This window comes from Vipera berus (assembly GCF_964194415.1).
Source record: "Vipera berus genome assembly, chromosome: 5".
Classification (NCBI taxonomy): domain Eukaryota; kingdom Metazoa; phylum Chordata; class Lepidosauria; order Squamata; family Viperidae; genus Vipera; species Vipera berus.
In genome coordinates this window covers 82,946,734-83,235,091 of record NC_138207.1, presented here as the reverse complement: position 1 = coordinate 83,235,091, position 288,358 = coordinate 82,946,734, and the positions used below count along the sequence as shown (strand labels likewise).

The 288,358-nt window shown below is 42.9% G+C and overlaps 6 protein-coding genes and 1 long non-coding RNA gene across 11 annotated transcripts; 3 read left to right on the top strand and 4 right to left on the bottom strand.

The window, feature by feature from the left end:
* Positions 1-37,342: 37,342 nt before the first annotated feature.
* TSPAN15 (tetraspanin 15) lies at positions 37,343-67,248 on the bottom strand. Its single transcript, XM_081329316.1, has 8 exons — positions 67,025-67,248; positions 54,554-54,739; positions 50,763-50,837; positions 47,952-48,047; positions 45,290-45,406; positions 39,780-39,827; positions 39,001-39,117; positions 37,343-38,566 (listed from the first exon to the last, which is right to left on the bottom strand). Exons 1-8 carry the CDS (start codon positions 67,121-67,123, stop codon positions 38,411-38,413), a joined length of 894 nt encoding a protein of 297 aa, XP_081185442.1. The 5' UTR covers positions 67,124-67,248; the 3' UTR covers positions 37,343-38,410.
* A 7,381-nt stretch (positions 67,249-74,629) lies between these two features.
* Positions 74,630-101,208, top strand: TACR2 (tachykinin receptor 2; the record flags this gene model as incomplete). The annotated part of the gene is made up of 5 exons (XM_081329946.1): positions 74,630-74,955; positions 90,588-90,782; positions 95,304-95,460; positions 98,964-99,160; positions 100,902-101,208. The coding sequence occupies 5 exons, from the start codon at positions 74,630-74,632 to the stop codon at positions 101,032-101,034; spliced, it is 1,008 nt and encodes a 335-aa protein (XP_081186072.1). The 3' UTR covers positions 101,035-101,208.
* Positions 101,209-104,218: 3,010 nt separating this feature from the next.
* HK1 (hexokinase 1) lies at positions 104,219-181,569 on the bottom strand. Of its 3 annotated transcripts, none has more exons than XM_081329305.1 (20): positions 181,495-181,569; positions 175,779-175,917; positions 174,826-174,983; positions 154,558-154,720; positions 141,302-141,450; positions 136,058-136,177; positions 132,375-132,470; positions 131,483-131,582; positions 131,214-131,397; positions 130,038-130,193; positions 127,665-127,898; positions 124,686-124,990; positions 122,914-123,062; positions 122,698-122,817; positions 121,076-121,171; positions 113,815-113,914; positions 111,348-111,531; positions 109,688-109,843; positions 108,492-108,725; positions 104,219-106,944 (listed from the first exon to the last, which is right to left on the bottom strand). In XM_081329305.1, exons 4-20 carry the CDS (start codon positions 154,697-154,699, stop codon positions 106,800-106,802), a joined length of 2,670 nt encoding a protein of 889 aa, XP_081185431.1. In that variant the 5' UTR covers positions 154,700-154,720; positions 174,826-174,983; positions 175,779-175,917; positions 181,495-181,569; the 3' UTR covers positions 104,219-106,799. The 3 variants fall into 3 exon arrangements, with proteins under 3 accessions (XP_081185431.1, XP_081185432.1, XP_081185430.1); XM_081329306.1 differs by lacking the exon at positions 181,495-181,569 and adding an exon at positions 179,191-179,310; XM_081329304.1 differs by lacking the exons at positions 174,826-174,983; positions 175,779-175,917; positions 181,495-181,569 and adding an exon at positions 166,862-167,301.
* Positions 181,570-185,693: 4,124 nt separating this feature from the next.
* LOC308668972 lies at positions 185,694-194,075 on the top strand. The gene is made up of 4 exons (XR_014026637.1): positions 185,694-185,792; positions 185,951-186,019; positions 191,279-191,543; positions 193,910-194,075. It is a non-coding gene; the product is annotated as an uncharacterized lncRNA (long non-coding RNA).
* On the bottom strand, positions 187,888-250,078 carry LOC308668967 (hexokinase HKDC1-like). 3 transcript variants are annotated; one of them, XM_081329309.1, is made up of 18 exons: positions 249,881-250,078; positions 236,664-236,826; positions 235,159-235,307; positions 233,072-233,191; positions 231,371-231,466; positions 223,760-223,859; positions 221,235-221,418; positions 219,797-219,952; positions 217,204-217,437; positions 213,812-214,116; positions 207,212-207,360; positions 206,944-207,063; positions 205,204-205,299; positions 202,813-202,912; positions 200,120-200,303; positions 198,630-198,785; positions 197,026-197,259; positions 187,888-188,671 (listed from the first exon to the last, which is right to left on the bottom strand). In XM_081329309.1, the coding sequence occupies exons 1-18, from the start codon at positions 249,941-249,943 to the stop codon at positions 188,527-188,529; spliced, it is 2,754 nt and encodes a 917-aa protein (XP_081185435.1). In that variant the 5' UTR covers positions 249,944-250,078; the 3' UTR covers positions 187,888-188,526. The 3 variants fall into 3 exon arrangements, with proteins under 3 accessions (XP_081185435.1, XP_081185433.1, XP_081185434.1); XM_081329307.1 differs by lacking the exons at positions 233,072-233,191; positions 249,881-250,078 and having other exon boundaries at positions 236,664-236,780; XM_081329308.1 differs by lacking the exons at positions 233,072-233,191; positions 235,159-235,307; positions 236,664-236,826; positions 249,881-250,078 and adding an exon at positions 232,749-232,775.
* A 5,554-nt stretch (positions 250,079-255,632) lies between these two features.
* Positions 255,633-282,328, bottom strand: SUPV3L1 (Suv3 like RNA helicase). Its single transcript, XM_081329310.1, has 15 exons — positions 282,023-282,328; positions 279,370-279,447; positions 278,471-278,578; positions 276,990-277,104; positions 274,330-274,498; positions 272,315-272,426; positions 272,005-272,082; positions 269,909-270,000; positions 268,770-268,950; positions 267,477-267,570; positions 266,846-267,065; positions 262,675-262,755; positions 259,395-259,571; positions 257,668-257,816; positions 255,633-256,118 (listed from the first exon to the last, which is right to left on the bottom strand). Exons 1-15 carry the CDS (start codon positions 282,300-282,302, stop codon positions 255,671-255,673), a joined length of 2,382 nt encoding a protein of 793 aa, XP_081185436.1. The 5' UTR covers positions 282,303-282,328; the 3' UTR covers positions 255,633-255,670.
* A 281-nt stretch (positions 282,329-282,609) lies between these two features.
* Positions 282,610-286,741, top strand: LOC308668880 (uncharacterized protein). The gene is made up of 5 exons (XM_081329133.1): positions 282,610-282,730; positions 284,987-285,104; positions 285,285-285,417; positions 285,661-285,801; positions 286,552-286,741. The coding sequence occupies exons 3-5, from the start codon at positions 285,294-285,296 to the stop codon at positions 286,650-286,652; spliced, it is 366 nt and encodes a 121-aa protein (XP_081185259.1). The 5' UTR covers positions 282,610-282,730; positions 284,987-285,104; positions 285,285-285,293; the 3' UTR covers positions 286,653-286,741.
* The last annotated feature ends 1,617 nt before the right edge of the window (positions 286,742-288,358 follow it).

Sequence of the window (288,358 nt, the reverse complement as noted above, 5' to 3'; positions counted from 1 at the left end):
TCTATTTAGAATAGTTAAATATTGTGCCTTTAGCTGTAACATAGTATTAAAACTGAAAAATTGACTCAAGGCCAAAAAACCCCCTTTTTTCAGAGATCTGTAATCACATCTGCCATCTCTTTAAAAAAAAATAAGTGTTTGGGAGAAAAGATTGGGCTTATGTCTCCAGCACAAGGGGAATTTAATCTCTCTTCTCCCTGTGCCATTTGTTCAAACCTCCAAAGGCACTCATTTTTTTAAAGAAAAAATAGAAAGCTATTTTTATGTCTTTTATTTAAATAAATGCATAAATGTTTAAATGAAACTTTCCAAAATATGAAGAATTCACAAAAGCTACCTGAGGCAACATTATAAAGCAAATAACTGAGCACTGATGCATTCCATGAAATGTATTCACTTCTAAAACCAACTTTTTAGTTGGTTGAAACATTGCATCATAGGGCAACAATTTCTGAACCAAGCTACCTCAAATGGTCTATCGTACAGAACGCATCTAAAATCTGGGATCCATGACTCAGGAGGGAATTAAAGCTGTGGCTGCTTCAGTACTACTGGCTGCTTCTGGGCTGCTGGGCTGCTGCTGCAGTCATATGGTCTTCATTTTCAACTTTCTGTGACAGTTTCCCAGCCAGTCTCACAATCCCTCCCTCCCTCCCCCACCCATTTACTGCTGACAAGGGAAGGGGAGAGGACGGGAGGGGAAGGGAGGGAAGGGAAGGGGAGATTTATGATGCTCTCTGCCATATTTTGATGCAGTCCTGATGCAGTCCTAAGCTGCATCAGCAGAGGGATAGTATCAAAATCATGTGAAGCAAAAGTACTGCTTTATACAGTATATGTGGGAAAGTAAATTAATTGGAATACTGCATTTAGTTTTAGTCACCATGATAGAAAAAAAGATACTGAGACTCTAAGAAACTCCATCTCTGGAAGTTTTTAAGAAGAGATTGGAGAACCATTTGTCCAGAATGGTATTTCCTGCTTGAGCAGGAGGGTTGACTAGAAGACCTTCAAAGTCCCTTCCAACTCTGTTATTCTGTAACTCTGTTTCCATATCAAGGACGAGCCTTCTAAGATGAACTTTTAGGAAGTATGAGGAGCATTAGTGGGAAAAATACCCTCAGCAACCAGAAGCATGCTTGCATCTATAAAGCTAGAAACTATGCCTCAATCTATGCATTTAAAATCTATAAGACATCATAAAAATGTTACAATTCACCTAAAACAATAAGATTAAATAGCTTTCAAAAATAGCTTACAACAGTATCTAAGTACCGGTAATATTAAAATAGGTACTACCTGAGCAAGTACACTTGTAGAGCTAAATAACCAGAAGCTAAGCAGTGGTGATGGGTGAAGTTTTGGAAGTCCCAGAGGACCAGGTTATGGACAATCATCATGGAGATGTAGTTCACACATAAATTACATTCCTGTAGTGGCTAGGAGGTAATTCTGCTGAACTGGCATGAGCCAGTAAACAAGTAGACAATCTTCCGGGTTGATTGAAGCATCTTAATTGCCTTCAAGGGAAGTTTCCACCACTGAATCCAGTGTCTTAAAAAGAAAAAAAAAGAACAAGATATCTCAAACTGAATGATAGAAAATGATCAGGGTTCTCTGTAGAAGTGACTAATTGAAACTGGCTTTTGTAATGGGAATGAAACATGGATCTTTCTGTGTCAGGATCCTTCAGGACAGTCCAGATCAGGCAACTGTGATTAGCAAAATCATGCGTGCTAATATTAAGCTTAGTACAGGTAATCCTCGACTTACAATAGAGCCCAAAATTTATGTTGCTAAGTGAGACAGTTGTTAAGTGAATGTTGCCCCATTTTATGATCTTGTTGTGATTCAGGGTCAGCCTGTGGGTTCGGCAGTTGGGTCGGACGATTCAGAGGAGGAGGAGGAGGAGGGGTTTGGAGAGCCTGCAGAGGACAGTTCTGAGGCTTCGCAGAGCTCTCAGGCAGGCCCCTCCCATCTGGTTACTACGCAGACCCAGCTGTGTGAGCCTGACAGCGTGGATGAAGATGACCCACAGCTGGCCCTGTTCAAGGACACCCGACGCAGGAGGCAGTCAATCAGGAGTAAACAGAGGAAGGCAATGGGGCACCTCGGAAGGAGGCAGAGAGAAGCCACGCCCTGAACTGTTTAAAAGGGGAATGTGTGGGAGGGCTGGTTTGCTGAAGGCAACTGTTTGAATAGCTCCTGTTTTAGTGGTTCGTGTTTTGTTTTGCTCAGTTTCCTCTGTTTTGGATCTGTTTTGTGTAAATAAATTTGGCAGGCTTACTTCCAGCCTTTTGCCTTTTGTAAAGGGGTTGTCCCTGCCTTTTCTGCAGGGCCAGTAGTAGGCTGGAACAGAACAGACCTTTCTTGCCATAGTTAAGTGAATCGCTATGGTTTTTAAATTAGTAATATGGTTGTTAAGTGAATCTGGCTTCCCCATTGACTTTGCTTGTCAGAAGGTCGGAAAAGGTGATCACATGACCTTGAGATAGTGCAAATGTCATAAACACGAGTCAGTTTCCAAGGAGCCGAGTTTTGATCACACGACTATAGGGATGCTGCAATGGTCATAAGGGTGAAAAACAGTCACAAATCAACTTATACAGGACTGCCTGTATACGTTGTGGTAATAGAACCTTGCAAATCTGAATGTGTTCCCTCTCCCCTTTGCCTTCATCAGAACTAGGAAAATGTTATACCTGAAATGTTTTCTCATATGACGGTTCTGACCCAAACTTGGGTTTCTGTTATCTGACCTTTGTCGGTTATATCTCTTCCTCCAGTTTAAATAAACTATGACAAAGTTCTTTGTTCTCAAATCTAGGATAGGATAGGATAGGGTAGGGTAGGGTAGGGTAGGGTAGGGTAGGATAGGATAGGATAGGATAGGATAGGATAGGATAGGATAGGATAGGATAGGATAGGATAGGATAGGATAGGATAGGATAGGATAGGATAGAGCTGGAAGGGACCTTGGAGGTCTTCTACTCCAGCCCCCCTCTCAAGCAGGAGGACCTACACCTTCTCAGAGAAATGACTGTCTAGTCTCTTCTTAAAAATCTCCAGTGATGGAGCGCCCACAATTTCTGGAGGCAAGCTGTTCCACTGGATAATTGTCCTCACTGTCAGGAAGTTTCTCCTTAATTCCAGGTTGCTTCTCTCTTTGATCAGTTTCCAAACATTGTTTCTCATCCTTCCCTCTGGTGCTCTGGTGATCAACCTGACCCCCTCTTCCTTCTGGCAGTCCTTCAAACACTGGAAGATTGCTGTCATGTCTCCCCTATTTCTTCTTTTCTTTAGACTAGCCAAATCCAAGTCCTGCAGCCGTTCATCATATGTTTTAGTTTCCAGAGATGGAGCAAGTGCCCCAAGGCACTCCCCTCCCCTTGCCTTCTTTTTTTAACTAAGCCATGGCGTAAATAAAAAAGGGTGTTTATATTCATGGCGTAGCTTACATCTTTTAACCCCTTTAATGTTAGGGAAGATCATATAGTCAGAGTTTGGTGAAAAAAAGATTAACCAAATGCAGGCTGTCCTTGACTTATCACCATAATTGCATCTGAAATTTCCATTGCTAGGCCAGGCAGTTGTTAAGTAAATTTTGCTCCATTTTACGACCTTTCTTGCCACAGTTGTTAAGTGAATCACTGCAGCTGTTAAGTTAGCAAAAATGGTTGTTAAGTGGATCTGGCTTCCCCATTGTCCTTGCTTATCAGAAGGTCACATAAGGTGAACACAGGATCCCAGGACACTGCACCCGTCATAAATACATGCCAGTTGCCAAGTGAATACATTTAATAAATAAAACAAATAAATGAATAAATAAAATATTAGATGAGTTCAAAGTCTGAATTATCAGGGAGACAATTATCCTATTCTACACAGGATGTAGAATTCAAAGCTGCCACCTAATTGTATATTTTATTGAGAAAGAAGGCGGTAATAATTATATCAAAGTTACGCAATTCATTTATTTTATTCTTTTAACCCAATTACTTACATTAAATTTCATTTTTGTCGTAGCTCAAACCATTCCCTTAACTTGGTCCCACCAATCTGGTACATGCTCCTTTGCATGCCACTCAAAGGCATGCAAACATTTAGCTAAGCACCCTTCAAATGGTGAGGGAGTATGAACAGATTTTCAGAAAACATTGAGGACTACAGGAACCATTTGCACTTCAGTTTGAGATGCAGACAACACAGACTCATCCCAACAGCCTGTGCCTGTCTTCAACAGTGAAAGGACACAGGGCAGAAAACATCCTGCAACCAAGAAGACTCCATACACATTTGCACTGCCCAGGTGACCCTGAGGACACAGGTAAACCCCTAAATGGCCTCAACTACTCTCTAAAACAGGGGTCTTCAAACTTGTCCCTTTTATGACTTGTGGACTTCAACTCCCAGAATTCCTCAGCCAGGCATGCTGGCTGAGGAATTCTGGGAGTTGAAGTCCACAAGTCATAAAAGGGACAAGTTTGAAGACCCCTGCTCTAAAAGAACGCAAATGACCAGCTGTTTGCAAGGAAGATAAATCCTTCCATTCTCCGCCATCCCATCAGAGCTGAAGAAGCTTCTTGGATGAGAAGCAAAATGACTTCAAAGAAAAAACAAGAAAGTCCAGTTGCCTCCTGAAAAAGCATCTTTGGGACAAGCACGACATGGATGATTGAGAATCTTCATGGGTAAGAGTGAATCATCATAGCAGCCACCATGGTGTGATTGAAGCAAGTCAAAACAAGTGGCGTTTTGGCCACATCATCACAGCTCCTTCCATGAAGAGATCCCAGAAGTCATAAAAAGAAATTGTTTGCTACCTCCAATGAATGGGGAGGATAATGGTTTGTGTGCTAAAAGGCAATTATTTCTCTGTATTGCCAATATAGTACACAGGTAATTAAAACATTTTAAAATACTTTTGCTAGTTAAGAGCCAACAATTGCAATCCTAAACTCAAGGGCCACACTTCTGATAGGGCGGAGTTGACATAAAAGAATTTGGTGTCCAAATTTAATTCTACTAAGTTTAAATGGGCATATATGCATGAAAAAAATTCAGACTGTTATTCAACCCTTCCTCTTCTATCAAAAAGACTCGAGACAAGGCAATTTCGGGTTTGTTTCTCATACCTTCCTGTTTTCTGGGGAAAGTTCTCCTAATATCTAGTGCAAATTGTCTTCAAGGTCATCTCTGCATCTTCATTAAATCTAAGAAATAGCAAAACCAAGGAAATTAAAATATACATTCAGGGTTTTCCAGGTTTAATTTAATTTAATTTAATTTATTGAGATTTCTATACCGCCCTTCTCCCTAAGGGACTCAGGGCGGTTCACAGGGCATATATAAATAACAATACAAAAATTAAAAAACAAATCAATGCCCAAGTTAAAACAAGAATGATAAAACAAGCCTATAAAAACCCATATACCCCCATCAGGCCAGACCCGCTAGTTCAAATAAATGGGTCTTCAACCCGCAACGGAAGGATCGGAGGTCTGATGCCGTCCGGAGCTCAACCGGCAGTTGGTTCCATAATGCCGGAGCACCCACAGAGAAGGCCCTCCCCCTGGGGGCCACCAGTGGACATTCCTTGACCGGAGGCACCCTGAGGAGGCCCTCTCTGTGGGCACGCACAGGGCGGAGGGGAGTCGACGCCGGCAGCAGGTGGTCCTCGAGGTATCGCGGACCCATGCCATGTAGGGACTTAAAGATCATAACCAGAACCTTGAACCTTACCCGGAAGACAACTGGTAACCAATGCAGCTCACGGAGCAAAGGTGTAACATGGGAGTACCGGGAAACTCCCAAGACAACTCTCGCGGCCGCATTCTGTACCAGTTGGAGCCTCCGAGTAGTCTTCAAGGGAAGCCCCATGTAGAGAGCATTACAGTAGTCTAGGCGAGAGGTCACGAGCGCATGAGTGACCGTACATAAGGCCTCCCGGTCCAGATAGGGCCGCAACTGGCGCACCAGGCGAACCTGGGCAAAAGCCCCCCTAGTCACGGCCACTATATGATCCTCCAAAGTGAGTCGTGAATCTAGGAGGACTCCCAAGTTGCGAGCCCTATCCACAGGGGGTAAAAGCTCACCCCCCATAGAAAGAGATGGAACATCCCAGGTGTCCCGGGAAGCCGGAATGTACAGCCACTCAGTCTTGTCAGGGTTGAGTTGAAGTCTGTTCCTCCCCATCCAGACCCGAACCGCCTCCAGGCAACGGGACATCACAGCGAGGGCATCACTGGGGTGGTTTGGGGTCGAAATAAAAAGTTGGGTATCATCAGCATATTGATGATACCCAACTCCAAAACCACGAATGATCTCACCCAGCGGTTTCATATAGATGTTGAACAGGAGAGGCGAGAGGACCGACCCCTGAGGAACTCCACAAGCGAGAGTCCTAGGGGTCGACCTCTGCCCCCCTGCCAACACCGACTGCGAGCGTCCCAGGAGATAGGAGGAGAACCACTGAAAAACCGTGCCTCCCACTCCCAATCCCCTGAGACGCCGCAGCAGGATACCATGGTCGATGGTATCGAAAGCCGCCGAGAGGTCTAATAGGACTAGGACAGAGGAATATCCCCTATCCCGAGCCCTCCAGAGATCATTCACCAGAGCGACCAATGCCGTCTCCGTGCTGTGCCCGGGCCTGAAACCCGATTGGTAAGGGTCCAGATAATCCACTTCATCCAGGACCAGAGGGAGCTGATGCGCCACCACACTCTCAACAACCTTCGCAAGAAAGCGAAGGTTGGAGACTGGACGAAAGTTGTTCAATACAGCTGGGTCCAAGGCAGGCTTCTTGAGGAGAGGTCTCACCACCGCCTCCTTCAAGACGGTGGGGAAATAACCCTCGCTCAAAGAAGCAGATATAACCGCCTGGAGCCAGCCTCGTGTCCTCTCCCTAGCTGCATAAACCAGCCAAGAAGGGCACGGATCCAATAAACATGTGGTGGAACTCAGCTTCCCCATAATCCTGTCCACTTCATCAGGGGTCACAGAATCAAACTCCTCCCAGATAACATTGACAGGACCGCCCGTGTCCTGATCGCCAGACTCTGCCCAGCTGGAGTCCAAACCGGTCCGAATCCGAGCGATTTTATCCGACAGATGTTGACTAAACTCCTCGGCACGACCCTGCAAGGGATCCTCCCTCACCTCCTGAGTAAGAAGGGAGCGAGTCACCCTAAACAAGGCGGCCGGGCGATTATCTGCGGACGCGATGAGGGTGGAGAAGTAATTACACCTCGCCTCCCTCATCGCAGCGAGATAAGACCTAATGTAGGTTCTTAACCGCAATCGGTCGGGTTCAGATCGGCTGGACCTCCAGCAGCTCTCTAGGCCCCGTTTCCGACGCTTCATCTCCCGGAGCTCCGCGGAAAACCATGGAGCTCGCTGGGATCTGCACCGGGTCAGGGGCCGCAAGGGTACAACCCGGTCAAGTGCCTCAGTGGCTGCCCTTTCCCAGGCTTCCACTAAGGCATCCGCCGAGTTGTGAGCAATGGAGGCAGGTGGGGACCCCAGCGCCGCTTGGAATCTATCAGGATCCATTAGGCGTCTGGGGCGGTACCATCTAATTGGCTCCGTACCCCCACGGCGGGGGGTGGCAAAATGGAAGACCAGCCGCAGGAGGTGATGATCGGTCCATGACAGGGGCATAATAAATGGAAAGCCCCCACCAAGATCATCCAACCACCGTCCAGATAAGAAAATCAGGTCAAGGGTGTGGCCTCCCTCATGAGTTGGTTCAGAAATTACCTGCGTCAGGTCCATGGCCGTCATGGAAGCCATGAACTCCCGAGCGAGCTCAGATGAGCCTCCCAGGGATGGTAGATTGAAGTCTCCCAAAACTATAAGTTTGGGGAACTCAACCACCAACCCCGAGAGGATATCGAGCAGCTCGGGCAGGGCTGCCGCTACGCGACTAGGCGAAATGTACACGAGCAGCAAGCCCAACTGCGCCCCAGAACCAAATCTCACAAAGAGAGACTCACACCCGACTATCTGAGGAACGGTGGTCTCCCGCCTGTGATGTCATTACACAGTGACACACTTACAGTGATACGTGGTACACAACTGCTTTGAAACTCATTGAATTTGATACTCAATGGGTTTTGATGCAATTTTTTTTTGTCCCAGTACTCATTATTTGTTTGACACTCAACTGACAAGTTAGAACAAGTCAGTGTTGGCTACCTTGTGACTCACTACATTATTCCTTATGGGAAAAATTTGTTTGTACTCGCTGTTTTTGGTAGTCATTGCATTTCCCGGAGCCAATTAACAAAAAGTGCCAAGGTACCCACTGTACATGTTTCCATTATGATGTTGGCTGGTAAGCCATGTCATTTGATATCTAAGGTTTGTATCATAATTTCTCCCTTGCCCTTCCTAGGCACACAGTTTGCCATTCCCTTCTTCAAAGATTTTTTTAAAAAAATTATTTTCCCACATATACTGTTATAAGTAAGGAGTTTCCAGCCACTAGTAGCCAAAGTCAATTCTATTTATTTTCCCATATCATCCAGGCTTAGCTGGGAACTGATACCTGGTGAGGTCTTCAGGAAAAAAGGAATGTGAATTATAAAAACAATTTGTTGAAGAGCTGCAATGAAGCACAAGCCAAATGCTATACATAGTAGAAGCCACATTGCATTTTGCAAATGTAGTTAATTCCAGACAAGTTGGAGATAAGATTGCAAACTACAATGATATTCTTCATTGATATTGGTGTAGAGCAGTCTTTCTGAATCTCAGCAAGTTTAAGATGTGTCAACTTTATCTCCTAGGACAGGGGTAGGCAACCTTGGCTCTTTTATGACTCATGGACTTCAACTCCCAGAATTCCTGAGCCAGTCCATGAGTCATAAAAGAGCCAAGGTTGCCTACCCCTGTGTCCTAGGACTTCCCAGCCAGCCAGTTGGGGAATCCTGGGAGTTGAAGTCAACCCATTTTAACTTGCTGAGGTATCAGATTTGTGGACAAGTATAATAGGTTTATACTTATTACAAAACCGTGCTTCCTAATTTATTTTTGTACTATTTGTTATTGCTCTGATTCTGATAATGAACTGGCACTAGCTGAAAACTCAGTTCAATCTTATTAAAACAAAATGCTGTTTTTAGATGCTGATCAAATGCTGATTGATCATATTATCATATTGTATTCCATAGTTCTTAGAAATTATTGGTTCAAATGTAAAGTATGAAATCTGAAATACTGTAGATCAATATGAGAAGATGAAACAATTACATGAATATAAAGAAAAAGCGATGATGTAACAGATGCACATGAGAAGCAATAATATAGGGAATTATCCATAATAGCTTCACATTTCTGTGGCTGTTCTGAATAAGCCTCAGGTCCTAAAGTCATTCAAAGCACACCTGAAGGGACAGTTACTTAGAAATCTCTGCTTTAGAGAGGAATTAGACATTTCTCATGTCATTTGATCAGTGTCTGAGTTGTCATTTCAGGTATCCAATAACTGTGGTTAGAAAGAACCCAACATCAGTCTTGTCCAGATAATCCCTAACTTAGTTACCAACAAACATGCTAGTTAGCCTCATGCCCAGAACAGAGAACAAATTGATGGTAAGGTGTCAGAAAAGTAAGTAACATCACACAATATTAGCAAATGATCTTGTACAGAATTATCACCGGATGGTTAAGAGTACCATTGGAGAATGTTTGAGGATTCATCTCCTTGCTCCATTGATAGCATGAAAGACTAAGAACATCTCAAATTCTTCATGCTGGTCTGTGCAAAGAGTATGGCTGTTGCTGCAGGCAATACCACAAGGTGTGGTCACAACAGTCAAGGTAGCAGCCATGATGGTGCAATCAAAACTCCACCCACTTTTTACGAGCATTGCTTTGATCGTGATGTGACAGCCATCATCCTGACTTTTTAAAATTATATTCGGCAGACCCCCCTGTTGTGCAATGCTTTAGATTTAATTTCCAAAAAGTACTTCAGAAGGCCTGGGGGCCTAAATCTAACACATCTCTGCAACTCCTTAAAACACCTACATCTTCCCCCAGTATTGCACAAATGCACGCTGCAGCTCCAGCATAATCCCACACTTGGGGAAAGGGCAGGTACAATATGACTGCCTATGCAAGCTCTGAGGCCCTTTTTTGCCTTCCAATTGGCAGCACTGCACAACCCTAATCAATTTAGGTTGTCCTCAACTTACAACTGGTTGTGTAGCAAGCATGCCAAGTTACAATGAACTCCTCAGAAGCTACTTACAGCCAGAGGTGGGATTCAGCCAGTTCGCACCGGTTCGGCAGAACCGGTAGCTAAATTTTGTTGAGTTCAGAGAACCGGCTGAATGCATGCTGCTTCCGGAAGTCCATTCTAGGCCTCAGAGGCCTGGAGGAGGTCTCCCAGGCCTAGAACAGCCCACCAGAAATACTACTTCCAGAAGTCCATTCTAGGCCTCAGAGGCCCAGACCTGCATCCACACAGAGAATTGGTTGTTCAGGTGTTTGAATCCCACCATTGCTTACAGCCCAATTTTGAAGTTATGACAGCCCCTCCCTCCCACCCACACAAACACACACCCCATGCAATTGTAGAAGATGACCAGACCAACGCCAAGGGCGGTGTCAAATGCATCATCTGTTTGGAGTCACTATCCTCCCACAAGAGACCTAAGTCCAGCCCCTCATGAAATTTTATCTACTACCAATTTGCCTTGACCATTAGTAGTTTAGTTTTTGTGTATGTAGATAGCATGAAATAAACTTGTACTTTTGAACTCTATCCTGGCTCCTGGTTTCTTGTGCCTGAAAGCGATTGCATTTTGGACAGTTGGCAACCGGCTCACCTTTATGGCCATTTGCAGCGTCCTACAGTCTCATGACTAAAATAATTATAATTATTATTATTGATCATCCGCAGTCAGCCACATGTTCAGACTAGATTTGGCATTTTTGTCTACCTATCGAGTGCTTACCAAGGACCTGGGATAGGCAGATGTGGATGTTTGATGGTATTACAGATATCGTCGCAGGATGAAAGCAGTTCCTAGTAAGGCCGCCTTTTGCAATTGACTAATGGCGAATTTGTCAATGCCAATGGTGTTCAGGTGGTGCTCCAGTTGTTTTGGGATTGCACCCAAGGCGCCTGTTACTATTGGTACTACCCTTGCTTGCCTTTGCCACAGTCTTTCTATTTCTAATTGTAGGTCTTCGTATTTTGTTATCTTCTCCAGTTCTTTCTCGTCTATTCTGCTGTCTCCAGGCACTGCCACGTCCACTATCCAGACTTTTTTGTTTTTCTTATCGACAATTGTTAAGTCCAGGGTGTTTTATGTTGCAGTTGTTGTTGTTGTTGTTGTTGTTGTTGCTGCTGCTGTTATTATTATTATTATTATTATTATTATTATTATTATTATTATTATTATTATTATTATTATTTCTGGCATTTACTTCTGACTGAAACCATTGGCCAAAATGAATTCACTTAGCATCTGCAGCATTCGCTTGATAGCCTCTGCAAAAAAAATGGCATAAAATGACAGTGACCTGCTTATGACTGCAAACACTTATGGCCAGTGCTTTTTTTGTAAAAGAAAAAGGTGCCGGAACTCAGACATGTCATACAACCTGCCTTGCCTATCCTACAAGGTTCCATCTGAAAAAGGTGCCGGAACTCCATTCTGAGCATTCTATGACAAAAAAAGCCCTGCTTACGGCTGTAATTCCAGGCTTAATTACAGTCATAAGTCAAGAGCAACCTGTAGCCTTCCTCAGTATCATACTGTTCTCGTGCCTTTTTAACACAGACATCTAAAACATGGCACTCTCACATATATTGACCAGGGACATTGTCTTTAAGGAACGCAAGGGAGCCCAGAATAATTGCAAGTAATTACACATCTGTGCTGCTCCAGTGATTGCCTGCCAATCTTCTCTTAAGGTCGCAGCACTGCAGTCCTTGGGAACTGATCTGGTGATGTCTTTGCAGATCACTAATCTGACATCACTAATCTGGTGATGTCTTTGCAGATCACTAATCTGACATCACTAATCTGGTGATGTCTTTGCAGATCACTAATCTGACATCACTAATCTGGTGATGTCTTTGCATCTCCAGATGCAAAGCCTATTTTCTCATTCAATAAATGATAGGATCAGATTCAAGGCTGTCTTCTGTTTTGTTGATTCCCATGATGAACAGAGAGGAATAGACTCAGGGAAGAGAATGCATTTCCTCCTACCAAACAAGATCATACAAATGAACTAAGCCAGGGATAGGCAACGTTGGCTCTTTTATGACTTGTGAACTTCAGCTCCCAGAGTTCCTGAGTCAGCATGGCTGGTTCAGGAATTCTGGGTATTGAAGTCCACAAGTCATAAAAGAGCCAAGGTTGCCTACCCCTGAACTAAACTAATGTGGAAAAACACTAGTGGTGACCGACCCATTCATCCTAAAGACTAATTCAAGAGTGAATTGGGGACCATTAGTTTGGATCATCAATGTAATGTATTCAGGGATTTAAGATATGCAAGGATCCCATTTTTGCCCTGATTGCCACAAGATGAAACAATAAGGTTTGACTTTGGAAAGAACGCATTTAAAATATGTCCTTTCCTTCTTACCCGGCTCCTTTTAAAAAAAAAATCACTACTGTCCATCTCCTAGTTGGAATGCACTCACACAACCCACCCACGGTTTTAGAAAGATCGATGGTGCTTTAAACAGGGAAATAATTAATTACCCAACCAACTTGAAAATGCTTTGGAATAATCAGTCATTAATTCAGTGAATGGGAAAAGCAGGAAAGGACAGTTATAAAAACCCTGCCAGTTGTACTCTGGCACAGTAAATCTTCCAGCCTTTTTCACAGCATCCTTTGTGCATACAGTCCATAGAAAGTGCAAGAGAAAAAAGTTCTGACTACACAGAGAAAGATCTCTGGAGGTCTTCCTGGGTAACACAGATACGGCCTGGGGATTAGTTAGCAACAGACAATCACTACCACGCGAGTGAAGTTGTCTCACTGTCTTCTGGGACTAAGCCTTCTTTCCACCAACCTTAGGACAAGGCCGAAGACTTTGGGTTGGTTTCTAGTGCAGTAGAGGTGACAAAATCTCTTTACTCTCCTACCATCCGGTAGGAGATACAGGAATATAGCCAGCCGTACCAACAGGCTGAAAAATAGCTTTTATCCGTGGGCTGTTAGGCTTTTAAATGGGACATAATCTTATGCAGGATTGACTTGGGAGGCCGGTGTGTGGTGTAGTTGGTTCACATAGTGTGGTGGGATGGAGGGTTTGTTGTCACTGTGTGTTGGGGGGAGAGAGCACGGGGGGGGGGGGGAGGCTCAGCTAATCTCAATGTACACATGTTGTACTTTGACAATAAAGGTTTATTTATATTTTATTTATTTATTTATTTATTTATTTAAAAGAGGGCAGATTGGAAGACTTTTCTTGCACCCTGGGACAATTTATTCTTACAGATTAAATGGCATGTCTAGGTATTCACATTTTTAAAAAGTTACCCTTGCTTCAATTTGCTAAGCTTGTAAGCCGCCCTGAGTCTTCGGAGAAGGGCGGGATATAAATGTAATAAAAATAAAATAAAATAAATAATAAATAAAATTTCCTACTGGAAATCACATGGAAACAACAGTATGAGCAGCTTTGTTGTTTGATGGGGCCATTCAGTTCCAAGCGTTCTGAGGGACAGAGAGAGAGAGATTCTTACCATTCTGCTTTTGCAGAGGGTTAGGATTTAAAATAATATTTCTAACGATCCAGCTGGATAGGGACAGTGTATGAATATACAAAATGCAGAATAACAAGAGTTGGAAGGGACCTTGGAGGTCATCTAGTCCAACCCCTTGCTCAAGCAGGAGACCCTAAACCAGGGGTGTCAAACTCAATTTCATGGAGGGCCGCATCAGCATTGCGGTTGCCCTCAGGGGGCCGGGTGGGTGTGGCCTGGGTGGGCGTGGCCTACTGGGTGGGTGTGGCTCGAGTGCGTATGGCCTACTGGGTGGGCATGGCCAGCTCTACATCGTTCGCATCAAGGGTGCCTATGGGGGCCTGGGCAGGAGTGGGACAGATCTGAGGGTCTCTGGCAGAAGGAGGGTCTCTGGGCCAGGGCCAAGGCAGTGGGGGCCGTTCCCTCACTGTTTCCAGGATGGCTTCGCGGGCCACGTGAAACCACTTCGCGGGCCGGATCTGGCCCCCGGGCCTTGTGTTTGAAATGGCTGTCCAAACTCTTCTTAAAAACTTGCAGCGATGGAACACCCACGACTTTGTGAGGCAAACAGTAACACTGATTAATTGTTCTCCCTGTTAGGAAATTTCTCCTTAGTTCTAAGTTGTGTCTCTCTTTGATAAGCTTCTATCCATGATTTCCTCTTCTGCCATTTGGTGCTTTGGAGAATGGATTAACCCTCCCTCTTTTCCATGACAACCCCTCAAATATTGGAAGACTGCTATAATGTCACTCCTTGTCCTTCTCTTTGTTAGACTAGACCAAGGGTAGGCAACCTCGGATCTTTTATGACTCACGGACTTCAACTCCCAGAATTCCTGAGTCAGCTGACTCAGGAATTCTGGGAGTTGAAGTCCGTGAGTCATAAAAGAGCTGAGGTTGCCTACCCCTGGACTAGACATACCCAGTTCGTGCAACCATTTGTCATATGTTTTAGCCTCCAGCCCTCTAAAATTATTTTTGTTGCTCTTCTCTGCACTCTTTCTACAATCTCAACATCTTTTTCCTTTAATGGTGACCAAAACTGGACATAGTGTTCCCAGTGTGGTCCTAGGAAAGCAGTGTAACTATGGCCTAACTTAAGCAGTGTGTCAATCAAAGCCTTCTCCAAAACCCACACCACAAACATGCCCCTTTGAGTGTTTTCTTACTTCTACCCCTCCTATAGTTTAGAATTGACTATTTATTCAACTCAGAATCTAAGGTGTTCCACAGAGTCTTTCTATCCACTACTATTCTGAGACCTTGAAAGTTTTGGACCAACACAAAGTTGACCCAATAATGTTCTCCAGAGATGGAGAAACAAAGGCAATAACAAACCCTTACTAGCAGATTATTTCCAAACATTCTCCAAATAAAAGATTCTCAGAACATAGAACACTTAAAAGGTAAAGGTAAAGGTTCCCCCGCACATGCGTGCTAGTCGTTTCCAACTCTAGGGGCCGGTGCTCATCTCTGTTTCAAAGCCAAAGAGCCAGTGCTTTTCGGAGGATGTCTCCATGGTCATGTGGCCGGCATGACAAGACGCCAAAGGCGCACGGAACGCTGTTACTTTCCCACCGTAGTGGTCCCTATTTTTCTATTTGCATTTTTACATGCTTTTGAACTGCTAGGTTGGCAGAAGCTGGGACAAGTAACAGGCGCTCACTCTGTTATGCGGCACTTTGGATTCAACCCGCCAAACTGCCGACCTTCTGATCGACAAGCTCAGCGTCCTAACCCACTGAGCCACCGCATCCCTTATAGAACACTTACTAAGGGCTAAAGTTTCCAACATCCCTTAGTAGGTCTAGCCCTTTTTATCAAGACTTTCTCTCCCTCAATCTAATCTAGGAGAAAAGGGAAGGTGTTTTAGATCTTCCTGCCCAAACTCTGAACCTATCCTATATTTCCATTAATCTCAAACATTCTTTTTACCTTTACCTAACAATGAAAGTTCTAAATACAAAACAGAGGGACTTTCTTATTAGAATTGTAAGGAATTCAGATTCAAAGGGGAAAATTCTTTGAATGGCACCTAGCACCAGCTCCTTAAAGCGCCTACATTTTTTCCTGGGTTTGCACAGTGAAGCATTTGATGTAAGAAGCAAGTATAACTTGTGCACCCACGTGCTCTCTAAATCACTTTTTCCCATTGAATCTGGATAGCTGCAACACCCAATTATTACTCGCGACTTGGCTGATACCTTGGTTTTTTTTTCAGCAGATGTTCAAAGTTCAGCAGAAAGGATGGTTGGAGAAGAGATTGACAGAAAACCACTTTATTATTGTCATGGACCAGAATTATGTAAAATTCCTTAGCCAAAGAACAACCCCCCAGTTATTTTGGGATCTCTGTCTGCTATGACTTGCATAAAATTGCCCTATTTGACTTAAATGTTTAAGAAACAGCAAAAGTACTGTTTGTCTCAGATCAGAATGTAATACCTACAAGACCTGAAATAGTTTTTCAATACAGGTGGTCCTCACAACTTACAACCGCAACTGGGACGTTTTGTTACCAGGTTAGGTAACATCTTCAGCAGTGTTTAGTGGATGTCTGTGTCAGTGTTCTGTTTACAAAGGCTTCAGGTGTGGGAGTGTCAAGTGAGGGTCTTTGATGGGCCAGGTGTGAGTCATCAGAGAGGCTTGTGATGGGCAGGTACTTCAGGTCAGAGTCCTTGGAGGGTGTGAATTAGTGGGTCAGGAGCGAGTCATCAGTGGGAGGCTGGTAATGAGTCTTGGGGAGCCCTTATATTTAATAATAATAATAATAATAATAATAATAATAATAATAATAATAATAATAATAAGGAGGAGGAGGAGGAGGAGGAGGAGGAGGAGGAGGAAGGGACCTTGGAGGTCATCTAGTCTAACCCCCTGCTCAGGCAGGAAACCCTATACCATTTCAGACAAATGGCTGTCCAATCTCTTCTTAAAGACTTCCAGTGTTGGAGCATTCACAGCTTCTGGAGACAGGTTGTTCCACTGCTTAATTGTTCTAACTGTCAGGAAGTTTCTCCTTAGTTCTAGGTTGCTTCTCTCCTTGATTAGTTTCCATCTATTGCTTCTTGTCCTGCCTTAGAGAATAGCTTGACTCCCTCTTCTTTGTGGCAGCCCCTTAGATATTGGAACACTGCTATCATGACACCCCTCATCCTTCTCTTCATTAAACTACACATACCCAATTCCAGCAACCGTTCCCTATATGTTTTAGCCTCCAGTCCCCCAATCATCTTTGTTGCTCTTCTCTGTACTCTTTTTAGAGGCTCAACATCTTTTTTACATCGTGGTGGCCAAAACCGGATGCAGTATTCCAAGGTGGCCTTACCAAGGCATTGTAAAGTGGTATTAACATTTCACATGATCTTGAAATAGAACACCCTAACCCTAACCCTAAATTCCGCTGAAGATGTTACGTAGCCTGGTAATAAAATGTTCGGAAACCAACCATCAGGCTTGGAGAATGAACCTTCACCCTCACACTATTCTACATTTTGTAATGCATTTAACCTGGATTAATGCATTTAATTTGGGAACTATGTACCAGTTATGAACTTGGGTACTGTTAGGAAATACCAAAGTGTTCCCATTTTTGGTGTTGTATTCCATTCCCTGCATTGTTCTCAGGAGACCAGGTTGGGTCAGAAACTGGAGTGCCATACTCTCTGCACATTTATCAACAACCATTTGCCATTTTCGGGACATGTACTTTTAATCCTTGTAGGTACTGTATTTGACTAGGGAACGCACATAATTGTTAAATGGGGAGGGAGGGAGGGCTCTTTCTTCCAGGGATGGAGGAAAGGATAAAAATAGCCAAGATGGTGTCCACGGTCAGCTGATCAAAGCCCCACAGATTTGTGATGACCCCTTCCCAAAGCGGCATGCAATGAATCTCTATCTCCAAAATGCTTCAAAAAACAAATGATTGCAATTCTCCCTCCCCTTCATCCACTTGGCTTGTCTTCCAAAATACGTTCTTGTTTCGTCCCAAATTTCCAATATAAATGTTAAATTTTCCAGCATCTGCAGCAGCTAGCAATGCTCTCTCCTGGATGAGCAAACTGGTACAACTGAAGATGAGAAATGTATTACCTCATCATGTCAGAATCTCAGTGGGAAAAGCAGTACCCGCTAGTTCAAGGACAGTCAATAATTTTGTTCTGAGCTTCAGAGATACAAATGAAAGAAATTATTTCTGCAGCAATATCTGTCACTTTGGGATCTAAAGCCTAAGAATTCAGACCCAGGATGCTCACCACGATGTAAAAAAGATGTCGAGACTCTAGAAAGAGTACAGAGAAGAGCAACAAAGATGATTGGGGGACTGGAGGCTAAAACATATAGGGAACAGTTGCTGGAATTGGGTATGTGTAGTTTAACAAAGAGAAGGGTGAGGGGTGACATGATAGCAGTGTTCCAATATCTAAGGGGCTCCCACAAAGAAGAGGGAGTCAAGCTATTCTCCAAAGCACCTGAAGACAGGACAAGAAGCAACGGATGGAAACTAGTCAAGGAGAGAAGCAACCTAGAACTAAGGAGAAACTTCCTGACAGTTAGAACAATTAACCAGTGGAACAACCTGCCTCCAGAAGTGGTGAATGCTCCAACACTGGAGGTTTTTAAGAAGAGACTGGACAGCCATTTGCCTGAAATGGTATAGGGTTTCCTGCCTGAGCAGGGGGTTGGACTAGATGACCTCCAAGGTCCCTTCCAAATTATTATTATTATTATTATTATTATTATTATTATTATTATTATTATTATTATTATTATTATTATTATTATTATTATTATTATAGCATAATTCATTTAGATACAGTGGGATGTAAGAAGTGACAGTGTAAATCTCAGTTAGTAATAGACTTCGTTCTATTCTGCCCTGTTTTCATGCACTTACCAAGTGTAATGTACAGGTAGCTCTTGACTTACAGCCTTTCGGTGACTGTTCAAAGTTACAACGGCATTGAGAAAAGTGACTTACGATGTGGTTTTTTTTTACACTCAAGACCGTTGCTGCATCCCCACAATCATGTGACCAAAATTCGGACGCTTGGCAACTGACTCATATTTATAACGGTTGCAGTGTCCCAGAGCCATGTGATCCCCTTTTGCGACCTTCTGACAAGAAAAGTCAATGGGGAAGCTAAATTCACTCAACAACCAGGTTACTAGTTTAACAGCTGCAGCGATTCACTGAATAATTGTAGGAAGAAAGGTCGTAAAGTGAGCCAAAACTGCACTTAACAATTGTCTTGCTTAGCAACAGAAATTGGGGGCTCAGCTGTGGCCACAAGTCAATGGGCCACCTTATAGTTTTTGTAGTTCAAAACTGTGATTCTTCCTCTTTTTTTTATTAAAGAGTTTTACAAAAACAAAATTTTACAATATATCCCAAAATCCCTCCCACCCCAACCCCCCCCCACTCCCCCCCACTTCCCAGAGCTAAATACAGGATTATAGTTACAATAATCATATTCTAAATAAAAATTATGCATAATATACAATTAACCAAATTCATAATGTGCTTTAACTCCCCTTTAACATAACTACAAACAACGTACCAATAACAATATCCCACTAAAATCTACTCATAAGCTAAATGGAACTTTTTAGTCCCATATTTGTTCTGAATATAATTTATCCATCTTTTGCGACCTTCTGACAAGAAAAGTCAATGGGGAAGCTAAATTCACTCAACAACCATGTTACTAGTTTAACAGCTGCAGCGATTCACTGAATAATTGTAGGAAGAAAGGTCGTAAAGTGAGCCAAAATGCACTTAACAATTGTCTTGCTTAGCAACAGAAATTGGGGGCTCAGCTGTGGCCACAAGTCATGGGCTACCTATAGTTTTTGCAGTTCAAAACTGTGATTCTTCCTGATCAAAACCTGGGATCACAGCTCCTGCTGGGAATTGCTTCCTTAGGAGACACTTTCCTTATCCTTTTTCTCCGGCCCGTTTCGAGCATTTCCCTCAAAAACAGCCTGTGCAAAGAGAGAAAACAGATTTTTTTTTCCCCTTCTGTGCTGGGAGCAAGACTGTTAAGGAAAACCAAGCCCAGCTGACTCTTTTCGGAAACAACCTAAAGCACAGCACTCCTTCCCTTCCACCCCCCCACCCCAGCATCAAGCCCTTTAAAGCAATGTCTACTATTTGTCCAACATCATTGAAGTTTATAAAGTATTTGTGTTTTCTTTCTTAAGCAAACCATCTACCATATGTTCCACCCTGAAAGGAGCAATTGTTGACTGATAATTAAGACACTGTGGTTCACGCTCGGGATCCCTTGCTTCAGCCCTGCACATTATCTGCCCCCTACCCCTCTTTCAATGCGGCTTTGCAACTCTGCTTTTCTAACTTCCTTCTTCAGGGAAGAAATGAAAAGGCACTAAAATGGCCTCTTCACAACTCTCCCGCACGTTCTTTTCATTGATTCTCGTCAACACCCAATAGTAATTACGGCTTGATGCTGCGCCGGCTCTTCTCATCTGTTGCTTGGGATGGGGTGGGGGCTCCGATAACTTGAATAGCAAAAAACAAAGTGTAGGTGTTGCCGAATCGGTGGAGCAAGCCTTACGTTCTTTCCCCTCCACATCCACCATGGTAAAAAAAATTATGTTTGCAAAATTCTGCACTGTCTGCTGCCAATCCCATCAGGATATGGATCGGTCCATAATACCCTTATGACTATACACCAAATGACAAAATGTTGACTTGTCCTTCAGCTAACTTGCCTTAGGGCAGACATGTCAAACACAAGGCCCGGGGGCCGGATCCGGCCCGTGAAGTGGTTTCATGTGGCCCGCGAAGCCATCCTGGAAACAGTGAGGGAACGGCCCCCACTGCCTTGGCCCTGGCCCAGAGACCCTCCTTCTGCCAGAGACCCTCAGATCTGTCCCACTCCTGCCCAGGCCCCCATAGGTACCCTTGATGCCAACGATGTAGAGCTGGCCATGCCCACCCAGTAGGCCATACGCAGTCTAGCCACGCCCACCCAGTAGGCCATACCCACCCGGCCCCCTGAGGGCAACCGCAATGCTGATGCAGCCCTCAATGAAATTGAGTTTGACACCCCTGCCTTAGGGAGATGTGGAAATTAGCTAGCCATGGAGATGGTGTCTCAGGGAAAGAGCAAAATTTCATGGAGCATTCAGTACACATTTAGAAGGCACTGGAGCCTGTCAGTACAGACTAGTGATCCCCAACTCCTTAGTTATATCTAAATCAGGGCTCTTCAAACTTGGCCCTTTTATGACTTGTGGACTTCAACTCCCAGAATTCCTCAGCCAGTCATAAAAGGGCCAAGTTTGAAGAGCCCTGCTCTAAATTGTGCTGAGCTGCTCATATGGCCAACATGCATTATATTTGATCAGTAGAACCAACGCAATTGGATTGAAGGAACTAGAGGTGATATGATAGCCCTGTTCCAATATTGGAGGGTCTGCCACAAAGAAGAGGGGAGTCAACTTGTTTTCCAAAGCACCAGAAGGCAAGACAAGAAATAATGGATGGAAACTAATCAAACGGAGAACCAACATAGAACTAAGGAGGAAATTTCCTAACAGTGAGCACAATTAACAAATGGAAACACTTGCCTTCAGAGGTTGTGGGTGCTCCATTAATGGAGGCTTTCAAAAAGAGACTGAACAACCATTTGTCTGCAATGGTACTATAGAGTCTCCGGCTTGAGCAGCGGGTTGGACTAGAAGACCTCCAAGGTCCCTTTCAATCTGTTATCCTGTTAAGGTTTGCACAGAGTACTTGTCCAGAGACCACAGGCCAGCCTGGTGGCAGGTCCTAGCTAACTTTGCTGCTATCTAAAAGAGGGTGAGAATTAGCTAGTATTTTGGAGGGTAAAAAGGGACGTGGTGGCTCAGTGGGTTAGGACGCTGAGCTTGTCGATCAGAAGGTCGGCAGTTTGGCGGGTCGAATCCGGAGTGCTGCGTAACAGAGTGAGCGCCTGTTACTCATCCCAGCTTCTGCCAACCTAGCAGTTCAAAATCACGTAAAAAATGCAAGTAGAAAAATAGGGACCACTGCGGTGGGAAGGTAACAGCGTTCCGTGCGCCTTTGGCGTCTAGTCATGCCGGCCACATGACCATGGAGACGTCCTCGAACAAGCGCTGGCTCTTCGGCTTTGAAACAGAGATGAGCACCGGCCCCTAGAGTCAGCAACGACTAGCATGCATGTGTGGGGGAACCTTTACCTTTACCTTTGGAGAGTAGACCATGAGGAATTTTTTTTAAAAAAAATAATTATTTGTTTAACATTTTTAACAGACTGTTTTCATGCATTTATTGGTTTAATTTATTGTTGTGTGCCAGCCCAAGTCCCTTTTTGTGAGATGGTCAGCTTATAAATTTGATAAATAAATAAGGACTGCGAGTAAAAAATAAATAAATCTGTGAATAGCAAATCATTTCCACATTGTTCGCCAGATGGGCCCAGGATGATATAGGAAAGGCGTTTATCTCAAAGACAAAGTTACTTTTAGGGATTGAAAAAAAAATCTCCATGTTCAAAAAAAGAAAAGTGAAGGATGATGTACCAAGTTTATTTAACCACAAACGTTGTCTCAAAGGCTGGACATTTTTAGTTCAAATCACAATTAGGATCTCGAAGGAACATAGGAAACTGCCTAATATTAGCTCCTCCACCTGATGCTCTCCAGATGTGCTGGGAATACAACCTAGCTAGCAAAATGTGTTGAGGCCGGGCTTGTGGATCAAAATTGGTGAGCTGGTAAAGAGCACCTCAATGCAAGCTCTTCTCTCTTGCACACACAGGCAACTTTCAAAAGCAGAGGGCTCACGTGGCAACTGTCTGCCATCTTGCTAGTTTTTACCTGTGTGGATGTTGCTGGCTATGTGTGAAATAGCTGGACTTCTGGACTTCCACGAAGAGAAAATCACATCACACAAATCTTTCCTCTTCCAAATACAGCAGTGAGGATAATTTTCCCTTCTGGGACTTTGTAAAGCAGCCTTCCACAAACCAGAATCCACGGCATGGTCAGAGGGAGGTGGCTTGGGAATCATCCATATGGCCGTGTGGCACAGTGAGAAGTTGCCCATTTCTTGAGGTCATGTGCCTAGTCACCCTAGTCCACCCCATCATCAGTCTGCCTATAGGCTGAGACTGGGCTGAAAGTTCACTTCCTATTATGTGCCGGCAGAAGACCTCTCAGATGGACATTCGAGGCCAGGGGTCCACAACCCCCGGTCTGTGGACCAATACCAGGCCGTGGCATGGCAGCAACCAGTCTGTGCAAACAAGCAAACTCCATCCGCGTGATGCAGGCAGCACACAAAAACCATGCATCCTACGGTCCGCGGAAAAACCTCTCTCCATGGAACTGGTCCCTGGTGCCCAAAAGGTTGGGGACCTATGTTCTAGGACACACAAAGGAGAAGCCTTTGGAGGTCCTACAGAGCTATAATGGGTCTACAGCTCCACGTGCACACCATCCAGCCTCTTGACTGTGCACCTCCACTGAGCTGCAGGAGATCACCTTAACTTAATGTTTTTTTCCTAGATTCTATGGATGCTGAGAAATTGATATTCCTATGGATAGGGTTTTTTTAAAAAAAAATTGCATGGTTTGTAACTCTCAGCTGACAATTAAAGGGCTTCCAGAGAAGTTCTGAGTAGCTCCTCCAACTAAGCTTCAAATGTGGTTGGGGCAAAAGAAGAGGGACCTTTGACTGCAGTGGTGTGAACATAATCACATCAGGACTGGTGGCTACATAATGCACAAAGATCAGGCAGATTGATGTCATTTTGTAGGTGGGAATCCTTTAAGTCACCAAGTTAAAGAAGGAGGGACAGTGGAAATAATGGCTGGAGGGATGGGGCAAACCAAGGCAAGCCAGCAGGGGACATCAAGGCAGACAACAAGGCCAGAAGTGCTCCTGGAGATACCTTTGAGCCAATGCATTGAAAGTACAAGGTTTAACATATCCTCAGCAATAAGAAATAACTATACAAAAACTGACTCTACCCCAGGGGTCTTCAAACCTGGCCCTTTTATGACTTGTGGACTTCAACTCCCAGAATTCCTCAGCCAGCGTGCCTGGCTGAGGAATTCTGGGAGTTGAAGTCCACAAGTCCTTAAAGGGCCAAGTTTGAAGACTCCTGTTCTAGAGGCTGCCCAAATTCGACCAACCTCACCCTGCCAACAGGTTCAGAGGAGGGTGTGGTGGTGGTGGTTTGTTTTACTGCCAGTAGACAAGGGGCCTCTGCAGGAGAATCCAAAAACAAAGATGGTAACTGTGCCCATGGAATCAAAGCCATGCCCCTATTTTACCTGGACCCAGCTGCCATCCTGACCTTTTGGACCTCCCTTACATCTCCAGCCTCTCTCCAGAAGAACTTCTTTTACTTGCCCTACAGATGCAAGGATTGAACTTAGGATGCTAAGGCAGCATCTAGTCCAGGACCCTTTTGGGATCCTACATTTAAGCGGATGATCCACTCCTGCCTCTTCTCTTCTGTCTTTAATCTCTACATGGCCCATAGAATGGATTCTGGCCAAGGCCACATTGTTGGGCAAGGAAATGGTTAACTCTTTTGGAGAAGCAGCTGGAAGGACACTGAAGCAGGCCTGGAGGGCAGCTGGAGCCAATTAATCTTGGTTTTAAGGCAGAGGTCTTCAAACTTGGCCCTTTTATGACTTGTGGACTTCAATTCCCAGAATTCCTCAGCCAGCATGCCTGGCTGAGGAATTCTGGGAACTGAAGTCCACAAGTCATAAAAGGGCCAAGATTGAAGACCCCTATTCTAGGGGAAGGGATTCCTCTCCCCACCCCCAAACTCACACACAAGTCGGTTTAAGGAAAGAGAGTCATCGGGGAAGCTTGAAACAGCTTCCAATCTAGGCCACTTGTGGATTTGGCAGAGAGATCAAAGGTACCCATGAAGTGCTACGGCACGATCATGCCAGGAACTTACAGAAATATCCCATCTCCAATTTAAGACAGCGTCAAGACTAGCCTTAATGAGGACAATTTTTCCCCCCAGTAAAGAGCAGAAGTAACTAAACCAGTCAGGAACGGCAGCAGGTTGAGTCTTGGGAATGAAGCTGATGGAACAGGTGTCCTGAAGTTGGTTAATTATGAGCAAGCAGCGCCCTCTGCTGACCAGATCTGGACAACTTCTGCCTTTCCTTGCTAACGAACTCTTTTTAAAATCTTCCAGCGATGGAACGCCCACGATTTCTGAGGGCAAGCTGTTCCACTGGTTGATTGTCCTCACTGCCAGGAAATTTCTCCTTAATTCCAGATTGCTTCTCTCTTCGATCAGCTTCCAACCGTTGTTTCTCATCCTTCCCTCTGATGCTCTGGTGAACAACCTGACCCCCTCTTCTTTGTGGCAGCCCCCTAAGGCTGGAAGGGACCTCAGAGGTCTTCTAATCCAGACATGTCAAACACAAGGCCCGGGGGCCGGATCCAGCCCGCGAAGTGGTTTCATGCGGCCTGCGAAGCCATCCTGGAAACAGTGAGGGAACGGCCCCCACTGCCTTGGCCCTGGCCCAGAGACCCTCCTCATGCCAGAGACCCTCAGATCTGTCCCACTCCTGCCCAGGCCCCCATAGACACCCTTGATGCGAACGATGTAGAGCTGGCCACGCCCACCCAGTAGGCCATATGCACTCTAGCCACGCCCACCCAGCAGGCCACGGCCACCCAGGCCACACCCACCCAACCGCAATGCTGATGCGGCCCTCAATGAAATTGAGTTTGACACCCCTGTTCTAATCCAATCGCCTGCTGAAGGCAGGAGACTCATACTTGATTGCAAACAGATTCCCTGATGTCTGTTTGGCTTTGAAGATTTCTGAACACAGTAGCATTCAGGTGAAGGGCAGCTAATGCCTTTTATTCTCTGCTTGCTGAGCCCTCAAAGGAGCTGCAGGGACATTTCTGGGTGATCAGAAATGTCAAAATGGCAATCAACACTCTAATGCAGGGGTAGGCTCAGGAATTCTGGGAGTTGAAGTCCACAAGTCATAAAAGAGCCAAGGTTGCCTACCCCTGCTCTAATGGCCAAAGTCCTGCCCCTGTTTACATATCCAACATACCTTTGTGGGTGGGGGGAAATGTCAACTGAACAGTTGTAGCTGCCATCTTTTAACTCTTTTAAGACACACAACCAGAGAACTCCCCTGAATTCAAGAAAGTAGATTCCTTCTTTCAGGAATTTAAATTGTGGGGCCAAACACAAAAGCCACTCCTCCCATGCACAAGATGTGTTTCAGCATGTGTGTACAGTACATGAATTCTGCAGAGGAAAGGCCCAGTGTCCCTGTGCGTGTTGCAACATCATTATGCAAATTATGCAAATGACACAATTCGTGTCCTTTGTGTAATGCCATGGTGAACAAGATGTCATGGCTTTACCAAAAACTTGAATAATTGGATGCAAAGTTAGATCCATGGATATGGAGACCATTTTTTTTTTAAAAAATCATAATAATACAACAGCATATCAAATCTAAGGTATTAAACAACTATCAACATTGTATGGGAAAGCCTGCATTAATTATTAGATTAAAGGGTGACTTTTGAAAGCTATGCCAACCTTTTGACCATAGAAATTTGACAGCCCTTTTGGAAATGGCTTTGATCTCAAAGTGATGACTTCCTGTTCAGAAGAACAATTAAGATTTCTAAGAATGGGTGTTCTATCCTTTTATATAGCAGATACTCCAGCAGTACATGAGGAAGTGGCGCGTCCATGATATCAGAGCAAGTACACACACAGTCTTCATAGTGGTGGATCTGCCGCTTGTTTCCCTGACTGTCCAATTCAGACCAAAGTGAAAAGTCTTCTATGTGAAATGTTTAAATATTTTAGAAGTTTCTATGAATGAGCCAATTATTGAGCTAGATGCAGTTTCCCCTCCTATATTATAGCTCAGTAATTAATTTCCAATTCAAGATAATGCATTTATTATTATGCTATGGTCTACTGTAGTATGACTAGCTCTACTGCCACCTGGTAGTGTATCAACTTCTAAATGTAATAATTTTGGCAAAACCTCAGAAAAACAAAGCCAATGAAATATGATCCTTTCTGTACAAGCAGGAGGGTCCAACTTTGGGAACTTTAAGGCTTGTGGACTTCAGTTTCCAGAATTCCCCTACCCACGCTGTCTGGGAATTCTGGAAGTTGAAGTCCACAAGTCTTAAAGTTCCCATGGTTGGACACCCCTGGTGTACAGCATCCAAATAAAAGAGGTTTGAAAACATAACCACAACTCAAAGTCCTAATTTTTTTAGAATCAGGATAATACCTGGTTGCTTATTAAATAAGACTGATAAATAGATCAATACAGTACTTACGTTATTTACAGTTACAACAGTAAAACCTAATACAAATTTTAAAAAAATAAATAGAAGACGCAGAAAATAAAAATAAGAATATAACACCAGCTGCCTGCAATTAACACCAGCTGCCTGCAATTAGTGCAGGTTCGCATCCCACCAGGCTCAAGGTTGACTCAGCCTTCCATCCTTCCGGGGTAGGTAAAATGAGGACCCAGATTGTTGGGGGCAATTAAGCTGACTTTGTAATAATGCCGCTTGGGTGTGTGTGTGAAAGCCCTAATAAGTAGGCATATACATAGAATGAAGGCTACTGCTAAGCTTGTAAGCCGCCCTGAGTCTTCGGAGAAGGGCGGGATATAAATGGAATTAAAATAAATAAATAAAATAAATAAATAAATAAATAAATAAATAATAAACAAAATAAACATTATACACCTGAGTGATTTCCCCCTTCATCATAAGTATAAACAATTTTAGTAACTTATCACATGGTCTTAAAATGCATACATACAAATCACCTCTTCTCCCCATATCCCATCTAGAAGCAAAGCCATAAAGCCATAAAATACATGGATTGTCTCATTAGACCTCCTCAGCATATTGACCACTAGGAGGAGCAATACAGGTAATCAAAGGTAGTTTGAGGATGCCCCCATATGAGTCCTTTCTACTCCTTCTATTGCTACCTATCATATCTTCAGCTAATAAGGCTAATATTTACAGAAGTGTCATCCCTTTTGCTTTTTGTTCCTTGGCCCCACAGTACTTTTCTCTCCTCTGGATCTAGATACTATATCAGACCACATCTTCCAGGTCCCATAAGTTCTTCATTTTTTGCAGGCTACACAGTTGTAGTTCTGGAATCTAGTTATTGTATCCCAAGATCTATTTGCACCACAAAAGGGTAGTCACATCTGAAGAATACTGGTCCATATTTTTCTTGAAAACCTCAATGGGAAAGGATTGTATTCTTTCACCTAGTCCGGCTTTGCTCAACTGGGGAAGATGGGAAGTCTAATCCAACACATCAGGACATTTCTCACGTCTGATTCTATTGCCAATTTCTCCTTTATAGGCACAAAGGGGATCTAATTTACTCTAGGCTCCAGTTTGGGGCATTATCTTGAGTGTGATAAGAATGGCAGGGTTTAAACCCTTTATTATTATTTTTTCCTAGCCATAAATCCTAAGAATCAGAGTTCTGCATATTTTCTGGTCAAAATATTTGCAAATCTTCTTCAAATCATATCTTGCTTGCCTACTACTCTGTTTCCTCTTTCATGATGGGCGAATAAAGTCTGGAATTATCAACTTATAGAGATAATATGGGGGGAAATGGGAAACCCTTTTTAGGCACCAAGGATTTTAACACAAACTCAGGAATTTAAGACCAAAATGCCAAATTTGTTAATGAACATCTAGGATAGGGGTGTCAAACTGCTGGCCCGCAGGTCAGTTGCATCATGCAGAGGGCACGCCCACCCCAGGTCTGGCAATGCAAAAAAAAAAAAGTCACAATACATCGCGACATGTCACGCGACAGGACAAGTTTGACACCCGTAGTCTAGGAGAACATGGAAAGATTTTTTTAAAATCCCTTCCTATTTCCTATCTAGTTTTTGATAATTAATGGCATCCCCACAAAGACGTGTATCCATCCAGCAAGGCATTTTTAAGGTTAAGCTGGTCTGCATTATGACCCAGGATCAAATTCTGTTTCTAAAGAAGCTGCCCCAGCTGAACCTGTGGGATGTGAGCTCAAGTGACATCAAGCCAGGAATCTCATGAAGCTGCTCACACACAACATCATCACAACAGCTGGAGAGTCAGATGATGAGACACTACTTCCAAGCCCTCAGACTTTGCTACTGGAGAGGAGAGCAGAATAAAGAAGCTCAATGAGGCTCCTTCCCAAGCAAGGGAGGAACTAACTTAATTAAAGTTAGCTGACTGCAGCCTGATTTAAGAGACAGCCCTGAGCCCTGCTGCCCTGTTGGAAACAACCCTCTGATCTCCTGTTCTGTGTTGTGATTTCTATCTGTAAAGCCTGAAACTCTGACCATTGGACTGGCTGACAAACTTAATTTGGTGCTCCGAACCTCAGATTGAATTTTGGCTTCTCTTCTGAAACTATTCAGGCAAGCTTTTATTGTGTAGTGGGTTCTGGACCACATGGCAGACAGCAGGCAGAAGAGTACAGCAACAGCTCTTTATTGTGGGTAGCACAGAACTGAACAAAGGGGGTTACCTGTGCCTCTTATATACCTTGCCAGGTACACTCTCGGCCCATCCATTCATCCGAATCTCCCACCGAAAGCTAACCAGCCAATACGGTAATTGTACAGCGCCACCTGGTGGTCATTGTCGAGCTGTTGCTAAAACCCCCATACATAACACTTTTATTCCACAGACTGGTTTGATTTTGATGTGTGTTCCTTTCTTTGTTATCTACTTGGCCTTGAGTAAACTGCTGTTCTAACCTAGCAACTGTGTGTGAGTTGAAATCTGAAAGAGGACTGCTTGTTCCATATGCACACTTTTCTTGCCTGAGAGAGTAAAACACTTTTGAAATTACAATGGAACAGCTCACAGGTGAAAATGCTCAACCAAGCCAGCAAATGGCTGCATTTGCCACCCAGCAGCAGGAGGTATTAAACCAGCCAAACGCTGAAAATCACATTCCCCCTCCATGCAGGAGAAGCTCGGGGGTCAACCCAGGCAAATCTGATAAATTGCTGGACCATTTTCCAGCTTTCCTGATAGGATCTAAACTCCAGCTGAGTGTATGGCCTAAAAACCTCCCAAATGAATTCTAAACAACTTAATTCTCTAGAGCCGCTGCTAAATGGGCCATTGCTTTTTTGTTGCACAGGCTCCTCTGATGGGTAACTTTGATGACTCTAACCCGCAATTGTAGATGATGTATACAGGTCCTGTGAAAGCTCAAAGTCCCAACAAGCGCATTCCTGAATTGAAGCAAGGGTGCAGCCCGTCAGCATCTCCAAGTTATTGGCCCAAGACATGGACTGGAATGTTACAGCTTTGGATCAGCTGGCAGCCTGATTGGGTTACCATAAGGATTTTTGTACAGTTTTTACAGCGTTTTGCAATTCAGAGGCTCTTTCGTGTGCTTTGGTTATTGAAATATTTTAATCTGTATTTTAGGCTAGCAATGAGTCCAAAGTGTTGACTTCCGTAGGCTTAATCCCTTTAAACAAATGTAACTAGTTTTACCCACTTATCTTGAGTCTGTCTATGGCTTTTAGAAAGTTTTCTTTGAAGGTAAACAGGTTTAATTTTAAAGCTAAAGCTTTTTGCAATTGCTGGAGCTTTTCAGTCTTGGATGACACGCCTGAGGCAGGTTAAAGAAAAAAAAACACCCAGAATTTATGTCTTTATTTTGTGAGCCTTTCTTGCTCTGCCTTGATTCCTGTGTCTTTAAGGGTACAGGGAAGGGATTGTGGGGGGTACATTCTTACTACACTGTGGAAGGAGAGCTAAGAAGGCCCGACCAGCTAGCTCAGGGGTCTACAAACTCAGCAACTTTAAGACCTGTGGACTTCAATTCCCAGAATTCTTCATCCTGCCATGATGGCTGAGGAATTCTGGGAGTTGAAGTCCACAAGTCTTAAAAATGCCAAGCTTGAAGACCCCTGAGCTAGCTGATAGTGGTGCATATTAATAAACATGGATAAATTCATCATACATTTGTCAGTGCAAAGGGAAAGTGATTCAGCAACGGAACAGCCACCAAAGAAATTAAAACTGGTACTCTTTTCCCTTTTTTCCTACAGTTTGTAACATTTTATTAGATTATAGAATAAAATACAAAAATACAAAAGCAAATAGTAGGACACAGTGGGGAGGAAAAGGGGGGGGAGTGAGGGGGAGAAGGGAAAAAGAACAGACTTCCTCTGTTGCAGTAGAAGGAAGCATTAACGTTGAACCTCAACTTTTTACTTTCCCATAATATTATAAACTAGCCATTTCTATAACAACAAATGAATCTAATCAGTAAAACCCAAAATCCCCCACCCCTTTTTTTGTCATCAAGTGTTTGACACCTTGCTAAGCACTGGTGGTACTCAAATATTGTCAAGTCCTAAAAGTGGTACAATCTCTGAAAAGACTGAAAAGCCCTAAACTAAGACCTCCAAAGTCTCTTCCAACTCTATCCTATCCTATCCTATCCTATCCTATCCTATCCTATCCTATCCTATCCTATCCTATCCTATCCTATCCTATCCTATCCTATCCTATCCAAAAAATGTCTTGTTGAATTAGCGCCAAGTGTCTAGGAACCCTTCAAGAATTAATGCACCTCTGCCTATATATAGATGGACATCTACTGCAAGAAAGGGCCAGAATTCAAGCTTCTACAAGATCTTTCTGGCCATTCCTGTATCTGAGGAACCTATACAAGTAGGCAAGATCCAACCCAGTTCGTTCCAGAAGACTAGACACTGGGGGGAGGGCGTTTATATTGAGGAGACCAGAGCCATATGGCTCCCACATGTCTGGAAGGCAGCAAATTAGATGGTTGTGAAATGAGAATAGCAGAGATGCAATCTTTATTTAGATTGCAAAATAGGATTACATTTAAAAAGTTTTTTCCACTGAGTGAATATCTTTGTGCTCTCTTCATAAAGATATTTAACAGGAAAGCAAGAAAGGAAAAATCTAGACTTATTCTTTTCCTGCATTTATTTAAGCCATGCCATATATTGCATGCTCCTATAAATTGTGTCTGTTTTTTGCCAATCCTGTGATATTTTAATTCCTCCATAGAGTTAGCCTTGTTGTTGTTAGCTGCAAAGTCGGGTCCGACCCATCGCGACCCCATGGACAACGTTCCTCCAGGCCTTCCTGTCCTCTACCATCTGCTGGAGTCCATTTAAGCTCATGCCTACTGCTTCAGTGACTCCATCCAGCCACCTCGTTCTCTGTCGTCCCCTTCTTCTCTTGCCCTCAATCTTTCCCAGCATTAGGCTCTTCTCCAGTGAGTCCTTCCTTCTCATTAGCTGGCCAAAGTATTTGAGTTTTAGCTTCAGAATCTGGCCTTCTAAAGGGCAGTCAGGGTTGATCTCCTCTAGGACTGACCGGTTTGATCGCCTTGCAGTCCAAGGGACTCGCAGGAGTCTTCTCCAGCACCATAGTTCAAAGGCCTCAATTCTTTGGCTCTCAGCCTTTCTTATGGTCCAACTTTCACAGCCATACATTGCAACTGGGAAGACCACAGCCTTGACTATACCATAGCCTTAACTATAGCCTTAAGGAGGTATAATCTATGTCAGTCTGCTGGTATAATATTTCAGGTTTGAAGCCACTAAACCACTTCAATTTTCAATTTTTGAATGCTGTAAAATCTTGAATTTAATCCTTGGTCTTTTTTTTTTTTTTTGGACCATATGTAATTCCTTTCCTGTTTATGCCAAACACGTTATAACTTGTTTTCAATATGTATTGGGATCATTTGGAAAAGAAAGGTCTTGGTAAAGTATTCATTTTGATTGTTATAGTTCAGGGGTCTTCAAACTTGGCCCTTTTATGACGTGTGGACTTCAACTCCCAGAATTCCTCATGCAGCATGCCTGGCTGAGGAATTCTGGGAGTTGAAGTCCACACGTCATAAAAAGGCCAAGTTTTTTTTTTAGTTTATATTCATTTTTATTTTTCCATTTCTTCCACAAACAAGTCAACAAATATACCGCAATACATAGATACATACATGTAAGTTTGGGTGCTGCTTGTCCATTTTCCCTTTCACTGTATCCACCCTCCTCTCTCTTTCCTCTTCTCTACTTTCTTTCTCCCTTTCTCCTTTCTTTCCTACTTCCCTCTTCTTCCTCTCCTCTTTCCCTCACCACTCCCCTCCCGTTTCTCCCCACTTCTCCTCTTTTCCTCTAACCTTCCTACTTCCTTCCCCCTCCTCTACTCTCTTCCCTCTCTCCTCTCCTTTCTTCCCTCCCATTCCTCTTCCGATACAATTCAGGGATAATGTCCGAGCAGCCAAGTTTGAAGACCCTCCCTAACATGATATATATGCTGCACCTGATTTATTTTTAAGAAATCCTTTTGCTCCAATAAATACTTAGTGTTTCATCTGTTTTGCAATACTGTAAAGCTAAACCTTTATTGGATGCGGAATTTTGTTCTTTTGTTGAATTCCATGTCATATTTTGAGCTTTATCTTCATTGATCTAATGGCCTGATATAAATCCATATTTATGTATATTCCATTAACAGCATTAAGCAGTCCTCCAGTTAACCGAATATTATATTATTGGCATATAGTTTCCATGTGTGTTCTTGAATTGTTAGTTTAACTCCTGGTATTCTATTTTCTTAATGTATTTTTGTTCCCAATTATAGCCCTAACGCTAATACAACTATAAGGAAAAAGTGACCATCTCGTCTGTTCAGTATGACTCATGGTTTGTCTCTTGCTTTGCATGTTATTTGATTTGACTTGCGATCTGCAGCTTGTTTGATGCTTGCTTTTGGCTTAAAATTGTTCCATAGTGTGGAAGGCATTTTTGTTCTGTAAAGTATTATGAAAGTTAATAAAACAACGGCCATGAATTGTCAGTGCTTTTATTTTTAGAACATTTTCTGGTCCAAATTTTAGAGCTGGGATCATTTATCTTTCCTCAGTTATGATCAATATAATGCCTGATTTATAATAAGCCCAGTTGGATTTTAATCCTTGGTGTAGTTTTTAGTTCTCTTCGTTGTTGCTTGGCTTGATAATGTCAATTCCATGTTGGAGAGGCTAATCCTGAGTGCCGCATAACAGAGTGAGCGCCTGTTACTTGTCCCAGCTTCTGCCAACCTAGCAGTTCGAAAGCACATAAAAATGCAAGTAGAAAAATAGGGACCACTACGGTGGGAAGGTAACAGCGTTCCGTGCGCCTTTGGCGTCTAGTCATGCTGGCCACATGACCACGGAGACGTCCTCGGACAAGCGCTGGCTCTTCGGCTTTGAAACAAAGATGAGCACCAGCCCCTAGAGTTGGAAATGACTAGCACGCATGTGCAGGGGAACCTTTACCTTTACTTTACCTTAGATACAGCATTAAAAGCAGGGGTCTTCAAACTTGGCCCTTTTATGACTGGCTGAGGAATTCTGGGAGTTGAAGTCCACAAGTCATAAAAGGGCCAAGTTTGAAGACCCCTGATTAAAAGGATCCACAATTTGGTAGGAAAATACTAAGCTCAAAATGAATTTTATTTCCATTTGCATCACTCACTTTTAGTGTTTGCCCCAATACCCCTCTTTTCAGAATTGCAGTACCATCAATTTAAATATGAACTACACAGTTCACTCTTTACTCTTGTGGTGAAATATTCTAAAAGCTATATTTAATGTATGGCCTTTTGTTTCTCAATCTTAACTAAGATGTGTTCAAAAACAAGTGAAAAAGGCTTCTTGAGACCAAAGCAAAATGACAACAGGCTGTTTGAAAAGCTTTGACTTGTTAGGAATTAGTTACTTGTTTTGAAATATTTCTTGGTCTTAATAGCTACCACCCAATTTACCTGGAATTCTCTAGAACAGTGGCAATTTTCAGTTGTGTAGACTTCAACTCCTAGAAGTCCTCAGCTACCATGCTGGCTGGAGAATTCTAGGAGCTGGCGTCCATATATCAAGTGGCCAAGGTTTGACACCCTGCACTAGAGAGTAAGGAAAGGATGAAGTACATGCAGTATAAAATATGGGATGCCTGCATTTCCTGTTTTTGCCTGGTTATTGTTTGGTTTTCAGACTAATACGCTTGGTTACAGCAAGGGACCAATATAAGGGAATTGCCAAAAAATGGGAAACTTATCGAAGAAAAAAAAAAAGATTGAAAATAAATGTTGACTGGCTGGAGGGAGATGGGGATGCTGGGAGTTGAAGACCATACATCTTAAAGTGTCCAAGGTTGAGAAACACTGCTCTACTAGATCAGAGTTAAAATAACCCATTGTTCCTTTAACTCAGGGGTCTTCACACTTGGCCCTTTGATGACTTGTGGACTTCAACTCCCACAGTTCCTCAGCCAGCGTGCTTGGCTGCGGAATTCTGGGAGTTGAAGTCCACAAGTCATTAAAGGGCCAAGTCTGAAGACCCCTGCTTTTCCTCTTTCAATTGCAGCCTGTTCTGCTTTGTGTGTTGGGGATGATGGAGAGTGGGAGGGGACAGGTTTCTCTGACTCTTGGAAACCTTAATTTACTCAAAAACAACTATCACTTAAGAGGAAATGAACTTGTTTTTACTCAGGTGTTGATGCATACACAGGCTTATTTTTTTAAAAAACAAATGGGAAAAATCTCTAAAAAAAATTGAGGGACTTTGGTGGGAAAAGGGAGGGGGAGGATAGTCGTTCCCAAAAGCAAGATAACAGGCACCTTAGTTCTGGGATATGAAGAAAATCCTGCGCAAATGTGACACAAAATATGCCATACCAATGCAAACTCGTATCATAAGATGGAGAGCAAAAAAAGCACTAAATGTTTGCTTTCATCACCAACATTTTGAATAAAAATATATATGCTTGGGACAGATGATTAGTTTGTATTTAAAAAGGTTTTATTATGGACAGTTGCATAAAAACTTGTCAGAGGAAATTCATTAAAAATGTTTTGTGGGAAAGCTGCATGTAGAACTGCATGGAGAAATTTGTGTGCTAGAATTTGTTTTTAATTTGCTTGCTCAGGGATAGTTCACTGTTAACATTAGTTCTTTTATTCTGTTATTTCGTCTTCAGTGTCTACATCTAAAATTCATTCTGAGAGTATCTTTTTCATGTTTTAGTCAAACTTTTATTCAGAGGGGAGTAAACATTACACTTGAAATTTAGCCCCTTGGTTTTTGCTCACATTCAACTCTTCAGAATAAAGCAGTTGGAAAATGTGTCCTTTGAATGAGTCCATTACAAAACAAAATCTGTTTTCTCTAATGCCTTGTACTTTAGAATTGATTTGCCAATTGTTAATATTTATTTATTTATTTATTTATTTATTTATTTATTTATTTATTTATTTATTTATTAGACTTATATACCACCCTTCTCCCGTAGGACTCAGGGCGGTTCACAAGGGTTTTTTAAAAAACAATACAATTACAAAAATTAAAAACAATTAAAATGATTACATTAACCTTGAATAAATAAAAATCCCAATTAGAATCCAATTAAAACCCCAATTAATACTCTCAGTCCAGGCCAGAAAGCTCAAAGAGCCAGGTCTTCAGGTCCCGGCGGAATGAGTGGAGGTCAGGGGCAGTCCTAAGCTCTACAGGCAGCTGGTTCCAAAGGGCAGGCGCACCCACAGAGAAGGCCCTCCCCCTGGGTATTGTCCGCCGGCAATCTTTTACCGGCGGTACCCTGAGAAGACCCTCCCTGTGGGAGCGCACAGGACGAAGGGAGCTTGATGCCGGCAGCAGGTGCTCCCTCAGATATCCTGGACCCAAGCCATTTAGGGCTTTATAGGTCATCACCAGCACCTTGAATCTCACCCGGAGGGCAACCGGAAGCCAATGCAGCTCGCGGAGCAGAGGTGTTACGTGGGAGTATCGGGAAACCCCCATCACAACCCGCGCGGCTGCATTCTGCACCAGCTGAAGCCTCCGGGTGGTCCTCAAGGGCAGCCCCATGTAGAGAGCGTTGCAGTAGTTCAATCAGGAGGTCACGAGCGCATGAGTGACTGTGCGCAGGGCATCTCGGTCCAGGTAGGGCCGCAACTGGCGCACCAGGCGAACCTGTGCAAAGGCCCCCCTGGTCACGGCTCCTATATGGTCTTCAAAACTGAGCCGTGAATCCAGGACGCCCAAGTTGTGAGCCCTATCGACGGGGGGCAACACCTCACCCCCCATCATTAAAGGTGGAATAGACTGGTTAGTCCGAGATGCCGGTATGCACAGCCACTCAGTCTTGGCAGGATTGAGACAAAGCCTGTTTCTTCCCATCCAGACCTGGACCGCCTCCAGGCAACGGGACATTACGGCGAGGGCATCACTGGGTTGGTAATAGTAATAGTCTATGAAATTAACTTTTTGCTTTTATGGCTTGAGGAAGAAAATGAACAGGGCTAGCCATGTGAAAACTAAGTAAAATATATATTACTCATTAAAATTGTTGACTACAAAGTGCTTTTGCAATAATGTATGTCTTATTGGTATTAGTCAATTACATGCAACATTTCTAGGCAACTTTTTGCAGAGGTAGAATTATCACCGTCTTAAAAAAAGAACAGAAACATTTTATTCCCAGGAAACCCATTCAATTACTCCAATTCCATAGTAAAAAGATGATCTTTTTATTTTACAAAAACATAACTTTTATTTTTCATGTAAACAATATAATTTTTCAGTGGCACATCTGTACACTCCAGAATTTTGCTCAGAAACAGAAGAAAAATGCATTAATTAGGGATATCAAATATATGATTCACATAAAACTCCATACAGTTAAAAAACAGACATTTAAAAATTGGCATCAAAATAAGCAGCTTTTAGTTAACTGATCACACACTGATGGATTAGAACAGGAACGTACAAAAGACACAGCAAAGGTCTCTAAAATTCCCAGTTATCTGTTAGAAGCAGCATAAAAAGTTGATTGCACAAGAATGAAAATCAGTTCCTTAAAATACCTCATTAGCTAAGAATCAACACTGAAACAATTGGAAAGTTAAATGTGTTTACCTAGGCTCCCACACAAGACTTCACATTAGATTATTCCCAGAAAATTTCAGTATTATGATTTGCAGTGGTGATTATGTAATGAGGAGCTTGAAAATTATATTCATTTTAAAAACAACACTGTAGCAAGCCCAAGTTTTTAGAAAAGCAAGAATTCACCCAGTGATAATACATAGGAATCAGACATATTATCCTTCCATAAAAAAAGAAGTCACAGAATCATCTTATGGCGGGAAATCAATAGATGTGGATTTGTGAAACATTTCCTGCACCGGTTGACTTGCCATATTCTAGTAGTAATTACAAAATATATAACTTCATCTTGCTATACAGGTATATACTCTTAGGTAGACCAATTGAGTATAAAGTCAGTTTGTATATAATAATTACCTTTAGAATAAATTATTATTTCTCTCCTGAATTATCGTACAGCAGGAAACTGGCTAGGTCTTTTTGGACATCAGAAAACAAACAGATTCCAACGTAGGAACAAATCTCGCTGTAATAAGGAACACTTAGAGATGAGATATATTCTATTAATGATGTCTGGAAAGTGTCAGGACGTTTGTCATCAATTATTTACAAATCACAGTACATTCAAGTTTACATTCAAGGCACAGTGCAAGGGGATATTAACTATTAGACTTGTTCAAAGCGCAATCTAGTGTTATTCAGGAAAACACATACAGCACCCTGCTCCAGCTGGCTCATCATCCTCCCTCTGTCTCCTCCTTCCTTGAAGAAGTGCCTCATTCAACTTGTGTTCAGTAATTATGTCTTCTACTCGGGTGATGTACAGCAAAGTGATCAACACTCCAAAAAACTGTCAAGCAAACAAACATACAAAATTGTTCCCAGAGTATCTGTTTTCTCCTCGTTGTCCTCCCTTCCCATCCAATAGCCCTTCAGAGGACAGCAAGAACCCATGATTTGCCCAACTTTGACACTGCATCATGAACATTACGCAAAGCCCCAAGAAGTAGTGATGCTGAGTAAGATTTGTGAGCTCTAGCTGTTTCTCCTACAATCAGGAGCGGTCCTGACCAGGCAGGACTCTGCTGCAATCTGTGGTTCAGGATTCCTTGCCCACCTAGCAACCTGGGCAAAACGAGGTGGTGGAATCTAGACCCAGACTCAGATGCTGTTTAGAGGAGGGGGAGAAGGAAGGAAGGAAGGAAGGAAGGAAGGAAGGAAGGAAGGAAGGAAGGAAGGAAGGAAGGAAGGGCAATGCTCTGTCTATCTTATAAAAAGAGTTACCTGTGGAAGCAATATACCGAGCAAAATTCCAGCCATGATGGCATAATTGTCCATAAACCAAATGAATACAGCATTTATACATCCTCTGACATATATAATGTGTTGAACACTCAGGCGCTGTAAAGTAATAAGTTACAACCTTGTTAATGCAGGGAGAGAAAACGGGTTTCCCTTTTTATTTATTTATTTATTTATTTATTTGTTTGTTTGTTTGTTTTTATATACCGCCCTTCTCCCGAAGGACTTTTCTTGATTGTCTAGAGCACTAGCATATATTATGCAAATTACTATTGGGGTTGAATTGGCAAGAGTAGCTTCTTACTAAACAGGGCTTCCTGGAGAAGGCTTGGCATGGCTGAGAGACCATGACCAATTTATTTTTGATCATTTAGATCAGACGTGTCAAACTTGCGACGTCATGTGACATCGCGCAACGTATTGGGACTGTTTTGCCATTGCTGGCAATGGGGTGGGGGTGTGACGCGTCTGGCCCATGGGCCGGCAGTTTGACATCCCTGATTTAGATCCAGGTGTTGGGGAAACAACTCAACAAAGTCACAATAGGCTTGATTTCCTTTAGGATTGACTGATTGGATCTCCTTGCAGTCCAAGGGGCTCTCGAGCCTTCTTCAACACCACAATTCAAAAGCATCAATTCTTCGATGCTCAGCCTTCCTTATGCTCCAACTCTCACAGCCATACACTGCTACTGGGAAAACCATAGCTTTAACTACAGTTCTAAATTTAATATATGTAAAAAAAATATTTCATATCCCTACCTCTTCATTAATCGTTTTATATCCACACATGGTATTAATGACCGTTGTCTGGGGAAAAAACACATATAAACACATTCGCTTACAATGTGACATGAACAGAATGACATAGCTTGATATAAAAACTATAACATAACCACATTGTTGTTGTTGACTTTACTTTTCCTAAAGTAAAAATTAAATAAGCAAGAAAAATTAAAACTATATTATTATAGTTTGAGTAAAAAATAGTCCCTTGTGTGAAACACATTTTCTGTTGATGTTCAAATTGCTAACAAAAACACTAAAAGGTGAAAAATCATTGCCTAGTTCTGCCAAGTTTTTAAATATCTTTTTAAATAATAATGTTATTAGCTTTGGTAACAATATTTTTATTAGAAATTTATAATAAGAGGAAGTATTTGGGAGCACAAATGAACCTCCCTGCATCCAAGTTAGTTCAATTCATTGTAAATTGAATACAGTTTATTAGTATCCAAATGCCCAAGCTTTTATACATGACTTTGACATCTATAATACTTATTTAAGTGCACATTCCATTTTGTTGATTCATTGTACATACTTGGTCATCCAACCATTTTCTTCCATAAACCTGGTTTCAATAGGTCACAATTTCTCTTGTAAGCAGCTTGTGAAAGGTTTAAGCCATGAAAAGTAGTGATTTTTCACCTTTTAATGTGCAAGGGAGAAAAAGAAAGATACGCCCAATTGAATGCAGAATTCCAGAGAATAGCTAGAAGAGATAAGAATGCCTTCTTAAATGAACAGTGCAAAGAAATAGAAGAAAACAATAGAATAGGGAGGACCAGAGATCTTTTCAAGAAAATTGGAGAGATGAAGGGAACGTTTAATGCAAAAATGGGCATGATAAAGGACCAAAATGGCAGGGACCTAACAGAGGCAGAAGAGATTAAGAAGAGATGGCAAAATTACACAGAAGAACTATACAAGAATGAGCTTAACGTCCCTGATAATCACAATGAGGTGGTCACTGACCTCGAGCCAGACATCCTAGAATGTGAAGTGAAGTGGGCCTTAGAAAAGCTGAGCAACAACAAAGCTAGTGGAGGTGACAGTATTCCAGCTGAGCTATTCAAAATCTTAAAAGACGATGCAGTAAAAGTGCTACACTCAATTTGCCAGCAAATTTGGAAAACTCAACAGTGGCCACAGGATTGGAAAAGATCAGTTTACATTCCAATTCCAAAGAAAGGCAGTGCCAAAGAATGTTCAAACTATCGCACCATTGCACTCATTTCTCATGCTAGTAAAGTTATGCTTAAAATCCTACAAGCTAGACTCCAGCAGTATGTGGATCGAGAACTACCAGAAGTACAGGCAGGATTTCGAAGAGGCAGAGGAACTAGAGATCAAATAGCCAACATACGCTGGATCATGGAGAAAGCTAGAGAGTTCCAGGAAAACATCTACTTCTGCTTCATTGACTATGCTAAAGCCTTTGATTGTGTGGATCATAACAAACTGTGGCAAGTTCTTAAAGAGATGGGAGTACCAGAACATCTTATTTGTCTCTTGAGAAACCTATATGCGGGCCAAGAAGCAACAGTGAGAACTGGACACGGAACCACTGATTGGTTCCAAATTGGGAAAGGTGTCCGGCAAGGCTGTATACTGTCGCCTTGCCTATTTAACTTATATGCAGAGCACATCATGAGAAAGGCAGGGCTAGAGGAGTCAAAAGTTGGAATTAAGATTGCTGGAAGAAATATCAACAACCTAAGATATGCAGATGATACCACTCTAATGGCAGAAAGTGAAGAGGAACTGAAGAGTCTCTTGTTGCGAGTGAAGAAGGAGAGTGCAAAAGTTGGGTTGAAACTAAACATTAAGAAAACCAAGATCATGGCATCCGGCCCTCTCAATTCCTGGCAAATAGATGGGGAAGAAATGGAGGTAGTGACAGATTTTATTTTCCTGGGCTCCAAGATCACTGCAGATGGGGACTGTAGTCAAGAAATTAAAAGACGCTTGCTCCTCGGGAGGAAAGCCATGGCAAATCTAGACAGCACACTAAAAAGCAGAGACATCACCCTGTCAACAAAAGTGCGTATAGTCAAGGCTATGGTCTTCCCAGTTGCAATGTATGGCAGTGAAAGTTGGACCATAAGAAAGGCTGAGCGCAAAAGAATTGAGGCCTTTGAACTCTGGTGCTGGAGAAGACTCCTGCGAGTCCCTTGGACTGCAAGGCGATCAAACCGGTCAGTCCTAGAGGAGATCAACCCTGACTGCTCTTTAGAAGGCCAGATCCTGAAGCTAAAACTCAAATACTTTGGCCACCTAATGAGGAGGAAGGACTCACTGGAGAAGAGCCTAATGCTGGGAAAGATTGAGGGCAATAGAAGAAGGGGACGACAGAGAATGAGGTGGCTGGATGGAGTCACTGAAGCAGTAGGCGTGAGCTTAAATGGACTTCAGAAGATGGTAGAGGACAGGAAAGCCTGGAGGAACATTGTCCATAGGGTCGCGATGGGTCGGACACGACTTCGCAACTAACAACAACAACAACAATGTTTTTGAATGCCCCTGAAAATTCAAGATTCATTGTCCCATATATTTAAGTCTTAAACCAGAGCATTCAATAACATGAGTTGAGCTGAGTTGGTACAAATTCACTGGGATTATACTCTGAATACAAACCCCTCTGAGATAAGCAAATCAATTAAAAACACCATTTCCACCCATTTCAGTTGCTTAACATACTGCCGGAATAACCCTTTCCTACATAACTACGATCTTCCAAATAATCATACTTGCACCAAAAATATGCTTGTTTAAGATGACAACCATCTACTCTCTTCCATGTGGAGATTTTTTTCTACTCTAGTCACCAGACTGAATACAGTACCTGCAAAAATAGGACTTTTTAAGAACAGCAGGAGAAATAGGGTTATTTGCAGTCCTGCCTCTTTACATTCAGTGGTAAGTTTGGGAGCCCGTTAGTCAAGCTTAACCTGATAATACAAGCATCCAAATGTGGGATTCAGAGACCAGTCATCGCAGGGTGTCCCAAAATGTCTGTTTGCCTATGCAGAGTTTATTGTATTTATACAGTTTTAACAAGCAGGAAATTATGCACAGCAAAAGCATTGTTTATTGGTGTACTCCCTAGTCAATCTTAGAGAACATCTGAACATCCCAAGCCAGGGCAGAGTCTTTCTTATCTATCTGGTTCTTTGCAGTCCTTGGCAAGGCTAATTGGAATGAGCTCATAGACATGTGGATAACAGGATACTGAGGCAGGCAGTTTTCTGTGCACGGTCCCTTCATATCCTTGACCTCCATCTCTCCATCCAAATACTTGCTTGCTATAAAGTAATGTAGCATTAGCATTAGCTATAGAGCACAGCCAACTTTTCATTTTGCAAGCATTGGCCCTTAGACGTCTATTTGTTAAGGTATAGGAAAGGATCAGGACTGAGTAAAGCCACACTCAGCTTTATCCTGTATCAGCTATTTCAGAGGTCCCCAACCTTTGGGCATCAGGGACCAGTGCCATGGAGAAAGGTTTTCCATGGACCAGAGGGGGTGTGGTTTTCAATACTGCCTGCATCCCGAGGATGGAGCTTTGCTTGTTTGTGTGGCCCGCTTGCTGGCATGCTGCGGCGTGGTGCCAGTCCACAGACTGGGGGTTTTGGATCCCTGAGCTATTTCATAGCCATACTATACTTGGTTGAATGTCTTATGCTAGAGAAATGGACTTGACTCATGTCACATCCTTCTCTAGGCCTGATAAGTACACCATTATAGATAGTGAAAAGTCAGCTTTTTTGATCTGGCAAGATTTCCTAGACTTGAATAGCCTTTGTTTACACTATCCCAATAGATTTTCACTGAAGTGGCAAAGCCTACTATCCAGATCTTATCTATTCCATGAAGCTTGCCCAAGAAGAAAGACACTGACCTCACATATTAATTATATTTTTCCGTGACCAAAATAAATAAATGACTGCCGCTCACATTTGTATTTTTCCAATGAAAAAGCCAAGCTATTTTTGGAAACTATGTCAAACAGTTAATATTTATTTGGCTTGATTTATTTTTAGAGTGGTGTTGTGGCATCTTTCAGACAAATGTGTATAACACAAGACAGCTTTGAAAAGATGTCTAGGACTATTGTTTTAGGTGTTTATAATGTTAATTTTATAACTAAAACACTGATATTTTTATCCTTCTGAAAGCATTGGAAAAAACATGCACAAAGGTGGGGGAGTATTACCTCACAGTGGTATTGGTATTATCTGATAATAAATTATATACAATTTTCTAATGGATAATCATATCAGAGCATTACAGATAGTTCACTTCCAAAAACTATTGCCTATAGCAGGATTACTATAAACTTAGCATTAATTAACACAGATTTACTTCCGTTCATGAACTGTGATAATACATATTCTGGATATGACTTTATTATAGAATTTATTATATAAATAGCATTATGTCTTCAAAAAGCCATATTTCATAGCACATTTATGACTGTCACAAAAAGAGTTACATCATATAATAAGCCTCAATGACTTGCTAGAAGGAAAATTGTCTGGCTCTTCACTTGTTTCAAAAATATTTTTAATAAGGCAAAAATGTTCTTTATCGGTAAAAAGTCTAATACAAACAAATTAATTTGTTTTTAGATTTATCCAATTTATCCAAATTCTAGTTAGGGAAATTGTATTTAGAGTCTATAGTTCTAATACCCATAAGACTATTTCCATGTTACCGTGAATAATGTTTCCTTTCTGTTTATTTTATACAATCTTTGTGTGTTGTAGTTCTTCAAGTCAATCTAGATTTCTGGCAACTACATACAACCATACGGCAACATTTGTGGAACCAGTCTGCCAGTACCATCTTCTCTGGGCTAAGAGAGAGTGACCAATATCAAACTGATTCTCCACATACAATCTTGACATGTACAAATCACATCAAACAAACCGATGGATGGAACATAGAATATAGGTAGAACAATTGGGTTGGAAGGGACTTTGAAAGTGTTGTAGACCAACTCCCTGCTCAGGGAGAAGACCCTATGCCACTCCAGACAGATGGATGTCCAATCTCTTCTTGAAAACTTCCAGTAATGGAGCACCCCCAACATCCTTGTTGTAAGCCGTTCCACTGATTGATTGTTTCCACTGTCAGGAAATTTCTCCTTAGTTCTAGGTTCACTCTCTCTTTAATGATCTTCCACCTGTTACTTCTTGTCCTCCCCTTGGGTACTTTGGAGAATAAGTCAACCCCCTCAAGTACTGGAAGACTGCCATCGTATCTCCCTTAGGATACTAGGCACACCTAGTTCCTTCAATCATATGGTTTAATCTCCAGACTCTTTATTATCTTTGTTGCTCTTCTTTGTGCACTTTATCATGAATGTTTCCACAGATTATTCTTTTTGTTGACAAGCTTACCTTTAAGGGGAAAACTATCAATTTTACACAATGTGACAAACACCCCAAAAACTGCCCAATTAATTGAGAATAATGTACTGTTTTTACCTTATTTGTGACACAACAAGAATATGGGACTCCACAGGCTAAAGGTCCTGGAGCAGAGCAATCATGATATTGATTTTGTGTCCAATCTTTAAAATCTTCACCACCACAACACTTAAACTTTAAGAGAAAAGGGTATTAATTATAAAGAAGCATACTTAGCATCACTGCAGAATGTAAACATTCCTCATTTAAAAATCATGATCCAGTCAAGAAAAAAACACCTGTTAACAGTGTGATTATTGCATATGTGATATGCAATAATCTTCAAATACAATTTTGAAAAAGATTCTCTAGATTCTCAAAGATTTGATTTGAGTACATTCTAGTCAAATCCCAAACTACTGTATACTGCCAAGGTTAGTGATTAAAGAGTATACTATATTGTGTGTGTTTTGCCTATGTCTGTGTACACATATATGTACATGTATGCAAGAAGAAATTTGCTGAATCATAAATAAAAAGGATGTGAGTTAGCTTGAATTTTAAAAATAGCAGCATTAAAGTCAAAAATAAAGAAATGTGAAAAATTAAATGGTTAAAAAATTCTTAAAGGTCTTTGAAAATCCCAATGCATATGTGAATCCTAGCATAAACACAGAAAAAAATGTGAGACTTGGAAAGCAGTAAAGGTATAAATACTATTTATTTTTTCTTCCAAAGAAAGATTGCCATTGTAATTTAATTTGATTTATGTTTTTAAAAAATGTAATGTAATGCCCAATCTCTGCTCCTTCCGGCGCGATCTTAAAACCCATCTCTTTGAACAAGCTGGCCTGGCCTGATGGGACGGGGTTGGATTTTATAAATGGATCTTAACTTTTAATTTGTATTAATTTATTACGGGCACTGTTGTTTAATTACTTTTTAATAATTTTTAATTTTTGTATCTTGTTTTTATGTATTGCCCTGTTCACCGCCCTGAGTCCTTCGGGAGAAGGGTGGTATACAAATTAAAATAATAATAATAATAATAATAATAATAATAATAATAATAATAATAATAATAATAATAATAATAATAAGATATAATAATATGATATGATATATGATAATATAATAATATAATATAATATAATATAATATAATATAATATAATATAATATAATATAATATAATATAATATAATATAATATAATATAATATAATAATATGAATATAATATATTATAATATAATAATATAATATAATGTAATGTAATGTAATGTAATAATATAATATAATATAATATAATATAATAATATAATATAATAATATAATATAATATAATATAATATAATATAATATAATATAATATAATATAATATAATATAATAAATATAATATAATTAATATAATATAATATAATATAATATAATATAATATAATATAATATAATATAATATAATATAATATAATATTATAATATAATATAATATAATATAATATTATAATATAATATAATCTCCTCCAGACCTTACATTCATTTCATTCAACTTGTGTTCCAATGTATCATTCTATATTATCACAGGGGATTTCATTATCATCTACATGTATGATGCCTCTCTAGATGTTTTTATTTCATTAAGCTTCTCAGCAGCTTAGACAAAAATAACCTAATTCTCACATTCATGAGAATTTAACAGCTTATTTCCTTCACTAAGAATTTCAGGTTTCAACAAACTTATTATTGATCAAAATAATTCAGCTCAATCCAAGCTTTCATTCTAGTGAATTCAGTGGGTTTTTTTTACAGATCAGATATGCTTACAATTATACTGTAAATTGTAATATTGTAGTGTAAATTATTAACAAATAAATCTTCATTCTTTGATAGTCTTTTATCACAATCTTATCATAGTGTAATAATTTTATTATGGTAATAATAAAATTACATTTTATTAATATCTAATAGATTATTACTATAGTATTGCATTGAAACCCAGAAGGGAAATTTCCAGTGATCCCTTTTCTAACCCTGTCTGAGAAAAATTCCCCACCCCAGCCACTATTTCTACAGCAGTGGCACTAGAAAGGGTGAGGAAGAATTTTCCTCTATACACCTACAGACCAGAGTTAGCAAAATCAGTGGGGAAGCTATATATAGTTAAATATAAACTATATATTGCAAGGTAGAAAGCCACACAAGCACCAGAGTTTATAACTGATGTATACATCAGAGATGAAATATGGTGCATGTGAGTCAAGCTCAACATAAACTAATAGATTATCGTGGTTGGAAGGAGCTGGATAAAATATGTTTTTCTTTCTCTTTCTGCTGATGGCTTCTATTCGTAGTCAGCTAATGTCACCCTTAATTTTATTATGAGTTCAGTAGACATCGCTCGCTGATGGATGAGCAGCAGAAATGGCCTGCAGTTCTGGCAGAATTCCACAAAAGCTTTTAAACATTTTACTATCAAATGAAGTTTGTTTTTCTGAATGTGCACCATAATACAATGTATTATGATCTGAAATGAAAGAGAGGCACCATTTTTTGAGACCTTGTGTGCAATCACCAACATCTCACAAGCTCTCCTGAAAGAATACAAAAATCTAGCATGTCCCTCCTGAAATTCTGGCAACTCTGAAGCCATCCGCCCGGGAAAATATTGTCGACCGCTAGAATATTAATGAATCTATAGCACTTTGGGCAAGATTGAGTTGATAGTGAAAAACAACAAACCTCCTTTTGAACAAAATCCATAATGTTTTTGAAGTCCAAGTCATCATAGTAATTCTGAATTCCTCTTCCAATATTCTCATTTAAAAACTCAATTGTCTTTAAAAGGAAAAAGAAGTAAAAGAAAAACAAGTCAGCATACAATCATAGAAAGCTGAATACATTAGTTGATGATACAGCTTCTTGGAGGCAACTATAAAATCATACCTTTTCATCAAAATAGCCCAAGCTCCATCCCTTTCCTATGTGTGATATCCCAAGGCAGGTACGAAAGGGGTGGAGCTTACAATGCAACAGCACAACCTTGTTTTCATCATTTGCACCCCTCAAACACCTCCCTATTTTGTAGGGTGTCACAAAGTTAATATGGCAGCCATAACCATATGATCTATCCCTGTGACCAAATTTTTTGACCAAAAATCAAGAAGGGCAGGACTTTGACCACATGGTTGCAGTTTCCATTATGAGTGTTTTGACCCCCCCCTTCCTAGAGATACCCCTGCTTGCTCTGTAGAGAAGGGAAAGTAACAATAATACTGTACAATAGCATAATCAAAAGGCTGCCTGGCCTTGCTATGAAATAAAGTAGAAACTATTTTAATGTAATCATTAAATAAATCACCAAAGCTACAAATAAAAGATATTGAGGGAGAGGAGCTTAATGTGTTACATAACAAGTATCAAAGAGAAAATAGTAAAGTTTCTATTATTCTAATAGAAGTAGGTGTGTTTATTAAACTCTTACTACGTCATATTGCCTTTGTCTTAGAAAAATGACAATATTGTATTAGACTTAATTCAATAAGTTACTGAAGGAAAGCAATCAGTGAACTGATAATTTGATAGGCAAATAAGTGATTAGCTTGACCAAACTGTAGAAAAATCATGAATTACTCCTATTTGACGAAGAGCCAGTTTAATGAAGTGGTTAAAGGTGCCAGACTAGAAACTGGGAGACTGGGAATTCTAGTCCCGCCTTAGTCATAAGGCCAAGTGACTTTGGACCAGTCAGTCAGCCTGAGGAAGCAAGCAATGGCAAACACACTTCTGGAAAAACCTTGCCAAAAAAACTGCAAAGACTTATCCACACAGTCACTAGGAATCAACACTGACTCAAAAGCGTAAACAAAATACTCCTATAAAATGATGGGTTTTAGAGATTTTCCAGATGATGTTCTTACGCAATAATCCTTGGTGTTGATGTAATATTCATGATATAAATAACTAAATAAATAACTCATTTGCTTCTGCTATTAGACAAGTTTAATTCATCCAACTGCACTGTTTTTCCTCTTCTTCACTGTGTTCCATAGAATACAGTTGCAAAGTGAAAATTTTCAGTGATGGTGGTGATACTTTATTTATTTATTTTATTTTAATCCCATTTATATCCCGCCCTTCTCCGAAGACTCAGGGTGGCTTACAATTTAAGCACAGACCAATGTGCTTAGCAGTAGCCTTCATTCTATGTATACGCCTGCTTATTAGGGCTTTCACACACACACCCAGCGGCATTATTACAAAGTCAGCTTAATTGCCCCCAACAATCTGGGTCCTCATTTTACCTACCTCGGAAGGATGGAAGGCTGAGTCAACCTTGAGCCTGGTGGGAGTTGAACCTGCACTAATTGCAGGCAGCTGGTGTTACTTAAGGAGGCGTTAGCCCACTGCTCCACCAAGGCTTTCATCCTAGTGTTACTCTGCAGGGTGGACCTACAAGTGTCCTGCTTCCCTTATAATTTCTCATTTTCCAGCTAGACAACTTGCAGCCAGTTTCCATCCTGCTAATTTATCTAGAGCTGGAATGGGCAACTATGGACCCTGTACTACCATTACGACCTGTGAACTTCAACTCCCAGATATCCTGAACCAGCATGGCTCAGATATTCTGTGAGTTCAAATCCACAGGTCATAAACACTGTTTCCAGTGTAATAGTACCCAACATACAAAGTTGATTTCAATTTGGGGCTGGCTATCAGAGATTTCAATCATTAATTTTAAGTTTGAAAACTGCTACCTTTTAAAAATTACATTTTATGATACTCAATCATCAATGCTTCACTGATGCAACAGATCCATAAATATTTTAATACATGAAAATACTATCAATTGTATAAGAGCAGTTTTCAAAGCTCATAAAGTTTCCAGATGAAAATATTCTAAAGAGTTAAAGACTATGCAAGGGGAAAAGGCAAGTTTATAATGGCAAAAGAGTTTAAACAGATGCTTGCATTCTGTTATGACAGGAAGGCACACAGGATATTGTATTAGATACTGGCTCCAACTTTCAAAGAAATTAATTTTTCTATACTTCATGGTTATCAAGATAGTTAAAAATATGTCAGAGAGCGAGAAGGATTAATGTAAACTACTCTGACTGGGATAACATCAAATGCAAAGTAATAAACATTGCAGAATAAATTGTACAAAATGAAAAACAATTAAGTGCTTGGTTAGCAGAATATGTAGATTGTCAGAATAGAGTTTGTGAAAGTGCTTTCTCAGAGCCAAATATAATTGACCCCTGCATCTGGCATGTTCTTCTGTAACTTGGCCATGACTACACATCTTCTTACTTCAGACATTTAAGTTTTTTAATTGTACATGTTTAATTACATGTTAATTGCAATTTAATCTAAATATGAGCTAAATTGGTCTTCAGTGCAGACATTTCTCACAATATTTTTGTTAATAATAAACATACATGCAATTTAATTAATAATGTTAATATCTTAGTTATGCAGGATCCAGACTCTTTTTTTTAACCTAACTTTATGGTTAAAAAACCATAAAATGGCAAACCATTTTCTTACCTTATTTCGGAAAATTAAGGCCGTAACTCCACCAATTAGTTCAATGAGCAAACAAAAGCCCAAAACGTACATGAACTGCAAAAGAAGGATTTTTTTAAAAAAAATATTACATAAAAGTTGCACAGCCCAAGAGCCTTAGTTTTGAAATGATGAATGTTTACTTTTACAGTATTTAATTAGAATAACTTTCAGAACAATTGGAGATGAGCTTAGTGTACTTGCGTTCTCCCCAAGAATGTCTACAGGATGTTCGCCGTAATGCATGGTTGAAACTCTTGTCTGGTTTCCATGTGCATAATGTGTGTTTGTGATGGTCAGGCAGAGCTTTGATTGCACCATTGCAGCTACCATGTTAACCTTTTTGACCAAACCTTGGCAACAGCCCTAGCCCTTAGTCATGCTTTGGGGAGATTTTTGCTCTAATTTACTCAGTTGAGAAGGCAGCAAGAGAAAAATTATCTTTTTCCCAATCTCCCCAATTTCATATAGAGATATACTGCTCCAGGAAAAAATGGGAGAACTTGCCACGGACAACTTGCCACGGACAACTCATTGCAGAACAACTTGCCGCAGGACTATTCAACAAATACAAAAGTTAAATTAGAACAATTAATCAGTGGAACAACCTGCCACCAGAAGCTGTGAATGTTCTAACACTGGAAGTTTTTAAGAAGAGACTTGACAGCCATTTGTCTGAAATGATAGGGTTTCCTGCCTGAGGAGGGGGTTGGACTAGATGACCTCCAAGGTCCCTTCCAACATCATCATCATCATCATCATCATCATCATCATCATCATCATCATCTTATTATTATTATTATTATTATTATTATTATTATTATTATTATTATTATTATTATTATTATATTATTATGTTGTTGTTGTTGTTGTTGTTGTTATAAATTAAACTGCAACAATCATAAACATGAGGCAATTGCCAAGAATCTGAATTCTGATTACATGACCATGGTAATGCTGCAATGGTTGTAAGTGTGAAAAACAGTGACAGGTGTGGTAACATGATGACCCACTTAAAGACCATGGTGCTTAGTTACAAAAGTTATGACCACCCAGTTGTGGTCATAAGTCAAAGACTACCTTCATTCTCTTGCTTGCAAGGAAATGTCACTGCTCTTCCTCTTATTGTTGTGCAATTCTCAACAGCTTCTTCTAAGGGGCCCTCTCTTATTTGTAAAAGTTTTTGCAAATCCTGACAGTTTTCCTGTCAGAACAGCAGCTCTGAATATATATACACAAAAGTACAAACTGTATTTATCAAGCCCCAAACCCCTTTGTCCTCCTTATCTCAGTTTACCAGCAATATAGCTCTTTCAATACCAGACTGATGATATTTAAAAAAAAAAAAACAACCACCGTAGGACATTCTGTTCTTGTATTTCCTGAAAAGATGGGTTCCTTGGGGTTTTTTTAAAAATGTCTTGGCAGTGAAATAATTGCATTTTGAAGGATTCTAAAGAAAACAGCCATTTCCTCTCACTCACTCAAAGTAAAACGTACTCAGAAACCAACAGCAAAACAACAAAGGTTGGGAAAAGCCCTCTATCAAGCAATAAACTACAGGAAGTGGCGTTATGTTGGACACATAGATGAGCTGAATATTTAACATTTTTTTCACAAGGATGATTTGTACATAGTAATTCCTTTACAGAAGTTTTATTACTGTTATGTGGTAAAACACTAAGACTGAAGGAACCCGGGGGATGAGGGTTTCCTTCAATATTTCCATCAAATTTTCTGCGCAGTTTTTTTTCAGATTCTAAACTCTAACGTCTCAAAAAAGCTAAGTATGTTTGACATGATTACATATTCTCAAAACTATTACAAATTTAATTTTTAAACACTGGTTGCATCTAATTAAACTACAACAGACTTTCACAGGCTTGTACAATACTACTTGATTACAGAAGTATCTAATTACAATATGTACAAGATCACAAAAGTCACCACAAATTTGTCTCCACAAAAGTTTGGAGACAAAAGTTTGATAAGTACTAATCAGGTTTTCCCTTATGCCTGAAACACAAATTGAAAAAACAGATTCTCATCCTATAATTTCCCTTTCAAATTAAATTTAATCTTTATTAAAAGATTTCTGAATTTTTAAAATCATCATCATGAAATTTAGTTAATAATGTTACTATTACACTTGTTCAATTCCAGTTCTGATCTCAGTCACTAGGCTAACAAAATGTTAATAACACTTCTAGTCATAAAGGGTTAATTGGCACTATAGCATAATTAAATTCAAATTTATTTTTCATTTCAATTTAAATTATTAATAAGTAAAGGCATAATTTACCTCAAAATAATTAGTTTTGTTAAGGAATTGAAACATTCTAGCATGAAAGAATAATAATAATAATAAAGTTGGAAGGGACCTTGGAAGTGATCTAGTCGAACCCCTTGCTCGGGCAGGAAACCCTATACCATTTCGGACAAATGGCTGGCCAGTCTCTTCTTAAAAACTTCCAATGTTGGAGCATTCGCAGCTTCTGGAGGCAGGTTGTTCCACTGGTTAGTTGTTCTAACTGTCAGGAAGTTTCTCCTTAGTTCTAGGTTGCTTCTCTCCTGGATTAATTTCCATCCGTTGCTTCTTGTCCTGCCTTTGGGCGCTTTGGAGAATAGCTTGACTCCCTCTTCGTTGGGGCAGCCCCTGAGATATTGGAACACTGCTATAATGTCCCCCCTAGTCCTTCTCTTCATTAAACTAGACATACCCAATTCCAGCAGCCGTTCCTTATATGTTTTAGCCTCCAGTCCCCTAATCATCTTTGTTGCTCTTCTCTGTACTCCAGTTTCTAGAGTCTCAACATCTTTTTTACATCGTGGTGACCAAAACTGGATGCAGTATTCCAAGTGTGGCCTTACCAAGGCATTGTAAAGTGGTATTAATACTACACGTGATCTTGATTCTATCCCTCTGTTAATGCAGCCTAGCACTATGTTGGTTTTTTTGGCAATTGCAGCACACTGCTGGCTCATATTTAAGTGATTGTCCACTAGGACTCTGAGATCCCTCTCACAGTTACTACTCTGAAAGACTCTTGCTCAGATTTCTAAGAAAGATGTATATCTAGACCAGGAGTCTTCAAACTTGGCCCTTTATGACTTGTGGACTTCAGCTCCCAGAATTCCTCACCCAGCATGCCTGGCTGAGGAATTCTGGGAGTTGAAGTCCACAAGTCATAAAAGGGCCAACTTTGAAGACCCCTGATCTAGAGTGTAGTGTTTTGAATGGCCTTGTTTTTTAACATTACACTATGCAAGCATATTTATTTATTTATTAAATTTATTTGCCGCCCATCTTGCTGTGAGGTTACTCTGAGCAGCTTACAACAGCAAAAATGTAAAGTTATAAAAAATGTGGACATAACCATAGTAAAACAATGAAACAATGAAATAAACAATGAAAATGCAGCAATATGAATTAAAAGACAGGCAGAGAAGGAGCAGGGTGCACAGGAGGGAGGTAGATTAAATATGGGTTAACTATTAATTAAGAATAAAGGCCTTTAAAGGCCTGAATTTTCTTAAATGAATTTTACTTTGTACTTCCATTTAGTTCTTTTTTTAAAAAAGCATTTTTTTCCCAGATCCCTATCAGGAATCATAAAAACTGCTTTGTTGACAGACCATGAGCCAACAATGACCCACTGAAATTTCTTTCTGCTACTTTCTGAAGGAAGTGATTAGACGGGTTTTCTTAAAACTGTTTACAGGTTTTAGAAGGGTCAAGGAAAATAGGCTTCTACTTAAATAAAAGTACTTACAGCTTGAAGAAGGCATAAATTGTCCCTCAGAGAAGCCAATACTCCCAGGAAGGACACAAGGAACATTACGATGCCCAAGAGAATCAGGATGATCGCTGGAGCTAAGAAGGCACTTTCAAGGGTTTTATATTTCTGTCTTTCAACTTCTGCATAAATGCCCACAGCTAAGACAAACGCCCCTAGCAACTGCAACAGGAAAAAAAGGGGGGAGGGGAGGAGGAAAATGTTGTATGCTTACGAATTACAAATTCTGTGCATTTCATTAATAACTAAGTGCAGGACATTTGAAGAGCATCACTAATCCAAAGCCGAGACCAGAAACAATTGCTGCTGGCCCAAAAACAGCAAAGAGCTTTGATATTCTTGGTGGTAAAATGACCGTATTTTGTCTCTTTTAGGTTAATACACATAATAAAAACATTATTACGGAACTGTTTGTAGCTGGATCGATGCAACTGATAATAAGATAATCACTCTCTTGAAAGACCCCAAGTTCTTGCACAAATAAATAATAATGACATGAGTGAGTGACATTGCTGTACATTTTTGCAAGTATCTTCAATATCAGGCAAACAATGTTGTTTTTGTGGACTCCTGAGAGGTTTTCAGAGGACCCCCAAGATCGGTTAGACCACACTTTAAGAAACACCGTTCTAGATTAACCTTTCCCAAACTTTTTACCTTCAAGAAATCCATGAAATAATTATCACAGAACCCGTACATAAAATTGATTATATCTGTAATTTACAGTATAGTAAACATTAAAAAAGGGACGTGGTGGCTCAGTGGGTTAGGACGTTGAGCTTGTCGATCAGATGGTCAGCAGTTTGGCGGGTCGAATCCCGAGTGCCGCGTAACAGAGTGAGCGCCTGTTACTCGTCCCAGCTTCTGCCAACCTAGCAGTTCGAAAGCACGTAAAAATGCAAGTAGAAAAATAGGGACCACTGCGGTGGGAAGGTAACAGCATTCCGTGCACCTTTGGCGTCTAGTCATGCCAGCCACATGACCATGGAGACGTCCTCGGACAAGCGCTGGCTCTTCGGCTTTGAAACGGAGATGAGCACCGGCCCCTAGAGTTGGAAACGACTAGCACGCATGTGCGGAGAAACCTTTACCTTTACCTTTTAAACATTAAAAAACAATTTTTAAATCACTATATCTCATGGAAAACCTATCAACTTAAACAATTTAAACAATTTTATATTCTTCTAATCTATAATACCAGAAAGGGCACACTCAGACTCAGGTGACACAGGAAATACAAAGCCTCAAACAGGGACAACTTTAAACACAAAAGCCCAAGAAGGTATAAAAACCCACCACTCCCAGCTACATGTGGTCAGCTGCTCCAGAGCCTCATGTCTTCTGGTTCTGCTCTTCAATAAACTACAATCTTCTTTCTAAAGCAGACTACATTTTATTTATTCCCAGCTTGGACTAGACCCTGATGGAAGATTTTTCTTTCAACACTGTATACCAACAGATGGAATCAGTTTATTTTCAATTGCAATATTGTATGGTATTTTATGAAATGTATGAACATTAAGGGAACTTGACCAGGTTTCCCATTCCAAAGTCATCTGGATTCGTAATAAAAATTAAGTTGGGTTTAAATAAATTTATCTGATTAGGTAAGTTTACAAGAATGCAATTGGAATAGGTTAATTTACTTTTATTTTTTGCAAGCCTGCAACACTCAAAAGGAACTAACTATCATCTCACCATTCCTGGCCAGCTGGTGATAAGGAGCACCTCATCAAGTTCCCTCAGATGTCTGCCAAAAAATCCCAAATCTCTCAGCCCTCTGCTTTGGAAAACAAACTGTAGGAGAAAAAGAGGCTGAACCTGAGGGGTAGGGAGTCTCAAAAGAGGAATCAGTCACAAGTGATCCAAGTCCAGTCCTCTCCTTGAATTCCATTGACTCTTATCTAGTGCCAATTTAGTGCTGACCATTAGTTGACTAGATTCTTGTGTATAAGCATGAGCAATAATCTTCTTAACTAGAACTTAACATGTGGTCTTGATTCTTTGCACATGACCCAAACCTCAAACAAGCATTCTGGAGGTTGTTTAAGATGACAAGTATCCCCTATCCTCTCCATTCTGGCCTCTTTACCCAGTTCTGATTTCCTGTTTCCAGGCTTCGATACTGGGATCCAAAGCGTGGTGATACAGATAGTCCTCAACTTACAACCATTCATTTAGTGACCACTTGAAGTTACAGTGGCATTGAAAAATGACCTATGACCATTTTTCACGCTTATGACCACTGCAGCATCCCCATGGTCACTTGATTAAAATTAGGAAGCTTGGCAACTGGCATGTATTTAGGATCGTTGCACTGTCCCAGGCTCATGTGATCATCATTGCGACTTTCTGACAAGCAAATTCAACGGGGAAGTCAGGTTCACTTAATAACCCTGTTACTGACTTAATAACTGCAGTGATTTACTTAACAACTGTAGGAAAAAAAATGGGGCAAAACCCACTTAACAACAGTCTTGCTTAGCAACATAAATTTTGGACTCAGTTGTGGTCGTAAGTCAAGGACTACCTGTAGTCTGGTATCCATTCTAATGACCATCGAGGCTACACAGTGGCAACCCAACTTTTGCATGAACACTTACTATCTGAAAATGGTTTTCCTTGAGATGTGTTTGAATATTAGTAGCTTAGGTTAGTAGTTGGGCTGTTGGTTTGATCTCTGAGCTTGGCGATTTGGCTGCAAATGTTTTGCCTCCATTCAGGGGGACATCTTCAGTGTGCTTTGAATTGTGCTCGACTGTCAGAGCACTGGCCATTAAATACCTTTGTGTGTGATGTAAATTGGTGTGGGTGTTATTAGTCCAGATGTTTCTGAGTCATGGTCTGGTTTCAGACTGTTTGATTGGCTTGTTGTTGTTGCTGGGCCATAGTCTTCGGTGTTTGGGTATCGTCTGTGTGATGCAAATGGTTTTTGTTCGTTTGGTTGACTTAGTCATGATCTGGTTTCAGGTTGTTTGGCTGGCTGGGTGGCTGTTGTTGAGACGTGGTCTGGTTTCTTGTGGAGGGTTGTGATTTTTGTTGCTATGTGATGGGGTTCCCGTTTGTTCGTTTTAAATGCTGCCTTTGAAGTAGTTCTTTCGTTCTCAGTGGTGGGTAGATTAGGTCCATGTCAATGTGTCTGTTTATTGACTTATTGGTGGAGAACCAGACTTTGAGGAATTCTCTTTCTCCCCTTGATTTTGCTTGGGTTACAACTGTGGTCCTGGTTAGATGGAACTTGTGTCCTTCTGAATCTTTGTGGACGGATATGAGGGATAGTGGGTCGTGTCTTTTGATAGCCAAGAAATATTCGTGCAGTCTGGTACATAGCTTTCTTCCTGTTTGGCCCACATAGTTCTTTTTCACAGTTGCGGCACTGGATTCAGTATATGATGCCTGATCCTTGGCTTGTTTCTGTCTGCTCCTTAGATTTTGACAGGGTCTGTCTGAAAGTTGAGGCTGATTTGTGGGCTACTGCGAGGTCATGTTGGCGGTACTTCCACAGCAACCACTCCAAATGCCACAAACAAAGCTGCATCAGAACACTGTTTGGGAGATCAGAATCCCATTGCAATACCACGGAAGGCAAATCAACAGAACAAAAACACTTATACAAAGTCTTCAAGAGAAATGGAGACCCACAAAACTTCATCCAGAGATTGCTGCACACAAAGAATACAAACACCCAAAGCAACACAACTATTGTACAACAGGAACAACAACAACCAGACGAATCACAATTCCATACATACAGAGTGTTTCGGAGATGACAGCAAGATTACCATGCCAACGTGATCTACAACATGATCAGCAAGATTGTTTTACCAATAGCCAGCCAATCAAACAGCCCGAAAGCAGACGATGACTCAAAAACATCCGGACAAATAAAACCCACACCAATTTACATCATACAAAAAGGCATTTAATGGCCAGTGCTCTGACAGACGAGCACAATTCAAAGCGCACTGAAGATGTCCCCCCGAATGGAGACAAAATATTTGCAGCCAAATCGCCAAGCTAGGAGATCAAACCAACAGCCCAATGGTTTTCCTTGTTTTCAACACAACTTGTTGATGAAGCAAGAGGGAACTGGGACAAAGTGGGACACCCGTGCCAAGTGACAAAGTCAGCTGATCAATGAGGGGCATTGCAGTTGCACCTCAGCTGAAAGAGATCTGACTCATGTATGACCTTATGCTCCTCGTATATACAAGGAGCAAACAGGTGTCAATCTATCTTAGTTTCTATCTAAAACAGACATGTCAAACACAAGGCCCGGGGGCCGGATCTGGCCCGTGGTTTCATGTGGCCCACAAAGCCATCCTGGAAACAGTGAGGGAATGGCTCCCACTGCCTTGGCCCTGGTCCAGAGACCCTCCTTCTGCCAGAGACCCTCAGATCTGTCCCACTCCTGCCCAGGCCCCCATAGGCACCCTTGATGCGAACAATGTAGAGCTGGCCATGCCCACCCAGCAGGCCATACGCACTCTAGCCATGCCCACCCAGTAGGCCATGCCCACCCTGGCCATACCCACCTGGCCCCTTGAGGGCAACTGCAAAGCTGATGCAGCCCTCAATGAAATTGAGTTTGACACCCCTGATCTAAAAGAACTATGCTAGGAAGACTCCATGTTTCTACATATTTTGACGTAAGTAAGGAGGAGTAAGTAAGGGACGCGGTGGCTCAGTGGGTTAGGACGCTGAGCTTGTCGATCAGAAGGTTGGCAGTTTGGCAGGTCGAATCCCGAGTGCCGTGTAGCAGAGTGAGCGCCTGTTACTCGTCCCAGCTTCTGCCAACCTAGCAGTTCAAAAGCACGTAAAAATGCAAGTAGAAAAATAGGGACCACTACGGTGGGAAGGTAACAGCGTTCCGTGTGCCTTTGGCGTCTAGTCATGCCGGCCACATGACCATGGAGACGTCCTCGGACAAGCGCTGGCTCTTTGGCTTTGAAACGGAGATGAGCACCGGCCCCTAGAGTCGGAAATGACTAGCACGCATGTGCGGGGGAACCTTTACCTTTACCTAAGGAGGAGTAAAGCTTAGCAGACTTACCCACCTGAAAATAAGAGGAAGTAGATCCAAAGAAAGGAAATATGTTGGCATGTAATGTTTCTGGGAAGAGCTTTGCATGAAGCAACTCTTCTGCCTATGGTTAATTAATTGTTATTTGATATCCTACTGGAGAGTAATCTCTATTGTTAAGAGATTACTGGAATGCAGGAACAAAATGTAATCTACAGTAGATATTTTTTTTATATTGTGTACTTTAGTTTTCTCAAAACCCTAAACTACTTTCCATTTATTTCTTATCAAAAACAAATTCACTTAGAGATTTCATCTGATTTATACTATATCTCAAGATTTAAAAATTAGATTCACACTGCACTACCTTATTAACTCTTGATTTTCAGATTCCTAATTTAATTTGCCAACTCTGTGGGTCACAGGTCATGTAATAGTGAATTATAAAGGATCAGAGGAAAACCTGAATTATAAGGAATGTGACTAGATCACAAAGCAATTACTGGCAGCTGGGTCACCATTGAGCAGATTGTTTTTTCAAAGTAGAGCCCATCTGATTCCCAACTCAAATTCAACAACAAATTCAGCAATTGAACAGAATTCAAGAGGAATGTGGAAATCCAAAGAGGAAATTCCATTTTATTGCTGTTGACCTGAAAAATGGGAATAGAGATTGTATTTTTTTTTAAATCCCATTTATATCCCGCCCTTCTCCGAAGACTCAGGGCGGCTTACAATTTAAGCACAAACCAATGTGCTTAGCAATTTGCTGCATTCTGAATGAAAAGATGCACAAGATCATTGAAAAGAAACGTGCAAGTGTGCAAGAGAGAAAAGAAAACTATTAAACAATTTAGCCTAATACTGCATACTGGAAATATGTACTCTGACACAATCCTAGACAGTAGGGTATTACCTGGGTCTGTAAAATCTGGAAATGTCACTGGAAGGTTTAACCAATTTAACCAGTGATGTTTATTTCATTAGCGGCCAGCGAACCGATGGAAGGCTCTTAAACAAACAAAATGCAATAATTAATTAATCTTATTCCTCTTCCTCTTACAAACACTGCACAGGTAATCTCACATGTTCCTAGGTAGTTTAAATACAAGGAGCACTCCTCCAACTACCCTTTGCCCAGTTAGAAATGTGATATACTAAAGAAGTAAGTGAGTCAATACATGTTTGCTCAAGAGAAAAAATGAAATGTGAATTTCAAGAAAGCATGTAAACTTTTTACAAGTGTCTTAAGCGTATTTGCACTGGGAGCGTAAACTCGTCTAAAAAAAAATTCTACACCTAAGTCCATAAATACGGTCACAGGCAAAAGAAAATTAGTACACTAAACTAACAAAGAATGGATAACTCTATTTAGGTGAGCAGCAACCCTGAACAGCAGAAAAAGGAAACAGATCTAGGCAACATCTTCCAACAAAATGGATTTCCAACCAATTTCATCAAAAAGTGAGAGATCTTTGGGGTTCTCCGAGCTTCCTTGTTTTCTTGCAGACGTTTCATTGCCCTAATTAGGTAACATCATCAGTGCTGGTAAGGAGTGCTGTGAGGACCCAGATTGTTGGGGGCAATTAAGCTGACTTTGTAATAATGCCGCTTGGCGGGGGCCGAAAGCCCTAATAAGCAGGCATATACATAGAATGAAGGCTACTGCTAAGCACATTGGTTTGTGCTTAAATTGTAAGCCACCCTGAGTCTTCGGAGAAGGGCGGGATATAAATGGGATTAAAATAAAAAATAAAATAAATAAAATATATTCTGGTGTCATGCCCGTCTGTGTGGGTGGGCTGGTCTTAGGGATTCTTTGCCTATTCTCCTTTATTGGCACTGAGAAAGGTAGAATAATGAAAAAAAAGCAGGTTTCTATAAATGTTCGATGAACAAGAAGACAGCAAAAAATGGAAAGCATAAAATCTTTACAATATAGGCTTAAAGAAAGTTTCATTTTAAGAAGCAGTAGAGCAGACATGTCAAACACAAGGCCCGGGGGCCAGATCCGGCCCGTGAAGTGGTTTCATGCGGCCCACGAAGCCATCCTGGAAACAGGGAGGGAACGGCCCCCACTGCCTTGGCCCTGGCCCAGAGACCCTCCTTCTGCCAGAGACCCTCAGATCTGTCCCACTCCTGCCCAGGCCCCCATAGGCACCCTTGATGCGAACGATGTAGAGCTGGCCATGCCCACCCAGTAGGGCATACGCACTCTAGCCACGCCCACCCATCAGGCCACACCCACCCTGGCCCTACCCACCCGGCCCCTTGAGGGCAACTGCAATGCTGATGTGGCCCTCAATGAAATTGAGTTTGACACCCCTGCAGTAGAGCTAAGTTACTATTGTTGATATATTGTTCTTGTGGGTTTCATCATTTTCATTTATTGTATTGCTTGCATTTATCATTTTAATTTGCTGTATAGATTTTCAGAGGTTATAAAAATTGTAAAGTTAAATAAATAAACCTATGCAAAGCAGAGAAATTTCCTTTAATACCATAGCACAGAAAACGAAACTTGAAGGAAAGTACCGGTATTTGAGGAAAAGATACATGGAAGAATTTATATTCGTGTCTCACTTTCAAAGAGATTAAAGCCTCTAGAATAATTCAAGATAGCAAGAAATAATGCCAGGGTATTATCAAGTATATTTCCATATTAATTCACAAATGCTGCTTTCAGGACTTGCTACAAAATTTGTTTTCCTTTCAATAGTGAAAGGGATCTGATTTCAAACTGGTATTCCAATGTGAAGAGATGAAAGATTTTTAACTTCTTTTTTTAAGACAGGAAAATACAGTCATATATAAACTTAAATTAATTTTTCATGCTGCTCATACAGTTCTACATTGAATACAGATCAGTGGATGTATTTTCATTAGGCAAACCATGGATGACAGTTCCCAGTGGTATTAAAATGTTGTTTTCTAATTAATTTATTCTAGAATTCCAGAATTTCCGCTACCGAAACGTCATTTTAAAACCACTTCAGCTCTTTTACTTTTTTTTGAAGAACGAAAGTAATGTATTTCTCGTATGCTTCTTTTAGTCTGCCTGGTTATCGTTAAGAATTGGGCAGCCTACAAGCTTAATAAACTATTATGGGTGTTTAGGTATAAAAATAAATACAGTAATCTCCCTGCAAATGAACATTCATTATTATTTTTAAAAAAAGGTTGATAAATGCCTGTTATGATTTTGTGAATAGGCATAAAGCAACTAAACATTTTTAGAGAATAATATCTCATTTATAATCCTTCAAGGCAACTCCTTTACCTATTAATATGCTTTTGTTAATATGAAGGATAGTGTTTGAAAAGGTATAATGAAGTGTATTTCTTAAAAATACATTTAAAACATGTTGTGTTTCATATAGTCAGGAATTTTTCTTTCAAATTAAAGCACCTTTTAAAATTCTACATTGGTGTGAATAAGGAATGAGTATATACAATAGTCCCAGCTTTATAACCATGATAAATCTAGGGTCATATTCATAAAGATATATTCTTCCCACCACAAACCTGATTGACTACAGAAAAAACACTTTCCTGATTCATCTGAAAATGTACTTTAATATTAGTTTACTAAACAGAAGACAAACACAACATCAGACCTAACTTTAAAAAAAGTAATGGATTTACTTTTTATAAAGAAGCTTAAGGCCTTACTCAAAAACAGTGTTTCTTAAAAAGTTGTCAAAGGACACAGGAGTCTTCCAAGACCCTGTGAGAGGTCCATGAAATGAAAATTATTTGCCAGATATTGAAGATATTGGCAAAAAATTATAACGTCACTCTGCATTATTTTATAAACACACACACACACACACACACACACACACACACACACACACACACATATATACATACATACATTCATGAAAAATATTGTATTTTTGTTAATTACCTAGTGGTTTAATATCATTTTTCACGATTCAGTAAATTGCTATGAAAGCATCACTTTTAATTTTAATACAGTAAATATCAATAAACATAACCTATACAAACAAAAGCTCTTTTGGAGTCCTCCATAATTTTTAGAAACGGAAAAGGGTCCGGAGAGCAAAACATTTAAGAAAGAATTGCTCTAAAGAGAAAAGGGGTGTTAAATTGCAGCTTTACAAGCTAGAAAGCTGTGAGTTCTAATCCTTTATCTGGGCCTGTCACTTTCTCAGCCCTAGGAAGAATGTGCAAGAATTGCTTCTGAAAATGTCAAAAAAATTGCATTGACTAATCTCTATAATCCCCAGGAGACACGGTTCACTGATCAACATAAGAACCAGATGTAGCTTAGTTTCATTAACTAGTTCATAAATCACAATGATGTATATAGCCAAAAACACTCAATCTGCTGTCAGCTATGTTTTAATAATATCTACAAATGGTAGTTAATGTTATCTGTATTTGATGGTTAATTAATCAAAAATGCACAATAATTTCATTACAACTGTGCAAAATGCAAAAAGCACCTAAAAAGCTTTAAATTACAATATATATTGGAATATGGCATTACTCAGAGGAAGAAGAATCTGGAAGTAGTGATATTTGAACTGTATTTCTCATCCCATAAGAGCTTGAAGTTTCTACAGTCACAATCACAAGTCTTATCAACAATCTATTTTATTCATAATAAAATAAGTTCATAAATGTTTATTTACTTGTTTCAATGCCATCAGTACTAGCTTGACATCAGTACTGCTAGCCCACCAATCCTTCCCCCCAAAATGTATCTATATTCAGCTCAAGTTGAGAAAATAAAATAGGAGCGGGGGGGGGGGGGGGGAGAATAGTATTAAATCTAAACAAAGCAATAATACCAGTATATTTTATGATGTAGTGTAAACATCAGTCTACATGACTAATTGTTCCAAATTTTACACTTGTCTCCCAATTTATATCTCTCTGAAATGTATATGGCTGCCCAACTCGAAAGACTGTGACTCTGGGCAAGAAAACAGAAAAGAATAATAACAAGCAATCAGATATCAAATTTCTGTTACATCCCTCCAGGTGGGAACCCCAATGAACCTGCCCCAATGCCTGGAGAGAACCATAGTTTTACCCCTTTCTAAAGGTCAATAGGGACGTGGTGGCTCAGTGGGTTAGGACGCTGAGCTTGTCGATCAGAAGGTCGGCAGTTTGGCGGGTCGAACCCCGAGTGCCGCGTAGCAGAGTGAGCGCCTGTTACTCGTCCCAGCTTCTGCCAACCTAGCAGTTCGAAAGCACGTCAAAATGCAAGTAGAAAAATAGGGACCACTATGGTGGGAAGGTAACAGCGTTCTGTGCGCCTTTGGCGTCTAGTCATGCCGGCCACATGACCACGGAGACGTCCTCGGACAAGCGCTGGCTCTTCGGCTTTGAAACGGAGATGAGCACTGGCCCCTAGAGTCGGAAACGACTAGCACGTATGTGCGGGGGAACCTTTACCTTTAAAGGTCAATGGGATCAGGGCCAGCCACGTATCAGGGAAGTGGTGGGGGTGGGGGAGAGATAATTTCAGAAAGTAGGTGGTGTAAAGGAAAAGGCTCAACTTCTGGGTCCTGCCAGATGACCCTGCTCCAGGAAAATGACCCCAAGCTTGCCAATCCTTGTGGACAGGCAGAGATGCCACTGAAGAGGTGGTCCCACAAATAACCTAGTCTTGTTCCACGTAGAGCTTTATAGATGGCCACCAGCACTTCAAATTGTACCCTGAAGCTTACTAAGATCACTAAGCACTTGGTCTTACACAGATGGACAAAGATGCATCCATAACTACCCCACCTGTTGCATTCTGTACCAACTGAAGCTTCCAGATGCTTCGTGTAGAATACAATGCAGCAATCCAAGTGACGGGCTACCAATGAGTGACAGCAAGCAGAAATTCTCAATCCAGGAATGGGGGCAATCGGCATTGGGCAAAGGCCATTGTCGCCCACAGATACCACCTGCTACTTAAAAGCAGGCTAGGTACATCCCCCAAAATAAGTATTTTCTTTACACACACACACACACACACACACACACACATATCATAACATAAATTACAAATTTATTTATTTATTTATTTATTTTATTACATTTATATACCGCCCCTTCCCGAAGGACTCAGGGTGGTTTACAGGGTGATTAAAAACAAAAATACAAAAGTTAAAAACAAATTTTAAAAAAATTATATCCGTCCCTGAATAAGTAAAAGCCCAGTTAAAATTAAAATTAAATTATTATTTTGATGTTATTTTAGAAATAACATGCCTATTTTGATTTGCTTTTGATTTTTTTAAAAAAAACAATAATCCCTCTTTTTAAATTAGCCAGCTGAAAGGCACGCTCACAGTCTTATATTTTATTATGCAAAACATTTTTAAAAACGAGTGGTTCTTTTGCCAGAAATAGGACATTTATGCTCTTCATGTCTCCGTGAGAGTAAAATCTGATTGATAAGGTCTCTAGAGTATCCGTTCCTGTATTTGACCATAAAGAAAACTTAACTGTTTTAAGTCAATTCAACGACAGCGCAGCAACATTTTGATGTCGATGAGGAGGAGTATTTTTTTCTGAGAAATTCAATTCGGAATCCATCTTCCTTATTTATTTATTTATTTTATTTTATTTTAATTCCATTTATATCCCGCCCTTCTCTGAAGACTCAGGGCGGCTTACAAGCTTACCAACACAATGCAAATACAATGGGGGAAGGGGGGGCTGTCTAAAGATGGAAACTAAAAGTATTTAAAACACCCGGCGAAATTAAATATAAATTCGAAAGCCAAGAAAGCAGTCGAAGAAATCCAAAGGAATTATTCCCTTTGGAAAAAAACCTCGGGACTTTTCACAAAGGCGACCGTCCCGTTAGAAGCCTCCTTCGTTTTTAAGTACCCCAAACGAGCCGAGCTGCACTTGCTTGACCTCACAACTAACTCTGAACGGCCGTCCGTCTCCTCTATTGATATAATATAATAATATAATAATAATAAGTCGGAAGGGACCTTGGAGGTCATCTAGTCCAACCCCCCTGGCTCAGGCAGGAAAGCTTATTTGCGGGGGGACATTATTGCGCTTTCAAACCCCGGCCCGGCGGCGGCCGCCTCCGAACCGGGATTTCGAGCCGAGACGAAGCCTTGCTCGGCTTCACCCCCCTCCGCTCGCAGCTCGCCGAACCGCGCCGAAACGCGGGCCGCTCGACCGCCTCCTCCGCGGGCGCCGCCGGCGGCAAACTCCCGCAGCCTTTCCCCAGCCCGGTTTCCCCTTCCCCGGAGAGGCGCTGCGTTTCTCACGGGACGGTCTCCGCTTCTCCGAAACCAACCACCTGTGGCCCTCCGGGGTCTGGAAGCGGCGCCTTTCCCGCGGCTCCCCTTCCGGCTCCGTCCGCTTTCCGCCCTTCCCAGCTCCCGGGCCGCCTAGGGCAGCCGCCGCCGCTTCCCGCCCCGTCTCGCACTCACCCAAAACACCGTGGAGTAAGTGACGAGCGTGAATTTGAGGCACAGGTAGGAGAAGCGCGCGCAGTAGCGAACCTGCTCCGAGTCTCCCGGCGCCGCCATCGCCCTCCCCCGCCCCGCCGCCCCCTGCTCGACACCTGCCGCTCTCCGTGCCAGCCAGGCGGCCCAGAGGCAGCGTCGCTGGCGGCGGCGGCGGCTCCTGGAACCGGCTCGCCTGCGCCAGCCGGCCTGCGTGGCTGAGCGCGGCAGAGCAGCTGCCGAGAGGCGAGATGGACACGCCTCTGCTGCCAAGGCTGGAACTAAGAGGTGACGAAGGTTTAAGGAAGGGAGCCGGTGGCTCAGTGGGTTAGGACAGCTGAGCTTGTCCATCGGAAGGTCGGCAGTTTGGCGGGTCGAGTGCCTCCTGACAGAGTGAGCGCCTGTTACTCGTCCCAGCTTCTGCCAACCTAGCAGTTCGAAAGCACGTAAAAATGCAAGTAGGCAGTTTGGCGGGTCGAATCCCGAGTGCCGCGTAACAGAGTGAGCGCCTGTTACTCGTCCCAGCTTCTGCCAACCTAGCAGTTCGAAAGCACGTAAAAATGCAAGTAGGCAGTTTGGCGGGTCGAATCCCGAGTGCCTCGTGACAGAGTGAGCACCTGTTACTCGTCCCAGCTTCTGCCAACCTAGCAGCTCGAAAGCACGTAAAAATGCAAGTAGGCAGTTTGGCGGGTCGAATCCCGAGTGCCGCGTAACAGAGTGAGCGCCTGTTACTCGTCCCAGCTTCTGCCAACCTAGTAGTTCGAAAGCACGTAAAAATGCAAGTAGGCAGTTTGGCGGGTCGAATCCCGAGTGCCGCGTAACAGAGTGAGCGCCTGTTACTCGTCCCAGCTTCTGCCAACCTAGCAGTTCGAAAGCACGTAAAAATGCAAGTAGGCAGTTTGGCGGGTCGAATCCCGAGTGCCGCGTGACAGAGTGAGCGCCTGTTATACTCGTCCCAGCTTCTGCCAACCTAGCAGTTCGAAAGCACGTAAAAATGCAAATAGGCAGTTTGGCGGGTCGAATCCCAAGTGCCGCGTAACAGAGTGAGCGCCTGTTACTCGTCCCAGCTTCTGCCAACCTAGCAGCTCGAAAGCACGTAAAAATGCAAGTAGAAAAATAGGGACCACTACGGTGGGAAGGTAACAGCGTTCCGTGCGCCTTTGGCGTCTAGTCATGCCGGCCACATGACCACGGAGACGTCCTCGGACAAGCGCTGGCTCTTCGGCTTTGAAACGGAGATGAGCACCGGCCCCTAGAGTTGGAAACGACTAGCACACATGTGCGGGGCAACCTTAAACCTTAAAAGATTTAAGTGTCTCCCAATCCACGAATGGGCGCAACTTGTACACAGGATGCTCTTGTGGCCGTGGTTGCCCCCTGCTCCTTGAAAATAGGCTGAGAGTCAAAGCCCAGATTGCACACTGAGTCTGATTCAAAGTTAACAATGGACAATTAACTAGTTATGGATGCTAAATGGTGGCTAAGTTATGGTGGCTGAATGGCTGCTAACCCACAGCCATTCAGTCATATCAGGGTTCAGCCCAATTTGTTCTCCCAAACCCGCGTAGCCACAAGGCACTGTGGAAGTATCTCAGCAGCAGCTCTTGGCTGGCCTGGGGCCAAGAAGTATAACTGAGTAACATTTTTTAAAAATGTTTTCCTTGTTTTAAGTGTTTTATAGTTTTAGAATTGTAAGCCACACAGTCTCACTTGACTGAGGTGAGTAGCTATAGAAATTGAAGAAATAAATAAATCAGCATCCTGATGATAATTAACTCCATGCCCGCAGATGTGCTCACCCAAAAATGTCGTGTAGATGTTAAATAGGAGCAGGGAAAAAGTTGAGCCCTAGAGCAGGGCTTTTCAACCAGTGGTACGGGTACCACCTGTGGTACATTGGCACCTGGCAAGTGGTATGCGACCATCCTAGAAAAGTGGTAGCAGGGGAGGGGAATGAGCTGAAGCGGTGGCAGCACCACACAAGCCTGAGCGACAGATGGCTGGAGCTGCAGGGCTGTCAGGGCTCAGCGGAAGTGCCAGGATCAGCACCAGGTTCCAGCTGGAGCTCGGTGCTGAGCCCGGCACTTCTGCTGAGCCCAGAAGAAGCGCCAATCAGCTGGAATATTGCAGCATCTCCAGAGTCTTGTAATTTACATTCAGATGCTTGGCAACTGATTCATATTTATGACAGTCACAGTGTCCCAGGGTCATGTGAAGTGACCAAAACCTGCTGCAACCACCCAGCAGACAGGGGGGGGGGATAAAAACCAAACACCCTGCCCCACCCCACCCCTGCTGCCAATCCTCAACAGAAATGCTCACAACAATGAAAACCTCGGACAGGAGGAAGAGCGCCGCTGGGTGGGCAGGCAGGTGTCCTGCTCGGCTGTGGCTTGGGCGGCACTTTTTTCAGTGCCATTGTAACTTCAAACAGTCACTAAGCAAACTGTTGTAAGTCGAGGACTACTGTACTTCATCACTTTTTTCCTTCTTTTTTTTTGGTCATCAAGTTTTTGACCCCTTGCTAGGTGACTGGTGGTACTTGGATGTTGCCATATCCTAAAAGTGGTACAATGGGTGAAAAGGTTGAAAAGCCCTGCACTAGAGCACCCACAAAGCAGGGAACCTAGGACTGGATGTCTCCCCCTGTACCAATACCGACTGGAACAGACCCCAGAAGAAAGACCAGAAAAACAGTGCTTCCCGCTCCCAACCTTCTCAGCTGGTTCAGAAGGACACCGTGGTGGATGGTACTGAAAGCCAGAGAGAAGTAACAGGCCCATCCTGAGCCCACCAGAGACCATCAGCATGTGCAGTCAATGCTACCTTGGTGCTAAACTCAACCTGTACCCTCTCTGCCACAGAACCAGATAATCTGCTTCCTCTTTTGAAGTTACCAAGCTAAAAAGAAAAGTTTGGAGAGTGGACGAAAGTTGCCTAATACGGATGGGTCCAGTGAGGACCTCTGAGAAGAGGGCAAACCACCACCTCCTTTAAGGCAGGCAGATCTAATTTTGCACAAGTGGCAGAATTCAACCTCCCAAGGATCCTATCCACTTTCTCAGGACAAAGCAGATCAAACTCTGCCCTGGTAACTGGGCAAGACTGGATCCCACTCAACATGAGAGGACCAGCACAGTTGAAGTCCATCTCCAAGCAAATCTCAGCAACTTTATCCATCAGTGTGTCTAGTACAGGGGTAGGCAACCTCGGCTCTTTTATGACTCATGGACTTCAACTCCCAGAATTCCTGAGTCAGCTATGCTGAGGGGAAAGGGAGAGGTTTCCAAGCTGAGCCATGCTGGCTCAGGAATTCTGGGAGATGAAGTCCATGAGTCATGAGGGGGCCATAGTTCCCCCATGCTGGCTGAGGAATTCTGGGAGTTGAAGTCCATGAGTCATAAAAGAGCCAAGGATGCCTACCCCTGGTCTAGCATAATCCTCATAACAATGTTGCAAAGGATCCTCTGGCCCCTCCTTCCCCAGAAGGGACCAAGATATCCAAAACAGAGCTGCCAGGCAACTATTTGCAGATGCAATAAGGTGGAGAAATATACACATGTTGCTGCATTAAATAGTTAATTAATTAATTAAGATAATCAGTACAAGCTCTTACCTCCACTTACCTGTGAATGTGTGTTAAGATCTGGGTGTTGTTGTGGAAGTTGTTTTATTATATTCGGCAGTGATAGAGCGCTTGGTTTGTGCCTGTTTCTTTTGAAAATTATGGCAGGGAACTCCTTAGGAGCAGATAGGATGAAAAATTTTCACAATATTAAGGATTTATCTCAGTGTAGCATTATATACACCAGCTCTGTGGAAAGTATTGTGGGTGCCTAGAGATCCTGCACTTAGAATCTTTTTCTCCTGATGAAATTTTCTGTAGAATAAAGGCATCATCATTATTATTCATCTCTGAACTCAAGAGAAATAGTGAAATGTTATGATGTCATTTAGCTAGCATGATTGATATTAACCTAGCTAAAAGAGAGAAATGTATCACTTCAGGCCTTACACAAAAAAGCTATTTTCTTCAGGGAGAATAGCTCATTGATGTGGCTAACAACTGCAGAATTTGTTCTTGCCCCATTGCCAACAAGCAAGCTAATGAATGAAGGAATTGAGAATAAATAACTAGCATTACAGAAGCTGTGAAATGTGTCAGTGTCTAATATTAACATATTTGAATAACGTTCAGGTTTTATACATGGTCCATCTCACTTTGTCACTTAGCTTTTAACAACACCCCTTGTGTTTACTAACACAATTCTTTTAATTTTATTCACAGGTTATCTCTGTATCTTCAAACTATTATATTTCTCGATCAGTTGTGCTAAGGATTTATAAATAATTCCATTGTGCAAAAATACAAAAGCTTGCTTGAAATTCTGGTGGGCTTCCTACACATGCCCTTTAAATATATTTTCTTCTTGGGGCAGAACAGAATCTTGCTGGTAATTCCAAGGAAAACCCCTTAGTACAGACATGTCAAACACAAGGCCCGGGGGCCGGATCCGGCCCGCGAAGTGGTTTCATGTGGCCCGTGAAGCCATCCTGGAAACAGTGAGGGAACGGCCCCCACTGCCTTGGCCCTGGCCCAGAGACCCTCCTTCTGCCAGAGACCCTCAGATCTGTCCCACTCCTGCCCAGGCCCCCATAAACACCCTTGATGTGAATGATGTAGAGCTGGTCACGCCCACCCAGTAGGCCATACGCACTCTAGCCACGCCCACCCAGTAGGCCACGCCCACCCTGGCCATATACACCCGGCCCCCTGAGGGCAACCGCAATGCAGATGCGGCCCTCAATGAAATTGAGTTTGACACCCCTGCCTTAGTACGTACATCTGCCAATAAAAACTAACAGTTAAGTTTTGAAACTTTCCATCTAAGTATGTAATTACCATTGGAAAGACTGTACAGCTGTTTAAAATAATTACAGATCATTAAGAGTCCATTAAATTCAGGAAGTAAGCTATAAATTCATTGTATTTGGGATTTAACGAACTACTTTCTCAGGTCACGTAGAGAATATCCAGTTATTTCCATTCTTTCAATGCAGTTGTGCAAGATTTGAATCTGTGAAAAAAAAAATTCAAAAGTTGCTAAAAAATATTTTTATCAGAAATTTTAAAGATTAAAATCTAAGTAAGTGCATTCTCAAATTTGTTTACGGACTGGTTTACATGAGTTGATTCTAAAATCACAGTTCTTGTTCAAATGGGCTTGAAATCTGGCCAAGGTTTCAAGGAAATTGAAATTGAAGCTGGGAAACCTCAGGGTATAGGGTGTATTTTTAGCTTGTTTCCTCAGACAGTAATTTACAAGACAAAAGGTTATATCATTTTTACAATACATACAAGACTTTTATTCTTTGTAATTAATTGGAGTTATGCTTCTCACTGGACTGAATTCAGTCCTTGTCAAATTTATTCCCAGTGAAATTGATGGAAAAATTCCACTCAATCCTATGAATCAACCCCAGCCTGTAACACTAAACATTTGGGATAATAGGACCCAGATTGTTGGGGGCAATTAAGCTGACTTTGTAATAATGCCGCTTGGGGTGTGTGTGAAAGCCCTAATAAGCAGGCATATGCATAGGATGAAGGCTACTGCTAAGCTTGTAAGCCGCCCTGAGTCTTCGGAGAAGGGCGGGATATACGGTAAATGGAATAAAAATAAAAATAAAATAAATAAAAAATAATAGCAGCATAAGGGGAAAACTTAAATGCAACATGATAGATAACAAGCTATATATCCAAAAGCAACTTCCTCCTTTAACCTCGGCAGAAGTTTAGTTTGTTTTTTTTGTTTTTGCTTCTTTTATTTATTTATTTATTTATTTATTTATTTATTTATTTATTTTAATTCCATTTATATCCCGCCCTTCTCCGAAGACTCAGGGCGGCTTACAAGCTTAGCAGTAGCCTTCATTCTATGTATATGCCTGCTTATTAGGGCTTTCACACACACACACCCAAGCGGCATTATTACAAAGTCAGCTTAATTGCCCCCAACAATCTGGGTCCTCATTTTACCTACCTCGGAAGGATGGAAGGCTGAGTCAACCTTGAGCCTGGTGGGATGCGAACCTGCACTAATTGCAGGCAGCTGGTGTTACTTAAGGAGGCATTAGCCCACTGCTCCACCAAGGCTCTTTTAGTTGTATTAATCTGCTAGTATACTGGGCATGGTCTTTCTATGTTGGGAGTTTTCTTAATCACTATGCAATACAAACTTTGGTTATGCTTAGAGAACATGGATATTGAATTAACCAGTTTTTCTGAATTTGCAGAATACACTAGACCATAAAACAACTCAATGATCTTACAGAATACTAAGCCACAGGTTTTAACGCTTAAGTGTGAATGTAATTATTAACTGACCTGGTCAAGAATGAACTTTAATACGATATACAAGATTATTTGAGAGAAGCATATAGTGCTCGTAAACTACCTTTTCACAAATTCCCACATAAGGGGATAATATTGTTCATATTATATATTATGGAGAGAGGCCACATGTTTTTCCTTAGCTGTTTGTTGGTTTTGGAGACCTTTTGAGTTTGCGGGTACAGACGTGGCAGGAAATATATTCTAGGATAACATATCGGGCAGGACATCCTGGTTATCATATGCATTATCTGGGGTTGCCTAGAAATGTTTTGGGAGGCTCACTGAGCAGTCAGTAGGCAGATTTTTTGAAATATAAAATGGGTTTTCCTTTGACTTCTAAATCATTTTCCTGTCTTCGGTATCTTGGCTTTGGGCTGTTCTCAAGTCCTTCTGGCAATATTTATGGTGTTCTGCAGGCCAAGTCTGCTTATTGAAACTCCCACTGAAGTCAAAAAGTCAAATGGAATAAAGGGAATAAAAGTCTTGGACCTTGTAGGGTAAAACCTATGAGGCTTCTCTCTTTAATTGGCGGGTAGAGTCAACATAGATTAATGCAACAACTTTGGAGAGTGAGGAGGAACCAGCCTTCTGAAATCTAATTTGATGCTTAACTTTGTATACTCTTGTCTCTCCACCTCCTTTTGAAATGCCAGTGTAGATTTTTTTCCTCCCATTTGGCTGCTTCCATAATGGTCTGAATTGCAAAGGAAGAACAAACTAAAGGCTATCAACTCCATGGTGCATTATCAGAATCTTATTTAATCTCTCTCTCTCACTCTCTCTTCTCTCTCCCTTTCTTCTCTCTCCTCTCTCTGTCTCTTTCACATACATACATATACACAAACATTTTTAAGAAAATTCTTTTTGTCACAAATTGTGGTGATATGAATGCAAAAGAGCAGCAAATGAATGCAAAAGAGCAGCAATCTCATCTCATTTATTTGCATCACTGAAGATCAGTATGCGATGAATCAAATGCCGCTAGATTCAATCTACAAAATTATGATGAACTCATTATTCTACTGATAAGACTGGGATCCTCGAATCGAGTTAACTGCAGCCAATTTCTTGGTTTTGGTTTGGTTTTGGGGGGTTTTTTTGAGCAGAAGAAAGACATGACAATGGTTTCCTTCTCAAATGAAAAGAATGCTTCCAAAGATCAGATTTTTGAAAATGATGTTAATTTGACTGAGATGACTACATTTTACCAGCCTGGATGGCAAATTGCACTTTGGGCCACTGCCTACTTATTGATAATCACAGCATCAATTGTGGGGAATACCATCGTCATTTGGATTATCCTGTCCCATCGACGAATGAGAACAGTCACCAACTATTTTATTGTGAACTTGGCTTTTTCCGATCTGCTTATGAGTGCTCTAAACACAGTTTTTAATTTTATTTATGCCTGCCATAATATCTGGTATTTCGGCGAGGGATTCTGCCGCTTTCATAATTTTGTTCCCATTACTGCAATATTTGTCAGCATTTATTCTATGACTGCTGTCTCTGCGGAGAGGTAAGAAAAGCAATGGTGAAAAGTTTACCATTGGAATTAAAAAAAATACTGTAAATTTGCTGGTGGATGTTCAGTTGTAATAAAGCTATGTTCGATATGTAACTGTAGAAAATATGAATAACTTAAATAGGAATAACTACATGAATATGGAAGAATATGAAAACTAATATGAACTTGTAAAGCATGCATATTCAGACATTTTGCATGCGGTTAGTGTAGTAAAGAGTTAATATTGGTATTTATTCTAGAAGAACGTTTGGAGATGATTCCTAAACTATTGGGAAAGATAGAACAATACAGAGAAATGGCAGGACTAAAAATAAACAGAGAAAAAAACCAAAGTAATAGTTAAAAACCTTAGACATAAGCAAAAAAAATGTCAGAAAAACAGAATTGCAAATAATTAAAAAGGTCAAATATCTGGGAATATATTTAACAGAAACATGTTCAATGATAAAAAAGATAATTATACGAAACTATTGAATCAAATAAGACTGGATTTGGAAAAATGGAAAAACTTGCAATTGTCAATATTAGGAAGAATTGCTACAGTGAAAAGGAACATACTACTGAAAATCTTATTCTTATTTCAAAGAATACCTATAAAACTTGAGAAAAAATTCTTTGAAGACTTAAATTTATTAATCTTGAAATTTATTTGGCAAAGGAAGAAAGCTAGAATTATGTTGAAAATGTTACAAGATGCCAGGAAAAATGGAGGTCTTGGTTTACCAGAGTGGGTTTTATATTATCAAGCATCTGCATTAACATGGGTAAAAGAATGGATAACTCTTAGAAATAAAAAGGCTGTTATATCTGGAGGGGCATGATTTACAACTGGGGTGGCACACTTTTTTATGGTACGGGAAAAATAAAGTTCATAAATATTTCCAAAATCACTATATAAGAAATGCATTATTAACAACATGGGGAAAAATAAAATGTAAAATATATTTGAAAATGAACCTTTATTGTCAAAGTACAACTATGTGTACATTGAGATTAGCTGAGCCTCCCTTTGTGCTCCCACCCCCCCCAACACACAGTGACAACAAACCCTCCATCTTACTACACCATGTGAACCAACTGCACCACACACCGGCCTCCCAAGTTAATGCTGCATAAAATTCACAAAAGTTATTTCTCATTCAAAAGCCTAACAGCCCACGGATAAAAGCTGTTTTTCAGCCTGTTGGTGTGGCTGGCTATACTCCTATATCTCCTACCCGATGGTAGGAGAGTAAAGAGATACCGTCCAGGGTGTGAGTCATCCCTGAGAATTTTCCTCACTCTTCCAAGGCAACGAGCCCTGGCGATGTCATCCAGTGGTGTCAGGGGACAGCCCACAATGTCTTGTGCTGTACTCACCACCCTCTGTAATACTTTCCTATCCGTGGCTGTCAAACCAGCATACCAAACCACAATACCATACGAGAGGACGCTCTCTATAGTAGACCGGTAAAAGAGGGTCATTAGCCGTTGTTCTACCCTGTTCTTCCGCAAGACCCTAAGAAAGTGAAGCCTCTGTTCGGCCTTTCTGGCCACCTGGGTTGTATTAAACTTTCCAGGTCAGATCTTCACAGAGGTAGACTCCCAGAAATTTAAAGGAGGAAACAGGGTGGTTGTCAACAAACCAAATTTAGTGAACTTTGAAAAAATCTGGACATAGAGACATATTCTAAACTCTGAAGAGAATTTAAAATCTAAACAAGAAATGGAAAATCAGGGTCAATTTATCATTGTGGGCACATTTACAAATGCAAGCTAGATAGGATAAAGATATTAAACTGGATTTTATAAGGAACAAACTGTGTTTGATAAGACATTGTTAACTTCTGATGAGAAGCTAATTAAGAAAAGGTATAATTTTCTATTAAATTTGAAAATGGAAAGTGATCAAGTTAAAGAAGCAATGATGGGCGAAAAATTTTGGATACAACATAGAATTAGAAAAATGGCAAAATTTATGGGAAAGAAATTATGAACTGACAATGTCAACTTCCTACAAAGAAAATTTATATAAAATGTTTTATAGATGGCACTTGTCACCAGCAAGACTAGCAAAAATGTTGAAAAATAAGAGTTAATATTATAGTTCTAGATTATTGTGCACATTTTCCTGGTCGTAAATCCCACTGAACTGAAAAATATTTACTTCTTGTAGACATGCATAAAACTAATCCTAAATTGTAAGTAGACATTCCTTATCTACTGCTATGTATATTTTGTGCTATTTTGTTTTATAAGATTTTTCTGTGACCATTTGATAAAAACGTGCTTGCCAGTTTTACATAATTTGTTCAGATTTTGCTGGTTAGGACATCAAGACCTACTTCACTACTGCTGGTGGTAGCCATACACTCCTTTCTAGTATTCCACTAAACATTACTCAGTTGTTTCACGCTTCCAGAGGCATATCTTTATTAGCCTTTTGCAATAGGTTTATTAGTCTTTGTTAGTACTCTACGAACTTTAAGTACTTTGTACTTTAAGACACTGTAAGACTCTTGGTGTTTCTCCAGCTCTGTCCTTGGCTAGAATCTCATTTTTATAAAGAGAGACTACTAACATTTCCCAGGTATCAATATTCTGACCAAAACAAGCAATATGCTTATGCGCAGGGGTGTCCACAGGGAGTGGGGAAGTCAAGAAATCAAAATGGCAGCCAAGACTATGAGATTAAAGCCCTGCTCCTTTTTTGTATGCCTTGCATGGGCATTACAACCATAAAAAGGGTTGAGGAGTTGGAAGCCACCATCCTGATTTTTTTTATCCTCCCAAAGATGCTCCTGCTTGTGTGGAAAACAAAACACACATCAAAACTCTGTCTTAATGAGTCAGCAGAAGGAAATTAGTGGATTACGTCAGGTCTCTGGAAGAAACTGAGATATCTTCCTCACAGTTTTTTTTAATGTCCTTAAGTTGACAGAAAATCATGCAGGCTTAAATTGCAACTGCCCCCAAGGGTTAAATTGTATTCCACCTCAGTAGTGATGAGGCTGGACTACCCGTAAGCCACTCCAAGTTTCTTATACAAAGAGATGGGCAGCATATAAATTTGATTAATAAATAAATCCTTAACGTTTCAATGCTGAACAAAGGTAGTGCCCCAAGTTTATGGAAAATGTTCCCACCAGCTGTGGTGGGGCTGGGTAGACAGGAACTGCTGGGCAAGGAAGGGAAAGGAAGCTGTGAGTAAAAGAACACCTTCCTACACAAACAAAAAACACAGCACTATTCAGCTCTGTCTGTTATAGATCAAAAAGACAAAAGCCTTGGGCATAATCTCTCTGCCCCATTATTACCATCCTGGACTGTGTCTTGCTTTGTTTTAATCAGTGGGAAGATGAAAACCAACTTAAATTTTGGTTGGTTCAAAACCCACCAATCAACTTCTTGCCTTTCACAGGTATTTTCCTCTGCTACTTTGCTGAGCTGCAAATGCGTTCCTGCATAGGCGGCTTGACGCTTGCAAAGAAAGTTCACAAAATAGAACGATTTACAACCTCTATCCCCAAACATCTCTTCCCAATGATTTGCCCACTGTAATGACATTTATAACCAGAGCAAACTAATGGGAAGAGAAAGGTGTGTAGTCTTCAATTAATCTTCAACAAGGAGAGGGAAGTAAGTGTATCCTTCTTGAAGATGGAATAATATTTTGTTTCCCAGTTCATTGAATTAACTCTCTAGAGATGCTAAAAGCTATAAAGCTGTGGAAAACCTGAGAGCCAAAGAAATTGGACTTCTAATAGACCACTCTCCACTTCTTCAAGTTAGAAGCATGCAGAAATATCTGAATTTGGGAAGGATCTTGCCAATATTTGCAAATGGGGTGGTGGTGAACCCAAGGCCCCTTCTTTGTGGGATGTCTCGGGACTTTTTTGCCTTGATATTGAATCCTTTCCTGGTTGCATGCTTGCATGGACCCAGAGGCCCTTCAGACAGTCATTCATGCACTGCTCCCTTCATAGTTCAACTATACAGCACATTCAACATTGAATAAACCTTGAAGATCCCTAAGAAGCTTCAACGGGTCTATAATGCATTAGTGCAAGCAATTATAGCTATGCTCCAGTATGCTCATTTGACTCCCCTATTCTATGAGCTGCACTGGTTGCCGGTTTGTTTCTGAGTGGTGTTCAAGATGTTGGTTATCACCGATAAACCTCTACATGACATAAGGCCTGGCTATTTTGGGGATTCATTGTCTCCCATCATATCTACCTGGCTAATGCAGGCTTATAGGGTGGTGCATTCCAGTCTCCTTTGATTAAACACTGTCATCTCTCAGGAGCTAGGAAGCATGCCTTCTCCGTTGCAGCATCAGCTTTCTGGAATGAGATTCCCCGAGATCTGGATAGCTCCCACACTGATGGCTCTCCAGAAGGCCATGAAGACCTGACTATCTTTCCAGGCCTTCTGCTAGTGTGGTTGGTGTCCTCTATGCTAGATGTTAGCCATTGGTGGGACATTGAGAGGTTTGCTTCATTCACCATCTTGCTCTTCTTTCTTTTTTCTTTTCTTTTCCTTTCTTGTCCAAGTTCTGGTTTCATTGTCTGTTTTTCTGTGATATTGCTTTTATTTTGTTTGGAATATGGTGAATTGCCCGGAGTCATCAAATTAAATAATGTACATAAACAAGCGTCTGCATAAAGCCACTTCCTCAGTAGAAAAAAAAATGCTGGTTTTTCTGGACATGTAGCTCCTACTAGAAAAGAATGTAGCAACTGTGGCCAGGAAAACGTTTCCATAGATCCATCTGACATACTGGTTGCTGGATCAACAAATGGTATTTTATGCCCTAGTCATCTCATATGTAGAGTATTGCTGTGAGCTCTACATGGGGCTGCCTTTGAAGACCACTCAGAAGGTTCACTTGATCCAGAACTCAGCAGGGTGAAGAGCAGGGCTTTTTTTCTCATAGAACGCTCAGAACGGAGTTCCGGCACCTTTTTTGGATGGAACCTTGTAGGTTAGGCAAGGCAGGTTGTATGACGTGTGAGTTCCGGCACCTTTTTCTTTTACAAAAAAAGCACTGGTGAAGAGTAACAGGCATACCACAATCTGTAACACAGCTACTCTGCTGCCAAAACTTCCAAATGTAATTTAAGGTACTGGTTACGTCTGATAAAACCCTTAATGGTACAGGGCTTGACTATCTGAGGTATAAAGTGTGCATGTTCTGAATCCCACCAATGTGATGTAATCTAATGGGACCAAAGAGCGGGCCATCTCTGTCATAGTATATGTCCTCTGAAATAGCATCCCAAAACATCTTTTTGGCTCCCACTGACAGTCTCTGGAAACCTGACTCTTCTCCTAGGCTTGGAATAGAATAGAATAGAATAGAATAGAATAGAATAGAATAGAATAGAATAGAATAGAATAGAATAGAATAGAATAGAATAGAATAGAATAGAATAGAATAGAATAGAATAGAATAGAATAGAATAGAATAGAATACCTGTATTGTCATTGTGTAACTCACAATGAAATTAAGTGTGGTCCACAGTGCACACTACACACAAGTAAAAACCACAAATAAGATATACAATCTCAGTAAGTGGCAGTTATCACTGATAAAACATCTTGAGAGAAAATTTACTATACTGTGACCAGGAAAACTATATAGAGTTGTCAATGAAATGAGTTTGACTTGAAGACTTTAATTTACAGTTGAGCAAGACTTTCTGAGCCAATGGAGTTTTGTTAACTCCAGATTCTATGCCAAGCAACTTAGATTGTGCCCATGTTTGTTTGAACTTCTCTGTCATGTTTTTATTGGATTTGCGCTGCCCCTAATATTGCACTTCAACATTGCACTATACGGTAGTATTTAATATGGTTACAGCTCTGGGATAAAAACTATTTTTCAGCCTGTTTGTCTTTGTTTTTATTATCCTGTATCGTCTGCTAGATAGTAATAGTTCAAAAAAAAGAATGTCCTGGATGAGATGAGTGTTTAAGAATGTTTTGAGCTTTCCTAAGGCAGCGGGAACTGTACAGTAAGGGGTACTGGTGAGTCTCTTATGGGTTTAGGATGGAGGGGGCGGTTATTGGTCAATTTGACTGTTTAGCCTCTGGATCTACAATGTTCTTTAATTGTTTAACTGTTTCTTTGATATTTTATTTATTTGTTCAATTTCCATAGCTGCCCAATTCAACCAAATGACTCTGGGCAGCTTAAAATGTTAGTACTCTGCCCAGGCTCTTTATGGAGTTAGGCGGCCTTCTAAATTTAAGGAATAGATTTTACTGCTAATAAAATGGATTTTTACAAATCCAATAAAAACATGACAGAGAAGTTCAAACAAACATGGGCATAATCTAAGTTGCTTGGCATAGAATCTGGAGTTAACAAAACTCCATTGGCTCAGAAAGTCTTGCTCATCTGTAAATTAAAGTCTTCAAGTCAAACTCATTTCATTGACAACTCTATATAGTTTTCCTGGTCACAGTATAGTAAATTTTCTCTCAAGATGTTTTATCAGTGATAACTGCCACTTACTGAGATTGTATATCTATACCAAATCAGTAATGAAAATGTAATAGCTATAGAAAGTCCCTCTGATGCTGGGTAAATAATACGATCATCATCGTAAGACATATCATTCTATTTCCTTATTTGTTTTCATTTCTGGCAAGTCTTAATAATACGTTTGATCTTTCTTGTTATTTTAACTTTGTGTTACATCAGTGGTCAAGCTCAGCCACCGGTATATTAGATGCATGTCCCTATATGAATACAGTTGTAGTTGCTTTCTCTTACTACCGTATTTTCCGGCGTATAAGATGACTGGGCGTATAAGACGACTCCCTACATTTCCTGTTAAATTATAGGGTTTGGGCTATACTCGCTGTATAATACTACCCCTCTTCCAACGCACAACAAATAAAAATTAAAAAACATCAGATTTGATTTTAATATGGTAATTTTAATTCAAATGCTTATGACATGCAGGTACTTAGTAGGAAAACTGTCACTTATAAACATAAGGCTGTTTGTCATCAAACATGTAAACATAAAACAGTGCAAGTGGATTAAACTTTTCCTAATTCACTCTAAAGCTTTCCCTGCGCAGACCAAATGGGAGATCCACTCCAGGTTTTCCAGCCAGCCCGCCCAGTTCCTGAGTCAAATGTGTCCTTAGAGCTAAGCAGCTGCTCTGGCTGCTGCATTCCCCACCTGCCTTTCAAGTTGGGATAGACTGCAGCTGCTCTTCAACTTTAGAAGGAAAGACGCCCAGACCCCAGCCTGTAAAAAATCACAGACTGCAGCTTCTTCTCCAATTGGTCCCGCTTTCCCTGCGCAGACCAAATGGGAGATCCGCTCCAGGTTTTCCAGCCAGCCCTGTCCCTAAAGTTTCAGCACCCGGCGTATAAGACGACCCCTGACTTTTGAGAAGATTTTCATGGGGTAAAAAGTCGTCTTATACGCCAGAAAATACGGTAGTTTTGTTTTAACCTTATTAGCTACCCAGAATCGCTGAACTTGCAAATTGGACAGCCATATTCATGTAACTATATACCATGAGACCTCATTTTAATGGTTGAAGTGTCAATTAAGGGAAGTCAGAAAGTGAATCAGAAATTAGGACATCATATGATTTTATATCATTTATGTGAAATGATACAAATTATATCATGTACATTGGTGTATGTAATTAATGATGCTATAATGCTATAATGCAAATGCAAATTAATAATGCTATAATGCAAATTATATAAATTACAGGAGAAATTTGCTTGCTACATGCAAAATCTATTGAACCCAAGTTCAGTAAAAGGTTTCATTATATGAACTATTCTAAACAGGCAAAAGGTAGAAGTTAGATTGGTTTCTCCTTTCTTGGGGGAAAAAAACCAATACATCAAAGACGTTTGTTCAACATGTTCAGAAAATTATTTTACTAAGGTGTATCCTGTCAATCACAAAGAAACCAAATGTAACAAACTTAAACTGTCCTGAAAAATTTCTCCTGAGTTTCTAACAAGGAGATGCTTTATCATAGTACAATTTGATATCAGACAACAAACAAAAAGACCTAAAAACAAGACAAGATTGCAATAGCACTTGTGACACAGTGCAAAGCCTCAGGGGGTGGGGTGGGAGGAAGACGAGGTACAGAGGCAAGCATGTGGTTGTAATTGCAGCCAAACCTGAATTTGAGTTTGAATATGACTGCAGGGGCATGCAAAAGTCATAGGTTTGTGGACTGGTCTTATGTCCATTTTTTCAGCACTGTTATAACTTTGAATGGTTGCTAAATGAATGGACGTTAAACAAGGACTTCCTGTATACCAATAAGTGCCCTCTGCTTCGCCACACTTCCAATATTTTTATGGGCCTTTCCCAATAATTTTGGTTACTTGTATAGGAATATAAGGGACGCGGTGGCTCAGTGGGTTAGGACGCTGAGCTTGTCAATCAGAAGCTCGGCAGTTTGGCGGGTCGAATCCCGAGTGCCGCATAACAGAGTCAGCGCCTGTTACTCGTCCCAGCTTCTGCCAACCTAGCGGTTCGAAAGCACGTAAAAATGCAAGTAGAAAAATAGGGACCACTACGGTGGGTAGGTAACAGCGCTCCGTGCGCCTTTGGCATCTAGTCATGCCGGCCACATGACCACGGAGACGTCCTCGGACAAGCGCTGGCTCTTCGGCTTTGAAACGGAGATGAGCACCGGCCCCTAGAGTCGGAAACGACTAGCATGCATGTGCGGGGGAACCTTTACCTTTACCTTTATAGGAATATAGTGCTATCTATGAATCACCTTTAAGTAATTTTCACTGGTCTTTGCTGATATGGATCACTTTACCTTGAAACACACCCACACACAGGCTGCTGGTGTGTGTAGAAAGGGCTCCAAGTATGTCAGAGAGGAATCAGCTGTTAAGAAATTCCAAAGAACCTCTTTTCATTGGAGGAGATTAAGGGGGAATTTTTGGAGGTCAGAGAAGCTACCTCTGTGGAACTTTTTGCTTTTCAAACAGCTATTGCAACCTTTCTTTAGAAAAAGAGGTAAGCTAAATTAATCCTCCTTGTATACATTTACAAACATGAGTCAGATTTCATTACAATTAAGTGTAGCCATTTTGTTTTCTGCATATGGCAAGCAGACACAGGTGGTATCTACTTCAGCCCAAAATTTTTGTTTCTAAATGAGACATTTGTTAAGTGAATTTTGCTCCTTTTTACAACCTTTCATGCCACAGCTGTTAAGTGAATCATGCATTTAAGCTAGTAACACAGTTGTGAAGTGAATTTGGATTCCCTATTGACCTTGCTTGTCAGAAGATTGTAAAAGATGATCACATGACCCTGGGGACACTGCAGCCGGCATAAATATGAATCAGTTGCCAAGCATCTGAATTTTGACCATGTGACTATGGGGAATGACGTAGTGGTCATAAGCATGAAAAATGGTCATAAGCAGTGGTGGGATTCAAATATGTGAACAACTGGTTCTCTGTGTGGATGCCACTTCCAGAAGTCCATTCTGGGCCTGGGCAACAAAAAATTAGCTACCGGTTCTGCCGAAGTGGTACAAACCGGCTGAATCCCATCACTGGTCATAAGTTATTTTTTCTCCATGCCATTGTAACTTCAAATGGTCACTAAATGAACTGGTGTAAGTCGAGGACTACCTGTAATAAGATCAGGGCCAACTTCAACTATTACATTTTTGCTTTTTGTGTATTTTTTTCTGGCTGAAAAATATTGCCAAGAAACATACTTGTCACCCCTAAATATTCTTTTATGGTCTACTGTATGAAACCTAGAGATCTTTTCACAAAAATAATAAAATGATAAGAAATGGAATGGAATGAAGAGGGGAGGGGAGGAGAGGAGAGGAGGAAAAAATACTAACTAGGAGCATATAATTTATATAATATTTGATTTGGTTAAATGAATGTGTAAAAAGTGTTTAAAATTTGTCAAAAAAGACAAGTCAGTATATTTTTCAGATATTCTCTATGTACATGAATTGCCCAAGGCAGATAAACAACCTGAATTTTATTTCTCAAGGGGTTCTAGATTAGCTATACAGATGTAGAAAAATGAATTGGGAAGGCCAAGTGTTGCCAAAAATGAAATGTTCTGAAGGCTGCACTATGGCGGCGCCTGGAATGGCTGCGGCTGCATTGGCTCTTGAAGGCGAATAGTTTTGGGAGGGATAGTAAGGGCTATAGGCCACATGATCAGGAAGATTTTAATGTGTTTGAGCAACATGGTGGAACTAAGGTAACATACGACATACGACCGACAATCTTTGCTGGCATGGCGAGTTTCTAGCTGTTTTGGAACTGTTGGTGAGACCGTTAAAAGTCGTTGGCGCTGTTTGAATTTGTTCCACCAGCAGTAAGATCTGACTGCTGGCCCAGTGATGGATTCTATTTCAAATCAGGGCTGTTTCCAAAGGAGGCAGAGGAGGAGACATCCCGGGGCTTATGGAGCGAAGGAACTGGATGAGGCTGTCGGCAGGCCCAGAGGAAGAGAGAGAGGCTTTTGGAGGAGTTGGTGGCGGCGGCAGCAGCAGCGTGCTCCAGGGGTGAAAAGAAGCAAGGCCTCTTTAAGGAAAGGGTGGAAGAGTCAGGATCAGAAAAAGGAAAGAAGGCGAGGTTGTCAGAATACAAGCGAATTTGAGGGCTAATCCACATGGAGCCCCATTTCCATCTGTCCTGTTTGCCATCACTCACTCCCTAGAGACTAAAATGGACAATGTGAAATTTGAGCGGGCCCCGAACAAGGAGTATATATCGGAGGTGGTGACCCTTTGAGAGCTGTATGCAACGAAATTTCATTTTGATGTATGCCGATTGGTGTACATTCAAAGTGACAATAAAGTTATCATCATCATCAAAATCATAACATTGATATACATAACAGTTCATTGCTCTCCAAGCAAAGTATAAATTAGCCGTCTGACATGACAGTTAAAAACAGGAGTAAGATAGAAAGCTTTTAACATGCAGCTTTCAGCTGCAAGGGATAAGATTGGACGGTCCTTACGGGAAAAAGAAAAGTGACTCACAATACTTACAGAACTACATATACAAATCAGAGTCAAACTATGATATCATTGCCTATTTCTGTTAGAAAAATGGAAGGAAAAGTGATCCTGTAAAAATTGCCCTTTAATTTTTCTCTTTGTTTCACAGAGATTAGAATTTGAATGAAGTAATGTGCCATTTCAAAGAACAGGGTGGCGAACAATTACAGAGGACCTTGCAGTGGGATTTATTTGTATTTACACAATCCAAGAGTGTTGGTAACAATACGCCATGACAGTGTTTCTGAACCTTGGTGACTTTAAGATCTGTAGACTTCAGCTCCCAGAATTCCCCAGCCAGATGGCTGGGGAATTGTGGGAGCTGAAGTCTACAGATCTTAAAGTCACCAAGGTTCGGAAACACTGAGCTAGAGAGAAGGGCAGGAGAGATAATAATAGTAATAGTAATAATAATAATAATAATAATAATAATAATAATAATAATAATAATAATAATAATAATAATAATAATAATAATAATAATAATAATAATAATAAATAATTAATAATAATAATTTAATTTCTATACCACCCTTCTCCCGAAGGACACAGGGCAGTGTTGTTGTTGTTGTTAGCTGCGAAGTCGTGTCCGACCCATCGCGACCCTATGGACAACATTCCTCCAGGCCTTCCTGTCCTCTACCATCTTCTGGAGTCCATTTAAGCTCACGCCTACTGCTTCAGTGACTCCATCCAGCCACCTCATTCTCTGTCGTCCCCTTCTTCTCTTGCCCTCAATCTTTCCCAGCATTAGGCTCTTCTCCAGTGAGTCCTTCCTTCTCATTAGGTGGCCAAAGTACTTGAGTTTTAGCTTCAGAATCTGGCCTTCTAAAGAGCAGTCAGGATTGATCTCCTCTAGGACTGACCGGTTTGATCGCCTTGCAGTCCAAGGGACTCGCAGGAGTCTTCTCCAGCACCACAGTTCAAAGGCCTCAATTCTTTGGCGCTCAGCCTTTCTTATGGTCCAACTTTCACTGCCATACATTGCAACTGGGAAGACCATAGCCTTGACTATACGCACTTTTGTTGACAGGGTGATGTCTCTGCTTTTAAGTGTGCTGTCTAGATTTGCCATGGCTTTCCTCCCCAGGAGCAAGCGTCTTTTAATTTCTTGGCTACAGTCCCCGTCTGCAGTGATCTTGGAGCCCAGGAAAATAAAATCTGTCACTACCTCCATTTCTTCCCCATCTATTTGCCAGGAATTGAGAGGGCCAGATGCCATGATCTTGGTTTTCTTAATGTTAAGTTTCAACCCAAGTTTTGCACTCTCCTTCTTCACCTGCAACAAGAGGCTCTTTAGTTCTTCTTCACTTTCTGCCATTAGAGTGGTATCATGTGCGTATCTTAGGTTGTTGATATTTCTTCCGGCAATCTTAATTCCAACTTTTGATTCATCTAGCCCTGCCTTTCTCATGATGTGCTCTGCATATAAGTTAAATAGGCAGGGCGACAGTATACAGCCTTGCCGGACTCCTTTCCCAATTTTGAACCAATCAGTGGTTCCGTGTCCAGTTCTCACTGTTGCTTCTTGACCCGCATATAGGTTTCTCAAGAGACAAATAAGATGGTCTGGTACTCCCATCTCTTTAAGAACTTGCCACAGTTTGTTGTGATCCACACAATCAAAGGCTTTAGCATAGTCAATGAAGCAGAAGTAGATGTTTTTCTGGAACTCCCTAGCTTTCTCCATGATCCAGCGTATGTTGGCAATTTGATCTCTAGTTCCTCTGCCTCTTCGAAATCCTGCCTGTACTTCTGGTAGTTCTCGATCCACATACTGCTGAAGTCTAGCTTGTAGGATTTTAAGCATGACTTTACTAGCATGAGAAATGAGTGCAATGGTGCGATAGTTTGAACATTCTTTGGCACTGCCTTTCTTTGGAATTGGAATGTAAACTGATCTTTTCCAATCCTGTGGCCACTGTTGAGTTTTCCAAATTTGCTGGCAAATTGAGTGTAGCACTTTTACTGCATTGTCTTTTAAGATTTTGAATAGCTCAGCTGGAATACTGTCACTTCCACTAGCTTTGTTGTTGCTCAGTTTTTCTAAGGCCCACTTCACTTCACATTCTAGGATGTCTGGCTCGAGGTCAGTGACCACCTCATTGTGATTATCAGGGACGTTAAGCTCATTCTTGTATAGTTCTTCTGTGTAATTTTGCCACCTCTTCTTAATCTCTTCTGCCTCTGTTAGGTCCCTGCCATTTTGGTTCTTTATCATGCCCATTTTTGCATTAAATGTTCCCTTCATTTCTCCAATTTTCTTGAAAAGATCTCTGGTCCTCCCTATTCTATTGTTTTCTTCTATTTCTTTGCACTGTTCATTTAAGAAGGCATTCTTATCTCTTCTAGCTATTCTCTGGAATTCTGCATTCAATTGGGCGTATCTTTCTTTTTCTCCCTTGCCTTTCGCTTCCCTCCTTTCCTCAGCTATTTGCAAAGCTTCCTCAGACAGCCATTTTGCTTTCTTGCATTTCTTTTTCTTTGGGATGGTTTTGGTTGCTACCTCTTGTACAATGTCGCGAACCTCTGTCCATAGTTCTTTAGGCACTCTGTCTATCAGATCTAATTCCTTAAATCTATTTGTCACCTCTACTGTATATTCAACAGGGATATGATTTAATTCATACCTGAGTGGCCTAGTGCTTTTCCCTACTTTCTTCAGTTTAAGCCTAAACTTTGCAAGGAGAAGCTCATGGTCTGAGCCACAGTCAGCTCCTGGTCTTGTTTTTACTGACTGTATAGAGCTTCTCCATCTTTGGCTGCAGAGCATATAGTCAATCTGATTTCTGTGTTGACCATCTGGTGATGTCCATGTGTAGAGCCGTCTCTTGGGTTGTTGGAAAAGAGTGTTTGCTATGACCATCGCATTCTCTTGACAGAATTCTATCAGCCTGTGCCCTGCTTCATTTTGCACTCCAAGGCCAAACTTGCCTGTTATTCCAGTTATCTTTTGGCTTCCTACTTTAGCATTCCAATCCCCCATGATGATAAGAACATCATTTTTTGGTGTTAGTTCTATAAGGTGCTGTAGTGCTTCATAGAACTGGTCAATTTCATCCTCTTCAGCACTGGTGGTTGGGGCATAGACTTGGACTACTGTGATATTGAATGGTTTGCCTTGGATTCGAACTGAGATCATTCTGTCATTTTGAGGATTGTATCCCAGTATTGCTTTTCCTACTCTTTTATTGACTATGAAGGCTACTCCATTTCTTCTGAAGGATTCTTGCCCACAGTAGTATACCTGATGGTCATCTGAATTAAATTCACCCATTCCTGTCCATTTTAGTTCGCTGATACCTAAGATGTCAATGTTCAGTCTTGTCATCTCTTGTTTGACCACGTCCAGCTTTCCTTGATTCATGGATCTTACATTCCAGGTTCCTATGGAGAAAAAATCTTTACAGCATTGGACTTTCCTTTCACCACCAGACACATCCACAGCTGAGCGTCCTTTCGGCTTTGGCCCAGTCGCTTCATTCTTTCTGGCGCTACTAGTACTAGCCCTCTGCTCTTCCCCAGTAGCATATTGGACACCTTCCGACCTGAGGGGCTCATCTTCCAGCGTCATATCGTTTTGCCTTTTGGTACTGTCCATAGGGTTTTCATGGCAAAGATACTGGAGTGGGTTGCCATTTCCTTCTCCAGTGGATCACGTTTTGTCAGAACTCTCTGCTATGACCTGTCCGTCTTGGGTGGCCCTGCACGGCATAGCTCATAGCTTCATTGAATTACGCAAGCCCCTTCGCCACGACAAGGCAGTAATCCATGAAGGGGCAGGGCAGTGTACAGGGCAATAAATACAATAAAAATACAATGTACAAAAGTTAAAAAAGAATTAAATATTGTAGCCCAAATTACAGTAAAGATTAATAAAATTAGTATTAAAATACCCCAAACCCATCAGACCAGGCCGGCTTGTTCAAATAAATAAGTTTTTAGGTCTGTCTGATGGACTGTCCTGTCTTGTTTTACAAGTTGAGTTGAGATAATCAAGGAAACATGTTGGCACAGAGGGCACTAAAGTGGGCATACATTATAGCCCTTAGTACTTGAGGTGCAAAGTCATGGCTTTGCATCTAGCAATATTTTTATTTCATTTCATTTTTTACATTTTAAAAAAGTTTATGTGTTCCTGGATATATTTTTGAAATAGTTGTGGGGCTTAATTGTCTGCCCTAAAAGCCCCTTTCAATTTTTTTGGACCAAAGGAATGACAATCTTTTCATTTTAAGGAAGCTCACAGTGAGCATGGTTGAACCAGCTGCCGGTTGGACAGGTGACTTCCCATTCTTTCTCAAGTCATCTTCATTCTTCCTTCTTTTCTTTTTTTTTCACTTTTGAGAACCCTTTGTTACCTAGCAGAGGTGTCAGGGAATGCCCATATTGCTCTTACGATAAGTCAGAACAGATTAACTGTAGAAAACCTGTCCAATCTACATGACATTAGGTTGACATTTTCTACAAATTAATGTAGAAAAAAATGACTTTGTCTCAACTGTAACCTAAGGGTTTGCTAGCATAGTTGTTCAATGGAAAAATCCATTCCTTCTGATTCTTCCCTGTTTCTTTCAGGTATATGGCAATCGTTTACCCTTTCAAGCAAAAACTTTCTTCAGCAAACACAAAAGGGATCATCGGAATAATCTGGCTGGTGGCTTGTGCACTAGCTTTTCCACAGTTCTTTTATGCAAAACTCACCACGGATCATGGACTAACCAAATGTGCTGTGAGCTGGCCACACAATCACAGCCAAAGACAACAGTTCACGTAAGTCCCCCACATAGACTGAAATAAGAAATGTACAGTATTTTGATAAATCTAATCCAAGCAAAGGGAAGGAACGAGAATGCCAAGTGATTGATAGGTCTGTTTTCAGAACGGTCAGGTAAAAGGTCCATCGCGTTTTTAAAGGTCTACTGTGTCATGTTTGTACTTACAGAGAAGGATGGTAGATCATGAGTGAAAAAAAAATACTGCAGATATTTTCCTTAGAGACAAAAAATTGTTTTTATCTTCATTGGATTGTGACTTTCCAGGATCAAGAATCTCCCCCACCCCCACCCCCCCGCTCCAAAAGTGAAGCACTTGGAATTTAGTCAAAGCCTCAAATTTTATCTATTTATTTTTTATTTATTTATTTATTAATGGGACTTATATCCCGCCCTATCTCCTGAAGGACTCAGGGCGGCTAACAACAATAACATATAACAGAAATTAAGATAAAATTAAAAAAAAAATTAGGACCTGGACCTGTCAGTCCAGGTCAGCCAGGTGGAAAAGGAGTGTTTTGAGGCTGCGGCGAAAGGACCGGAGATCTTGGGTCATCCGGAGCTCAGGGGGGAGCTGATTCCATAGGACTGGCGCTCCCACAGAGAAGGCCCTTCCCCTGGGGTTCGCCAGCCGACATTGTCTAGCCGACGGTACCTTGAGGAGGCCTTCTCTGTGTGAGCGTACTGGGCGATGGGAATTCGTTCCCAGTAGCAGATGGTCCTGCAAGTATCCCGGGCCTAAGCCATGTAGGGCTTTAAAGGTAAGTACCAGCACCTTAAATCTCACCCGGAGGGCAACTGGTAACCAATGCAGCTCATGGAGCAGAGGTGTTATATGGGAGTATCGGGGAGCTCCCATCACTACCCGTGCAGCTGCATTCTGCACCAGCTGAAGCCTCCGGGTGGTTTTCAAGGGCAGCCCCATGTAGAGAGCATTGCAGTAGTCTATACGGGAGGTAACGAGTGCGTGGGTGACTGTACGTAGGCATCTCGGTCCAGAAAGGGGCGCAATTGGTATATTAGGCGAATCTGGGCAAATGCCCCCCTAGCTACGACTCCAATATGATCTTCAAAACTGAGTCGTGAATCTAGGAGGACGCCCAGATTGCGTGCTCTATCAACGGGAGGTAACATCTCTCCTCCTATAATCAAAGATGGAACCTCTTGGACTAAACGAGATGACGGTATGTAAAGCCACTCAGTCTTGGCCGGGTTGAGCCGAAGCCTGTTCTTTCCTATCCAAATCTGTACCGCTTCCAGGCAACGGGACATCACATCGAGGGCATCACTGGGTTGGTTCGGGGTGGAGATGAAAAGCTGGGTATCATCAGCATATTGATGATACTTCATCAATACTTTAGAACAGCGGTGTCCAACATTGTCAACTTTTAAGATTTTGTGGATTTCAATTCCCTGGCTGGGGAATTCTGGGAGTTGAAGTCCACAGATCTTAAAGTTGCCAAGGTTGGTGACTCTGGAGCAAAGAGAGAAAAACTAAGGCAGATTACAGGAAGAGATAAGAATGCATGGGGGGAAAAACAAAACAGGAGACCGAAAGTGCTTCCCGGTGCTACAAAAAACAAAAGCTCTTTATTAAATATTTTCCATTCCCTCTCCTTTCGGAAGGAAGAAAAACATTACTACAACCAAGTCTTCTTCACGAGTTCTCATCACTTCCTTTGCTCTTCGTTTCCTTATATCCCACATGGTGCCTTCCTAATTTCAGACAGTTTTTCATTGCCATTAATGAGCTATTCCAATTCCCTAAAGAAAGGCGATCATGCATTCTCTGATGTTGTAATGAGAGCATATACTTTCAGTGCTAGATCCTGCTCTGAGTTTCTCACATAAGGAAGGATGAAGATAGGGTCCAAAGGCCACTTTCACTTGCTTTCTTTTCTAAAGAGCTCTTGACTGAAAATTGTCCCATATATTATTGATAGGAAAGCTTGATTAGTTTCCCTTTGGAACAGGGGCATCCACAGGGACGGTTAAAAAAAAAGTCACAATAATAACTCTTATGTCTAATTTAAAGCCCTACCCTTTTTCAATGCTTATCATTATGCGATGCAGGTTAAAAAGGGGGTGGTTCCCATACTTAATGGACATTTAAATTTATTTTATTTATTTTTATTTTATTAAATTTATATACCGCCCTTTCCCGTAGGACTCAGGGCAGTTTACAGGGTATATAAAACATCGATACAAAAATTAAGAACAATTTAAAAAGATTAAATTAAATCCCTGAAAAAATATAAAACCCCAATTAAAACCCCAATTAAAACTCAGCCTGGGCCGGAAAGCTCGAAGAGCCAGGTCTTCAGGTCTCGGCGAAATGAACGAAGGTCGGGGGCAGTCCTAAGCTCCACGGGCAGCTGGTTCCAAAGAGCAGGCGCCCCCACAAAGAAGGCCCTCCCCCGGGGTGTTATCCGCCGGTATACTTTTACCGGCGGCACCCTGAGAAGACCCTCCCTGTGGGAGCGCACTGGACGAAGGGAGCTTGATGCCGGCAGCAGGTGTTCCCTCAGATATCCTGGACCCAAGCCATTTAGGGCTTTATAGGTCATCACCAGCACCTTGAATCTCACCCGGAGGGCAACAGGAAGCCAATGCAGCTCACAGAGAAGAGGTGTTACATGGGAGTAATGGGAAACCCCCATCACAACTCACGCGGCTGCATTTTGCACCAGCTGAAGCCTCCGAGTGGTCCTCAAGGGCAGCCCCATGCAGAGAGCGTTGCAGTAGTCTAAACGGGAGGTCACGAGCGCATGAGTGACTGTTCGTAGGGCATCTCAGTCCAGATAGGGTCGCAACTGGCGCACCAGGCGAACCTGGGCAAAAGCCCCCCTGGTCACGGCTCCTATATGATCTTCAAAATTGAGCCGTGAATCCAGGAGGACACCCAAGTTGCGAGCCCTATCAACGGGGGGTAACACCTCACCCCCCATCATTAAAGATGGAATAGTCTGGTTAACCCGAGATGCCGGTATGCACAGCCACTCAGTCTTGGCAGGATTGAGACGAAGCCTGTTTCTCCCCATCCAGACCCGGACCGCCTCCAGGCAGCGGGACATCATGGCGAGGGCATCACTGGGTTGGTTCGGGGTGGAGAAAAAAAGTTGGGTATCATCAGCGTACTGATGATACCCCACCCCAAAACCACAAATGATCTCACCCAGCGGCTTCATATAGATGTTGAACAGGAGGGGAAAGAGAACCGACCCCTGAGGAACTCCACAAACGAGAGGCCTCGGGGCAGATCTCTGCCCTCCTGTCAACACTGACTGCGAGCGGCCCAGGAGATAGGAGGAGAACCACCGTAAAACAGTGCCTCCCACTCCCAACCCCCTGAGACGCCGCAGTAGGATACCATGGTCGATGGTATCAAAAGCCGCTGAGAGGTCTAATAGGACTAGGACAGAGGAACAACCCCTGTCCCGAGCCCGCCAGAGATCATTCACCAGCGCGACCAATGCCGTCTCCGTGCTGTGCCCGGGCCTGAAACCCGATTGGTACGGGTCCAGATAATCAGTTTCTTCCAGGAACACATTTTAATGGACACACGTAAAAGCCAGGTGGAGCTTTGATTACACCATCATGTTGTTGTTGTTAGTTGTGAAGTCGTGTCCGACCCATCGCGACCCCATGGACAACGTTCCTCCAGGCCTTCCTGACCTCTACCATCTTATGGAGTCTATTTAGGCTCACGCCTACTGCTTCAGTGGCTCCATCCAGCCACCTCATTCTCTGTTGTCCCCTTCTTCTATTGCCCTCAACCTTTCCCAGCATTAGGCTCTTCTCCAGTGAGTCCTTCCTTCTCATTAGGTGGTCAAAGTATTTCAGTTTCAACTTCAGGATCTGGCCTTCTAAAGAGCAGTCTGGGTTGATCTCCTGTAGGACTGACCAGTTTGATTGCCTTGCAGTCCAAGGGACTCGCAAGAGTCTTCTCCAGCACCATAGTTCAAAGGCCTCAATTCTTTGACGCTCAGCCTTTCTTATGGTCCAACTTGCACAGCCATACATTGCAACTGGGAAGACCATAGCCTTGACTATACACACTTCTGTTGACAGGGTGATGTCTCTGCTTTTTAGTGTGCTGTCTAGATTTGCCATGGCTTTCCTCCCCAGGAGCAAGCATCTTTTAATTTCTTGGCTGCAGTCCTCGTCTGCAGTGATCTTGGAGCCCAGGAAAATAAAATCTGTCACTACCTCCATTTCTTCCCCTATCTATTTGCCAGGAATTGAGAGGGCCGGATGCCATGATCTTGGTTTTCTTAATGTTTAGTTTCAACCCAACTTTTGCACTCTCCTTCTTCACTCGCAACAAGAGGCTCTTTAGTTCCTCTTCACTTTCTGCCATCTAATGGCAGAAAGTGCACCATCATAGCTTCCATTATGTAGATGTAGACTGCCCTCAGTATCATAGAGAATTTTCTTACTGAAGGAAGAGAAATATTTGTCCCTGATCATTCACACTCAGCCTTTCTCCTTTTCCTTCTTCTTCCTTTTTCTTGTTTAGGTATCACATAGCAGTCATTCTCCTGGCTTATGTGCTGCCTCTCACTGTGATTTTTGTCACATACAGTGCAATAGGAATAACTCTGTGGCATAATGATGTTCCTGGAGATCATACCAACATGGTGTACTATCAACATAAGATCGTGGCCAAGAAAAAGGTTAGTAATTTGTTCACCAAAAAAAAAATACCCTCAAATGGAATTGTAATATAAATCCATTGCAAGTCTTGTACCACTGTACAATTGTGCATCTATTCCCAGGAGATTATAAATCAATTATGTCTTTAAGTAATAATCTTTGTAAAGCAACTCTGTAAAGTTCACGTTAAGAATTTGTGGGTGTCACCTCTTGTCAGCTTGACAATCCCAATCTTGCACCTTGAGCCCTTAAAAAGAAAACAAATGAATCCTGCGTAGCTAACATGCCACAGTATGAATTATTAGGATAATTTTTCATTAGCAATATCTTACAGGACTAAAGTAAGCGCAACTTCAGAGTTTTTATAAACAGCTTATAGTTGCATTATCAAGTAATATTAATTCTGGTATTCGTGCCATCAAGACCCATAGACAAAATGCCGAGATCTCATATAAAATATAACAGTTGCAGTAACTCCCATCATTTGGGCAGCATGTAGTAGCTTGATAAACTGCTCCAAGAACTAAGATCTCTGGGAGACAATTTCTTATTATAAGGGACCAGCCAATCAGTGTTGTGCTTGTTATCTTGAACTTCAGACAGGAAGAACCAGCTTTGCCTGGAGCTCAGTCTGTGGGAAAAGGTTATACAGCAAAGCCAGGCACAGTGAGTAAGCTTTCACAAAAGGCTCCCTGCTTTTATGTGCCTACAGTACACAATCTGGAACTTAACTGAGGCACAGGCCGGGGATCGAAAGAGTGTCAGCATGTTTATTTCAGACCAGAGAATCCAACTGTTGTTTTGGGTCCTCTGTTACAATCTTACGGATCTGGTAACTCCAAGGCAACAATAATCAGCATGAACTTCACGATTTTGAAGGTCCTCAAGCATGACATTCTGAATGGGCCCCTCTTGCCTAACAAAGATGAGACCTTCTAAGTAAACTCTGACACATAATAAGCACCAGTCTGGTCAAAGCAGCTGTAAAATAATATGTTTTCTTGAATGTGCCATGCCTCTTAGCTTAACATTGGCCTCATTGCGTTTACTCTTACCATTCTCTTCTCTCCTTGCTTCCAGTTGGGAAGGGGTAAAGAAAGAAAAGGCAGACCTTGGCATTACATGGAATGTTAAAATCTTGACAGCCTTTAAAGGTGACTGCCAAAACTCTTAACTTATTGCTACATCAATTATTCTGGAGATTTGCCAGCCAGATTGAAGGTTTGACTTGGAGATCAAGAAGCTTTTTTAAAAAAAATCCCATTTATATCCCGCCCTTCTCCGAAGACTCAGGGCAGCTTACAATTCTAAGGCACAAATCAATGTGCTTAGCAATAGCCTTCACTCTATGTATATGCCTGCTTATTAGGGCTTTCACACACACCCCCAAGCGGCATTATTACACTCAGCTTATTGCCCCCAACAATCTGGGTCCTCATTTTACCTACCTCGGAAGGATGGAAGGCTGAGTCAACCTTGAGCCTGGTGGGACGCGAACCTGCACTAATTGCAGGCAGCTGGTGTTACTTAAGGAGGCATTAGCCCACTGCTCCACCAGACTAACAATTTGAGATACACAGACAAAACTATTTTGCTTAGCTAAACATAAAAAAGATTTAGAAAAGCCTTCCCAGAAATTAAAATTAAATATTCAGGTTAATGTTAATGTTAAGATAAAAAGAACATCAATCTATCTTGCTTAATGAACTTCCAAGGTGAAAAAAAATTACATAAGTGTGTTTTTTGGAAGTGATGAATTGACCACTTGGCCTCTGATGCCTAGGCCGCAAACATCTGACAGTCTAGCATGACTACTAGACTACTAGGCAAGAAAGAAAAACACTTGTTTGGGGGCGAGGGCAGGGGTAGGGGTGTGGGTCTGCCCCACGTGCCCCGCACCCACTCTCCTTGCTGGCCCATTTCTTCTGCGGCGTCTTCTGCAGCCAGGCCTGCATTTCTTCATCACAGGCCTTTCCGGAAGGCCTTTGCAGCCGAGAACCGAGCTTGGTTCCGCAAGACCTCTGCAGCCGAGGACCAAGCTATGGATTGAATCCATAGCTCAGTACTCGGCTGCATAGCCCTTCCGGAAAGGCCTGACTACAAAATGCAGGCCGTAATACAACTGCAGAACGAAGCTGCTCCTTTGGCCCCAGAAGAAGTGGACCTGCTGGGCAGGGCTGTCGGTGCCGGAGATAAGACAAACCCTGAAAATAAGACCTGGTGCCTCTTTTGGAGGCAAAACAAAAAACAAAAAACAGACCCTGTCTTATTTTTGGGGAAACACGGTAGTAGTTCCTCTTTTTCAGTCATACAGTCATGACCTGGATTTCTGTACCCTCTATTTTGAAATTAATTTTATTTTGCCATTGTAAAGTAAATAATAAACAAACAAGCAATTTTAAAAATAATAGAAGAAAACAAGAAAAAGAGCAAATCCCTCCCAACAACCACATTTTTTTATTAGTAAGATCTTCACATGAAGGTTGCAGCAATCATATCCTCATTGTAATCCTCTACCCATAATTTGTGTTTAAAAGCCCCTCATTCACAAATTGAAAATAACATCAGGTTCAACTTCCTGAGGAACTGTGGCCATAGATTTATCTTTCCATAGGTGAAGATTGACTATAATAGCCAATAAGAGCCACACAGAAAACCTTTTTTCTATTAACCAGCCATTGGTTTGTAGCAAAGGCATGCCAGGGTCAATAAACAATCATAAAAGCTGGTCAAAGGCTGACTATCAAATATGAATAGTTGCTTTGTTCTGAGATTGGAACGAAACACTTGAAATGTTTTGTTTGAAGGATTTGAGTCTCCAGGTGCATCTGCAGGCTGTTCGTCTCTCCATGAGAAGGTGAATTGTGTGCCCGCAGTGTTGCAACATCCATAGAAGAGCTGATGCTTGATCACAACACCACGATGCAGCTTGCAGCACGGTGAACCTTCCCACTTGTCTGCTTCCTGAGGGTGCAGCCAAGAATATCTCATGAAAGTGTCAAGAATTCTTCATAGGAAAGAGTGGGTCTTTTTTTCCTCCAAAACTAATGGAAATCCACGTTAACTTCTATTTGCTACCCAAACTAGAAAAATGCAAAGAACGACTACTTTAAAAAAATAAATTCAAATACCCAGACAGACAGTAAAAACAGCAGTGAAGCATTTCTCTATCGCCTCTTCACTACCATGCTCTTAACTTTCCAATTTACAGCCCAGTGAACGTGGCAGGAATTCTTGCTGGAGTTTTTTTGGCAAATGCATTTTCCAAGTAGCCATGGTTTAGATGAAGGTTTTAAAAACAAGTCAACTGCAGGGTGTCCAAACACTTGAAAGGCTTTGAACAAAACACTCATTTTATCTCAACTTCAGGACAAAACGCTGAAATGCCATGGCCACTGATCCAAGATCAGAAAATTTCTCATGCAGAATATTTTGTACCTTTCCTTGAGGTAGTTAGATTATACAGTGGGGAAAGAAAGAGTGAAACAGTCATTAAACAACCCTATTTTTTTTTTGGTCCTAGTTTGTCAGGGCAATGGTTGCAGTTGTGATAACATTTGCCATTTGCTGGTTCCCTTATCATTTCTACTTCATTCTGGGAAGCGTCTGGAAGGAAGTCAACAGGCAGAAGTACATCCAACAAGTTTATCTGGCTGTGTTCTTGCTCGCCATGAGTTCTGCAGTGTACAGTCCAATTATTTATTGCTGTCTTAATCATAGGTGAGTATTGTGTAGCTTAAGAGACTCCAGCTTCAGTGGGTAAAAAGATCTATCACCCAAGCACAGTACAGTATAATACGACATACAGATAAATCTTCACTGGGACTTAAGCCATCACTTACACCAAATAACTTTTTTCCTTAACATTGTATTTTAATATAAAAATATCAGATTTACATTTTAGAAAGTGGCAAATGTTCAAGGGTAAGCTGATATACAGGTTAGCTCACACATACTAAGCCACTGTTTGATAAACAAAAGACGATGAGCTAATTCCTATATAAAAGTAAATCATGAATCCATGGTGTATAAGCCACAGTGACTGGATTCACAGGTTGCTAAGCCTGTTTTGTTTGGGTGTGTGTGTGTGTTATTGTTTGTCCTAGGTGAACCCGAACACCATTGATATATCTGGATAATGAAGATAGTGTGAAAATGAGACATAATCTGAACAGGGGTGTGGCTGGAAGCTATGTCTAATTGGACATTTGCATTTTTTTAGTCTTTCTTTTGGGCATGTGGTTAAGATGGAACACTCAAAATCTTTCAAAGATAAAATTGCTCCTGGAACGCACACCATATTTCATTAACACTCTGCATGGGAAATATTTCTATCTGTACCAGGAATATCCTGTAGTATTTCTGAATCCTTCCTGTTTGCTATGGAAATGTAGTATAGGGAGCCCTCATCTTAAAACCATTCATTTAGTGACTGTTCGAAGTTATAATGGCACTGAAAAAAGTGACTTATAGCCATTTTTATACTCAGCATCCCCCTGGTCATGTGATCACCGACCTTCTGACAAGCAAAGTGAATGGGGAAGCCAGATTCACTTAGCAACCACATTACTAACAACTGCAACAATTCACTTAACAATTCTGGAAAGGAAAGTTGTAATATCAGCAAAACCCACTTAACGGTTGCTGTTGTAAGTCAAAGACTTTTTCTAGCAAGTTGTACATTTATTCCATTCTGAATTTTGAGAGGTGTTTTAGTTTGGCAGGGAGGGAGGAATCAATTTCTTTGGAGGAAATGTATGTCTTTTGATTTTTGGCTTGAGAGGAAGCTTATGGCTTTATTCTACCCATTCTTTTTCTCCTGGGCTTTGTGGCCTGTAGTATGTACCAGTAGTATGTACCAGTAGCACAGGTCACTGTGAGGCCAATGTGCTACATGATCTTTACAAAAAAAAAAGATCACCCACCAGCCTTTGATCCATGATCTCAGCTTGACATCAAAAGTATTCAGCGGGCAATCAGTCTAACCTTGGCAACTTTAAGATCTGTGGACTTCAACTCCCAGAATTCCCCATCCAGCATGGAAGTTCAAGCCCACAGGTCTTACAGCTACCAAGATTGGACATCTGTGGTCTAGATCTCTCTCACACAGAGGGAGGATAGGAGTCAAAAAAGTCAAAATGGTGGCCCAAGCAAATGATCAATGGCCAACCCTTCTTTACAAACATAATACATCTTAAAAGGACATGGGACTTAATTGCCAGGCTGGCCATCTTGATTTTTCTGAGCCCATCTTTGTAGCAAACCCATTTGATTAGAGGTCAGGCTAGAGACAGACAGATGAGTCAGCAGAGAGGTAGTAAATCCTAAAACTGTGGTGGAAAATACACCTTAAAAATAGAAAGGTGTGGTAGAAATTGGGGGGGGGGGGGAATTGATGGCTTCACCCTCTCATCTCTGGCTTAGATAACATGCATTTTATTCATATTTGTACCCCTGGCAGGTTCCGATCCGGATTCAGGATTGCTTTTCAATGGTGCCCCTGCATCAAAGCTACAGAAAGAGACCGGCTTAACCTTGGCTATCCTGACCCTTATGGTAAATCCAAAGAGAACAAGCACCCAACCTGTACATAGTTTAGCTATGTACACAACTAATCGCTTTGTCAGTTGCTAATATGTATTGAGTAACAGCTTCATTGTCCTGCTCTTTCGTTGTAGCATCAAAAATACTGCACTAGATCACGGCATGTTTGTACAGGTAATCCTCGATTTTACAGTCAATTGTTTAGTGACCATTCAAAGTTACAGCAATATGGAAAAAAGTGACTTGTAATTGTTCTTCACACTGCTGCCCATTGCAGCAGCATCAGGGTCACGTGATTAAAATTTGGACACTTGGCAACTGGCATATATATTTATGATGGTTGCAGGGTTGCTTAGCAATGGAAATTTGGGGCTCAAATGCAGTCATAAATTGAGGACTACCTGTAATTATTCTTCTATGGTGGCACTGCAGTTTGCCAGTCTGGTCCTTTTGAAATCCCTTTTTCCATAAAAGATATTGTTCTATTGCCCACAAAATAAAGAGGTCAATGCATTTTCCCCCAATGTGTCTTGATAATTTGCTTGACTAATTTCTTGCTATAATCCCATTAATAATTTCACTGATATTGATATCAGTACCTCAAAACCAGATTAATTGGCAACCTAAGTCATTTATTACATTTGTAGTTATTTCAATATTTGTATACATTAAAGATAATTTAACTACCTTTCACTGCTTCCAATTTCACCAGTTGTTACAAAGAACAATTCAGAAATGGTGAGCCCACTCAGTGTATTCCTAGGCATTAAATAGATATTAATCTACTGATAATCTTAAATGCATTTTCTCCCTAAAAATATTTTGATTCGAATTCACCATCCTAGAGCTGAAGCTTAAAATACCTAGATCCAGACAAATGTCCTCTTTAGAGAATCTGTCCTTTTAGAAAAAGCCTACATATACAGCATTTTCTCTACACACACGTTGCAATAATCAAAACTGTGTTGTGGAGAATGTACTTATGGAAAATCAAAATCATTCATCTCCTTTCCTCAAGAATATCAAACCAAATTGTAACAGAAATCGGAAGGGAGGGGCTGGAGGTCCTGAAAACTGGGGTTTTGAGAATGAGGGAAGAATTAATGAACGGGATAAAGGTACTCCTCAATTCAGTTCAAAGTTATGATGGACACCTCCCCCGCCCCCAAGAAAAAAGTACTTAGGACCTGGATCTGAAGTTCTAATGGCTGTCATATGACCACATCTTGGGCAATCGGCAACTGGCCTGCAATATGGCCGTTTGAAGCATCCTGGAGTCCTGTGGCCGTGGTTTACGACACTTTTGGTAGAAACCAGCATTTACTTGCTCTGCAAAAGAGCACTTCCATAGCAAGCAATGACCACCACCAAAATAAATAATAAAATCGGGCAGTCACAGGACAATCCACTTGACTGCAACTTACGACTAATTGTGGGCTCAACTACAGTTGTAAGTTGAGGACTATCTGTATTATGGCCCTCGTACCCAATTACCTTGAACATCAGGTCCTAGGAAGATTAGAGGCATCAAATGCAATCCATAACTGCAATCCGACTTCTATCTTTCACAAAGTTCTGCTCCCTGCAAAGTATATAGGGGAAATGACTTTTACTAAAAGTCATAAGCTTTTGTTTATTAGACGGAAAAGGTGCTACTTAAGTCCTGTTTTTCTTTCCCATTGAAGTTATAACTGGTCCTCCCCTTCTTTGATCCCCAACAAGAACTCCAGAAGTAAAGACTAAATATTGCAAAGATCTAAAAACTGGGCAAAGGGGGGGGGGGGAAATCTTCCTTATATTTCCCCATAATTGGACCAGCCCTGAAATGTCTTGGAAAGAATGAACATCAGATTTAACACTCATTATTACAGCTCAATAAACATAGCGATAAGACAGTGTACTATGAGGCACGCGTTAAATATTTATTATCATTTATGAGGTAAGAATATTCCACTCAAGGAAGGAAAATTATTGATTTTATATAAACTCATTAAATAGTGATTTATATACTATAAAATAATCAAAAATTGTTTTTAAATACCGTAATTTTGGAAATAACTTCCATATCAAAGATTCCAGCAAACTGAAAAGCAGCACAAAATAAAATTATGCACTGAGATTTATTTTTTAGGAGAAAAAAATAATTTAAAATGCTGGGAGTTTTTTAAATCCTCTTAAAACATTGGATCTGCAAAAAAAAAATCTTTAGGAGATTGCAATCAGTAGCAGCAACTGACAACTCACTATGTAAGTACTGTATATGAATTTGTTTCCCCAAAGTAAGACACATTTTTACAGCCTAAAAGATAAACACCCTATTGAATGAATGTGTGTAAACATAAAGGTAAAGGTTCCCCCGTACATGCGTGCTAGTCGTTTCCAACTCTAGGGGCCGGTGCTCATCTCCGTTTCAAAGCCGAAGAGCCAGCGCTTGTCCGAGGACGTCTCCGTGGTCATGTGGCTGGCATGACTAGACGCCAAAGGTGCACGGAACGCTGTTACCTTCCCAGCATAGTGGTCCCTATTTTTCTACTTGCATTTTTACGTGCTTTCGAACTGCTAGGTTGGCAGAAGCTGGGACGAGTAACAGGCGCTCACTCTGCTACGCGGCACTCGGGATTCGACCCGCCAAACTGCCGACCTTCTGATTGACAAGCTCAGCGTCCTAACCCACTGAGCCACTGCGTCCCTTAAACATTACCAAACTTAAAAATTTTCAGATTTTGCAATTTAAACTAGGCAATTCATTAGCATCTATCAGCATTACAGCTTTTATTCTGTTTTGAACACAGAATTCCTACTTATAAGGAATTACAATGAAGCCAGTGGGTTTTCTAGCTCTGCACAGTGAACAGCTGAGACCTTTTTTATGCCAACCAAGCACCCACAGTGTAAACATAAATTCATGCCCAATTTTTGAACCTGGAAGAAAAAGAACATATTTGCATGTCAAAATTCACTCTGAAATCCAGGACTTTCTCTGAAGATTAAGCCAAAGAGAGATTTGCTGACTTAAACAAGAACACTTCAGTTTTGCAACCACATGTCCAGGATCTGAAATATAGCAAGTTCTTCTAAACACGTTTGTTGAAATTCAAAACTAGCTAGATTTGTGAATTCTTCAAGGAGGCTCTGGTCTAAAAAGTTGGAAAAAATTATTTCTCCTTTGTGTCTGTACAACCTAAATACCCCTTTCATTCCTTTGTAAGAAAAGAATCACCAGACACCAATAAACACACTTCAAAATAAAGTTTAATTATGTCACAAATATTCACTTTGCACTATGTAGTATCATCACTACTGATAGGCAATATAAAAAGAGTTTCCAGCATAGGAAAACCATGGGAGTCATGCGATCCTTCAGGAAGACGTACATACGCAAACACACTGAAAGCTGCAAAATACTGGGCAAGACTCATTTCACCACAACATTCGATCACAATGCACCAAAATGTGTACTGAAAATGCTTATTAGAAGAGAGGGCAATCCGAATTTTGAGATTTAAAGTAATCCACTAAGTTTGCTTTATTTTCTTTATTGTTGCTGTTTCTTGTTGCCAATGATGTGATCAATATACTTTCTTATTGGAATGGAGATAGCTGGAGAGCCTTTAAAAAGACCAGCTGACTCCTTTGCTACTTGGGTAATTACTAACAAGAGAAGAGAGTTCAGTCTCTATAATCACGCTCTAGTTTAAATTTCAAGTCTTGGTCAAACTAAGAAATCTTGTAACTGGGATATCCATTGTTTGCAGATTATTTTCTCTGGTGCTACCTATATCAATATTTTTCAAGTATCTTGGTAAATCGCACCACCAAATCCAATAAATAAACCAGAATAAACCAGGCTTTGAAAGATAATGTTCCTAAAATTGTTAAAGAATACCTAATTGCCCACATGCCTAATTAACTGTGCATTTTCAGAAGTATAATTGGTGCAATTCAACTCCATACAGATCAATGTGATTTCACTATGAATTCTGCTACTGTAATCACCGTAGAAGGTAGAGTGTATCACATTTTCCCATCTGATTCTTTGGCTATAGCAAAGTTTTGCGATTGTGTAAATGCTGTCCTACAGAAGCAACAGAAGTAGGAAGCCACTCAAACCTTTTCAGTTTCCTGCAAATTTTAGAATAATGTGTCAGACACCCTGGGCTATAAGAGAAAATCAAAATGGTGGTCAGGTCTGTAGTCACTGGTATCTTCAGCCTAGAGCAGGGGTAGGCAACCTTGGCTCTTTTGTGACGCGTGGACTTCAACTCCCAGAATTGCTGGCTTAGGAATTCTAGGAGTTGAAATCCACGTGTCATAAAAGAGGCAAGGTTGCCTACCCCTGCTCTAGAGCAATGATTCTCAACCTTGGCAACTTTAAGGTGTGGACTTCAACTCTTTAGAATTCCCCAGCCAGGCAAGAGTTGAAATCCCAACAACTTAAAACTACTGAGGTTAAGAAACACTGCTCTAGAGCAAAGGCTAGACTGGATTATCCATTGGGATTTAGTTTTTTTTTAAAAAAGTTGATAGCCAGAACCAAAAAATCAAAACCCTACCTCAGGGGTCTTCCAACTTGGCCCTTCTATGACTTGTGGACTTCAAATCCCAGAATTCTTCAGCCAGCGTGCCTGGCTGAGGATTTCTGGGAGTTGAAGTCCACAAGTCATAAAAGGGCCATGTTTGAAGACCCCTGCCCTACCTCAACATACAGTATATGAAAAAAAGATGGGGCTTCAGTTCTGCAGATGCCTATAGCTTTGGCTGTTGGATGCAAATACTGGCCTTACACTGATTTGGTTCTTCTGGATGTGCATCTGTGATATAGATCTGACAGAAAGTCAAGTCTCTGCCCCCAACACATTATATTCTCCCATGCAAGCTCTCCACGTTTCTCCCAGAATTTACGGCCTTAATAAATTGGAAATGGCTCTCAGCAGGACATAAAATAACAAGGGAATTCCAAACTCTTTTATTAAAAGGGGCAGGGGGGGGAGGGAGAAACCTGGAAAATAGCAAAGCTAATATAAAGGCAAAAAGCATTTCTTAGACCTGGATCGCCTTTGATTTTATTAATAAAGACTTGCCTTTTTGAAATGGTACATGCTTTACTTGGAATTTTGACATTGCTTACCAAAGCCAAAAAAAAAAAAATAGCAGTGATAATTGACAAGTGAGGAGGGGTACTGGTTGACTGATTAATTGATCTGTGCATCACTTGGTTCAGTGCAAACAGAAGAAAATTCACATCATTAAGGGAAATCTAAGACCAGAAAATTCAGATGCTACCAGACTGCTGTGGTAACTCCAAGATGGGTGAGGAGGGAATAAAACAATATTGGGTGAAAAGTTCAGGTGGGAATTGCTACATTCATTTTGCATAAGCATTTGCCTCGTATTCAGCACTGTTGGTGGTATACTGGTTTAATATGGACACACACTAGCAGCTGCAAAGAATATACTTGACATGGTACCACTACCTGCTCTCGCTCATGTCAATTTTTTGGCTGTAATTTTAGAACCTCAATTTCTGACATTTGTTTAAATTATCCAATTTTTTTTCCATGATCTACAGATGGGGAATGTACTAAATAGGCCAGAAAAAGACACATGCAGACAAAAGGACCCAAAGTGGAAGATATTATCAGCAACAGCATACTTAATCAGCATTCTATTTTTTATTTTACTTTTTTTTTCCTTTCTTAAACCCCAACTCTTCCACCAAGCAGTGAATTCTGGGCTCTCCCCGCCAGTTCAGACTACAGAACTGCTGCTTGTCAAGAAAGTGCTTGGAAGTCATAAGCAGCCCAGGGAGCAGAGTTCAGTTGTGCTCTGCATCGCGCAATCGGCATCCCACCGCAGTGATGAGGGCGGCTCCTTTGCCGCTGCCGTCTTCCGAAAGCAGGAATGTCACATCGCATTTGGGCGCCAGATCCTTTACCGTTTGGTGCATGACCTTTGAAAAGCTGCAGAAAGCAGAGAAGCGGTGAAAAGTCCTTCTTCCACCCAACTGAAAATGGCACTATCGTCTAAACAGGCTGGATGGGATAAGGATGGGATGGGCTTGCAGCCGGTGGGCAAAAACAGCATCTGTGGGAAAGTCAACACCTGCCCAGTGGCAGGTGCAGTGGGTGCATGAGAATCCCTGCTCTTTCCAGTCTGTGACGATGTCACTCATGTACAAAAGCAGCAAAGCATCTATTGCAACACAGCACCCTCCATCTTGCTGATTCAGGCTCAACTGTAGGCAGGAAATTTAATTTAATTTATTTATCACATTTCCACACTATCCATCTTACTTAAGTGACTCTTAGGAGAATGACCAAGATGTGGAAATGTTTTTCCCACATGATGACTAAAACGTGATGGTTGTGTAAATGCATGGCCATGCATATTGTATATAGAATAATGCCATATACATTTTATACAACAGTCTTCTCCAACCTGGTGTTCGTTCTCAAGATGTGTTGAGACTGCTTTTCCTAGAACTGTCAACCAACAATCTTGAGGGAGGCTGCTAATACAGAAATGTCTGGCAGAAATTGTCCAAGGAAAGCCAGAGGCACAGATTGACACATGCTCTATGCACAATCTAGGATGTGGCTGGAAATAGGCAGGCATTTCTTTTCATTCACCCAGAAACAAAAACGAACATCCTGTCGAATTACATACATCCTCCAGCCTTCACTGGTCACTCAGAAAATAATGCTGGAGGAAGACAGTGTACAGTAATCACGTATACTGTATTTTTGTACTTGGAAATCAATTTATTATTTATTTGTTGAATTTATTTGCCGCCTATCTTGCTTTATAAGCCTAATTTGGGTGCCTTATAAATAATAAAAAAGTAAGAAAATGAAAGGAGTATAAGCAGAAATAAAATAGAATCCATAAAATAAACAATGAAAAATGAATACAATGAGAAACACATCAATAAGATGAACAAAAGAGGGATGGGTGAAGAGTAGAGAGCAGGGAGAAGGGGAGGGGAGAAAAGGTTATAAATTTTATATAACTTAATTATAATTTGCACATAGGAAGAGTCACTTGTGGTAAGATTGACAGCAAATAAATTTACTAAATAATAAAATAATAGTAAAAGATGGCACAACACGGAAAGAAAAACTAATCCGCAATAGCTTCAATTCAGCATGTCAACCCTGAACCTGCAAGAAGAGTTCCATCTTGTCAGCTCTTCCATCCTCTGAAAGCCACAAAACTCACAATGAACCATCAGAACGTCCCATGTTTGCATTAACCTACATGATGGTAGTGGTTATAAAGCAGGGGTCTTCAAACTTGGCCCTTTTTATGACTTGTGGACTTCAACTCCCAGAATTCCTCAGCCAGGCATGCTGGCTGAGGAATTCTGGGAGTTGAAGTCCACAAGTCATAAAAGGGCCAAGTTTAAAGACCCCTGTTATAAAGGTACTCGGAGCCTGAATTACAATATTTAAACCATTCAGAATCCAGCATTTGCTCCTACCCAGACAAACTCACACAAAATACTTACTGTGGATGAAGTTTGTATAGTGTGCCATCTACGCCCACGGTTACGTCCAGATGCTCCAAGCCTCTGTTCTCCCTTATTTTATCTACAACAGCAGCCATTCCAGCGCCACACAGCTGAGCTGCCCTCCGCGACACAGCTCCACATACTGCCTTCACAATTATACTGTCGTCGCAAGTGCTGTTCAGGCCAAGCTGCTGGAGGATGGTACGGACCTGAAGCAACGCTAACCTATCGCTGTTGAGAAAGGGCATGAAGGGGGCAGAGTCAAGTACTTGAACAACTTTCCAAAGTTAAGCATCTCATTTGACGGCGAAACTAGCTCAGGGATCTCTGTCCTAATTTCAATATTAGGCCACATATATTTCACTGGGGAAAGATTTCACATCTGGAACATCTTTGCGGGCAACATGCAGACCCTACACATTATCTACTCTGGTAATGCAGGAGTCTTCCAACTTGGCCCTTTTATGACTTGTGGACTTCAACTCCCAGGATTCCTCAGCTAGGCACATTGGCCGAGGAATTCTGGGAGTTGAAGTCCACAAGTCATAAAAGGGCCAAGTTTGGCAAGCTGGCTGAGGAATTCTGGGAGTTGAAGCCCACAAGTCATAAAAGGGCCAAGTTGGAAGACCCCTACGCTAATGTAATAGTACACGGGGATGGCCTTGGGAGACAGGAGGGACAGTTGAAGACTGGACAGGCAATGTGTAAAAGGTTACCTCAGCCTACAGAAAGAGGGAGGGTGCAGGGTATGTTTTAGAAGGGCCCCTCTCTGGTTTTCTGAAGTGGAAGGAAAAGGGGATAAATACTTTCAGTTTTGCAAAATTTTGTTAATGTAATCTTTCAATAAAGACAGGGCTAGTAGTCCAGGCTGTGCTTCTGGTCTGGACTACCTTGCAGGGCTAACAGCTAAGGCCAATTTAGCCAAACCATAAATCAGGATTCGTTTAATTCCACATAAGCAATATGTTTTTTATTTATCCAGCATCCATTTTGAAATCTGGCTCAGGAATTCTGGGAGTTGAAGTCCACAAGTCATAAAAGGGCCATTGTTTCCCACCCCTAAGCTAGAAGATGAAGGCAACGTATTAATGTGAGTTTGTGAAGAAAATGTTAAATGAGATAGCTAAGGAAAAGTAACTGCTAACATATACTGAGATAACAACAAGCTCCATTCCAGATATATGCGCACTTACCTCTCAATCTGTGAAAGAAACTTGGTTTCAAAAATGCCCCTAGTTTTCAGTGTTTCTGAAATTTGACCTCTGAAGAGGAATCCTCTTTTTGTGAAGTCAATCAAAATGTTACGCACAATTTCCCCTAAATACATTCCACTGATCATCTTCTCATACCTACAATCATGGACAAAAATACCGGTTCAGAAACACTGTTAGTAAGAATGACAGAAATTAAGTGTTTTTATAGAGAACAAGATTTCTTTGGGAAAAGATGTTATAAATATTGGATGGCTTAAATAGAAGTGGGTCAGTCAGCTCAGAACTGAAAAGGGGACACGCAAGCTTCTTTCTCCTCTCTTGCAAGAAACAGGTTTTAAAAATTTACTGCCTTTTTCAGAAGCATATTAGGGAGGAGAAAGAAACTGTTGTAAGTCGAGGACTACCTATATTCTTCCTGATTCAAAAATCCATGTAATCCGAGAAGCCATGTCCCATGTGCCTTTCACATCTGTTAATGTGTATGACAATCCTTCCATTTCACACATTTCCAATCTCCTCTGATTTTTCCTATGTAGGTAGTTTTTCATTTAGCCACAACAGATTCCAGCAACCTGATCACTAAACTATGTGCTCTGGAAGAGAAACGACGACTATTCTTACAATATTACTTCAGCTTTGCTTTACAAACCTGCCAAGGTCCTGGGTGCAAGAATTAGTCGCAAAGTTACATTTTCATCACTGTCAGAACTGTAAATGGTCACTAAATGACCAATGTATTGGCAGAGTACAGGCCTAAGTGTAATGTATACAAACACACATGTTCAAACGTTATTAACAAGTTATAATCGTTTATTCTGTGAGGTAAACACCACTGACAGGGAAACACGCGGGAACTTTGACAGCTGTCAAAGTTCCCCGCCAGGGCGCAGGCGCAGCCATTTGACAGCTCGCGGCTGTCAAAACACAGAAGCCGACTCACCATGAGGGAAGAAGAACTGTCAAGACGCGACGGCGGTGATTGGTTCAGCAAGACGCGGCGCCAAAAGAAACGAACCTGATTGGACTACACTGACAGCCGCCGGCTATAAAAGCCGGACAAGTTATTCTGTTCTCTGCCTTGTTCTAATAAAATCCTAGTTAAGTAACCTGTCGTCCCGAGTGGTCCTTCGGCTACTTCACTAAGGAAGGGAGGAAAGAGAAAAAGCATGCTTTTCTCCTGAACATTTTTTGGGGAGAAGGGGGAAGCGATGATCGCAGTTTGTTGTTTCTATTCTTCCACATTTTATCAGGAATCAAAACTTATAAGTTATCTCCCAAAACCGACAGCTGTTTCTTCTCATTCCACCGAAAAGATTTCTGAGCACGCTCAGAGTCTCCATTGCTGACTGTGGAAAATCCTAGCCCGTTTCAAATCAAGGATGGTTGTTGCCCATCTTCAATGGAGGTGGACAAAAATACTTCTTCTGGCTTCACATTGGATTTTTGCCTGCTAGATGTTCTCCTCAGGATCTTGTAAAAGAAACCACAGCAATTTTACTGTCCCACACATCTACATTCTGAGTAAAAGTCTCTGGCTGAATTGTACACCCTTCTGTTCTCCAACAGTACTGCACACAACTGGTGGTAGCCACCTCTGCTGCAACAGAAAGCCACGTTTCAGTAAAAAAAAACCACTTACCTTTGCTTGCCACTATTTAGTGAATATTCATCCACAGCTTTGTCATAGATTGTCCTGATATCATCTAGGCATCCGTTGTCCCCAAAGGCACCCCATTCCATGTTCACACACATCCTGCCCTGGTCTCCCTCTACCATTTCAACATTTCTGGCTTCCTCCATGTAGCAGGCATTGCTCCCAGTTCCTGGAATTAGGAAATAAACAGGCTCACAACCAGAAAAGGAGTTTGTTGTTATTGTCCGGAACCTGGGACCTGCAACTTTCTTAACTTGAAGGCTGTACCAGGATGTTATGGATCCAGGATGTTATGGGCATCCCAAAGGGGGCAGAGGCCCCAGAGACAAAAACACATATCTTATGGCCGTGATACAAACCCAGAGGTAGAGATACCAATATATTCCACTCAGTTGAATTCTAGGTTTTGGTTTCTTCCCTAAATAATACTTTGAGGGAGATTAGAGAGAGTTTCCTCCTTTAAATTTCTGGGAGTCTACCTCTGTGAAGATCTGACCTGGAAAGTTAACACAACTCAGGTGGCGAGAAAGGCCCAACAGAGGCTTCACTTTCTTAGGGTCTTGCAGAAGAACAGGGTAGAACAACGGCTAATGACCCTCTTTTACCGGTCTACTATAGAGAGCGTCCTCTCGTATGGTATTGTGGTTTGGCATGCTGGTCTGACAGCCGCAGATAGGAAAGTATTACAGAGGGTAGTGAGCACAGCACAAGACATTGTGGGCTGTTCCCTGACACCACTGGATGACATCGCCAGGGCTCGTTGCCTTGGAAGAGTGAGGAAGATTCTCAGGGATGACTCACACCCTGGACGGTATCTCTTTACTCTCCTACCATCCGGTAGGAGATATAGGAATATAGCCAGCCGTACCAACAGGCTGAAAAATAGCTTTTATCCGTGGGCTGTTAGGCTTTTGAATGGGACATAATCTTATGCAGAATTGACTTGGGAGGCCGGTGTGTGGTGTAGTTGGTTCACATAGTGTGGTGGGATGGAGGGTTTGTTGTCACTGTGTGTTGGGGGGAGAGAGCACGGGGGGAGGCTCAGCTAATCTCAATGTACACATGTTGTACTTTGACAATAAAGGTTTATTAATTAATAGGCTGAATAAAATAGGTTTTCCAACATCATCCTGTGATTCCATAGCTGAACAGAAATTTGACCCTAGATCTCAGTTCAGAAATATAAGCAGCTAATAAAAGGCAACTACTTATGGATTGTTTTGTTAATTGAGTTCAACATTCCCGACAGTGACTTTAGCTTTTACAAAATATAATTAAGAACTAACCATACTGCACAGGTTATTAAATTCTACCTGGTATTTGCTATTAAGTCACTTGCTAAATCCATATTCCGAAAAATTCAATCTTGAGAAAGTATAAGGGATTGAAGAGGTTCTGGCAATTAAAAAAGGAAAATGGGAGATTTGGCCACCTTCTTGCCTGAAATTCAAAATACAGCCAATAGTTTCACTTTCTACACATCAGGAGAGCACCAGGTTGGGGATCTGGCAAAGACAGGATTGCAGATCAACCTGTCTTGTTTACATTGCACGGCTGTAACAAATCTACATAGCTGGACTGTTCTTTGTTATGTCTATACATAAAACAGCCTACCAAATTCAGTTAAAATACTCTTTTCAAGGAGGACTTTAAAAACAGATGAGCGCTCGTGACAATTTTGAAATCTTAAAGATCTTATACAACATTACTTCTTGTTCTTTTTTTTTGCCCAAATCAATGAATATCTAAATTTTCAAGCAAAATTTGCCCCAGCCTCTTGTATCTCTGGCAATTCCCATCTGTTTGTTCTTGTTTTCCAACCAGACTTGACTTCAGTCACTATTTTACATTGATAAGGGTCAAAATAAGAGGTCTTGAGACTTCATTGCCTTCTAACTGAAATGACAATCCTAACTGTGGTCTTAAGTCAAAGAGTAGCATTCTCTTTCATATGCACAAGTCCCTCTCTCACACAGCACACACGCTGCTTTCCAACACAAACAACAAGTAAAAAATAAATAAATGGAGTGCAGTGTGGTCAAGAGAAGGGGTAACAGCAATTGGAAAGGAAGGGAAATAGAAAGTGAAGAATAAAACTGGATATGAAGGACAAGGGAATAGGGAGAAAAACCAAATCAAAGAGTTTATCCCCAACATAGCTGAATGTGGGCCACAGCCATTCACACATCCTGGCCACACCCTTGTCAAGATCTACTCTCATCAGCCTTCTGAATTCACAGATGGGGGAAAAATCCTGCTCAGTTGATACTAAGGACTGGAAAGCACGCAACTGCTTCTGGAAAAGCTTCTGAATTGAGAAATGTAAATGTCAGATCAGTTAGAATATAAAGTAAAATTATTAAAATAAAAAGGAAGGTTTGGCATGGTTGAAAACAGGATCTGTTGTGTAAATAAGCTCCTCAACAAAATGTAAAGCAAGTCTCAGACTTACCCACAATGAGTCCTATTTCACAATTCGGATCTTCATAGGCACAAGTCATCATGGTTCCAACTGTATCATTCACTACAGCCACAACATCCAGTTCAAATTCCTTGAAAGAGACAACATTATAACACCATCGTTTTATTTGGGGGGGAAAAAAGTCAACCCAGAATTTATGATCTGTTCTTTGCTTTTTGCCAATATCCTAATGATCGGGAAAAGAGGGTTTTCTTTCAACTGGTTGCAATGAAACATTTTTTATTTATTATTTTTTTATTTTATTATATTTGTATACCGCCCTTCTCCCGAAGGACTCAGGGCGGTGAACAGGGCACATATAAAAATACAGAGTACAAAAATTAAAAAAGATTTAAATAGGAACCCGAGCTAAAACAATAAAATAATATAAAAATCCACAATAAAAACCCCAACACATCCCCCATCAGGCCAGGCCGGCTTGTTCAAATAGATAGGTCTTCAGACCGCGTCGGAAGGAGCAAAGGTCAGGTGCCATCCGGAGCTCAACCGGCAGCTGATTCCATAAAGCTGGGGCGCCCACAGAGAAGGCCCTCCCCCTGGGGGCCACCAGCCGACATTCTCTGACCGGTGGCACCCTGAGGAGGCCCTCTCTGTGGGAACGCACAGGGCGGAGGGAAGTTGACGCCGGCAGCAGGTGATCCCAGAGGTACTCCGGACCCATGCCATGTAGGGCCTTAAAAACCATTACCAAAACCTTGAATCTCACCCGGAAGACAACTGGTAGCCAATGCAGCTCGCGGAGCAAAGGTGTAACATGGGAGTACCGGGAAACTCCCAAGACAACTCTCGCGGCTGCATTCTGTACCAGCTGGAGCCTCCGAGTGGTCTTCAAGGGAAGCCCCATGTAGAGAGCGTTGCAGTAGTCCAGACGAGAGGTCACGAGCGCATGAGTGACCATACACAGGGCATCCCGGTCTAGATAGGGCCGCAACTGGCGCACCAGGCGAACCTGGGCGAAAGCCCCCCTAGTCACAGCCACTATATGATCTTCCAAAGTAAGCCGCGAATCTAGGAGGACTCCCAAGTTGCGAGCCCTATCTATGGGGGGTAAAAGCTCACCCCCCATGGAAAGAGGTGGAATATTCTGAATATCTCGGGATGCCGGTATGCACAGCCACTCAGTCTTGTCGGGGTTGAGTTGAAGTCTGTTCCTCCCCATCCAGACCCGAACCGCCTCCAGGCAACGGGACATCACGTCGAGGGCATCACTGGGGTGGTTTGGGGTCGGAAATGAAAAGCTGGGTATCATCAGCATACTGATGATACCCAACTCCGAAACCACGAATGATCTCACCCAGCAGTTTCATGTAGATGTTGAACAGGAGAGGCGAGAGGACCGACCCCTGAGGAACTCCACAAACGAGAGACCTCGGGGTCGACCTCTGCCCCCCTGCCAACACCGACTGCTGTATTTTCTTGATACTAATTACAAACACAGCCACATATCAACCCAGCACCTTCCTCTTCAACCTGACAATGTTACGTTGAGGAAATGGTAGCTACTAACTGACTTGAATTGTCTGAAAAAAGCTAAGCCTAGAACAGGGCTTTTCAACCTTTTCACTCATTGTACTACTTTTTAGGATATGGTCCGAGTACCACAGAGTCACCTAGCAAGGTGTCAAAAACTTGATGACCAAAAAAAAAAGGAAAAAAGTGATGAAGTACAGGTAGTCCTCAACTTACAACAGTTCACTTAGTGACTGTTCGAAGTTACAATGGCACTGAAAAAAGTGCCCCCCCAAGCCACAGCTGAGCAAGGCACCTGCCTGCCCGGTGGCGTTCTTACTCCTGTCCGAGGTTTTCATTGTGAGCATTTTTGTTGAGGATTGGCAGTGGGGGTGGGGGGGGGGGTGTTTGGTTTTTATCCCCCCCCCCGGTCTGCTGGGTGGTTGCAGCAGGTTTTGGTCACTTAACATGACCCTGGGACACTGTGACTGTCATAAATTTGAATCAGTTGCCAAGCATCTGAATGTAAATTACAAGACCCTGGAGATGCTGCAACATTCCAGCTGATTGATGCTTCTTCTGGGCTCAGCGGAAGCGCCAGGATCAGCGCCGAGCTCCAGCTGGAACCTGGTGCTGATCCTGATGCTTCTGCTGAGCCCTGACAGCCCTGCAGCTCCAGCCATCTCTTGCTCAGGCTTGTGCGGTGCTGCCACCGGTTCAGCTCATTCCCCTCCCCCGCTACCACTTTTCTAGGATGGTCGCATACCACCTGCCAGGTGCCAATGTACCACAGGTGGTACCCATACCACTGGTACCACTGGTACCCGTACCACTTTGGGACATCAGAGACTGATTCCGTGGGGAGAGGTTTTTCCGTGGACCAAAGGGGGCGTGGTTTCATGTGCCGCCTGCATCTCGCAGATGGCGCTTCGCTTGTTTGCGTGGGCTGGTTGCTGGAATGCCGCAGACAAGCGTGCAGACCCCTGGCCTAGAATGAAACAGCTAATCTTAAGAGGAAAAAAAGCTTAGTTCGTATTACAAAGATTTATTAAGGAGTTAGTAACAGCGCATGACTTTCAGCAAGGGATCCTTTCAACTAAGAAACCCACAAACGGGCAACTACAGGTAGTTCTTGACTTATAACCTAACATGCCCCCCCCATCGGAGGCTGAATCTGCTGAGGAAGATGAGCTGGAACTGGAGCCAAAGGAGATCAAGGGGGAGGCGTCATTAATGGCTTCCGAGGAATATGGGGAGGAGCAGGCCAGGGCCTTTCAGGATTGGGATGGCTTGAAGGCAGGGAGAAAAAGGGGCAGGATGAAAATAATGCCTCCTTAAGTAACACCAGCTGCCTGCAATTAGTGCAGGTTCGAGTCCCACCAGGCTCAAGGTTGACTCAGCCTTCCATCCTTCCGAGGTAGGTAAAATGAGGACCCAGATTGTTGGGGGCAATAAGCTGACTTTGTAATAATGCCGCTTGGGTGTGTGTGTGAAAGCCCTAATAAGCAGGCATATACATAGAATGAAGGCTACTGCTAAGCTTGTAAGCCGCCCTGAGTCTTCGGAGAAGGGCGGGATATAAATGGAATTAAAATAAAAAAATAAAAATAAATGAGCAAGGGACACCCCCTCCTGATCCTACAGTATGGAGAGTGGAGAGAAGGAGCGAACAACGCAGGCAGGCCCGACTACTCAGGAGTAGAGCACTCCGCCCCTCTCCACAAGGCACACCTGGGGACTGAGACTTAAGGAGACACTGTGGGGAGGGGCATTTGTCAGGAACAAATTATTTTATTCCTGACAAATTATTGTTCCTGACTGAATTATTGGAGGTTTGTGTGCCGTTGCCGACGTTGGAAACCACTCTCTGATCTCTTGTTCTGTGTTGTGATTTCTACTTGTAAACCCTGAAACTCTCACCATTGGACTGGCTGACAAACTTGATTTGGTGCTCCAAACCTCAGTTTGAATTTTGGCTTCTCTTCTGAAAGTACTCAGGCAAGCTTGTATTTCCACAGGCTCCTTAGATTTGGATGTATGTTCCTTTCTTTGTTATCTACTTGGCCTTGAGTAAATGGCTCTTGTAATCTAAAAAAACCTTTTGAAACTACTTGCAGCCAGAGGCTGCTGAAGAGGTAGGTGTGTGTGTGTGTGCGCGTGTGTGCACGCGCATGCATGTGTGTGTATCGCTACTTGTTCTGGGACTTGCCAGGAACGTGGGAGCATTTGGGGAACATTTGGAGCAATAAAGGGGCTGTTTGAACTGCCAGCTGGCTGTGTTGCCTCTGTGCCGTGCCCTGGGTCATCACATAACCGTTCATTTGGTAACCATTCCAAGTTACGACGACACTGCAAAAAGAGGCTTATGACTGCTTTTCACATATATTGTACCATCCCCATGGTAAACGCATGTCATCAAAATTCAGGCGCTTGGCAAATGGCATGTAATTATGACGGCCGCAATGTCCTGGGGTCAGGTGGTCACCTTTTGCAACCTTCCGACCAACAAAGTCAATGGGGAAGCTACATTCACTTCACAACCGTGTTACAAACTTAACAACTGCAGCGATTCACTTAACTGGCAAGAAAGATCGCAAAAAGGGGGAAAAATCCTCACCTGACAACTGTCTCGCCTAGCAACGGAAAAATTGGGCTCAACTGTAGTCACAAGTTGAGGACTAGCTGTAATATAGGCACAGAGGATAGTTCTTTCTTACAGATTCGATGTAAAGAAACCTGTCTCTTTTCTGAAGAAAAGACAATCAACAGACTTTGAAGGCGGCTACTGGTCAGTCCTAGAACCAGTTCTCACACCAGGTCAGATCTGTTTAGCACCTGGATTGCAACTACCGAAGTTATGGAACTGACCAGGAAGTTGATGAAATGTCCCAGAAGACTTCCAGTAAAATGGCATGACATTAAGAGCCGGGTTCGGTTTGAGGAAGATGAGGGGTTTGTTTGTTTTTTTTGACATATCAAAGATCAGCTAGATTGGTAAGTATTAGAAAATGCTGATTGTTACCTCACATATTGAGGGTTATCTTTATTTTGTTCTACCCAGGCTGCTGTGTAATTTATTCATTGCTAAGAAAAATTCCTAACCTCTATTTTAATTTTCTCTTCAAAGTCCTTTATCGTTTACAGAATATATCAATTCCAAAGAGGATGGATAAACATGTAACCATGCAGTAGCTCCCAACTATTAATTCTTACATGGAAGCAAATAATTTTTTTTTAAAATCCCATTTATATCCCGCCCTTCTCCGAAGACTCAGGGCGGCTTACAATCTAAGCACAAATCAATGTGCTTAGCAATAGCCTTCATCCTATGTATATGCCTGATTATTAGGGCTTTCGCGCCCCCCCCCCAGCGGCATTATTACAAAGTCAGCTTATTGCCCCCAACAATCTGGGTCCTCATTTTACCTACCTCGGAAGGATGGAAGGCTGAGTCAACCTTGAGCCTGGTGGGACTCGAACCTGCACTAATTGCAGGCAGCTGGTGTTACTTAAGGAGGCATTAGCCCACTGCTCCACCAAGGCTAGAATGATAGAATGATTCTTGAGAACTACTCTGCTTATTCCCAATACACAGTGATGAGATGAATTCAGATTTCCTATGTTTTATCTTCTATTTTAACATTTGTAGCCACAGTTCCTAATTTATTCACTTTCTCAAAGTTTCATCTTCACTTTTGCCAATGATTTAAGGATCTTCCTCATATACTTAAGCTGTCCCAGAGATTGAAATAGAAGTACAAACTGTTCTGTCAGAAGGCAGTTATTCTTTATTCTCCTACATTATTTCAAATTTGTTGAATCATGTTGCTCCAATTTTATGAGAGCCTTTCAAGAGATGTAAGATATGAAAGCAACTATTTCTCCCTTCCAGAATCAACAACTTGACATTGTACATTGTGTGTGGTTTTCTGACAGTCCAATACTACATAGGGATGATGTTCAAAAACAAACTTTCCTTCATAATAATGAAACACCTATACTATGCAACATACAATAATTATTATATGGGATTAATTCTATTTCTTGTTCATTTTAATTTAAGCTTAAAATGACTTTCTAAGGCAATCTATAGTCCTCCAGGTATTTTGGGATTACTATTACTATTTCTAATCAGCAGGGACAATACAAAGTTTAGATCCAACTAGATGGAAGGCATCAGGATAGAGAAGATTACTATATGGTGATTTTTATTGCAAAGTTATCATCCTTTCATGGCTCTATTACCAAAGGGAAGAAATGTATACATTAGCTATAAAAAAAAATAAAAATAGCAAGTGAGGCACTTCCCTTAACAATTCATAAAAATGAAAGAATTTTTTTTTGAAAAAATATAGTTTCTCCCTTCTTCCTGAACACTTTCCAGACCCTTTCCAACAGTTATAAGAATGGGTGAAGATCGAGACTTAAAAGCATGAACCTTATGGTAATCCCTTTTGGTCTCCAATCCTTCATGCTACTGCATGACTAACAGGGAGCTGCAAAACCTGCCCTTCCAAAATGTTCTGTCTCTCCTCTGGACTTTTTGCCCTAGCCATTCCAGCCTGGTTCAAGATGGCCTGGTCAGTCAGATATGAAATATTCCATAGTTCTCTAAATTAATATTCTGCTCCTAAAACAATTAATGCTGTCTGTGCCTACTGACTAAGAGTTGGTCACGTTGCTATGTTCCAACTTATCTATGCTGAGGGTACTGCTTTTGTGTGTGTGTGTGTGTGTGTGTGTGTGTGTGTGCGCCTTAGAATCCTGTTAACCATCTGGCCAAATTCCTGCAATTTTCACTTTGGTCTACAGCAGAAGAGACCGGTTCTGTAGTTTTTCCACAGACCTCAGGGGGCATGGCTTTGTGTGCTGCCTCCATCTCGCAGATGGGGCTTTGCTTGTTTGTGTGGCCCAGTTGCTGGGATGCCGCTGCCCGGAACTGGTCCATGGACTGGGAATTGGGGACCCCTGGTCTATACTATTTAAGGCACCAGGTTAAAAAGCATAAAACTGTAAGTTCAAGTCTCGCCTTGAACATAAAAAGGGAGCAGGATGAGTTTGGGCAATCCACCTCACACGTTTATTGCTGAGGGGAAAACAGGAGGAGGGTATGTTTGACATGTTTGCTGCTTGCAGTTATTTGTATCAATAAAGGTGGGAAAGGAAGGAAGGAAGGAAGGAAGGAAGGAAGGAAGGAAGGAAGGAAGGAAGGAAGGAAGGAAGGAAGGAAGGAAGGAAGGAAGGAAGGAATGATTTTAGAAGTGATTTGAAATTAACTTCTTCCTAGGGCTGAGGGAGAGTGATGGCTTTGAGCATAAGGTGGGAGTACAACTCAGTTTCCTGGCGTGGAGCCTTAATCACTACTCTACACTCTGCTACAATCTGATCCAAATTAGGATAGATCTTAATACTGGGGTCTCTAACAGAAAAAGGCCAATCTTGTGGCCTGTCAGCCACCAGAGGACTCAGCAGCCAATTCAGATGAGGAAGCACTGGAATGGGCGCCGGGCTCAGCGTCAGAGCCATCTGAAAGCTCTGATAAAGGAATGGAGCTGTCACAGCCAAGGACAGAGGCGGAGCCATCCGCCAACTCTCAGACGGAAAGGTTGAGACCTCCATGCCTTGAGGATTTTTGCATATCCTTCACTTTATAGACTTGTATGTACTGTATTTTAAGCAACGCAGAGAATGTGATGGTATATTAGCGATCCAATCAACAATATATTAAGTTTAAAATTTTCACAACCCTTCAATCTTGAACCAAAACAGGTGCATAACTCACCTCTCTTCTTTTAATTCCATCTCTTAGTAAATTAACAACATCCTCTCCTTCACAGTCAGTCGCCTTAAAGCCCTTGGTCCAATTCAAAAGGATACCCTGAAAAACAAAATAAATAAATAAAGTTCACATCTGATTCCAAACATGAGTTATTAGAACAAACCAGAAATAAGTCACCAGAAGCAATACTGGACCTAAACAACTAATGAACACATATGGCAGCCATTTATTATTGTATGCCCAACCCAGATTAGGATTACAACTTCCAAAATTCCTTTGAATCTGTAGTTCCAACTGATCTGGTTGGCACTAGATTGGAGAAAGCAAAATGACAGCATTAAGACGACCATTCATGACATCCATGCCACACCTGTTGAATGTTAGACTAAGCTACTTGGGCTTAGGAGGAGACATCAACCTACATTTCCTCACCTAGATCCCATGAAAGATTATTTGCTATTCAGTGTTAGCTATGCTATATCTGCCACCCAGGAAAGCCAAGTGAAACAAGAAGTCTCATCCTATGCCAGTATTTTTAAGATGTGTGGACTCCAACTCCCAGAATTCCCCAGCCACACCTAAAGAATGCTCAAGTAAAAAAAAAACACCACATTGCTCTGTGCTATAAATCAGCAATGTAAACTGGTAGTAACCACTATTCCTGGAAGTGTCTATTTCAATTTCCACTTCAGGATCACTTTCAAAGCACAGTCTACACAGCCATGCACAGGCAGAAATTAATCTGGGAACAGTGTTTTGATCACTGCAAATGCATTCCAAACAAAAATCAGTGGCACCTGATTTTATCACCTTTTGTTAAATGCATCACTGCAATTGTTAAGCCAATCACATGGTTGTTAAATGAATCCAGCTTCCTGCATCGACTTTGCTTGTCGGAGGCCAAGCGGGAAGGCTGCAAAAATGGCGATCCCATGATCCTGGGATGCTGCAGCCATTGAAAGTACATGCCAATTGACAAGTGCCATAATTTTGATCACCTGACCCCAGGGATACTGAAGCAGTCGCAAGTGCAAGGAGCAATTATAAGTCATTTTTGTCAATGCCATTGTAATGCTGATGGTTGTGAGTCAAGAACTTCCTGTGGACAAGAACCCCCACCCAGGTTTCCTTCCCAAGGACAGATTTAAGCAGAAGCCCAAGGTTGCCTGGCTTCAAGCCCATGTTTGTGGTTCAGCCAGCAACAGTAGGATTCCCCTCCATTTTCATCTATACTGCTTTTGCATTCATAAAATGTCAAAAGGAAATGGAACCTGAACAGCAGGTGATGAAAACTTACTCCTTGGTGGAGCAGTGGGCTAATGCCTCCTTAAGTAACACCTGCAATTAGTGCAGGTTCGCGTCCCACCAGGCTCAAGGTTGACTCAGCCTTCCATCCTTCCGAGGTAGGTAAAATGAGGACCCAGATTGTTGGGGGCAATAAGCTGACTTTGTAATAATGCCGCTGGGCCCCCCCGAAAGCCCTAATAAGCAGGCATATACATAGAATGAAGGCTATTGCTAAGCACATTGATTTGTGCTTCTTAGATTGTAAACCGCCCTGAGTCTTCGGAGAAGGGCGGGATATAAATGGGATTAAAAAAATGTAAACAACAAGAGTCACTTACACAATCTAGGCTGGTCTGTTTGCAGGGAAAAGAAAACGTAAAGCCCAGAGGGAGGCAAGCTCCTTTTATTCCCATGTAATCCAGGAAGTCCGAAATGCAGGTGACAATGTGATCGAACAGCTAAAAAAAGAGAAGGAAATTCCCATCATGAAATACAGGATTTTGCTTTCAAAATTGTTATGTAACAAATGATACCACTATTCATGTAATATTCACCTCTTCTCCAGTCCCCTGCATGACTTCCACAGGGATTGAATATATCTTATTGTGCATTTCCACCATCCTTCTTTTACCACTTCGGATCTTCACCAGCAAAACACGGAAATTTGTTCCACCGAGATCCAGAGCCAGGAAGTCTCCATTCTCTGCAAACAGACGAGTTTTAAACATTAGGAATAAAGCACTTAAATTCTGTGGGAGATGGTGAGGTGGCCTGCTGGTAAAGTATCTCATAGGCATTTGGTTGGCCACTGGAGGAGGAAAATACTGCACTGCACTTCACTTGCCTTGCACTCTACAAGTCTTCTCAAGAGTAGACACTGGACTACTAATTAATATTAATTATTAGTACAGCTAATTAGTAGAGCAGAATAACAGAATTGGAAGGGACCTTGGAGGTCTTCTAGACCAACCCACTGCTCAGACAGGAGACCCTATACTAGTGGTGGCGAACCTTTTGGAGACTGAGTGTCCACACTCCAACCCAAAACCCACTTATGTATCCTCAGGCGCCAGGTGGGCGTGGTCCATTGGGTGGCCGTGGCTGTGGTGGTAAAGGTAGACTGGGTGGAACTAATCAATCAATTCCAACATTAATAGATTTTTTTTTTCCCGCGAGAAGTTGAAATTGATTGAAGCTTTTTTTTTTGCACACGGTGGTGGAGGCCTAAGAGAAGAGGTTTTATAAAACCCATCTGAAGGCCTAGGACTGGGGCGACAACACGCGTGCCCACAGAGAGGGCTCTGCGTGCCACCTGTGGCACATGTGCCATAGGTTCGCCATCACGGCCCTATACCATTCCAGACAAGTGGCTGTCCAGTCTCTTCTTAAAAGCCTCCAATGAAGGCAAGCCGTTACATTGGTTAATTGTCCTCACTGTTAGGAAATTTCTCCTTAGTTCCACTGTAGGTTGCTTCTCTCCTTGATTAGTTTCCATCCACTGTTTCTTGTCTTGCCTTCTGGTGCTTTGGAGTTATAGGTTGATCCCCTCTTTGTGGCAGCCCCTCAAATATTGGAAGGCTGCTACCATGTCACCCCTAGTTTTTTTCACTATACTAGACTATGTATACTATATAGAGCCACTTTGAAAAGGTTCACTAGCTCTGAAATAACAAAATCAAATGGGAATCATCACAATTGGTTAATTGACCTAACAATGTACTGAAAATGCAGAAAGGCATATAGTACATTAGTATCTCACACCAACAAAACTTGGATTGCTGAGCAATGCTGAATATATCAGATATGAAGATTTGCCACTAGGTGGCACTGCATCTCCATTACAATTGAAAGGGATACAAAATAGAATACAGAATAACAGGAGTTATCCAGAAGGGACCTTGGAGGTCTTCTAGTCCAACCCCCCCTACTCAGGCAGAAGAACCTATACCATTCCAGACAAATTGCTGTCTAATCTCTTCTTTAAAAACTCCAGGGATGGAGCACCCATAACCTCTGGAGCTAAGCTGTTCCACTGATTATCCCAGAATTCCCTAGCTAGCCAGTAGGCATATAGATGTATGCGGTATTACAAAATTTGTAGATTGCCAACCAATAGCAGATCTTTGATTTGGTGGGTTCCAGCCTTATTTATTTTTTTTTTAAAAAAATCATTCTGCATCAATCTGGGGCTCTTCTGATTTTTTGATTTCCATACCCCTAATTCCAGACCACGGTCACGTTCGTTGGGATTTATGGAGGCTGTGTTTGGGAAATAAGGAATGGGCATCAGATCAATCGTCTCCCCCTAAGGTCATGAGAGAGATACCTGTCCCATCAGGGGTGCTGCGGACAAAGGTGGGCAACATCTTGACCTTGGCATGATCATGTGACTTCTTCTTGAGGCCGGCCTCCATCTCAGTCCTCATCCGCTTCTTCACCTGAAGCAGCTGTTCGTTGGTGAGCTTGAACTCTGCCAGGGTCTCTGCAATCAACCGGTGCTGCTCCGACAGCCGATAAGCTACTGCGGTCACGAAGGCCGCCCCCTTTCCGCTGCCACTCTCAGAGAGCAAGAAACGCACGTCGGAATCAGGCACTAAGCGTCGCACCATTTTCTGCAGGCGCCTGGCGTATCTGAAGAACGAGAAGGGTTACGCTCGCCTTTCGTTTGATGCACAACACAACCGCATTCACAGGCCCCGGCTAAGGTCCGGCTCACCTTGTGCCACGTTCAGCAACACTCCCGGTCATGCTAACCAGCATCTCTCCTCATGCAAAGGCATGAAAGCCATTAATATGGTATCTAGGAGTAACTAAGCCAGTTTGGTCTACTTGTTAAGGCGCTGGCCTAGAAACAGGGAGATCGTAAGTTCTAGTCTTGCCTTAGACACGAAAACTAGCTGGATGACTTTGGGCCAATCATTCTCTCTCAGTCCAAACCACCTGATAGGATGGTTATTATGGGGAAATTATGAGGAAAAAAGGGACGTGGTGGCTGAGTGGGTTAGGACGCTGAGCTTGTCGATCAGATGGTCGGCAGTTTGGCGGGTCGAATCCCGAGTGCCGCGTAGCAGAGTGAGCGCCTGTTACTCGTCCCAGCTTCTGCCAACCTAGCAGTTCGAAAGCACGTAAAAAATGCAAGTAGAAAAATAGGGACCACTACGGTGGGAAGGAAACAGTGTTCTGTGCGCCTCTGGCATCTAGTCATGCCGGCCACATGACCACGGAGACGTCCTCGGACAAGCGCTGGCTCTTCGGCTTTGAAACGGAGATGAGCACCGGCCCCTAGAGTCGGAAACAACTAGCACGCATGTGCGGGGGAACCTTTACCTTTATGAGGAAAGAGTATTGCCTTACTGATAAGGCAATAAAGGCAGGATAAAACTCTAATGAATAAATAAATAAACAACTACTATTTGAGTACTGTAGGAGCTTATCTGGTCTGAGGATAAATCAATGCAGTTGGGACCTGCCAAAGTCATCTCTGCCTGCTTTGTCCAACTGATTAACATAGCTTTTCCCTCAAGAAAACAGAGAAAGTCTTATCTCTAAAATCCCGTATCTTGTTAAGAAATGCCAGTACATAAATTATGGATTAACAGGTACAAGAAAAGGCATTTTTTGGGCTGGGGGGGAGGGGGGGGAGGAAATACCTCTGTAACAAAACAATTAAAAATAATTAGAGTTAGATCTCCAGGGGCTGAAAATCGAGACTACCCCTTCAAAGTACAATTTATAAGCATTCAGGCAGAAGGAATGGAAACAAGGTTTATTAGAAGCTAATACAAGTGTTCCTTTCCAATCTTTCAGACTATGCACTTCTCTACAGCTTTCAGAGCAAAAGAGCATCTGAAACATAACTTATCATTCGTGATGGCAATGATGGGCTACATGGGCTGTCCTTAAAAACCATTCAGAAGCTACAACTGGTCCTGACGGCCACGTCACAGGCAGTGACCAGGCATCACCGTTTGCAAAGTTGCACAGCTTCTCGGTGTCCTTTTAGGATGTAATTAATTCAAATTACTGGCCATCATCTGCGAAGCCCTATGTGGAACAGGTCCAGATTATTTGAAGAACTGCCTTCTTACCATTGTTTTGGCCCAGCTAACACATGCCAGCAGAGCTGGCATGCTTTGGATGCCTTTGATAAAACAGGACCACCTACTGGTATACTGGAAACACACCTTCTCTGTTGCAGTGCCTGCCCTGTGGAACGAGGGGCCTCTTAATATCCATAGGACTCCTACTCTGTTGGCTTTTCTGTAAAGCCTTGAAAACCTGGATGTCCTCCTGGCCTTGAATTAAAATGGTTGGAGCTGCTCCCCCACCCCCACCGCTGAATGCCTTTGGTCTATGTTTTCATTTAGATTAACCAGATCCCATCTTCATTTGTTTTGTGTTGTGTTCTTATTGTTTATTATATTGTGTGCTACCCAAAGCTGTTTGAAGTTGGGTGGGTGCCTAAATGGAAGGGAGGGAGGGAGAGAGAGAGGGAGAGGGAAGGTGGAAAGAAGACCACACTGTCTTCTCCCAGGATATTTTTCAATTCCTTAATATTACTTAGAACCCTAGGATTTCCTGAGCATCTCCCATACAATTATTAATTAGACCTGAATAGATAACGGGGGGGGGGGGAAGCATGGGAAGCCACCTTCCCCATTCCCTCATGCACGTGCACCCATGGAATAATGTTAGGCACAAAGAATCATTCGTAAAGCTGCAGCATAGAAAGATTTGTGCAAACGAAGACACAAAAATCTGATCAACTAACAATCAGCAATAAATCAGCACTAGATAAGAGTCAACAGAATTCAAAGGGCGTTGGACTCAGATCTCTTCTGGCAATGCAAGGACTCTAAAGTCTAAACATTTAACTCCCGTTCACCCAATTCTATCTGCTCTTCTCCTACAAATACTTAGCAAAATGTAATAGAAGCCACAGAGCTTTGCATGTTAGGGAGATGCTTACGGCCCTAGCAGGCAGTTTACAAATATTGTCGTCTATAAACAGCTATCCATATTAGGATGCACAGAATATGAAGTGTCCTCATATATACAGTATACTATTTATTTATCAAATTTATAAGTTACCCTCTCAACAAAGATGACTCCATTAAACTATTTTCCAGATTCTAGCCTGCGTTACTAAGTGTTCACGTTTCTCTCTATGAAGAATTCTGTTTATTTAGCTAAAGTTCAGAGGGTGTATCAGACAGCAGCATAATGTGCTGCGCAGCTGACCTTTGCTAGAGATGGCTCTTAACAGGTGCCAAGATATAAATATGGAAACCGCACAAGATCTTACTGTGGATGCATCTTGTAAAGGGATCCATCCACCCCCACCGTGGTGCGCAGCCGGCCAACTCCTTTATTTTCTCGCAGCTGACTCAGGATAGCACCCAGAGTACTTGCCACCAAGTTCGCAGAGCGGAACGACACAATGGCGCACACGTGCTGGACAGCGATGCAGTCTTCATGGGAAGGCTCAACCCCAAGACGTGTTAGTATGTCTTTGGCTTTATGCAAACCTTCTTTGCTCCTAAAACCAGGAGAGCACATGCTATGAGCTTCTAAATTTGACATAATTTGACATGACAATCTGACAGCATGTTGCTCATTCAACTTGCAGGAGATGTGGGAAGAGTCTGAGAATGGGTTACACTAATCTCATGGGAATTTCATGAGGTTTCAATAGGGAGATGGGAAGCCTGGATGGACACAACTGGATATTATCTCCTATAAAACCCAACCACCTTCTTCTCAAGAGTGTTCAGTTCTGCAATATTATACTGAATTTGGACAGAAGACATTGATTTTAAAAATGTCATGCAGCAAATCTATCAATTAGGAACATATTTGTGATGTCTTTCCTTTAAATAAGCTACACAGGCAGGAAGAAACTTTTTTTAAAAATCAAATAAAAGGATACAAACTGTGGAGGAATACATTGAAATTTCATTTCTTCCTTGTTGCAGCGACATATTGCACCAGGGGTGCCAAACTCGCAACGTCACGTGACGTGTCGCAACGTATCTCGACTTTTTTTCCATTGCCGGCAATGGGGTGGGCATGGTTTCACCATGACACATCCAGCCCACAGGCCAGCAGTTTGACACCCCTGCATTACACTATTTTGTTATTAATGGTGTTTGTATCAATGTTTATTATTATTTTGTTCAATCCACACATACCCAGGTTTCCCTGAAAATAAGACCTGGTCTTTTTTTTTGCCTCCAAAAGAGGCACTAGGTCTTATTTCCGGGGAATGTCTTACCTGCTTATCTCAGTACCGCCACAGCCAGGCCTCCAACACCCGACACCTGTCGCACTGCCGCCTGACTTCTTCTATGGCCACTTGTGGCAGGACACCACATGCTGCGTTGCACTGGTGCTGCCACTCACGGCAGGACACCACCTAGCACGTTGCAACGATGCCGACACCATGGCAGGATGCTAAGTGGACGGGGTTGCTGCTGCCGCCACGAAGCAAGGCAGGTGTCAGGGTGTGGGAGGCCTGGCTGTGAAGGCCCTGAGGTAAGCGTGTGCAGGGTGCGTGGGGTGGCTCCACCCCCCCACCCCAGCTTGATTTTTACGCTTACGCCTCACACACACCCCTCGTACAACCAGTGTGTGGGACAGAGTGAGCAGTGTCTTAACTTGGCCTTATTTTGGGGGTAGGGCTTATATTGGGCGCACACATAAAAATCAAGCTAGGGCTTATTTTTGGGATAGGCCTTATTTTCAGGGAAACACAATATATGTCCTCCCCTCCCCAACCAATTCTGCACAGACTGAAAATTTTGATTTTCAGATACAATGCGGTAATGTAAATATATACCATGACAGCTATAAATAACCCTATGACACAATATTTGTGCAAAAAAAAGGATGGATGGATGGATGGCAGTAGCAATATGAACTGAAAGACGTTACAGTGCCCTAAGACCAAACTATTGTGGAAGCAAACATATTTAAAAGACTTAAAAAAGAGAAAATACTTCCATAAATGAAAACTCAAAAAGCTTGAATCTATGGCCTGTTCCTGAAGTTATTGACAAACAAAATACAACTAATGAGCCGTATCTGGGCCTCCAATAATGTGAGTATGGCCTACAAATATGATCAGCACTTCAGAACTCTAATTATTAGAACAAAGAGGGCTAATTCTCAAGGCTGCTGAGATTCATTCAAAAGGTAAAGTCACAATCAGATTCGGATAAAGACTTCAGACATATACATCAGTGAGGTTTAACAACGTGCAGTCTGAAAACAATGGCAACTATACCAGGAAAAAAAACAGAATAAATGAAACATTCACAATTTCTGTAGTTCAGAATCTTGCAGATTCATTAAAATGATAAGCAAATTGTTGGCCGTCTTCAACTCCTGATTCATCTCTTAACGATCTCTGAATGCTGCAAAATTAACACTGGCTAGTACTATAATTTAATTTTTTTTAATGGATTAAATGCAGGTTTGGCTGTACTTCAACTAATGAAATGAATGGTATTTAAAGTGAATCGTCACTAATATTATCTCATTTACTTCAGTGGCTCCACTCTGCTTACAACTAAGCACAAATCTACAGCACTATTTAAGTTAGCCAATAATTATTCTTAAAACCCACTGATGGATTACACCCACTTCAAAACCTAGAGGAAGCTTCTGAAGTACTTACTTCTCAATGGCAGAAACATCCTTAGTTTCCAATTTCCCTTTGGTCAAAAGTTCGGGAGTGATTCGCCCTTCAAAAAGGAGGCTTTCTTTGGCCATTTTTACAAGGATAAGCCTGACAAGTTCACCCATGTACATTCCACTAACCATCTTTTCAAATCTGAAAAAGAGATTTCACAAAAAATGCCGTTCAGTCATTCAAACTAATACACAAAAAAGCGCGTCTTACTCAGAATCCATAAGGCTGCAGCTTTATGTTTACAATCTTATTCATGTAAAAAGTTTGATATTTGGGGGGGTGGGGTGTCTGTTGGAAATATTTATATATTTATATTTATTAAATTTTTATACCGCCCTTCTCCCGAGAGGGCGGTGTACAGGGCAATAAATATTAAAAACAAAATACAAAAGTTAAAAACAATTAAATATTATGCCCGATATATACAGTGATTAAAAACCAAGTTAAACCCCAACCCCCAAACCCATCAAACCAGGCCGGATTGCTCAAATAAATAAGTTTTTAGATCCCGCCGGAAGGAGCGAAGGTCGGGGGCCATCCGGAGCTCGACCGGCAAGCGGTTCCAAAGGTCTGGCGCGCCCACAGAGAATACCCTCCCCCTGGGGGCCACCAATCGACATTCTTTGATCGGAGGCACCCCGAGGAGGCCCTCCCTGTGGGAGCGCACTGGATGGAGGGAAGTTGACGCCGGCCGCAGGTGTTGCCGTAGGTAATCCGGACCCATGCCATGTAGGGCTTTGTAAGTCATTACCAACACCTTGAATCTCACAATCACAATCTCATGACCGGAGGAGGCTGCAAACTGGTGTAAATGCAGGCCAGTTACCAAGCACCCAAAACACAGTCATATGACTGCAGAGGGGAGCGGGGAAGAAAGGGGCAGCCATTTGAACTTCAAAACCAGGTTGTAGCCTTTGCAGGGGCTTCTTGTACTTATGTACGCAACTTCGGGGGTGGGGGGCTTGCTGTAACTTCATATGATTACTAAGCAAATAGTTGTAAATTGAGGATTGTCTGCAAACATTTTGGACCACAGCCATCTGTTTTCACATTTGTTGGCGTTATTTCGAATAGACAAAAGCTTTAGTAATGCATGATGGTGACATTAAGACATAATATAGTCTAGGATTAGACGATGCAAGATGTAATTATTTCAATTACAGTTGCTTCCCAGGATTAAGGGAACCCCGATCAATCTCTCTGTCAAATTCAGTCCGGATGTCTTCTAATAAGCCATCATCTCCAAATGCACCCCATTCGGTGTTGATGCACATGCGGCCTTCATCACCTTCCACCAGATCAATGTGTCTCATTTCCTCCATATAGCAGGCATTTGTACCAGTACCTTAAAAAGAAGCAAATGGGATTATGTCATCGCAAACACAAAATCAAAATTCTGTTATGAGTTATTCTGAACAAAGAATTAGTACCTATAATTAAGCCAACTTCGCAACGCTGGTCATCAAATCCACAGGTCATCATTGTCCCAACAGTGTCATTAACCACTGCCATGATGTCCGCATCATAATCCTTTAGAACGAAACAGAGTATTTTCTTATACATCAGACAATTTAATTATCAGTGTTGATCTGGATAGTCTAAATGTCAAACCCCACAAACTTTGGCACGTCAAGCACATCATTAGGTTAGCCAACAGATCATAGTTTTGTATTTTCTTCTTATTGTTACACACAAGACAGACTGTCTCCTCGAAATGTAGCATTATTTTCTTTTCAAAAAAATCCCTCATCAAAAAGCTCAAGACTCTCCCTTTGTGACTCAATCCTAGGCCTAGCCAATTTGGGACCAATAAAAAAAAAATCTACCGTGATTTGTAGCTTTGTTAAAAGCACTTGTTGTTGCTCTTACCACAACGCCTTGAGAATAATTCTCATTCAATGGAGTTTACTAATGGACTTGTTTCTACATGAAATGGGTCAATGGAGCTAAAGGGCAACAATTTTTTACTTCAGAGTGGATTGTCTAAAGCAGGGGTGTCCAACCTTGGCAACTTTAAAACCTATGGACTTCAATCCCCATGCTGTCTGGGGAATTTTGGAAGTTGAAGTCCACAAGTCTTAAAGTGGCCAAGTTGAACAACCCTGCTTTAAAGTTTTGGCCATCTGAATATATTTAACGTAGAAATCAGCCTGACAATTATCTTGACTCAATAATTTTGCTACGAATAAAATTAACAAGTACCTTACGATTTCCTAACAACTGAGAAATAACAGCAAAAGAAATCTAAATCATCTAACAATGCATGTACAAAATCAGCCAATTCATATATGCTTTATACAGATAGCCAAAACATATTCTTACCCCACGTTTCTTGATGGCTTTGTTTAAGAGACTCACTACGTCAGCTCCTTCGACACCACTTGCTTTGAAACGTTTTGTCCAGGTAATCAGAAAACCCTAGAAAAATTAAATTATTAACACACTAGCCAAATTACGGAACATTCATAATACTTCTTTCCACCAACACATCACTTATTTTGGGCAGGTGGGTTGGAATAGTTTAAAAATATTGGAAAATCTGTTCAAATGTGGAGCAATGTCAGCAAACCTCCTGCATGTCCACTTACTGAAATTCCAAGTGAGGTACTTAATGCAAGTAAAAACAAAATTAAATCACAATATTTTATTTTAGATCGAGATTAATCGATCAGAATACAAGCAATGCCACTGCATAAATATCCGTTCTATTATTCATTCTTACCGTATTTTGACTCCCCATTTCAAAACACCCCACAATTCTGGGACTAAGCAACTGCATTCAAAGATATACTTGTTCTCATATGAAAATTCTTCCCATTTGCGTGAAATTTCATTTGCATGGAACCTCATTGGTGTTGATATAATACAGGAGTCTTCAGACCTGGCCCTTTTATGATTTGTGGACTTCAACTCCCAGAATTCCTCAGCCACTGTGCCTGGCTAAAGAATTCTGGGAGTTGGAGTCCACAAGTCATAAAAGGGCCAAGTTTGAAGACCCCTGATATAATGTGATCCGTACATGAAATTCTGCAGCTTCCTATAACTTCACAGTACTAAATTTTGAAGATGGTTTTAATTCAACTGCTTTCTGAAGCAATTATACTGTAGTACTGATAACAGTACAGTACCTGTTATTATAAAGTTATATTATATTCATATCATCAGATTCTTCCAACTAAGAAAGTACAAATGTTCAGTAGGAAGTCCTTAATAAAACCTCAACCATCTTCTGATTCAGCCAGCAAGGACTCTTTTGGAAACCCTGCAAAACCAAAGAATTGAACTTGGCCATGTTTGCACAGTACATTGTTAGTGGCACCAAATCAGGTTTGATTCCTGAACACGCTATGGACAAATACTCACCATCTACAACTACTGTATAATAATAATAATAATGATGATGATAATGATAATAATAATAATGATGATAATGATGATGATAATGATGATGATGATGATGATGATGATGATAATAATAATAATAATAATAATAATAAATAATAAGTGTTTCAAAGACACCCTGATAATCTCTTTGATCCTACCCATCCATGATAACTCTCTTCTTCCTTTGTGCCTAATTCCTCAACCTGGCCAAGAATAGACATTCTTCTTGTCCATTATTCATTCATAGCACACATTTAAATTATATGAAATTTGGCTTGCTAATAATCACCTCAAAGGAGCAGTCACTCTTTAGTTGATCCAGGATAGATCTTTTTTTTCTTGCAGTTCGTGGTATCTTAATAGCCATTTCAAGTTTTTTAATCTGATGGCATCTGTCTTCTTTTGCTTGTAACCAGCTTCCATAGCTGTACATAACCTCCAGAAAGGCCACTGTAGTAACATGCTGATCCTCATAGTCACTATGCCTTTGTCCTTCATGATCTCAGTGATTCTGTTATTCTGCTAAATGACTGTTTTTCTTCCTAGAATTAATGTCTTTTTATTTTTCCAGTACGTTGCTCATCTTTATCAGCTCTTGAGCAAAGAAAACAAAACTATTTTTTTTATTTTTATTCCATTTATATCCCGCCCTTCTCCGAAGACTCAGGGCGGCTTACAAGCTTAGCAGTAGCCTTCATTCTATGTATATGCCTGCTTATTAGGGCTTTCACACACACCCCAAGCGGCATTATTACAAAGTCAGCTTAATTGCCCCCAACAATCTGGGTCCTCATTTTACCTACCTCGGAAGGATGGAAGGCTGAGTCAACCTTGAGCCTGGTGGGATGCGAACCTGCACTAATTGCAGGCAGCTGGTGTTACTTAAGGAGGCATTAACCCACTGCTCCACCAAGGCTCTATCCACTATCCACTACCTTCATATTTTTGTCAACTATAGGATTGCTAAGCGTACAAGTGAATATTATTTACTGCTAACCTAGATTTTTCACGTTCTATGTTTACTTGCCTAATGAGCAAAATTTTCTATTCTTTCAGCAAAGAATGTGGTGTTGTCTGCAAATCTCAAATTATTAGGCTTCTCCATCTTTTTCCATCTTGCTATTCTTTGTTTGCTGTTTTTTTTGAATTACACAAATGCAAGGGCAATAATCCCTGTCTCATTTTTCTTCCCATTGTGCACAATTTTATCCTTACTAATTCATAATTACACACACACATATCCTAGCATCATTTACATCAGTATTTCTCAACTTTGGCAACTTGAAGTTGTGTGGACTTCGAATCCCAGAATTCACCAACCAGAAAACCATTGATCTACACAGTTAAAGGCCTTGTTCAAGTCAATGAAACGAAAGGAAATCTTGCATTCTCTTGTTGTCTCCATTATTCATTTCATGCTACTTAACCTATGACGTGTCCCTCTGCCTTTTTGGAAACCTTCCTATTAATGCAGCATTTCTGTCCCTTTGCAGGGGCCTATTTTTCTTTATAAGATCCTATGCAAAATTTTGCTAGCATTAGGAATGAGCATGTAACCTGGGTATCTGTTTCTTTGGTGTTCACAACTTTTTTTTTCAAAATCACACCATTTCACTCCAAATTTGTTGATACAGAGCTATTACAACTTTAATTGCCTCTTCTGTAACTCTAAATAGTTCAGAAGGTGTTCAGTGACTATCACACAATACATTTAAGAACACCTTTCTAGGATCTCATACAACTGTTGATTACAAAGGCTGCTTGCAAATCACCCTCTATGATAAATTTAATCCTACTAATGCAGGGGTGTCAAACCGCCAGCCTGGACGCGTCACCGGGACACCACGCCCACCCCATTGCCGGCAATGGTGAAAAAGCTCCGATACATTGCGTGACATCACGAGTTTGACATGTCTGTACTAATGTAAGGAAAACCAGGAATTCATTGTGTAAAGCTGCGATAGGCTGCAATAAGAGTTACTGGCCTGATACAGAGTTCCCAGGAGATATATTCACTATTTAAATATCAGAAAGCTGAGTCTAAAATGTGAATGCACCCAATGAGCACCCAATCCACTTTATAAAAACAGTGTCAATGCTGCTAACATTGGATGTTCTTGCTTGACAACGTAGAAATGTAGCCTTCCTTTAACTCGTATATTACTTTTAGAGCTAGAACTGGTGGACGCTGGGGGGAGTAGGGAGAATGTATCTCAAGACTGTAATAAGAGAAGATAAGAATTTGGCGGGTTGTTAAACAGGAGGGAAAGTTTGCATTTTAAACTAATTGGAGAATGTGATTTATGACGTTTAAATTAAGGGAGGGAATTGTGTTTGATACATGTGTTCAGGGGAGAATTCAGATCTTGGCTTAATGTCATGGTTCCAACAAATGCAGTACTTCAAAAAAACTTCAAGGCATTGTTTATCTTAAAGAATCTTTTATTATACTTGGGCTTCTAATATGTACCTGCCGGAAGCTATGCAAGTATAATAAAAGATTCTTTAAGGTAAACAATGCCTTGAAGTTCTTTGAAGTACTGTATTTGTCAGAACCATGACAAACAGTTTCCTATGTTCTACCCACAATGTAGGTTCTGCAAACCTGTGATTAGACATACCTCATCTAGTTTAGATTGCCTACATGGGAATGAAAATGTGAACCCAACAGGTAATTTCTTGTCCTTAATTTCTTGTTTCTCCATGAAGTCTCCCAGACATTCAGCAACATGATCAAAAAGCTGAGAAGGAAGCAAAACAAAGATAAAAGAATGTTAAGAAGTAATCTAATAATATTAATTACAATAGTAGAAATGCATTACAAGTCATAACATAAAAATGAGAAAAAATGATTAAAGAACCCTAACTACTACTTTTGTGGCAACAATTGATTATTTCAGATTAGGACAGTTTCTTTTTTTTATATTACTTTAACAAAAAATAAATACCATGAAATTTAGGAAGCAGCACCACGTGGAAAAAATAAACCAAATCTCATACAATACTCCTGATCCACTTATAAATATTGTGGTATTGTGAACTAATTGTGTGATCATACTTTATTAAGGAGGCCAAGCTTAATGCTTTCTAGGCTATGGCATTTTAACAATGTATTTTTCTATTTACCCAGAGTATCGATCCCATGCAAAAAAACTGATTATTTCTTAAAAGTACACCCAGAAATTGCTTAATATTTAACATGCAAAATGGGTGTGCCTAATGCAGCATAATGCAAGCAAATGATGCAGAGTTTGATTAGAATATGATGTCAAGGCTGTGTCTCTTCCCATGCTATGGAATAGGTCTGACAACAAGTGCTACAATAAGGGAATAGGAACTAACAGCCCCGTACAATAATATCGCTGAACTAGAGTGCCTGATGATCTTCACCAAGAGTTCATCCTCATTAAGCCAAACACAAATTACTTCATTTTTTACAAAGCTCTTTAACCACATTCTTATTTATTTTCCCCTCAAAATTCTGGAAAAACATCCTTTTTTTCTACATTTTCAGCGAAGTCAAAAATATAACACGGCCATTCCAGATAAAGGTAAAGGTAAAGGTTCCCCCGCACATGCGTGCTAGTCGTTTCCGACTCTAGGGGCCGGTGCTCATCTCCGTTTCAAAGCTGAAGAGCCAGCGCTTGTCTGAGGACGTCTCCGTGGTCATGTGGCCGGCATGACTAGACGCCAGAGGCGCACGGAACGCTGTTACCTTCCCACCGTAGTGGTCCCTATTTTTCTACTTGCATTTTTTACGTGCTTTCGAACTGCTAGGTTGGCAGAAGCTGGGACAAGTAACAGGCGCTCACTCTGTTACGCGGCACTCGGGATTCGACCCGCCAAACTGCCGACCATCTGATCGACAAGCTCAGCGTCCTAACCCACTGAGCCACTGCGTCCCCCATTCCAGATAGCTGTGAACAAAAGTCAAAAATATAACACGGCCATTCCAGATAGCTGTGAACCTAACAGATCAGTAGAGTGCCAGATAGGGAAGATCATTATTACCGGTATGTTTTCTATTTTGAGATTTAAAACAAAACAAAAAAAAACACTGATGATCTGCATCTTAATGTGACCAGATCTATTAATGTGACCAGATCTATTAAATTGTTATGTGTAACTTAATGTCACCGGGAAATCAAACGCCATTTGCCAAGTAGAATCAAGCCTGAAAATAATGGCAAGTCATAATGCATTTATTTATAAATGGTTTGATCTTCGTTCATTAAAAATAATAAAGAATGAAAGTATCCAGTCTGGGAAGTGATATATATTTTGATGGCGAACCTATAAGAGATGTGTGTCAAAGCTGACACGCCACAAAGTTCTGTATGGCACACTAGCATTTAACCCAATGTTCGCCAACATCTGACAACTACGCTCAAAAGCATGCCCCGTTCTCATGTGTGGCCTCCAGAGCCTCTGAAAAACATGCAAGAACCATGCTGCGCTTTCGCAAAGTTTCTGGAGACTGCAGAAGTCATGGAAGAGTTATTTTCCAAAGCTGCTGCAGCAAGAATGAAGAGCTCATGTGACCACAGCAACCTCAGGTAGGCAATAGAGGCCTATCAACAAAAGAGAACACCCATCTGAAAGTAAGCAGCATGCAGCAGACCCTGGGGAACAATTTGTGTGGTTTGTGGGGGCAGTTGCACCATTCCACAAGGCTTGCATGCCTTGGAGAATGGCACGGGGCGGCCTTTTTGAGTGACAGCACTGGTGCAACAGCGGAAGTTGAGGACCTTCACTGTTGCCGAGGGCTGCTTCACAGTAACCCAGATTGTGTAGTGGGGGCAGTGAGAGATAGAGAATTGTCTCTCTTTTAGTCAGGGAGGAGGCAGCTGTGGTGACAAGGTAGGAGAGTCAAGCTAGACCACGGGTCGGCAACCCACTGCTCCGGAGCCGCATGCGGCTCTTTGAGCCATCTCCTGCGGTTCCCAGCCGCCTGGTGCGCGCGCACCTCTTCGAACGGGCAGTGGTGCGCGCGCACCTCTCCAAATGGAGAGTGGCACCGCCCGTTCCGAGAGGTGCGCGTGCACCTTTCTGAAGAGCGGAGGTGCGCGCGCACCTCTCCAAGCTGCCGCCATCCCGTCCGGAGACCTGCCGCGTTCGTCAAACATTGACGAACACGGCAGCTGTGCAAACGGGATGGCGGCGGTTTGGAGAGTGCGCGCACACCTCTCCCAAGCCGCCGCCGTCCGGAGACCTGCCAACGTTTGGGGAGGTTTGGGGAGGTGCGCGCGCACCTACGGTCATTCGAAGAGGTGCGTGTGCACCTCTCGGAATGGGTAGCGGCGCCGCTTCTTGCGAAAGCTGCCGCGGCCCATCTGCAAAGCTGCCGCTTTCGGCAGCTTTGCAGACGGGCCGCGGCAGCTTTCCCAAGAAGCGGGGCCGCTGCCCGTTTGCGCGGAGGTACGGAGACCTGCCGACGTTTGGGGAGGTGCGCGCACACCTACGGTCATTTGGAGAGGTGCGCGCGCACCTCTCAGAATGGGTAGCGGCGCCGCTTCTTGCGAAAGCTGCTGCGGCCAGTCTGCAAAGCTGCCGAAAGCGGCAGCTTTGCAGACAGGCCGTCGCCGTCGCACAACCGGGAACCGGTTCCATCATACATAAAAAAAGGCAACTGCGCGCGTCCGCACATGCGCAAGAAAAACCCATTTTGCGCATGCGCAAAACGTTTTTTGCGCATGCACGTGCATGGACGCACGCACGCGGCTCCCACTTTTTTTTATGTGTGGTGGAACCGGTTTCCAGTGCCTCTTTTCCTTTTTCGGGTTGCCGACCCCTGAGCTAGACCCTTCCCAAATTTTTTGATACTCCAAGCCCAAAGGGGTTTTCATCGCTATTATACTTCATCCAATACCAACAGCTAGCACAGCTTTAAATAAGTGCTGCAAATTTATCATCAGCTGCTGCTACACTTGCTAACTCACACATTGTGTGATGCCTACAAAGACTGGTGAGGTGCTTCAGTGAAAACAATCCGTGAGGCAAATCAGAACCTTTGATCACAAGATCACCGGAGGTGCTTTCTCATTCTGCCACGATCATGCTGGAAGCAACCAGGCTAAAGTTTTCAAGAGCTAATCAGCAGCAAAAACAGAAATCATCTTGGCGCCGCCCATCTCAAAGTAAGAATTTTTTGCGTTAGCGATGCCAAAGGATGCCAGAGAAGAGCGCCATTGCCAAACAGGCCTAATCATCATCCTTTAGGTTCAACAGCCATGCTGCCAGAGCACAGAGCCCCAGTCATGAATGTACATCTTGGGAAAAGCAAGAGAAATGACAATGGACGGTGTCGTGAAAGCTTTAAGAAAGCAGCATCAGTGGACAGCAGATACCAATTCTGTAACTTACATAAAGAGATATAAGTGGAGGAAGTAGGAGAAATTCTCCTGCCTTCAACAACCATCCATATAATGTCCGCAGCTTAAGCTGCTGGCTGCAAAATGCATACATAAGAATCGAGACAGAAAAATCCTCTGGTGAAAAAAGTAAACACAGAAGATCTACCATACAACAAAATATAGCAATCAGGCAAAGGAGCTTCAAATATGAAAACTAAAGTTTCCTCCTTGCTGACTTGTTTCCCTAAAACAGACTGCTTTGGCCCTTCTGTAAAAAAAACCTCCCTTGTAGTACCATCCACTGACTGGGTTCACACAGCATACATAAAACCCAAAAGTTGGTTAGTGCAAACACACCCTTTTGCACATGGTTGTTCTATTAATTATACCATCTGAACACCCAATATGTTCAGGCACCTGTAATCTTGTTTATACTTTTTTTATTTTTAATCAAATCAGGCCAAATATATTTCATTACAATATTTGAGCAGCCAATCCTTTTAATAAAGATGTTAGCATTCTCCATTTCTTTCAAGTAACGTTAAAAGTTGAAATAGAGATACTTTTCAGCTTATGACCACAACTGGTCACAATTACAATAAGATTTTTGTTTGTAAGTCATTACAGTTATAAGTTGACTGAACCCAATTTTAGAACAGTTTTCCAGGAGTCACTGAGTCCATGGGTCAGTAAGCAAATCTCACCGTCCTAAGGGCGAACCCATTCTTACAAACAGGCCTTTTTCCCCAAAACCACCAAAAAACCAGCACAAATTGCAATGGTGTGACTGCAGGATGCTGCAACCAGTAGAGGTATACCTACACTGTTCCTCCCAAAATTCACAAGGATGTATCCATGAAGTTATTGGAATAACGTTCAACTCTAGGAAATAATTTATTTTTTTTATTCTCAAGAAAGCATGCAAAGGATGGCCGCCTAAGGCACTGTACTGAAGAATTTTCTTCTAAACAAAGTCACATCTTAAAAATGTTTAATGATACTCACCCATCCCAGGACACAGTAAAGAAAAATAAAGATGGGTATAAAAAACATATGAAGAAACAGAATAAACAGAAATACATATTTTTAACTCAGGACTAAGCCAGTACATCCCCGCTCATCTCAGAGGACTTCTCTGCTAGTTCAGCTAGCTTTCACTGCCTACTTGATGTACGCTCTACTTTTCTATGCTAGTGAGCAAAACTGCCATGTTTGTAATAGGTGAACTAGAAGAAATTACTACAAAAGGACAATTTTTGTAATAAAATCTGGCATTCTCCACCTGTTTTTCAGCAAGAAAAGGGCGAGGGAAAATTTATCCCAAAATGTACTTTCTAACTTGTCAAGAAACATGTTTTAGGATTTTCAATATTCCATTTCCTTGAATATTAAAATTACAAATTAATTTTGTTTTTCCTTTCAAAGTTAAGGAAACCCAAGAGATCATCCCAACTTAACAAGCAATGAGGGAAGCGTTCACAATGTTAATTATAGACTTAAAGAGGAATCTACCCGTGTGCCAGTGCCATGCGTAATATCTTCTGGCGTGTCGTAAATCTCAGTTTCCATTTGCACCATCTGCTTTTTCTCGTGTGAGACTTTTACTCTCAAAATTCGGAAGAAAGACCCACCAAGATCCAGAGCAATGAAATCTCCTCTCTCTGTTGGGAAGAAAGAGATGTCACTTTAGGCATTAGAAGAAGGCATTTACATTTTCCCACCCATTAAGTAAACTACCATTAGTGTACTACGCAAGCAGGTCTGTGCTCCTGACCTTTTCTAACTTAGGAAATTATCATTTTCCGATCTAGGTAGTAATCTTGAATCATTCTGAAATTAAGATTACCCATTAACATAGTCATTGTAACAAGATAAATTGCTCTGTGCGTACACACTAGACAAATACAAAAAGACCACACACACGGTGTACTTCAACTTCCCCAAAATTTTTCCAAGCTCTGCACCAGGCCACAAGAAGTGCAGATGGGATGGGAATACAGTTTCCAGATAATAGGTCAATCCAGACGGCAAAGATGTTGAATTCTTTTTTAAGCACAATTCTCCTTTCAGGTACAATTTTGTTTTGATAAGCCAGCATCCTCAACCACCTTGCAGTTTTAACCAACTTTACTGAACAGTTCCATGGGGCATGGGAGGAGAGAGGAAGGAAGGAAAGAGCACTGACTACAGGTAGTCCTCCACTTACAACAATTCACTCAGTGACCATTCAAAGTTACAATGGTACTGAAAAAAGCAACTTGTGGCCATTTTTCACACTTACGACCACTGGACCATCCCCATGGTCACATGATCAAAATTCAGAGGCCTAGCAACTGACCCGTATTTATGACAATTACAGTGTCCGGGTGTGTGTGTGTGTGTGTGTCATGTGATCACCTTTTGTGACCTTATGACCAACAAGGTCAATAGGGAAGCCAGATTCACTAAATAACCATGTTATTAACTTTACAACTGCAGTGATCCGCTTAGCCGCTGTGGAAAGAAAGATCGCAAAATGGGGGGAAATTCACGTAACAAATGTTTCACTTAGCAACAGAAACATTGGGCCAAATTGTGGTTGTGAGTCAAGGACCACCCATAAAACTACTGGAACTGTTTCCCTTCTAGGCAACGTTGGTGAGCAGCAGAAGAATGAAGGGCGCTGCTCTCTATCACTCTGAGGTCCTCTCCCAGCAATCAAATTATAACTGAAGAGACTTCTTCTAAGACACAGGGCTCGGCAACCTTGGCTCTTTTATGACTCGTGGACTTCAACTCCCAGAATTCCTGAGCCAGCAGGGCTCAGCATGGAAACCTCTCCATTTCTCCTCAGCGTGGCTGGCTCAGGAATTCTGGGAGTTTATTTTTTTTATTTATTTTATTGCATTTATTTACCGCCCTTTCCCTCAGGACGGTTTACAGGGAGTTAAAAATCAACCATACAAAAGTTAAAACCCAATTTAAAAAAATATTAAATCAACCCTGTACTATTAAAAACCCCAATTAAAATGAATGTCTCCTCAGCCTGGGCCCGAGAGCTCAAAGAGCCAGGTCTTCAGGCCCCGGCGGAATGATCGGAGGTCGGGAGCAGTCCTCAGCTCCACCGGCAGCTGGTTCCAGAGGGCAGGTGCCCCCACTGAGAAGGCCCTATCCCTGGGTGTCACCCGCCAGCAATCTCTTACCGGCGGGACGCTGAGCAGACCCTCCCTGTGGGAGCGCACTGGGCGAAGGGCGTTTGATGCCGGCAGCAGGTGTTCCCTCAAATACCCCGGACCCAGGCCATGTAGGGCTTTATAGGTGATAACCAGCACCTTGAATTTCACCCGGAGGGCAACCGGAAGCCAATGCAGCTCGCGGAGTAGAGGTGTTACATGGGAGTATCGGGAAACCCCCATTACAACTCGCGCGGCCGCATTCTGCACCAGTTGAAGCCTCCGAGTGGTCTTCAAGGGCAGCCCCATGTAGAGAGCGTTACAGTAGTCCAAACGGGAGGTCACAAGCGCATGAGTAACTGTGCGTAGGGCGTCTCGGTCCAGATAGGGACGCAACTGGCGCACCAGGCGAACCTGTGCAAAAGCCCCCCTGGTCACGGCTCCTATGTGATCTTCAAAATTGAGCCGTGAATCCAGGAGGACGCCCAAGTTGCGAGCCCTATCAACGGGGGGTAACACCTCACCCCCCATCGTTAGAGGTGGAATAACTTGGTTAACCCGAGATGCTGATATGCACAGCCACTCAGTCTTGGCGGGATTGAGACGAAGCCTGTTTCTCCCCATCCAGACCTGAACCGCCTCCAGGCACCGGGACATCACGGAGATGGCATCACTGGGTTGGTTCGGGGTGGAAAGAAAAAGTTGGGTATCATCAGCGTACTGGTGATACCCCACCCTGAAGCCACGAATGATCTCGCCCAGCGGCTTCATATAGATGTTGAACAGGAGAGGCGAGAGAACCGACCCCTGAGGGACTCCACAAATGAGAGGCCTCGGGGCGGATCTCTGCCCTCCCGTCAACACCGACTGCGAGCGGCCCTGGAGGTAGGAGGAGAACCACCGTAAAACGGTGCCTCCCACTCCCAACCCCCTGAGACGCCGCAGCAGGATACCATGGTCGATGGTATCGAAAGCCGCTGAGAGATCTAATAGGACCAGGACAGAGGAGCAACCTGTTGTGACTCAGGGCCAGCCTGTGGGTCCGGCAGCCGGCTCAGATGTCTCGGATGACTCGGATGAGGGGGAGGAGGAGTGTGTGGAAGACGAACCGGCTGATGATGGTTTGGAGGCTTCGCAGAGCCCCCAGCCGGGGCCCTCTTCTCAGCTGCGTGAGCCCGATAGTGCGGAGGATGATGACCCACAGCTGGCCCTGTTCAAGGACGCCCGACGCAGGAGGCAGTCGAGCAGGAACAAACAGAGAAAGGCTGTGGGACTCCTCGGGAGGAGGCACAGGGAGGCCACGCCCTGATCTCTAAATAAAAGGAGTGTTTGGGGAAGGGCTGGTTGCTGTAAGCAACCCTTCCGTTTGAGGATTCAAGTTCCAGTGTTTTTGTTTCTTGTTCTGTTGTTTGAGTAATAAATCTTGGCAGACGCTTTTCAGCCTCAGACGCTCTCCAGTCTCTACTGTTTGAACAGGGGTTTGCCTTATTGCAAGGCCGGTAGCAGGCTGGTTCAGAACACAACCCCTGTCCCTTGCCCTCCAGAGATCATTCACCAGCGCGACCAATGCCGTCTCCGTGCTGTGTCCGGGCCTGAAACCCGATTGGTACGGGTCCAGATAATCAGTTTCCTCCAGGAACAGAGGGAGCTGATGCGCCACCACACTCTCAACAACCTTCGCCAGAAAGCGAAGGTTGGAGACTGGACGGTAGTTGTCTAAAGCAGCCGGGTCCAAAGCAGGCTTCTTGAGAAGGGGTCTCACCACCGCCTCCTTCAAGGCGGCAGGGAAGACACCCTCCTTCAAAGAAGCAGTTATTACTGCATGGAACCAGCCTCGTGTTCCCTCCTGAGCCGCATAAGCTAGCCAGGAGGGGCATGGATCCAACAAACAGGTGGTGGTGCTCAGTCTCCCCATGATCCTGTCCACATCATCAGGGGAAACAGGGTCGAACTCAGTCCAGATAACGTGCTCAAGACCGCCTGATTCCTCCACATCAGACTCTGCCCAGTCAGAGTCCAGGCCGGTCCGGATCTGAGCGATTTTGTCCGCCAGATGATGACTAAACTCCTCGGCTCGTCCCTGCAAGGGATCCTCTCCCACCTCCTGGTTAAGGAGGGAGCGAGTCACCCTAAACAGGGCGGCCGGGCGATTATCTGCGGACGCGATAAGGGCGGCAAAGTAGTTAGACTTCGCCGTCCTTATCACCGCAAGATAAGACCTTATAAAGGTTCTTAACTGCAATCGGTCGGATTCGGATCGGCTGGATCTCCAACCGCTCTCTAGACCTCGTCTCCGACGCTTCATCTCCCGGAGCTCCACAGAGAACCATGGGGCCCAACGGGATCTGCGCCGGGTCAGAGGTCGCGTGGGTACAACGCAGTCAAGTGCCCTGGTGGCAGCCGTTTCCCAGGCCTCCACCAGAGCATCGACTGGGCGGTGGGTAAGGGTGATAGGTATAGGCCCAAGCGCCCTCTGGAACCGATCCGGGTCCATTAGGCGCCTGGGGCGGAACCACCTGGTCGGTTCCGCCGCCCAGCGGCGGGGGGTGGCATGACGGAAAACCAGCCTCAGGAGGTGGTGATCTGACCATGACAGAGGGGTGATGGACGGGGAGCCCCCTCCCAGATCATCCAACCACTGTCCAGACAGGAATACCAGGTCGAGAGTATGATCCCCCACATGAGTCGGGCCCTCAATAACCTGGGTCAGGCCCATGGCTGTCATGGAAGCCATGAACTCCCGAGCTAACTCCGACGACCCTCCCAGTGACGGCAGGTTGAAGTCACCCAGGATTATAAGCCTGGGGAACTCCACCGCCAACCCTGAGAGGGTGTCGAGCAGCTCAGGCAGGGCTGTTGCCACACAGCTGGGCGCCAGGTATTTAAGCAACAAACCCAACTGAACCCGAGAACCACATCTCAAGAGGAGGGATTCACTCCCGGCCATCTGGACAATGGTGGCCTCCCGGGGACACAAAGTCTCCCGAATAACCACTGCCACCCCACCACCCCTGCCCTGAGCCCGTGGCTGGTGCAGCACCCGGAAACCTGGCGGGCATAACTCGGTGAGAGGCACCCCTCCCTCCGAACCCAACCAAGTTTCCGTGATGCACGCTAGATCCGCACCTTCCTCCTCGATCAGATCATGGATGAGGGGAGCTTTGTTAACTACGGATCTAGCGTTAAAATAGACCAACCTGAGCTCAGGGGCCTGATCACCCTCATCCCCGGGTAAGAGGGTGCTAACCGGAGGGTCGGAGCGCGCCACCGCTCGGAGATAGCGGGGGCGCGATCCCAGGTGTTGATATGGCCCTCCGCGCAAACACCTGCTGCCATTCCCTATCGCCGTGGGGATTTGAAGCCCCACCCCCACATTCCCAGAACCAGCAGCCACCTCCCCCGACCCCGTCCCGTCAGGACCTCTAACAGGTCCAGACTGAGTGCCGGTTAAAGATTCCCTCCCTACCCTCCCCTCCCTCCCCCTCCCTAACCTTTTAAAATAACCGGCTAAAAATTTTATCAGGGGCCTCTTAGCACGTCTCCACTCGAGGCCCCTAGTTAAGCCCAGCCACCTCTCGGAACCCCAGCAGTTGGGTCCGTCATCAAGGGGAATGTTAGAAAAGAAGGCTGGCCGTATCCAGGAGGGAGAAACCCCTCTGAGGGTGCACAAGTCCGATCCAGAGTATTGTACGCGAGCCATGAGATGGAACTGTCCATATGAGCCATTGTTCACAAATGGGGTCAGAAGTTATTAAGCTGATGAGATGTTAGTTCAGATGTAAAAAACATTAAGTCCGGAACGTGTCTTCATCCAGCAGTCTGCCAATCCGGCTCTGCTCTCACCTGAGCCGGTCCAGACAAGAGCCCATGACTGTCCTCTCACCTAGCCATGAAATCCAGCCTGGGATGGATAAGGGCAGCGTTGCTGGGGAAGCAAAAGTCCACCTTGCTAGTCTCTCACACCAGCAGGGGATTAATAGCCAGTCCAGAGCCACCCTCTCACCACGGCCTGTCCTAGACTCCTTCCGGAACATCATAGGGAGGTCACGGGAACAGGAGAAAAAATGTCCCAAATCCTGTTCCAGCATCCAGTCCATCTTAGAAAGTAGCAAGCAGACCATCCAGCACACTAAATCCATTTCTATGGCTGCAGGGAGCTGTTATAAATGTCAAATGCTCATATTCAAGCAGCCAAATCTCCATCGTCCTCTGAGAAAAAGGAGACAGAAAAGTCTCCCCCATAGCCTCCACGCCGAGACGGGAATCCGCAGCCATTTTATAAGCGGAAAGGCCAGGAGCAACAGACAGGAACAGAGAGATCCACATGGCTGCAGACGGCGCCCTCCAACCGAGTTCAGGCGCCTGATGATCCATCCAGAGGTCCGCAGCAGGATCCTAGGCTGCCGAAGTCATCTCAGTCTGAGAAAGCTTCCCCAACGCCCGAGGAAGGGAGAGCGAGCAATCAGTTCTAGCCAGCACAGCGCCTGACAGCTGATCCAGAGCACCAGCTGATCGGCGGCAAGCTACAGGCCGCCCGGCCGCTGCCGCTTCTACTTCTCTGGGGGGGGGGGAAGGCTCCACACCGCGAAACGGTGCTAGCCTGTTGTTCCTACACCCCCCCTCCGAATATGCCCTTCGGCTGGGCTTTCGTGAACCTCACCAGTCCCCCATTGTGTAGGCTCACCGCAGAGCTCAACGAACGCCGCCCGTGGTCGCCGCCATCTTGGGCAAAAAAAAAAAGTCCACGAGTCATAAAAGAGCCACGGTTGCGTACCTCTGTCTAAGACACAGGTCTGCAACCCGCGGCTCCGGAGCCGCATGCGGCTCTTTCAGCCGTCTCCTGTGGCTCCCAGTCCTCTGCCATGTGCAGTCCAAAAAAAAAAAAGTGGGACTAAAAAAGTTCAACCAATCAATTCAAATATGCAGGGTAGGTGCATATCTCGCCTTGGCTCCACTCTTCAGTCAAACCCTGTTCTGCACATGCGGACACATTTTTTGTGGCTCCCAGTTTTTCCTTTTGTGAGGGAACAGGTTCCAAGTGGCTCTTTCACTGTTTCAGGTTGCTGACCCCTGGTCTAAGAGGACCTCATCCTGCTTCCCAGCATGAAGGGGCAGTCTAATCATGCCTTATCTAAATCTTCCTGCCTGATTCTAGAAAAGACTGTTCAACCCCCAGCCATACTGAAGGATCAGTGAAGCTGTGCAAAATAGAGTAGAATAAAATAGAGCTGGAAGGGACCTTGGAGGTGTTCTAGTCCAGCCCCCTGCTCAAGCAGGAGGACCTATACCAGGGGTAGGCAACCTTGTCTCTTTTATGACTCGTGGACTTCAACTCCGAGAATTCCTGAGCCAGCCATGCTGAGGAGAAATGGAGAGGTTTCCATGCTGAGCCATGCTGGCTCAGGAATTCTGGGAGTTGAAGTCCACGAGTCATAAAAGAGCCAAGGTTGCCTACCCAACCTATACCATCTCAGACAGGTGATCGTCCAGTCTCTTTTTTAAAACTTCCAGCGATGGAGCGCCCAATTTCTGGGGGCAAGCTGTTCCACTGGTTGATTGTCCTCACTGTCAGCAAGTTTCTCCTTAATTCCAGATTGCATCTCTCTTGAGAGCCAACAAGGAATTTCAGATAATCCCACCATGCTGTCATTGTTCTGGCATCTATTTGGAAGAACCGAAGCCAAGCACTCTCTCAAACTCAACAAGGAACACAAGGCACGTCTTTCCCAAGCAATATCACAATGTTTGTTGGATCAGCATCGTTTCCAGACTGAACACCGATGGTCACAGGGAGAACAAGTGAGCTCACCTGAGTCGTGACATCATCATACAAATGGCACGAATGGCAACAGATAATAATAATAATAATAATAATTTAATTTCTATACCGCCCTTCTCCCGAAGGACTCAGGGCGGTGATGAAAACTGTACAACTCATCTCATTGATGTGATGCCATCGTAACCTATGTGACATCACCACAATTCTTCCAGATGCCAATGCACCACACTGCACTTGTGGAAATCAAACTATGTGAAGTGACACTGTCCGGTGGGGGGGGGGGAGTACTTCACATTATGCCAAGTGCACAAATAGACTTTATCGCTGTCTGCCCATTGATTGCTTAAAAACAAGCCATTATCACATAATAAGGCCTCAAAGATAAACAGTGGAACAGATGGTGCCTTTTTTTTAGTACAATTTAAACAAATGGGGATTCTGAAATAGGTAGTAAAATTAACCTGTGGCCTGAAAACAGAAATCAGATGCCCAGTCAACAAAATACTTGAAGGACACTTAAAGGCAAATAATGATCAGCTGTTAATGAATTAATCCCGTATTATCTGCTTGGGTGGCCATGACCTGAAGCTTGTTTTCTCCTCTTCCCACTTACTCCTGTCTTGCAATCTTAAAATGCAAGCAAGCTGCAATTTGAACTATCCCATTTCGCACTGTATCTAGATTTAATAGAAAGTGTGGCTTTGCCAGGATCTCAGAAGTGAGAGTTTACGATCGTGTGATAAGAAAAGCAAGGAGAAAGGAAGGATGCTAAAATCAAAGGATGTCTCTGCCCATGATATCAACTAATGACTGAGGTACTCACAAACATCTAGTAAAAGCCACGTGTGATCATTCTGTCGTCATGCAAATGATGTAATTCATGACGTGGATGACATTATAGCACACGTGGCATTCTTTGCCTCTCGTATGAATATGCTGTAATGCTTCAACCTGACTACTAAATTCTATATTTATGATTAATGTAACTATTATTTAATTCTTACGTTAGCCTTCTCCAGTCTGATTCTCTTCAGATATTTTGGACTGTGAATTCATCACTCCAAATTAGCAACGCATGGCTAGTTATACAAAAGCTCATAGAAGTTGCTGTCCAGATTGAGATAACCTTTTTATTTTTTTGGGGGGGGGAGAATCCATCATATATTCATAGTACTATCAAAAATTTCTTCTCCCAAGATTTCCAACCTACACTTATGCTTTTGATATATGACCCTTTAAGAATAGTAACAAAAGCATTTCTGTACACAGTTATTAAGGAGGATTGAATTGATTTTTCAAATTTGGCAATTTTAAGATGTGTGGACTTCAACCCTCCCAGAATTCCACAGCCAACCTCTGGGTGATAATTACAGTTACACCTCCCCACCTTGAAGTCCTCATGATTCTTAACAAAGCAAGATAAAACATAATGATTACTCTTCAGGCCCCAAAGCCAAGTGCTGGTTTGAAAGAGAAGCCTAAATTTAAAAAAAAGCAGCTAGATTTCTCTTTTCACTGAACAGGATAAATAAGAGAGCGCCAGGCTGTTTCTTCAGTTTATAAAGCAGTAATGTTTGGAGACGGAACCAAATATTGTATGGAAATAATGCTTAGCTAATTTAATGATCTTGCCAAATGCAAGCAAACTAGGGCCCTTGCAACAGCTGAGAGGTCAAAAGTCACAATTCAGCATCCTGAATTTTTCCAACCTGCTTTTTCTGTGTGAGGCTGACAATAAGGAAGAATAGGAGAGGGCACAGAAAATTTATTGAGCCAATTTCAGGCCAATTTAGAAGAGGGTACTGGTGTTAAATAGACGGCTCAGAGTATTTTGCTTCCTGTGGTCTGTGCTTCTTTTCCCACCTTATTTTTTACTTTTTTTAAGAAAGGGGAAAAACCCAACCATCAAAAATTCAAATATCGTCATCATCAAAAAGTTGGAAGGGACCTTGGAGGTCATCTAGTCCAACTCCCTACTCAGGCAGGAAACCCTATATCATTTCAGACAAATGGCTGTCCAATCTCTTCTTAAAGACTTCCAGTGTTGGAGCATTCGCAGCTTCTGGAGGCAGGTTGTTCTACTGGTTAATTGTTCTAACTGTCGGGAAGTTTCTCCTTAGTTCTAGGTGGCTTCTCTCTTTAGTTACTTTCCATCCGTTGCTTCTTGTCCTGCCTTCGGGTGCTTTGGAGAATAGCTTGACTCCCTCTTCTTTGGGGCAGCCCCTGAGATATTGGAAGACTGCTATCATGTCATCCCTCGTCCTTCTCTTCATTAAACTAGACATACTCAATTCCAGCAACCGTTCCTTGTGTTTTAGCCTCCAGTCCCCTAAATCATCTTTGTTGCTCTTCTCTGTACTCTTTCTGGAGTCACAACATCTTTTTTACATCGTGGTGACCAAAACTGGATGCAGTATTCCAACTGTGGCCTTATCAAGGCATTGCAAAGTGGTATTAATACTTCACGTGATCTTGATTCGATCCCTCTGTTAATGCAGCCTAGCACTGTGTTGGCTTTCTTGGTAACTTCAGCACACTGCTGGCTCATATTTAAATGACTGTCCACTAGGACTCCGAGATCCTTCTCAGTTACTACTATTGAGCAAGGTACCTCCTATACTATACCTGTGCATTTGGTTTTTCTTGCCTAAATGTAGAACCTTGCTTTGTTCAACATTGAATTTCATTTTCTTAGATAGTACTGAGTGTTCAAGTCTGTCATGATCCTTCTGCATCTTAAGCCTGTCTTCTGGAGTGTTGGCTATTCCTGCCAGCTTGGTGTCATCTCCAAATTGGATGAGTTCCCCATCTATCCCCTCATCCAAATCATTGATGAAGATGTTGAAGAGCACTGGGTCCAGGACACAGCCCTGGGGCACCCCACTACTTACTTCCCTCCATGTAGATGCAGTTCCATTGAGGACCACATGCTGAGTACGGCCGGTCAGCCAGCTATGAATCCATTTGGTGGTGATGCTGTCCAACCCACATTTTTCTATCTTGTCAAGTAGTAGGTTGTGATCTACTTTATCAAATGCTTTACTGAAGTCCAAATAAATTATACCCACAGCATTTCTCTGGTCCACTAATTTTGTCAGTTGGTCTAAGAATGTGATAAGATTTGTCAAACATGATCTGTTTTTGACAAACCCATGTTGGCTTTTGGTAATGATTTTGTTTGCCTCTAGGTGTTCGCTGATTCGTTGTTTGATTATCTTTCCAAGAATCTTCCCAGGTATTGAGGTCAGGCTGTTAGGTCTGTAATTTCCTGGATCCATTTTTTTCCTTTTTTGTAGATGGGAACTGCATCTGCTCTTTTCCAGTCCTCCGTAGTTCCCCAGTGCTCCAGGGTCTTTGAAAGATATAGTTCAGTGGTTCTGAGATTACATCTGCCAGTTCCTTGAGAACCATGGTGTGTAATCCATCTGGTCCTGGTGATTTGAACTTGTCTAGGCTGGACAGGTGCTCACTTACCATTTTCTTGCCTATCTTAACGTGTTTCTAATCTGTTTTTGATAGGTTGGGGCTGTTTTTTCCCTTTGTGTAAAGAGGATGCAAAAAATGAGTTAAATAGTTCTGCTTTCTCCCTGTTGCTTGTCACCTTCTTGCCACTTTCTCCCACTAATGGGCCAGTCGTTTCCTTGACTTTTTTTCTTGTTTTTTACATGTTGAAAGAAGCTTTTTTTTGTTATTTTTGACTTTTGTCGCAAGCCTTAGTTCATTTTGAGCCTTAGCTTTCCTCACTTCATCTTTGCAGGCACAGGCTATTTGCTAATATTCTGCCTTAGTTATGTGCCCCTCTTTCCACTTGTTATACTTGTCCTTTTTATCAGAGAGTTCTTTATGCAGCCCTGCTGGTTTCTTTTGAGAGCTGTTATTTTTCTTCTTTGTTGGTATTGTGCTTGACTGGGCTTTTATTATCTCACTTTTCAAAATTTCACAAGCTTCTTGAGTTGTTTTCCCCTTGAGGATTCTCTTCCATGGAATCCTTCCCAAGCTCTGTCTAAGTTTATTGAAATTAGCTCTCTTGAAGTCTAGTTTGACTCTTGTGCTTGCATAATGTTGAATTCCAACATTGCATGATCACTCCCCCCTAAGGTTCCTGTGGCTTCAACATCTTCTATCATTTCATCCCTGTTAGTGAGAATTAGGTCCAATGTGACTAATTCCCCTAGTTCCTTTCTCTACTTTTTGGGATATAAAGTTGTCTGCTAGGTTTGTCAGGAACCTATTTGATCTTCCACTTGGTGCAGAGTTTATCTCCCAATTGATGTCAGGGTAATTAAAGTCCCCCAATACGATTGTGATGTGCTTCCTACATATCTTAGTTAGCTGACTAGCAAAAAGTTCATCTATTCATCTGTTTGGTTGGGTGGCCTATAGTATACACCTATGGCAATGTCATTTTTCCCCCTTTTATATTATACATGTTGCCATCCGATTACAGGATCATAAACACAATGTGCTTGAAAGGCAATATTGTATTCAGAGTATACCAAAAGCTAGGCTGCCTGGAAAATGTATTATATAAATTATGTTAAATGTTCAAATTGGTTGCCATTTTCTTTTAAACGTTTCTTTATTTCCTTGACACATGAACATTCCTAAGTGCAGTGATATTTTCTCTGAAAAGATATGAAGTAATAAAATTAATAAAACCTATTGTAATTGGCCTATGGGGCCCAACTTTGGGAAACACCATGTATGCAATATATACTGAATGGCCACATCATAAGGGGATATCTAAATTTGAAAGATCTTACAAAGTTTGGAGCATTTTCTATTTATTCTATTTAATTTTCAGAAGACATACAGTACATACACACACACATACACACTCATTTGCAACAATGCCCAATCCTTGATAGCTAGGAGAGCTATAGAAGAACGAAGTGTTTCTGTACCACCTAATTAGCCATCTCAATGGAGCACAAATCTGATCATGATAAACCATATTCTTGTTGAGACTTGCTCTAGCAATTTCTCTCTTGCCCAGATTCCAATTAAACTGTTCCTCTCTGGAATATATATCCTACAAATTATGGAGTCTTTTTATGTTCTACAGCAGGGGTCCTCAACCTTGGCAACTTTAAAACTTGTGGACTTCAACTCAAAGCTGGCTGAGGAATTCTGGGATTTGAAATCCACAAGTCTTAAAGTTGCCACAGTTGAGGACCCCTGTTCTACAGGTAGTTCTCAACTTACAACCTCAATTGGGACCAGAATTTCCTACCTAGGCAAGATGGTTGTTAAGTCAATTGCACTAATTTTATTACCTTTGTTACTGCAATTCTTAAGTGAATCACCGCATTTGTTAAGGCTGCAGCTATTGTAAATACATGCTCGTTACTAATTACCCAAATTGTAACAGTGACAACTAGTTGTAAGTCAATTTTTTCCAAGTGACACTGTAACTTCAAAAGGTCACTAAACAAATGATTGTAACTCATTTGTAAGGCCACCTATACCAGGGGTCTTGAAACTTGGCAACTTTAAGACTTGTGGACTTCAACTCCCAGAATTCCTCACCCAGCTGGCTGAGGAATTCTGGGAGTTGAAGTCCACAAGTCTTAAAGTTGCCAAGTTTCAAGACCCCTGACCTACACTTATGTTTTGGTAAATGGCATGCTGTATTGGTCTGGAGATTGTTGTTTTTTTTACGGTGCTACTAATATTACGTAAGTTTTTCTTACAGCTTTATGTGGCTTTAGGATTACTATGACACAAGGGGGAATCATCAGATCTCACCATATTGGAAGGAACAATACTGGATTTGTTTTAAGAAACCATGTTCATTAACAATTTCAGTAGCAGATCACAAGAGTGATAACCCTTACCTGAGCCATCAGGAATAGACCTTACAAAGGTAGGCAGCATCTTTACACTGGCTGTTGGGTTAAAATCCCTAGAGAGGCCATTCTTCATTTCAATCCTGAAGCGACCCATAATATCCAGCAAAGTTTCATCCGACAGCCGCATGGCATATAGATATTTATCAATCTATATCGGAGGCACAGAGAAACACAGAAGATTCAGACCTTGTGTAATTTTGTTTCTGAACATAAAGGTGGCTTAATGTTTTGAAAAATGCTGAAGTATGGAATGCTCCAGAAAAAATGCTTAAGAGCAGGTAGTATTTATTACAAATCTCCCATCAATTAAACACTTATGTCCCACCCTAGGAAAATAAACACAACATACAAACAAGACCACCTCGCTTTTCAGTTCAAGAGCTCAAAATTATTCTGTTTGTAGATCTATCCCAGGGGTAGGCAACCTTGGCTCTTTTATGACTCGTAGACTTGGCTGACTCAGGAATTCTGGGAGTTGAAGTCCACGAGTCATAAAAGAGCCAAGGTTGCCTACCCCTGATCTATCCTAATGATAGAGCAGGGGTGTCAAACTCGCCGCGTCATGTGACGTCGTGACATATCGTGACTTTTTTCCCCTTGCCAGAGCTGGGGATGGGATGGGTGGGGCTTCCACATGACACATCTGGCCCGTGGGCCAGCAGTTTGACACCCCTGTAATAGACGGATGACAACATAAGACAGGTTCTCACCTTAACGCAAACAAAAGGAGGCATCTCTTTATTGGTTCTAAGCAGTTCACATTTCACTATCAACACCACCTTAAACTGAGTCCAGAAAACAGGTAGGCAAAAACACACATGACCACTGGTGTATCCCCAATCAGAAGACAAAATTGAACACAATGATCTATTTGAAAAATTTTTTACAGACATTTCAGAGTAAAGCCAGATGAGGGGTTCATACCAGTAACCATACCGGTGACCAGACTCAATTTTACCACCTTTTATACCAGGGGTCTTCAAACGTGGCCCTTTTATGACTTGTAGACTTCAACTCCCAGAATTCTTCAGCCTGCATGCCTGGCTGAGGAATTCTGGGAGTTGAAGTCCACAAGTCATAAAAGGGCCAGGTTTGAAGACCCCCTACTTTATACAGTAGTCATGAAACAAGTCACCACAGTTGTAAAGTGAATCACATAGTTGTTAAGCAAATCCATTCTTCCAAATGGACATTTTTTTTACTGGAAATCAGCAAAAAATACAGGAAACCAGCAAAAAAAAATGCAATGTAATTGCAGAATGCTGCAATCCATCATAAATGTGAACTGGTAGCCAAAAACCTGTAATGAGATCATGGGGAGGGAGCATTTATAACTCCAAGAATAGGTTGGAAATGAATTTTTAAAGTCTGCCATAACTTTGAATGGTCGTAAATTGGGTCTAATTTTCCAGGTACCCACATCACCATCTCTTAATTCTTATTAATCTAACCTTTCCCATAACAAATATGTAAGGGACAGGTGTTTCCTGGGCAATGGACAAGTGTGAAAATATCTCCTACGCTCAATTGTAAAGGTATCCTGATTCATGGAGAGATCTGGAATTATAAATTACATGATGAGAAGTAGTTCCCCCTAAATGATTTATAGTTCATTCCTCACAAGCATTTTGGATTTCAACTCACATCAATCTCAAGTGGCAAGACAGATGACAAGCTTTGTCAGAGTACAGGATGACCCAAAATATCTGGAGGGAACCAAACAGCAATCCTTCATACAGTAGATAATATTAAGCAGGGTAATAAAAAGGTAGCATTCTGTGTAGTCCAATTGCTAGAAATGAAGAAGGCCCCATGAATGCGATTTGCTATTAATACAGTAGTTCTCTAAAACACAGTAATTCTAGATTCCATTTTTACCTTGAAGAAGCATCTTAATGTTCAAGTCTTTCTTAAATTTTTAAAATAAATCTTAATGGTTTCTTCAGCTGACATTTATCGGCATTTTTTAAAATTTTCTTCTATCCATGATCATGATCCGGAGGAACAAAATTGGTCCTGATGTTGCACCTTCCAAAGAACACTGAATCCCTCTCCTAAACTGTTTGGCTAGACATACAGGTGAAACTTGAAAAATTAGAATATCGTGCAAAAGTTCATTTATTTCAGCAATGCAACTTAAAAGGGGAAACTAATATATGAGATAGACTCATTACATGCAAAGCAAGATGGTTCAAGCCGTGATTTGTCATAATTGTGATGATTATGGCTTACAGCTCATAAAAACCCCAAATCCAAATATGTACTGAGTACATATGCATGCTTATACTTTTCAGAGGTCCGATATTGTTCTATGTACACTCCTTGTTTTATTGATTGCATGTAATATTCTAATTTTCTGAGTGTGGATTTGGGGTTTTCATGAGCTATAAGCCATAATCATCACAATTATGACAAATCACGGCTTGAACTATCTTGCTTTGCATGTAATGAGTCTATCTCATATATTAGTTTCCCCTTTTAAGTTGCATTACTGAAATAAATGAACTTTTGCACGATATTCTAATTTTTCGAGTTTCACCTGTAGGTTAAAACCTACTAATCAGTTTTTCAAACAATAAAAATCCACATCTGAATGAAAAAAAACTTTATTCCCCTACCAACTTTCTACAAGCAGTATCATGTTTTAGACATTTGATGCCCTGCTGTTCAGTCTAACATCCCCACCCAACAATGTGTTTTTAAAAGGTCCCATGTTTTTATTTAAGCATGAGCTTCGTAGTTCTTTCTCCCATGGATTCCAGATGCTTAAGTAGTTTGCCATCAGACTATCAAATCAAATACAGACCCACTTAGTTTAAGCAGATCCTCTCCTCTAGCACTTTCAGGCCCACGACACAGCAAACAGCAAATCAATAACAGCAGAACTACAATCAAGAGTTATGTAACTCCTTCAAAAATGAAAATGGGTTGAAAACGGAAACCTGGTGGAGACGAAATTGGGAACATGCTCAAGAGAGAAGCCCTTACCTTCAATATAGGGAAGAGATCTCTAAAATGTACTCCAGCAAGAAGGTAAGATACTGGTAGTCCTCAAGAGACTGACGCTGTAATTTGTGATAATTAATAATATTCAAAAACGGACGAGGAGCCTGAGTATCTATCCCAAATCTGGGCCATGCTACAAGAATTTGGAGGGAGCAATAGGGAAGCTCAACTAATTTGAAGTTTGCTTCCCTACAACCCTATTTCTATTAAGCTACTATAAATTCCCTTGGGGGCGGGGTTGGGGAACTCTGGAAGCTGAAGCCCACCCATCTTAAGGTGGCCACAGCTGAGAAACACTGGGCTAAGTAGTTGCTTTGACAGCATTAGCAAGATGATTTTCATTGCAATGCAGGCAGAGATCAAGATGCACTAACGGAACTGCATTTTAGCAGGATTACCTGCCATCAGCGAAAAGATTGTGCTATCATAGCACTGCACCCCAAATGCAGCACCTGGCATCCCTTCCCAGAAAGGACTAGAGGCCATCTGCTGGCATGAAACTCAGATAAGGTTTTAAGCTAACTAGACCCATCATGCCTTTAATAACAATGTCATTCACGACAGATCAATCTGAAGTAAATCTGTCCCAGATTGTGTTTTGGCAAGAGGACGCTAGGGATGGTACAGACCTCTAGCTATTTCAAGTTAAATTCAAGAGGCCCTACAGTTTCCTGAATTCCTAAGAAAAGAATTCTGTTCGTTGTTCACCACAAATATATAAGAGAAGAGAGATCTCTGTTGTAATTTATCTGGGACAGAACTGTAAGTATTATGCAACTTTTTGCACAACCAGCCCAGTTTTAATCTTGAGGAATGTAAAATTACAGAAGCATCAGTGGAAGCATATTTTACATGGGCAGCAAGCTTGACATTTTGCAATTATCAGCATTAACTACACTTCGTCTTAGACCAGGGGTCTTCAAACATGGCCCTTTTACGACACGTGGACTTCAACTTCCAGAATTCCTCAGCCAGCATGCCTGACTGAGGAATTCTGGGAGCTGAAGTCCACAAGTCGTAAAAGGGCCACGTTTGAAGATCCCCGTCTTAGACCAAATACACCTGTCACCAAATTTATTCCAACTAACGTTACAGAGAGATAGAACTGAAGCTACAAACACTGGAATAGGCACAACTAAAACAAAATGTATTTTTCTTCTTTTTCTTCTTTCCGGGGGTTTATATATCCCTTAATGAAGACTTCTTAGGAATCTGAGAGCTTACTGTTCAATTAACAATTAGTTAACTGAATAAAAGAACTGCCTTGCTGTGGATTCTTTTTTGCATGGTCCACACATCTGTTTTTCCTTTTTATTCCTTACATTAAACTTTAAAGCCTATTTATGTAGGCTGATTGTAGCTTGTCTATTATTACATCACCAAAGATTAAAATCCTGGAATCCAAGCGTGTACCCACTGATTTGTGTTGCAACAGTGGAATTAAATCGAAATGTAACCGTGCAATTAACTGTCTTTGCTGCAGGAAAAATAACTCATGTATTTCCAATATACCCAGACACTAAGTGTTTGGAATGCCACTTTTTAGAATTTATTTTAGGAATCTATTTGGCTCACTACTTCATCCCCAAAACATCACCTAGCCTAATGTTTTACATTTGGTCTGAAACGGCTCTACCAAAGAGAATGCATTTTTTCCCTTCTGCTCACAGAATTGTCCAATGATTCTTTTAATCCAGTTAGGAGGCACAAACTAATAAATAAGTGAGTGCTTGTTTTAAAATGGAGGCACCTTTGTAACTAAATCATGACAACTGAGAATGCACCCAAACTAGAAAAAAAAACTTGACTTTTGTTTTTAATGAAATGGCATCTTTAACAATTCGGCCATGCTACTGAGATGGTACAGGGCAGTAGTCTTCAAACTTGGCCCTTTTATGACTTGTGGACTTCAACTCCCAGAATTTCTCAGCCAGCATCCCTGGCTGAGGAATTCTGGGAGTTGAAGTCCACAAGTCATAAAAGGGCCACCTTTGAAGACCCCTGGTATAGAGCAGGGAAGCAGACCCCTGCTTGAGCAGGGAATTGGCCTAGAAGACCTCCAACATCCCTTCCAACTCTTGTTATTCTCTTATTCCAAATTGTTGGACGTAGGACACCAGCTCAAGCAGGACAGAAAAAAAATCTTAGATGTCCTGGGAATCTGAATTTGAGAACCAGAAAGATTTTTGTTTGGTGTTCAATATGAGATTTCAGCAACTTTCAGAAATTTAAGTTGTCCTGAGCAAATTTTCAAGTGTGGATAAGAAACTTCAAACTTAAGAAAACTGAGAAGGCAAGGAGAGATAAGAGAGAAAAAAATATATCCAGGTTTGCAATACTATCAGCTGCTTTCAACGTTTTATGCAAACAATTACTTAAGATGGGAGAAAATCCCAAAGCTATAAACTGGATTGGAAAGTGTTGTTCTTTAAAAAAAAACAAGACTATGGCAAACTTTCTTCCGTACTGTTGCCAAGAAAACAAAAGACATGCCCATGATGTGACTGGGAATTGAGCTCAATCTAGTGTGTCTACATTTGCCACATAAATAGCCAACACAATCATTGGGTACAGCTTTCCTGAAAAAGACATTTGTTCATTTGGAGTTTAAGTTAAGTAACTTGTTACTACACAGCTAACTAAAATTAGAGACGGCTGTATGGCTCAGGTGACTTTATTTTGCCATAGGAACCTTACTGGCCCTGCCTCCGGTACAGGTAAAACCATAGGATAAGGCAGTGATTTGGCTATTTGTATTTCAGGCAAAAAGTGCTGGAAGTCTGTTGTGTTATCAGCTTACATATTGTGTTCTACCATGCCTGAATGCAGGGAGAAATGGAATACTAACTTGCATCAGATAGTTCAAGTCAAAATTAAGCCATAGGATTTTTCTTGTGCATTGATGCATGAATTTCTAAATATAACCGGTTTGAAAAATCATTATTTGCTTTGCAAGGGCACATATTTTTGCTCCAGCTTGGAAGGGTTTATTAGCACAATTAAAATTCAAATAATTGTCTAGATGGACCGGGGTCTACAGTCCTCACAGAGAAGAATCCTGAAAATGTAAGATTCTTTGTACAGCAACTCTTAATTAAACCAAGAGGATATTAGGATAATTTTATTTATTTGTATGCCACATTTATTGCTGAAAAACCTGAAGAAGCACACAGTAGGATGAGTTCAAAATAGATTTTATCTTATATTATTTTTGGTGTCAAATATATAGGGTTAAACTTCAAAAATTAAGAACAGGCAAGATTTGACCTGAGGAAACACAGTCAGTATATACAAGATCAATGTAAGGAACAAAATCAGTATTCTTACCTCATGTAAGAAGAGTCCAAGAGCTTGGGGAAATATGAGACATCATTAAAACTGAAGTGGAAAAATATTCCACAAATTTCAAAAAAGAAAAGATGAAAGTCTTATAGAAGAAGCTATTTTGATAGCCAAAAAAAGATAGGAGATAAAAGCTTTGGGCAACAAGAAGAATTTATGATGACTGAACCTTAAACTGGTTTCACTCAAGGCAAAAAACGTTATCAGCCAACTTGTTTAACAAACTCAGTTGAACAAGAATAAAAAAGAAAATGTGCTAGGAGAGAAGGCAACAACAAATTTAGAGAAAATCATGAAGGAGAGGACATTTCTAGGGGGAAAAAAGACCAGTGTAATTAAAGCAATGGTTTTCCCCTGATAATGATAAGCTGTGAAAAGAAAATATTTAAAAAGAACAAGAGGAGGACACACCAAACTGTGGCTCTGAAGAAGGGTATTGAAGTACCATGTGCTACAAGAATCTATCCTAGAACAAATCAAGGTTGTCTGTTCCCTAGAGATGATGATTGGCAACTCATATAGTCACCACGTGATAAAAGCAGACGATGGACTGCAAAAAAAAAATAGAACTTGGGCAAGGTGAAGTAACATAGAAGGGGAAGACAATCTATAATTAAATGGACTAAAGCTAAGGTCACAGTATGTGTTACAGGTAATCAACTTGCAATCATTTGTTTAGTGACAGTTCAAAATTACAACGGCACTGAAAGAGGCCTATGACTGATTTTCACGCCTATGACCACTGCAGCATTCCCATGGTCATGTGATCAAAAATTCAGCCATTTGGCAACTGGCATATTTTTATGACAGCTACGCAGTCCTGGTGTCATGTGATCACCAGATGTAACCTCCCCAGCAGATTTCCAACAAGCAAAGTCAACGCGGGATGCCAGAGTTGCTTAATTGACCACGATTCATTGAACAACTGCAGTGATTCACTTAATAAATTGTGGCGGAAAGGTCATAAAATGGGGCAAGACTCACTTAACAACTGCCTTTGGGGATTTGAGATTTTGGGTTCAATTATGGCTGGGGAATTCTGGCTGAGGAATTCTGGCTGAGGAATTCTGGGACTTGAAGTCCACAAGTCAGAAAAGGGCCATGTTTGAACACCCCTGACCTATATCTTATTGCTCCATAGTTTGCCTCCACATACTTTGTTGTTTTGGGTATATGGTGAAATGGTCTTAATGCAGAATATCTTTATATGCTCTTCGTTTATTTTCTCATCTGAAGAAGCTATCTGGGGAATTTCAAAAATATATGTGTGTGTGTGTAACATAAAACCAATAACTTGCATTGGTGCAAACTTTATTTATTTACAGCACCCAACTGAACAGCATTTTCAAGTTGCACCTAACAATCAACATCCACATTCTGAAATATCAACTGGCCCTCCATATGCAGGGAAGTGATGGCACTGAAATCCATACAGAAACTGAAATCCCATTTGCAGGCTTAACAACTTTTCTAAATACAAGAACAGGGAAAAATTATGACTCTATCTATACGATCTACTGGCCCTAGATGGTGGTGTCAAGTTATAAGGCAATCTTGGGACAAACTGTAGGTTGTGCCTTAATCCAGTTCAGCTGCTGTGTGAAACATGAACACACCAAGTATTTGGAGAGTATCAAACCGCTGGGAGGTTCCAGCCCTTTCAATCTCCCCAGCGTGGACTGCAAGGAGTGTTAATACCACTTTACAATGCCTTGGTAAGGCCACACATGGAATATTGCATCCAGTTTTGGTCACCAGGATGTAGAAAAGATGCTGAGACTCTAGAAAGAGCACACAGAAGAGCAACAAATATGTTCCGGGGACTGGAGGCTAAAACATATAAGGAACGGTTGCTGGAATTGGGTATGTGTAGTTTAATGAAGAGAAGGACAAGGGGTGACATGATAGCAATGTTCCAATATCCAGTAGAAGAGGGAGTCAAGCTATTCTTTAAGTCAGGACAAGAAGCAATAGATGGAAACTAACCAGAGAGAAGCAACCTAAAACTAAGGAAAAATTTCCTGACAGTTAGAACAATTAACCAGTGGAACAACCTGCCTCCAAAAGCTGTGAATGCTCCAACACTGAGGTTTTTAAGAAGAGACTGGAACAGCCATTTGTCTGAAATAGCATAGGGTTGGATAAGACGACCTCCAGAGTCCCTTCCAATGTTATTATTATTACTACTACTGTTATTATTATTATATCATCATCTTCTTCTTCAGCTGCCATCTGGAAAAGAAAACTGTATCCAAAAACCCTCAACCATACAAAAATAATTATTTATTTATCCCTAAATAAGACCCAGACATCTGATTCTGATGAGATTCCAACAAAAATGGAAGAATGCTACATCTACTTCAGCCAGATTGCCCAAACAGCTGAAACACTCAAGAAGATGGTAGTTTTACCAACTTCTACCATTTTCAGTCCCAATGTAAAAAAGGTAAAGGTTCCCCCACACATGCGTGCTAGTCGTTTCCGACTCTAGGGGCCGGTGCTCGTCTCTGTTTCAAAGCCGAAGAGCCAGCGCTTGTCCGAGGACGTCTCCGTGGTCATGTGGCCGGCATGACTAGACGCATTTGCACGGAAGGCTGTTACCTTCCCACAAAGTGGAATTTACTACAGGCCAGCTACAACTTGTACACGCTCAATCTAGATCTTCTAAATGTTTTTAAGTCCTTATTTCACTTAGATTTATTTACAGACCTTTGGGGCTGAGGAATTGAAAACAAAGGCAATAGTTTTAAAGCAGCAGCTAACTATTTTGTTAACATTTACTTATTTGGCAGGAGCGCAGCATGCTAACAATTCTTCCATCTACAATGGAACTATGGCTAGCAGCTGTCAGACTTTAAACAAATATTAGTGCTCAAGAAATTGATTTGTGGGAAGACAGCCCTCCCCGCCCCACCAGAGAAGGAAATATCAAAAGGACAAAATATATTTCCTCAAAGGATCTTAAAGAGGCAGAAAAGCATGCCCAGTTTTTCTTAATAGCCCCAAGTCTCCCTCTCCCAAACAGAAACCAGCTCTGTAGAAATGCAAATGTAAATAATCCAGGAAGGTTGGAGGCCCCCAGATAGCAGTTTAGGAAGACAAAGACACCTAAAATCTACATACCCCACCCAAACTCTAAGACAGGACATAATAGTATTAACCCACAGATGCCAAAGGGGCACACTCAGACTCAGGTCAAAATACATGACACAGGAAATACAAAGCCTCAAGCAGGAAACAACCTCAAAAGCCCCAGAAGGTATAAAAACCCACCACTCCCAGCAACATGTGGTCAGTTTTCCCATAGCCACTTTTCTGTCTGGCTCTGCTCTTCAATAAACTCCAATCTTCTTTCTAAAGCAGCCTCCATTTTGTTTATTCCCAGCTTGGACTGGACCCTGATGAAGAATTTTCTTTTGACAGTACAATATATAATCCCAATTTCTCTCTCTTTTTCTCACACATACACACACACTAAAGTTGCAAAGTTATCACAGTCATCTAATTAATATTGGTCATCTAAAGCTTCTCCATCTTCTAGAATAAGATATTAACTTTTCCAGCAAGGCAGCAAAACATAAGAATTCTGAATATGCCCAGGACCTCTAACAACTAAGACCTGCTTCATATTTTATGAAGCATCAAGGTTCTTTTCAACATACTTTTTAGGAAGACAGATGATTTATTTTAACATAAATTTTAAAGTTTTATGTTTTCAATTCAAATGCAGAGTATTAATTTACCTATTATTTTTAGTGCCAATACCAATTATTTTTCTTAGCGTTTAAGAGTAGATATGTTCATTCTCCTACAAAAAAAAATCCACCAATATTTTATCACTGCAGATGAAATCATAGTTTCTGCATATTCACAGTTGGCTTCACTTACTTTAAAGTATTGGCTTTGTTTTGTTTTTGCATATTTATGAGACAGAAGGAGCTGAAGCATGAAAAAGGTGATGCAGATATTTTTAATAAGGCAAAAAAGAAATGGAATCCAAAGGAATCTGGTAGTTTCTTTTCCAACTTTTCTTTTCTAACTAGCAAGTTTTACTATAAGGCATAAGGTCATAACCTTCGTCTGTCTGCTACCATAGATTCTCCTCCTACAAAGAAACCAGGAAGAAGATATTACTGTACAACGTACAAATACAGGCAGAACAGAGTAGCTCCCCACCCTGGCCATAAACTATTTCCTCTGTTACTGCCATTGCTGTGTATATTTCCCTTATTGCAAGAGCTACATGTTATATATCATGTACAAAAAAATCTTAGGAACTCCGAAGTGGGTTCTATCTCATATTAAAATCCATTAAGAATGTGATTCACACAAAATACATTAAATATCCTCCGATGAAAGCCACTGATAATTAATAAAACTTGCTTTGAGCTCATAAAACATTTTTTTGCAAGTCACCATATAATACAGGCTTACTTCCTTTCTTTTAAGTAATCGGCAGCACTTTCTTCCAATACAGAACCTTGCTCACTCGTAAACCTTCCACTCCTAATAAAATAGCAGCATTTCTGCAATGTCTGTTTATTAACCTTTGCCTACAACACTGAGAAAATTGAAAATTAAAATAATTAACAAAGCTTGCCCCCCCCACCCAAGCCTGCCAGTTCTAGAGGCAGGAAACGTTGTGTTGTTGTTGTTAGTTGCAAAGTTGTGTCCGACCCATCGCGACCCTATGGACAACGTTCCTCCAGGCCTTCCTCTCCTCTACCATCTTCTGGAGTCCATTTAAGCTCACACCTACTGCTTCAGTGACTCCATCCAGCCACCTCATTCTCTGTCGTCCCCTTCTTCTATTGCCCTCAATCTTTCCCAGCATTAGGCTCTTCTCCAGTGAGTCCTTCCTTCTCATCAGGTGGCCAAAGTATTTGAGTTTCATCTTCAGGATCTGGCCTTCTAAAGAGCAGTCAGGGTTGATCTCCTCTAGGACTGACCCATTTGATCGCCTTGCAGTCCAAGGGACTCGGCAGGAGTCTTCTCCGGCACCAGAGTTCAAAGGCCTCAATTCTTTGGCGCTCAGCCTTTCTTATGGTCCAGCTTTCACTGCCATACATTGCAGCTGGTGCAAACGTTAGGACTAAGTTTTCCGAGACAACTTCAGGTAATCATGACAGCCGCAGAAGAGGTCTAATTTTACCCCTTTTGCTTTTTGCCTCCAACGATCTCCATCTGGAGTCACGTTACCCGCCTTTGGTCGCTTTATTCCGGGGGACCTTTTGCGGGAATCGCCCCTTTTTAATACCCTCACGGAAGCACAGGGGTCTTCAAACTTGGCCCTTTTATGACCTGTGGACTTCAATTCCCAGAATTCCTCAGCCAGCGTGCCTGGCTGAGGAATTCTGGGAGTTGAAGTCCACAAGTCATAAAAGGGCCAAGTTTGAAGACCCCTGCAGGAGGGGGAGCAGAAATCGGGAGGCACGGGCCGTGCCACACTTCGGGGGGCGCCGCCGAGTCTCGCTCCCGCGCTCGGCCTCGGAGGAGAGTTATCGTTAAGGAGGCAACCTACCACCCGCCTCGCGGCGAATACCGGCAGGAAAGCCACCCACCCACCCACCCCTTTTCCCCATACACTGATTCGGCACCCAAGGAGGCAACCTTAGGCCCCGAATCCTCAGTCCCCCTCGTGGACGATCCCGCTCCACAAGTTCCGCCCTCAGCCGGCCGGGAAGGGAGGGAGGGAGGGAACCATGACGGCGGCGTTACGCGTCGCCGCTCTTGACACCTAACATCCCCGTTTCAAGGACACTGCAGCGGGCCGGTTCTTTCGGCTGCTCCGTCGCCGGCCGAGCCGCCCCTCCCCTCCCCTCCCCCGGCAAGCGACGGAGCCCATTCCACGAGGCGCAAACCAGCCGTGCCCAAAGCGCCGTCCCGCGGCGTTCCCGCGCCAGGCCGCGGGGCTTGCGACCTGGCCTGACCCGCGCCTTACCTTTTTGACCTGGTCATCCTTTAATTCGGTGAAATAATAAGCCAGCAGCTGAGCAGCGATCATCCTGCAATCTGAAAGGGGGGTGGGGTGGTGGTGGTCCCAGGCGGCTTGGCCGGACAACAGCCCCGAGAGAGAATGCAACCCCAAAAAGCTGGGCGGGGGAAAAGATGGAGAAGGAGGCGCGCCGCTTCCCGGCTCTCTTGACCACGAGAAGGGGATGAAAGGAAGAAAAAAAAAAGACCCCCAACGGTCCCGTCCTCAACCCCGCCGGGGAAAGATGAAAATAAAATAAAATAAAAACGATGCTCCTTTCTCTGCCTTTCCTCCACGCGAGAGTGACTAAGTCGAAAACCTGCCCCCTTCCTGCGCTGCCATTGGCTGAGCCGGGCGAGATTGGCCGGGCAGGGCTGGCAAAGAAACCTCGCCGGCTGGAGGACCCCCGTCGCCGCCTCCTCCTCCTCCTCCTCTCGGCAGGAAGGGGAGGAGGGCCCTCCGGCTATCCCCGAAAAGGGATCCCTTCCCGCACGTCCCCCACGTCCGCTAGCCTTCCCCAGGCATCGGGAGATCTTTTGCCTCGACCTCCCCAGGGAAGGGATTAAGCCGCCAGGCAGAGGCCGCTTCTCGGCTCTCTTGCGCCTTTCCCGCTCCGGAAGAAGCCAGGCTCGCGCGTAAAAACGCTTCTCCTTGAAGTCGCCAGGGAAGGGTGGGGGGGGGAGAGATGGTAACACACACACACACACACACACACCAGGCCCGCGCGTAAAAACGCTTCTTGAAGTCTCCAGGGAAGGGTGGGTGGGGGGGAGATGGTAAAAACACACACACACGCGGGTAAAAACGCTTCTCCTTGAAGTCGCCAGGGAAGGGTGGGGGGGGAGAGATGGTAACACACACACACACACACACACACCAGGCCCGCGCGTAAAAACGCTTCTTGAAGTCTCCAGGGAAGGGTGGGTGGGGGGGAGATGGTAAAAACACACACACACGCGGGTAAAAACGCTTCTCCTTGAAGTCGCCAGGGAAGGGTGAGGGGGGGGAGATGGTAACACACACACACACACACACCAGGCCCGCGAATAAAAACGCTTCTTGAAGTCTCCAGGGAAGGGTGTGTGGGGGGGAGATGGTAAAAACACAAACACACACACACACCAGGCCCGCGCGTAAAAACGCTTCTCCTTGAAGTCGCCAGGGAGGGGTGGGGGGGGAGATGGTAAACACACACACACACACACACACGGGTAAAAACGCTTCTCCTTGAAGTCGCCAGGGAAGGGTGGGGGGGAAGATGGTAAAAACACACACACACACACACACCAGGCCCGCGCATAAAAACGCTTCTCCTTGAAGTCGCCAGGGAAGGGGGGGGGGAGATGGTAAACACACACACACCAGGCCCGCGCATAAAAACGCTTCTCCTTGAAGTCGCCAGGGAAGGGGGGGGGGAGATGGTACACACACACACACACACACACACACCAGGCCCGCGCATAAAAACGCTTCTCCTTGAAGTCGCCAGGGAAGGGGGGGGGAGATGGTAAACACACACACACACACACACACACACACACGCCGGGTTTCTGGATCGTTGCACCGACCCGGTGGGTCCAAAAATAAATAAATAAATGCGGGACGCGTTTGGGAAGAGGGGAAAAAAACGTGCCAAAACGGACCCTCCCGACCCTGGGGAAGGATCTGAGGTGACCTCTTGCTTTGGGTCAGGATCCTTGGCGCGCGTTTTTTGATCCCAAGCCAGGGGGGCGCGCGAAGAGTGGTTGGGAAATCGCTGTGTGAGACCCGGAGTAGAAATCTTCATAAAAATCTAAAATGTTGCCCACAGATAATAAGCTGCCTCTGTAAAAGATGCGGACCTATCCGCTCCCTTATTCCAGTTGCATCCCACGTTTGGAGGCGTGCATGCACCAGATTTCTACCCACAACTGCTTTGAATCAAGATATAAATCTGCTGTGTCATGGCAGCAATGCTGATTTGTGTATTTCTAGGAGTCTGGTAGCATCTTTTCCGGCTAACGGTTTATTAAAAGGTATGATCTTTCCTGAGTCGCAGCTAGTAAGACTTAACATCTCTCCCCTTGCTGTTTCTCTAGAGAGGATTTCTTAGCCCTGAGCTAAACAAAACGAGTTGTAATTTTGCATTTGTTTTCTCATTCCAACTTAAGATGCACCATTGACTTTCCAGACGTGTTGCAACTTATTTTTTCCCAGTTTGATTTGGTTTTGAAAACCAAGAAAAGCATGTGTTCTACATCCTTAGGGCTTCTGAAGAACTGCATTTTTGCTCTAATCGTCCCCACTGCCACGGCTGGGTGGGGAAAACCACAATTTGCTGTCTCCAACAAATGAGCATGGATCAATGTGTACCAAAGTCCCTCCATTCCTGCCACAGAGGATCACTGCTCTCTGTTTTGCTTTAGCGTTACTGTACAGGATTTGAACAACAATTTTTAAAAGACGCTGATGACACCTAAGAATTTAGTGGGATGAGCGTGCGCTAGGGATGAATTTTCTGATCTTTTCTCTTTGCAACAGCATTTAGGATTGAGTTGGCGGAAATTACATTAATCATGAGCTTTCTGTTTCTGAATTCTGTTGTTACTGTATAAAAGACTAGTTTTTAAGGCTGGTACATTTAAGTAGAAGGGTGACATATCCTATTTTTTTCCTTGGCTTTACTTAGGTATTTGTATTGATCATTCGATATGATCAATTGACTAAGTCAATAAAGTTTCTATTCAATTCATCTATGGAGATACATTCAAGAGCAGCACACCTTATTTCTCAGGCAACAGCCAGTATTGCCCAACACAAGTGTTTTCTTTAATGATGTAGTTAATGTTTAATAGCTGCTGGACCACATTCCTTTGCTCCTTCCTCTCCTAAGAGGACCAACAAGGTAATTGCCATTCGGGTTTTAAAGAGCAAAGAGAAGAAAGCCTAATCATGAGAAAGAGAATGGTACCATTTCAGATTGCCAATAGGAGCTCAAATGACAAAAAACATTCCCCCGTATGAATAAAGAGATACCCTCCCCTTCCGAGACTAGTGGCGTCTTAAGATGTTTCCTAGATCAGGGCTTTTCAACCTTTTCACCCATTGTACCACTTTTAGGATATGGCAACATCCGAGTACCACCAGTTGCCTAGCTCCAGCCATCTCTCAATAAGACTTGTGCGGTGCTGCTCATTCCCATCCCCCGCTACCACTTTTCTAGGATGGTCGCGTACCACCTGCCAGGTGCCAATGTACCACAGGTGGTACCCGTACCACTGGTTGAAGAGCCCTGTCCTAGATATTTGAGACAAACCAGGCACAAGGGTAACTTCTGTGGGAAGTCAGCCCCTCCCCCCCAGAGAAGGAAATATTAAAAGGGGAGAATATTATATTTCCTCAAAGGATCTTAAAGAGGTAGAAAAGCATGCCCAGTTTTTCTTAATAGCCCCAAGTCTCCCTCCCCCAAGCAGAAACCAACTGTAGAAATGCAGATGTAATAATCTATTCAGGAAGGTTGGAGCCCTCCAGCTAGAAGTTTAGGAAGACAAAGAAACCTAAAGTCTACATACCCCACCCAAACTCTAAGACAGGACATAACAGGATTAACCCGTAGATGCCAAAGGGGCACACTCAAGACATGACACAGGAAATACAAAGCCTCAAACAGGAACAGGAAACAACTCCAAACAAAAGCCCAAGATGGTATAAAAACCCACTCCCTTCTACATGTGTGCTCTCTTTTCTTCCAGAACCATTTTTCTGTCTGGCTCTCCTCTTCAATAAACTGCAACCTCCTTTCTAAAGCAGTCACCATGTTGTTTATTCCCTGCTTGGATTGGACCCTGATGAAGACTTTTCCTTCTACACTTCAGAAGAGGCCATGTGATGGGAGAGCTAATACTAGAGATCTCTGCACTATGGCTTGGTTTTAACTGCAAATGTAGGGAAATCGTGAGGGGGGGAAGAAAAGAAATGAACTTGCATTTTTTTCCCCATTTTGAATCCTCACCCAAAATTTGTCCTGCATGTTGTTCTAGTATTTATTTATTTAAACATTTATACAGCTGCTTATCTTGAACTAAACCTGGATGGCTCACGTTCTCAAAATAAATATTTATATCAATGATGAAATAAAAACATTTAAAAAGATTATCTGCTAAAACTCATGTATGTAACTTTGAGCTAGGTGAAACATGTATCATTGGGCAATCATTTTTGACCATGGTGGCTTAAATGGACTAACACATAATACACCCAAAATCTGAAACCTGGTTACTCCTGTAGAATGAAAATTTGGCAAATTTTATGAAAGGTTTTATAACATAAAAATTACCATCAAGCATTATGATATAATAAAGGTAAAGGTTCACCCACACATGTGTGCTAGTCATTTCCAACTAGGGGCCGGTGCTCATCTCCGTTTCAAAGCCGAAGAGCCAGCGCTTGTCCGAGGACGTCTCCGTGGTCATGTGGCTGGCATGACTAGACGCCAAAGGCGCACGGAACGCTGTTACCTTCCCACCGTAGTGGTCCCTATTTTTCTACTTGCATTTTTACGTGCTTTCGAGCTGCTAGGTTGTCAGAAGCTGGGACGAGTAACAGGCACTCACTCTGTTACGTGGCACTCGGGATTCGACCCGCCAAACTGCCGACCTTCTGATCGACAAGCTCAGCGTCCTAACCCACTGAGCCACCACGTCCCTCGAGGCAACATTATAAAGCAAATAACTGAGCACTGATGCATTCCATGAAATGTATTCACTTCTAAAACCAACTTTTAGTTGGTTGAAACATTGCATCATAGGGCAACAATTTCTGAACCAAGCTACCTCAAATGGTCTATCATACAGAACGCATCTAAAATCTGGGATCCATGACTCAGGAGGGAATTAAAGCTGTGGCTGCTTCAGTACTACTGGCTGCTTCTGGGCTGCAAGAAGTTGAAATTGATTGATTGAACCTTTTTTTCCTTGCACACGGCGGCAGAGGCCTAAAGCGAAAAGGTTTTATAAAACCCAGCTGAAGGCCTAGGACTGGGGTGACAGCGTGCGTGCCCACAGAGAGGGCTCTGCGTGCCACCTTTGGCATCCTTGCCATAGGTTCGCCACCACGGGTATATACCATGGAGGAGACCAGATTATGTTGTCTAAAAGACCAGATTCATTTCCTGCATTAACTGTGATGGATTATGCATAAAATTAACAGGCTTCTCCAGGCAGAAAAACAAGAAGGGCATAGAAGCAAAACTAAAACAAATCTTTACTGTCAGATCATCCACAGGGAAATGAAAAAAGGGCATGATGGCAGCCACAATTGTGCAATCAAAGCCCCTCCCTTTTTTACACACATCTCCGCTATAAAACATGTGACTGGTGTAGAAAACAAGATTCAGTCATGGCTCTGTGACTGCCATACTCACTTTTTTTTTAAAATCCCACTGTAGATACTCCTGTTTGTAGAAGCAGTTTGCAGTGTGTCTGAGATGAAAATGTCAGTTAAAGATTACTACTCTTATTGCCTGGGAAATATATATTCTATAGTTCATGGTTTTGCTTTTGTTCTCTGTCAATACAGATCTAAAGGTTTTGATGGGACTCAGGTCCTGGTTAGCTTTATGGCTGCGCCAGATGGAATACACGTTGGCCAGGAGGTCATGCTATGGTTTCCCCATGCAAGATATTAGAGTTGGGGCTGAGAAGCCAGACCTTCTCAGTTGCATCTCCTCTTTCTGCAGCAATCTGCTCCCATCTATTAGAACAGAGCAGGGCTCTTCAAACCTGGCCCTTTTATGACTTGTGGACTTAAAACTCCCAGAATCCCTCAGCCAGCGTGCCTTATTTAACCTTCAGCAAGGGTGCAAAACCATTCTTTTCTGAAGAGGTTTTTCAGCAGAGGGGTTCTTGGTGTGGAGCTTATTTCAGTAGTGATTCACCTTTGGCTATCAATGTGTTTATTAGGTTATAGTACAGGTAGTCCTCAACTTATGACCATTCATTTAGCAATCAGTTAAGATAGTGCTGAAAAAAGTTATTTACAACCGGTCCTCGCATTTAAGACCATCACATATCCACAAGGTCATGTGATTGGGATTCGCACTTTGCAAGAAGCATGTATTTACAAATGGTTGCAGTATCCCAGGTTCACATGATCACCATTTGCAACTTTCTCAGCTGGCTTCCAACAAAGTCAACGGAGAAGTCAAATTCTCTTAACATCCATGGTAAAAAAAAAAGGTTGTAAAATTGGGCACAGACACAGGACAACTCACTTAATCATCACTTAGTGAGCCAAGTTCCACTCCCAACTATGGTACTAAATCAAGGCCTAACTGTATTATTATATGTTTTATTATTATTATTATTTATTAAATTTTTATACCGCCCTTCTCCCGAAGGACTCAGGGCGGTGTACAGGGCAATAAATATTAGAAATGAAGTACAAAAGTTAAAAAACAATTAAATATTGTGCCCGATATATACAGTAATTAAAAAACCAAGTTAAAACCCCAACCCCTAACCCATCAAACCAGGCCGGATTGCTCAAATAAATAAGTTTTTAGATCACGCCGGAAGGAGCGAAGGTCGGGGGCCATCCGGAGCTTGACCGGCAAGCGGTTCCACAGGTCTGGCGCACCCACAGAGAACGCCCTCCCCCTAGGGGCCACCAATCGACATTCTTTTATAGTTTTATAGTTTAATGAATTCTAAACCTCTGGCAGCTGAAGATAAAGGGGCATACAAATAACTGCAGATGTTTATAAGTAACTAAATAGGTCAGCCAGAGAAAGTCTTATATCATTGGCCAGATTAGGTCACACCCTATATCAGGGGTCTTCAAACTTGGCCCTTTTATGACTTGTGGACTTCAACTCCCAGAATTCCTCAGCCAGGCACCCTGGCTGATGAATTCTGGGAGTTGAAGTCCACAAGTCATAAAAGGGCCAAGTTTGAAGACCCCTGTCTTATGCTGAAGCTGTTTTCCTTCACAGGCACACAAGGATGTTTTTGGCATTTTGACAATAGATCTGTACAAAAAAAACCCCACCAAATTCCCCCCACCCCCAATCTGATGCCCTCCAGATGTACAGGGCATTCATTTCCATGGTTGCAGGTAGGGATTAGGAATATTGGATTTCCACACATTCAGAAAACATCTGGTAGAAAAGTATATTCTGAAAATATAGTCTTGTGTTTTCAGCCACAGGACCTCATTCAGATGGAGCATTTAGGATTTCCTCTTCCAGCGGTGGATTCAGTCGACTTTGGGCAGGAAGGAAGGGTGGGACTAAAAGTAAAACACATTTAGGACCAAACTTCGAATGATGTGGAGTGTAAACATCCACAATTGATTCTTTAAATGCACAACACTGAAGTGGACTGGAAGAAGATTTCTCCAAAACTGTTTTCTTCTTTCCTTTTAAATCAGGCCAGCTGGGGGATTCTGGGAGCTGGTTGCCACACCTCAAAGTAGCCAAGTTTGAAAAATGCTGTTTTAAATGATGTCTTGAGCCCTGATTTTAGCTACATGTTTTCTTTTGTCACGGGACAAAGTAGCAGCTTCATAAGGTAAGGTAGTTCTGGTGTGTGGGGGGGAAAGCATGCTAAAAAAGAATTTAAAAGCTCCCCCTTCGTTGCCAAATACTTTAGGCCAACTCAGAAATCTCCTTGCAGGTGCTTTAAAGAAATAAAGTAAAACCAAAGTATCAAGACATCCAATCCCTGATGTCCATCCTTTGTAATTTGGCCCAAAGGGTTCCTAATTTCAGAAACATAGATAAGCACTAGCTTCCACCATTTATGGTTCTTAAGGTCATAAGATTTTTACAGTATGCGACAATGTGCACGTTCACACATAGATACAAGTGAGTGACAAAGCACTTACAGCTCTTACTAAATAGGGGAGTACACTCTAGGCTCAAATATAGCTTAGATTAGACAGTCATTTCTTACTTGCTGTATTTTGGCTGAATGTGAGTCAGATTCTAGGTTCAGTATCACAGATGTCTTTTTTCAAGTTTTATTCTTGGATTGGGTTGACGTGACAGCTGTCTTCCAATACTCCAGGGGCTTTCACAGGCAGAAGGCATTTGACTTATTCTCCAAAGTACCTGCGGACACAACAAGAAACAATGGATGGAAGCTGATCAAAGAAAGATCCAGCCTAGAATTAAGGGGAAAAATTCTGTCAATGAGAACAATTAATCAGTGGAAAGCTTGCCTCCAGAACTTGTGGGTACTTCAGCCCTGGAGGTTTTTAAGAAAGATTGGACCTCCATGTCCACGATGCACTAAGGTTTCCTACCCGGGCAGCGGGTTGGACTACAAGACCTCAGCCCTATGATTCTATGGTTCTTTTTTTTTGCTTTTAAAATTGTGACAAAAACAAAACAAAAACACAAAAATAAAAATGCATACATTGCCAAAGAAAAGGGAAAAAAAACACCACATTGAAATTATCTTTTAAAAAGTGAAAAAAATACAACAAATGAAAAAGGTACATTGTTTCAGCTGTAAATAGTTATTGTTGATAAATAATGCTATTAGGTAACTACATGGAATTGTAATTATTTACAGTCTCTAGATGTTCTTAATGGCTTGAGTGTACTCACCTATTTGTATGCTCTGATAAATATAGAGTTTTTAAAGCAGCTTCCAAACACAACATTATTCTGTACCCATTAGATCAGTGTTTCTCAACCTGGGCAAGTGTAAGATGTATGGACTTCAACTCCCAGAATTCCACAGCCAGCATGCTATGAAAATTCCAGTATTTAACCACAGGCTTTCAACCTTCTTACATTAATTGAAAGCCTCAGCAACAACCTATGTCTGAATACGCTTTCCATTTCCTTATTAAAAATGGTATCGATCGATTTGCTCCAGCAAATGGAGTTATAACTTACATGGCCTCTTGCAATTGATTTTGGGAAATCATCATTTCCTAGAATCCAGTTGGAGATCACTCTTCCCAGAGGCGATGCACAGGGAGTATCCTTTCCATATGCCAGTGTTTCTTCTTATCCATTGCATAATGCAGTTTTTCTAGGATTTAACAATATGAACCTTCATGAAGGAGTCTATGATTGAAGAGTTTGGTAACCCCTGGCTTAAACCTTTGGCTTAAAACTTTTAAGGTTAAAAATGAGCCCCTTTTGTATAGAACATAATAGGAAAGCTGGCAAAGCTTCAGGCAGACAAAGTTACTGCTCACAATTACTTCTGGTGCTTCTTAAATGCATAAATCTTCGTTTTCAAAAATGCACTTACAAGTCAGCAATTAAGTGAGGAACTCTACTGTGTTTATAATGTAAGCATGGAGAAGAAGCCAAACCATTGCAAAGCCATTGGGTGGATGGATTTTAGATGGTCAACGGCACTGTAACCACAAAGTCAAGTTGTTGTCTTTGGTTTTTATTTTTTCAATCTATTTTTCTGCTGGGAACATGCCCAGAACACCTTTATTACTGAATTGTAAATCTAGATCCGCAGATGATACCACTCTAATGGCAGAAAGTGAAGAAGAACTAAAGAGACTCTTGTTGCGGGTGAAGAAGGAGAGTGCAAAAGTTGGGTTGAAACTTAACATTAAGAAAACCAAGATCATGGCATCCAGCCCTCTCAATTCCTGGCAAATAGATGGGGAAGAAATGGAGGTAGTGACAGATTTTATTTTCCTGGGCTCCAAGATCACCACAGACGGGGACTGCAGCCAAGAAATTAAAAGATGCTTGCTCCTGGGGAGGAAAGCCATGGCAAATCTAGACAGCACACTAAAAAGCAGAGACATCACCCTGTCAACAAAGGTGTGTATAGTCAAGGCTATGGTCTTCCCAGTTGTAATGTATGGCTGTGAAAGTTGGACCATAAGAAAGGCTGAGCGCCAAAGAATTGAGGCCTTTGAACTATGGTGCCAGAGAAGACTCCTGCGAGTCCCTTGGACTGCAAGGCGATCAAACCGGTCAGTCCTAGAGGAGATCAACCCTGACTGCTCTTTAGAAGGCCAGATCCTGAAGCTAAAACTCAAATACTTTGGCCACCTAATGAGAAGGAAGGATTCACTGGAGAAGAGCCTAATGGTGGGAAAGGCTGAGGGCAAGAGAAGAAGGGGATGACAGAGAATGAGGTGGCTGGATGGAGTCACTGAAGCAGTAGGCGTGAGCTTAAATGGACTCCAGAAGATGGTAGAGGAGAGGAAGGCCTGGAGGAACGTTGTCCATAGGGTCGCAATGGGTCAGACACAACTTCGCAGCTAACAACAACAACAAATCTAGATGCAGATGTAGATATTCTGCTAACAATCCCCTGGGGGAAACAAAAATTAGAGGACAACTCTCCTTTCCGATGCCCATCTTAGCCATTCTCTCCTAAATTTTATCCCTTATCAGAGAACTTAAGGTAACCATTGCTACCGTTCTTTAACCCAATTTCACAACTACCATTAGAAAAGCATCTCCCACTTTCCCTATTTTTCTGCACTCCTTCTTTAGTGGCATTCCACAGATAAGATGGATAGCTTCCCAGTTTGGCGATTCTCTGCGGAATACGATTCTCACAGATTCGAGAAAAGACCGTGATAAAAGCGACTAAAGGAAGGAGTGAGAAATCCTTTATTTTAGGGGAAATAAAACCAGGTGGATAGGTTGGAACATATGTCATCTGCTCCAGGAGTGAGATGCTCTTTATGTTGATGGGCTGCCTAAAACGGGATATAAAATTATCGTCAACGTAACTGTGTACGTGGAAGGAAGAGGACCCACATTTATTTGTGCTTTTAAAATTGAAGGATCATAAGCCATTTGAAAAAGCGGCAGCAAGCTCATTCATACCCTGTTTATTAGCATATGTGTGGAAAAAAAATACAATCATTTTATTGCAAGGCAGCAGAGTAGAGATGGAGGGAGAAATGTAAGAATCTGCTATGAGACAGATTTCAGTACTTTATTCACATTTCCTGTAAGGAGATTTTTTTTCAGCAGCGCAACTCCTGAAAGTTTCTTTCAGTGGGTAGAAAGAACACACCCGTCCAAACAGGAATGGCACTCATGAGAAAAAAAAACTATTTCGGTGATATTAGCGAGAAGGGCAACACGTTCTTTCGAGAAATGTGACACCAGCGGAGATAGCAATCACCCTGACAGCTGGCAGGTCTGCAGAGGTCTTTTGAGGAAAGCAAATTTAAGACCTGCAACATTTAGGGGAATAAAGCTTATGTATCTTCCCAAATGTCAAATTACCTAACTATAAGCAGGGGGCAGCTTTTGGTGGGGGGGGGAGGTTTCCCCTTTGCACAAACTCCTCTTCAAAACTGTTGCTATTTTTTTCAGCAAGGATGTGTTAGACACCACAGACGCAGAGCAAGATTAAAATTTCAGGCTTTATGCCAGCGCAAAAGTGGAGCTTGAAGGGCCTAGCTAAACCAGGCACAGAACCTACAAGACTGGCAGCTGTCCAAGATTAATTCACATCGCCACTCAAAAGAACAAGCCTGTCTGGGTAACAAATGGCTCCACTATAAAGTCACCCATTACTAATAAAGCAGGGACCGTATCTCTTTATTCAGGGACCTCTTTACTCCAGCCTTCCTCAGCCTATAGAGCAGACATGTCAAACAGAAGGCCCGGGGGCCAGATCCGGCCCGCGAAGTGGTTTCATGTGGCCCGTGAAGCCATCCTGGAAACAGTGAGGGAACGGCCCCCACTGCCTTGGCCCTCGCCCAGAGACCCTCCTTCTGCCAGTGACCCTCAGATCTGTCCCACTCCTGCCCAGGCCCCCATAGGCACCCTTGATGCCAACGATGTAGAGCTGGCCATGCCCACCCAGTAGGCCATTTGCACTCTAGCCACACCCACCCAGTAGGCCACGCCCACCCTGGCCATACCCACCCGGCCCCCTGAGGGCAACTGCAATGCTGATGCGGCCCTCAATGAAATTGAGTTTGACACCCCTGCTGTAGAGTCTTCTAGATCTTACTGGAATTACAGGATCTCAGATTCCAAGTCTGCAGTCCCTAAAGCGTTTGGAGAATATTTATTTATTTATTTTATTGGTTAAATTTTTATGCCACCCATCTCCCCTATAAAGTGGCTCTGGGTGGCTTACCGTTAAAAAAACAAGTAAACCATAATTAGAATATTGAACCATTAAAGCTGAACAGTATTAAAACTGTACTAAAACCGCAGCTAAGAGATCCCAGAGACACACAGGATAGGGATGGGGGCTTCTTACCTCATCAGCTACCTCCAGCAGTGAGTGCCGCCCCCCCCCCACACACACACTTGAGGGTTCCAGGCAAATGGCAAAGCTGGGTTTCATTACCCATTCAGAAGGCCAAAAGAGAGTTCTCATCACCGGTGGCAGAATGTTCCACATGGATGGGGCCAAGGCAGAAAAGGATCTTCTTCTTGAACCCGCCTGCTTCAATTCCCCAGCAGACGGGATCCACAGCAGCTACATGGAAGGAAGTATGTAGTGGGGTGCCCCAGGGCTCTGTTCTGGGCCCAGTCCTTTTCAACATCTTCATCAACGATTTGGATGAGGGGATAGATGGGGAACTCATCAAATTTGCAGACGAAACCAAGCTGGCAGGAATAGCCAACACTCCAGAAGACAGGCTTAAGATAAAGAAGGATCTGGACAGACTTGAACACTGGGCGCTATCTAACAAAATGAAATTCAATGGTGAAAAAAGTAAGGTTCTACATTTAGGCAAGAAAAACCAAATGTACAGGTGTAGTATAGGGGGTACCTTGCTCAATAGTAGTAACTGTGAGAGGGATCTCAGAGTATTAGTGGACAGTCACTTAAATATGAGCCAGCAGTGTGCCGCAGCTGCCAAAAAAGCCAACACAGTGCTAGGCTGCATTAACAGAGGGATAGAATCAAGATCACATGAAGTATTAATGCCACTTTACAATGCCTTGGTAAGGCCACACTTTTTTTTTAAATTCCATTTATATCCCGCCCTTCTCCGAAGACTCAGGGCGGCTTACAAGCTTAGCAGTAGCCTTCATTCTATGTATATGCCTGCTTATTAGGGCTTTTGGCACCCCACCCCCCCCAAGCGGCATTATTACAAAGTCAGCTTAATTGCCCCCAACAATCTGGGTCCAGTTTTGGTCACCACGATGTAGAAAAGATGTTCAGACTCTGGAAAGAATACAGAGAAGAGCAACAAAGATGATTAGGGGACTGGAGGCTAAAACATATACTGTAAGGAACGGTTGCTGGAATTAGTTATGTATAGTTTAATGAAGAGAAGGACGAGGGGGGACATGATAGCGGTGTTCCAATATCTCAGGGGCTCCCACAAAAAAGAGGGAGTCAAGCTATTCTCCAAAGCACTAGAAGGCAGGACAAGAAGCAACGTATGGAAACTAACCAAAGAGAGAAGCAACCTAGAACTAAGGAGAAACTTCCTGACAGTTAGAACAATTAAGCAGTGGAACAACCTGCCTCCAGACACTGGACGTCTTTAAGAAGATACTGGACAGCCATTTGTCTGAAATGGTATAGGGTTTCCTGCCTGAGCAGGGGGTTGGACTAGATGACCTCCGAGGTCCTTTCCAACTTTACTATTATGATTATGATTAAGGTCTTTTCCATTGGCATGAGTGAGGCAGCCTCATCCCATGGGAGAAAGGTGGTTCCTCAGATACCCTGGACCCAACCAGCCAAAACAACCAAAACCTTGAATTGGACGCAGAACAAAATTGATAACCAATGCAGCTGAGGCAGTAACGGTGTTATACCTGCAGCCCTAGGAGCTCCCAGGACTGTTTGTACCACTGCATTCTGTGCCAGCTCTTGTTCTCAAATATTTTTCAAGGGTAGCCCCATGTAGAGTGTATTGCAAGAATCTAGAATATCCAGTGCTTTTTTTGTAAAAGAAAAAGGTGCCGGAACTCACACATGTCATACAACCCACCTTGCCTACCCTACAAGGCTCCATCCATAAAAGGTGCCGGAACTCCATTCTGGGCGTTCTATGACAAAAAAAGCCCTGAGAATATCCAATTGGGGTAAACTGAATTACCCAATCTTCCAAACGAAACTCTCCAATTTACTACCTAATTTGAACAATAAGAACGGGGTAAATGTTTCTATCAACCCCCTTACCATTTACTTAGCTAAAGACATTTATTTTGGAGCATGTTCATGTCTGTTCAAAAATGAACCAATGGGTTTTTAAAAATTATTTTTATTATTATTATTATTATTATTATTATTATTATTATTATTATTATTATTATTATTATTATTATTAATAATAATAATAATAATAATAATAATAATAATAATAGAGGATGCTTCCAAGTTAAGGCTACTTTCTAAGAATTTTGACATCTTGTTGGTAGACAAATCTCACTTTTGTTTCTAGAAAATTATAAACATTATAGAGATTTGAAAGGAAATCTGAATCATTTAAGTGTTTTAAATAAATGACTGGCTATTACCAAGAGCAATAGCAATATCTGCATGCCTAAGTCTGGCTTTATTCAATATTTTCCTAGATGAAGAAGTTATACATATACATACATACATACATACATGCATAACTCCTTTAAAAAAGTCATTTGCATTCAAAATTGCCATTAGCAGCACCCCAAACTTTTAACTCACCCTGACTTGAGAAAATGTAGATGTTGTTTAAAACGCTTTAGTAGCAAATAATAATAATAATAAAAGGATCATAGCTGATGATAGCAGTCAAACTGAAATAGGACTCTCCAGAGGTTTTCTGGTGCATTTAGTTTGCACCCTCCTCTAAGTACACGAAAGAGCCGGTATGTTTGGTTAATGATAGCCAGAAAAGAGATAGCAGAGGGAAAACTGGGCAGCGCTGATAAAAGAGTGAGAAGCACACAACTCCCAGCAGATATTGCAATTCATTGTTTGTCTGCCAGCTCCAATTATTTGGTCAGATTACTTTCTCTTCCTAAAATACTTAACCAATAGTTTCTCACTTTTATCTGTTCAGGAAGCAATTATTATTTGTTTAGGTCAACTTTACGCTTGCCCAGTGAAAGGAAGATCATTGTAGAATTTAGGTAAGAGAAAGAAGTCAGCCAAAACAAGTGTGTTCAGTCTCAGCAATTTTAAGACAGGCTTCCACTCCCAAAATTCTCCAGCCAGCATGCGTTTTCCTTCATATTTGCAACCAGAACATTCAGAACTGCAGGAATTCTGTGTTACCAATGAAAGAAAAAAAGAGGAGAAAAGCAGCTGAAGAATTATTATCTTTTTGTTTTAACAGAGACAGCCAGATATTTTTTTTCCAAAGAAAAGAGTGTGTGTTCCCTTTGTACTAAGGTGAGATATTTCTGTCCATTGTAAAGAATATTCTTTCAGAGCTTTTAGGTAAAGGTAAAGGCTCCCCCGCACAGGCGTGCTAGTCGTTTCCGACTCTAGGGGCCGGTGCTCATCTCTGTTTCAAAGCCGAAGAGCCAGCGCTTGTCCGAGGACGTCTCCGTGGTCATGTGGCCGGCATGACTAGACGCCAAAGGCACACAGAACGCTGTTACCTTCCCACCATAGTGGTCCCTATTTTTCTACTTGCATTTTTACGTGCTTTCGAACTGCTAGGTTGGCAGAAGCTGGGACAAGTAACAGGCGCTCACTCTGTTACGCGGCACTCGGGATTCCATCCGCCAAACTGCCGACCTTCCGATTGACAAGCTTAGCGTCCTAACCCACTGAGCCACTGCTTTTAACAGGTGCTTAATGCTGAGATATACTGAGTGGGATCAGCTTTGTCCACATATTGTTTCAAATAAGATATATTTATTGATGTAACATCCTTGCAAAACTCCAGACACATACTGATTTTTGCTGCCCTGATGAGATATACCTCAATTTCTGGAATTCCTTTATTCCGATTTCCACTTTTATTGGTTCACCATTTCCAGGTAGGAAAAAGACGGAAAGAGAAGCGAGCCAGGTACGTCTAATGTAAAAGCTCTCTCTCTCCAGTTTACAAGGGCAAGGGAGGCGTAACAATGACATCAGTGGAATAACAGAAAGCAATACAATTTTATTTCTGGCATGGTGATTTAACAAGCCTACAATTTTGGAGCACAGGGCCTCGAATTTGCATCTTTTTCCTTTGCAAATCTTTAAAATGTACACCCAAGCCTTGACATATTGCTGCCAAATTTATCAATGTCACAGGGAAGGAGCTCCAGAGACGTCACAAAAGAAAGCGGGAAATAATAGGAATCCTACTCAAGATCTTTTTCACTGCCTTATGTGGAAATAATATTGGAAATGCTTTTAATACAATGAAAAGAGCAGAAGACAATGTATATTCTGGCTATTGCTCTTCTACAGTAAGTTAAGGTAAATTCAATGAACCTTTTTTTTCTTGAATAAATTGTGTTTATTTATGTATCAATAAAGGTAAAGGGACGCGGTGGCTCAGTGGGTTAGGACGCTGAGCTTGTCGATCAGAAGGTCGGCAGTTTGGCGGGTTACGAGTGCCGCGTAACAGAGTGAGCGCCTGTTACTCGTCCCAGCTTCTGCCAACCTAGCAGTTCGAAAGCACGTAAAAAATGCAAGTAGAAAAATAGGGACCACTATGGTGGGAAGGTAACAGCGTTCCGTGCGCCTTTGGCGTCTAGTCATGCCGGCCACATGACCACGGAGATGTCCTCGGACAAACACTGGCTCTTCGGCTTTGAAACGGAGATGAGCACCGGCCCCTAGAGTCGGAATGTATCAATACTATAAGATACAAAAATATAAAAGAAAATAGTAGGAAAGATGGGGGAGGGAAAAGGGAAGGGAAAAGTGTGGGAAAAGAGGGGAAAAGAAAGAAAAGGCGTTGACGTCCCTTTGGTGCAATAAAATAAGATAGTAACGTCAAGCCTCAACTTTTTACTTTTACATAATAGTAAAATATAATGTATTATCATGTCTTCCAGCAGATACGGTGGCTTACTAGTAGCATTTCTTTTCAGGTAAGTTACTGATTCTCCACGGATTTGTAATTAGAGCTGTTTTTCTAAGTCGGTAAATTCAATGAACCTTTGAAAATGGTTGCTAAAGTATCCTAAACTGTCTTTCAGTTCAGGAAGGATTGAACTAAAATGACCTGAAGAATTCAGCAGCTATACTTTGTTCTCTAGCGCCCTCCAGTGGTCTAGGCAGAAATGCCACATGGATGTTTCTTAACTTCATTAGGATAAAATATATTGAAAAACAACTTGAAAAAGACACGCGGGTTTGGTTGGTGAAAAGGTGATATTAAAATCCCTTGAAAAATAGATTATAGAATTTTAAAAAAAAATGTAAGGAGAGAATATTGTTAGAGAAGTAGCTCCTGGGAAAAGTGAGATGGCAAAGGACGAACTGGGAAAGCACCAGGTGCAATACTCTTTGCACTTTTTTACACTGCTGTGCTTAAAGCTGTAGGAGAAGAGGCAGTTAAAGGGCCAATAATTATGTTTTGAAAAATATGGACAAAACTATATGGTCTAAACCAGGGGTCTTCAAAGTTGGCCCTTTTATGACTTGTGGACTTCAACTCCCAGAATTCCTCAGCCAGGCATGCTGGCTTTGGAATTCTGGGAGTTGAAGTCCACAAGTCATAAAAGGGCCAACTCTAAAGAAAGGAATGTGCATTAAATCATTGCATTGATTCCTTGCAGAGGCAAAGTTTAATAAAGATTTTACAAAGAATAAAGGCATACATTTGAACTATGGTGCATTCATTTTTGAGTTGTAAATCTAGATGCAGATGTAGCTCTTCTGCCTAACAATGCCTTGGGGAAAACAATCAGAGAATAACTCTCTGTTCCATTGCCCATCTTAGCCATTGTCTCCTACATTTTATCCCCTATCAGAGTCCTTAATGTGGGTGGCATTACGATCCTTTAATCCAACTTCATGATGACTAGTGAATAGTCCCAGAAAGAACGGGTAGGGATGAGATGAGGGCAATGTTGTGGGGCATGGCAAAAAGAAAGATATTGCCATGATATCTTTGCTCTGTGCTTAAGCATCGGCAGATAAAAGGCCTGCACTATTGATATTCTTTATTATGCTGATTATCTTTTGTCTAATATATTATTTCATAGAATCATTGGGCTGGAAAGGACCTTGGAGGATTTGGTCCACCCTCCTACCCAATGTAGGAGACTCTATTTCATCCTGGGTGAATGGTTGTCCAATCTTTTCTTGAAAACCTCTAGCAATAGATTACCCACAGCTTCTGGAGGCAAGCTGATTAATTGTTCTTTCAGGAAACTTCTCCTTAGCTCCAGGTTACATTTCTCTTTAATGAGCTTCTATCCATTGCTTCTTGTCTTGCCTTCTTGCTTTGGAGAATAAATTGACTCCCAATTTCTCTGTGACAGCCCCTCAAGTACTGGAAGACATTGCTGTTATCCCTAATCCATCTCTTCGATAGGCTAGACGTACCTAGTTCCCTTAATCATTCATTATAATGTTTGCCTCCAAATCTCTTCTCTTTTTTTGCTCTTCTCTGCACACTTTCTAGGATCTCAGACTCAGCATATTTATTTTTTTTGTATCATGGTGACCAGAACTGGATGCAAAATTCCAAGTGTGGCCTTACCAGTGCAGTATAAATTGATAACTATCATCTATTAAAGTTTCTATTCCTAGTAGCTATTAATGAATACAGTATACTAGTATCTATTAATGAACTATTTTGATTTTTAAGAAGAAATTGGGCAGTCATTTGCCTGTCATGGCACAGGGTCTTCTGCTTCAGCGGGGACTGGACTTAAAGACCTCCAAGGTCCCTTTTACCTCTGTTATTCTGATATGCTAACATGAATTTCTTTGAACTTTTAAGACCGTGTGCTCTTCTATGTACCTAAGAGCTCACTCTTAAGAAAAGGTGAGCAGAAGCAAGTGGAGTGACTTAACTATATTGTACATTTCTTGACTTCAAGGTGAGTAGAAAAGGATGGGTAGCATATAATGGGAGGATCAGATGACCGACCAAGAAGTATTTCAATTTTTGCTAATAGGAGGCAGTTTTCCAAAGTGGTGTATTGCAAGTAGGCATTTACAGTAATTTGCATTCTCTGCTGTGCTTTTACTGCTGTAGGAATGTTTCAGGAAGGAAGATGGACACATCAGAAGAAACTATCAGAAGAAATTCCCCAGGACTGGATAGGTCAGCATCCTCAGAGCATAAATTTATCGAGCTTCCACAAGATAAATGAATGATAAAATTATGCAGAATATCACTGGATCCTATCAACTATAAGTGGCATAATTCTTCCCCTTTAGATTTTCTAATGTGAAACATTGCTACTTTTTTTGGATAAGAAAGGACTAGAACGAGGCATTTCTACTTCTTTTGTTTGTGTGCAGAAATAGGTAGATAAATGTTGCTCAGAAGACATTGCATTAACTTTGCAAAGTGGGATCCTTGGAGAAAGGAGCAGACGGCTTCAATCCAGTGTTTCTCAACTTTGGCAACTTTTAAGATGTGTGGACTTCAATTCCCAGAACTGAATTCTGGAAGTTGAAAGTCCACACGTCTTAAAGTTGCCAAGGTTGAGAAACAGTGCCCCAACCTGCTCTGCAAAGGCCCTTGAATTCCCCCAAACTCTTATTAGTACTACTGATGGCTGGAAAATGGGAAGACTGGACTAAGGTGATATCTAAAATAATAATAATAATAATAATAATAATAATAATAATAATAATAATAATAATAATAATAATAATAATAATAATAACAATAACAACAACAACAACAACAACAACAACAACAACAACAACAACAAGAGCCTTGGTGGAGCAGTGGGCTAATGCCTCCTTAAGTAACACCAGCTGCCTGCAATTAGTGCAGGTTCGCGTCCCACCAGGCTCAAGGTTGACTCAGCCTTCCATCCTTCCGAGGTAGGTAAAATGAGGACCCAGATTGTTGGGGACAATTAAGCTGACTTTGTAATAATGCCGCTTGGGGTGTGTGTGAAAGCCCTAATAAGCAGGCATATACATAGAATGAAGGCTACTGCTAAGCTTGTAAGCCACCCTGAGTCTTCGGAGAAGGGCGGGATATAAATGGAATTAAAATTAAAAAAATTAAAAAAAAACAGTAGATACCTGGTTGATACCTAGGATGCTGGCAGCAACCCGTGTCAACCATTAGTGCCAGTCAATTTGAGTGTTCAGTTGACTGAGTTTCATGTTTTATGAATAAAAGTTTTATAATGATGATGATGATGATGGAAGGGATCTTGAAGGTCATCTAGTCCAACCCCCTGCTCAGGCAGGAAACCCTATATCCTTTTAGACAAATGGCTGTCCAGTCTTTTCTTAAAAACTTCCGGTGTTGGAGCATTCACAGCTTCTGGAGGCAGGTTGTTCCACCGATTATTTCTCCTTAGTTCTAGGTTGCTTCTCTCTTTGCTTAAGTTTCCATCCGTTGCTTCTTGTCCTGCCTTCAGGTGCTTTGGAGAATAGCCTGACTCCCTCTTCTTTGTGGCAACCCCTGAGATATTGGAACACTGCTATCATGTCACCCCTCATCCTTCTCTTCGTTAAACTACACATACCCAATTCCAGCAACCATTCCTTTTATGTTTTAGCTTCCAGTCCCCTATTTTCACATATAGAATCAGTATAATTTCTCTGAGTGCAATCTCAACCAATTTTGATTTTAGGGAAGGACAGATTAAAAAAAGCAGGATATGAAAGTAAAGCATTACAATGAATCCTTGAAGAAAACAAACTTCAGGTGCTGTAGCTTCCTAATTTTTGTGGGCTGCTGCCATTATTAAGCAAGTACGCGTCACAAGAACCAAGATTTAAGCTGCTTGAATGTCTCTAGAAAAATAGCTGTTCAAACTTGATAGTGTGCGTGTCCACATGTGTTGTCCCCAGCAGGCATTGCTTTTTCAAGAAAATGCATGAGAATTTTTTTTCCCTGCTCTCTCAGCATTACTAAACATGCATTGAAATCAAATGGAGTTCAGTTTTGAAAAACAGCATCAAATAAATGCAAGAAAGTTTAAAATACAATGAGCGTCATCCAAGAGACAACTTTTATGAGGCAAAAACATTAATTTATTACATTTTATCCATTAGCCTTTTTGCTTGCTTGGGTGGATATCTGTTGGAGATGCTGTAATACAGTAGTGGATTCCTCCACAGGGTAGGAGGATTGACTAGATGATCTCTGAGGTACCTTCCAACCTTCATATGCTATGAAACAAAAAATACTGCACTAGATAAACAGCACCAGCTCTTGACATATAGCTATGGTATATTATACCTACTCTCCAATAAGTATTTATGCAATACAAAGGATATTTTAACATTAACCAGAAATTACTAAATTAGGACATAGAGCAGGGATTGTATAAATACACTCAAAAGAAGCAGATTTCTTTAAAACAAACCTATGGAACCTGGCCATTTAATATTTTGAATTGTGTTAGGCACAGTGAAGAAATATCAAGTATGGTGTTGTGTATCAGGCAACTTAATAACAACAGTGTCCGAATAAGGCAAAATCTCCCATCAGTTTTGACATGACAGATGGTATCCTGTGTTCTTTCTGGCCATCAGCTGCAGAAATGGATCCTTTTGGATTGATCATGCCACAACTGTGTGTGTAGGAACTTGTATAGTCGATCCTTCTTGCCCACCCAGGTCTGTGAGATCAATTTAATTTTCAGCAACTTGGTGCATCCGCTTGGCCACCGCTGTAATTAAGGCTGCTCCTTTGCCACTTCCGTCTTCAGACAGCATAAAAGTTACATCACATTGTGGTGCCAGCTCCTCCACTGTTTCTCGCAAAATCCTAGAAAAGCTAAACGCAGAAAGAAGAAACACAAGCCAATTTTGACATATGCGATGTTTTGCACAGTCCAATTGCAAATGTAATTGTTTACATTGCAAAGACTGGAGAGAGGGGAACACAGACGTGCACAGGATACTCTGAATGTCTTGCAATGCTCCCAATCTAGCGAGGGCAAAATTTTACCCTGCGTGCCCAAGTTAAGAGGGCAACTTTTGCTCTCACATCAATTATAAAATATACAGGCAATTGTCGCTTTAATGACCACATTTGGGGCTGGTAATTCTGTTGCTAAGGGACATAGTAGTTAAGTAAGAGATCCTCTCACACTCCCAGAGTGGTTAAGTGAATCACCCACAGTCATTAAGCGAGACATCACATTACCACGATTTGAGATTTCTTCTCCACTGAATCTGCTTGTCAGAAGTTGGCTGTCAAGCACAGATATGGTGATCACCTGGTCACCCACTGGTTGCCCAGCACCAGAATCTCAATCACATGACCCCAGGGACGCTGCAATGGTTGTAAGCACATGGACTAGTCATAAGGTTACTTTGTCAGTCCCCTTGTGGCTTTAAACAGTTGCTAAACAGGGCAGCCATTAAGCGAGGCCTCCCTGCTTGTTCTTCATAAGAGCAAAGGATTTAAGAATGTTGAAGATGTAACTTTAGATGGCCTGCTTCTAAGCTCCTTCTCCGCTAACAGATGCAAAGAGGTGAGGTCTACACAAGGATTCCCTTCAACCTTCTCCTTTTTACCTCTTGCTCTGCCAGTCCTCGTTTAGAAGATTATTAATCACAGTGTCCACCTCCCTCTCCTTGTTCCTTTCTGATCTTTTACAAGGTTGTATGTAGCTACTCAAATACACATTCCTTATATATTTCCAGTAAATAAAACTTTTTGTTAAAATTACATTACAGGCCAGGCAGAGGGAAGAAGGGGTCCCCCCAGCTAAAAACATTTCCTGTTCCCCAATACAATGGAAATGCAGAATGTTAAAATGTTCTATAGACGGCACTTGCCACCAGCAAGATTAGCAAAAAAAAATTAAAACATGTCAGATAGATGTTGGAAATGTAAACACAAGTCAGGTACTCATTACCATGTTTGGTGGACATGTGCCAAAGCAAAGAAGTATTAGAAGAAAATACATACTTGGCTAGAAAAGATGTTGGGAAAACATGTAGATTTTAAATCTGAACTTTTTTTATTAGGTATAATGCCAGGAAAGTGTTGTGTAGTGGGTTCTAGAGAGTAGGAAGGACGCTAGGCCGATGAGTACAGCATAACAGCTCTTTATTAGGTGGAAGTGACTGTACTGGGGAATAGGAGCTACCTGCACTCCTTATATACCTGGCCAGGTACACAACCAACCAATCGGATTGAACCTCTGTTTCCCACCGAACCTGCTTCCCGCCAAAACAGTTACAGTTCAACGCCTCCTGGTGGTGACTCTTATACAAGTGCTTTAGTTGTTCCTAAAAGCCTAATAAATAACACCCCTTCCCCCTTAAGGATGAAACAATACACATATTACATTCATGACAACCAATCTTCCCAATGGACCTAGCCATCCGGCTTCCCTTATTTGCGCACATAGTCAGTGAGGTACGCGGGTGGCCTATGGGACCAAGATGAACGTCTTAGGGTTTCTTCCCCCATGTGGGCTGGCACCTTACTCGGCGTATCCTGGGAGTCCAAGTTCTTCTGACCTGGAGAGTCAGCAGGTAAGCTCTGGCCAACCGTTCCTGGTAGACCCACCCCATAGTCAGACCCTGTGGCAGGGTTAGCCCCACAGTCCTGGGAGGGTTGCTGTCCTGGTTGATCGGGGTTCTCCCGATGCAGCTCTGTGTCAACCTGGTCCTCCTCGGCCTCAGATGCAGTTGTTTGTTGGTGGTGCTGGTAGGGGGGATGTGAGCTAGCTTGTGTGCCAGCCTGAAAACTCAATGAGGGGTAATTCGCCCCGAGGTCACTTGGTGACCATTCTGGAACTCTTTTCCTTACTTGGTCTATGTGCCGTCTGACTTGACGACCCCCCTCCACCCCTACTATGTAAGATAAGGGCCCAGTTTTGTCAACCACCACCCCCAAAATCCACAAGTGTCCCAGACCGTAGTTCCTGGCCCAAACCAAGTCACCCGGGTGTAGTTCTCTTGGAGTTTTGGGTTGCGCAGCCTCAGAAGCCACTCTGTCGGGGTGAAGCCTGTCCAGTTTGGTGATGAGGCGTCTGCCCCAATGGAGTTCCGCAGGACTCTTCCCCGTGGCTGTGCATGGTGTGGTGTGTTGTGACATTGGTCCATTTCCATGCAGCTTTCTTATCTAGGAGTCTATGCAGGGGTTCAGCTATGGCTGCTTTGTGGGGTAGGAAGGAGTGGTAAAAGTTTAATAATCCCAGAAAGGCTTGCAGTTCTGCCTTGTTCTTGGGAGTGGGGGCCATCTTAATTGCCTTCACTTTGGATTCTGCGGGATGAATCCCACTGGCATCGCTCCTGAACCCCAAAAATTCTGTGGATGTAACCCCTATGCTGCATTTGTCTCTTTTTAGTTTGAGACCTGCAGAGCGAAACCTCTTTAAAACTGCCCTAAGTCTGTCTGCTAACACTTCCTCTGTTTTTCCAGCAATGAGGACATCATCAAAATAAGGGCATACACCTTGGATGCCCTTAAGTGTTCGCTCCATTACCTCCTGAAAAATTCCTGGCACTACACTTACTCCAAACTGCAGGCGGTTAACTCTGAAGGCTCCCTTATGAGTTACAATTGTTTGTGCTGCTGCTGTCTCCATGGTAAATGGCAGCTGCTGGTACACCTGCACGAGGTCTAGTTTAGCAAAGATGGCGCCGCCTTGGAGGGAAGCAAGAACGTGGCTGACCATGTGGACCTGGTAAGCATGCTGGTTTAGGGCCTTATTTAGGGTGCATTTGTAATCGGCGCAGATACGGATCTCCCTGTTAGCTTTGAGGGGGGTGACTATCAGGGTCTCCCACTCTCCCCCGTCTGTCACCTGCAGGACCCCCTGTTCTACTAGTTTGTCTAGCTCCTTTTCAATTTTGTGCTTGAATGCAAAGGGGACTCTCCTGGGTTTGATTCTAATGAGTAATACACTGGGGTCTAATTTAAATGAAATGGGGGGCCCTGTGTACCTTCCCAGCTTACTATAGAATACGTCTGCAAACTCTTTGCAGACAGATTCAATGTTGTTTCCCTGCAATCTGTGGATGCCAGATATTACGATGCTCAATGCCTCAAACCAGTCCAACCTGACTAAACTGGTCCTATGGCCTTCGACTACGATAACATCCAAGTGCCCCTGAAACCTCTTAAACTGCACGGAAAGGGTGGTCTCCCCCTTAACTTTTACTGGGGCATTTTGGAAATTGGTTAACATGATACTAGAGGGCCTCAATTTAACCCACTGCTTACTCCGGCCACAAACAAGTTTAAATGTCTCGTCAGAAATAATCAAGACTGCAGAGCCGGAGTCTAGCTCCATTTTACAAGGAATGCCTTGTAAATGGACTTCCAATTTTAGTTTGGGTTTAAGTGGCCGGCGGGCCCCGGTTCGGCAGATGGCCCTCCGGCTTTTGAAAAACCCCACACTTGTCGAGCTCCGGGCCCCAGTACCTTTCCCCAATGAGTTCTCCGATTGTCGCTTGGGTAGGCCCTCTTGGAAATGGCTATGGCAGACCGCTGCTATGTGGCCCAATTTTCCGCAGGCCCGACACGTGGCCGACCGGAACTTGCAGTTCATCAGCGGGTGGTTGCCTCCGCAACCTCCGCATTTCGGGGATGGAGCTGCCTTCTGCTGGCTCTCCCTGTGCTCGCATCGTCGATCCCGCTGTTCCGTTTTTTGCTGGATCTGGTCGATGTCGGTTTCTTCCTCGTCTGTGTGCTGGCCGTACATAGCGCCTTTGTAATTTATTGCTTCCTCTGGGCTGCTGGGCAGGGGAATCTGTACCACTTGCACCGAACCTCTGGCCGCCTCATCGGCCAAGATCTCATCTTGAGCAACTTGAAGAGTTATATCGGGCCTTGCGAAAAGCCTCTGTTGCAGTTGCTTATCTCTTAGGCTGCACAGCAGCCTGTCCCGAAGTCTCTCGTCCAGGTTGGAGAACTTGCAGAGGCGGGCAGCCTGTCGCAAGGCCGCAATAAACTCTGATGCAGATTTGCCCGGCTGTTGTACCCTCTGGTCAAACCGGAACCGCCAGGCCAGCTCAGACATTCGGGGCTTGAAATGCCCGTTCAGCTTTTGCGTGAGGTCTCTGTATGAGATGGTTTCGATCAGCATCGGTGCAAATAGGCTTTCGGCCAAATCGAATGTGGCAGGCCCGCTTATGCAAAGCAAGGTTGCCACTTTTAGGCTGTCCTCGGTGATTTGGTTCACCCGGAGATAGTTCTCGACTTGCCCCAGGTGTGATGGCCACCATTTAGGATGGCGGATGTCGAATTCTCTGGGCTGGCCGACCTTAGGCATCTTCTTCCTCTTGTTCTCGGCTCCTGCTCCGCCGACTCAGATGGTTGGTTCTGAGTATGTGTGGCTGCTAGCGTGGTGACTAGCTGGCCATAGAAGTGCGGGGGGAAAGATGCCTCTTTCCTCCAGCGCGCGAAGCCGTCCCCTTGTGAATTCAGCTCTTTAAGGCAAAGCAGGATCCCACCTTCATCGCCACTGTTGTGTAGTGGGTTCTGGAGAGTAGGAAGGACACCAGGCTGATGAGTACAGCATAACAGCTCTTTATTAGGTGGAAGTGACCATACTGGGGAATAGGGGCTACCTGCACTCCTTATATACCTGGCCAGTACCTGGCCAGGTACACAACCAACCATTTCTTTTTCCTTAATTTTTATACTTTATTTACTTTGTATTATTTTTTTTATCTTTGCATTTATAAACTTTAATAAGATTATTGTAAAAATATAAAATACAGTATAATAAATACTCAATGGACAATATTGAAAACTTCAAAAAAAATAGTAAGAAAGCTCGATAAATAAATTATTTAGCTGATTAAGCGATGCTAGAAAATTTCTTAAAGACTATTTTCAGGTGCATTAGTGAAGCAGAACACTTATAAAATATTCATGATAGCCTTCTAACAATGAAAACTGTATTTCTTTAACAATAAGAATTCTTAATGCTGCCTTTGGCATAGCAGAAGGCTTCCATTTTAGGGTTCTGATAGAGTACATATTCATGGAATTTTCCACTCATAAAAAGTACATGACAATTAATTTAAAAATTCTCTTTTTCAGGCAGATGGCAGATTTCTATATATTGAAACTGAGCAACAATCTGAATTTGAAGGGGAAAAAGAATTTGGAGAGTGGATGGTTGTGCCTGATTCTGTTATTATATTATAATATACTGGTATTATACTATAATAATAAAGCAGTATTCCTGGAATCTCTATGGGAGTATTTCTCAACCTCAGCAGTTTTTAAGATACATTTATTTGTATTTATATTTATTTGATTTATATACCGCCCTTCTCCCGAAGGACTCAGGGCGGTGTACAGGGCAATAAATATCAAAAATACAAGGTACAAAAGTTAAAAGAAAATTAAATAATTATGCCCAATGCAATATATAATTAAAATCAATATTAAAACCCCAAACCCAGCAGACCAGGCCAGCTTGTTCGAATAAATAAGTTTTCAGATCACGGTGGAAGGAGCGAAGGTCGGGAGCCATCCGGAGCTCAACCAGTAAGCGGTTCCAAAGGTCTGGCGCGCCCACAGAGAATGCCCTCCCCCTGGGGGTCACCAGTTGACATTCTCTGACTGGTGGCACCCTGAGGAGGACCTCTCTGTGGGAGCGCACTGGACGAAGGGAAGTTGACGCCGGCAGCAGGTGCTCCCATAGGTAATCCGGACCCATGCCATGTAGGGCTTTATAGGTCATCACCAGCACCTTGAATCTCACCTGGAGGGCAACTGGAAGCCAATGCAGCTCACGGAGCAGAGGTGTAACATGAGAGTATCAGGAGACCCCCAACACAACTTGTGCGGCTGCATTCTGCACCAGCTGAAGCCTCCGAGTGGTCCTCAAGGGCAGCCCCATGTAGAGAGCATTGCAGTAGTCTAAACGAGAGGTCACGAGCGCATGAGTGACCGTACGCAAGGCATCCCGGTCCAGATAGGGCCGCAACTGGCGCACCAGGCGAACCTGGGCGAAGGCCCCCCTAGTCACAGCTCCTATATGATCTTCTAAGGAGAGCTGTGAATCTAGGAGGACACCCAAGTTGCGAGCCCTATCTACGGGGGGCAATAACTCACCCCCCATAGCAAGAGGTGGAACAATCCGAATTTCCCGAGATGCTGGTACGCACAGCCACTCAGTCTTGTCAGGGTTGAGCCGAAGTCTGTTCCTCCCCATCCAGACCCGGACCGCCTCCAGGCAACGGGACATCACATCGAGGGCATCACTGGGGTGGTTTGGGGTCGAAATGAAAAGCTGGGTATCATCAGCATACTGATGATACCCAACTCCAAAACCACGAATGATCTCACCCAGAGGCTTCATATAGATGTTGAACAGGAGAGGTGAGAGGACCGACCCCTGAGGAACTCCACAAACGAGAGGCCTCGAGGTCGACCTCTGCCCCCCTGCCAACACCAACTGCGAACGTCCCAGAAGATAGGAGGAGAACCACTGAAATACAGTGCCTCCCACTCCCAGCCCCCTGAAGTGCCGCAGCAAGATACCATGGTCGATGGTATCAAAAGCTGCTGAGAGGTCTAATAGGACTAGGACAGAAGAACAACCCCTGTCCCGAGCCCGCCAGAGATCATTCACCAGAGCGACCAATGCCGTCTCCGTGCTGTGCCCGGGCCTGAAACCCAATTGGTACGGGTCCAGATAATCAGCTTCCTCCAGGAACAAAGGGAGCTGATGCGCCACCACGCTCTCAACAACCTTCACAAGAAAGCGAAGGTTGGAGACCGGACGAAAGTTGTTTAATACAGCTGGGTCCAGGGCAGGCTTCTTAAGGAGGGGTCTCACCACCGCCTCCTTCAGGGCGGCGGGAAAACTACCCTCACTCAAGGAAGCAGTTATCACTGCCTGGATCCAGCAGGCATGGACATCAAACTGGCTGGGGAATTCTGGGAATTGAATTCCCCACATCTTACAGTTTTTGAGGCTGAGGAACACTGCTCTGCGGTGTCTGCTCCTTGAACTGGAGGGCTGAGGCTGATTAGATGGTCTTCTTCAAGATCGGTACAATTAAAGGCAACTTAGGTCTGGCGCCATCACAAACTGCAGCCAGCCTGAAGGTCGTGTTATGAGGACACAGCAGAAAATCATTTGTGCTGTGGTTAAGCGCCAGTGGGTCTCACTACTATAAGTACAGATAGTGTCTGACTTAAAACAGTTCATTTAGTAATTGTTCAAAGTTACAGCAGCACTGAAACAAGTGACTTATGACCATTTTTCACACTTAACGACCATTGCAACATCTCTTCTGGTCTTGTGATCAAAATTCAAACGCTTGGCAACTGACTCGTATTTATGACGGGTGCGGTGTCCCCAGGGTGATGTGATCAACTTTGGCAACCTTCTGACAAGCCAAGTCAATGGGGAAGCCAGATTCACTTAACAACTGTGTTACAAACTTAACAGCTGCAGTGATTCACTTAACCACTGTGAAAAGAAATGTAATAAAATGGGGCAAAACTCACTTAACAAATGCCTCACTTAACAACAAAAATTTGGGGGTAGTAAGTCTATCTGTAGTCTAAATAGGGAATAACAGGGAGGCATGAAGGGGGATAGAAATGGAGAATCCTTTGAAAGAAAAGTTGTCTCATTCTTTGCATAGGAACATTTCTTATTTACTTGCAGGTTCTACTTACTCTTCTCTTAATGCAAAAATGTGAGATCAGTGGGTTGCAGCATGAAAGAGGGTTTGGTCCATTTTATTCCCATCCACTAAGCTGAATATTTCATTATTCCTTTGCTAGCCTCAAAAAAGGGACGCGGTGGCTCAGTGGGTTAGGACGCTGAGCTTGTCGATCAGAAGGTCGGCAGTTTGGCGGGTCGAATCCCGAGTGCCGCGTAGCAGAGTGTGCGCCTGTTACTCATCCCAGCTTCTGCCAACCTAGCAGTTCGAAAGCACGTAAAAATGCAAGTAGAAAAATAGGGACCACTACGGTGGGAAGGTAACAGCGTTGCCTTTGGCGTCTAGTCATGCCGGCCACATGACCACGGAGACGTCCTCGGACAAGCACTGGCTCTTTGGCTTTGAAATGGAGATGAGCACCGGCCCCTAGAGTTGGAAACGACTAGCACGCATGTGCGGGGGAAACTTTACCTTTACCTAGCCTCAAAAAACAAATCCCTACAACCAAAGAGATGCTTAAATACTCACTGTGGATGGAGCTTGTATAAGGTACCGTCCACTCCAATGGTAGTTTTGAGGCGCTCCACTTTCCGGTTATCACGTATCTTCTCAACAACAGCAGCCAATCCTGCTCCGCAGAGCTGGGCAGCTCTTTTTGAAACACAACCACACACTTCTTTCACAATGATGCTGTCATCACAAGTCCCATCCAGCCCGAGTTGTTGCAGGATTCTTCTCACTTGCAGCAGGGCAAGGCGATCACTGTGCTCAGCCAAAATGGAACAGACCCTTTTTGATTACTCAAAACAGTACTGCTTAGAAAGAGCTAGAAAGCTGCATTTCTGCTTTTTAAGAAATATTTTGCTGGTACGTTGGCTCCTTAGCACTATATTCCTCCCACCTATGACTATGGTACCTTTTTAAACAGGATTTAGAACGATTAATCATGTGCCATCAAGTTATTTATGACACCTAGCAACCACATAGACCAGGGGTTTTCCAACTTGGCCCTTTTATGACGTGTGGACTTTAACTACCAGAATTCCTCAGCCAGCGTGTCTGGCTGAGGAATTCTGGAAGTTTACCGTAAGTCCACACGTCATAAAAGGGCCAAGTTGGAAGACCTCTGACATAGACAGACATTCTCCATGATTTAAGAGGGCACTTTGTCTGAATATTAAATGCTACTCTTACCTTATGTCACAACACCCTGAAATACAACCCAAAATAATTTTTGAAAGGTTTAAGATGACATTGCCATCACCAGCAGAAGAAAATCTCCTTGTCCAGATATTCCTGTATGAGGGCTCCCAGGAGCCACAGAAAGCTAAAACCTGGAGGGCTATAGATTTAAACTCCATTGCAGAACAGTCTGTCTGTCTGTCTGTCTGTCTGTCTCACTCTCTCTCTCTCTCCCCCTCCCCCTCTCTCATAATATATTAGATGATAGATGATTTGATAGATGAGAGAGAGAGAGAGAGAGAGAGAGAGAGAGAGAGAGAGAGAGAGAGAGAGAGAGAGAGAAACTTCAAGGAAGCTCATGTATTCATCAGAAATCACTGTCAATTCAAGAGCCTTTTCCCCCAAATTCAAGTCAGATCCAACTTCTGGTGACCACCTGGACAGGTCAATGCAATTTTGTAGGGAACATCTGCGGAAATAGGTTTCCTACAGCTAAGAAAGTGACTGATCCAAAATCACCCCATAGACTTCTACAAGTAAGGCAGGACTAGAACTCATATTTTCCTGCTCCTACTCCAACAGCTTAACCATTAGACCTGTAAGCGAAGGACAGGCAGAGCCTTGGGGGGAGTCAAGAGAGGACTCAGCTTGAAGTTGTTACGTTCCCACAAGAGGTCTCAGTCCGTTAACTCTTATCTAGTGCCAATTTATTGCTGACCACTAGTTGAGTAGATTTTGGTGTATAGACATGAGCAAGAAACTTAACGTGTAGTCTTGATTCTTTGTGTCTGAGAAAACCAGACTGGCTCTCATAACTGAGTCTTTACCTTTTATATAAGAATATAAATAAATCATGAATCCCATTCAGCTGTTTGTTGTCTCCTATGTGGTAGAGAAGTAGAAGACAGGAAATGGAGAGAAAACGCTGTTTGTGCAACAACAAATCGTACCTTTCAATCTGAGACAAGTATTTTGTTTCAAATATTCCTCTTCTTCTCAGAGATTCTGAAATCTGGCCTCTGAACAGAAGTCCTCTCTTTGTAAGGTCTATCAAGATCTGTCTCACTATTTCACCCAAATACATTCCACTGGTCATTTTCTCATATCTATTTAACACCAAAGAAAAAATATCTGGATTTGAATAACACCAAGCAGATTGTTCATTATTGCTATGCACAAATGGCCCTTCAAGTAGAGAGTGTAATAAAGCTTTCCCTAATCTTGTTTTCTCCAGTGTAGAATTGTTAACATTTCAGAACAACCAAAGGACATTTCTCAAACAAAGAATTGGTCAAGGATGTTTAATCTTACCTACTGCTATATTTAATATTTTAATAGCAATACTTTAATATTGCTAGTGTTATTTAACCCACAGATGGTCCTTGATTTACAACCATTTGTTTATTGACCACTTAAAGTTACAACAGCTTGGAAAAATATGACTTATGAGCAGTCGTCACACAATTGTCACAGCATTCCCGCAGTCCTGGGATCACAAGGTCATGTGATTGCAGCTGGCTTCCGACAATCAGAATCAACGAAGAAGCCGGATTCACTTAACAAAACTGTGATTCATGTCATAACACTGTGAGTCACTTAATGACCATGGCAAAAAAAAAGGTCGTAAAATCAGGCACGACTCTCTGAACCTTGCTTAGCAATGGAGATTCTAGTCCCATTTGTGATCATAAGTCAAGGGCTACCTGTATTTTCATTAGACAATATGGAATTATTATGAAAATTATTATTGTATATGTAATACAATGAGATTCATTACTATGTTGCAGATTACTATACTCAAGAGATTCTGTACTATTTTATTCTAACATGAATTTTTGGAGAATTTTTAAAATTATATTTCAAAATAAAATGTACTCCACATTGTAAATGAGAGGGCAGCCATTAACATAAGACAAGGATTTTAATTACAGCATGTTTGTTCAGGGATGTCCAGGCTGGGGGCAAAATAGTCAGAGTGACCCAAGTTGTCTCAAGACACAAACCCCACCCCTTCTTTTTGCCCGTTGCTACATCACAACCCATCGTACATCACAAAAAAGAATGACACTGCAACACTTCTTTTATCAGTGAGACCTTGCAAGTGCCATTGTGATTGTTGTTACATTTTTGTAATGCTGTAAGCAACATTAGATGCATTGATGCAATATCCACTTTAAGGATGTTAGCTCACAATATACCTTTTAGTCTTCCTGGTTGTTGTTGTTTTCTTTATTATGGCTTTGAATAAAAAAACAAAACTGTGATTCTCCTTCTTCCTCTCCAATATCCTGAAACTCATCTGAGCATTAACTCCAAACTTCCAGCTGGAGAAGACAGATTATATTTCTAATATTTTGCATTGCCTGCTCTACAGCAGAAGACACTGAGTTCCAAAGAAAACCCATAATGTTGACTGTGGCACCACAACATCTACCCTTACTTTTGCTTCCCAGGATTCAGAGACCCCGAGTCCACCTCTTTATCGTATTTTGTCCTGAAATTATCAATGCAGCCATTGTCACCAAATCCTCCCCACTCTGTGTTGATGCACATTCTGCCTGCATCTCCTTCTATAATTTCTATGTGCTTCATTTCTTCCATATAGCACACGTTACTGCCTGTCCCTGAAAGACAGAAAGAAAAAGAGGATTTAAAAGAGCAAAATGTTCTTGAGAGTTTGGAAAAAATTCAGGGAAGAGCAACTAAGATGATCAAAGGCCTGGAGACCAAAACATATGAAAAATGGCTGCGGAACTTGGGTTTGGCTAGTCTAAAGAAAAGAAGAAATAGGGGAGACATGACAGCAGTATTCCAGTATTTGAGGGGATGTCACAAGGCAGAGGGGATCAGGTTGTTCACCAGAGCACCAGAGGGAAGGACGAGAAACAATAGTTGGAAACTGATCAAAGAGAGAAGCAACCTGGAATTAAGGAGAAACTTCCTGACTGTGAGGACAATCAACCAGTGGAACAGCTTGCCTCCAGAAATCGTGGGCGCTCCATCTCTGGAAATTTTTAAGAAGAAACTGGACAATCACCTGTCTGAGATTATATAGGTTTATTTATTTATTTATTTATTTATTTATTTATTTATTTATTTATTTATTTATTTATTTATTTATTTATTTATTTATTTGATATACCGACATATTCCCGAAGGACTCAGGGCGGTTTACAGGGCGAATTAAAACAATACAAATAAATACAATTAAAATAGAATGAAATTAAAACTAGCCCACAATTAAAACAAATTAAAATTTAAAGTTAAATTCAAAACCCCTCAGTCCAGGCCAGAAAGATCAAATAACCATGTTTTCAGGTCCCGGCGAAACGAGCAAAGGTCCGGGGCAGTCCGAAGTTCTACCGGCAGTTCATTCCATAGGGCAGGCGCGCCCACAGAGAATGCCCTCCCCCTTGGAATCACCCGCCGGCATTCCCTAACCGGTGGAACCCTAAGGAGGCCCTCCCTGTGGGAATGCACAGGACGATGGGAGGCTGATGCTGGCAGCAGGTGCTCCCTGAGATAATCCGGACCCATGCCATTTAGGGTTTATAGGTCATCACCAGCACCTTGAAGTAGGTTCTCCTACTTGAGCAGGGGACTGGATTAGAAGACCTCCAAAGTCCCTTCCAGCCTATTCTATTCTATTCTATTCTATTCTATTCTATTCTATTCTATTCTATTCTATTCTATTCTATTCTATTCTATTCTATTCTATTCTATTCTATTCTATTCTTCTCCATGGAGGTTCAAATGTAGGAGATGGAAAACCATAGCTGCAGAACACAAAATAGTAACTGTTCTAACGGTTACTATAGAAAGAGTCAGGGTACATTATTGGGCTGAAAAAATCCAGACAATCTTAAGATAATATCAGCAAGATCAGAAAATTCTAATTCAGTCTTTTTCAACCCTTGTCAACTTTAAGATGTGTGAACGTCAGCTCCCAGAATTCCTCAGTGCTTCAACCAATTTTAAAAATGTGTGTATATACATATACATATACGAGATGATACCTCTCACCTACCAGCCATTTGGAAACCCGCCTTGATTGACAGACGAGTCCCAACCACCAAGAATGATACCAGACCCAAACTCATGATAACATCACATGACATCACCACCACACAACCATTCAAAAAGCAAATCCGAACCCACAATGATAACGACGCACAACCACAAAACAGAAACCTAACTACAGCTGCAACATCAGCCACTTTAAACCCCTCCAAACCACACAATAAGCAAACTGACACCCACTACAAAAACATGGCACCACCACAAACACGAAGCCGAACAAAAGCAGCACAACTCACCAGCTCAGGTCTAAGGCTGGCAGCTGAGACCAGCCCATCCACTCAAAACACACCCCCACCCAATCAGAACACACACCCCATTCAAAACACACTCCCACCCAATCAGAACACACCTAATCCCCTACCCAATCAGAGCACACCTCTACCCACAGAACACATCCCCTCTGGCAGTTTAAAAAAGAGGAACAAACAGCCACTACCACATGCTTCTCCCAGAAGAAGGAAGCTGAAGCCACCAGCCTGAGGATGACGGATGGGATTCCGTCAAAACGTTGCTCTTACACCTTCAATTCTACGTGGGAAAAAACCCGTAAAGGGGGACTGATATAGCTATTTAAAGCTTCTTTGCTCTCATCAGTCAGCCCCACCCTTCTGAAATTCGAACCTGGGCTGCTTTGCATGTTAGGCAGTTGTTTTAACCTCTAGGCCACAGGCTCTTTCTCACTTTATCAGCTGCATTAGGGAAGGAAGAGACAAGGGGAGGAGATATGTCTTGAGTGTTTTGAGCACCTCATCGGCCCAACAATTGTCGCAGTTGCGACGCTGCCTGTGGATGGCCCTAGTTTGGGCTGATACAGGCAAAAGATTTCGCCCATATTTGGGCCGACGAGGTGCTCAATATATATGATGTAAAAAGGAAAAGTATAAGCCAAAGCCAGGCCAAATCAACATCTGTGTACCATTTTCTTCTTTTGTAGCCATCAGTGAAAATTAGCACCATCCCAATTATCTACTGTACCTTCCTGCTGCTCAGGGATATTAAAACACAAATGCATAAACCTATGGTATTGTCTGCTATACATTTCTCTCGTTTTACCTGCAATGAGGCCAATTTCACAATGTGGATCTTCATAACCGCACGTCATCATTGTCCCAACAGTGTCATTTACCACCGCTACGATATCCAAATCAAACTCCTGAAAGAAAAATTGAGTGAGGGGTAGCCAGTGTTGTAATGTAGCATGCCTTAGCACGCTGGCTGAGGAATTCTGGGAGTTGAAGTCCACAAGTCATAAAAGGGGCAAGTTTGTAGGCCCCTGCTTTAGGGTTATATGTACTTGCAAAAATGCTCCACCTAAGAATGACCTAATTTGAATAATCATTTAAATCACTGGTTGGACACTTGCATTCTTCTGCCTTACTGTATTTCACTTTAGCAATCGGTAAACAAAAGTGTGCATAACATTGAAACAGCCCCTGAAAAATCTCACCAGTTATAAATGTAAAACAAGTTCAGTTCAACACATACTGGTTATAATTGCAAAGCCAGCTGGAGAAACACATTCCAGCCTTAACCTCTCCACTCTTGGCTAACCAGTTTTGATGGAGCAAGTGTGAAAAAGATGCACAACTCACTCTGGCTAAGCTTCCTCTTATCATGGGGCTCCACCGCTGAGCAAAACCACTCTTGACCTTCTACATTAGGGGATTTCAAACTTGGCCCTTTTATGACTTGTGGACTTCAACTCCCAGAATTCCTCACCCACTGTGCCTGGCTGAGGAATTCTGGGAGTTGAAGTCCACAACCCATAAAAGGGCCAAGTTTGAAGACCCCTGTTCTACATCAGTGTTATTCAAACCTGGCAACTTTAAGATGCGTGGGCTTCAAATTCCACAATTTTCCACCAGCCTGGGGAATTCTGGGAGTTGAGGTCCACTCATCTTAAAAGTTGCCAAATGTGAAAAACACTGTTCTACATCAACAATGGTTCATATAAAGCAAAGTGAGCAGCTTGTTACCTGATAGCTGCATAGGGATTTTGGGAGGAAAAAAAACTCCGCATGTTTACAAATCTTTGGGGCCAATGCTGGCTTAAACCTCAAGACGGTGGAAAAAGGGGTTGTTTTATTTTAAAATAATTGTGTAATAAACTTGTATAAATCATTTGCATAATGAGAAGGAAATCTGAATTTTTAGATTACTTTGGCTGGGTTCTCAGCAACCTGTTATATATTTTTATCGTTACTGCCAATTCCCAGTTATCCTTTTGGTCAAAAGTTTGGAAGTGTGCTGGACTAGTATGTAACCATCTGGCCAGAGCATATACTTAAGAACTGTGTTAGAGTATTTAGCATTTACAGGGTTAATGTTGTATCATTAAGAGAAATGTATGTGAGAACATTTAGCATTTAAAGGGTTAAATGCTATTTCCTTAAGAGATGGCTTCTGAAAAATGTAGTCTAGTTCTTAGTAAATCCTATAGTTCAGACATGTCAAACACAAGGCCTGGGGGCCGGATCCGGCCCACGAAGTGGTTTCATGTGGCCCATGAAGCCATCCTGGAAACAGTGAGGGAACAGCCCCCACTGCCTTGGCCCTGGCCCAGAGACCCTCCTTCTGCCAAAGACCCTCAGATCTGTCCAACTCCTGCCCAGGCCCCCATAGGCACCCTTGATGCGAACAATGTAGAGCTGGCCATGTCCACCCAGTAGGCCATGCCCACCCTGGCCATACCCACCTAGCCCCCTGAGGGCAACCGCAGTGCTGATGCGGCCCTCAAAGAAATTGAGTTTGACACCCCTGCTATAGTTTATCTAGAATAGTGGGAGGAGTTTCAAAGTTTATTACAGGACATCCTGTTATGTGCCAGGTTGTAAAAGCCTTTGTCTAGTTAACCACATGAATCCAAGCAACGAGGCTTCTTCACTCCGTACAAACATGGGGTGAATCTACCTTTATTTTTTTTACTATGATGGATCCATGAATTAGAAATGCTTTATAATTCTGATCCAGTAGCATAAACTCTGCAGAATGGTTTTAAACAGAAATTTATTGATCAGGAATCCTAGGCAGACTTACATTTGCTGTTAGGTTCATCTGTTCACAAGCATATCTGTCCATTTTAGCAATGTAAAAAAAATAAAGGTAGATTTACCCCATGTTCGTACGGAGCGAAGAAGCCTCATTGCTTGGATTCATGTGGTTCATTAGACAAAGGCTTTTACAACCTGGCACATAACAGGATGTCCTACAATAAACTTTGAAACTCCTCCCACTATTCTAGATAAGCTATAGCCGTGGTGGCGAACCGATGGCAAATTCTTAAAGAGTTTCTCCTGAATCATTTTTAAAGTGTAAAAGACCCCATGACTTCTACATTTACCTTAATAATTCTGAATGAAATCAATAGGAAGATTGCAGTAAATAGTGGCTTCTGCTCAACCCTGGTGGGAGGGATCTAGCTCAAAAGAGATGTAGGATACTTACATTTCTCCGTTTTATCGCTTCCCTTAGCAAGTCAACAACATCTTCCCCTTCGCAATTGGTTGCCTTGAAACCTTTTGTCCACCCAACAAGAGCACCCTGGAAAATAAAAGTAGTAATACAAAAAAGACAATTAAAAAAGTCTTTACTGAAGAGGAGAGAAAAGAATTGGTTCACCCAAACTCAAAACTGGCTTTACATTTTTAGGAAAGACTCATTTCAAACTACATTTTCAAAGAATGTTTAAATCAGGGGTATCCAACCAGTGGCAATCTTAAAACCCATGGACTTCAACTCCCAGAATTCCTCAGCCAGCCTGGCTCACTAGGGAATTCTGGGAGTTAAAATCCACGAGTTAAAGTTGCTAAGGTTGGACACCCTTGATTTAAATAATGTCCAAATTTACCTTCTGATAGAGAATGCTACTTCTTGGAAGAGAGAGCAGGAGGAGGATGCTGTTCCAACTTTCTATTATTTATTTATTTATTTATTTATTTATTCGGTTTATATACCGCCCTACTCCCAAAGGACTCAAGGCGTTTTACAAGGCAAAATTTAAAAACAATACAATATAAAATTAAAATAAAATAAAATTAAGTCTAGCCGCAAAAAATGATGATGTTGAAATTGACTTTTTGCACAGAACAAAGAATAGAATAATATAGAATAGTATAATAACTTTATTATTAGACCAATTTTTAGAAACTAGTCTAGCAAACGACACTAAACCTGTGTTTAAAAATAGACCCAGCGTTCTTTCAAAAGAGTGCCAAGCCCATCTTTATAAGAAGCCCACCTAGACCTGATAAATGTTTTGGAAAGCAATGATCAGGTTTTTTTTATCTGTAGATGCTTCTCCACCAGCTAATGGAGTTTCCTGCAGCCAAAGCTGAAATAACATGAAGGGCAAAGCCTAGTAACCACTAGCCATTGAAAACTGCACAAATCCTACCTAAAGCATGTGACTGTGGCAGGAATTGTGGCAGGAGGAGAGGGAGAACGTGAAAAGTGGAACAGTTGAGGATGACTTTAAGTTCAACCCAAAGTATAAGTAGTTCTTAACTCATGATCATAATTGGGGCTGGAACCTATGCCACTTAGTAGTGCAGTGATTAGGTGAATGGGTGCCCAATTTTACACTTTTTGCTGCAATGAATCTGGCTTTTCCCACTGACTTTGCTCATCGGAATCCCCCTGGGAAGGTTGCAAAATGGTGATCACGTGATCCTGGGATGCTGCATCTCTAATACATACATGTTGGTTGCCAAATGCCCAAAATGCAGTCCCAAGACTGCAGGGACACTGTCCTAAGTGCAAGCATCAATCATAAGCCACTGTTTTCAGCACTATTGTAACTTCAAATGGACGCTGAATGAATGGTCATAAATCAGGCACTACCTGTATAGGCTTGGGGATGGGCAAAGGCAGGATTCTGAGAATATGGGAGACAAGGTTGATTCCCAGGGCATGCCCATGCTGTGCTCAGGAAGACATGGGTCATCAGTTCCCACATAAGCCTGCCTTATTCAAACAAAAATCAAATAAGAATGCCTGTTACCCTCATACACTCAGCACTGATTTTATGCAGTCTCTCCTAATGCTGGGGCTCAGGATCTATTAAGACTCTGCTAGGGGGTAATCGAACAGAAATGGAAGCATAACATCTCTTCTGCAACACTGAGCACTTATTAAACCACATTCAGAGTAGAAGCCAATCAATGTGGAAAATCCCAGCCTTCATACCTTATCAATACTTGTTTGCCTGCAGGGGAAAGAAAAAGTAAAACCAAGGGGGAGCCGGGCACCTTTTAGTCCCATGTATTCCAAAAACTCCGCAATGCATTGGACAATGTGATCAAATAACTGAAAGAAAAAATAATAATAATTAAAGGCTGCACTTAATACCAGTGTTTTAAATACATGTGGATCAGCAAGGAGAATTGTTCAGAGTCCTGCTAGAGTGGAATAGAACATACATCCCAGGAATAAATAGTTAAGGATTAACTTTTACCTCCTCTCCTGTTCCTTGCATAATTTCCAAAGGAATTGCAAATATTTTATTGTATATCTGAACCGATTTGTTTCTTCCGCTTCTGATTTTGACAAGCAAAACTCTGAAATTCGTTCCTCCAAGATCAAGAGCTAAGTATTTCCCCTTTTCTGCAAAAGAAAAATCAATTTTTTACTACAATCCTTCTCAATTGCTTAGAATGTTCGTCTCCAGCTTACAGACTGCAAAATACCTCAAAAATGCCTTTTACCTGTCTAAGATATACTGAATTCTAGGCAAGTTTGCTCCCAAGTAATTATACTCAGATGGAGGTAATTCATATTATGATATACAGCTAGTCCACGCCTTATGACTACAATTGAGTCCAAAATTTTCATTGTTAAGCAACACAATTGTTAAGTCCCCCATTCTGCATAGTTATTAAGTGAATCCTTGCAGCTACTAAGTTAGTAATACAGTTGTTAAGTGAATCCGGCTTCCCCATTGACTTTGCTTGTCAGAAGGTTGCAAAAGGGATCACATGACCCCGGGATACTGCGACCCTGATAAGTACATGCCAGTTGCCAAGCGTCCAAATTTTGAACATGTGACCACAGGGATGTTGCAATGGTTGTAAGTGTGTAAATGGTCGTAAGTCATTTTGTTCAGTGTTGTTGTAACTCCAATCCTTGACCATTCCTTGACCATTCTCCAGATCTTTCCAGAAAGCTAAAGTTTAGGGTACATTAGAAACACCTAAACTTTCTATTCATGATTAATAGTGTTATAGCACATCTAGACCAAAGATACTTCAACTTTTTTATGGAAAATGCTGGGTCAATCTCCATTCAGTGGTGGGATTTTGCTGCATTCAGAGAACCGGGTGGCTTCCAGAAGTCCAGTCTAGGCCTCGGAGGCCTGGAGGAGGATTCCCAGGCCTAGAACAGCCCACCAGAAATGCATGGGTGCCACTTCCAGAAGTCTGTTCTAGACCTCGGAGGCCTGGAGGAAGCCTCCCAGGCCTAGAACGGCCTGCCGGAAGTGCGTGGATGCCACTTCTGGAATTCTGTTCTAGGCCTCAGAGGTCTGGAGGAGACCTCCCAGGCCTAGAATGGCCCACCGGAAGTGTTGTGTCCATAGTTACGGGAGTGGTTTCCTTCGGCGGGAAAACCTAGTGCAATCATTGGCTGTTACTTCCCGGCGGGAGATTCTGAGCCGGGGATTGGTTATGTTTGAATGGAACCTAGTATATAAGGTAGGGTTCAACGGCTGCTAGCCAGTTGACCCATGTGAGTTTGAATAAACGTTCCGTGTTCTACCTCGCTGTCTCCGCCCGTCATTCCGGACTTAACAGTGGCGACGAAGGTGGGATCTGACGGCAGAACAGCGAAGGAGCCGCGGAAAGCTGACAGAGCGAAAAGCAGGAAATTTGAATCACAGTCAACCGAGCAGCAAGCGAACTGAACCTACAGGATGGCGCAAGTCGGTTCCCTGGAGTTCGACCCTAATTACCCTGAAGATTGGGAAGAATATGTCGGTCAAGTCGAGGGGTACATGCTAGTCAATGGGATCACAGAGGACAGGAAGAAGGCGGCGGCTCTCCTAACCATCAGCGGCACTCCGGTTTACCGGGTGGCCGTCGGCCTGTGCCAACCCCTGCTGGTCTCCAGCGTATCGTACGCCGACCTGTTGGCCAAGCTAAGGGTCCATTTCACCCCAAAAAGGTCGGAACTGTTCTGGCGGAGGATATTCGAGAAGCGGAACCAACGGCCAGGCGAATCTATCCAACAGTTTGTGGCGGCAGTCAGAGAAGCAGCTCTGCGCTGCAAATACGACAACCTTGAGATTCGCATTAGGGACCGAGTGGTTCTGGGGCTGCGAGACGAACACTTGCAAAACCGGATTATCTCCAAGCCCACAGGCAACCTCCAAGAAGTCTTAGATGAGCTACTCACGTACGAGTCTACAGGCAGACGCGACCCCCCCTACAACAGCATGGCTGCCTCAGCCGAAGTAAACCTTGAGAGCCATGTGGACGGTGGGGAGGTGGACTACCAGTGGGAAGCCGATATTGCCGAGATTGCCCGAAGGTTCGGGAAGATGGCGCCGAGACCACCACGTGCCGACGGACCCAACCAGATCAGAAGACAGCAACCCCCTGCGTTCCAACGACCCCAGAGGGACAACCCAACCAGACCTCGCGACCCAGAAACGAGGTGCGGAAGCTGCGGCGGAAATCACCTACGATCAACATGCAGATTCAGGAATGCCAAATGCCGAGGGTGCGGAAAAACGGGCCACATCCAGGCCATTTGCCGAAGCCGACCGCGCAACAACCGTCTCCACGAGCTCGACGCTTGAGCCTCAGGTGAGGTAACCCCCGAACGGAGTGGCGGAGAGATCCCTAGGCCTAAGGCACGCACTTCCAACCCGGGAGCAGGGGTGGGGGTCAATCACGTGGGAACCCCTAGACTAAATCACACCCCTAGAATTAATCATATTTTGAGGCCTAAATTAAGAATAGAAGTCCAACTGCAAGGCATCCCTTGCAAGATGGAAGTGGACTCCGGGGCCTCAGTATCTATAATTTCAAGGGACACCCTTAGGTACATAGAAAACAGAAGTGGCCATAGAATTCCCCTTAAACCCACTAAACTACAATTAGAAAACACCTATAGAATTAGTGGGAGAGGCTACTATTAAGGTTAAATACAAAGGGTTTAGCGGAGTATTAACTGTTCTAGTCACTGAGGGCCAGAGAACTAGCCTTGTAGGCCTTAATTGGTTCTCGGCCCTGGGCATCTGGGTTGGGGGAATTAACACCATACAAAGTAAAACCCTAAAATCTGTCTGCGATAACTTCGCAGATGTATTCGACGGGTCGTTAGGGAGGTACAAGGGACCCCCCATTAACTTTAATCTAGACCCCGCAGTCAGGCCCATTAGGCTTAAGGCCCGGAGGGTGCCTTTCGCCCTTAAACAGAAAATTGAGGCCGAACTAGATAAGCTAGTAGGCCAGGGCATTTTAGAACCCGTAGAAGGGGGCCTGTGGGAGACACCGATCGTCACACCCCTGAAACCGAACGGGGATGTGAGGATCTGTGCCGACTATAAGGCCACCCTGAACCTCGCCATGAAAAAACACGCTTACCCGGTCCCGACGGTGAAGCAGGTCCTCGCGACGATCCAGGACGGCGCCATTTTCGCCAAGCTTGACTTGGCGCAGGCGTATTTGCAACTTACTGTGTCTAAGGAAGCCGCCAAGGCTCAAATGATAGTTACCCACAAGGGGGCGTTCCGCGTTCACAGACTTCAGTTCGGGATAGCTGCAGCTCCAGGCATCTTCCAGGAGGTGATGGAGAGGACCTTGAAGGGCATTCCAGGTGTATGCCCTTACTTCGACGATGTCCTCATCGCTGGAAAAACTGAGGACATCCTAGCTGAGAGGCTAGAACAGGTATTGGGGAAGTTTAGAGAGGCAGGGTTGAAATTAAAAAAGGATAAGTGCTGCATAGGGGTAAAATCAACAGAATTCCTAGGGTTTAGAATTGATGCACTAGGCATCCACCCTACAGAAGGAAAAATTAGGGCAATTAAACTAGCTCCAGAACCCAAGAACAAGGCGGAATTACAAGCTTTCCTAGGCTTAATTAATTTTTATCACACATTCCTGCCTCACAAAGCAGCTATTGCTGAACCCCTCCATAGACTTTTAGACAGGAAGACCCCCTGGCAGTGGCAAAAAAACACAGGACTAGTTTTCAAACACTAAAGGACATATTGTCCAGCAATTCTACAGTCACTCACTTTATAGAAAACAAACCCATATTCTTAGCGTGTGATGCTTCTCCTTATGGAGTGGGAGCAGTCATAAGCCACATGGATGAGCAGGGTCAACAGAGGCCTATAGCATATTATTCCAGGACCTTAACAAAGGCGGAACGGAATTATGCACAGATTGACCGGGAAGCACTGGCCATCGTGGCAGGCGTAAAAAAGTTCCACGATTACCTGTACGGTAAGGACTTTACCATTTACACTGACCATAAACCCCTGCTAGGGTTATTCACTACCGATAGACAGACGCCACAAATCATGTCACCCAGGATGCTCAGATGGTCAATTTTCCTTTCTGCATACACATTCTCAATTAAACACAGGCCAGGCAAAGAGATGGGCCACGCTGATGCCCTCAGCAGGTTACCTCTAGAGGATACTGGCACAGACCCCGCACCGGTGGGACAAATCATGTCCCTACAAGAACTCTCTGAGTGCCCTCTGACTGCCAGGGACATTGCAGCAGCTACCAGAAAAGACCCCATACTCAGCAGAATAACAGCGTGGGTACAAGGGGGGTGGCCTAGCAAAAACCCTGACCCTAAGTTCACACCGTACTTTAGAAGAAAGGACGAATTGTCATCACACTTAGGATGTATCTTGTGGGGAAACAGGGTTGTTATCCCAGAGAGTCATAGGAACACAGTGATTGGGGAATTACACGAAGGGCACCCTGGAATTGTCCGTATGAAAGCTCTAGCTAGAAGCCACTTATGGTGGCCAGGGTTAGACACAGCCATAGAGGACAAAGTAACGGGGTGCTATCAGTGTCAGCGATCCAGACCAGAGCAAGCACACACAACGGTCCACGAGTGGGAAGAGGCCAGAAACCCGTGGTCTAGAATCCATATTGACTTCGCTGACCCATTCCAGGGCCTCACATTCCTAGTAGTAGTGGATAGCTACTCCCGGTGGTTGGAGGTCGTGCCTGTTAAGTCCATGACGTCAGCCAAAACCATACAGGTCTTACGGGGACTCTTTGCCACTCATGGGTTACCTGACGTAATTGTTTCTGACAATGGGCCCCAATTCACATCTAATGAATTTCAGGACTTCCTCAAGGCCAACTGGATTAGGCACGCGACATCAGCACCCTTCCACCCCTCCTCCAACGGATTGGCAGAACGAAACGTCAGAACAACCAAGGACGCCCTCAGACGAATCATTCACGGCGACTGGCATCAGAGACTGGCTCAGTTCCTTTTGGCCCAACACACTACACCGTGCGCGGCCACAGGGAAGAGCCCTGCTGAAATGAGGTGGGGCAGGCGGTTGATAACAAAATTGGACAGACTACACCCTGACAGGCTACCTGCAGGACACGACCCGGTTACCCCAACCCGGTCTCTGAACATTGGGGACATGGTGTGGGCTAGAAATTATGGACAAGGGGACAAATGGGCACAAGGGGTAGTAATTGACAAAACCGGACCCTTATCATATTTAATTGAGGGGGAAGGGAATCAGCTGATTAGGAGACACATCGATCAGTTAAGGAAAAGGGCCCCTGAATGCGTACAGGCCAACAAAGAGAGGGAAAACACTACAGCTGACACTGCTTTTTCCCCAGCCAGGGTTAACACAGCACCAGGGGGTAAAGGGAGGGGAATACAACTCAGGTCAATAGAAGCAAACCCCCAGAATTGTAATGCAGAAATAGAAATAGCTCCCCCTGACAGCCCACCAGGGTCATCCAGTCAGTCCAATGAACCCCAACAACAGCAACCACAACAACAGCCCAATAAGGAAATACCTCCAGAGCCATCACCACACACAACAGGGTCAGAGGCGGTAGTCAATGGCGGAACTGAAGACACCTCAGCAGTTAGTATGGCCAGCAGATACCCAGTCAGGAAGCATAAACCTCCTAGCTATCTGAAGGACTATGTCAAATAGTAAATTTCATCCAGGGGGGAAGGGGTGTTGTGTCCATAGTTACGGGAGTGGTTTCCTTCGGCGGGAAAACCTAGTGCAATCATTGGCTGTTACTTCCCGGCGGGAGATTCTGAGCCGGGGATTGGTTATGTTTGAATGGAACCTAGTATATAAGGTAGGGTTCAACGGCTGCTAGCCAGTTGACCCATGTGAGTTCGAATAAACGTTCCGTGTTCTACCTCGCTGTCTCCGCCCGTCATTCCGGACTTAACAGGAAGTGCATGAATGCCACTTCGGGAAGACTGTTCTAGGCCTCAAAGGTTTGGAGGAGGCCTCCCAGGCCTAGAATGGCCCACCGGAAGCGCGTGGATGCTACTTCCGGAAGTCCATTCTAGGCCTCGGAGGCCCAGGCCTGCATCGAATAAGAAAACCGGTTGTTCAGGTATTTGAATTCCACCACTGTCTCCATTTATAACTTATATATTTTAGTATCCAGCGAAATATGCACTGAAATCAAAAGTGCATTTTTTTCAAAAACAATGAAACTTGCAAGTTTCATTGTGCACCACCAGAAAGATCAGCAGAAAGTTAGACTCACAGCATTTTGAGAATGCAATATGTGTGTACAATCCACTTTCCCTAAAGCTCTTAAACCAGAGGGATACAGACATTATATTATGTCATGCCCTTGTGTATCAGATTTTTCATAACTTCCCCCCTCCCCAACATTTTTGAATACCCATCCCTCTCTATGGACACACTTGGCACGTGGTAGGCTGCCTAGAAGATAGTTAACCAGTTATTAATTTCTCCCGATTTTATCGCTTCCCCCCCCCCAGATTTTTGTAAATCCTCTTGAGCTCCCCAAAGTAGGCAGCCTACAAAGTTGTGAGAGAGATGAGGAGGTACCTGTGCCATCCGGTGTGCCACGAACAAACGTTGGCAACATTTTCACAGTGGCTGTCGGGTGGGTTTCTTTCTTCAGGCCGTACTCCAGTTCTCTCCTCACTTTGTTTCTTACCTCGAGGAGATTCTCTCGGGTTAATTTGAAAAGGGCCAAGACCTCGTCGATCTGCTTCCGCTGAGACAGCAGCCTGTAGGCCACAGCTGTCACCATGGCAGCCCCCTTCCCACTTCCGCTCTCCGAAAGCAGGAATCGGACATCACAGTTGGGCACCAACCGTCGGACTACCTTATGGAGACGTTTGGCATACCTACAAGGGAGACCAAGGAGATGGCTACGGTTGTTCTGCCAAATTTACCCCTTGTAATACAACCATTGCACAACACCAGCAGCTAACACCATTCACAGATGTCAGGTATTTTTTGTTAACGTGATAAAAGCAGTATCACAATAAATCCGCTCCTTCTGGTTAGTTGGGACAGAAGACCCTGCCCTCCCTACAGAGGCAGGATGGGGAGGGGGATCCGAAGGACGCTTCCTCCTTCTATCCTGAGGCAGCTTTGCAGGCCAATCCTTGTTTGTCTGATGGGATCACTGCCTTCCCCCACAAGAGAGAAAAAAGGGGCTGCCATCCCATAGGTCCCCCATGCATTTTCTAAGGCACCAGAAGGCTTTCTTATTTAACCAGTTTTTGAAAACCAGGCTGAACTTTAAGTAACAAAAACATACTGCTGATACGAATAGAAGGAATTCAGGGGGGGGGGGGAAACCCTGACCCTAACCATTTCCCAAATCTAAGGATAGAAACACACGCACAAACACACAATATGAAGCAACTAGACACAAGTACATATCATCCTCGACTTAGAATCATAATGTAATGGAATGTAACCATTATAGTTGTAAGGTGTGATGGTCATGAAGCAGGTTATCATGTCATTGGACCCAGTTTTATGACCTTTGCAGTACTTGTTAAACAGATACTGCAGTCATTAAGCAAATTCATTGTTCACATCATGTGATTGGGGGGGAGGGGCTGGCCACCAGAACTTTGGAAGTTAATTGTAAGGCGCTTTTGAGGGGGAACCGGCATAACTTTGAATGGTTTCTAGGCAATTGGTATAAGTCGAGGACTACGCGTAAACAAAAATGATCTGCAGCAGCATTACCCCCAGAGGAGCAAATCCACAAACTTGGGGATCCTCCAAGACCTGCTGCTCTCCCAGCTTCAACCGATGAGCCAGTTGCAGTGCTACTTGGGGTGGGAGGATTTTGCCCCAATGACTCACACTCTTGTCCCCACCCATTCCAGCTTCTGCAACATGTTTTACATGAGGCAGCCTTAGAAGAGTACTTGAAAGCTATAGTTGTGGCTATAGCCCAGTGGCCCATGCGCTGACCTGTGTTTGAGTAGAATAGAGCTGGAAGGGACCTTGGAGGTCTTCTAGTCCAGCCCCCTGCTCAAGCAGGATAACCTATACCATCTCAGACAAGTGACCGTCTAGCCTCTTCTTAAAAAGCTGCAGTGATGGAGCGCCCATGTTTTCTGGAGGCAAGCTGTTCCACTGGTTAATTGTCCTCACTGTCAGGAAGTTTCTCCTTAATTCCAGGTTGCCTCTCTCTTAGATCAGTTTCCAACCATTGTTTCTTGTCCTTCCCTCTGGTGCTTTGGTAAATAACGTGACCCCCTCTTCTTTGTGGCAGCCCCTCAAATACTGGAATACTGCTATCATGTCTCCCCTATTTCTTCTTTTCTTTGGACTAGCCAAACCCAAGTCCTGCAGCCGTTCTTTGTATGTTTTAGTCTCCAGGCCTTGGATCATCTTAGTTGCTCTTCTCTGAACTTTTTCCAAACTCTCAACATCTTTTCTGTGATATAGTGAGCAAAATTGGCTGGAGTATTCCAGGTGTTGTTTGGCCAAAACCCATGGCGGCATTGCTGTGGGCCCTACACTGGCTGTTGGGCTACCATTTAAAGTGCTGATGTTAGCCTAGAAAGCCTTACATGGCCTGACACCTCATTAGCTACAGCTCACATTCTCCTGTTGGAGTAGGCCCAACCAGCTTGATCTTCCTAGAAGAAGCTGCTTCCCCACCCACCCCTCAGTTCCCCATACCCTATTTTTCAAGAACTGTGGAATCCACCCCATATGAAAAAGATCTTCAATGGCTGGAAACTGATCCAGGAGAGAAGCAACCTGGAATTAAGGAGAAACTTCCTGACAGTGGGGACAATCAACCACTGGAACAGCTTGCCTCCAGAAATCATGGGTGCTCCATCACTGGAGATTTTTAAGAAAAGACTAGACAATCACTTGTCTGAGATGGTATAGGTTTTCCTGCTTGAGCAGGGGGCTGGACTAGAAGACCTCCAAGGTCCCTTCCAGCTTCTATTCTATTCTATTCTATTCTATTCTATTCTATTCTATTCTATTCTATTCTATTCTATTCTATTCTATTCTATTCTATTCTATTCTATTCTGTTCCTCTGCAGAAACTTAAATCTAGGTTTGGCTGAAAGGTAGTGCTTTTGCTGCGTCAGAATTATGCTTCATTTAACCCTACTTTCTGCCTCAATAGACAAATATTAATCAGCTGAGCAAACTAAACACAATTTGCTCTTGTTTCAATCTATTACTTGGTAACCAGAGACAAGGAACATTTGCAGACTTCTAGGCTGTCTGATTCCAAAGCCTTCACAATGCATCTTAAATCACAATTTGGTGGGGGTTTTTTCATCACTGTTTTTAGATGTATAGCAAAGATTATAGTCATAGGCAAATCTGTACACTATTTCATAGACAGAGATGTAGGCATCAACATTCAAGCCTCTGTCTTGATGTCTCCAATCTAGCCAATATTTGTTAATGCAAAAATTATATATAAAATAAATTATTTTGGGGGGTAAGCAATGATAAGCAAAATGCATAAAATAAGGACAGCAAGCCATGGAAATGTGGCATGTGATAAGAAAAGTAAGTATCATCCAATCTACATCAGTGTTTTTCAAACTTAACAACTTGGGTAGACTTCAGCTCCCAGAATTCCTCAGCCAGCACTTTGCGAGTTGATGTCCACCCATCTTAAAATTGCCAAATTTGGAAAAGATTTATCTTAATGTACCAATACTATTTACCATGCCTCTCCTTGCCTTCTGATTCTTGCAAGCCATATTCACCTCCACTACACTTATACTGTATACTGCTTTCCTGCCATCTCCCTTTCGAAGGAGATCTTGGTTGGTATCACCATATCTGCCTATCTTTAAACCCGTGTGCAGATCATTAGACTCAAGTGCAGCACACAATTCAGCCATCTAATCGATCCTCTGACTCACTTGAAGAAGGAGGAATTATCCATGGCTCTCCTGCTCCACACACTTTAACCTCTGACTTACTGTGGATGGGTCTTGTACACGGTCCCATCAATTCCAACCGTGGTTCGGAGCCTCGCCAGTTTCTTATTTTCACGAAGCCGCGTCAGGATTGCTGCTAAGGCTGTGGCGCAGAGGTTGGCCGAGCGAAAGGAAACAATTGTGCAAACGTGCTGGACAGCAATGCAATCCTCTTCGGAGGGATCCAGGCCCAGTTCCCTCAGAATTTCTTTCGTATTGCTCAGCCCTTCTTTATTCCTGGTTCCCGGCCGAGAAATTAGGAAAATGGCATTTCAGTTATGGGAAAGGATAAAGTGAGTTCTTAAAAGTTGAGGATGCAGACTGTGAATTACAAATTTAGAGCTCTAAAGCTCTAAAACTAAAAGATTCTGGTTAAGAATACATTCATGGTTAGAGGAAAATGACGAAAAAACATAAAGAGTTTAAGCCAGAATTATTTGTGTTAGGCATAATTGTAGGAAATTATGAGAAAGAGTGTATATATGTAATGTTACATATTCAAAATGTTGTGGCTGACAAAGAGTTAAAGGGAGAGTAGCATGTTACATATATTAACTGCAGCAAGAATTGTATTCGCTCAGCATTGGAAAAGTGAAGAGCTACCAACGGAGGTAGAGTTAATTTAAAAAAATCTTAGAGTGTGCAGAAATGGATAGATTGACATTGAAAACGAAAGAGAAAGAAGACTCAGTTTATTTTAGAACTTGGGACACCTTTTATCGTTGGCTAGAAAAACGAGGTAGAGAGAAAGGAACTTAACATGCATTAGCAAGCTAGATGTTGGAATCCAGACAATATGTTGCTGACAAAATATTAAGCATACAGTTTATTCCCAACTTGGACTGAACCATGATGAAGACTTTTCCTTCAACAATAGCTATCTTGATTTTAACACAAACACACACACACACACACACACACAGAGAGAGAGAGAGAGAGAGAGAGAGAGAGAGAGAGAGAGAGAGAGAGAGAGAGAGAGAGAGAGAGAGAGAGAGTTCTTTGTAGAGAGTCACAGAGATGACTTTGGAAAATTAAAATGAAGTCTTTTGTGAGGCTCCTATAGGTAAAGGTAAAGGTTCCCCCACACATGTGTTTCCGACTCTAGGGGCCGGTGCTCATCTCCGTTTCAAAGCTGAAGAGCCAGCACTTGTCCGAGGACGTCTCCGTGGTCATGTGGCCGGCATGACTAGACGCCAAAGACGCACGGAACGCTGTTACCTTCCCACCGTAGTGGTCCCTATTTTTCTACTTGCATTTTTACGTGCTTTCGAACTGCTAGGTTGGCAGAAGCTGGGGCGAGTAACAGGCGCTCACTCTGCTATGCAGCACTCGGGATTCGACCCACCAAACTGCCGACCTTCTGATCAACATGCTCAGCATCCTAACCCACTGAGCCACCATGTCCCTGAGGCTCCTATAACAGCAGCTAAAGCTGAAGACAGAACTATGCTATTCTCAAATCAGTGTCAACCATGTCTGCTTGCCATGTTCAGGACAGTAATGGTGTTTCACATGTTATTCTTCCTTTTATGACAACAACTGAGCCCAAAATTTCTGTTCCTAAGCGAGACAGTTATTACATGAATTTTCCCACAATTGTTAAGTGAATCACTGTGGTTGTTAAGTTAGTAACACAACAGTTATTAGGTGAATCTGGTTTCCCTATTGACTTTGCTTGTCAAAAGGTTCGTAAAAGGTGATCACATGACTCTGGGACACTGCAGCTGTCATAAATATGAGTCAGTTGCCAAGCATCTGATTTTGATCACGTGACTATAGGGACAGTCATAAAGGTGAAAAACGATCATAAGACACTTTTTCCAGTGCCATTGTAACTTTTAATGGTCACTAAGTGAATGATTGTAAGTCGAGGACTATCGATATTATCTTTTCTATTTTGCATAGATATCCAAGTGAGCACCTGACCTCCCCCTCCAAAAAGAAAAGAAAAGAAAAGAAAAGAAATCTCACAAATCCCTCCCTTACTTTCTGCCAGGAAAAATCCCACTATTAAGTCAATTAGTTAATTATTGATTTCTTTAAAAAAACATCTGCTATTCCTGCATAAACACCTAAGACAGGGGTCTTCAAACTCGGCCCTTTTATGACTCGTGGACTTCAACTCCCAGAATTCCTGAGCCGGCCACGCTGAGGGGAAAGGCAGAGGTTTCCAAGCTGAGCCATGTTGGCTCAGGAATTCTGGGAGTTGAAGTCCACGAGTCATAAAAGAGCCAAAGTTGCCTACTCCTGCTATAGATAGCAGAATGATTCCTTGCAAGATGTAAGGGAGAAATCCACGAGTCATAAAAGGGCCGAGTTTGAAGAAGACCTTTGACCTAAGATCTGTTGCCTGTGGCTCTAGTTGAAGCCCAAACCTGCTACTTAAAGCAGCCAACTCACTTTGGACAATGTATTTAGTTAAGTTCCAAGAGAACAGAAGGAAATATCTCCAGGGAAATAACTGTGTTAATCCATGAGAGCAAAACTCTCAGGAGTTTTTTTAGAACAAATATAATTTTACATGCTTGCGGGTTCAGCTTTTAAAATAATGACGACTAAAAAGAATAATAGAATACTGTAGATTCAAATCTCTTACTTTTCCATAGCGGCCACATGTCTTGTCTCAATCTTGCCTTTAGTACAGAGCGCTGTGGATAACTTCCCACTGAAAAGCAAGCTTTTTCTCGCCATTTTTAAAAGGATAACCCGGACCAGTTCTCCCAGATATAATCCACTAATCATCTTCTCAAACCTATATTCAAACACAGAACAGTCAAATGTCAGATATCTCTGTAGGGAGGTGTCAAAAAAAAGTTAAAATGGTGAAGCTTCAAACACCATTTCATGTTTAAATGGCCTTCAGTGAAAATCTTCCATCACATAATCACAACAGAGGACAAATTTCATTTCACCGAATGAAAGTTTCCTTTTCAAAAACATGTGTTTTAAAATACATATGTCTGATATTTTGGAATCACTTCAGTGATGGTATTTTTGCGCTTTGGGAAAATAATATGCCAAATGCCTGAAATGTGTCAGTTTGTGGCCAGTTTACCTCAATGTTTCTCAACCTTGGCAACTTTAAGAGGTGTGGACTTCAACTCCCAGAATGGCTGGCTGGCCGGCCAGGGTATTTGGGGAGTTGAAGTCCACACATCTTAAAGTTGCCAAGGTTGAGAAATACTACTTTAGTTTATGCACATCACTGTTCTCAGCCATTTGTTTGGGGTTTTTTTAATCCATCAATTTGCAAATTATCTGAACCAAAACCCAGTATAGGTAAAGGTAAAGGTTCCCCCGCACATGTGTGCTAGTCGTTTCCGACTCTAGGGGCCGGTGCTCATCTCCGTTTCAAAGCCAAAGAGCCAGCACTTGTCTGAGGACGTCTCCGTGGTCATGTGGCTGGCATGACTAGACGCCAAAGGTGCACGGAGTGCTGTTACCTTCCCACCGCAGTGGTCCCTATTTTTCTACTTGCATTTTTATGTGCTTTCGAACTGCTACGTTGGCAGAAGCTGGGACGAGTAACTGGCGCTCACTCTGCTACGCGGCACTTGGGATTTGACCTGCCAAACTGCTGACCTTCTGATCAACAAGCTCAGCGTCCTAACCCACTGAGCCACCGCGTCCATTAAAACCCAGTATAGATCTCTTTAAAAGGCTTTTGGAATATAGGACTTACCAAGTTATTTCGACTCCAGTTCTCTCCAGTTCTTTTATATAGCACCTCCACTAATTACACCAATTCTTAGACTAAAGTCAGAGTTACTGTGTTTACAAATAAATAAATAAACAAACAAACTTTATTCAGTGCAATTTCTGTTCCAACGGATGCCTAATTCAGTGATTCTCCACACTGGCAACTTTAAGATATATGGACTTCAACTCCCAGAATTTCCTCAGCCAGCATGATAGCTGGGGGATTCTGGGAGTTGAAGTCCACACATTTTAAAGTTGTCAAAGCTGAGAAACACTGGCCTCATTTGCTACCTTAGTAGAAGGAAACTTTTCAACAACCTGGCAACTCCACTTACAATTGTTTTCCAGGATTTATAGACCCAGAGTCAATCTCCTTGTCAAACTCTGTCCTGATGTCTTCCAGAGATGCATCATCTCCAAAGGCTCCCCATTCAGTGTTAATGCACATCCGGCCTTCGTCCCCTTCTACCAGATCAATATTGCTCATCTCTTCCATGTAGCAAGCGTTGGTGCCTGTTCCTGCTCAGTCATCACATTTTGAAAGATGGAAAAAACAGAGAGATGAATTAACAGCTTACTTCACTCCCACACCTCAATCTAAAATGCTTTTCAAAGCTATATGCATGATGTGCCTGATAACAAGATTGGTGGGGGAGGCACAGCTTGAAACAAATTTGCAATTCTGGAATATAGAATAACAGAGTTGGAAGGGTCCTTGGAGGTCTTCCAGTCTAACCTCTTGCTCAAGCAGGAGACCTTATACTATTCTGGACAAATGACTGTCAGTCTCTTCTTAAAAACCTGCAGTGATGGAGCGCCCATGACTTCTGGTGGCAAGTTGTTCCACTGATTAATTGTTCTCACTGTCAGGAAATTTCTCCTTAGTTTCAAGTTGGAACTGTCTTTGACATGTTTCCACCCGTTGCTTCTTGTCTTGCCTTCAGGTGCCTTGGAGAATAAATTGACCCCTTTCTCCTGTGATAGCCCCTCAAAAACTGAAAAAATACTGTCACACATAAACTTCTCTTCGATAGGCTAGATTTACCGAATTCCCTTAACCATTTATCATACGAATTAGCCTCCAGCCCCCTATTCAGCATTGTTGCTCTTCTCTGCACTCAATCTCTTTTTTGTATCGTGGTGGCCAAAACTGGAGACAGTATTCCAAGGTTGCTCTTACCAAAGCGGTATAAAGTGGTATTAACATTTCATGTGCTCTTGATACAATCCCTCTGTTGATGAGCCTAGGACCGCACTGGCTATTTTGGCAACTGCAGCACACTGCTGGCTCCTACTTCAGTGGCTGACCACTAGGACTCCTATTTCCAGTGGTGGGATTCAGCCAGTTCGCACCACTTCGGCAGAACCGGTAGCTAATTTTTTGTTGCCCAGGCCCAGAATGGACTTCCAGAACCAGCATCCACACAGAGAACCAGTTGTTCACATATCTGAATCCCACCACTGCCTAGATCCCTTTCACAGTTTCTGCTATTGAGCCAGGTACCACCTAGCCTATGCCTGTGCATTTGGTTTTTCTTGCCTAAGTGTAAAATTTCACTTTGATCACCACTGAGTTCCCTTTTGTTGGGTAGGGTGCAGTGTTCAAGTTTGTCACGATTCCAGCAATATACCAGCCAGTACAGGCTGTCCTCAACTTACAGGCCTAATTGAGCTTGAAATTATGGTTATAAGTCATGCCGGCCATTAAGTGTTCTATCCCAGCCTTGTTGTGTCACAAGAACAACCCCTTTTTATCAGTAGGCTGGAAAAGCCAACCCTTTTTACTTCATATACACTCCTGATACGTATGTCCTCAAAACAAAAAACAACAGAATACTTTTCCAACAAATAAGTGGTTCAAACAGCAAAACAGAGCAGGAGTTAAACAAGAATTTCACCAATAAAACAAACAGACCATGATTTCCTTGAAGTTCTTTACAAATGGTTGCCTTCAGCAACCAGCACTGCCCACACCTTCCCTTTTTATTAAGCAGCCCCAAGGCGTGGCTTCTCAATGCCTTCTCCTCCTTTTGCTGGGTTGCCATATAGCCTTCCTCTGACCTGCTCTAGTTAACTGCCTTCTATTATGAGCGTCTATAATGACATCCATCTGTGAGTCCTCAGAGTCTGACTCATCTTCCCCAGACAGCTGAGCCTCATCCAGAACACAATTGGAGCGGCCAGGCTCTTCCTCTGATTGTGAGTCTTGTAATGCATCAGAGCCTCCCTCCGACTCTGACGGCTTTCCAAACCCCTCCTCCTCCTCCTCCTCAGATTCCTCAGACTCAGCTGTCGGGAGCACAGGCTGGCATGGAATCACAACATTAAGCAGGTTATCATGTGACTAATTTCCCAACGCTTTTTTTTGTGATGTTCATTGTCTGCAGTGGGTGGTTTTTTTGCCAGAAATCAGAAGTAAATGCCATTTTTCAGCAAAAAATGTGTGTTATGGTGATGTGACTGGACACTGTAAACGGCCATAAAAATGGGCCGGTTGCCGAACACCCAAAGTGGGGACAGCCATCAAAACTTTGAATGTGGTACCTTTTTGGAGGGTCCATTGTAACTTCAAACGGTTGCTAAGCAACCAGTTGTGAGTCAAGGACTACCTGTATTCAAACAACCACATAAAAACTCAGTTAACCGAGATTAGGCATTTTCATCAAAACAATGATAAACTGAGCTCTTAATCTCATTTTATAAAATAAATGTCTTAGACTAGAGCGTAATGCCATGATTGAATTATTAAAAGATTTTTTTAAAAGATGTCTATAATTGATTCAAATTAAACTTCTGGAAAAAAAAGTCTTAACAACAGCTGGTTTGATCCTGTCTTCTTATTAAAAGAATATAAACTTACCAATAATGACACCAACTTCACATCGCTGGTCATCATATCCACAGGTCATCATTGTTCCCACTGTGTCATTGACCAATGCCAAAACTTCTATATCAATGTCCTAATGGCACAAATGCAAGAGAACCATATAATTAATTAAGATCTAGTCATCCATCTGTTTTGGAAAGGCAATAAGGTATTTTCTATTAATAATAAGGGTGCAGCACTATTTTTGTTTGTTTGTTTGTATCCCAGCTTTATTATTATTTGTACAAATAACTCGAGGCAGCAAATATATCTAACACACTTTCCTCTTCCTATTTCCTTCATACCACAACAACCCTCAGTCATTGGGCTGAGAGAAAGTGACTGGACCAAAGTCACGCAGCTGGTTTTCGTGGCTAAGACAGGACTTGAACTAATTGAAGTAGCCGAAGGACCACTCGGAACGACAGGCTAGTACTAACAGGGTTTTATTTAGAGCAAAGCGAACATAGAAAACACTGCCGGCTTTTATAGCCGGCAGCTGTCAGCGAGGGCCAATCAGGAGTGTTCATTTTGGCGCCGCGTCAATCCGGACCAATCTGCGTCGTCTTCTCTTTGACAGCTAGGCTTCCGCATGGTCCGGTGTTTTGACAGCCGCGAGCTGTCAGTGGCTGCGCCTGCGCTGTGCGGGGGAACTTTGACAGCTGTCAAAGTTCCCGCGTGTTCTTCTGTCAGATTTGCTTTTCCTCACGTTTTCAGTTTAATCACATCTAACTTAACTGTTTATATATAATACACCCCTTACCCCTCCCCTGGAGCGTTCTCTCCTCCTCTGTCGTTGGAACCTGCCCACCGGTAGTCTTTTAGGTAGGTGGGGGCCCTTCGGTTTCTGGTGGAACGACGTGGAAGTGGGGCGTTGTCGGGTTCTGCCGGTGGTGCGTCTCTTTGCTCCTCTTCCTCTTGGGTTGGTAGTATTTCTGGAAGGGGTTGCCGGTTGAGTTCCGCCGTTTGGGGGTCTGGTGTGTATGGCGGTTGTCTGGGTCTGAGTTGGTCGATATGGCAGCGTATGTTGCCCTGAGTCTGTGTGGCGATTAGGTATGAAATGGGTCCTGTTTGTTGTAGCACTGTCCCTTGGACCCATTTGTTTTTATCAGTGTAAGATCGTGCCCATATCATTTGCCCTGGCTTGAATGTGCGGGTGGGGGGGGTTTGTTCGTTTTCTTCCGGATATGTGTCAGGATGCAGTCTGTCAAGCCGTGTTATCAGCCTCCTTCCCCATCTTAGTTCCGCTGGTGATTTGCCAGTTGTTGTGCATGGAGTTGCGTGTTGTGACATTAGGAATTGGCTGAGTCGCCTTTGCCAATTCCCTTTGACGAACTTTTTTAAAGCTTCTTTTGTGGAGCGTACCATAATTTCAGCCATCCCGTTACTTGATGGGTGGAAGGGCGCAGACGTGACCAGCCTAATACAATTCTTCATAGCGAATATCTGAAATTCACGAGAAGTGAATTGAGGGCCATTGTCTGAAACTATGGTGTCTGGGAGGCCGTGTGTGGCGAATATTTTTCTTAGGGCTTGTATAGTGGCTCCTGACGTTGTTTTCTTAAGGGGGGTGACTTCTAACCATTTAGAATAACTGTCCACTACAATTAGGAAACTCTGTCCCTGGATAGGTCCTGCAAAGTCTACATGTATGCGTGACCATGGGTTTTTTGTTGTTTCCCATTTGTGGATTGGTGCCTGGGGTGGCTCATTCCGGGTCGCTTGACAGGTATAGCACCCTCCCACATATCTTTCTATCTCTTTATCTATGCCTGGCCACCAGACATAACTTCTAGCCATGGCTTTCATCTTGACAATGCCTGGATGTCCTTCATGTAAAATGTGTAATGTTTGGCTTATGTTCTTCTCTGGTATTATTACCCGATTTCCCCACAGTAAACATCCTCTATGAGTGGATATTTCATTTTTCCTGCTAAAATATGGCTGGAATTGGGGGTGTGGGTTTTGTGCTGGCCACCCTGTTGTGGCCCATTTGAGGATTCTGCTAAGTATTTTGTCTTTAGCTGAATTGTTGGCTATAATGTTTGCAGACAGGGGACAATCTGGAAGTTGAGAGATTGCTAGAATCAGTCCAGCTGGGGCTGGGTCTGAGTCCTTGTTTTGAATGGGCAGTCTGCTGAGGCAGTCTGCGTGTCCTAATTCTTTCCCCGGTTTATGTATTAACTGATAGGAATAGGCTGATAAGAATGTGGACCACCGTAGTATTCTCGGAGAGAGAATCTGTGGTGTAGTTTTATTCCACGTGAATATGCCCAGAAGGGGTTTGTGATCTGTAAATATAGTAAAGGGTCTCCCATAAAGGTAGTCGTGAAATTTTTTAACCCCAGCGACTATTGCTAGGGCTTCTCTGTCAATTTGTGCGTAATTCCTTTCTGCTTTAGACAGAGTGCGTGAATAAAAGGCTATGGGTTTTTGTGTACCATCCTTGAATAAATGACTTAACACTGCCCCGATTCCATAGGGAGAGGCATCGCAAGCGATGCATATTGGGGTGTCTTCTCTAAAAAGGGTGATCGTTGAACTGTGACAAATAATCTTTTTTAATGATTGGAAACTATTCTCATGTATTTTGGTCCAGGACCAAACAGTTCCCTTGTCCAGGAGCCTATGCAGAGGCTCCGCGATAGTGGCTTTATGGGGAAGAAAGGCATGGTAAAAGTTTAATAATCCTAAAAAAGCTTGGAGCTCTTGCTTATTCTTTGGGCTTGGTGCTGTTTGAATAGCCCTTAATTTTTCTGTGGTGGGGTGGATGCCTTGGCCGTCAATTTTGTACCCTAGGAATTCTGTGGATGTGACTCCAATAGAGCACTTTTCCCGTTTCAGCTTGAGGCCGGCTTCTCTGAGCCGGCTTAGCACAGCTGACAACCTGTCAGCTAAGTTTGCTTCGTTTTCTCCGGCGATGAGAACATCGTCGAAATAGGGGCAGACCCCGGGTATTCCCTTCAGGGTTTTCTCCATGATACCCTGAAAAATACCCGGGGCAGCCGATATGCCGAATTGGAGCCTTTTCACTTTAAATGCACCGCGGTGGGTGACAATTGTCTGGGCTTCCGCCGTGTCATTAGTGACAGGCAGTTGCAAATACGCCTGCGTGAGATCAAGTTTGGCAAAAATGGCGCCAGAGCGGATAGAAGCAAATACGTCCCTCACTGCTGGCACCGGGTAAGCGTGGGGACTGAGGGCTAGGTTGAGGGTCGCTTTATAGTCCGCACATAATCTCACTTCCCCGTTGGGTTTAATAGGGGTGACTATAGGGGTCTCCCAGCTTCCCCCTTCCGTTGGTTCGAGCACCCCCAGACCTATGAGGCGATCGAGTTCGTTTTCAATTTTTTCCTTAAGGGCAAAGGGTACTCTCCTCGCTCTTATCTTAATTGGTTGGATTGCTGGGTTTAACTGTAAGGAGATGGGGGGACCGGTGTATTTCCCTAACGTGCCATCGAAGACGTCTGCATACTTGTTGCAAACGGCTTCTAGGCTGGGCGATTGAATTGTGTTTACCCCGGTTATGGCGATTCCTAGCGGCCCGAACCAATTTAACCCTATCAAGTTGGTGCGGTTTCCTGGCGTAACTAGGACTTCTAAGGGCCCCTTGAACTCCTTGTACTGCACGGTAACCTTAGCCCTCCCTTCCAGAGGAATGGGGGTTTTCTGGAAGTCTGCTAGGTGGACCTGGGTTTGCCTCAGAGGAATTTTTTCCTTCCCCTGTTGACAGATCTCCTGATAAGTTTTCAGCGAAATTAAGGAGACTGCTGACCCTGAATCCACTTCCATGAGGCAGGGCACCCCCTGAATTCTTACCCTGATCTTAACCTTTGAGCTTAAGCTGTTTACCCTGTCAATTGTTTCTACCAGGGGCCCTGGCGGTTTTTCTCTGCTGGCCTGGGTAGCTGGCCTACCTGGGGAGTTTGCCTCCAAATCATTGATGTTGTCACGGCCCTTGCTGCGGCACACCGGTTTGATGTGGCCGGTCTTCCCGCAATTGTGGCACTTAGCGTTCCTAAACCGGCAGCTTCCTCTGGCATGGTTGCCCCCGCAGCTGGCACAGGCGGCCCGTTGCTCGTAACGCGGCGGTGGCGGAGGGGGGTTCCTGGACCTTCGGCGATCCGAAGTGTCGCCTCTCCTTGGTTGCCTGCGTTCCATTCGGCGTTGCAGGGCTTCTCCGTCGGTGAAATCCACCGACTCTTCGCTGTCGCTGAGGGTGGCGCTTTCTTGGAAGACGGTCGCCGGGCTCTCTGGGGTCGTGGTAGTCGGCTTCTTCTTGTGGTTGTGCTCGTAGGCCATGATTTCTCTGGTCAGCTCTGCCAGGCTCATGTCGGCCTTGGATGTCAGCTTCTTCTGCAGCCTCTTGTCCCTCAACCCGATCACCACCTGGTCTCTGATGCGGTCCTCCAGGTCGGGGAAACAGCAGTTCCGCGCGGCGTGTCTGACCCCAGCGATGAACTCGTTGGCGGGCTCGTCTGGACGCTGTTTCTTCTGAGCGAATTGGACCCGCCAGTACAGTTCTGAGCGAGCCGGCATATAGTACTTGTTCAGCTGGTCCACCAGGTCCGCGTAGGAGACCTCTGTGATGGGCACCGGGCTGAACAGGCCCACGGCAGCATCGTACACTGGAGGTCCGCTGATGTATAGTAGTGCGGCGGCCTTTGCTCTGTCGTCAGTGATTTTACTGACGAGAAGGAATCCCTCGACCTGGCCTAGGTGTGATTGCCATCTCTCGGGATGGCGGGTATCGAATTCCCTCACACGCCCGAAATTTGCCATGTCGTCCGGTCCTGGGTCGCTCCTATGGAAGTTAAAACTTCCAGTGACAGCTCTTGCCGGGAACTCTCTTCCTCGGCCGTGACTTCAGCTCAGGAACTCTCTTCCTCGGCTGTGACTTAGCTCCGGAGCGATCCCACCTTCGTCGCCAGTGAAGTAGCCGAAGGACCACTCGGAACGACAGGCTAGTACTAACAGGGTTTTATTTAGAGCAAAGCGAACATAGAAAACACTGCCGGCTTTTATAGCCGGCAGCTGTCAGCGAGGGCCAATCAGGAGTGTTCATTTTGGCGCCGCGTCAATCCGGACCAATCTGCGTCGTCTTCTCTTTGACAGCTAGGCTTCCGCATGGTCCGGTGTTTTGACAGCCGCGAGCTGTCAGTGGCTGCGCCTGCGCTGTGCGGGGGAACTTTGACAGCTGTCAAAGTTCCCGCGTGTTCTTCTGTCAGATTTGCTTTTCCTCACGTTTTCAGTTTAATCACATCTAACTTAACTGTTTATATATAATACACTAATATTTTGGGAATATTAAAAGGCAGAATATATTTCCCTAAAGCAGGGGTCTTCAAACTTGGCCCTTTTACGACTTGTGGACTTCAACTCCCAGAATTCCTCAGCCAGGCATGCCTGGCTGAGGAATTCTGGGAGTTGAAGTCCACAAGTCATAAAAGGGCCAAGTTTGAAGACCCCTGCCCTAAAGGATTTCAAAGGCAGAAACCAACCCTCCACCCCAAGTCTCTCTGCCCCAAACAGAAACCAGGTCTGCAGAAATGCAGATGTGATAATCTTGTCAGAAAGATTGGAGCCAGGAAGGTGGGACTAGAAAGACAAAGATCTCTAGAATCAACAATCCCTCACACAAAAAAAAATCCAACACAGGACATAGCCATCGGACATAGCCCCAGGGAAGCAAGATATGACCTTTGGGACATAATAGGATTAACCCACCAAGTCACACTCAGACTCAGGTCAAAGTTCATACCACAGGAACAACTCCAAACCAAAGCTCAAGAAGGTATAAAAACCCACCACTCCCAACTACATGTGTTCAGTTTTCCCAGAAACATCTTTCTGTCTGGCTCTCCTCTTCAGTAAACTACAACCTTCTTTCTAAAGCAGTCTCCATTTTGTTTATTCCCAGCTCGGACTGGACCCTGACGAAGATTTTTCTTTCAACACCTGGTACCTTAACCACAAGACCAAACTGGCTCTCCTATGGCAGTGAGTCTGTGATATCTTACAATAATATCAGTGCATTATTCGTATTATAGTAGTGAAATCATTGGTAAACTAATAACTGTAGATAAGATAAATTTTTCCTTTTTTCTTTTCTTTCTTAGTTTGTATTTTTAGTTTGTATTTTTTCTTTAATTTTTTTTTAAATTAAAGATTGTTTTGCTACAAAAAAAATATCATAGAAGCATAAGGCTGGAAGTGACCTCAGAGGTCTTCTTGTCCAACCCCCTGCTTAAGGCAAGTGTCCTTACACCATTCTGGACAAAGAATGGTTGTCCAATCTTTTCTTGAAAACCTCGAATGGTTTTCAACAACTCTATTTTTTTTAAAGTAACTAATGATATCACATGAGTTTGCTTTATACAATCAATATTGTTATATTATTGGACAGAGCTGCTAATGAGCAGAGTCACTGCCATTCTTAGAATATTGGTCAGTGGTAACTCCATATAACCAAAGGTCAGGAATTTCAACAATGGCAAAAAAGTCAAATTATCAGGCTTATATTACAAATAAATTCCTGTCCATAAATAAAGTGTAGGAGAAACCATCTAAATACTGTTAAAACTCTCATATCTGTATCCTTTCGGTGAAATAGAGCATAATAGAGCAACCGTCTTTGAACCAAGCTACTCAAATGGGCTGACTTGCAGAAATGTATCTGAAATCTGGGACTCATGACTCCTGTGGAACTGAAATTTGGCAAATGTTATAAACCATTTTATGACATAAAAATTATAATGAAGTATTTTATGACATAAGGGACGCGGTGGCTCAGTGGGTTAGGACGCTGAGCTTGTCGATCAGAAGGTTGGCAGTTTGGTGGGTCGAATCCTGAGTGCCGCGTAACAGAGTGAGCACCTGTTACTCGTCCCAGCTTCTGCCAACCTAGCAGTTCGAAAGCACGTAAAAATGCAAGTAGAAAAATAGGGACCACTACGGTGGGAAGGTAACAACGTTCTGTGCACCTTTGCCGTCTAGTCATGTCGGCCACATGACCACAGAGATGTCCTCGAACAAGCGCTGGCTCTTCGGCTTTGAAACGGAGATGAGCACCGGCCCCTAGAGTCAGAAACGACTAGCACGCATGTTACCTTTACTATTTTATGACATAATACAAAATGTTATAAAACATTTCCTATGGTCAAATCCGGTGGTATGATTGTGCTGTACAGTTCAACATGGGCTACTTCCAAGGCAGATATATCTTTGAAAATTCTCCCTGGATTTTTAAGAACTTTTCCAGTACATCAGAAGCTCTGTATTGGGGAAAGCACTGTGGAATCCGGTGAGGAAATATCTCTGAAAGGATGACTTAAGGGGTCACAGGTTCTTTAGTTTTGAAATAATGAGCAGGACAGTTTTTGTATGTGTCAGATTCAGCATGCAGATTCAGCATGCAGCATCCAAAAAAATCTGGTAGCACCTTTTCCAACATACCCATTACATTAAAAAGTATCAGCTTATGCCTGCTAATAAAAACAGTCTGCTACCAGAAGCCACCGCTCTCCTTCTACTCAGCATGTATATCAATTAACAATATGCACATTGCACACAGATTATTCAGAAAACGTATCCTGTTGAACTTGCCTTGTGTTTTCTGAGGGCTTTGCAGAGATTGCTCACCACATCAGTCTGTTGTACCCCTCGGACTTTAAAATGTTTTGTCCATGAAAGAAGGACCCCCTACCAAAAGAGCAATTATTAATGATAATAAATTAGACGACATTGTAAATCCATGAATGTTTGTGACTGGTGGCTCAGCAAGAGTGACTGGATAAAATCATAATTTTTATCACTCGATAAAAGAAGGACTAGGGGTGACATGATGGCAGTATTCCAGTATTTGAGGGGCTGCCACAAAGATGAGGGGGTCAGCTTATTTTCCAAAGCACCAGAAGGCAAGACAAGAAACAATAGATGGAAACTAATCGAGGAAAGAAGCAACCTGGAATCAAGGAGAAACTTTCTAACAGTGAGGACAATTAACCAGTGGAACAGCTTGCCTTCAGAAGTTGTAGGTGCTTCGTCACTGGAGGTTTTTAAGAAGAGACTGGACAGCCACTTGTTTGAAAAGGTATAGAACAGGGGTAGGCAACCTTGGGTCTTTTATGACTCGTGGACTTTATGTTCTGTACCAGCCTACTACCGGTCCTGCAGAAAAGGCAGGGACAACCCCTTTACAAAAAGGCAAGAGGCTGGAACTAAGCCTGCCAAATTTATTGACATAAAACAGAGCAAACAGAGCAAAACCAAACACGAACCATGAAACCGGAGCTATTCAAACGGTTGCCTTCAGCAAACCAGCCCTCCCACACATTCCCCTTTTAAGCAGTTCAAGGCATGGCTTCTCTCTGCCTTGCCTTCCTCTGTTTAGTCCTGATTGACTGCCTCCTGCATCGGGCGTCCTTGAACAGGGCCAGCTGTGGGTCATCTTCATCCATGCTGTCAGGCTCACACAGCTGGGTCTGCATCGTAACCAGATGGGAGGGGCCTGGCTGAGGGCTCTGCAAAGCCTCAGGGCTGTTCTCTGCAGGCTCTCCAACACCCCCCTCCTTCTCCTCTGAATCGTCCGACCCAACTGCCAAACTCACAGGCTGACCCTGAATCACAACACTTTAACTCCCAGAATTCCTGAGCCAGCTGGCTCAGGAATTCTGAGAGTTGAAGTCCACGAGTCATAAAAGACCCAAGGTTGCCTACCCCAGGTATAGAATCTCCTGCTTAATCAGGGGGCTGGACTAGAAGACCTCCAAGTTCCCTTCCGGTTCTATTCTGATTGAAATGTTTAAGTAATGGTGAATTTTTCAAAAGGAAATGGAGCACCATGGAAAACTCCAAACTTTTTCTTGGTCGAGTTGTAAGGTCTTCAAGTTCAATGTTTCCTAAAGGAGCCCAGATTCCCTATTCTATAGCAATGTCAGAGAATATATATGGGACTGGAACAGCACCAGATGGCTTCCTTTACCTCAAGCACCATTCAGTTCTTTTCAGACAGGGGTATGGGTGGCACAGATCCTCGTCCTCTCATTTTCAGCCCGCTTTCAGGTTGTTTAAAAGCAAGTTACCAGATTAGATTAGGCTGAAAAACTAATTGATATATCATACTGTTACATTGGCTTGCACACTTTAAAGCAGGATTCTGGGAACTTGAATTCTTCAAGTTGTCAGAGTTAAGAAACACTGGTTAAAAAGATTTGGGTAGCAAGTAATTTATTACCAGTAATTTACCAACTATCCTAGTTAATAATTTTACTCTACTTATAATGTGGTACATAGGGTTGCACTTACCTCCTCTAATTTATTCTGCCTACAGGGAAAAGAAAAGGTAAAACCAAGAGGTAATTTCTTATATTTTATGTCCTTTGTCTCCATAAAGTCTGCAAGACAGTCGCCCACATATTGAAATAGCTGGAAAGGAACACAGGCTAACTATTATTTTAATGGACCAATAATATCCCATAATGATTAATACAAAATGCTTTTTGTATTTCCTTCCACATAAAGATTCTAGGCAGCTGACACTGAAGAAGAGGCAAAACAATATTATCAATTATCTACATAATTAATTCTTAAGCATGCAAGCAAAACGCGGAATCCTTGAACCCAGTTCTAAATATGTCTTCCTACATCAGTGTAACTGACTTGTTACCATTTCAGTAAAAATGAATACTATCAACCTCCAGACATTTGGAGCTGTAATCTCTCAGAATCTGTAGCCATCAGGAGCTGCAATGCTAATATAGGTAGAAAATCTATGTGTAAAACCTGCCCCAGTCAGGTCCCTTAGGAAAGAAAGGTTGCTGATTACAGTAAAGTCAGGCTAGAGCTAAGATTCCTGCGCAAAAGATTACAAATTTTTGCCCTCATCCCTGCCCTCCCCCCATGACCAATCCCTCTTCAGCCAATGAAGAGCCACATAGGTGTTTTGAAAATCGCTGAGATGTCTGGGACAATCCACATTCCATTCTCAGGGTTTGTGGCCTTGAATACTGGTACAAGATGTCATCCCCCCCCTCCCTATTTCCCTTCACATCCCCATTCATTGTTCTGTCCTCTCCCACTGAGTAGCCTCAAAGAGGCTCAAAAGTCCAACAGAAGCCAAACATAAGCTGAACAAAGGAAAACTGAACTTCTAACAGTTGACTCTCTCCAAAGGTTTTATCAGGCAGCAATGTAGTAATTACCGGCAATGTTCCCAGGTTCTTGGCAGACTGCCAGCAGCTTCAGAGCCTAGATACGGACAAGCAGACACGCTACAAAACTCAAACGCCAACAAATTGTCCACCACGCCTGTCCTGCGCAGCCACACCCCTTTTATACTCTGTAGGGTGTGGCCCTATGTCTCCCGGCCACGCCTCTTGGGATGTTGCAACAATTGCTGCTGTTGTTGGCAACGTCTTCTACGTCTCTCCCTTGCATCCAAAAGGGGCTCTTCCTTGGTGCTGCCGGCCTCTGCCTGCTGTTCTGCCTCCCCCTCTGTTTGGCTGGGGTCCATAGGCACGTCAGCCACAGTCAGTTCTTGCTGACTCACCAAGGGAGTCGGCCCCTCCGGCACGCCGCTCGTGCCAGCTTCCTCCTCCTCCAACTCATCTTCCGAGTCGGTATGCCACGATAAAGCACCCTCCGGGGCCGGGGTCACAACATTCATGTTTATTGCCCATTTGTTCCCCCTTGCCCCCTCAGCCCTAACTTTTGATGGCAGGATGCTGGCAAGGTGCCAAGCCGAAGATGGCAGAACTTACACTATGTTACTTTGGTTATTTGAGCTCTCCAAGTAGAGAGAAAGAGTTGTTAACTGACATCAGACCATCCTCCTTCAAGCAATGTTTTTCAATCTCAGCCCCTTGAAGATGTATGAACTTCAACTTCTAAAATTCCCCAGCCAGCATGGGAGTTGAAGTCCATACATCTTCAAGGGGCTGAGACTGAAAAACATTATCCTAGAACAGGGGTATCAAACTGCCGGCCCACGGGCCGGACGGGTCACAACAAAACCACACCCACCCCATTGCCAGCAATGGGGAAAAAGCTGCAGTATGTCGCACGACATCACGTGATGTTGCGAGTTTGAAATGTCTGTCCTAGAGGTTTCATGACTCTGCTATCCAGGGGAGGGTCTGATAAATTAATCTGTAAAACCACAGGAATATATCTGAAGGTGGGATTCCTGCTCTCAATCTTACACCAGTCCATTTGCAGATACTATCATCCACTGAGTTGAATGTAGCAACTCCTATTGAAATATCCAGAGTTTGCAATAATTAAACAGGAAGTGTTATATGATGCAGTATTCATGTATGTCATGCCTCAAAATCCAGGAATCCATAAGAACAGATCTCAAAGGGATACAAATCTCAAAGCAATACGCTACTTACATCTGTTCCACTTCCCTGTATGATTTCTTTAGGTGTTGGGTAGAACTGACTCTCCATTTGTACATGTTGTTTTCCTTCTTCAGCTACTTTAACATGTAGGACTTTAAATTTGGAACCACCCAGGTCCAAAGCTATGAACTCTCCTTTTTCTGTAATAGTGAAGTAATAGTGAGTAATGATTAATTCTTCTACAAATTCTTGCCAAACGATGCTTCTTGAACCTCAATAGTTTTTTTATATAGAGATTGGATAGGGCTATTGGATGCTGCCATGTTTGAAGAGCCTCTAGTCTACAAACCCATGAGCCTACATTTTGTCTACAAAAACATTTAGTCTACAACATTTTAGTCTACAAAAACATGAACCGTGGTGATGCAGTCATTAGAATGCAGTATTACAAGCTCATTCTGCTGACTGCCATCAGTTTGATTCTCACCGGCTCAAGGTTGACTCAGCCTTCCATCCTTCCAAGGACAGTAAAATGAGGACCCAGATTGTTGGGGTCAATATGCTGACTTTGTAAACTGCTCAGAGAGGGCTGTACAGCACTGTGAAGTGGTATATAAACAGTGGTGGGATTCAGCCAGTCCGCACCACTTTGGTAGAACCGGTAGCTAATTTTTTGTTGCCCAGGCCCAGAATGGACATCCGGAAGCGCCATCCACACAGAGAACATATTTGAATCCCACCACTGTAGATGCTACTGCCATTGCTATCTATAAAGACATACAAGTTTCTTAAAAGACCAGTTGCTTGTGATTCCCCAGCCAATGCACCTATCAGGTGAATAATGTCCCAAAACTATGAGTAGAACTTCATTGTGGACTTTCATCACAAACATTAAAGGTGTCACAATATCAAGAAGTCATTTGAGACTTAAGCTATTGGTTTAAGATCTAATGTCAGAAGGATCCTGGTATGCTAGGATTTCCTCCCCCCCACCCAACATCCCCCAGTTATCTGTGAATGTCCAATCAGGTGCTTGCATATTGTTTAGGAAACAGGTGCTCAATTTCCAGCTCTGTATATTGTTAGTTGACCTTAGCTGGCTGTAGCTTCTCACAAGGCTCAGCTGGGCTTCCATCCCCCACCCACACTTATTTCTTACATTCTAATCTTTCCTTCCCTCCCACCCCCCCACCCGCCCCCCCAACCAGGCTGTCAGCTCATGAAGCTTGGATAGGTGAGATGAAGCCATGACAGGTGCAATGAGGACATGATAGTGATAGTGGCTATTAAACAAATCTGGCTTCCCCCATCGACTTTGCTTGTCAGAAACCAGCTGGGAAGGGCATAAATGGTGATCACGTGAACCCAGGAGGCTGCAGCCATTATAAATACGTGCCAGTTGCCAAGCACCCAAATTTTGATCACATGACTGGGGATGCTGTGACAATTATAAGTGCAAGGACCAATCGTAACTTGTAACTGCCATTGTAGCTTACGATGGTCGCTAACTGAATGATGACAACCTGTTGGATTAAAAGAAAGGCCTTACTTTTTACCTGAACCATCAGGAAGTGACCTCACAAAAGTTGGTAGCATTTTTACTGTAGCTGTCGGATTGGTATCTCTTCCTAGACCTTTCGCCATCTCTGCTTGGAAGCGAGTCATCACATCGTGTAAAATATCATCCGAAAGGCGCATCTGATACAGGTACCGGTCAACCTTGGAACAAAATATACCAGCTACACATTAGTTTTAATTCCAGGAAAAGTGACATTTACTTACTTATCTGGTGGGAATGACCCTTGGTCCATAAAGCCTCTTATTATTATAAGGGGATGGGGGATACAGGTACCAAGCTTTTATTGTAATCTGCCAGTAGTCTCACTAGTACTCTGGGGATTTGCACTTAAGGACGGTGGCTTAGTCAGCCTATTCAACCAATGTGATTATCCGTATCCCCAATTTTGTGGATTCACCTCTACCTCTCTCTCTCTCTCTCTCTCTCTCTCTCTCTCTCTCTCTCTCTCTCTCTCTCTCTCTCTCTCTCTGTTGTAGGGAATATATGTATGGGTGCTTGTGGGAGTGAAGGTAACTCCGATAAAGGAACACAAATGGAACACCTTCCAACCTTTGGGAAGATGGAAAATGCCATCAAGTGAATCAGAACATCAATGGGGGGAAAAGCTTCTGGGAGGCCAAGTCTTCCATTCCCACCCTGAAATCATCATTTCCCCCTTGAAAATATCAAAAATGCCCTCCAAATTGTACTGCTAATTTTGGGTGGCAAAATTAATGCATTTTGACACTGCAGTTTCAGGGTCCTGGAGGCATTACAGGTGGGAAAGAAAACAGTTTTGCTGCTTGCCTACTTTTAATTCTGAGAAAAGGAAGGAAAAAAAGGTGGGGAGAGAATCCCCAAAATCAGCCACTTCATTTATGTCTTCTGTGGCAGCTGCTTTGTTTCTTTGTTTTTCTTTTCTTTTTCCTTTATTTCTTTAACAGCTCAGGCAGAGTTGGCCCAAAGCATTTTGCAACTTGGAAATAAAGTCCAGATAAAAGTGGAAAGCACACCAGGTGGAGATGCGCAGTCTGGACTGGGAGAAGAACCTTCCTTCAGGTTTGGTGGTAGGGCAGCATCTTTCATGATGTGTGAAGGCAATGAGGCTTGCTTGGGCTATAAATTATGGAGAGAACAGTTTTGCCTCCTGTAGGCAAGTTCCAGCATCTCCTGCTTGGAATCCTCTGTCTAACCAAAGAGCCATCCCTAAAAAGAAGAGCCATCCCTAAAAGTTTATTGTCAGGCAGGATTTTATAATGCTTGGTCTTCTAGACCAGGGGTCCCAAACCTGTGGCCCATGGCCCGGTAGTTGTTGTGATTCAGGGTCAGCCTGTGGGTTCAGCAGTTGGGTCGGACGATTCAGAGGAGGAGGAGGGGGGTGTTGGAGAGCTTGCTGAGGATAGCCTTGAGGCTCCGCAGAGCCCTCAGCCAGGCCCCTCCCATCTGGTTACGATGCAGACCCAGCTGTGTGAGCCTGACAGCGTGGATGAAGATGACCCACAGCTGGCCCTGTTCAAGGACGTCCGACGCAGGAGGCAGTCAATCAGGAGTAAACAGAGGAAGGCAATGGGGCACCTCGGAAGGAGGCAGAGAGAAGCCACGCCCTGAACTGTTTAAAAGGAGAATGTGTGGGAGGGCTGGTTTGCTGAAGGTAACCATTTGAATAGCTCCTGTTTCATGGTTCGTGTCTTGTTTTGCTCTGTTTTATGTCAATAAATTTGGCAGGCTTAGTTCCAGCCTCTTGCCATTTTGTAAAGGGGTTGTCCCTGCCTTTTCTGCAGGGCCGGTAGTAGGCTGGTACAGAACAGTAGTGGGCCGTGACCTACTGGCCACCAGGCCGCAGGACAGGCTGGCCAGTGCACGCACGTGTGCGCACCCCCCACACACACTCGTGCTAGCGCCGCAGCTGCAGGGTGTGAAAACAGGACACTGCGCCTTGGGGCACAAAAACGGGATGCCGCCGTGCCTCGGGATGCAAAAACGGGCAGAAACAGGGCGCTGTGCCACGTAAGAATGGGGCAGGGCTAGCGAGTATCACGCAAGCGCTAGCCTCGCCCTGTTTGCATCACGCGTGTGCTTGCAGCCCCATGCACCACGCACGAGCATGTAAAATGTTTTCCCCTCCCTTTGCCTCCGGTCCACCAACCGAAAATTGTTGGCAACCTCTGTTTTAGACTTTGTGGCATACTTATTCTGGGCTACCCATCAAGGAATTTGTTTGGTTCGATCTTACTGAGAGAATGCTGCAAGTTTATGTGCCATAGTGTGGAAACTGTAGCCCTCCAGATATTGCAGGTTAGATGTTGCCCACAGCTGCAGCACACCTACCCTGAACTTGGAACACGGAGCACCCATCAAGTCAAAAAGCTAACTTAAAACTGCCCGTTACTGACTGAGAAATGCCTCTGAGGGTGCAAATATATTTGGAAAGAAGATGGATTGGGGAAACAATGTAGGGTGTCCCTAGAAATTCATCTACCTGCATATTTCATAAATAGAGGTCTGCTATGCAGCCAATCACTTTCATTCACACTGCATTTGGGATGATTTTATCCAGTGTCATTACTTTTGAAGCCAAATAGTAAGGATTTACAGTGCTTACACAGAGAGAAAGGGAGGGAGAGAATGATTGTTAGAAATTAAGGAGGGGCCCTATTAGAAAAGATCTTGCCTTTTATTGGGAAAATGCCCATAGACCACATGGCTTTTTTTTTTAGCCCCCCCCCCCCGAGGTAGAATGACAGAATAACAGAATTGGGAGAGGCCTTGGAAGTCTTCTAGTCGAGTAGGAGACCTTATATCAGTGATGGCGAACCTTTTAGAGACCGAGTGCCCAAACTGCAACCCAAAACCCACTTATGTATCATCGGGTGCCAGGTGGGCGTGGCCCATTGGGTGGGTGCGGTCCATTGGGTGGGCGTGGCTGCGGTGGTAACGGCAGACTGGGTGGGACTAAAAAGTTCAATCAGTCAATTCCAACTTTGCAAGATCTTTTTTTTTCCCGAGAAGTTGAAATTGATTGATTGATTGAACCTCTTTTTTTGTACATGGCAGCAGAGGCCTAAAGCAAAAAGGTTTTATAAAACCCAGCTGAAGGCCTAGGACTGAGGCGATGGCGCACGCGCTCACAAAGAGGGCTCTGCGTGCCACCTGTGGCACACGTGCCATAGGTTCGCCACCACGGCCTTATATCATTATGGACAAATGGCTGTCCAATCTCTTCTTAAAAACCTCCACCCACAACATCTGGAGGCAAGCCGTTCCACTGATTAATTTTTCTCACTGTCAGGAAATTTCTCCCTTAGTTCTTGGTTGCTTCTCTCCTTGATTAGTTTGCATCCATTGCTTTCTTGCCTTGCCTTCTAGTGGTTTGGAAAATAGTTTGACCCCCTCTTCTTTGTGACAGCCCCTCAAATATTGGAATACTGCTATAATCTCACCCCTAGTCCTTCTTTTCACTAGACTAGACAGACTCAATTCCGGCAACTGTTCTTCATATGTTTTAGCCTCCAGTCCTCTAACCATCTTTTGATGCTTTTCTCTGTACTCTTTCCAGAGAAGCAACATCTTTTTATAACATGGAGACCAAAGCTGGATGCAATAATCTAAGGGTGGTCTCGCTAAGGCTTTATATACCGCCGGCAAAAGATTGCCGGCGGGTAACACCCAGGGGGAGGGCCTTCTCTGTGAGTGCGCCTGCCCTTTGGAACCAGCTGCCTGTAGAGCTCAGGACTGCCCCTGACCTTCGTTCATTCTGCCGGGACCTGAAGACCTGGCTCTTTGAGCTTTCCGGCCAGGACTGAGAATTTTAATTGTAATTTTATTTTAATTGGGTTTTAATTGGAGTTTAACAGGGGTTTTATTTCATTCAAGGACTAAATTTAAGTATTTTAATTGTTCTTAACTTTTGTAATTTGTATTGTTATTTTAAATTCCTTGTGAACCGCCCTGAGTCCTACGGGAGAAGGGCGGTATATAAGTCCAATAAACATATAGCAGCACTAATACTTCACATGATTCTGATTCTATCTCTCTGTTAATACAGCCTATGATTGCATTGGCTTTTGGGGCGGCTGCCTCACACTGCTGGCTCATATTTAAATGACTGTCCACTAGGACCTCAAGGTCCCTCTCGCAGTTACTGCTGTTGACCCAGGTTGCACCTAATCTGTACCTGTGCATTTGGTTTTCCTTGCCTAAATGTAAAACCTTACTTTTTGAGTTTCTGGGAATCAGATGAAACTTTGCAGATCTGGATGAGTTATCTGAATCAGTTCTGTTGCACCCAGCTTACTTTTACAATCTGGTTTTATGCACACACTGAGTCAGAGCCGTGACCTCTCATACCTTCTACTTATAGGATAGGAAGAAGCTGGTACAATACACTCGAGTCTGTGCCGAGAAAGTAGTCAAAAAGCTAACATTTGTATTGTCTTTTTGCAGGGAGAGCCTTCAATCCTTTGATCCTTCCTGGGAAATCAGATTAAGGAAAGGTGATGTGAGCACATTTTCATGCCTTCCATTTCCAGTTTTATTAAAAACTGCTTCTGCATTGAAAACAGTTATTATGATTGGTTTGATTTTTGTGGAGCACTTATGCAGGAAATCCTCGACTTTCCAAACTTCATTAAGTGACTGTTTGAAAGTACAACAGCACTGAAAAAAGTGACCAGTTTTCACACTTATGACCACTGCAGCATCCCCAAGGTCACACGATCAAAATTCAGACACTTAGCAACTGACTCGTATTTATGACAGTCGCAGTGTCCCAGGGGTCTTGCGATCACCTTTTGCGACCTGACAAGCAAAGTCAGTGAGGGAGCCAGATTCACTTAACAACCGTGTACTAACTTAACAATTGCAGTGATTCACTTAACAACTGTGGCAAGAACAATCACAAAAAGGGGCAAAACTCATTTCACAAATATCTAACTTACCAATAGAAATTTTGGGCTCAATGTGGATGTAAATCGAAGACTGCCTGTGTTTTAAAACATGGACATATAAATTCACCATGTTTGCCTTGATGGCTACTGTACATGTATTTCAGGGGAATTGTATTTCCTAGGAGGAGGCATGTAAACAATGGGAAAGTATATTATTATTATACAACACAAAGCCAGATGTTTAGACTGGATTTGGCATTTTTATCCTCCTATCAAGTCCTTTGAATATAGAATCACAGAGTTGGAAGGGACCTTCTAGTCCAACTTCCTGCTCAAGCAGGAGACCCTATACCAGACATGTCAAACTCGCGACGTCATGTGACGTTGCGCAACGTATCGGGACTGTTTTGCCATTGGCAGCAATAGGGTGGGCGTGGCTTCTTTGTGACGCATCCAGCCTGTGGGCCGGCAGTTTGACACCCCTGGCCTACACCATTCCAGATAAGTGGCTGTCCAGTCTCTTCTTAAAAGCCTCCAGTGATGAAGTGTCCACAACTTCTGAAGGTAAGCCGTTCCACTGGTTAATTGTCCTCGCTGTTAGGAAATTTCTCCTTAGTTCTGGGATGCTTCTCTCCTTGATTAGTTTCCATCCATTGTTTCTTGTCTTGCCTTCTGTTGCTTTGGAAAATAGGTTGACACCCCTCCCCCCTTCTTTGTGGCAGCCCCTCCAATATTGGGAGACTGCTATCACGTCACCCCTAGTCCTTCTTTTCACTAGACAAATCTAATTCCTGCAAATGTTCTTCACGTGTTTTAGCCTCCAGCCTCCTAATCATCTCTGTTGCTCTTTTCTGCTCTCTTTCCAGAGTCTCAACATTTTTTTAATAATATGGTGACCAAAACTGGATGCAGTATTCCAGGTGTGCTCTTAGTAAGACTTTATGAAATAGCGCTAATACTTCATGTGATCTTGATTTTATCCCTCTGTTAATGCAATCTAATCTAATCTAATCTAATCTAATCTAATCTAATCTAATCTAATCTAATCTAATCTAATCTAATCTAATGCAACTGGCTTTTCTGGCTCTTGTAAGGACCCAGGATAGACAGATGTTGTTTGATGGTGTTAAAGGTACTGTTGCAGGAAATGTTATTCCAAAAGGTGCCTTTAGCAACTGACTGATGGTAATTTTGTCAATGTCAATAGAGTTCAAGTGATGTTCCAAATGTTTTGGGCAGAACCATCTTCAGTTCACGGTTTCTTCCCAGGAAGAAACATTTGAGTGTTCTTCTGTGTTGCAGGGACTTCACAGGCATTACCTCATTATAATCTTTATAACACTTCCAATAAGATAACGGTATCAAATCTATGGTGTCCTCCCCGTTTCTCCTTCTAAAGCAGACAATGAGACAATCTGAGAAAGAATACATTGCAAAAAGGCCACTGAGTGATTTCATGGTTGATTCAAACCGAAAAGTCCCTGACGTAGCTTTACTTAGCTATTACATGACTAACCAGCTATCTCTAAATTAAAAAAGAAAAATAGTTGATTTGGGGCTTCTGTTTTCAGAAGCTTTTAGCTTTTAGAAACTATGAAGAGATATCTTTGTTCTCTTCTACAAACCAAAGAAAGAGATTACCAGGTATGTATAGTGAGTTCTTTTCAGCAGCTTGTAGTCTTTGTTAGCAATGCTCATAATATGCAATACTTAAACTTTCTACACGTAGCAGTTTACACATTACCTACAGACTTGTAGTTTTTGTTAGCCACGCTCACAGAATACTTAAACTTTGTACACATAGCAGAGTTTACACATTACCCATAGACTTGTGAACTGGCCTGTTGATTTTCCCAGAACAGAAGCTTAAGACTGCGATCTTGAATTTATCCTTAATCCCCTTTGTCCTGGCCAAGAAAGTTTTGTGAGGGAGTGGTTTTTAAGGACAAACTTGAAATGGCAGCAGAGATGAATCCACTAGAAAAACTGAACCAATCCCAAGAGCAAATAACAGAAAGATGAGGTTCTAACTTTTATAACAGGGATTTGGAAGGGGGAAAAGCAGTGGTGGGATTCAGCCGGTTCGCACCACTTTTGGCAGAACCGGTAGCTAATTTTTTTGTTGCCCAGGCCCAGAATGGACTTCCAGAAATGGCATCCACCCAGAGAACCAGTTGTTCACATATTTCAGGGGTGTCAAACTCAATTTCATGGAGGGCCGCATCAGCATTGCGGTTGCCCTCAGGGGGCCGGGTGGGTGTGGCCTGGGTGGGCGTGGCCTACTTTGTTGGGCGTGGCTAGAGTGAGTATGGCCTACTGGGTGGGCGTGGCCAGCTCTACATCGTTCGCATCAAGGGTGCCTATGGGGGCCTGGGCAGGAGTGGGACAGATCTGAGGGTCTCTGGCAGGAGGAGGGTCTCTGGGCCAGGGCCAAGGCAGTGGGGGCCGTTCCCTCACTGTTTCCAGGATGGCTTCACGGGTCGCATGAAACCACTTCGCGGGCCGGATCCGGCCCCCGGGCCTTGAGTTTGACATGTCTGACATATTTGAATCCCACCACTGGGGAGAAGGTGGACTTGGCTGTCTTGGAGTATAAGAATGTCGCTAACTAACAAAGCTAAGAATAATACTAATAATAACAATGAGCTGAGGAGCAAGCAAAACCTGTTGGGAAATGGGTCAAGGCTTAGGTGTGAGTGTCCACGTACGGATTTTTCTCCAGAAATCAGATTGTGGTTTTGTTTTGTTTTTCAGAATTAAGAGGGGTTGATTCCAGTTAGAGCCATGGTGAAATGGAAGGTGGAGGTCTAATTCTTTGTCCACACACATCACTTTCACTGATTAAAATTAACTTCACAAGAAAAACATTTGCTGAAGTGGTACAAAATATCTAGGTTTCCAAATAATATGAAATGATTTATTCTATGAAATAAAGAGTAGGCTCCAGGTTTGGTTAACTGTATTAACATGCATAGTTCTGTCAAGCTTTACAAAATCCTGGAAAGAATTTGGAAGAGAATCAACTCGGACATCTTCATAAACTTTATTGGGGTCAAAGAAGAGGATGACCTGGCTTCTATATTATAGAAAACATTGGCCCCAACAGTGTTCTTTTGTTGCTCACTGTTATGAATGACAAGCTTCATTATGCTTCTACAGCAGCATCTTTGTTCCCCAGCTACTGGGAAAGGGCATTTGCAAAATTTCTCTTCAGTGTGAGTAGCCATCTTCGGAACAAAGCAAATTCTAAACAGGGGAGGAAAAAACTGAAATACCTTAATTTTCCTAGAGCCAGTTCGCATCTCTAGGTTATTAATCATAATACATAAAATTCTGTATGACTAACTGATAATGTTTGAGCTACAGATACATTCAGGTTAAAAAGAAAAGATGCTAAAATGAAGGCTGCTATCCCACATTCTAAAGATTGGAGCTAGATTCATGTGGTACGTCTGATATAGATTTGGGACAGGAGAATATCTTAGGTGGGCTGTGAAAAGAAGCCCCAGATTGGCCAGCAATGGTCCATACTGGCTTGGAGGTTTCAGCTCCGCATCTGGAAAGCAATAGGTTGGGAAATTTGCTTTATGCACAAGGTGTCCAGCCACACTAAGATTCACATTCTGGCTTTTGGTTTAGAGACATTGTTGGATGTCTTCCAATAACTCTGCTGAAGTGCAGATTGGCACACTATGGAACATTAAATTACAATAGTGACTGCCAGTTATCCCAGCTGCTGGAGGTGGGGTTAATAAAATTGTCCCCCAGACCAGGGGTCCCCAACCCCTAATTTGGAGACCAGTACTGGGCCACTGCCCATTGGGAACCAGACCACACAAGCGGGTGAGTGCGCAAAGCTCCATTTATGCATGCGCAGGATTAAGTTGTGCCACATGAAACCATCCCCTCCCCCCTGCTGCCGGTCTGTGGATCTGGGAATGTTAGGGACCACTGCCCTAGAGAACCCATCTTAAGCTCACCTACATAGAAGGAGGCCCAGAAGAGATTTTCTTCTAGTGGACCTTCTCAAACATGGAATCAAGATCTTCTGGACAATAAAACAGGTGGACAATCTGACCTCACTGAATTTATTTAGTTTATCTACTTATTAATGTAAGCTTTTTGTTCTTTGGGTTGTTGTGAGTATTGTGGGCTATTTCCTAAGTATGCAGGTATTTCCTAAATATTCTGGCTGAAGTATGTTTGAAGGACTTAAGGAAAACCTGCTGGGTCAAGCTAAGATTTATCTTACTTTGTTTCTCACAGTGGCCATTATAAGCTTCTGGGGTGCTCATTAGCAGAAGATGAAGAATACGGTCCTCTCCTGCCACCATTCTCCATACCTAGTATGTGCAGCTATGCTGTTCCCACTTGTTGGCAACGTCGAGTCTAAAGATAAATTTCTCTTCCACAAAAGTTTCCAATCTCTTTTTTTAAGCCATCCTACTAACTCCAACTTCCATACCGTGTGAAGAACTTCTATGTTAAATCCCTCCCCAGTCAGCTTTACCAGATGCACAGTATCTCAATTGTCTCCCATCAGTCCCTTTTTTCCTCATCTGAAAGAATCCCAAACAGTCTGCCTTTTACTGATGAGGAAATTGCTCAAGCCTCTTAATCATTCTGATTACCCTTTGCTCAGCTCTGTTGTATTCTCTATTTAAATGTGGGGACTAGAATTTTACCAGAACAGTATTTCAGATGTGAATGTACTGTAGATTTGTGTAAGATCATTACACTGAAGACGATATTTTTTCCAGTTATTTTCGTATTGATCCCTAGCAAGGGACTGACCTTTTCACAGACACTGCACACTACGTCTACACCCTCCATCGCTCACTATGGCCACATAATCTTTTTCCTGGTAGATACAGACAAGCTGAGCTTGTCGATCAGAAGGTCGGCAGTTTGGCGGGTCGAATCCCGAGTGCCGTGTAACAGAGTGAGCGCCTGTTACTCGTCCCAGCTTCTGCCAACCTAGCAGTTCGAAAGCACGTAAAAAATGCAACTAGGAAAATAGGGACCACTACGGTGGGAAAGGTAACAGCGTTCCGTGCGCCTTTGGCGTTTAGTCATGCCGGCCACATGACCACGGAGACGTCCTCGGACAAGCGCTGGCTCTTCAGCTTTGAAACGGAGATGAGCACCGGCCCCTAGAGTTGGAAACGACTAGCACGCATGTGCGGGGGAACCTTTTCCTTTACCTTTTACAGATCTTTCAGCCCCATTGGTCCCGTGTATAAGTGAGGTTATATTCCTTCACTCTCAGAAAAAGTGAAGAGTATTTGCCATTTGATCATTCCCTCAGGTTAGAGAGCTATTAAGAGCCCTTCATAATCACTTTTAAATAGTTTAGTACTACTGTATCTTCAAGCTCAGCCAATTTACTACTTGGGCCTAATGAAGAACCTTTATGAACCAGTTAAAAAGCCCTGGCCCCAGGCCAGATCCTTTGAGAGATCTCACCAATAGAAAAGCAGGCCTATGTAGCTCAGAGCTAAACTCAGGAGTCCTTGGTGCTCTCTGAATGTTATTTTAATCTCTCTTCATTTTCTAGCTAGCACAGAAGATGTTACCTCATCCGGTAATGAAACATCTGCAAGCAAGCAATCACACTCCGAGAGAACCAAGGGCTACGGTACTTCACTTCTTACTTACTTCCACTGAAAAAAATTGTCATTTGTTTCTACTCTGCTTCTCCTTTTTGACTGGGGAAAAAAAATCAACAAAGTGCCCTAGGCCTGCTTAGCTAAGGAACTTTCTTAAAGTCTTCTCAAAAATTCAGTGTCATCCAGTGCTGGGATTCAGCCAGTTCGCACCGGTTCGGCAGAACCGATAGCTAATTTTTTGTTGCCCAGGCCCAGAATGGACTTCCAGAAGCGGCATCCACACAGAGAACCAGTTGTTCACCTATTTGAATCCCACCACTGGTGTCATCCACACATCTGCTGACACAGTAAAAAAATAATAATAATAAAGCTGCAGAAGTTTGATAAGGAAGAATGACTTTTGCAGAACCCATGCTGATTTCCCACCAGTAAGGTTGGTTCCTGTATATAATGTGCTTAGTTATTCCTCTCAGCTTTCTGCTTCCACCTACTTGGCCCAACTGTATGGATCTCTTTGTTCTGTACCAGCCTGCTACCGGCCCTGCAGAAAAGGCAGGGACAACCCCTTTACAAACGGCAAGAGGCTGGAATAAAGCCTGCCAAATTTATTAACATAAAACAGACACCAACCATGAAACAGGAGCTATGAAACAGGAACTATTCAAGCGGTTGCCTTCAGCAAACCAGCCCTCCCACGCATTCCCCCTTAAATACAGTTCAGGGCGTGGCTTCTCTCTGCCTCCTTCCGAGGAGCCCCATTGCCTTCCTCTGTTTACTCCTGATTGACTGCCTCCTGCGTCGGGCGTCCTTGAACAGGGCCAGCTGTGGGTCATCTTCAACCACGCTGTCAGGCTCACACAGCTGGGTCTGCGTCGTGACCAGATGAGAGGGGCCTGGCTGGGGGCTCTCATCAAGCTCTTCAACACCCCCCTCCTCCTACTCCTCTGAGTCGTCCGACCCAACTGCCGAACCCACAGGCTGACCCTGAATCACAACACTCTTCTGGGGCCCTCTTGAAGAACTAGCATCATAGGCAACCTTCCAGTTCGCTGGGACTGAGGCCAATTTAAGGGTCTCGGATCCATTTTCTGCAAGGATGTCAGCAAAGTCATGTTTGAGCCCTTAAAAATGCTTAGCTGGATACCATCAGAACCAAGTGCTACCATAGTAGAAAAACCCAGGAATCGTTATTAATTAAAAATTAAGCAGCCAAGTGATCAAAGCTGCTGACTAGCAAAGCTACCCGCACTAGGGGAAAAATAAACTTTTGGTGAAGAATTCTCCCCCCCCCCCCCGGCAACTGATTGGTTGACTCATTTTTTTTCCAGGTGGTAGAATCGCTTCATTTCAGTGCTTCCTTAATGAGAGTTTGGAAGTCTGCATGAGTAAAAGATAAAGGGAGGTGGGTGGGGGAGGCAGAGGAGCAGAAGCCCATAAGTTATTGAAGGGCAAGAACAGATTGGAGAAATCACAAGTTGGAATAACACTTGGGTCCATCCAGTTGCCCCAACTCTACCCCTAATTATGGGATTAGGTAAAGGTAAAGGTTCCCCCGCACATGCGTGCTAGTCGTTTCCGACTCTAGGGGCCAGTGCTCATCTCCATTTCAAAGCCAAAGAGCCAGCACTTGTCCGAGGACGTCTCCGTGGTCATGTGGCCGGCATGACTAGACGCCAAAGGCACACGGAACGCTGTTACCTTCCCACCATAGTGGTCCCTATTTTTCTACTTACATTTTTTACGTGCTTTCGAACTGCTAGGTTGACAGAAGCTGGGACGAGTAACAGGCGCTCACTCTGTTACGCAGCACTCGGGATTCGACCCGCAAAATGCCGACCTTCTGATCGACAAGCTCAGTGTCCTAACCCACTGAGCCACCGCATCCCTATATAATTATGGGATTACAGGGTCATAAAGAGGGAGTTTAGAGCTTCCCCCTCTTTGAATAAAATTAAAGGGCATTTGATGAAAGGTCCTCCAGTTTTATTGCTGTCACATTTAGCTATGGAAAGAGATTCACTGGTCTGTCCCATTCTTACTTTATTTTCATCTCGGGGAATGATGATTCATTTAAATATCAGACTAAAAACGTTACCCCAATTGATGAAGATGTGAAAAGTAGTCCATAGGAACCGAACCTTCTTCTCCCACATTAAAAAAAAAGATATTTATTGGGCAAAACATTGGGGACAGTTCTACCATAGCTTCATGACAACTGCTGCTGCTGTTGGCTGTATTTTGCTTACGGATAAAATGGATAAAATAAGTTTCAGTTAAGAGTAAAAGCGTATATTTTGATGTGGCTTTATGAGTGGCACACCAAATTTGGTGTGCTTAGCTGAAGGCTTACCTTCTTTCATAAGTAATAAAAATAAGTAAGCAAATATGAAGGTGTCCTAGAATGTCAGGTTACTAAATCATCTTCTACGTCAGGGATCTTTTTAGTTGATACGTCTCAATTTTACGCACAACTCAAACCAAGCATTTTTTTTAAAAAAATACCTATACATTGCAAATCTTAGTTTAGTTTATCTATTCAAGCTGTAAGCCACCCAGAGTGGCAACGAGGCCGGGTGGATTATAAAGTCAATCAATTAAAGCTGTTACAATTTTTAAAAAGTTCCTCCCTCTCTCCCTTTTTCTACTAGCATTAGTTAGCAATAGACTCAGACTGCGGCACTCCTGTTTTGCCCCAAAGAGCCAGCACAACCAGATCTTACCTTTTTGATCTGATCTTCTTTCAGCTTTGTAAAGTAAAAAGCCACAAGGTGCACTGCAAGCATGTTTGCTAGTAGTTCGGTGTTTACAGCAAGTTCCTGAGGCCAAAGCTGGATTCAATATACTGAGTAGCCGGCAGTATCCTACCACCCAGCCATTTCTCAGATGAGTCTCCAGAGCAGCAGAGCTGAAGTAAAGCCAATCCTTCTGCATGGTTCAATGATTAAGCTTCCAGCGCCTTTCACTGCTCTCCTCCCACCCTGGGGTACCGTATAATGCTGAGCAGATGGCAAACTGCCAAGAGGCAAGAAAAAGGAATGATTAGTTACTGGCCCAACTTGGCAATGTTTTACTTTAGAACAATCCCAGTTGCTATGAGATATCCCTCGCTTCACTCAAACCCAGCACGAATTTCCTTAGGGTGGCACACGTCCAGCTGTCGAGTTTTTCATCCTACTGCAATGAAAACAAGCCACCTCAATGGGTATTATTGAATCTAAGAGTTTTAATGGGTTTTGTTCCATACATTCTGTAATAGTTTTTCAACAAATGGGCTGTCTGAGTTTACATTCGCTAATACATATTTAATTCCTAATCCTTTACTCTTTCCTCTAGCCATTAACAAAATAAGTCCCAAGTTTGATAATATTTCGTTTCTTTCTTCTTTTTCTTTCAGTCTCATAGCCAGTCTATCCATCTCTGCGCATTCTAGGAGTTTTTTAATTATTTCTTCATCTAATGGTATCCCTTCATTTTTCCAGTATTGCACAAATATAATTCTTGCCGCTGTTGTGACATGCAAAATCAAATATAAGCTTCGTTTGTTGGTCTTTTCTGGCATTATACCTAATTAAAAAAAAGTTCAGGTTTAAAATCTACATGTTCTCTGAACATCTTTTCTAGCCAGGTATGTATCTTTTCCCAATAACTCTTTACTTTGTCACATGTCCAACAAACATGGTAATAAGTGCCTGACTAATGTTTACATTTCCAACATCTATCTGACATAGATTGGAAACATCTTTGTTCCCCACATCTTTGCATTGTTTTGTTGGGTTGTTTTTTTCCTGGTGGATCTTAATGATTAGCCACCATCTCTGCAGAGGAAATAGATTTCCCAGGAAGTCTGAGAAGTGAAATAACACAAAAATTAACTCTGTGAATGCAGGCTTTGAGGACCTGTGGAACTCAAGGGGACATAGAGCTGGTTAAGTGTGCCAGGTCAGGTTTCCCCAAACTGATATGTTGGACTAGACTGGAATTAATTAATTCCTAATCCTTTATTCTTTCCTCTAGCCATCAATAAAATAAGTCCCAAGTTAGATAACATTCCGTTTCTTCTTTTTCTTTCAGTCTCATAGTCAGCATGGGGACCAGCAAGAAGACTTTTAAGTCTGGGATTAACTGCAAAGCAAAGCCAGAACCAAATGCACATTAGACTTTGAAATCAGACATGGCCATCTTTTAAGTGAGTATGATTAAAACTATGATCACATGTCTTTACCAAGAGTTGTTTTAGATGTCTGTTTGCAGTTCCAGTTTTGCGTCGCGGTAAGACAGGACCCAGGAAGGCAGAGCTCTGCCTTCCATGCCCAATTTCGCCCTACCGGGGGCCCTGAAAAAGCCCTAAAGTCGCCCCAAAGAGGCGATGAAGGGGTGCCTTGTCGATCACAGAGAGACGCCGGTCTTTCCATTCGATCCAAGGGAAGCCCTCTAAACCGGCAGGGGAAAGACCAGCCAAACCTCTGCGGCTGGCCATTAGCTGCTGACAACCGAAGAACAAAAGCTTTAATTAAAGGTAAAGGTAAAGGTTCCCCCGCACATGCGTGCTAGTCGTTTCCGACTCTAGGGGCCGGTGCTCATCTCCGTTTCAAAGCCGAAGAGCCAGCGCTTGTCCGAGGACGTTTCCGTGGTCATGTGGCCGGCATGACTAGACGCCAAAGGCGCACGGAACGCTGTTACCTTCCCACCGTAGTGGTCCCTATTTTTCTACTTGCATTTTTTTTTATGTGCTTTCGAACTGCTAGGTTGGCAGAAGCTGGGACGAGTAACAGGCGCTCACTCTGTTACGCGGCACTCGGGATTCGACCCGCCAAACTGCCGATCTTCTGATCGACAAGCTCAGCGTCCTAACCCACTGAGCCACCGCGTCCCTTTAATTAGCACACCGTAAACAGCACGTTTGGACTGGTTGAGAATATTGATCCTTTCTTCATTATTTTACAACTGAATTTCCTGGGAAAGGCTCCCAAGAAGCTTAAAACCACCGGATGTGAACGGAAGCGGCATTTTAATTTTTTTATGGGGGACAGAAATACCCAATACTGAAATGAAAGTAATACAAAGTACAGTTTTGATAAATTTGAGAACTGAGATAAATTGTTAAGATTTTCTCTTTGGGGAAAAAATTGAGGTGAAATATAAGAAATATAAGAAACCAACCCTTTGTTTTAAGAGTGTGAAATGGACTTTGAATGACATCTAGTGGTGGATTTGAGTACAGCACTATAACTAGCTCCTTGGCTGCTTGGTGAATTTCAGCTTAAGGGAGAACAGCTGGTAATAAAAGAAAATATTTTGGCATATTTATCATCCTGACCTTCTTGGACTATAAATACCTACTGAACTTGGACTCAAGAGCTAGTGGGAGAGAAAGAGGGGGAAAAAAAGATCTTGTGAAGTTGGAAGGCCTGACTGAACTTTTTTAGTCTCATGAACTCTGTTTCCTTGCCGCAGGAGAGAAATGCGACAGAGTTGGAAAGCAGGTTAGTGAAGAACTTTTTTTGCTTTCGGGAAGAGGGAGGGGCTGGGCGATGGTTCGCCAAGCTCTATAGCAGCACTGGGAGAAGCGGCAGGAAACGGGGCTGCCATTTCGAGAAGGGAGATGCAGGGCAATGCAGGGCGACAAGCAAGTGCTCTTGTCTGCTCAGCATCTCTGTGCAGAGCTGTTTCCCTCCCCATTCTCTATTTTCTCCAGTGGCAGTGATGGAGGGCTGACAGAGGGAGATGGCAGTCACGATGCAAGCCACGGAAGAGTTGGCAGAGGAGGTGGCGGCTGCCGCCAGGCAGGTGATCTGTGCGGCGGAGCGTGAAGAAAGCCCTTCCAGCGGCGCACAACAGCAGTGGAGCCTTTCTCACACACATGGTTGCCATCTTGATTTCTTGGACCCCACTATTCAGATGCCCCTCGATTGGTGTGTATTCACATATGTATTTCCCCCCCAAAATAATCCCTTTGGATAGAGAGAACTATGGACGGCTGACATAGATCTTGTTTTGCATTGTTTTAGATCACTTTTTTCAACATTGACAACTTTTAAGATTTGTGGACTTCAACTCCCACAGTTCCACAGCCAAATGGGGAAGTCCAAACATCTTATTTACCAAGCTTGTAAAACATTGTTCTCGACATTGGCAAGTCAAGGCAAACAATGCTTTCCAATTAAGCATTCCAGTGACTTAGGAGACAGTCCTGCTCCAAGGGACTCTAAACTTCTTGTGATAGCTACGTCCAGGTACAAAAAATGTGCAACGTAACCTCAACATTCCCTCAGAGTGACATTTGGCTCAGCTGAAAAATAATTTCAATTTGTTCTCTGCTTTCTTTCTTCATGTGAGGGCCCCTGCCTGCAGACAAGGGATTCATTGTCCACCAGTGACCTCAAATTCCCATCACTGGGCAACAGTACCACATCACCATGCCAATCAACCATGCTTCTCTTTTTTCTTATGGCCTCTGGAAGAAGGCAGTAGGGTGCCCAAGTTCCTAAATATACCATCCTTGTGGGGTGAGCTGGGTCAAGAGTGGCAACTGGACATAAAACAAGATGCAATGGCAGCACTCTCTAAATATACTACTGTTGTCAGAATGGTAGAAATTAATTCCCAAGCAGTGTTTCTCAAAGTTGGCAACTTTAAGACATGTGGAGAGCAGCTATTTTGCAAGCCTCCCAATATTATAAATAGCAGATTCCTTAAGCAGGCAGTTAATTTTAGTAGTAGTCATCCCTAAGAGCCCTTCCACTAACAGAGATTAGATTTATATCCTATCAGTTTTAGATAAACTAAAACAATGAGCTCCTCAGTTGGTCTGACAAATTTTAACATTTCTCTCGGCTTGCTATGCAACAGTTCCACTCCACCCACTGAACACAAATTCAAAACCTGCCTCTTATGTGATAATCCCTCATACTACTGAATCCTAACAAACAGAAAGGACTTTTCTGTTCTGTGCTAAGTAACTCCAGAACTTTTTTTAACAAGGGATTAACTCAGTAGTGCACCCAATTCATTTACGGCACTGAAATGGGCACTCTTCCTTGAGTCTAATTGCATGCACTCATTAGAGGAAGTGACCTTCACTTAGATTTCACGTCACCTGAACCAACTTAAAAGGGCTTATAGATATTACTATGGAGAAACTGTGGGAACCTTCCATGAATGAAAGTGCTAATCTCAGAAATATGAAGGTTAGCATTTTAGTTCTTAAAAGAACTGGAATACAAGGCTTTCATTTTGTATTTCCCAACTGCACGCTTTCTTGTCAAAAATCCAGAGCAAACAGAGGTCTTTAAAAATTGTTTATGTCAGAAAACCACCACCCTAAGGTTGCTCCTGAAAGTGGAAGTTCTCAGTTGTAATTAACGAGTAGAGATGCCTTCGCGTGTATATCGTTCAAAATGTCCTATTTTTTCTGGATTTAAATGCATGCATACTAAAAACATTTGATAGATCATAAAAAACAATTTTTGTTTTAAACTCTTACCTACTGAGTTGACTCTGAAAGCGTTTTTGAAAGGCAGACATCTTTGCTAGATATTTTTCCCTCCTCCAAATATAATTGTTCATGTGGAAGTCTTTAAAAATACTGATTTCTCTGCCAAAGAACATATCAACCAAGTGGCCAGTCTATTAATCCGATTTCTAGTCAAGTTGTGTATTAGCATTTAAAATGCTTTATCTGCTGAACTATGTACTCTGAGGAAGCAGTTGAATGATGAACTAAGCTCTCTTGTTATGGAACAAGCTCAAACATGATTTAGTAGGTGCTAACTTGTCAATCGAGGGACGCGGTGGCTCAGTGGGTTAGGACGCTGATCTTATCGATCAGAAGGTCGGCAGTTTGGCGGGTCGAATCCCGAGTGCCACGTAGCAGAGTGAGCGCCTGTTACTCGTCCCAGCTTCTGCCAACCTAGCAGTTCGAAAGCACGTAAAAATGCAAGTAGAAAAATAGGGACCACTACGGTGGGAAGGTAACAGCATTCCGTGCGCCTTTGGCGTCTAGTCATGCCGGCCACATGACCACGGAGACGTCCTCGGACAAGCGCTGGCTCTTCGGCTTTGAAACGGAATGAGCACCGGCCCCTAGAGTCGGAAACGACTAGCACGCATGTGCGGGGGAACCTTTACCTTTACTTGTCAATATTTAAGCAGCATTTAGGCTCTTTTGACAGAATCTCCTAGCTGGAGTCTACATTAACTGAAATGCAGTTGTTCCAGCTGTTATTATGGCCACATTGCAATCACTCAGTGGATTGATACCCAACTTCTCCTTTTATCCTTATTACAGCCTTGCTCTCTGATCCCTCACTTCAATTTAAAATGAGAATTCCTTGCAGTTTTGCTTCTGTGAAGTTGCATTTATGAAGAGGTACAGAAACCCCAGATCTCCCCTTATTCATGGTGAAATTTTTAAAATCTCCCCCTATTCACAGTGAGATGCTTACAATCTGCGCAAGATCAAAAACGCAAACGTTTTAAGAAACTAGTTTTATTTAAGCAGAGGCATCGCTTCATTTCTTTTTTTCTTTGGCTGAGCTCCTGTTTTCACTAACATCGTGAGGAGAATCCTGTTGAGCCAGCCATTCCTTCTCCAATTGTTTCAGCACTTCCTTGCTGAGGAGCCCTTGCTGTATTAATCTTTCAGCCAGAGGACCCTTCATCGGGCCCCGGGTGCCCAGCTGCGTGTGCGCAGGCTGTAAGCTCCTGGCTTTAGGTCCTTTTGCTCTGCGGAGCCCGTGGGCCATCCCTTTGTTCGTGGAAATCTCTGTCACCTCTGCATGCGGGAGCCTATCGTCAGTCCTAAGGCTCTCGGCGGGAATACCCATTGCCTCCGAAGTGACTTGGGAAGCCTTAATCAGTCTGGTAATATTCAACACTCCAATTTGTATGATGTCATCCAGTTTCTTCTGAATTGCCCTCACGTGACCAGCGTCTGGGAACATGTCCATAAACCGGTAACTGTATTTAAAACAAAAAAACAAAAAACAGTCAATTTGTGAATGGGAATTCTTGGAAAAGCAAATCAATTCTCTATGGGTCTACAAATCCTTTATTTGAGGGCCTTGTTTGACAGAATTTAGTACTGACTCTTATTCACCAATCTCCCAAGGAGAGAAAAATGTGAGGCAAATCATGGGTCCGTAGCTCACAAATGCAAACCACGGCATTTTTCCTCTCAAAAGTTTACAACAAGAGGGTTGTGACGTTCAATATTTTGTTTGACAATTACATCAAAAAGCTTGATGATTTAAATATTGTACGGGTGGTCCTCATTTAACAACTGACTCATCCAGTGACCGTTTGCAATTACAACGGTGAAGAAAAAGTAATTTTATGACAAGTCCTTGTATTTGCAACCTTCACAGGTCTGTAAAGCAGATGAAAGCTGAAGTAAGACCAGAACCAGTCACAGTTTCACTTATTGACTATTTTGCTTAATGACCCGCTCCCAAGTGTGGTTGCTATTGTATAGACCAGGGCTTTTCTACCTTTTCACCAATTGTACCACTTTTAGGATATGGCAACATCCGAGTACCACCAGTCACCTAGCAGGGTGTCAAAAACTTGATGACCAAAAAAAAAAAAAAGGAAAAAAGTGATGAAGTATAGGTAGTCCTCGACTTACAACAGTTCAATTAGTGACTGTTCGAAGTTACAATGGCACTGAAAAAAGTGCCCCCCAAGCCACAGCCGAGTAAGTCACCTGCCTGCCCGTCCGAGGTTTTCATTGTTGTGACATTTCTGTTGAGGATTGGCAGCGGGGGTGGGAGGTGGTGTTTGGTTTTTATTTCCCCCCGTCTGCTGGGTGGTTGCAGCAGGTTTTGGTTACTTCACATGACCCTGGGACACTGTGACCGTCATAAATATGAATCAGTTGCCAAGCATCTGAATGTAAATCACAAGACCCTGGAGATGCTGCAACATTCCAGCTGATTGGCGCTTCTTCTGGGCTCAGAAGCGCCAGGATCAGTGCCGAGCTCCAGCTGGAGCCTGGCACTGATCCTGGCGCTTCCGCTGAGCCCTGACAGCCCCGAAGAAGCCCTGATCCTGACACTTCCGCTGAGCCCTGACAGCCCTGCAGCTCCAGCCATCTCACTCAGGCTTGTACGGTGCTGCCACTGGTTCAGCTCATTCCCCTCCCTCGCTACCTCTTTTCTAGGAAGGTCACGTACCACTCACCAGGTGCCAATGTACCACAGGTGGTACCTGTAACACTGGTTGAAAAGCCCTGGTATAGACTAGTATAAAAGATGAGGTAAATCTGGGCAAAAGCGCCTATTTTGTTCAAGAATGAGGGTCTTGGAGAACAAGAACTGGAGAGAGAGAGATGTCACAGACATTTTGGCAATGATGGATGTTCACACAAACAGTTCGCCGCAGCACTGTAAAAGTAAACATTATCACAGGAAAAATGTATCATTAGGGCACATTCTCCCAACAGAGGACAATTTCTTAAGCTGGCCCCTTAAGAAGAAGATAGGGAAGAACTACTATTCCCTCCCAATACCTCAGCCAGAGATAGAGATCAAGAACATCATGAACAGCTTCAAGATGGACAAGGTCCTTGATGTTCTTGGGTGGGACCAGGGGCCAGTTAATATGCCGGCAGAGCCAATCAAACATCACAGGTTCATTCCTACTGAACTGTCGTGCAAACTGGAACACACAAAAAAGAGACGGTTAGGCAAACAATATTTCCACAAAAAGTTAATATTACAAACTACGGGAGTTGCTTTCCTGCTTGAGCATGGCTATTGCAAAGAGTGTTTGGCAATATGAGGGCATTGCCAAACACTCTTTGCAATAGCCATGCTCAAGCAGGAAAGCAACTCCCGTAGTTTGTAATATTAACTTTTTACCAAGTTTAGCAATTAAGTTCAAATAATAAGAGGCAAAGCATTTTATGGTTTTTCAAAGCATCAGCAAAATACTACCTTTCTCTTAGCACTTTAGACACTGGAAGAAAAAGTGAATGTTCCAATGGTTCTATAACAGGGAACAACTGTCTGCCTTGCTTTTCTAGACAGCTTCTGATAATATGTTGTGCTTCAGGGAACAGAAACTTTGCTCAAAATGTCAGCTGAGAGATCAAATCAGATATCTAATCTGCTAACCACTTGGAGGCTTCAGCTGGTGCAGAATGCAGCCGCACGAGTTGTGATGGGGGTTTCCCGATACTCCCATGTAACACCTCTACTCCACGAACTGCATTGGCTTCCGGTTGCCCTCCGGGTGAGATTCAAGGTGCTGGTGATGACCTATAAAGCCCTAAATGGCTTGGGTGCGGGATATTTGAGGGAACACCTGCTGCCAGCATCAAGTTCCCTTCGTCCTGTGCACTCCCACAGGGAGGGCCTTCTCAGGGTGCCGCCGACAAACGACTGCTGGCGGACAACACCCAGGGGGAGGGCCTTCTCTGTGGGTGCGCCTGCCCTTTGGAACCAGCTGCCCGTGGAGCTTAGGACTGCCCCCGACCTTCGTTCATTTCGCCGGGACCTGAAGACCTGGCTCTTTGAGCTTTCCGGCCCAGGCTGAGAGTTTTAATTGGGGTTTTTATATTTTTCAGGGATCGAATTTAATTCATTTTAATTGTTTTTTAATTTTTGTATTGTATTGATGTTTTAAACACCTTGTAAACCGCCCTGAGTCCTACGGGAAAAGAGCGGTATATAAATCTAATAAACTTAAACTTAATCCTCATTAGCAGTGTTGTAGATGGCCTTTCAGTTATTATAGTGTCTAGGATTGTCTTAGCCAACATTCCATTTCTGAGAAACTAAACTGGGTCATATGACCATCCAGTAATGTCTTTCGCCAATGGTGCAAAAACAGCATTTGATCTCACGCACATATTATGCGAATATGTGAATCAGCAAATGGATGCTGGGTTGCATTCTATTCTTAATCAAATCTATAAACATAAAATCAGAGACAGTGCAAGCTGTTCATTACTTAGTTTCTATGGTCCAAATGAAATCTGCAAAAGTCGTCCTTGACCAAAGAAATTTTGCAGTTGCTGCTCAGGAAATTGAAGCGGGGGGGAAAAAAAAAACATTTTGGAAAGATTTATTTAAGCTGGTAAATAACATTAGGAAGTTGTTGATCCACTACAACAAAACACACACATACATATAATAGAAGCACATCTACTGTTTGGGAATACTGGGCGCTTAGAAAGACTCCTCCAGGAAATATGCTAAAAAACTAACAATATTACAAAAAGATGCAAGTTACCTTTAAGAGTGAGGTGCAGACAAAAGGCTCCTTTTGATTAATGGGAGCTGTGCAAAACACGTATCTTGCTCTCAAATGGAGTGGAATGTGTTGAATCATTTTGGCTAAAAATTTGAAGTTATCAATATTGCAGACAAAGTAGAGTCCATCAACTTGAGAGAGGCTCACAAAAATATCCTATTAAAAAAAAACCATTTAATGAAACAAAATCCCAGCTCTGTTAAAAGCTTTCAAACATTCACAGACCGGTAAATTTGAACCTCTCTCTTTCTTTTCCATCTCCTTCACAAAATTATCAGCAACCCGGCGGTGGCTCAGTGGGTTAGGACGCTGAGCTTGTCGATCAGAAGGTCGGCAGTTTGGCGGGTCGAATCCCGAGTGCCGCGTAACAGAGTGAGCGCCTGTTACTCGTCCCAGCTTCTGCCAACCTAGCAGTTTGAAAGCACGTAAAAATGCAAGTAGAAAAATAGGGACCACTACGGTGGGAAGGTAACAGCGCTCCGTGCGCCTTTGGCGTCTAGTCATGCCGGCCACATGACCACGGAGACGTCCTCAGACAAGCGCTGGCTCTTCGGCTTTGAAACGGAGATGAGCACCGGCCCCTAGAGTCGGAAACGACTAGCACGCATGTGCGGGGGAACCTTTACCTTTTACCTTCCTCCACAAGTTTTTCCTGTAGAAAGATGTATTTTATGGTGGATGAAAAGGTGAGATCTTTAGAATGTATGCAATTCCAGAGCCAGAATGCAAAGATTCCATATAGTTAGCTACTGCGGGCAGGCTAAACTTAACAGAGACTTATTGCTCATGAGAAGGAATGAACAGTCTGTTGACAAGTGACAAGGAAAGCAGCATAGGCCACTGATGTACGTGGAGAAGCGAAGTGACTATTTTATTGCCCTGACCTTTATAAATCAGGTCAATAAACAACCAACCAATCCACCCATTCCCAAACTCATCTCCCCAAAACAGAAAGCAACATTGTGAGACCACAAGTAAAACTACGGTAAAAAAATCTAATCATTATCACATTTCCTACTGATGGTTAACAAGCTCAAATAAAATGGATTCAGGGGACCTGGAAATCCAACCAGGCATTTTCCTCATGAGAGCAATATGGCAAAACGTGGGTTAATGTATCAGGAATTGCCTCCCTACAGGGGCAACCCTGGGTTCAAATGGAAACCCCCCACAATTTCCCACAGGAAGGGATTACATCTTGCCAGCGTTAGGGGTTTCTTAATGTGGAAAGCCCTGTTTGGCTTAAGATATCTAGCCAGCCTGGAAAGAAAGGTGAATGAAAGTCCAACAGATGCAATGAAGACCCAATTGGTGACCCAGCTCTAGATGAAAGAAAACCATCACTTAAAATGAAAAGAGTTAAGCCTCTGGGGAAAAATGTAACTCTGACCACAGTAAGAGAAGATTCCTGTCCAAATTTGGGGGTGGGGTGGGAGGGTGTTACTGTCTTCAAGTCAGTGTTGACTGCTGGCAACTGCCTGGAACCAGTCCCTGCAGTTTGCTTGGCAACTTTTTTAGAAGTGGTTTGCCATTGTCCGCTTCCTAGGGATGAGAGAAACTGATCAGTCCAAAGTCACCCAACCATCTTAAGGTAAAGGTAAAGGTAAAGGTTTCCCCACACATGCGTGCTAGTCGTTTCCGACTCTAGGGGCCGGTGCTCATCTCCGTTTCAAAGCCGAAGAGCCAGCGCTTGTCCGAGGATGTCTTCGTGGTCATGTGGCCGGCATGACTAGACACCAAAGGCGCACAGAACACTGTTACCTTCCCACCGTAGTGGTCCCTATTTTTCTACTTGCATTTTTACGTGCTTTCGAACTGCTAGGTTGGCAGAAGCTGGGACGCGTAACAGGTGCTCACTCTGCAACGTGGCATCTTAGGTAGGACTAAAACTCAGGGTTTCTCGGTTTCTAATCTGGTGCCTTAACCACTGCACCAAACTGGCTCTCGTGTCAAATAAAGGTTTCAGTTTTGATATGTGCCTGTTTATGAATGCATGTAAGAATTTTATATTTTTATTCTGCAAACTTATGTGCCTCACTATCTGGATCAGGGGTAGGCAACCTCGGCTCTTTGATGACTCACGGACTTCAACTCCCAGAATTCCTGAGTCATCAAGGAGCCGAGATTGCCTACCAGTGATCTAGATGCTTAACAAAGGCATACAAACAAAAATATACATACAAGCTGCACTGATGATGTTACCTAGTTTGGGTAATGAAACATCTGCAGGAAAACAAGCAAGCTCAGAGAACACCAAGGACCCCTCATTTCAACCCTGAGCTACACATATTTTCCTTTATTGGTAATATACATACCATATGTAAAGATAGGGGGGGAACCTCCAATAAAAGACCAGGTACAAATACTCCTTAGTCAAGGCAGAGCAAAAACATTCAGGTTGGGCTCCATTAACATCCTGGCCCTGAAGGAGCACCTGAGTTTTTAAGATCTTCTGAAAGGCCAACAAGGTATGAATGAAAAAGATACATACAAATCACACCCTTAGCCTTTATGGCTTCTGCTTTTTTGGCAATGAAATCTTGGTGCACTTTACTCTGGATTTGGAAACGATGATTTTCCTGCTTTTATTAGAGATGTTTTTGTACATCTCTGTAAATCTGTGGTTTTTTAAACTGGTTATTATACTGTTATGGAAATAAAAAATTCCCAGCTGCCAAAAATAGAGTTCAATTGGGCCAGAGAGCTGCAATCTGAACACACATACCATGTATCTTCCAAACTCACCTCTGGAATATAATCCAGAAGAAGAAAAATGTTGTTCTATATAAAAATAAATTCAGGGCAGACACAGCCTATCAAAATGTTATTGCATATAATTTTTAAAAAGGCAAGAAAAATGATTTAGGAGACTTCAGGAGACCATATGCATAGGCTGGCAGGATTGTGTATGGCCTAAGGATCGACCATTCCTGACATACATCCACAGATAATCTGTGCTGCTGGCTTTCAGTTGTGTAACACAGTCCCATGAATGAAGAATGAGTTACACAAAAGGAAGGAACACTCTCCAGCAACACTTTCCCTGCTGCAGCTTTCAAGACTCCAAAAAGCTCTTACAACTTTAAGCTTTGCTCTCAAGTTGCCCAAACTAACATAAATATGGTCCCCTTTTTGTGAAGATTGCATGGATTTAAAATTACATGAGCCTAAAACGCCCAGCACATCCTAGCTTATCTAAAGCAGCATTCAAACAGCTGCCTGCTGTAAAGGTAAAGCTAAGAGGCTTTTCCATTCTTACAATGAGATTTGACAGAGTGGCTCCAGGAAGGTGATACGCAAACATCTCAATCTGCTCAGCTGTGGGGTGCAAGCCAGCAGCCTGGAGAGGGGGAAAGAAAGAAAGAGAGAGAGAGAGAGAGAGAGAGAGAGAGAGAGAGAGAGAGAGAGAGAGAGAGAGAGAGAGAGAGAGAGAGAGAGAGAGAGAGAGAGAGAGAGAGAGTCATTTTTCCACAATTTAAAGCTTTTAGTATTTGTTGCATTAAAATGGCAACTACCCCATGCACACACACACACACACACACACACAGACAGACAAAACAAGCAGAGCTTCCATCATACTGTATCAGTCTGGCTGCCATCTTGCCTTTTTTGGCCAAATCCCATGCCACCCCTGCAGGGATTGGCAAGGATTACAAATTATGTGGCTGCTTTAAAGTTCTGAAGGAGACCTCTGCTGCCTGCTCCTGTCTGCTTGGGACGCAGCTTTCAAATGCTCTGCACAAATGCTCTGGATAAAAAGCAGCCGTAATTTCCACAAGCAGAAATGTCCTCCCTTCCAACGTCTTCTGCTGATGGAAGCTTCCCCACTTCCTCTGCAAGTTTTGCATTCCAGTTCACATCATTTTGTCTCAACAAGTTGCCTTGAGCAGGGGTCTTCAAACTTGGCAAAGTTAAGACTTGTGGACTTCAACTTCCAGAATTCCTCAGCCAGCCAGGACTTTAAAAAACTACTTACAACCCTTCCTTGAAGTTACAACTGCTGCCCCACACCCCACCCCACCCTCGACTGCATTTCAGGTACTTGGTAACTGGCCTGCATTTATGACCAGTTGCAATGTCCCAGTCGGTGATTGTGATTTGTGACACTTTTTGTAGTTTCTAGCAAAAAAAAACACCCAAACACACCCATTTGGATTTGCTTAACCATCACATGATTTGCTTAATAACACGATTCGCTTTGTGACTATAGTGACTCACTTTGTGACTATCAGAAAACAGTAGTAAAACCAAGTCCCATCATATGGTGCCTTAACTTACAACTGTGATAAGGCTGAAATTCCAGTTTCCATTGCAGTCATAAGTGGAGGACTACCTGTAAAAAATTCCAAGGTGCAACTCTGGCACTGTCTGTTAACAGTGTCAACAGAAAAGCCCAAGGCCAAAGGTCAGAGTAGACAATTCTAGGTTAGATGGATAAATAACGTGTTTCCCTGAAAAAAATTTTTGTCTCCAAATGAGGCACTAGGTCTTAATTTTGGAGAAGGCCTTACCTTAGGACCACTGCAGCCAGGCCTCCCATAGCCCTGACACCTGTCGCACCGCTGCTTGACTTCTGCAGCCGCTTGCTGCCACCTGCAGCTAGACACCGTGTGGCGTATTACACTGTTGCTGCTGCTCCTCTCAGCAGGACGCTGCATGGGCCTTTGAGCTGCTTCAGCTGCTTGCACAGCACTTTGGGCTACTTCTGTTGCTCATGTGATTTGGGTCGCGGCTCATCGCACGAACAGCAGAAGCAGCCCAAATCACATGAGCAACAGAAGCGGCCTAAATCGCACGAGCAACAGAAGCGGCCCCAATCGCGCGAGCAACAGAAGCGACCCCAATCGCGCGAGCAACAGAAGCGGCCCCAATCGCGCGAGCAACAGAAGCGGCCCCAATTGCACGAGCAACAGAAGAGGCCCCAATCGCGCGAACAACAGAAACGGCCCCAATCGCACGAGCAACAGAAGCGGCCCCAATCGCACGAGCAACAGAAGCGGCCCCAATCGCACGAGCAACAGAAACGGCCCCAATCGCGCAAAAAAAACAGAAGCGGCCCCAATCGCCCGAGCAACAGAAGCGGCCCCAATCGCCCAAGCAACAGAAGCGGCCCCAATCGCCCGAGCAACAGAAGCGGCCCCAATCGCGCGAGCAACAGAAGAGGCCCCAATCGCCCGAGCAACAGAAGCGGACCCAATCGCCCGAGCAACAGAAGAGGCCCCAATCGCCCGAGCAACAGAAGCGGACCCAATCGCGCGAGCAACAGAAGAGGCCCCAATCGCCCGAGCAACAGAAGCGGCCCCAATCGCACGAGCAACAGAAGCGGACCCAATCGCCCGAGCAACAGAAGAGGCCCCAATCGCCCGAGCAACAGAAGCGGCCCCAATCGCACGAGCAACAGAAGCGGCCCCAATAGCACGAGCAACAGAAGCGGCCCCAATAGCACGAGCAACAGAAGCGGACCCAATCGCGCGAGCAACAGAAGAGGCCCCAATCGCCCGAGCAACAGAAGCGGCCCCAATCGCCCGAGCAACAAAAGCGGCCCCAATCGCCCGAGCAACAGAAGCGGCCCCAATCGCACGAGCAACAGAAGCGGCCCCAATAGCACGAGCAACAGAAGCGGCCCCAATCGCACGAGCAACAGAAGCGGCCCCAATCGCGCGAGCAACAGAAGCGGCCTCAATCGCCCGAGCAACAGAAACGGCCCCAATCGCACGAGCAACAGAAGCGGCCCCAGTTGCACGAGCAACAGAAGCGGCCCCAATCGCACGAGTAACAGAAGCGGCCCCAATCGCGCGAGCAACAGAAGAGGCCCCAATCGCGCAAGCAACAGAAGCGGCCCCAATCGCGCGAGCAACAGCAGCGGCCCCAATCGCACGAGCAACAGAAGAGGCCCCAATCGCGCGAACAACAGAAACGGCCCCAATCGCACGAGCAACAGAAGCGGCCCCAATCGGACGAGCAACAGAAGAGGCCCCAATCGCACGAGCAACAGAAGCGGCCCCAATAGCACGAGCAACAGAAGCGGCCCCAATCGCACAAGCAACAGAAGAGGCCCCAATCGCGTGAACAACAGAAACGGCCCCAATCGCGCGCGCAAAAAAAAGAAGCGGCCCCAATTGCCCGAGCAACAGAAGCGGCCCCAATCGCCCAAGCAACAGAAGCGGCCCCAATCGCCCAAGCAACAGAAGCGGCCCCAATCGCGCGAGCAACAGAAGAGGCCCCAATCGCCCGAGCAACAGAAGCGGACCCAATCGCCCGAGCAACAGAAGAGGCCCCAATCGCCCGAGCAACAGAAGCGGACCCAATCGCCCGAGCAACAGAAGAGGACCCAATCGCGCGAGCAACAGAAGCGGCCTCAATCGCCCGAGCAACAGAAACAGCCCCAATCGCACAAGCAACAGAAGCGGCCCCAATCGCGCGAGCAACAGAAGAGGCCCCAATCGCCCGAGCAACAGAAGCGGACCCAATCGCCCGAGCAACAGAAGAGGCCCCAATCGCCCGAGCAACAGAAGCGGACCCAATCGCCCGAGCAACAGAAGAGGACCCAATCGCGCGAGCAACAGAAGCGGCCTCAATCGCCCGAGCAACAGAAACAGCCCCAATCGCACAAGCAACAGAAGCGGCCCCAGTTGCACGAGCAACAGAAGCGGCCCCAGTTGCGCGAGCAACAGAAGGGGCCCCAATCGCCTGAGCAACAGAAGAGCCCCAATCACGCGAGCAACAGAAGCGTCCCCAATCGCACGAGCAACAGAAGCGGCCCCAATCGCATGAGCAATGGAAGAGGCCCCAATCGTATGAGCAACAGAAGAGCCCCAATCACGCGAGCAACAGAAGTGGCCCAAATTGCCCAAGGAACAGAAGCGGCTCAAATCGCCTAAGGAGCAGAAGTGGCCCAAATCACGCAAGCAACAGAAGTGGCCCAAAGTGGCGTCCTGCCAGAAGGAGCAGCAATGGCACAATATGCCACATGGCATCTGGCTGCTGGTGGCGGCAAGCAATGCAGAAGTCAAGCAGCAGCGCAACAGGTGTTGGGGCGTGGGAGGCCTGGCAATAGTGGGACGAGTAAGGTAAGAGGGTGTGGGGCGTGTGGGGCAGCTTTACCCCCCCAACCTAGCTTGATTTTTAGGGGTATGGCTCACCCCAAAACTAGGGCTTAGTTTTGGAGTAGGGCTTTTATTAGGCCCACCCCAAAAATGAAACTAGGGTTTACGATCTGACTCAGTCTAACTTTCGGGGAAACACGGTAGTAAGACCTGGTAGAACTTCCCTGCAATGAAAGGTATAGACTGGCACATCTAGAGGGCAGCAGAAGGCTATGGAAGAAACTAATTCCTGGGCTTCTATGATTAACCCTTGTTGCGTTTCATATTCAGTTTGATTCAACTGTAAACTGAACAGATCAAGGTCAGACTGTTTTATTAACATACCTCTATAGAATCCACGGGCTCACTCAAAATCTTCTTTAGCAGAACGAGGTCATCTGCATGCATCGTAGTAACTTCCCCTTCTTTAAATGCAGAACTAAATCGGCCAGCTCGGCCTGAAATTTGCAGCGCCTGAGAAGTGGTGATTGTGTTAATTTCCTTTTCTCCTTTTTCATTGATCTGTGGTTTTATTAGGGAGTTGAAAATGATTCTTTTTATGCTCCTAGAACAAAAGTAATGAACACCGAAGTCACACAAATTAATCCATTTTGCATTACAAAGTGATTCTCAAAATGTGATCCTAGCTAAGCTAATTTAACTACCAACCAAAAATGTAAACTGGGAAAAGTTGCTAGCGGACTGTGAGGGAAGTAAGACAGCTCTGCCCAGAACAGAAGCCTCTACAGTGGCTGAGGAATTCTGGGAGTTGAAGTCCACAAGTCATAAAAGGGCCAAGTTTGAAGATCCCTGCTCCACAGGATCATCTGCAATATAGAGGACCCAAGGACCTTGCAATATCAATCTCATGACTCTTGGACTCCCAAGTTGGTGAAGAGTAGCCTTACCACTACCACACTCTTTCTGGCACTATCAATCCCCTGGGTTCATTTTTTAATTTATCTAGTGTACTTACAAATTGAGACCCATCCCAATTGCGTCTGTAGCAACCATGATTTTACACGGATCATCCTGATCATTGAACTTCTTGGCCTGGGTAAGTTTTGTTCCTGAAACAATCAGAACAATAGATGATGTCCCAAATACAAAAAGGATCTGACTACCTACTTGTACTTAGATTTGTAATATTTATTATTTTAAAATGGCCTCCTGAAGCTAACACGTTAATTAGCTAGTGGAAAAAAATGCAGCATCCAAAACTGTAATACGACCAGCTATGCTTTGTGACTACAAAATGCATCCTAGGATTACACTTTCTGCATTCGCACAGAGATAGTATCTGTCTGGAGTGGTGTCATCCACATACAATAATACATTTATGTAATGCATGTTTCTAATAACAAAATGTTTTCAAATTATTGATTTTATAATGGGTATTCATGCCAGTTCATACCACTACGGAAATATCTCTTAATTTTCTCAAATTAAGAAAAATATTTCAATATAAGAGAAATTGATGTTTGGCTGTGGAAGGGACCGCTGAGGAAAGAAAGTCACTTTTAAATAACTTTTTAAACAGAGGAAATGCTGCCACATGCCAATATACAGTAGGAAAATGTTTATACTGACAGGAACCTGAACTAAATGCCCTCTGGGGATATTTTCTAATTCTATTATGATTTTGGAGTAGCATGAAATAAAAGATTTCTTAAGAGTGGTATATTCCTGGTGTTTCTCCCTTACATCTTGCAAGGAGTCATTCTGCTATCTATAGCAGGGGTAGGCAATCGTGGCTCTTTTATGACTCGTGGACTTCAACTCCCAGAATTCCTGGGCCATCATGGCTCAGCTTGGAAACCTCTCCCTTTCCCCTCAGCTTGGCTGGCTCAGGAATTCTGGGAGTTGAAGTCCACGAGTCATAAAAGAGCCAAGGATGTCTACCCCGATCTATACAAATCTCCATGAGAGAAAATTATGCCGAACCCCTTCAGAAAATAGAATTCATACACAGTAATAGAAAACTTTTTTTTAAAGAAGGAACTAAAATAAAAGGAATACACTGAGTTGCATATTATTATATTACCTCGACTACCTATAAATAAATAAATAAAATCAATAGTGGGTGTAAACACTATAAAATTCCAAAGATAAATAAACAAAGAACACATCTAAAGTAATCTATCAGATATAGAAATATTGGAACAATTTAGTAATCAAGTGTCAACCCTAATAATTCTACTTTTCAATCGTCATTACAGCGAGACGTATTTCCCACATATAATTCACCCAAAATATTTAGAATATGTACCAGGTGGAAGACTTCCATATATAACTGCACATTCCAAGCCCCGGAGTTCAATTTGTCGACTCACTGAATAAATATCGTTCTTATTGAAACAAACAATACAGTCTCCAGGGCGAAGGTTATCCAGAGATTCAAGAGCCTTATTCAGCACCTTGATGGGAGTCAGCCTCTTGTATCTTTTCACCTATAAACATACAATACTATTTATAGCCATAAACTAGAATACAATAATACTGAACAAAAGACGCTGGTTACAGTCAAGGGTTTCTGAATGGGCGATAACCTCTGAGCTAGGCTCCTCAACCTAAGCAGGCCATCTAGCAACACCTTTGTAACAACAATTGGAGCTATTTACATTAAAGAGAAGAAATATGGGAAACAAAACAGGGACTGAACAATTTGGTGGATGACTTTTCTTAGTGGCTGGATAGCACTTATTGAGACAGCACTTATTGGGGGAAAAATAACTTGTATATTCACTAGAAATTGCTTTCTGCTTTAGTCATTAATAAAAACTGCTACTTTGAGAACAATATTTCCCTTTGTAGGTTTCACATCTAAGTGAATTTCAGAATTCAGATTTTTATTTTATTTTTTTTGGAGTGGGGTAACCTCAACATCAAATTACATTTCTAGAAGAGCGGACAACGTAGAGACCATAAAAGAGTCTAAAAGGCACGGTATAATTTGTATATAAATATCACTGAGCAATTTAGCTTCAAGGATATGAAACACTGGTGGAGGGGACTTTTAATAGATTTCATCTGTTTTACCTCTTACGGAAAAGCAACTGGAAGACGTCTGCACATTAGATTGGACAATATGAGGTTTCAGAGGTGTTGGAAAGATCCTGCGCTACTTTTTTGCAACCCTAAAACTGTATTCTGTCCATTACTCAAAGTCAGAAATATAGTTACCGTTATTTTGAGATGGCAATCACGTGAAAACCATAGCATAAGAACTACGGTACAAGATATATTTTAGAAAAAGGGGAAAAGAAAGATTGGAAAAGTCTTAAAATGAACTCCCAAACTCCAGGGGGTAGAAACACACACACACACACACACACACTTTCTTGCGGCTCCCCCCACTGGACCTCCTTTCTTATCCTGGACGCACAGAGAGCGAAACAGAGCACCTACCTCAACTTCTTCCCCTGTAGTATACATGAGTTCTGTCACTAAGTTTAAAGCAGCCTCTTCACCACAAACATGGATTTCTTTTGCACAAAGTCCTGAACAAAATAATGATGTGCAAACATTACAAATTTTTTTTTTCATATTTTCATGCTTTGTTTATAGTGGTATTTCTTAACCTCAGCAACTTTAAGACATGTGGACTGCCATTTTGAAATTCCCCAGCCAGCCATTTTGTGGTGATATGTAGTGCCAGGAGGAAGGGCTCTTCCCCAGGAGGGCAAAAAGGCAGTAGAGCTTGGAATGTCTGCTAGGTAGGAAGAGAGACAAGATGGCCCCTCCCTAGCAGTTCAGAGTTATGTCTATAGCAGGGGTGTCAAACTCAATTTCATTGAGGGCCACATCAGCATTGTGGTTACCCTCGGGGGGGCCAGGTGGGCGTGGCCTACTGGGTGGGTGTGGCTGGAGTGGGTGTGGCCTAGTGGGTGGGCATGGCCAGCTCTACATCATTTGTGTCAAGGGTGCCTGTGGGGGCCTGGGCAGGAGTGGGACAGATCTGAGGGTCTCTGGCAGAAGGAGATGGGACCAGGGAAGTGCCAAGGCATGGTCCACCGGAGGAGCCTCACTGTTCCTCTCAGGCCATTGGGGCTGGACGGTGGCATGGAGGTCAAATGCCTAGCCCAGCCCTCAAGCACCCATGGCATAAGCCCAGCCCCACTTCCCCAAGGGGGTGCCCACCTGCATTTACCTCCTCAAGGCTGCTGCTGCTGTGCTTGCTCTCCTTAGCCAGGTTGCTCATGATGGGTACGAGGGCAAAATCAAGAGGGAGGCCTTTTCCCTCTCCATGTGAGGAGACCTGGCTTTGTATCCAAAGCTTCATTAGCAATAGGGAGACCCCCCAGCATAGGCCAGGAGGAGGGGGCAAGGGGATGGTGAAAGGGCAGCTGGGCAGGACTAAGGTAGGACTTCCCTCAGACCTTCCCTCTCCTTCCTTCCTTCCAAAGAACAGAGTGGTGGGAAAATATTTGAGATGGGGGAGGGAGAAAAACAGGCAAGAAACACAGCTGGGGAAGTGTCATCCTTCGTGAGGAATGAAGAAATGAACCATTGCCTGGAAATGGCCAGCACATGGCCCTCGCCTACTTTACATATCCGGCTTGGTGGGCTCTATGGGAGGGGATGCCATGACCAGCATTAGAGTCGATGTTACCTGCACAATGCTGCCCAGCCCCTAGCCTGCCCGGTTTTGGCAGGTAGCGGGGTGCTCTACTCACAGTGCCAAGAGGCTGAGCCGGGTGGCATGAATCTGAAGAGAAGCACAATGCTGCCCAACACCTAGCCTGCCCGAAGTAGGCAGGGCCATATGCTGGCCACTTCCAGGCGATGGTGCATTTCTTCATTCCTCACAAGGGGGCAGTGCCGACATGGCATGGGCCAGTCCCTCGCTGTTTCCAGATGGACTTGTGGAGCTAAGACTGAATGTATTTCAGCATAGATGACCACCACAAAATTGTACATTGGCTCCTGGCCAGCGTGGGCCGGGGCCAAGACAGTGTGGGCCGTTCCCTTACTGTTTCCAGGATGGCTTCGCGGGCCACATGAAACCACTTCGTGGGCCGCATCTGGCCCCTGGGCCTTGTGTTTGACATGTCTGGTCTATAGTTATGCAGATTGCTTTAGTCTGGCAAGAGTAGGCAAACAATAAAGAAACTACTTTGTAGGCAAGCAATAATAAAGAAACTTCTCAGAAGTAACTCCATGTGTTGTTCTTGAGCAGGGATCTTCAAACGTGGCAACTTTAAGACTTGTGGACTTCAACTCCCAGAATTCCTCAGCCAGCCCTGGCTGGCTGAGGAATTCTGGGAGTTGAAGTCCACAAGTCTTAAAAGTTGCCTAGTTTGAAGACCCTTTTCTTAGAACAAATATCTAAGACACCCAAATGTGGCCTTTTTCCATGACTGAAAGTGTTGGCCAATGCACTCTGAAGAAATCTGGAGAGCATTAGACATGGGGAGATTGCTCTGAAAAACTATGCTGTAAATTAAATACAATATGGATCATGATCAAACCATTTGATAATAATAATCTCTCCAAAGACATACCCAAGAGTGCTCGTGTCCAGGCCCAGCCTCTAGAAGGGTCTCTAATCATCTGAATTTCATCAATTACAGCCACGTCATCTTAAAAAAAAAAACAGCATGCAATAAAAAGAGTCATTTATTTATCTATTCAGATTTTTAAAGTTTACTAACGTTGATAAACTCACACTACAGAAGTAAGAGGCATTTCCGTAATGAATTACTCGAAATGGGCATTTGTTCATTTGAAAAACTATATGTATATAATGTTTATATACAAACATTACAAGCACTTCAAAACTAAATATATTTTTTTAAAAAAACCCATACATACAAGGTGTATTAACACTGCACATCTCAATAGTGCAAGCAACATGGGCGGCTGCCCTCCCTTCAGGATCAATACAGACTCGTTCTTCTCCAGTAACCAGGTCACATGGTACATTCTATAACATAAAAAAAAGCAAAATAAACATTTCCCTCAAGGATATAACAATGCAGTCCAACAAAGCACTTGAAAGCAATAACAAAACCACAGATAATCCTCTCTTAACAATGGTAATTGGGATTGAAATTCTCATCGCTACGTGATGCAGTTGTGGAGTGTGACATCAAATTACTGGTTTGCTTAGCGACAACACTGCTATCATTTTTTTGGTATAAATTTTATTAGTTTTTATAGGGTTAGGAATGAGGTGGGATCGGGATTTGGGTTAGGGTTTTTCCAAATAATATTCTCAATATTTAGCAAACAGCATAACGTTTGGGTTCATGTGTTTAACAAAAAATAATAGATAATAGTTAATTATCATAAAGGTAAAGGTAAAGGTTCCCCCGCACATGCGTGCTAGTCGTTTCCGACTCTGGGGGCCGGTGCTCATCTCCGTTTCAAAGCCAAAGAGCCAGCGCTTGTCCGAGGACGTCTCCGTGGTCATGTGGCCGGCATGACTAGACGCCAAAGGCGCACGGAGCGCTGTTACCTTCCCACCGTAGTGGTCCCTATTTTTCTACTTGCATTTTTACGTGCTTTCGAACTGCTAGGTTGGCAGAAGCTGGTACGAGTAACAGGCGCTCACTCTGCTACGCAGCACTCAGGATTCGACACGCCAAACTGCCGACCTTCTGATCGACAAGCTCAGCGTCCTAACCCACTGAGCCACCGCGTCCCTAATTATCATAAACAATATGTTAATTAATTGCTCAATAGTCGTCTTCTTACTAATATATATTCAAAGTTAAATATCACATTTCTTTCCCTAACTCATGTTTCTAGCCATTGATAGAAATTATCCCATGTTCTTTCTCTTTTATCTTTAAAGTCAATCTGTCCATTTCTGTACACTCTAAAATTTTCTTAATTAATACTTCTTCAGCTGGTAAATTTTCATTTCCCCAGTGTTGGGCAAATACAATTCTTGCTGCAGTTAGTACGTGTAGAATTAAATATATACAATCTTTCTCATAATTTGCTCCTATTATGCCTAGCAAAACAACACTGCTGTCATTAAGCAAGGGCCTCCTTGCAAGTCCCAGGAGGTTTGCTAACACCGGATGGGGAAGGTGTGTGGATGGCTGGTGAGGTATGAATGCAGTGAGGCCAAAGGGGGAGGGGAAGGTGACTTGCCAGAGTGACTTACAACCTTCCTTGCCTGCTTCTCCATTGACTTTGTTCTGGCAAGGCAGTAGGGAAAGTCACAAATGGCAATCACATAACATCCTAAGTGCGAACCAGTTGCCAAGTACCCAGACTGGGTTCATGTGACTGTATGGGTGCCAGGAGGGCTGCAATTTTGCGATCCATTTGCAAGTATATTCATTGTAACTGTAAATGGCTGCTGAAAGAGTTAACTGCGCTCTACCTGTGGTCCCATGATATAATGGATTCACATAATCTGCAGTGGAAGACTTCTAGTATTAGAATGCAGTGGAAGAATTCTCTTTTTCTCTGAAAACATGGTCCGGAAAGATTTGGATTCTTCCAGGACAGACTTCCGAGAGGATTAGTAAATTGTAGAAAAGAGTGAAAACCACTGACAATTGTCTCTTCCCCATTCCAGTGGTGAAAGCTTTCTAATGGCCAATGCGATTAGTTGAAATCCACTTTTGTTGTTGTTGTTGTTATCTTTAGCGGACTGCAAATTAGGAATGCCCTTGAAAAATACTATAGCCTTAAAACACACCCATTGTCCCTAAAAACTCTTTTTTTTTCACTCCACCTTATAAGCTGTTTTTGGACTCCAGAGAAATACTGACAACACACATTTTTTTTTAACCACCAACAATGTTCCATGTAAAATAGCATGACTGCAACAAAGGCAATATCAGATGGAAATTCAATGACATACTGACAGCATCATTACTCTTTTGGAAGATTTCGTGGGCCAAGAGCTTTAAAGGACCACAATACACTCCGGATTCTGCTTTTAAATATCTCTGGATTGCATGATAGGTTTTCCCGCTATTTGTAGGGCCAGCATGAAACACAATTTTTCTTTCAACAGCCCTGGCTTCCGGATACCTAGAACGCATAAATAGAAATGTAAAAATAAATCAAGTAATATGAATTGGTACTTAATCATCATTAAATGTGTAGCTCTGTAGCACTTGGAAGACTTTTAATAGCAAGTTTGATTAGTCACCCCTAGGTGTAACCAGGGGTGGGGTCAGGGTGGGGGGAGGGAATGGGGAAACAGAAATAAAGGAGAAAACAAGGATGTTCTCTTCCCCAATACCACTTTTGCGTCTTTCCTTACCTCTGGGATGGCCCTCCCCAGATCCTTTTGTTGTTGTTGTTGTTGTTGTTGCCCTGGAGTATCCCAGATTGAGTGCCAAGATGCAGTACCAAACTGCTATCATTTGACAATGCCATTTTTCCCAGAGTGTTTACATTAGAAAGATTTAAGTTTTTGTAAGATTTAATAAATTTATGTTTCTGTTTTGAAACCGAAGGTTAAAATTCCATCTCAAACATTTCTTTTTTGGGGATGACACACTACCATCATGTCTTCTGAATTTCTTTCCTAAGCACATGCTCTGCCCTCAAAAAAAGGAGAATTTTACTCTACTGAAAGTTTCACATGACTTCTTAAATACTATATATACATATATAAATAAAGACACCTTTGGTTACAGGTAGTCCTCACAACCATTCATTTAGTGACTGGTCAAAGTTACAATGGCACTGGAAAAAGTGACTTATGACCCTTTTTCACACTTATGACCAATGCAGCATCCCCACAGTCCTGTGATCAGAATTCATGCATTTATGATGGCTGCACTGTTCCAGGGTCAGTGATCACCTTTTCCCCACCTTCTTATGAGCAAGTCAATGGGCAAGCCAGATGCACTTACAGGAGTGGCCAAACTTATGGAAATCTTTTGGGAAAAGTGTATTTTTGGGATATGATGGCTAATAACACCACTTTTTTGGGGGGAGTAGTACCATAAAATTATATATCAATGGAAAGATAATTTAACCAAGAATGTAATGCAACAAAGTTTGTTCAATTATCTGTATTCTATGAAAAGTTATGGCCAAATAAGCAGAAAAAGGAAGCACAACTTGCTTAGGTTGATATCAGGTAGCTTTCCTTCATCTGATTGTAGCCAATGAGCATGAGTGTTTAGAGAGCCAATCAGGTGTCATTTTGCTTTGGCAATAAGCCAATCAGATCACAGTAGGATTCAGTTATTGATGTCATGTATTAAAGCTGAGAGGAGGAAAATTTTCAGTGTTATGTGATCGCTATCAAATTGGTTGGAGTTTTCTTTCCTTTCATTTAGTGAGCTTGTAAAATGTAATAAAATTAAGATAATGGTGCAAAGAGTTGACTGGTTGTCCAGAAAGCAATGTAAAATAGTATTATTAAGCGAACAAGGCTACAGTTATAAAGAAATTAGAAGAAAAGTTGGTGGAAACTTAACCAAAGGTGGCATTTCTACTGTACATTTTTCCTAAAAGGTTTCCATAATTTTGGCCACTACTGTAACTACTGTCTTACTAATTTAACAACTGCAATGATTCACTTAACAGTTCTGGCAAGAAAGGTCATAAAATGGGGCAAAATTCATTTAACAACTGTCTTGCTTAGCAAAGAAATTTTAGGGTCATTTGTGGTCATAAGTCAAGGATTACCTGTATTCTAAGTACTTTATTTTTAGTACATTTTAGAAAAAAAATGATATTTGTGATTGTAAGCTATTATTTAGAATCTGAACTTGGTTAAATTTCATTATTGCCACTGATTGCTAGGGCATTATGTTTTTCTGTTGTTTGATCTATTCAAAATATTTTAAGTGAAAAATATCTTCTATCAAAATTTATCAAATAAACTGGGTGCAAAAATGGTAAACAAATTATGTAGTCTTATTTATGAGAATTTGTTTTAACAATACAGGAAGCTGAACTAAAGCATTTCTGCACCAAAACTAAGCTCAAGTACTATTGCAAAAGAAACTATCCAGAAGGCAGTTTTACTTGTCCAAATTTCCAAGTCCCAAAATTTTAACTGAAGCTAAGATAGCCAAACATATACTGTACATATGCAATAATTTCAAATAAGACTCTGAACAGAGTATGCATCAGATATAAATTAATTTGCATTTTGTACCAAGTGACTGTGTTGATGAACAATGACAGGTCATACACAATATACTAAGCCACAAGTCAATTATGTCTGGTTAAGTGCAACATGTAAATCCAGACATGGACTAAAATCCTATACTCATTAATTTCAAGTACACCGAATTTAACTGAACAGAAGTTACTCCAAAATGAGCTATATCCAGCACTAGAGAAGTCATATTATTGAAATTTCAAAATAAATAATTGTTTAATACAAAGTTACATAATCTCAAGTCCAATATCCAACATTTCAAATAGGTAAAAATCAGCTTATAATTCCAGTAACATAACACATTCCTATTAACTAGAAGTAATCTGATATGTTTCAATACAAATATAAATGATAACGATTACAGAGTAGCTATAGGTGATTTAAAAATCTAACCAGTTTGGAGGCAATCTTAAATCACTGATTTTACGCAGATCATCCATACACTCCAGCATAGGAAAGATCTGCTTAGCGTGTTGCAAGAAAAATGGAAACAAATCGTCAACGTGACCTGAGGGATAAAAGAAGAGGAAAAACATGCAGTTAAGAAATCACAAGTACACCACATTCGAATGACCTATTTAGTTTACTGGTAGTTTGCTACACAATTTCTGCCTGTATACAATTTTTCACACCTCTGAAAATTAACTGGAGAGTATCTCCAAATGACTATCAAAAATATGACTATTCCAAATTCAACATAACAAAACAAACAAGAGAAGATCAACATTAGGGTTTAAGGAAGTTTAATCAGCCTTCTCTGGCATTTAGTTTTTCTTCTACTCTATAATTTCTGCTACACAATTGTATTAATCACTGACCAATGATAATAAATTTGTTTCATTCATTCATGAACGGCTGTGTATCTAATAATATTTACTATTCAATTATATAAATAAGAGACCTTTTTAAAAAAGAGGATGCTTACGAAATGTTTTGATCTCCCAACGTCAGTCATATTCGACCTGGGGGCCTCTAAGTCAGGGCTTTTCAACCAGTGGTACGGATACCAACTGTGGTACATTGGCACCTGGCAGGTGGTACGCGACCATCCTAGAAAAGTGGTAGCGGTGGAGGGGAATGAGCTGAACCGGTGGCAGCAATGCGCAAGCCTGAGCGAGAGATGGCTGGAGCTGCAGGGCTGTCAGGGCTCAGTGGAAGTGCCAGGATTAGCGCCAGTCTCCAGCTGGAGCTCGGTGCTGATCCTGGTGCTTCTGCTGAGCCCTGAAGAAGCACCAATCAGCTGGAAAGCAGCACTGATCCTGGCGCTTCTGCTGAGCCTAGAAGAAGCACCGATCAGCTGGAATGTTGCAGCATCTCCAGGGTCTTGTGATTTACATTCAGATGCTTGGCAACTGATTCATATTTATGATGGTCACAGTGTCCCAGGGTCATGTGAAGTGACCAAAACCTGCGGCAACCACCTAGCAGATGGGAATAAAAACCAAACACCCCCCCAACCCACCCCTGCTGCCAATCCTCAACAGAAATGCTCACAACAATGAAAACCTCGGACAGGAGGAAGAGCGCCGCCGGGCAGGCAGGCAGGTGTCTTGCTCGGCTGTGGCTTGGGGGGCACTTTTTTCAGTGCCATTGTAACTTCGAACAGTCACTAAGCGAACTGTTGTAAGTCGAGGACTACCTGTACTTCATCACATTTTTCCTTTTTTTTTGTCATCAAGTTTTTGACACCTTGCTAGGCGACTGGTGGTACTTGGAAATTGCCATATCCTAAAAGTGGTACAATGGGTGAAAAGGTTGAAAAGCCCTGCTCTAAGTGACCTGATGAATTCGCCCATTATGAAGGGGAAACGACCTGAGACCATAAAATATATCTGAAGAGCATCAAGTTGCAGAAGGCTCTATGACCCACTTACCTGCACCACAGCATATATCATTGAGAATAATGTGCAGATCAGGATTCAGAAAACTAGACTCTATAATGTACTTCCTAAAACTTACAAATACTTGATGAAAAAGACGAGCTGTAAGGAAAAAAAAACAAAAACAAACCTATGTTCGGTACTGCATGTAACATACGAAATCTCTAAAATCTGAATCCAATCTTAATAAGAATATTTAAAACACACGTCAATAAAACTTAATAACTGCGTAATTGTTTTTAACAGGATTTTGTTACTAACATTCTCTTCCAAGACATTTCAAATCATATTAAAAACCTGACAACCTAAACCTACTATTTGTATTATATAGCAATATTCAACTATATTGTAATGCTGGTCACAAAAGACCAGCTTTAGAAGAAAGATCTGCTTAGAAGGGTAACATGTAGCTTCCATGAAACCAATTTGACACAAACTAGTCAAAACTTCATCGGCTCCATTCCAGTGATACAAATTACTCTTTGTTCCCAAAAAGGAAGGAATAACAAGAGTAGGTCCCAGTTGAAGGAAACAATGTTTGCCCCAGCTTAGAATTTAATACCCAAAACGAGATCAAATCTAAACATGTAGTTTTCTAACAACTGAAAGAAATATTTATTCAGGGCTTTTTTTTCTCATAGAACGCTCAGAATGGAGTTCCGGCACCTTTTTTGGATAGAACCTTGTAGGATAGGCATGTGTGAGTTCCGGCACCTTTTTCTTTTACAAAAAAAGCACTGTATTTATTTATTTATTTATTTATTTTTGGGACTTATATGCCGCCCTATCTCCCGAAGGACTCAGGGCGGCTAACAACAATAAAACACAATAATAAAAATGTTAAAAAAAGATTAAAGATTCGATAACATTTATCTCCAAGAATTACAACATACCATCTAGTCCATTTTCTGCTGCCAGTTTCTGAACTTCTCTCCTCTTGCAAAATTTATTTAATGTCTTCAATACTTCATCTAGAAGTCAAAATATAGATTGTGTCATGCTTACTGAATCAAGAAACAATACATGGAAAGCCTTTTCCTCAATAATTCTGAAGTATGAGAAAGCTTTGGAAGGAAGCAGCCGTCGCACGAACACTGCCTCAGGTGAATTCATTCCTGAAATAAATTTGTCATTTCTGCTGCCTCCTCTTCCAAGAAACTACAGACAGAATCTAGCAAGTAACTTTCTGTTCTTGGGCACCAAGGATAACGGGGTCGTCATTTAAAACTATATACTAGAGAAACCAGTATCAATGTTTTTCTCTCTTGTTGCAAAAATACTACATTGCATTATATTGGTAGCACGCTGACCTATACTGAGAAATGGTAGGAATGACTAAACTCTTTCATGATTAAGCTATAATACGCAAATGCTCTCATTACAAATCCACACTTGAGAGTTAGGAATCTTTATTCAAACTTAATAAGAGATATGCAGCATTTTGGATCCGAAGCAGAAAAGGTGCTTGGAAAAGGCAAAGCCATGTACATCAAACCCATCAGCATCTTTTAAAGAAGCTTTGTCTTTTCTGGTCTCTCACAATAGCTTCATTTTCCCAGGAAAATAGGTATTTAAATTGAGCAAATGTTGAAAGAATGCCTTATAACCCACTCTTATCACATTCTGTCTGAATAGCTTATAAAATAGAATAGAATAGAGCTGTGGTAGGGACCTTGGAGGTCTTCTAGTCCAGACCCCTGCTCAAGCAGGAGACCCTATATAATTTCAGACAAGTGGCTGTCCAGTCTCTTAAAAACCTCCAGTGATGAAGCACCCATAACTTCCGAAGGCAAGCTGTTCCAGTAGTTAATTGTCCTCACTGTTAGGAAATTTCTCTTTAATTCCAGGTTGCTTCTCTCCTTGATTAGTTCCCATCCAATGTTTGTTTGTCTTATCTTCTGGTGCTTTGGAAAATAAATTAACCCCCTCCTCCTCGTGGCAGCCTCTCAAATACTGGAATACTACTACCATGTCCCCCCCCTCCCCCAGTCCTCCTTCTCTCTAGACTGGCTGTACCCAAATCCTGCAACCGTCCTTCACATGTTTTTCTCTCCAGGCCCTTAATCATCTTAGTTGCTCTTCCTTGCACTTCACCCCCCCTCCCGCCCCCAAAGTCTCAACATCTTTTTTGTAACGCGGTGACCAAAACTGGATGCAATATTCCAGATGTGTTCTTATTAAGGTTTTTATAAAGCTGTCTGCAAGAACCTCTTTTCCTAGGATTGCATGGTTAGGAGATAAACTCAGAAAAAGATGCAAATTCTTTAAGGAGGCATCTCTGGCACACGACACAAGTGCCCATACTTGTTCTGAAACTCCCTTTTTACCCTTTGGATCCAAAGCACTACACGTCCTTCTTTAAGCATTAGGTAAAGGTAAAAGTTCCCCCGCACATGCGTGCTAGTCGTTTCCAACTCTAGGGGCCGGTGCTCATCTCCGTTTCAAAGCCGAAGAGCCAGCGCTTGTCCGAGGACGTCTCCGTGGTCATGTGGCCGGCATGACTAGACACCAAAGGCACATGGAATGCTGTTACCTTCCCCACCGTAGTGGTCCCTATTTTTCTACTTGCATTTTTACGTGCTTTCGAACTGCTAGGTTGGCAGAAGCTGGGACGAGTTACAGGGCGCTCACTCTGTTACGCGGCACTCGGGATTCGATCCGCCAAGCTGCCGACCATCTGATCGACAAGCTCGGCATCTTAACCCACTGAGCCACCGCATTACCTGAGCATTACCAAGCTCATGTTCAAGTTGTCCTCGCTTAGCAACCTGCTTTCAAGCACTGCTCAGGTAAGCCCCGGTGTTTTTTGTTTTTTTTTCTCAGACGAGCTCTGCGGAGCACGTTCATCAGGGAAGAGCCCCTGAAGCCCTTCCCCTGCCACCCGGCTGGCCCATCCCGTAGCCCGTCCTTTCCCAAGCAGGTCTCCAAGCAAGCCAGGCTGAAAGACGGTCGACTCTGGGTCAGCATCAGCCCTCCCATGACCGGCGCGGCTCTTCCGGATTACCCGGTCACAACCTGCCCAGCAAGCCCTTGGAGACGAGACACGCCTTAGCCCAGGGGTAGGCAACCTCGGCTCTTTTATGACTCGTGGACTTCAACTCCCAGAATTCCTGAGCCATGAGTCATAAAAGTCCATGAGTCATAAAAGAGCCAAGGTTGCCTACCCGTGACATAGAGGAATACTGTAATGAAGGATTCAGAGAAATCCTGAGCACTGTGTTGGCTGTAGCCACTGCAGTGGGGTAAGCTTCCACCCATTCGGCAACCTCGGCTCTTTTATGACTCATAAATCTCATAAATTGGTTGAGTCCGTTATGGTGGCCATTTCTTAAAAATAGTGTCCAACTAGCCCAGGGGTAGGCAACCTTGGCTCTTTTATGATTCCTGGACTTCAACTCCCAGGATTCCTGAGCCAGCTATGCTGGCTCAGGAATTCTGGGAGTTGAAGTCCAGGAGTCATAAAAGAGCCGAGGTTGCCTACCCCTGCCTTAGCCAAAGGCAAAGCGCGGGAAAACAGGCTTTCCTCCTCCACCACCACCGGCTTACTCTTATTCAGAGGGCTCGTCAGCTCGGCTCCCACATCGACCTCCGGGGCGAAGGTTTGCGGGGACACTTGCAGAGGCACGAACAAGGACGTGTCCGGGCTTTTGACGCCCGAGTCCTCGTCGCCATTGGAGGAAGCGAAGAAAGCGATTCGCGCACCGGCAGGGAGAGAGGGCGCCCGGCTCAGGCCACCGGCCCGGCTCCGGAGAGCCAAAGGGCATCCGCAGCGGAACTGGCCGGCGGGGAGCCGAGAAAGCAACCGCGCGCAACCGGTCACAGACATCGAAGCAGCCCTTCGGACGCCGCATGCAAGGCCGCGCGCGCCTATTGCGTCACGGCTAAAGCGACACAAGGATCCCAGGCTGTCTCTGGAAACGCCTGAATGGGAGAGGAGGAAAACATAAGCTGTACCGGCAGAGCTTGATTTGAAAGAGGCTTTTCTTCCGAATTATGTATGGCCCGTGGCCTCTGTCTATCGACACTTCTGAACAGCGCCGGTTTTCTTAGTAAAGAAAGCTCACCCATCCCCGGCACTGTCGAAGACACCTAAAATGGTCCTCCGGATCCCACCGGAAGTCAGCCGCGGAAGTGGCTGGGAGTTGTAGTCCGAGCTGAGGCTCGGACCGTACTGGAGGCTCGCAGGCGTTGGGATGGGGCGCGGATGAGCAGACCCGCCTTGGAATGCGTAGGGGACGCAGGGCGAAGGGACAGGTAAGCCCTCCGCCCGAGGATCGTCTTCTCCCGATCGCGATCCCCTTTTGACCACCACCAGGGTGTTTCTCTCCGTAAAAATTAAAGGTTCTAGTGGCGTGTTGTAATGATAACCTTATTGTGACTTTGAATGTGCACCAATCGGCATGCATTCGTTGCATACAGCTCTCAAAGGGTCACCACCTCCCATATATACTCCTTGTTCGTGGCCCGCTCAAATTTCACATTGTCCATTTTAGTCTCTAGGGCAGGGGTAGGCAACCTCGGCTCTTTTATGACTCATGGACTTCAACTCCCAGAATTCCTGAGTCAGCATAGCTGACTCAGGAATTCTGGGAGTTGAAGTCCATGAGTCATAAAAGAGCCGAGGTTGCCTACCCCTGCTCTAGGGAGTGAACGATGGCAAACAGGACAGATGGAAATGGGGCTCCATGTGGATTAGCCCTCAAATTCGCTTCTATTCTGACAACCTCGCCTTCTTTCCTTTTTCTGATCCTGACTCTTCCACCCTTTCCTTAAAGAGGCCTTGCTTCTTTTCACCCCTGGAGCATGCTGCCACCGCCACCAACTCCTCCAAAAGCCTCTCTCTCTTCCTCTGGGCCTGCCGACAGCCTCATCCAGTTCCTTCGCTCCATAAGCTCCAGGTCCTCTCTGCCTCCTCTGGAAACAGCCCTGATTTGCAATACAATCCATCACTGGGCCAGCAGTCAGATCTTGCTGCTGGTAGAACAAATTCAAACAGCGCCAACGACTTTTAACGGTCTCACCAACAGTTCCAAAACAACTAGAAACTCACCAAGCCAGCAAAGATTGTCGGTCGTATGTCGTATGTTACCTTAGTTCCACCATGTTGCTCAAACACATTAAAATCTTCCTGATCATGTGGCCTATAGCCCTTACTATCCCTCCCAAAACTATTTGCCTTCAAGAGCCAATGCAGCCGCAGCCATTCCAGGTGCCGCCCTCTTGACTTTTTTTGATCCCATACCTGCTAGTATCCCTTATTGATGTAGCCCAGCCAAGACATCACAGGTGCGTTGTGGGAACTGTGTGGCACAGGAGCACTGAAAAATCCCTGAAAAGTGACATTTATTTACTTAACTGGTGGTCCATAAAGCCTCTTCTTACTACAAGGGGATGCGGCGGTACAGGTACCAAGCTTTTATTGTATCTTCCAATAATCTCACTGGTACTCTGGGGATTTGCACTTAAGGACGGTGGCTTAGTCAGCCTATTCAGCCAGTATGTGATTATCCCTATCCCCAATTTTGTGGATTTATTATTCTCTCTTTCTCACTCCCCCCTCCCTCTCCCCCCTCTCCATTTGAAAGAAGATAAACATTAATTAAAAGAAATAAAAAATATTGAGATAAAATACAATTAAATAAACAAAAAATTAAAAATGGCTAAAGATTATAGTTATTGAATATATCGTTCAGAAGATTAAAAATTGCTACAGTTTAAACTAAATAAGAATATCAAGAGCTATGATCAGCATATAAATCAGCAAATGAGATTTCTCTGCTGGAATAAATGAAGCCTAAGGATCTGTTCTAAATCAGATGTCCTATAAAACAAAAATATGGGCTCTATAGGAACCTAAATTTTAAGTTGGTACAAATCCATATAGTAAGTTGTAATTGAGGAATGGTTTCAGTTTGAACTTAATTTGGCTCTTAGAGTAAGCTTAGGATTCAGTTATTGTAGCCCTCAAAGCATTAGTTCATTATTCTTCCAATAAGGAAATCAAAGAACTTTCCCCACCAACACTCTCTGGTATTTATTACCATCATATTTAATTACTTCATGGATTCCAGCCTGAGTGTCCCAGGGTTACTTACTTCCCCGTTGCAAAAGAAATAATGAAATTCTACTGAAATTGTGAGTTGGCATTTTTTTTGCAAGAATTTGTGAGTGTAAGATGTTGGGGCAGATTGCATCCAATTTGGCAATTGGCCATTGGCGAGACATTTTTTTCCCTATGCCTTTTGTTTTATGGTAAGAGTTGAGTGACTGGTATGACAGAGATGCAGGTCAAGCTGCCGACTCTTCTTTCTCCTTCTAGTGTACTGTCACTCTAATTACCAGTCACGTAGTGCATGACATGCTGAAGCAAGCAGGCTGCTGCAATAACTAGGCATGTTCATCTCAGAGAAGGACAACTTTCCATGGTTCTTATATTCATTCCCACTCTTTCCCTTCCTGGGTGCTCAGTATTGAGATACCCTCCAATGCCTCTCTACTGGTAATTCACAGGCTGCCAACATCAGGATAGAAAACTGGTGGAAGTGAAGGTCCTTTTGTTGTCATTGTCCTCGCTTGAAGTAGCCCTACAGATCTCAGCGAAAGCCAGCAAAGGAAGAAGAACCTGTTGGTAAATATAGCTGTGACTCCCTGTTGAGTTCTGTTAATTCTGCCGTTGTTACCCAAAAACGCTCCCATAACTCAGAAGTAGGTGCTGCATGCACTATGCTTCAACTTAGTGAAGCAGTGGACCTTGGTGTGGGCAAATGTTGTATCCATGTTCTTGCTGATTATTTGTGCATCCATTCAGGGCTGCACAATGAGGGAAGGCTGTTCCCCTCTTCGTAATCCTATATCTCCTCATCTAACCACCTCTTTGGAAGATCCCAGGCCGTCCACCTCTGCTATGGCACTAGAGGAACTGGATAGTCCCAGACGACATGGTAAGCCAGCATCTCAAAAGCTCTTCCACTGGGGGCCACCAGACAGGCCAAATGCCTTAGAGATTTATGCTTTGCCCATTTTGCCATATCTAATGCAAAGGTCCCTCCTGACCCAGTTTAAAGTGAATGTGGAACAATAAAACCCATTATGAACCATACGCCCATTATCGAGTGGGAATAATTTCATGTAGTCATCCAAAGTGTTCATATTGTATCTCACGTAACTTCCATGTTGTGTCACAGGGAAACTACAGAGGAAAGGAACTGAGGCCAGAGATGCTTCAACAGTTCTGACGCCAACATCACAGCCAAAGGAAGGAAGTACCAGTATGGAGGCATTTCGCCTTTCCCTGGAGGATCTCAGAGTAGCAGTCCTCCAGAACTGTAAGCCTGAAGCACTTTCAAATTTATTTTCTTCATGTACTCACTTGACACGGATGCACAGGATTTGCCCCTTCAGCCACACTCTACAAAAATAGCTAGGGACAATATTCCCAGGTTTGCCCTAGCCAAGGGGAAAGAAAGGTGCTTCAAGTCAAATGAATTGACCAATCAAATTCAAGATGAAAGCTCAGACAGAAATGAAGACGTTGAAATCCAGGAGAGAAATCATCTCACTGAACAACTTTATAGCTCCTCTAGATTTGTTCCAAGTCTTAACAGTCCCATTAGATCTGCATAGAGATTGGAAAGGACCAATCTCAGTTGAAATTCCCCTTTAAACTGGCGCCATGCTCACTAAAGCAATGATAGTTCTAAGAGGACATCTTGGGATTCATTTTACTTACCACAGCACCCTTGACAGAGAAAGCACTGAACAGCTTTAACTTGAGGAAGATGCTTCACTGAGATGCCAAGTGTTTCTCAGCATGCTGGCTGAGGAATTATCAGAGTTGAAATCCATACATCTTAAAAGTTGCCGAAGTAGAGAAACACTGCTTTAACCTTTCCTGGTTCTCCTTGGAAATATGGTTTTAATATATCTCTTTCCTGTTTGTTTCCTCTTTGGTAACCAAGAACAGTAATTGAATTTACTGTAAGCTCATGGGATGTGGTACATTCTAAATGGAATCACAACCATCAGCCTTGGTGATATAGTTTCTTACTTTATCTCTCTTTGACCTCTCTTGACAGTGAAAACCATGAACCGTCGTCTTGAGGCGCAGAACAGAAGACTCTGCGCCCTGGAAGAGTGGAGGGCAGAGTCAGAGGCCCATAGAAACGGTTTGCCCTAGCCCTCCACGTTATTCTGTCTTCCACTTGCTTCATTTTCTATTTGTTTTATGTTTTTGCATGTATTTAAGTAAATCTTTTGGTGAAAGGGGTGTGTGTCAAACAAGTGTATTGTCTTATTTTATTCTACTCGTTTCATTTTTTTAAAAAAAATATTAATTTTCTAATTTTACGGTCATAAGTACTTAATAAACAACGTGTTGCCTGGGTCCATTGGTAATTCAGTGGTACATATTAACTTTCTCCGTTTAGTCCAAAACTACACCATCCAGTGCTTCCTTGGTCCTCTCTTCTTCCGGTGGTATGCATTTTTCCACACTGGGCAAATATAGTTCTTGTTACTGTTAATACATATACAATTAAACATATTTATTTTTATTTTATTTTTATTTTAATCCCATTTATATCCCGCCCTTCTCCGAAGACTCAGGGCGGCTTACAATCTAAAGCACAAATCAAATGTGCTTAGCAATAGCCTTCATTCTATGTATATGCCTGCTTATTAGGGCTTTCAGCCCTCCCCCAAGCAGCATTATTACAAAGTCAGCTTATTGCCCCCAACAATCTGGGTCCTCATTTTACCTACCTCGGAAGGATGGAAGGCTGAGTCAACCTTGAGCCTGGTGGGATGCGAACCTGCAATAATTGCAGGCAGCTGGTGTTACTTAAGGAGGCATTAGCCCACTGCTCCACCAAGACATCTTCATCACATTTTTCTGGTATTGTACATAATATTGATAGTGTCAGTTTATAATATCTTTTCTAGCCAAAACATATCTCAGTTGCATTTGCACTAAGGATCCATTTGTTCAATCAATATCCTGATTTTCCCGCTTTTTAAAAATTTTGATTTCCCCTCAGTGTTCAAAGTATCTTTATCGCTTGTAATTTTCTCATAATAGATTATATTTGGGTAACCAAATGCTTTCCTTATTCAAACCCTTTTAGAATTTTCATATTTTCCATCTCATAACAAAATATAATATTCTAGTTACAAATCCTATCCTAATTATAATCTTTTATTAACAGTTATTTTCTTAACCATATTCAAACATTTGTTTAATAGTATAATATCCCATCTAATAGGTCAAAACCTCTATTTTCTTCAGTCTTACTCTAGCTTTCTTCCTTTGCCAAATAACTTTCCAAGTCAGTACATTTGAATCATCAAGTAATTCTTCCTCTCTTTTTGTATATATTGTTTGGAATGAGGAAGAGAATTTGATTGAAATATTTTTGGAAGAACGCTCAATCCATTTATATTCATTAAACAGCCTCCATCTTCAGTTTTTCTTTTCATATCTTGTTTTGTCAGTATTCAGCATTTCTCATAACAGCTTTATCATCTGTTCGATCAGCTCTTCTTCCTTATCCTCAAATGCGTTCTAAGATCTTGACAAGTATGATATCTTTTCCATTTCCGGTGTTACCATTGTATCTTCTAATTTTTCATTTGTCTGTATCTGTCTGTTAATTCCTTCCTTTAGGTCTTCCATCTTTGGATCCATTTCTTTTAATTTTCCTTCTGTTTTCTGGGTTACTAGTTCCTTTTTTGTAGTCATAGTCTGAATTTGTAAGTTTAGATTAGAAAATTGTTCTTTTATCTTGTTTGCGTTATTTTTAGTCTCATCATGAAATAAAACAATTGTCTGTTGGATTGACTTCAACATAGAATTTTTCTGAAATTCATTAACATTTTCTTGTTGGT

Bases quoted from the DNA above. Each gene is read 5' to 3' on its own strand.
- SUPV3L1 (XM_081329310.1), bottom strand. From the start codon at position 282,302: ATGTCTGTGACCGGTTGCGCGCGGTTGCTTTCTCGGCTCCCCGCCGGC. The intron at 259,572-262,674 runs GTAAGAATGGAA...TTTTTTTAATAG, and splicing joins CCACTCTGTCAAATCTCATT to GATATTTTTGTGAGCCTCTC. The intron at 257,817-259,394 runs GTAACTTGCATC...TGTGTGTTCCAG, and splicing joins TCTGCACCTCACTCTTAAAG to TTTGCACGACAGTTCAGTAG.
- LOC308668880 (XM_081329133.1), top strand. From the start codon at position 285,294: ATGAGGGAAGGCTGTTCCCCTCTTCGTAATCCTATATCTCCTCATCTA. The intron at 285,418-285,660 runs GTAAGCCAGCAT...GTTGTGTCACAG, and splicing joins GGATAGTCCCAGACGACATG to GGAAACTACAGAGGAAAGGA. The intron at 285,802-286,551 runs GTAAGCCTGAAG...CTCTCTTGACAG, and splicing joins AGTAGCAGTCCTCCAGAACT to TGAAAACCATGAACCGTCGT.
- LOC308668967 (XM_081329309.1), bottom strand. From the start codon at position 249,943: ATGCTTGCAGTGCACCTTGTGGCTTTTTACTTTACAAAGCTGAAAGAA. The intron at 214,117-217,203 runs GTAAGTCAGAGG...TCTCCCTTGTAG, and splicing joins GTGTACAAGACCCATCCACA to GTATGCCAAACGTCTCCATA. The intron at 207,064-207,211 runs GTAAAAGTTAAT...TTTTTCTTTCAG, and splicing joins TGCAAGGAACAGGAGAGGAG to TTATTTGATCACATTGTCCA.
- HK1 (XM_081329304.1), bottom strand. From the start codon at position 166,924: ATGATCGCTGCTCAGCTGCTGGCTTATTATTTCACCGAATTAAAGGAT. The intron at 136,178-141,301 runs GTAGATTCCTCT...CTTCCTTCTCAG, and splicing joins CGCATGGCACTGGCACACGG to CTTTTTGATCATGTTGCTGA. The intron at 127,899-130,037 runs GTAAGTACTTCA...TCCTGGTTTTAG, and splicing joins GATGTTTCTGCCATTGAGAA to GAGCAAAGAAGGTTTGCATA.
- TSPAN15 (XM_081329316.1), bottom strand. From the start codon at position 67,123: ATGGCGGCGCCGGGAGACTCGGAGCAGGTTCGCTACTGCGCGCGCTTC. The intron at 54,740-67,024 runs GTGAGTGCGAGA...TTCCTGTTGCAG, and splicing joins CTTACTCCACGGTGTTTTGG to TTGCTAGGGGCGTTTGTCTT. The intron at 48,048-50,762 runs GTAAGAAAATGG...TTCCTTTTAAAG, and splicing joins CCTTAATTTTCCGAAATAAG to ACAATTGAGTTTTTAAATGA.